The sequence below is a fragment of the Curcuma longa genome, chromosome 4, assembly GCF_044706935.1.
Source record: "Curcuma longa cultivar G26 ecotype Majalengka, Jawa Barat chromosome 4, ITB_CL_G26_1.1, whole genome shotgun sequence".
Taxonomy (NCBI): Eukaryota; Viridiplantae; Streptophyta; class Magnoliopsida; order Zingiberales; family Zingiberaceae; genus Curcuma; species Curcuma longa.
Window position 1 is genome coordinate 8639286 of NC_133864.1, and position 209421 is coordinate 8848706.

General features: G+C 36.6%; 26 protein-coding genes, 2 long non-coding RNA genes and 1 pseudogene across 34 annotated transcripts in view; 16 read left to right on the top strand and 13 right to left on the bottom strand.

The window, feature by feature from the left end:
- Positions 1–215: 215 nt before the first annotated feature.
- LOC141828322 (uncharacterized) lies at positions 216–3620 on the bottom strand. The gene is made up of 7 exons (XM_074715734.1): positions 3320–3620; positions 3117–3248; positions 2986–3045; positions 1041–1117; positions 884–940; positions 453–519; positions 216–360 (listed from the first exon to the last, which is right to left on the bottom strand). The coding sequence occupies exons 1-7, from the start codon at positions 3506–3508 to the stop codon at positions 241–243; spliced, it is 702 nt and encodes a 233-aa protein (XP_074571835.1). The 5' UTR covers positions 3509–3620; the 3' UTR covers positions 216–240.
- A 5613-nt stretch (positions 3621–9233) lies between these two features.
- LOC141828224 (BEL1-like homeodomain protein 8) lies at positions 9234–14718 on the bottom strand. Its single transcript, XM_074715607.1, has 4 exons — positions 13043–14718; positions 10125–10513; positions 9979–10039; positions 9234–9868 (listed from the first exon to the last, which is right to left on the bottom strand). Exons 1-4 carry the CDS (start codon positions 14045–14047, stop codon positions 9410–9412), a joined length of 1914 nt encoding a protein of 637 aa, XP_074571708.1. The 5' UTR covers positions 14048–14718; the 3' UTR covers positions 9234–9409.
- Positions 14719–24803: 10085 nt separating this feature from the next.
- LOC141828191 (uncharacterized) lies at positions 24804–27786 on the top strand. The gene is made up of 2 exons (XR_012601746.1): positions 24804–25482; positions 25984–27786. It is a non-coding gene; the product is annotated as an uncharacterized LOC141828191 (long non-coding RNA).
- A 3535-nt stretch (positions 27787–31321) lies between these two features.
- LOC141827595 (putative inorganic phosphate transporter 1-4) lies at positions 31322–33618 on the bottom strand. Its single transcript, XM_074714883.1, has 2 exons — positions 33536–33618; positions 31322–33344 (listed from the first exon to the last, which is right to left on the bottom strand). The coding sequence occupies exon 2, from the start codon at positions 33193–33195 to the stop codon at positions 31687–31689; it is 1509 nt and encodes a 502-aa protein (XP_074570984.1). The 5' UTR covers positions 33196–33344; positions 33536–33618; the 3' UTR covers positions 31322–31686.
- Positions 33619–34529: 911 nt separating this feature from the next.
- On the bottom strand, positions 34530–36144 carry LOC141827032 (growth-regulating factor 4-like; annotated as a pseudogene).
- Positions 36145–42786: 6642 nt separating this feature from the next.
- LOC141828276 (F-box/kelch-repeat protein SKIP25) lies at positions 42787–44159 on the top strand. The gene is given in 2 exon segments (XM_074715673.1): positions 42787–42914; positions 42916–44159. Coding segments are annotated over 2 exon segments (1209 nt in total). The 5' UTR covers positions 42787–42818; the 3' UTR covers positions 44029–44159.
- Positions 44160–48696: 4537 nt separating this feature from the next.
- LOC141827888 (putative chromo domain-containing protein LHP1) lies at positions 48697–58097 on the top strand. Its single transcript, XM_074715228.1, has 5 exons — positions 48697–48957; positions 49047–49133; positions 49271–49987; positions 57616–57676; positions 57761–58097. The coding sequence occupies exons 1-5, from the start codon at positions 48749–48751 to the stop codon at positions 57806–57808; spliced, it is 1122 nt and encodes a 373-aa protein (XP_074571329.1). The 5' UTR covers positions 48697–48748; the 3' UTR covers positions 57809–58097.
- Positions 58098–58683: 586 nt separating this feature from the next.
- Positions 58684–69362, bottom strand: LOC141828095 (uncharacterized). 4 transcript variants are annotated; one of them, XR_012601735.1, is made up of 9 exons: positions 68892–69362; positions 63986–64048; positions 63275–63314; positions 62824–62888; positions 60818–60934; positions 59429–59557; positions 59104–59157; positions 58851–59009; positions 58684–58785 (listed from the first exon to the last, which is right to left on the bottom strand). XR_012601735.1 is itself a non-coding variant. In XM_074715457.1 (9 exons), exons 1-9 carry the CDS (start codon positions 69300–69302, stop codon positions 59004–59006), a joined length of 810 nt encoding a protein of 269 aa, XP_074571558.1. In that variant the 5' UTR covers positions 69303–69362; the 3' UTR covers positions 58684–59003. The 4 variants fall into 4 exon arrangements, 3 of the variants coding, with proteins under 3 accessions (XP_074571558.1, XP_074571556.1, XP_074571557.1); XM_074715457.1 differs by having other exon boundaries at positions 58684–59009; positions 68892–69162; positions 69238–69362; XM_074715455.1 differs by having other exon boundaries at positions 58684–59009.
- Positions 69363–69570: 208 nt separating this feature from the next.
- On the top strand, positions 69571–72775 carry LOC141828259 (putative RNA methyltransferase At5g10620). 2 transcript variants are annotated; one of them, XM_074715657.1, is made up of 7 exons: positions 69571–69660; positions 69775–69806; positions 69945–70087; positions 70832–70898; positions 71113–71190; positions 71993–72138; positions 72484–72775. In XM_074715657.1, the coding sequence occupies exons 1-7, from the start codon at positions 69579–69581 to the stop codon at positions 72521–72523; spliced, it is 588 nt and encodes a 195-aa protein (XP_074571758.1). In that variant the 5' UTR covers positions 69571–69578; the 3' UTR covers positions 72524–72775. The 2 variants fall into 2 exon arrangements, with proteins under 2 accessions (XP_074571758.1, XP_074571759.1); XM_074715658.1 differs by lacking the exon at positions 72484–72775 and adding an exon at positions 72229–72451.
- A 448-nt stretch (positions 72776–73223) lies between these two features.
- Positions 73224–76070, top strand: LOC141828083 (uncharacterized). Its single transcript, XM_074715442.1, has 2 exons — positions 73224–73595; positions 75812–76070. The coding sequence occupies exon 1, from the start codon at positions 73286–73288 to the stop codon at positions 73556–73558; it is 273 nt and encodes a 90-aa protein (XP_074571543.1). The 5' UTR covers positions 73224–73285; the 3' UTR covers positions 73559–73595; positions 75812–76070.
- A 2574-nt stretch (positions 76071–78644) lies between these two features.
- LOC141825935 (uncharacterized) lies at positions 78645–78848 on the top strand. The gene has a single exon (XM_074713192.1). The coding sequence runs from the start codon at positions 78645–78647 to the stop codon at positions 78846–78848; it is 204 nt and encodes a 67-aa protein (XP_074569293.1).
- A 666-nt stretch (positions 78849–79514) lies between these two features.
- On the bottom strand, positions 79515–80787 carry LOC141828577 (uncharacterized). Its single transcript, XR_012601778.1, has 2 exons — positions 80700–80787; positions 79515–80020 (listed from the first exon to the last, which is right to left on the bottom strand). It is a non-coding gene; the product is annotated as an uncharacterized LOC141828577 (long non-coding RNA).
- Positions 80788–83189: 2402 nt separating this feature from the next.
- On the bottom strand, positions 83190–83537 carry LOC141827034 (zinc finger protein 2-like). The gene has a single exon (XM_074714316.1). It carries the CDS (start codon positions 83535–83537, stop codon positions 83190–83192), a length of 348 nt encoding a protein of 115 aa, XP_074570417.1.
- Positions 83538–90722: 7185 nt separating this feature from the next.
- LOC141828589 (uncharacterized protein At2g39795, mitochondrial-like) lies at positions 90723–91793 on the top strand. The gene is made up of 3 exons (XM_074716040.1): positions 90723–90887; positions 90990–91336; positions 91427–91793. The coding sequence occupies exons 1-3, from the start codon at positions 90723–90725 to the stop codon at positions 91584–91586; spliced, it is 672 nt and encodes a 223-aa protein (XP_074572141.1). The 3' UTR covers positions 91587–91793.
- A 6747-nt stretch (positions 91794–98540) lies between these two features.
- Positions 98541–101562, top strand: LOC141827401 (two-component response regulator ORR24-like). The gene is given in 10 exon segments (XM_074714629.1): positions 98541–98709; positions 99015–99167; positions 99313–99516; positions 99519–99707; positions 99804–99880; positions 100138–100589; positions 100591–100979; positions 100982–101188; positions 101191–101411; positions 101478–101562. Coding segments are annotated over 10 exon segments (2091 nt in total). The 5' UTR covers positions 98541–98582; the 3' UTR covers positions 101550–101562.
- Positions 101563–103572: 2010 nt separating this feature from the next.
- Positions 103573–105017, bottom strand: LOC141828110 (WRKY transcription factor WRKY28-like). The gene is made up of 3 exons (XM_074715479.1): positions 104540–105017; positions 104311–104427; positions 103573–104213 (listed from the first exon to the last, which is right to left on the bottom strand). Exons 1-3 carry the CDS (start codon positions 104948–104950, stop codon positions 103869–103871), a joined length of 873 nt encoding a protein of 290 aa, XP_074571580.1. The 5' UTR covers positions 104951–105017; the 3' UTR covers positions 103573–103868.
- Positions 105018–113042: 8025 nt separating this feature from the next.
- On the top strand, positions 113043–127678 carry LOC141828109 (putative WRKY transcription factor 4). Its single transcript, XM_074715477.1, has 5 exons — positions 113043–113474; positions 116611–116775; positions 116848–117269; positions 117340–117492; positions 126983–127678. Exons 1-5 carry the CDS (start codon positions 113139–113141, stop codon positions 127497–127499), a joined length of 1593 nt encoding a protein of 530 aa, XP_074571578.1. The 5' UTR covers positions 113043–113138; the 3' UTR covers positions 127500–127678.
- Positions 127679–135158: 7480 nt separating this feature from the next.
- LOC141827440 (homeobox protein knotted-1-like 11) lies at positions 135159–139744 on the top strand. Of its 3 annotated transcripts, none has more exons than XM_074714686.1 (6): positions 135159–135853; positions 136836–136956; positions 138717–138910; positions 138978–139109; positions 139173–139309; positions 139411–139744. In XM_074714686.1, the coding sequence occupies exons 1-6, from the start codon at positions 135266–135268 to the stop codon at positions 139433–139435; spliced, it is 1197 nt and encodes a 398-aa protein (XP_074570787.1). In that variant the 5' UTR covers positions 135159–135265; the 3' UTR covers positions 139436–139744. The 3 variants fall into 3 exon arrangements, with proteins under 3 accessions (XP_074570787.1, XP_074570788.1, XP_074570786.1); XM_074714687.1 differs by having other exon boundaries at positions 135160–135853; positions 139432–139744; XM_074714685.1 differs by having other exon boundaries at positions 135162–135853; positions 139424–139744.
- Positions 139745–144405: 4661 nt separating this feature from the next.
- On the bottom strand, positions 144406–149469 carry LOC141827035 (protein RGF1 INDUCIBLE TRANSCRIPTION FACTOR 1). The gene is made up of 4 exons (XM_074714317.1): positions 149413–149469; positions 145185–145463; positions 144941–145081; positions 144406–144738 (listed from the first exon to the last, which is right to left on the bottom strand). The coding sequence occupies exons 1-4, from the start codon at positions 149467–149469 to the stop codon at positions 144406–144408; spliced, it is 810 nt and encodes a 269-aa protein (XP_074570418.1).
- Positions 149470–151877: 2408 nt separating this feature from the next.
- Positions 151878–153083, bottom strand: LOC141826103 (cationic peroxidase 1-like). The gene is made up of 4 exons (XM_074713355.1): positions 152883–153083; positions 152602–152793; positions 152347–152512; positions 151878–152266 (listed from the first exon to the last, which is right to left on the bottom strand). The coding sequence occupies exons 1-4, from the start codon at positions 153081–153083 to the stop codon at positions 151878–151880; spliced, it is 948 nt and encodes a 315-aa protein (XP_074569456.1).
- A 14143-nt stretch (positions 153084–167226) lies between these two features.
- On the top strand, positions 167227–168227 carry LOC141828131 (PRA1 family protein B3-like). Its single transcript, XM_074715502.1, has one exon. The coding sequence runs from the start codon at positions 167339–167341 to the stop codon at positions 167990–167992; it is 654 nt and encodes a 217-aa protein (XP_074571603.1). The 5' UTR covers positions 167227–167338; the 3' UTR covers positions 167993–168227.
- Positions 168228–174119: 5892 nt separating this feature from the next.
- LOC141827931 (uncharacterized) lies at positions 174120–176293 on the bottom strand. The gene is made up of 2 exons (XM_074715276.1): positions 176026–176293; positions 174120–175183 (listed from the first exon to the last, which is right to left on the bottom strand). Exons 1-2 carry the CDS (start codon positions 176053–176055, stop codon positions 174314–174316), a joined length of 900 nt encoding a protein of 299 aa, XP_074571377.1. The 5' UTR covers positions 176056–176293; the 3' UTR covers positions 174120–174313.
- A 4878-nt stretch (positions 176294–181171) lies between these two features.
- On the top strand, positions 181172–187265 carry LOC141827932 (protein TONNEAU 1a-like). The gene is made up of 8 exons (XM_074715277.1): positions 181172–181351; positions 183255–183387; positions 185111–185199; positions 185292–185399; positions 186151–186296; positions 186386–186411; positions 186485–186638; positions 186865–187265. The coding sequence occupies exons 1-8, from the start codon at positions 181265–181267 to the stop codon at positions 186914–186916; spliced, it is 795 nt and encodes a 264-aa protein (XP_074571378.1). The 5' UTR covers positions 181172–181264; the 3' UTR covers positions 186917–187265.
- Positions 187266–188573: 1308 nt separating this feature from the next.
- On the top strand, positions 188574–191156 carry LOC141828581 (DNA polymerase zeta processivity subunit). Its single transcript, XM_074716035.1, has 5 exons — positions 188574–188663; positions 188731–188811; positions 188930–189042; positions 190506–190695; positions 190769–191156. The coding sequence occupies exons 1-5, from the start codon at positions 188636–188638 to the stop codon at positions 190978–190980; spliced, it is 624 nt and encodes a 207-aa protein (XP_074572136.1). The 5' UTR covers positions 188574–188635; the 3' UTR covers positions 190981–191156.
- Positions 191157–191493: 337 nt separating this feature from the next.
- LOC141828093 (small ribosomal subunit protein eS27y) lies at positions 191494–192441 on the bottom strand. The gene is made up of 4 exons (XM_074715454.1): positions 192339–192441; positions 192109–192210; positions 191990–192018; positions 191494–191871 (listed from the first exon to the last, which is right to left on the bottom strand). The coding sequence occupies exons 1-4, from the start codon at positions 192339–192341 to the stop codon at positions 191745–191747; spliced, it is 261 nt and encodes an 86-aa protein (XP_074571555.1). The 5' UTR covers positions 192342–192441; the 3' UTR covers positions 191494–191744.
- Positions 192442–192806: 365 nt separating this feature from the next.
- On the top strand, positions 192807–193444 carry LOC141828237 (putative U-box domain-containing protein 50). Its single transcript, XM_074715623.1, has 2 exons — positions 192807–193206; positions 193287–193444. The coding sequence occupies exons 1-2, from the start codon at positions 193047–193049 to the stop codon at positions 193442–193444; spliced, it is 318 nt and encodes a 105-aa protein (XP_074571724.1). The 5' UTR covers positions 192807–193046.
- Positions 193445–194524: 1080 nt separating this feature from the next.
- On the top strand, positions 194525–196242 carry LOC141828236 (putative U-box domain-containing protein 50). The gene is made up of 4 exons (XM_074715622.1): positions 194525–194635; positions 194729–195247; positions 195336–195992; positions 196064–196242. The coding sequence occupies exons 1-4, from the start codon at positions 194549–194551 to the stop codon at positions 196223–196225; spliced, it is 1425 nt and encodes a 474-aa protein (XP_074571723.1). The 5' UTR covers positions 194525–194548; the 3' UTR covers positions 196226–196242.
- A 480-nt stretch (positions 196243–196722) lies between these two features.
- On the bottom strand, positions 196723–204381 carry LOC141828594 (putative carboxylesterase 11). Its single transcript, XM_074716046.1, has 2 exons — positions 203468–204381; positions 196723–197343 (listed from the first exon to the last, which is right to left on the bottom strand). Exons 1-2 carry the CDS (start codon positions 204289–204291, stop codon positions 196806–196808), a joined length of 1362 nt encoding a protein of 453 aa, XP_074572147.1. The 5' UTR covers positions 204292–204381; the 3' UTR covers positions 196723–196805.
- A 4681-nt stretch (positions 204382–209062) lies between these two features.
- LOC141827783 (chloroplast envelope quinone oxidoreductase homolog) overlaps positions 209063–209421 on the top strand; it is a 12010-nt gene continuing 11651 nt past the window's right edge. The window contains exon 1 of the mRNA XM_074715107.1: positions 209063–209162. Coding sequence (XP_074571208.1) covers positions 209088–209162 — 75 coding nt within the window. The 5' untranslated portion in view covers positions 209063–209087. The remainder of the gene's footprint in view (positions 209163–209421) is intronic.

Consider the following 209421-nt stretch of genomic DNA (forward strand, 5'->3'; position numbering starts at 1 on the left):
CCTTTTACATATAGAGATTGCAAATATTAGCTGAAACTTCAAACACGATAAAAAAAATGTTGAAAATTAATTTCTAATTGCCTTTGTCAATCACAAAAGAACATCAACCTGATTGATTAAGTCTCAATCCATAAAATATAACTCACAATTTTACATCCAAAAGGAACACTTTTTATGCTAAAGAAAAAAAAAATTTCCACATTTGTATCAAAAGATCACAAACTGTTGATAGATTTTACTTTACTTCCAAATGCGCACAAAAGCAAGACCAACTGTTGATATTGAAACAAGAGTACCAATGCAGTATTTTATAACATCGTACTTTGCAGTCTCTAATAGTGTTCTCAATGCGTGAATTTCCTAATGAACAATAACAATAACAATAACAAAATCAAATTATTAATGTTAAATAAAGGAGAACTATCAAAATATACTGATATGAAGTACTTTACCCGGTCAAGTGTATTAGTGAGTTCATTATTTTCAGCAGCCTGCTTAGCTAGTTCATCACGTATGCGCCTAAATTACGAAAAGAAAAGTCTTAGGAAAGTTAATGCACATCTATTATAGTTCATTATAAACTTAATGCTGTTCTACTAATAAATGCATAACCTTCTAGGCATTCCAAGAAAGCAAAAATGATTCAGAAACATGATTAAAAAAACACGATTAAATACTGAAGTCGAAAGGTGATTTATAGAAAATCTATATCAGATTATAAATCAACACACTTGGTGCTTAATTTATTATTTCTAAAGCAAATCTACCAAGTTTAAACCAACATTAACAACTTACTAGTCAAAGTTGAATAGTGTCTTTAATAAATACAAAACAAAGCAAACTCAGAAAAATATTATGACAAAAAACATAGCCAATTTATTACCCTCTTTCAAGATTTAAATCCAAACGTTGTCCAGCAGTGACTTTATCCACTTCATATCTGCCCAAGATAATCAATAATTAAATTAAATCATGATAGAACTTGAAATTTTAGTGCAATTGCTTTATTGATGTATTAAAAGTTTAAATGTCACTCGCACTTAAGTTCACTACGCAATTTCTCAATATCCCCTTGAAGTTTTCCAGTCTCTTGTTGCAACGATGAAAAATGATGCTCCTGTAATCAAAAGATAAACTTATAAGTGTAATTAACAATGATAAGATAATATAGTTTGAATGAAAAAATGGAACTACATCATTGGTAGATTTAGCATTTTTTACTAATTTTATGAAATATTATTAAAAAAATCTAATTAATTGACACCTACTTGACAATAAGCATTTTAACCAAAAAAAATAGAACTATTAATATAATTAGTTATATAATAAATTAATATTATTTTTATATACATTGATTCACTACTTTGATATTTATAAAAGATTAATCAAATTCTAATAATAAAATTGTATAATTAATCACAGTGTATGATAGTGTCCATTGTAAAGACAATGTCATTGAGTTTAAATACAGAAGTATAATAAAAATACAGTTAAAAAGTTAAATCTAATTTTCAAACCAAACTAGGGCATAAGGATAAAAGCCTAAATACAATTCAACGTCACTTAAATCTGAAATATTATCATAATGATAATATTATACTACCTAAAAGCTCAGCTCAAGCAATACATATAGCAATATAGCATGATAAAACATGGTAGAGGGATAAATGATCCATTTACCCAATCAAATACTAGAGACATACTAATTGTCGAATTTAATTTGCATTATTAGTAAATCATTTGTTGTTTGATAACCTTTTATTCTATTTTCCAAAACAATAAAGCAAAATGAACTATATAAGTCACTATCATATTAAGGTTTGACCTAGTTGAAATTTCACTGTCAAAACTCAAGCTTGGCATGAGGTTCAAACTCTAAAGCACTTTTATGCATTTTTTTATTACATCTCCGTCCCAAAACTAAATTCTCATGTTCACATTGAAACTAGAGGTAACTGGCTATATACATTCAACTAGATTGGACGTATTCACTAAAAAAAATTTAATTGTTGTGTATAGAATCTCCCTTTTAGAATTTCATAAAGATGATAAAGAAATAAACAACAACTGTGAAGATAACATTAGAAAGTAACTATGACTCAAAATAGATACACTTTGTATATTTTCAACACAACATCTAACTATATTTCTCTAACACAATGTATTCTCTAATTTGTGAGGTGATAATAGGCCATTTGGCTTTATACAAGTAACCATAATAATAGGCTAAAAAGTAAAATCTTTTGTACCAACAAATAAGAAGCTAACTGATGACAAAATGAACTTTTGATCTAACCTACCAATGCTTAACCTATACATAAAAATAGAATCTAAAACTATGCCAACCTACAAATTTTCCAAAAACATTGAATTTAGCTTTAATCATTATGAAAATTTATAAATAAACATTCCTAGCCTTAAATCTTCACAATGAACTAGTTGTGCTTAATAAATCAACTCAAATTAATATAATAATAGTAAATAGTAAGGTTTCAATTATTTGTGGGGAAGTAAAGTATTATTCATGAAAACTTCAAATAAATGATAATGATTAACAGACCAATTAGTTAGGAAGTAAAATACTAGCATGAACTTATATAATATAAATCAACTAGTTGGAAAGTAAAATTATTAACATGAACTCGTTAAATATATGATTGCTTCGAAGAATATTGACAACAAAGAGTGTCAACAAAATAATGACAGTCCAATGTATTTTTAGTATTCATTAGAATCATATACATTGCAACTTTTTATGCACAAAACACTCTAATACAACAACAACCAAGTCTTATCCCACTAGGTGAGTTGGCAACAAAACACTCTAATGAACAAAAAAATTCAATAAGCTAAATATAAATATTAAGAGCCAAACAAATAAAAAAGGATAATCATTTATGGCATAGTAATCTTTAAAATAAATAAAAATATTTGTCAATTAACTAAATCAAGTATAAAAAAAATTATATCTACCCTTATTATTACCTGTGTGCTCTTCATTTCAGACTTGAATTTTGATAAATTAGAATCTTGAATCATCTCAATCTATATAAACATTAAATAAGTTATCAAATTGTAAATAAAGACATAGATAACCTAAAAGAGATGTCATAAACCTTATCCATCTCGGACTTTGACACAAATGAGTGCGCGACATTCTCCAAACAATCATTCAAAGTCTCTGTAATAGTCGATGTGATAGCCTCTGCTTGCTTAGTCGGCAATCCTTGGGCTTCCAATTTCCTAACCTGCAAAAATTCAAACATTTAGCAACCTGAAAAACGTCATATGCAAACATAATACCGTGTATAGAACCTACCAAAGCTAACGTGTCCACAAGGTAAACTCTATTTCCTTTAGTCTTCACAAGCAGCGAAGAGAAGTGTCGTAATAGTGGAGAAGAATCGGACAAACGGAAATCAATGGGCCGTATCAACGACAAACAATGAAATCCTAGATTAGCACCGCCTCTCCTATAAATGAGCGATGCGAGGGATACACGCGACATTAGGAGCGAAAATAAGAAGGCGATATATGCAAAAATGATATACTAGGGAAGCTAAAGAACAGGCAAAGCCTCTAATCCCTTTGCTGCTCTTCGTCAATGCTACTCTTAGGCGTCGCGGCATCGTGGTGCTCCAGGAGAAACGGAGGTGGGGCGGCTCTCGTGAAACTTGAGGAGAAAAAGGCGGCGGCGGCGAAGTTCCAAGAGAAAAGAGAGGCGGCCGCGGCTCTTGTGAAACTCCAGGAGAAAAAGGAGGCGGCAGCGGCTGTCGTGAGATCTCCAGGAAAAACAAAGAGCCCTTGGAGAAAAGGGAGGCGGCGCGGCTTTCGTGAAGCTCTCGGGGAAATAGAACCGTTGATTGATTAATTTTTTTTTAAAAAATAAATAATAATAATAATAAATTTATAACAAATACAAATAGATATTATCCTAACCAATAATAAACTCTAATTTATAATGGACTCTAGTCTACTATCTTATTTTTATTTAATTCATCGGACAAAACTTGTTGTCTGATGATTTTTAATATCTTCTCAAATATTTAATAAGGGATATTTGATATATAAAAATATTTAAAAAAATATTCTCCATCAAATACCTCTTATTGGAGATGCCGGAAAACCAGAAGACTAAAGGTGATCTCCCCTTTCGATAGTAGTGGAAACGGCTGAAGGCCCCGTTGAAAAGCTAAAAAGGTAAAACATTCACTTTGATGTCCATGTCTCCTGATATAATGAAAAAAATTTAGAGTACTCTTTCCCAAACTTTTTATGATAGTAATGATGAAATGTATGTTTATTCTTTGCATCAAAGAACCTTTTCAGTCAAACAAGGTACTAAATCTTTTTCAATATACTATGGGAAGCTAACAAAAAATTTTCAGGAACTAGATTATCCTTCACGACAACTACAAACATTGAAGGTAAGGTTAAAACATTTTTGCACCTATTTTAAATAATGCATGATAAAGCCTCAACTCATCCTCCCAAAAATGGGTCTCTACGATCTTAATACTACTCCAGTTATTGAGGAAGGGTCTTCACATCTTATTAATTAATACTTTACATTTTGATTCTATAATGGCTGTTCCCTCCTTAAATTATAGCATTTTGTCAATCTCTCAACTTACTACCAGTTTATATATCTTGTGTTGTTATTTTTTAGCCTAATTTTTTGTGAGTTTAAGGACATCCATATCTCATCGATCCTATTACATCTAGTTACTATCAACTTCAAAACACCCTTCCAGACACTTGCAAAAGTTATTACTCCAATAGTCCCACAGACTTAGACTTACTTCCTCAGGTATTAATCAGATGTATTATATATGTTCATCTTCACTAACAACAATGCAATAAACTCAAGCATGAAGATGTGTTTTGTTGGATATGCAATTCATAAGAAAGGATACAAATGTCATCCCCTGAGTACATGCATGCTTATCATTATAGATGTTGTCTCTCATGAAGATACTATATATTTCTCTAAGTTTGACTTTCAAAGGGAGTATCTTAATGAATCTTAGACTCTTGTATGCAGCCTTGAGGAAGATGTGGTGGAAGTACTTTAGTCAAAATGAAGTAATTTGGATCCTAGTCTTCGGTTAAGTCTTCTGTTAGATGCCTTTGATAACTGCATCCATACTGAGCAAGGATGCAAAAAAGGCACCATGATAACCATGATAATTCTCTATTTAAAGTTTGGAGTGTAAAATGTTTGTCATCTCAGTCCAATGTACATGACCTTGCTTCCCTGTCTTTGCATTTACAGCATGATCAAATTGTATCTGGAATGGATAATTGGAGCATAAAAACTAACAACCAAAACTGCAACTGTTTCTCATGATCCTAACTGTTCTCTATATTCCTACCATAGCTTTTCCATGCATGATAGATAAACCTACAATCTAGATTCTTACTTTCTATATATGCTACATATTTTAGATATGTAATTCTCAGGCTCAATGGTGCTGCATCATTGCAGTTGTTGATCTATGGCGATCTTTAGCACTTAACCACCTTTTGCACCGTTATTCTTGCCATTAATTTCTAACCTTAGGACTGTAGATTTCTTGTATAAAATTCATCGATGCAATTCCCAGAGCCATTTGGGTAACGTTGCTGCAAAACTTATTAACTTTACAGTATGATTTCATCAACTGAAAGCCTGAAGATCGAGCTATATGGAGAAACTCGAGAGTTTGAGCTGACTTAGAGAATTCGATCGGGTGTCGAGTCGAGTCACATAGGGAACTCGATTGGGAGACTGAGTTGTACGGAGAATTCTAGAAACTGAGTTATACGAGGAACTCAACTGGAATCCAAGTTGAATGGAGAGTACAGAAGTGTGAAATTAAGCAAGGTGCTCAGGAACTGGATCGAGAATAGAATCTGAGTTGAGTGAAGAATTGGACGTGTAATTGTCGGGTTCCTAACTGTTGATTTTTCCACCCACACATACCTTGCTACCTACCTGACGGCCTTCGCCGCCTACCCTTTCTCAGCTTTAATTCCCTTCCCATTGTTCACCTAACAAATCCCATGCGTCAGCCATTACCAACTGATCTAGTAAAACCAAAAACATGCATGTTCAGGTAAAGTATCTCTCTCTGAAGTGACCCGACATCCCGTGATCGAAGCATCCTTGTCTTCTCGTACTGTCAAGTATTCATCACCAGTACTTGATCTATCCCATCGATTCCGCCAACTACTACTGTTAGACAATCTTATCACTAGAGATAGTTATAAGAGAATTTACTTAATTGAAATTATAAATTAAATCACATTTATCTTAATTGAAATTATAAATTAATCCAGGGTATACTCTTGGACTACGCCAACGGTATACCCCGGATTATCTTTTAAATTTTTTTTCCCTTCCTAAATCTTAGTTTTTTTTTTTCTTCTCGTCGCCATCGAACGCCCTGGGCTATAGCCCAAGCAATTGCAAATGTAGCTCTGCCTTTACTTATCTGTTGTCTAAACCGATAACAGAGAGTCAGAAGTCGAAGCATACAGTCGATATAGTTTCCTTGAAACGAATTCTTCCAATCTCAGACGGTGCTTTGAGATTGTCGTGGATCGTTTATTTTTTAAGATACAATGATAAACTGCGATCACCAAGTACTGATGGTTACAACAAACTGAGAAGTACTCGATTATTACTTTGGGTATCTATCAAACAGTAGATGCATGACAAAGAGGACGAGAACCAGGGGAACACAGGTAGATAGATATCTTTTTACCATAGCTTTCGCTCCTTTTCCTGTTCAAGATTTAGCTTTCTTATATAGGAGTATTTTCTCTTTGATTGCGTTAACGGTCGAGTAATGACTATTTATTACTTTTAATATACAAATCAATATCGCTAGTACTCATTATGGATTCATGATTAATTATTCAGTTACACTTACAAGTAGACCTGCCCACGGGCCGGGTCCAGCCCGGACCCGGACCGGGTCAAACCCGGACCCGGCCCGTTGACCCGGTTAGCCGGGCCAAACCGTAACCGGTTAAGGTTCAAGGCCTCTTGAACCGGCGGTTCAGCCGGTTAACCGCCGGTTTGAACCGCCGGTTTGGGGTTTTTTGAATTTTTTTATTTTTTTTCAAAAATCAACACCTGCCGATTGCAAGAGCTGGGGATCGAACCTAGACACTCCAGGAGACAAGCTTACAAGCTCACCATTGTTCTATAACACCTTTTATTTATAAAATTAATATAATTATATATATACTTTATTTAATTCAAATCCATTTTAATACGCTATTAATGGGAACGAACGTAATTCTCACCAATCATGGAATATACACCACTAAACTACATCGACTTTTCTCTTTTTTTTTTAATACTTTTTTATATAAATTTTAAATTTTAAATTTTTTAATATAATAATCTCGAACCGTCGCGAACCGTTACGAACCGTGAACCGGCGGTTCCGAACCGTGAACCGTAACCGTCTTGGGCGGTTAAGGTTAAGGGTCGACCTGTCATGAACCGTCGAACCGGCGGTTCCGAACCGTCGAACCGGCGGTTCTGAACCGTGGTCGGGTCTACTTACAAGTAGCAAAAATAAAATTCAATTGGTAAATTATCACACGAATCAACTTAGCTAAGTGTAAGCATTGAATTTGCACTCTCATCAACACGTGAGAGAGAGAATTCTTCTGCCCCCGGGGCATAGCTGAGTTGGTTACGACGTAGCAAACTTGCAGAATAGGATAAGGGTTCGAATCCTGACAAAGCCAGACAATACCCTCCTGCGTCGTGACCAACTACAGTTTCTCAATTTACCTCCTCACAGATGGTCGTGGAACCGACCGTGTGGGGCCGCTAAGGTGACGGATCCACCTTTTGCAGAAGAGAGAGAGAGAATTCTTTCAATATATTTATTTATAATATACATGCTTATGCAACTAACATCTAATCATAAAACTCTCAACCTAGAATGAAAATATTATGGAGTCTCTTCCGTCCATTTCTAACAAATGCAACACTGCAGTTACATTTCCTCCGTCCCGCCACCGAGTTTTCTCTTTCAGACCATAACACGGGAAGAAGCCAAACGAAGAGCTAGCATTCAATTAATGTTCCAGCTCTAGTCCCCCACTTCTTGTTTCACTTCAAACTCGATTAGTTAGTTCCAAGGAAGAATGTCGTATGAGTCGAGTCTTGATTCCATGTTCCAGAGGTGTCCAGATGGGGAGGAGAAAGTGACATAGCAGGGAGTAGTGCCTATAAATAGCACAGTTGAAGCAGAGGAGTCCATGCTTCGATATATAGCTAGCTATTCATGGCTAACTTGAAGAGTGTGATGAGAAAGTTGCAGAGAAGGCTGCAGGGTGGTTTTAGGAGGGAGGAACAAGTGCCGGAGGACGTGAAAGCAGGCCACGTCGCGGTGCACGCCATGGGCGTCGAGGGCCGCGAGCTGCGGAGGTTCATCGTGGAGGTGACTGAGCTGGGGCGGCCGGAGTTCATGAGGCTGCTGGAGAGAGCGGAGGAGGAGTTCGGGTACGAGCAGGAGGGCGTGCTGGTCGTGCCTTGTTGCGCTGATGAACTCCAAAAGATACTTAATCACAATTAATTAGTGGTGTATTTATAGACTTAATCACCATTATATGTACAATTAAGAGCCCTTGGTCAGCTGTCTTGCTCTAATCTATCATTCCAAGTTTGGTGTCAGATGTCTCAAAGTCAAAGGGAATATTATATGCCTTAACTTCAATTAAATTTAAATTTGATAGTTAGACATGTCCTCATGAATGAATGTATATAATTGTTCTGACCTAATTCTCTAGGAAGACAAATTGAAGGTCATTTAGGTGTTGGGACTCCCGTAGTCGTCATTGTGATATCGCCATCATCGTCAAGGTTGCCCTCGAACGATAAAGACGATACGATAAGATGACCGACCGACCGACGCTCCTGGGAATGCAAAAGGACATCTAAAGCATGCTTAGAGGGAGCAACAAAAACATGCATAACTTAGCATGTGGCTTTGCCAATCTAAATTTATATCCTCATCTTCAAGTTAGGCTTGGCAGTACTTGACATGTCTCATTCAACTTCATGTGGTCCTTGTACTAGGGTGATTACGACCATCAATGGAACTTCTCTGCAGCTGAAGTTTAAAGATCATTCCAATTCATACAGAGTGGCACGTCCAGTGTGCAAGTGCAGGTTCAAACTCATGCATCTTTGGCGCTTGCTTGAGGCAGACCCTGTTAATAAACATGGAAGACGTACCATAGTGCAGTTAGATAAACAGCTAAACCCACAGATAGATACTCGTAGCGAACAACCAAACATCCCACAAGCAAACACCAATTGACACAACCCATTCAAAAGCTGAGTATGCGAAAAGTTGCCGCCGAAGCTGAAGCTTCAGCCGCAATCGGAAAACTAGCATCAGCCCACAAAGTCGTGGAACATTTGGGTTCCAAAGGGCCTCATTTGCTGAGGATTTTGCTGTCCGCCCTCATGCTTCAAGCCCAAGGTCAATGACACTGCTTCGATCCCGCCGATGTCCATCGCGTGCTGGTAAGTTGCAAAGCTCATCAGACTGTCATCCATGCTTGCCAGCATCTCACACTCCTCGACCCTTGATCTCTTGTCGCGTTGCCATGGTTCGAGATTCTGGCAGCTCTCGTTGTTGAAGACAGGATCCATGGAGGTGCAGCTCATTGACCCGATACATTGCTGTTGCGGCCTTGGATTGCTAGCGGAGCATGTTCCGTCATCTGTTGTAAGCCTTGTGTCCCTTGAATTGAGATCCATTCCACCCATTCCCTTGGTCTCGAGCATATGAATCTCTTCTATCATAGGCTTCCATAATCGCACCCGGGCATTGATAAACCAGTTAGAAACCTGCAATTTCAGTAACAACTCATCTACCATGAACAAAAGAACATACTGCAAGATGGAACTTACTAAACAATTGCATTTTAGAGACACAATTGGAGATAATGAAGACATACCTGATTCCGCGACAAGCCAGTTTGGGTTGCTAGCATGTGCTTATCTGTATCTGTTGGATACCTAAAAATGAAACACAAAATGAATGCTAAACCGAGTCCGAACTTCACGATAACCATCATAAAGAAACATGTCTAAGAACGCTCACGGGTGAAGGAAATGCTCAAATAACCAGGCCCTTAGAACAGAGACAGCACACTCTGGCAACCCCCTCTGAGGCCTCCAAACTGGCTGGTTGTTGTCCGTGAAACCTAGAGTACTGTTTTCACCCATCTTTTGTTTCCGAAGACTTTGATCCAGGTACTTCAGCTGTGGTGTCACTGTAGAACTAGGCGATGAGATGAATTCCTCACCGAGAGCTTTGCTTATGTGCCTTATCTGATCTGATATGGCATTCTTTAAGCTTCTGAAATGTTTTGAGATGGTTTTGAGGGATAGCGAAGCGTATGGTATCGCAGAACTGAGGCCAGCAACTGACTCAAAGGAGGAAACCACCATTTGCATTTGTTGGTGGTATTGCTTGTATTTTCTGCATACCTACACAATCCACATCACCCCGCAAATTAGGATCGCTACAGAAACTTCAGTTAAAATGCAGCATGAATAATAAATCAAAACAGCTGATCCGATTCAACGAAGTAATAAACCAATCAATTGGACTCTTTTAGAGTCTGCAATTCCTTGTGCAGAGTTTTGCACTCAAACTTTCATTCAATGGTGAAAATATGAGACCAGGTATAAGAAAATAAGGGGCAAAGTAATTCAACCTTCTCCACGAAAATAAGGAACAACTTTGCAAAAATAAAATCTTCATTGAATTCCAGCAAGAAGATTTACTGCAACAACCTTACAACAACAATGTCATTGCATAATTGAATTTGCAAAACTTTTTTACAACGGCAAGCATTCTTATAATATAGTTGTTTTAAGTAAGCTGCTAGTTCTTTTCTCCAAGATCATGCGTTTTAAAAAGCCATTTGATAAAGTTGGAACAAGAGACTAACAAGTCACATGAAATTCAAATTTAAAGATTTGGAGGTAGAAGTGCAATCAAAGCAAATTTTAAAGACAAGTGCTCAAGGGAAAAAAATCATAAATAATGGTGTAGAACAATAGCATCCACTTAATTAAGAATCACTAATTCAAAATAGAGCAGAAGACTAAGTTGAAACATAATCCTGAAAGAACTGGTTAGAAGATCAGGAGACTGATTCCCTCAACACAAAAGACAATCACCTACTCATACATAAATTACAACTAGAATTTCAATACCAAAGTCCAGTCGCCAACAGACACTCCCACAAAACAATTTGACAAAGATTATCTATTACATTCAACACAATATAGTAAATTTATCATGAAAACACAAAGAAATCTGGAAATAAATGGCAAAAAATACAAAATGTGACCATTTTTTATGCATATAAAGCAAAGTTTTGATTGATATTACTTGTGTTTTCAGTCATTCGCTGATACAAATAGGGAGACTCAAAAGCAAATGAACACAGTCTTCTTTGCTCTTTAAAATTCCATCTTAAAGTTCTCATCCTCATCACCGCTCAAAATTGTCAAGAGATAATTCATTTAACCTTTAATTACTAATACTCAAACAACCACTAAGACCAAGTGTCTCATACATTTCTTTCTCAAAGGTTATTGAGAGGTATTCTTGTTGATTTTGATAAATTTTATAAACCTGATTCAAATGTGATTTATATCTCAATTAAAATCTATAAATTGAAATTAAAAAATAATATTGTTTAATAACTTCATGAGATAAATATTAATTCAACAATCACAGTTATACATTTTGATTTTGTTAGTTAACACAATACATTTTCATTATTTATTGCCTCCATGATGTTTATTATTTATTAATTATCTACTACACATTCATAATCTGTTAATTAATAGTTTTAAATATGAATTTATCAAATAATAAGAATAATATTATATTATTAACTTGATAATAGTGATAATATGTCATTATTAATATACTGTATTACTATTTTTAGTTTTTTGTTCAAATATTTATTATTTAAAATAGATGTTACAAACTATATGATAATTGATAAATCAAATGCGCATGTTAATATGATATATTTTATCTCATATATGACATGACAAATTTTAAGTTTTTTTTCCCATCCAAACTGAATACTGATATCAAATTCCAACCAAAACATCCATGCATATGAAGACTAATTAACATCTTAATTTTTGAATATTTTGGTTAATGTCACAAATAGCATGTGAAGATCAAATATTAAAAATAAAATAAACTTAATTTTAATTAGAAAAAATAAATTGATTGAAAGAATAGGATTATGCCAAAATATTTCAACTAAATCCCTTTAATCAGAAATATAGTACAAAGTTCACAAACTCGACATATTCATAATCTCTAGGTACACGTTTTATTCTCATTTATTTTTGAGCCATGTAATTAGTTAGATAAATGCCATGCACTTAAATTGTTACACAAACATGGTGTAAAATTCAGATGATTAAGGAAGATAAAGCTACACTTAATACATAGTAGTTTATTTAAGAAAGATGCTTGAGGAAATTGAAGTGATGGTTTACATCGAGGAAAGGTCAAAGAGAAGATGTAGGGGAGCAATAATAACTAATGCACAGTAAGATAACCTAGCTAGGGTTCAATTTCTTTTATCATGCCATGCAATCTAAACCATCATTAGCAGAGATTTATTATACAAGAACGATCTCTACAAAGCACCGAAATCGACAGAAGAGAATACTGTTAAATCCTACTCTATCAACTATGTATTAAATAATACTGGAGATTTTCATGAACACAGCTACACACTATCTATTACATCAATTGTACACCTACAGTTAATATTATACCTAGCCAAGTAGACCTATCAAACTATTTCAATCGTATTGTCAAAATCAATCAATCATTCCAACTCCACAGTAATGTGAACTAATTAACAGAGACGATGGGGGAAGAACATCAGATAAGGATTTGGATAAGGAGAAATCAATGATTTTCTTCTTTTGTTTTTGGAAAGGCAAACTGAAAGAAGTTTGTGAACCAACCTCCTCTTGCATTTGGAGCAGCTTTGCCTTCTTCTGTTGGAAATCCGGCCGGTGAATTTTGGAAGAAGCAATGGAAGTAGTCCCGGCACTTGCTTGCTCAACTCGGGCCGCCTCCGGCGCCGAGCCATGCAATGCCGACGTCGATGCTGCGCTCGCGCAACCGATAGATTCGCTATCCTTCTCGCTAGCCGGATTGGCAGTGCCGTAGCACCGCTTTGAGAACTTGGAGCCGATCACTGAGCTGCAGCATTCGTCGAGCAGCAGCTGCGCCGGCCTCAGGAACCGGGAGTTCTTCAATATCGTAGCGTAGCCGGTGAATGGCCCCAGAGGGCCGGCGCCGCGGCCCACCACGTCTTGCAGCGACCCGCCGCTGCCGCTGAACGCCCTGTCGCAGATTGAGATCTTAGGGTACGCGGAGGAAGGCCCCGCAGTGACCGATGCTAGGGTTAATGACAAGCCTCGTGATGCGCCTCCGACCACGACGGCTGCTGCGTCGACGCCGCTCCACTCCACAGGCATCTGCCTTGCGTCCATCAGGGAGCTGGCAGCGCCGCCGTGTGCGTCCGTGGCGTAGCTTGGCGAGAAATGCACCTCGCCGGTGCCGCCGCATCCGTCGACCGTCGACCATGAGCAAGGCGGGGCCTGCGCGATCCCTGACTGCAAGTCTGCGGCAGCTGGGTCGTGGATCCCCGTAACAAACCCGCTGGGTTTGGGCTGATGGTAGTAGAGATGAGTGTACGGCGGCGGCGGCGTCCAGTCGCAAGCGGACTGAGGCTGGAGGGCGACGTCGCCCAAGATCACGGTAGACGAAGGGGTGCCCAGAGGAACTTGGCCGCCGGAAGCCGCGAATTCCTGGGCGGCGGCGGCCGAAGCCGCAGAGGAAAACATGATCGAGTCGAGACCAAGGCCGGCGTCGAGCGGGTGCTGGAAGAGATCGTACTGTAGGCGGAGCTTGTCGCGGCGGCTCTGTTGGGCGACGTGGACGTCCGGCCGAAATCCGCTCATGCCGATCCCGCCCAAGTTAGCGGTGATGGTGGTCGGGCAAGAGACATGTGTTGGTGATGGATTAACTTAGGAGAGAGAGAGAGAGAGAGGGTCCGGGAGAGGAGAAAGGGCGATGTGAGGCTTTTAGAGGCCAATAATTTGCGAGGCTATATATGCAATCCACTTGTATCTAGCTTCTGCCCCGAATCCGCCGCAAGTACAAAGCGAGATCACAAGAGGGCAAAAGACTGTAAAGCGAGTGAGAGAGAGAGGAAACCAACAAAGGGATGGCGATGGTGGCTTTGAGGATTCCAAATTTCCAATTCCATGCGAGCAGAGGCAGCAGCAGTTCACATGGACGCACTGCAGCAGCTGCAGGCAGGGAAGGATGTGGCAAAGCAACGAGGGGAGAGCTAGCTTTTTTATATCCGACTTGCTGCAACCCCCTTCACGACAACGACGCAGCGCCCCCCACTCAGCTTCCGCTCCCTCGATCCCTTCCCCAGGAGAGCACACTGTTTGTCTGCGACCGCAAAGCAGAGCTGATCTATCTTTCTTTCTTTCCTCTTCTGCGCATCGTTTCATTAGCAAAAGCGACTTCGTGGTTAGCGACGGCAGCCGCAGAATGCCACGAAAGAGATAAAAAACACGCAGTAGAGAACAAAACGGCAGGGAATAACGCTGCTTTCTTTTTCTCGGTGGGGAGACGGAGACGGAGAGAGGGAGAGGTAGGGAGCGACACGCCGACAGAGAGAGAGAGAGAAGAAAAGCGATGACGAGACCGCGGGCACCCAGATCGACCGCTTACGAGCCGCAACGTTGGCGACGGACGGCTGAGATCGCCTCCGGATCAAGACCCGATGCCTCCCGCATGACGCCGTGAACTGATGCCCCTGTGCCACCGGCTCCACCCGCACACGAAACCGCCATCCCGCTTTAATTTCTCCTCCGTCCCATCGGCACCCGGCGAATTGCGATGGCGTGGACGGACGCTAGCCGCGGGTCGGAGCCAGCGGGCGGCGATTAATACGGCGAAGGGGTGACGTAATGTGAGGTGGGGTCGTGGCTTACCGGGAAATGGGGGCGACTCCCCCAATCGCAGAGATCTTTTGCTTCCCTGTCGAGTCTTCGTCGCCTTTTCCGATTCCCGATGAGCCATCGCCCCCGGCCACCGTGCGCGCACGTACGGACTCACTCCCTCGTTCTCGTCCTCATCCTCCCTCGCCTACGACTACAACTACAAATGCACAATGAATCACGCAGCTTCTCCTGTTCACTATCGTTTGCTTGCCTAAACTCCAGTACTGGCGTGGAGTGGCCAGCCTGCTGCCGCCGGGATAAGAAATCTAGCCTCGCAGTGAGAAGAAATCTAGCCCCGCAGTCAACCCTGCCCCCTGCTCCACCCATTGCAGAGGGGCTACTCGCTGAGCTAGTGGACGCAACAGCAGCAGGACCAGAAGAACTTCAATGCTGTCTGCTACCTCGGCATCAACGAGGGCGAAGTTCAACTCACTGTTCTGAACCAGCTTGAGTTGACCGTACGTGAGGGCGACAGAGTGAGGAATATGAACGAGGTGACCTTCTTAATCTGACGGGGAGGGCCAATTAGATGAGTAGCTAGCTAGCGAGGGGATTAATTAAGAGATGGGAGGGCATTAAATTGAGTGTAATGATTAAGAAGGAAGCGTGGGAATGTGAGATCGGAGGGGAGGACACGAGGACAGTGAGCGGAATGGAAGGAAGGAATCGGCTTGACCGCCCAATGAATGCGCTGACGAAGGAGACTGGCGTTGCGTGCGGATTTAATGCGCATCGACGCGATTGGACGGCCCGGATATTTTGCGTGTCAGGGGCTTTCCGCCATCCCGCATTTTTCCAAGGGTCCAAGTGTAAAACTACAAATCAAATATCTGAATTCAGCAACGAACTAAATTAAATGTATCTTTCTAGGCTATTAGTTTTATTGATTGAGGGTTATTAGATTCATATAGTAATTTTAATCAAAATTATTAATAGTTAAATTTTACGGCCAATTTAAATTGTTACAAGCAATTAAAGTTGCTAATTTTTTTTTTAAAAATGAAGATATAAAACAATTAAATATGTTCAAAGAGTATACTACTAAATAGTCTTAAACATGTTCAAAAATGAAAAATAAAGATTTGAACAAGGTCAAGTAATGGTGTCAAAATGGATCGACTGAGTTAGGCATAACTTGGCCCGGCGGCTCGTTCATGTGTTAGGCACGACCTATGATGTCGCTATAGGGGGATTTGGCTTGACATGGTTTGCCTATGTTGAGTCTATTGTGCCTTAAATATTAGAAGATATTAAATCTAAAAAAAGAATAATATTTAAATTTAAAAAAAAGCAAAAAGGGAATATAGAAAATAAAAATAAAAATTATAAAGATAAAATCGATTAGTCTCGACTAAAGAACAAGCCTCAACTTTAATCCCACATTGGTTGATTGAAAATTTGCTCTCTATCTATATAGCCTAGACATATAAACTTGGATACCAAAGAATAATGCAAATATAGACTTGAGAAAATTGATCTCTAATTTCTTAAGAGTGAACCTAAACAGGGCTAGCGATTATTGGTTACTCATTTTAGATTGATTAGAGTTTGCCGACCACTTTAGGAAAATGATTATTTATTTTGACACATTTAGATAGATTGGCACGGTTAAGTTAGGTTAACCAACAAATATTTTGATTTATTTTAGAAATTGTATACAATAAAATTATTTCTTAAAATTGCATAGTTGTTAAAATTATATACTTAGCTCTCGAATTTGCATACTAATTGCTATTGTTGGCAAATACTTGCTATTGTTGGGATCAATGGCGTCCCTAAAAGGGAATGAATAACAATTTGCTTTCATTGATTATTATCATATACTCGTAAGTGCACGATTATTGTCAAGCAGTAAACATTATCGTCCTCAGGGACCATAGAGTTAACTCTTAGTTTATGTACAATAGAGATTATCTAGATGAATCAAAAAGAGAATTGTTGTAAAAATAAATGAACTAAAAAAACAGAATCAAGAGTTGTGAGAAAATCAATTTAAGAAATAATTTAAGAGATTATCTAAATGTGAATTTATCTCTTATCTCAACGTTGGATCACTTTTGAATGTGGTCTATCCTAAGATAACTAATGTTCTCTTTCGAAATACACCAATGTATCTATCTTGATGTGGTTTCACTGTCGCGGTAACCAAATCAAGATAGACATTTTATGCTCTATGATAACCAATGGTATCCTCGAGAGAATTTATACTATTCTCATAGACAAATCCTCAAGCTCAATTTTATAGATACGAGAATAGAGTTCAACTCTCAATCTGTCTCTTAAGTTAAGATTCACCTCCTGGTCTATCCCAAAGAAATTCGTCCCTTGAACTTTAATCATGCAATTATATGTGTATACATGAAATAAGATAAAACTGAATCAAGGATCAAATGTCATAGATAAAAGGAAGAAATTACATTCAATCGGCTGGTATGAGAAATCAATTAATTGATCTCAAGAAAAACTGAACATATTTAAATGGTGAGAGTTAGTCGTTGATGAACACTGTTCATACCATCTTGATCCAAGTTTTCTTGCAAAAGCGTTGAAGAATCCATCTGATATTCAACTACACAACTTAGAGCAATCCCCAACAGAAGAAGAAACAAATCTATCAAGATCATTGTAAAACTTCTTTTCTTCTTCTTTGTGTTTTCTGATTGTTCTTGTAAATTGTAATCTTAGTGTAACAGGGTTTCTCCGCCTTCGAGATTTATCCAAAAAGGAAAAGGTTTAGTGGAAGTGGTGAGCTGAGAGTGGATCCTTGGATTAGTCGCCTCAAGGAGGCAGATACCAAATAAAATCATTCGAGTTAGCATTATGTTCGTAGTGTGGCTGGTTCACAAGAAGTTTTCGCTGCCGTAGATCAAGTCTAAGTGAATTAAGCTATTCAACCCCCTCCTCCCTTCTAACTCACAAGGTCCTAACAAAATATTGTAGCAAACTCTGAAGTTAGTGTAGCAAATCTTGAAGTTACTACAACAAATCTTAAAATTACTATAGCAAACCCTAAAAATACCTTAAGTGCTAATTTTAAGGTTTATATATAGTTGATCGATAGATCAATATACCATATCAATCGACTAATTAATATTCCTATTTCAGTTTTACCAAGTTGAATTCTTGCCTTGTCTAATTTCTGATTGACCTCAACCACCAGGATTTCTAATTTCGATCAACTTTGACTCACTCAGACTTTCCATTGTTTAACATTCAGTCAATCTTAACTTTTCGAGACTTCTCGTCTCATGTCTTATATCCAATTAACTTTAATCTGTCGGGACTTTGCCGTTGCCAAACATCAGTCTTCCTTGATCTGTTTGAACTTTTTATCTCGTACATAACATCCAGTCCTTCATGACATATTAGAACTTCCCTCATTGTCAAGTGTTCGATTCTCCATTACCCACTTAGACTTCATCAACTGTCAAGTGTCTGATCAACCGTGACACCTACTAATTAAGACTTCTCACCTCATATCAACTCCTTGTTGGACTTCCGATCGTCAACTCACCCACTAACTAACATATTGATCAAATATCCAAACTTGAATGCGAGTCAACTCAAACTTAGTTAACCTTAACTAAAGATCGATTGTACGAATAGTTGGTTATCCCTCTTGTTGGAAGTCTTGATTCTTTATTGTTTCTATTGATTTTTAGATGAGTAGATCCTTTGTTCCTAGATGTTCTTGTATATTTGATCTTGTGATCCTATTTGTTCTATGCGATGGTTATTGCTGATGCTTGTTTAGGTAATCTATGGATTTTAGATCTATTTTTTAAAATCATGGAGGTTTCACTTTGATCGATACCATTTTGTGTTAATATATTGGATCATGACTGGATCCAATGATTTAGAGTAGGGTTTAATTATTGGGTTATTATTATTAGTGTCATATTGAGCTCCTTTCAAGGTTTCCTTTTGTTTGTTGGCTTATGTAGGAGGAGCATTAATGAAATCTCATTTAACTAATTTGTTCAACGGTTCTACTTGAGATGAGTAAATTTCTTTCCTGATTTCTACCAATGTTCCTTGTGATTGAGATTAAAATGTAAAAGATTATATATTTAGATTCATATATGCTGCTAAAGTTGTTTTGAAAAAAAGTACAATCCAATGAAATAGCTTCTAAATAAACTAAAATTACTATAGGCTCAATTAAAATGTGATTGATTTTTCATGATTCATTAACATGTTGGCTATACCTCGTGGGTCAAGGGAAAGGATTTTCTAAATTATAATATGTTGCTTTAGCTATTGATACTTATCTTTGAAACTCCTTCACTTTCCAAGTTCCACATTGTTCTATTAGTTACTTTTATGCTTATTATATGCTATAACTTAGATTCTAAGTTCACTTTTAAATATCATGTACTATTTTAGCTCGACAATTAATAAATATAATAGCTACATATGATAACCTTTTAAATTAATCATATTTATAAAATGTAAAATAACTTCAAATTAAATGAGCGAACCATAAAAGTGAAATAAATGCTAAAAAGTAAATAATCCAAACCTAGCCTTTTATCAAGGCTCCTACTACCCTATGAGGCTATGACACTACTTAATTATCACCTATAGCTATAAATACTACTTTAGTGTCTTACTTATTAGTGGATCTATTTGTTATAAAATAAGCATTCAAATGTGTTGAAGTGGAAATGAATGAAAGTTTAATAACTACTAAGTGATACAAAGATGAAAGCTAAATATATGCTTAGTGAAACTTTAAAATCTACGTATGGAACATAATACACTTAAGATTATAATTTATACACATCATTCCTATTTACATACTTTGTAATTTTATATTCACATCATGTTTTCTTTATCCTATATATTTGTAGGAGAGCCAAGATTGAAGATTCTAGTTAGTTTCATCCCAAGATACAGTCTTAGATACCCACCCACGTTGGAAATTAGTTTTGTAGATCAACATTTTTGTTCATTATGTATGCTTAATTACATTTATATCATTTTACATTCACATAATCAATCTATTCTTCTTATATACAAAATGATTTATTCTTTACAATTGCTCATTTTTATCGTGCTTGCCATAAATTGACTAATGTGAATGTAAAAATAAATAAATGGAAAGGGTTTTGTAATTGTTTTGGATAATGAAAAAAAATGATACCATTATATAAATTTAAACCCTTAATTATAAATTGACCAAAATATTTTTAAATCTAATTAACTCATGTTGCCATAACTCACTTTGCCATGCTAGTAGACTAATCAACTATTAGCCATAAGTAAAACCTTCATCTTTATTTTTTTCCCTAATTATCTTATATAAAGACCTTGAAATTGAATGTGATATTATGCTATTTTATCAAATAATTAAATTTTATTTTTAATGAAATGGGAAATAGTTAGGAGAAAATTCTAAAGTAGGAGATCTCGAATATTTTAAGAATCTTAATCTAAAAAAGTGAAATTAATAGATGTAGTTTTTCCTCTCCTCTTTTAATATCAAAGCATATAAAAGAGGTGCCAAACATATTTTGATAATTCTCATTTAAAGATGTGTGGTTAAATTAAGGTAGAATTTATCTATTCGACACACTAGTATGCTATTTAATTATTATCTTTCTTTATTTGTTCTTCCCAATTATCAAAGTAATCATTTGATAATGTAATAAATTTTGAGTATCTTTTATCAATAGTTATATCAAATGCTCTCTAGCTATATATGGGCATTCTCATATATGATTCAATATTACTATGATTCTCATACAGAAATTAATATTTTATTAAGAAATGATTCAAATAGTTGATATATATATATATATATATATATAAAATTAAATGATTGAATCATGATAACTAAGTTATATAGTTCTTTGTCCAATATTTTATATCTTAATATTCAAGTTGATGGAATGCGTCTACATTCAGCTCTATATATACTTGACGTCGATTCACCCACGTCTGTCTCCTGTTCTCCCACCACGACTCTACCACAAACAATCACATACAAAACCCTAAATCTCAGACGATAATATTTTCTTTGAAGCTGCACGTCCATCAAGGACGTCGACAAACGTGCTAGTTCACAGTAAGATTTATTAATTCACTGTCATGGTGCAACCTGATAGCCAGCATACATGCGCAATGCATGCACCTGAGTTAATCCCTAAGAAATCATGTCTATCTCTTTAGTAACAAAGATCTATAGCTATAGCTAGTAGATCAAGATATATAACTACATTTATATATAGATCATGCATATATGTTTACCGAGATCTTGTAGATTGGGTGTTACAGCAGTACGCATAGCTCTGTATTTTACAGATGATGGAGATGGATGGTTATGAGTGGGCAGCAGCTAACAGAGTCGTACAGTTACGTTCCTTTTCAGACAATCATGCTGCACACCCTCATATCACATTCCACCATGGCTCGGTCTGATGCATGTTTTGTGCTCCACCTAGAGATTCTGCTGTCAGAACTGGAACCATTAGCATGCATTGCCTGATCATCGATCGAAACAAACTCTTCAGGAGGTACTGGATCGACGAGTGACAACAAGGTGTGGTTCAATCTCAGCAGCAGGAGACCTTTTCAGTCATTATGTATGTATCTCGGAAGATTAATCTCGACATGTTTTTCATCTTTCCCTTTTCACAAGCTTTCTTGTTTTTTTTTCGATTGAGCTCTGATCGAACATGCTGATCTGTAGAGTAACTTAAAATACGCGATGCCATGCATCAAGCTAGCTAGTGGTGTCATATCAATCAGAGAAATGAGAATATATATAAATATTAATTCCTTGTTTAAAGAACATGCATGATAAAGTTCATGTTTTTCGATCTCCTGGTGAGAAACTATATGAATCAGTGTACTTGGCCTAGATTTGCAGTATGGTAGAGGAACCCCAAAAGTTTGAGCCTATGAATGGCCAGGTGCTCTCCTTGGGCTCCTGGTGAGTATCAGAGTATGTAGTAGTGCTCCACAGCATCTTTCAATAACGTACGCCTGCACTGCGTGCTTTGAGGACAAAGATATATTTATCCTTGGAAAAGCATTCAAATTGCATCCAATTTTGCATGCATACGTCTTTTTGGATGTGATGGTCGATGTGAAATGGAACAAATATTTGTTTGTTCCTCACTAGTCCATTCCCACAGAGTTCAGATGTAGTGTCGTCCTTGGCATTGCATGTGTCACAGTTCGAGTGTCATGCATCTTATTGCTCTTTCTTTCTTTAATTTCTGAAGTCTGATGGCTGCAGCATTTGTGTAAAAGATTGCAGTCTCTTTTTTTTTTTTCATGTGAAGGATTAGTTTGTATACTTTGAGCATCAATTAACGTTTATATTGCATCAATATATTCAACATAAATACATTTAGAATATTATTTATTATCCAGCATATATTGAAATTACAATTGCATATCTAATACTAGCTATACTTGTGTAGTTTAAAGATGATTCTACCATTTCTTATGAATATTTGCTAGCTTAAATCACATAATTGTATGCTTAACTCTTTGCAATCTCTTCCACATATAATATGTGATAACAATGTTGAAAGGTGATGGATTCTCAAATAGCTTTCAAAAAAGAGGAGGAAAAAATGACTAAGGTATATGAATTGTATTGCAAAATAACTTAATTTTCAATTTCACTATTTATATTACTTAATAAAAACCTCTACAAGTGTGTAAGTGTACATGAATTATAAGATTCATATATCACTTAATTTATATTCATGTATATCAAGTATTTATTATGGTTTATGTATTTAAATTTAGCTCTTTATAACTTTTAACAAATAATTCATAGTAATTACCTCTCAACAACCATAAATTACTAATGGAAAATTAATATATATAAACCTCACTTCTATCACCCTTTGCACAGACATGAATGCTCTCCTATTTTTTTATACAATATGATTACATATCACCTCCAAATATATCCCTAAAGATTGTTTTAAAGCTTCAGAATGCTGCTATAGTAATAAGAAAATTAACTCATAGGTCCCTTATTTTACATATAGCTGAACTTGGCAATAAACTATGTGACATCACTCAAAAATTGTCTGAAAACCCTAAAAGGGGGTTCATATAATTTTGGACCCAATCTAGGCCCAAAATGGGCCCAAATCTAACATTAGTTGATGCCCAAGGCCCAAATTGGGTTGATAACAAATATTGATCTATATCATTCATAATCACATAATTTTTCACAAAAAGAATGTTTAGCAAACAAATATCAAATGTGTTGGGTTGCAAAGGTGCAAACATAGTCTCACATCTAAAGTACATGGAAAAGATTATGGGGTTAAAAGCATGAAAAATATTTCCATTGGTATGAGGCCTTTTAGGGAGAGCCCAAGAACAAAGCCATGAGGGTTTAGGCCCAAAGTGGACAATATCATACCATTGTGGAGATATTTTGATTCCATCGGTACTAACAAGTGGTATCAGGGCGAGACCGCTCTTCACCGGACTAACCGCCGGATGAGCCATGATCCAGATCTAACCATGTAGTTTGAACCTTAAACAAAGGAAGTGGGTGCTCCCGTGTCTGAATCAAGAGGACCAGACACCAGGTGAGAAGTCCTAGTAGGTCGGGTGGACCGAGGGGCAAAAAGTCCTAGTTGCGACTAGGTGAGAAGTCCTAGTAGGTCGGGTGGATCGAGGGGCAAAAAGTCCTCGTTGCGACTTGGTGGGAAGTCCTTGTAGGTCGGGTGGACCGAGGGGCAAAAAGTCTTAGTTGCGACTAGGTGGGAAGTCCTAGTAGGTCGGGTGGACCGAGGGGCAAAAAGTCTTGGTGGATCGAGGATTTAGACATCAAAAACGACGTTGAGGGGGGCCTGTGGTCCTTTGTTTGAGGGGGGATTGTTGGATTGCAAAGGTGCAAACATAGGTCGGGTGGATCGAGGGGCAAAAAGTCTTGATGGGTCGAGGATTCAGACATCAAAAACAACGTTGAGGGGGGCCTGTGGTCCTTTGTTTGAGGGGGGATTGTTGGATTGCAAAGGTGCAAACATAGGTCGAGTGGACTGAGGGGCAAAAAGTCCTAGTTGCGGCTAGGTGGGAAGTCCTAGTAGGTCGGGTGGATCGAGGGGCAAAAAGTCCTAGTTGCGGCTAGGTGGGAAGTCCTAGTAGGTCGGGTGGACCGAGGGGCAAAAAGTCTTGGTGGGTCGAGGATTCAGACATCAAAAATGACGTTGAGGGGGGCCTGTGGTCCTTTGTTTGAGGGGGGATTGTTGGATTGCAAAGGTGCAAACATAGTCCCACATCTAAAGTACATGGAAAAGATCATGAAGTTAAAAGAATGGAAAGTATCTCCATTGGTATGAGGCCTTTTGGGGAGAGCACAAGAACAAAGCCATGAGGGTTTAGGCACAAAGTGGACAATATCATACCATTGTGGAGATATTTTGATTTCATCGGTATTAACAAAATGCATTAAAAACAATCAGGATAATGAAACATTATATTGCACAAAATGCATACAGATAGTCTAATGTTTAATAGAAATAAGGTATAAAATTGTAAAATACGGTAATAAATAAATAAATAAATAAATATATATATATATATATATATATATATATATATATATATATATGGTTATTGGATTAGGGTTTAAAACTCCATTAACCCGTTAGGAATCCAATAAAACCCCTCCGATTCTTCTTCCCTCTAGCCACGCCCGACTTTCCTTCTTCCGCCCGTTCTTCTTCCGTTACACGACGCGATTTCTTTCTCCAGCCACTTGCGACCGTTTTCCCTTCTCTTTCGCGTGAAACCGACACCCTCTCCTCTTCCCCTTCAATTCATCGCCTGTAACCAGGGAGGGAGACGCCGCGTGACACCGCGTGAAGCAGCGATTTTTCCCCTTTGCCCGATGCTGCTGTCACCGCGTTGAGACGCCGCCCGACGCCTTTCCCTTCTCTGTGAAGGACACCACCGTCGGCTGTCGCTTTCCTTCTTCGGCTGTCCGCCGATCTGTCTCACTTGAGGGAGGTCGCCGCCGCCGACGTTGCTTCCTCCATTCTAGATCTTGGGAAGCGTCGGCTCATCGGTCACGGATCGGGCGTTGCCGCATGGAGAAGGAGCCAACACTGTCTCCCTCTCCCTCTCCTTTGTGCCCTAGCCGTAACCCACTGCCGCCGCACCTCCTTCCTCCATCGGCTCTGCTCCGTCGAGGTTTTGTCGTCGTGTGGGGAAGAGGAACACCGGAGTCCTCTGATAGAGCGGTCGCCACTGTCCCCTTGCCGTGAGTAGGAGTCCACAGTCGTTGAGGAGGAAGACTTCTATTCTGGTTTCTCTTGTCTCCCTTGGAATGGTATCTTCAAGCCTCTAAGAATCACCAACTATCAGGTTGATAGATCAAAAAGATCATTAAGGTAAAGAATGACTTCATGCTTAATACTCATGTATGAACTTTTACGGTGTTGTTTATGCCTTAGCTCAATGGGCGTGGTGGAATATTGCCAATTGGAAGTTATTAATGTCATTTTTGTAGTTTGTACGGTTCAACCATTTGAGCATGATTTAATTTAACTAAATTGTGGTTTTCTTTTGGTTGAAAAGAGAAAGTTGGGTAGTCCTTCTAACAAGGAAAAAAATCTTGAAAATTAATCAGTGATGTAATTCATCATTTTGAAAGGAATAAATATAAGACATTGTTTTGAACATGAAGATAAGTAATCAAGAGAATTCCTAAATTAAAGGCAAATCTCATAATTATGGGCAATTACAATAGGTATTATAATTAGGAGTTTGTCATTTAATTAAGAGTTAATTAAATGAATAGGAACGTTTAGGATCGAACTTGATACGATTTAAATTTCTCATTAGCTAATCACATTGATATGTAAATAGCTAAGATTAAGTCCGTGATACAGGATATTGACTTGCTACCGGACTTCTAGACGAAGATTCTTTTCGGACACGGATCACTTCCGAAAGGCGGGTATCTTATCTTATCTTTTTAGATAAGTTATTTGACATGTATAGTTTAACTTTAGCTGGTAGTAATAATTCTTGTTATGCTTTTCTATATGCCCTGGTTTATCACTACTTGCTTATACATATTATATACCATTTTTACCTGATACCTGTTTAGTTCTTTTGCATCTGGATACTTGCCATGCGTAGCGTATATAGGTTCATCAAAGTAGTGATATACCGATCTTTATTGGGCATTATCTATCCACTAGATATACCTTGTATGCATTAGTGTCATGCATCATCCTTGCATGATTGCATGCTGGCGATCGTCGGCTCCTTTGTAGTTGAGCCCGTCGTCAGTTACATGATCTGCATACACTGCCACTCATGGGTTAGTGGTACATCAGGAGGGTGTGTGCAGTTGCTCTGTCATGCTCCGCTCGGCCGCTCAGGGATAGTGGTTCCGCAGCGTGGTAGCATACAGGGATCCCTCCTTCGCATCGTGACACGAGGAGATGAGAGCTTTGCTCCCCCATATGATTTGGGACAGGAGGATAGGTGTACTCCGACAGCATCCTGTCCACTCGGTCACTCAGGAGCAGTGATGGCAGAGTGCACAGTTGTCACAGCCCTACCCACTCGACCTCACCATCGTGGTGACGGTGGCTGACTGGCGTCAGGGGTGACCATGTCATTGCATCATGTGCATACTGCATGGATTGCATTTATGCTTGCTGCATTTTGTTTGTTGCATTTGTTTGACATGCACATACAGGAGACCTGATGCATTTTTGGTAGGAGATTCTGGTATGTACAGCTCTTCCATTCTTTCAGTTTTGCATTTCTTACTATTCCTTCAGGAGGCTGTACTTACATGATTATTACTGCTAGGGATAGTTTACTATACATGTCTACTAGATATCCGCTGGGTTCTTTGAACTCACCCCGTTGATTTCATTCTTTTCAGGTTGATGTCAGTCTGGAGCTGCGCTGCTAGTCCCCTATCGAGATGATGTCGTCTCTTTGGTTTTTGTTTTATTATGTTATCGATAGATATGTTTCAGAACTTGATCTGTCTTATGGATTTTTATTAGATGTTTCGGTTTGTGGTATGCATGCTATAGAATAATAATTGTGGTTATTATTTTAGTTTTAGTACTTGTTATGTTTATGGATTGTAGCTGTGTAGGCTTATTTGTGGCCTTGTAGGCCTTTTTGTTACCTATGTATACAGGGAATTGTCAGCGTTACAGGGGAGATGCTGTCGAAATTTTCGGTCAGCCGTCTCCCGGGGCGTGACATGAGACTATTCTAGTGCTTATTACCTGCAGAGTTATCTATGATATCTTGCTGAACTTTGGGGATGTATCCTTGTTATCTTTAGTTATCTCTTCATGTCATTCATATGTGCATTACATGAGACTATTCTAGTGCTTATTACCTGCAGAGTTATCTATGATATCTTGCTGAACTTTGGGGATGTATCCTTGTTATCTTTAGTTATCTTTTCATGCACTATTTGTTTCTATATTACCCACTGAGTTTTGTACTCACCTCTTTGGACCCTGGGATTTTTCTGTCTTCCCAGGTACCAGGTAGAAGCTTACAGATGATGCCAGGGATCTGCCAGCCGCGCCATCTCACATCAAAAGAATTAATAGATTTAATTTATTCATGTGTTACTTTCGATATGGTTGTAGACAGATTATATACATTGGTGTGGTTCTGGTCGGGGTTTTCCGTTGCATGGTTGTATCTCATGTGGATTCCCGTATGTATGGTTTTTCGGCTATCTTCCGGGTCGTGACAAAAATAGAACCTAACCACTCAAAATGGACAAATGCAAGAACATACCTTTTCAAGGGATGTGAATATCAAAAGTAATTCAATGTCAATGAAATAGTACATCAAAAATCATGTTTGCTTTTAATACATAAACTTCTCCAATGTCAATAGGGTGGTCCATTATAAATCATCTGGTCCATTATTGTACAGAATATCGTCAAAGTAGACAATAAGAAATTTTCTAATGAAATATTTAAAAAATGATTTAGGAGTTTTCTAAAATTGCTAAGAGCATCAGAAAGACCAAAGGTTATCAATATCCATCCATATGAGGATATTTCTATCAACATAATTGATGATTTATGTTGAAAATAATTTTCCATTCATCACCAAGTCTCATGAGAATATGTTAATAATCACTCTAAAGATCGAACATAGAGAAGATAGAAGCACCATAAAGTTGATCAAGTAAACCATCAAGCCAAGAAATGGGAAATCAATATATATTTTCTAGTGATCTTATTTAATTTTCTACTATCCACATACATTTAGGAAGTGAAATCTTTCTTTGGAACAAGAAGTTTAGGAATGCCATGTTCAAGGATTTGTGCTTTCTCAATTAAGCTATTAAAAAGTCCATCAACCATGTCATTACAATTCTTCACTTTCTTTGGGATTCATGCAATGTGTTGTTTTTATTTAGAAGGGTAGAAGTCACTCCTCAAGGGTATAATCTTCACTTACTAGGAGGTACCCTACTTGATGATAATATGATAATAGAAACCAAGAGTCATATAAATAGTTATTAATTCAAGATAACCGAAAAGTTCAACAAACTAGGTATATTTCATCATTGAATATAATACTAACAAAAGACATAAATAGAATAAAATAGTATGATAAAATAAAATTAAACTCGAAGTTAACAAATCAAGAATCTCTAAGCAACTCTAAATACTAGCTAAAACCAACTATAATTGGAAAAGGTCACCTTTGCCTACAAAATTGGAGGTCACGAAAAAATAAAACTTGAACAAATTTGCTAAGTGAGTAAATAAAAATAATTTGCATGAATTTAATCTTGATTAAGACAAAAAACTTAGGTAAATCATAATTTATATTACAATTTAAATTATCATTTGAATTCTTTAATGTGTGTGTGTATAATATCAACTATTATTTTCTTTCAATTATTTATCAACATGTAGAGTCACAACTATTATCATCATCTTTTATTATAAATTAAAATAATTATTAATTATCATATTTTTAGTCTTCACTAATAAATCTATTATCAACAATATAATAGATGTATGGGTTAATGCTCTCGTCAGCGATATACAACAATATAATCCTTCACACAAATTGATGTTGGCTAGGGACCTCTTATCTCATGCGAGCAATCAGACATTTTGGTATAACATTAAGCTTAGAGTTTTTGCTTTTAAGTTTTTTTTCTTCATTTAAAATAATTATTATTTCACTTTAATTATTTATCCCATACTTATTCTATTTTGGATTTATATCTTATCAGTTAGTCTAAATGACTAACCTAAATCAACTTTTTAATACGAGTTAGCTTAATTTAATTTACAATATATCAATATGTGATCTCCAAGTATGAGGTATATAACATAAACATACGTGCATCAACATTTAAGTCAACAAGTAGCATAAAAGGTAAAAGAGCTCTAACAACAAGTATTAATTGATCATTTCATTTTTTTTTTGCTTGCTCGCATCTACATGTGTCACTATACAACAAATTATCAAATAAACAAACACAAAACTCAAGAGCATTACAAAAACTTAGCCTTTTAGATGGCTTGGGACCCTTGTTTTCTACTCCATGGTTATAACTCATTGGTGAGCCACTATCAAAATCCATCTATATTTTCTCCTCGAATGTCTAATGAAAGTGGATAGACCTCTTACGATACTTTGCTTACAATGAAGAAGAAGTTGACAAAATAAGATAATAAATACAACAATAATATAATATTACAAGATTGAAACTCTTCTTCGGATTTGTTTCTTATTGTTACTTGCTTTCATTCATATTTGATTGCTCAAGAATACTTCCAAAATCTCCTCTTGTCTCCCTTCTTATAGGTTTCTTCTTGCTTTCACTGACTATTTGTTGTTTTTCGCTCAATTAGTTGATTGTTAACTCATATTAGTTGATAAATCTCATTTTCTTTTGCAAAGTTGCTTGAAATTGCATTTAGTCAACTGTCTAACTCCCCAACATATACTTGAGTTGATTGATTTTTCATTCGACTTGTAATATTTGAGGATTTGACAACCATTAGTTAATCCTTTCATTTCAACATCTCTCTTCCTAGATTCTTGTTGTTTCATTAGTTGACTACTTTATTCATTAGTTGATTACTGTTTAATTAATAACTCACTAATAAAATTATTCTATGTACAAATTCAAAATATCTCCACAATAGTATGATATTGTCCACTTTGGATTAGTTGACTTTGTTGTCTAAAAATACCAATGGAGATAATCCTTTTAAATCCATGATCTTTTTCATATGTTTTAGATGTGGGAAATTGCAACCCAACATTCTATTCACCAAATTAGATTATTAGCTTCGACCAACTCTAAGGTCAAGTCCTTGCTTAAGTCAAACATATCCAAAACTCATAGTAGGTTACTTGTAGACTCTTTTCTTACTAAGACTCCTCTGTTAGGAGGTCACACTTCTAAGACTTACTCATCTTGCAAAGAGGTCTTGCATTCAGGAGTTCATGTGCTAAGAAGCCTTGTCTCTAAAACTTCCTTGTTTGTCTAGTGTTAGTTAGCCTTAATCTACCAAGTGTTTTCCTTGCTAATTAAGAGGCCTAAAATTTAGAATATCACTGCTTCTAAAACTTCCTTGTTTGTCTAGTTAGCCTTAATCTATCAAGTGTTTTCCTTGCTAATTAAGAGGCCTCAAATTTAGAATATCACTGTCTTCTCAGTGTTAGTCATGCACCCTTCACTCATCAGGACTTCCATTTACATGCATGCGTAGCCTTAAGTCCACTTTGACTTATCAATACTTTCACTTACCTTAGGTCAATCTTAACTTGTTAGGATTTCTACTTGCCTAACCTTAGGTTTATATTGATTTGTCAGAGCTTTAAGTTGTTTAGCTTTAGAGCTAACTTACCAACCAAAACTTCCACTTATCTATCCTTAGTTCACCTTGACACAGTAGGGATTCCTTTAATTATAAGCATTCGATCGATTACTCTTAGTTTATTGGGACTTTATCTAATATCAACCTCTATTGGATTTTTTTTCTTTATTAATACTTATTGGACTTTCCATATTGCTAACACTAATTGGACTTTCTACATTGTCTATACCAGTTGGAGTTTTTACAGTGCCAATTCTAGTTGGATTTTATTAGGTGTCAAATATCTTAGTCAACTATGACTTATTTGACCTATCAATTTAACTTAATATATTATTTAATCACACTGCCCAAACAACAAAATATCATAGTCTAATAAGAGCAAACTAGAGCAGATTGCACAGTGCATAGTATAAATTACTCATACACTAATACTACAAAATAAAGCAACAACAACTTCATTGACAACTGAAATGAATGGCCCGCGAGAAAGCAATTACTTGTTTTGGAGGGCAGAGGGAGAGGAGCATGGACTGGTATCAGTAAATGCCAATTATAAGGATTCCACAGAAAACTGAAGAGGATTGCTACAAAAGCAGCAACTCCAAGGAGAAGGTGATTTTCAAGACAGAGAAAACTGAAAGGAGAGCACAAGAGGGAAAAGCAAGTACAGAACACTCACGATGGAGAAACCAAACTAGGATAGTCTATAAAAACAGCAGCCTGCACGTAACTAAAATTCTACACCGGCATGGTCCTGTTATTGCCGGCGATGTCGTCCTTGCCCTCGTTCTCGCCGGAAATTTCCTCCAGAGACTTCCCGTTTGACTCGGGCACGAAGAAGGTGCAGAGTAGCCCAAGAAGATTGCATCCGGCCAGCAAGAAGAGCGAGTTCCTGACGCCGATGCCGGCGGGGTAGCCGTGGTCGGCCTTGGCTGGGTTCGGGTTCTGCGCCAGGTAGAGGAACCCGAAGGACCCGATGATCGCTCCGAGCTTGCCGGTAGCTGCCGAGATCCCGTGGCACGTCGAGCGGAGGCGCGCCGGGAAGATCTCCGCCGGCACGATGAAGGTGGTGCTGTTGGGGCCGAAGTTGGCGAAGAAGAAGGTGAAGCCGTACATGATCACGAAGCCGATCTGGTTGCCAGGCGTCGTCCAGTGGTGGTAAGGGATGGCCAGCCCCAGCATGAAAACCGTCATCATCGCGAATCCCAGGATCTGGATGGTGAACCGCCCGATCACGTCGATGAGCCCCACCGTGAACCAGTAGCCCGGCACGGTGCCGCAGAGCGCGATGAGGGTCTGCGCCCGAGCGATGCGGTACACCTCCTCGAGCGCGTTCATGGTTGCAGCTTTGGGGATCCACCCGATGGCGCTAAAGATGTCCTTCTGGAACAGGTTCTGACTGTAGAAGGCGATGTCGAGCAGGAACCAAGTGGTGGTGGTGCCTATCAGGTGCTTTCCGTGGCGGCGCACGAATTCCGACGAGAAGAGCCCGTAGGTATTCGACGACGCAATCTGCTCCACCTTCCCCTGCTCCTCCTCGATCTCCGTCTGCAAAACCTTCGACATGTCCGCCGCCGCCTGCTTCGCGTTCTTCGCCACCAGCGCCGTGTACCGTGCCGTTTCCGGCATCTTCATCCGCGAGTAGTAGGTGAGCGCGGCCGGCAGCGCGCCGAACATAAGGACGATACGCCAGACGTAGTCGGCCTCGGGCACCGTCGAGCCAACCGGGTCGGCAGAGTACGGAGGCGCCTGGAACCTGTTCTTGAAAGCGGCGGAGACGACGATGGCGATCATGCCGCCGGCGAGGATGCCCAGGCCCTGCATGGCGAAGACGGCGGCGATGAAGGCGCCGCGGGTCTTCTTGTTCGCGTACTCCGACATGATGGTGGCGGAAAGAGGATAGTCGCCGCCGATACCGAAGCCGAGCCAGAAGCGGAAGAAGCAGAGGGTGGTCATGACGCCAGAGGCGGAGCGGCCGAACGAGAGCCCGGAGGCAATGGAGCAGAGGACCATGATCATAAGCGTCATGCCATAGACGCGCTTGCGACCCATCTTGTCGCCGAGCCAGCCAAAGAAGAGTTGCCCAGATAGGGTGCCGCAGAAAGCCACGCCATTGACGGCGGCAGACACAGACGGAGGAAGCGAGCCGGGTGTGGGCGAGCCGTCAATGTGGTAGTAGATGCGGCCGAGTAGCTTGGTGACGAGCGAGATGCAGAAGAGGTCGTAGGCGTCGGTGAAGAAGCCCATGCCGGCGATGATGATCGCCGTGAAGTGGTACCACTGCGTCTTCGCCACATCGAGCGCGTTCAGGACTTGGAGCTGCGGCTGCGGCTGCGCTGCTGCTGCGCCATGTCCCTTCCCTTCTTCTCTTGTCTTCTTTCAATTACTCGATCGCACTATAAAATCAACCATGAGCAGGCAAGTAAACTTGGAAAGAACAACATAAATAGAAATCGACGACGAGGGAAATAGTCAATAGAGGAGAAGAGCCAACGCAGAGGCATACAAAAAAGGAAATTTTGTGCGATCGTATTAATTATGATAATAAAGCACCAAAATTACACAAGAAAGATGTAGGATTTCGAACCAGTCGGTGAGAAAGGAGAGAAGCAAGCGCCGGCCGGAGAGAAGAAGGGCAGGAGGCGGTGAGGTGGCCGAACGGAGTGTCAGTTGGTGGGAGATTTATACACGAGGAAGGCGCGAAATAAAGAAGGGAAAGGGAGGGAATTGGAATCTCGGAGCGGAATATGCCTTGTGCTCCAACTACGCAAGAACAGTAGCCTTCTCTGTTCCTTCCTTTTCGTATGTTTCAAATTTGGGTAGACATAATTTCTGTTAATGCGGTGGTGTGCATATGTAGTATCTACGGATAGATATATCCCACACTAATTACAGTATTCATTTTCCTAATTAATGATTTTTTCTATATTTATTTGGTATATTCTTTTTATGGAATATGCTCCTCACATGTAGGAGGTTGTTCGGTATTATGCTCCTCACACTAATTAATGATTTTTTATTTAAAATATGTTGGTCAAAGCATTCATTCTTGTGAATATAATTATACAATTTTGTTTAATACCCTTTTAATGACAGTAGCAAAGAGTGTCAAAGTGGCAAATTAAAACCATTGGAGATGGTGGCAACAAAACTTAGTGCCCTCTCCTTTAGTTGCTGGCCATTCAATGTAGAACGATCAAACTTGGCCTCTCGGGAGATACAATGAGAGGAATGATGGCAAACACCACAAACTACTTTGCAAAAATAAAATAAATAAAAGTTTTGGCATGTCATATATGTTCTATGTATATACTCGAGCATGAGAAGGTTTGAACTAAAATGAAAAATTCTTTTATTATTTGATCGACTTGATAGATAGCTAGGTAATTGATTAGTATAGTATATATTATTTCAATCTACTGACTTAGAATAAGAACTCTGATATTCAAATTTTAGAATTATAATATAAAGTTAAAGGAAAAAAGAAATATACTTGGAATTTGCTTAGAATAAAAGCTCACTAAGTAAGTTCCAAATGGAGGTCCTGATCAGCAGGCAAGAACTAGTCCTTCAGTTGACACTTAGATAACAGCATACAAATTTCCAAGTCCTCCTGCTATTTGAATCATCTGCAGAAACGTGAATCAGAGATAACGTGCTACAACAAGAGCCACAACTTCATAACGATTGTTCAAGTTTAACGAGAATTATAAAACACACGAACGAGTAGGTGACAATGGAAGAGGTGGTAGTGAAATTATCCAAGGAAGCCAGGGAGAAGGATATTGAGAGCTGAGTCGTCGAGAATGATGTCCAGTAGAAGCTCTTGTTATCGATATCAGAACAAGAATCCCTTGGCTTGGGCCACTCGATCGTCCAAGAATGGTAGGAGAAATTGCTTTTCATGGTTGATAGACTCTGATGAACTGAACTCACACCCAGCAAAATTAGAGTGTTGCTGTGGCTGCTGCCTTGATGTTGAACTGCCTATTACCCCACCTGAGATCTTCAGCCGACTGAAGCCGAGGCTCGCTAGCTTTCAGTGGAAATGAAGAAACTCTGGATGGCACCTGTCAACTGCATCCACACCAAGGCTCCCTGTATTTCCAGCAGTTTCTATGGATAAACTTTGCTCATCCGACCCACGCTTAGCACCAGAGAAGTAGCTGCAAAATTCAGTTAAATGAAGCTTTCATTTGCACACAGGCAAAGCCAATCCAAGTTTGGCATTGAAAGAATCCAAATTCGAATTTGTTCTATTGTGAAACCTGCCTCAGATGTTGCGACATGATATATGATCTTTTTCTTATTCTCTGTTTCAACCAATTATTGTTTAGAGTTTCTAAGAACTATAACGAGGTGCCTCACCATTGATTGGCACTTCACCGGCAGTAGAGACCTTATTCTCAGTTATATATTAGCATATAGATCTTCATCAATTACATTGTGCAGTATGAAACTTGTTTAGAATGCAAGACGAAAGGGAGCAGCAGATGCAATGCAGAAGAGGAAAATGGCACCTGTTAACAAAAGGGGCAGTGCCCGTGGCCAACTGAGTGGAAGTGGAGCCGCCGAGGCACAGACTTCGTGCATTGCCCTGAACTGCAGTAGAAAGTTGGGGGTTCTTGCTCTGTGAGCTTCCCCCAGTACCGCTACCACCGACACCGCTTGCAGCAGGAGTAACTGGCATGAAGGATGACTGCAATCGGGAGGCAGATTGTGGTTGTGATTCCACAGGCTTTCTTGAACGGTTGCGACCACGATGCATGTGGCGCTCACAGTATTTGGAGTCGGGGTGTGCATTCTTGGAGCAACGCCACTTCTTCCCGTCAGTTCGCCGGCACCGCCCTGGTTCAGGGTCCGGCTTCTTCCCATTGTAGGGATAGTAAGACACTGGATTCAAAGAATAGCATGCCGTGTCAGTCATTCATATGGTTACTTGGATTTAAGAGCTTGCAATGGCGTGTATACTACAACATATCGTGGCAAAGGGGAGAACAGAAAGGGATTACGCGCCGGGTAGTGCCAGCGTCGTGCAGGTAAGGCTTCAAAGCTCCTCCGAATAGGAACCAAGAGCTCCGGCGGGACGGGCACACCCGCCGTCAGGTACTTGTAGATCAGCGCCTGGTGCTCCAGCTCCTGCAACTGCGCCGCCGAGAAACGAGGCCACCTCCCTGCCGCCGCCGTGCTGTTCATCGGCAGCTGGAAAACCCGAAACGACGAGATGCAGAGACAGCGGAAGCAGAATGCAGAAGCCGCAGCAGAAAAAGGAGCCGCCTTTCTTCGAGCTCAGTCATGGTGGCGGCAGGCGACAAACGCTGCCGAGTCCAGTACTGCTGGTGAAGCAGACCAACAAAGCTTCGCCATTTTTCTGTCGATGAAGAAGAAGAAGAATGCAGAAGAGGTGCAGATAGACAAAAAGGGTAGGTGGATGGATAGATACTTTATAAAGACGAGAGAGAGAGAGAGAGAGAGAGGAAGAGCGTTTTGTTACATATTTTACGAATGGTGGTAGTTGATGAGAAAGGAATATGAAGAGGAGAGGAGGTGAGTGCTCCTCCATCTGCAACTTCAGTTTCTTGCCGTGTCGAAAGGGCGACAGTATCCGGTTCTTGGCAGGAAAGAAAAAGCATTCACAACTAAATTTTACTCATTTCACTGTATCATCTAAGAACAAAGAACAATCGCAGAAAGACATTCCTCAACTGCACCTCAAGGGAAAGCCAAAGACCCTCAATGTGCGAAACATTGAAAGCTTGCTTGAAGAACAAGAGAGTCAGGCGGAGCGAGCAATCATTCTTTTCTCCTGGTGCTCATGCAGCTACACCACTCCCAAGGGATTTTAACACAGTAACCAAGTGGATGCCGACCTTCATGAAAGTCGGCATCTTCTTGTGTGGCGTGGTAATTTTAGTTTTCCTAGCAAGCTTCTGCAAGTACAATCGAGGATAAATTCCGATGGTTTCGACCAAGGCAATTCCAAACAACCCAAACCTCAAGATGCGGCAAAGCAAATGAGCATTCCACCTTTCTTCTGTCTTATCTCTGTCTTATTAATGTTGGTGCAATTGTGCAGGAACATCTTTATTTTTTTGGCTTTTTGTTTAGGTTTAGTAAGTTTTTGTTGCTTTGTTTAGGTAGACAGTACTAGCAGTCATCTAGTTACTGCAATTTGTGCAGGGTGTTTATGTTCTCTATCGTTTATTTAAGAAACCTGAAGAAACTAGTTCAAATTCCAACAAAGAGGATCGGAGAGAACTGGTGATTGCTCTCCAACCTCAAAGAAAGACTCTGCTGATAATTTTCTGCATGGAACAGTTAATGCTGAGGAAAATGGAACTCCACTCACTTAACACAAATATATACACAGATATTCTAATTCCCAACAAATTGTTCTTTAATCATCCTTCTTACTTTATGATTTCAATGGATATGAGTTTTTTTTAAATTTCTTTTAAAAATATATATAAATAAATAGAGAGACATCTAAGTTATCCCATAGTTCATTTATATAATTTTGTATGGATCAAGCTTAAATTGATTGGAATGCAAGGACTCACTATTCAAACAATACCTCAAATTTATTCATAACTATCTTGGTTGAACTTGTAGCAAAATAAAATGCAATTAGCAAGGGGATAATTCAGCAAAGTGACTTGTAATAAAACAAAATTCAATTATATATGAACCTTCCGTGTGCTTATTTGAAATGAAAATGGACAGTTTTGTTTAAAGCAATTGTCATTGTTCCTGTCGAGATCCGCTTCTGGACATGTCACCAACTGAACCTCCGGACCAGAATGAGAGCAGGATCGACTAAATGAGGGTCGCCTAGCTCCCGGTGCCTACAACCACAACAGTCGTGAGAAGCAAAGCCAGGGGTGTCTTGGCGTGACCACTCCGATGTTTAAGTCGGCGAGGAAGAAGAGTAAGCGGAAGAAGAAGAGGAAAAATGAGCTAGTGATCGTGTGCGCGTGTACCTAAGGGCAGAGGGGAGTGGTCATATATATACAGGAGAGGGGCGTAATGTCATGTCCTAATTAAGGAACGTGTCCCATCGTTAGTTATTACCTTGTTAGGAAGGTATGGAATGATCAGATTGCAAGTCCCATCGCTCATGACATACGTTCGTAGGGTCATTTCGCACGTGGGTGTCAAGGCGGCGATCATAATTACGGAGTATGGAACTGTCAGAAAAAAATAATGAGAGTGATGGAGTCGGGCACCGTGATGACCGTTCGGTGTAAACCTTACCCGAATCCGAGTGAGGATGGGGTAGCTGAGCCGATTGGGAGGCTGCGAGTTCGTAGGAGGAGCTGGTCTGTGAGACGACTCGAATAAGGATTCAGCTCAAAAATGCGCCTTGGACACCAAGGAGTTGGCTTCGTGAGGAATCGGCTTGTCAGGCGACTTGAATAAGGATTCGGCTAGCGGGAGGATTCAGTTTGGGGTTGTGCCTCGGACACCTAGGAGTCGACTCCGCGTTCCATATTCAAACTGCTTCCGGATGAAGAGAGACTCGGCTCCCGAGTAAAAAGGGATCCCAAATCGAGGACTGACTTGGGCCAAACTTAGTGTCGATATATGAACTAACACAGGAGTCAGGTCGGGTGTCAAGCCACTCAATCAGCTCCGTCGGTCCATACCCACAACCGCCCATAACAGCCATTAAAAAAGAAACATAAAAGTGTGATTGATATGGTTGGATGTAGCTAGTTGCATATTTGTATGAAATGAAATGAATTAAAAACCAAAAGTAGCTTAAAAAAAAAAAGCCTTTGAAGCAATCAAAAAGACAGAGCCATGAGAGGTGTACAATGCCACCCACTCATCCCACTTGCTAATAAATGCCAAAAGTAGCTTTTAATGTTAGGTTGATGGATTGATTGGTGAGCATTGCAAGCAAGTTGTCGGGCAATGAATTCGATAATTAATCGAACCGTGTAGTCAAATTTTCATAATACCTAAAATACTTATTCAATTTTTATATTTATTAAAATATGTAATTATTTTTCTTTATATTCCTTCTTTATTAACAGTCAACTGTTAAATTTTTTTACCTATTATGTGTTAAAGTTTTTAATGGAATCATGATAAAACATATCAAAGTGTGTCAATTTTAAAAATTCATAGCCCTCATTATAAAATCCATGTACGAGGATATGATCACACTTAAAATGATACAAAGAGTATTTGAAATATTTTTTATTAAATGTCTAAGTTTATTAGAGTCTCAAAAATATTTCAAATCAAATTCATTGTACTTTTTATATCATTTTAAATGTAATCATGCCCTCATATATGTAAGTAGAGAGTTGTTGTAGGAATATCAATGTCAGGAGAGGAGTGAATAGCATATTCATATTTTCGTTGTTCTTTCAATCAAATTGTTAGTAGCACAACGGAATAATAAATAAAACACGACAATAAGAAATATCAAGATTTAACATGGTTCGGCAACCCCGAGTCCCTATTCCACCTAGGTTTCAATTGTTAGCATTAGTATTTTTCTCCTTTTTGAAAACCTCCTGGAAATGAAGAAACCTCTTTCAAGATTTGTAAGATACAATCACAAGTATACAAGTATTGAAAAGATATGTAATGAATTATAAACATAAAACAAACTTGTGTAGATCTGGCTGAAAACCTTGAAACCCACGACATCCTTCCTAGAACTTCTCGGATCACACAGATGGAGTTTGGAGTACTTTTTGAGCACTTGAACGAAAAATGATGATATTGATAAATGATAAAAGAGGCTATCTTGAATCTCTTTTGATGTTGTTCGATCAGTACTTCTTCGGTCGACTGAATGCTCTTCGATCGATTGGACTTCCACTGATTCAGTTGGAAATTCAATCCTTTTTGGGATAAGTTTTGCCCTCCCGGTCGACCGGATTGCTGTTCGGGCGACCGAACTATGTGTCCGATAATCCAGACCAGTTCCTAATTGATCCTATCTGAGTCTTTGTCCGATTGTTGTTTCTTGCAAAACTACAAACAGACAACAAACAAAATATGCAAAACTTAATATTTAGTTTACCTAATTTACTATGTTTACTTATTTAGAGTTCACTCCTTCAAGACTTTTCTCTTTGTTGAGTGTTCAACTCACAGCTGACCCACTTTAGATTTAACCTAGTTCTCAACTAGGTCTTTCCATGTCTGGTCCCGCTAGAATTTTTCATTGTTTGATTCTCAATTAGGATTTCTACTACCTAGTTCCACTAGGACTTTTCATTGTCTGATTCTTAATAGGGCTTCCACTATTTGATTTCCAATTAAGACTTTTTACCACTTAAGATTTACTCTCTTAGAATCTTTCATCAATTACCAAGTATTTGATCCTATTTAGACTTCTCACTCACTTTCTAAACTTTAAATCAACTTTGACTTTGCTTGGACTCCTGATCAAATTTTTCTTAAATATATTGTTCAAATGAAACTATCAAAATGATTGTACTAACAATTATGAGATTTTGAAATTGATACATCTTCAACATATTTTATCACGAGGTTGATAAAAAATTTATTAGTCGATTGATTCGTCATGGGCAATTGACAATTAAAAAAAGGAGTATCATAAAAATAATTATATAATTTAAAAAATATGAAAATTATGCACATATTTTAAATATTACGAAAATATAACTTCGTTCAGTAAATTAATTACCACAATAAATTTGAGCACCACTCATCATCATCGTCCTCGCATACAACACGCTAGAACCGGTACCCATCCAAATCATTGCCATGCTAGGGACCAAATAAATAAATGTTTTTTCCTTTTCTTATTTATAATATATATAATATGCTATATAAATTAAAGTTATAGGCAATCTACATTCATAAACATTTAAGTTGCCACATAAATAACAACTTTATGAAATAGTGCATTCATATCATGCACTTGTTTTGTTTTCTCCTAAAATAAAATGGATAAAAGCAAATATATATATATATATAGTCTAAAAAGCAAAAACATGCATATTTCATATAATAATTGTATAAAGGTCCTCAAAGTAATTTTACAAAATAAATGAAATAAAAAGGTAGCAAATGATATGTCAACTACCTAAAATTTGTCATGATTTACCATTCCTTGAATTTTTTTATTATTATCATTTTTTTACAAATCAAATCTATCTTTTCTAAGTCTGCATCATTTGAATCCCAACTACGATGTGGTTGAGTGTGAGGTGACATGCACTTCCAAATTCATGAGATGGAATTGATCATCTTCATGATTAATTATATTTAGTTGGATTGTAAAAATTAGATACTTCAATTATCAAAAAAAATATAAAAAATTCTTTTAGGGAGAATGAAGAAAAATAAATATTACTATAATGACATATTTATTTTTATTTTATAAAAAATAAAGAACATATAAAATTGTCACACTGACCTTCCTCTCGCAATCCTTATAGGTCTCATTTTTTGCCACAATTTTTTAGATTTTCATTTCCCCGCTTGAATTTTACTAAATTACATCTTAAAAATTGAAAGAGATTATGAAATTCCGGTTGGATTTGTGGTTTAAAAAACACAACCTGATTTGAAAAAATAATCAAAATAGGTGCCTAATTTAATTTTTATTCTTAAAATACTTTTGTTTCAATATATTAATGTAGTAATTTTGACTAAAACGGTTATAACATAATATAATTAAAATTATTACACACGGAGTATTATTACTTTAAAAATATTTTTTTTTATTTGGTAAAATTATTTCAACTTAGCCAAATTTGCTTTATCTTTATTATAAGAGTTTTGAATAAGCTGTTATATGTTTTACCAATTTTAAATAAATATGTTATAATAACATTAATTTTTTTTATCTCCATTAGATAAAGTACTTTGGAGAATAAATAAAAATATTAAAACTTAAATTTAAATAGAGATGAATATTTTAGAGATCAACCTCTAAATGGGCATAAACTGTGTTCCAATTAGATTATTAAAAAAATTAAAATATTTTTTAAAATAAAAAATATAATTGGTGTTGTTTTGATAATAATAAAAATAAAAGGTGTTCTTTAATTTTTACCCTAAATTTAGTATGTAAACAGAAAAGATTCCATAAGATTGTATCATAAATAATTGGAAAGATAACAACAAATATTAGCTTTTCGTGGCCGACTTTCCATTTTTTAAAGCTTTTGGCTTTTGCTCTTGTGCTTCCCTTTTCACTTGGGCCACTCCACAAGCCACCCCACGTATTTTGTTAATTGACAAAAATAAATAAATAAATTAAAGGCATGGCCATCACTCACACTAGAGATGTGTCTTCCTAAAGTAACACAAACTAGCTTTTTAATATTATCTTTACAATAATTTACTGATTTTCATAGACAAATCTTAATCAACAATCACACCTCGAAAGATATAGAAGGCCATATTTTAATTATGAAAAGTCATATGCTTTTCATGCGAAAGTATTTAAACCGAATAAAACTTTTAAAAATATTCCAATTTAATGGCAATCTATATAAATAAATATATATGGAACAACGCATCTGGCACTGCTCCTACAAAATTTAATTAATTAATTAATTAATATTAGTTCCGCAGCTTTTGTAGGCCGGCAGGCAGCTGGCAGCCGGAAATTTGATTTATTTTAATTTTAATTTATTTTATTTTATGGTACATGGTTTTGAATTTGGGTGGTGGACAATATTTAAATATCTTTCAATATTATTTTATTTTATTTAATGAAATCTTTGTTTTTTTTTAATGTATAATTATTATTATTTTTTACTTCGTGGGCCAACGCTACGCTATAAAACCAAACAGAAGAAAAGAAGGAAAAGGGTCCCTTCCCCTTCCGCAGCTTCCTCTTCTCTTCTTCCCCATCCGCATCGCTTCCCATGGCCAATACTTCGCTCTCTAAATTGGCCAAGCGCCCAAAGATATCCTCCGCCGCCGACGCTGCTTCCGCCGTCTCAGCACCATCGGCGGAGGACAGAGGAGGAGGAGGAGGAGGAGGAGGAGGAGGAGGAGAAGCAGCCGCTGCTTCCCGGCCTTCCAGATCACCTCGCCCAGATCTGCCTCTCCCGCGTCCCCGCTCTGCTCCTCTTCTCCGTTTGCCGCTCCTGGCGCCGCCTAATCTACTCCTCTTCCTTCCCCCCATTCCTCTCCCTTTTCGCCCTACTCTCCGACGCCGAAGGCGGAGGCAACGCCGGCGCCGATCCGGTGGGATTTTTCGCATTCGACCCCATCTCCGGTCGGTGGGCCCCTCTGCCGCCTCCGCCTCCGCACTCACCTCTGCGACGGCTAGTCCTCCGCCACCCTTCCTTCCTGGCCCGCAGCCTCCCCGTCCAGTCCGTCGCCGTCGGGAGCCACCTCGTCGTCCTCGCGGCCACCACCCACCGCCTCCTCCCCGCCCTCCCTCGCCCCCTCGTCTTCCACTCTGCCTCCGGCCGCTGGCGCCTCGGCCCTCCTCTCCCTGCACCGCGCCGCTGGTGCGCCGCCGGGACCGCCGGCGGGGCCGTGTACCTCGCCTCCGGGATCGGCGGCGACTACAACGCCGACGTCGCCCGCTCAGCCGAGCGCTGGGACCCCGCGGCCGTCTCCGGCTCCGCGTGGGAGCGGGTGGCGCTGCTCCCGGATGGGCGGTTCTCTCGGGAAGCGGTAGAGGCGGTGGCGTCCCGCGGGAAGCTCTGCATGGTCAACGTCCACGGCCGGGCAGCGAAGCAGGGGGCGGTCTACGACCTCCGGGCGGACCGGTGGGACGAGATGCCCCCGGGGATGCTGGCCGGGTGGAACGGGCCCGCGGCCTCGCCGGCTGAGAAGGAGGACGGTCCGATCTACGTGGTAGACGAGCAGAGCGGAACCCTGAGGGCCTACGATTGGGGCACCGACCGCTGGACGACGGTGGCGGAGTCGGAGAGGCTGAAGGGAGCGACGCAGATGGCAGCGGGAGGGGAGCGGGTGTGCGTGGTATGCGGCGGGGGCCGGACGGTGGTAGTCGTGGACGTGAAGTCGCCTGAGCGGATGTGGGTGGTGGCGCCGCCGGAGGGTAAGCAGGCGCTGGCGGTGCACGTGCTGCCGAGGATGTGCTCCGGCGACTCGTCGTGATCCGCGCGATCGCCGATCCGCATAGATCTGTGTAATTCTTTTATAAAATAATCGATCAGTCAAAGGGGCACAGCGCCTGCAATGTTTCGGTGGCCGGCGGATGATCGACAAAGACAAGTAAGTAGTTTTTTTTTTTTGGGTGGAAACAAGTGCCTTTTCCATCAACTTAAAAAAATAAATTAATTAAAATAATAATAATAATAATAATAATATAGTTCAGAAACATTTCGAGGATATTATCGACCTTGTTGTTTTGTATAGAATATAATATCTACTATTTGTTTCTAATTTGCACTGTTTAGGTCCATTTGTCGGGCGTCCCCACTGTTACTTCCTTTTAATATGCACATCACTTTTCGAGTTAACGTAAGTTAATGCGTCATCCGCGTGCTGGTAGTCCCACGTGGCAGTGTTAGTTAAAACGGTCAAAAATACAAAAAAAAAAACCTTATTTTTTTATATTGTCGTAAGAGCATTCTATTTTAGATAAAAATAAAAAAGACATTCTAAATTACCTAGAACGTCAAAGAAATATAGAATACTCTTACAACGTAATAAATAAATTATTTTATTTTAATTAAAATTATTATATATAAAATATTTTTATCAATTTAATTAAAATTACTTTAAAATAATTATATAAGCTACTTAGGTAGCTGTTTCATAATTATAATTAAGTCCTAAATTCTAAATTTTAAAATTATTATATCAAAATATTTTATTAATTTGCTTAAAAAAATTTAAAATTTATCAAAATTATTTTACAATAATTATAGAAATTATTAAATAGTTGTCACACAGTTGTACAAGTTATTACACAGTTATAGATAAACCATAAATACTAAATCTTAAAATTTTGAATCTTAAATTTTAAATCTAGAGTACTATTATATCAAAATATTTTTTTTTATCAATTGGTTTAAATTATTTAAATTTCATTAAAATTATTTTAAATTAATTGATATTATTTTAAAATAATTATAAAAGTTATGAGTAGCTTCTATATAATTGTAAAATATATTAAATAACTGTTATAATAGTATTGTATTAGTTGATATATATTGTAACAGTTAGAATAAGAGTAAAGATATTCTCAAAAATAAGGTATCTTTTGAATTAATTTTTTTAAAAAAAGAACGCAATGATTTACATAATTTGAGATGCTAATTTGTTTTTTATTCTTTTATTTTTAAAAGTATATATTAAAAAATTATCCTATTATATTTTTTATTTAAAAATATTTTATTTTAGTGCCTACACGTGTTGGTAGCATTGAAGTAATTTTTATTTTGAGAAATTTTAATTAAATTGATAAAAAAAATTAATATAATAATGACAATTTTAATAATAATTTTATTCTATATTATAATAATTATCATCATATCTAGCATAATAGATAAAAAAAATATTTTTTGAATAAAAAATAAAATGAGTGTGCTTTTGTTATTTTTATTAAAATAGAGTATTTTTTACATAATAATAACAAGGGTCATTTTTAAATTTTTATCCTTAACTTAACATGGAATTTTAAAGAATTTTAATAGAGTTCGGCTTTTAAAAGGCCTGAGCTCATTTAAAGAATTCTTAATTGAATTGGGCACATAGGGCTAATTTTTTGATGAATTATTTTAACTAGAATTTTTCGGGTCGTTACATTGTATTCGTATTGTTCACAAACCATAAGCAACAAAGTTCGCACTCAACTAAGCCCATTTAGGGCTCAAGCCGGGTATGATCCAAACTATATTAGGTGTTTCAATCCATTTGACAAATAATGATTTCAAAGAGCATAAAAAGATGTTAAAATATTTGGGATTTCTATAATCAAATCCAGAAGGTGAGGTAGGACTACAAGGAGAATGAGAAATTGTAGCTCCCTCATGCCTTTCATGGAGGATGACAAGGTCCACAATTCGCGGAAAGACTTCAAGATTTGGAAAGTTCAAGATTTGGGAAGTTTTTGACTTGGGAAGTATATGGCTTGGTAACATCTCTGGAGAGACATAACAACTAAATTTACTCAGGTGAAGAAGTAACAGTATATCTACTCAGATAAAAATCCTCCTAAGCCTCCTCTTTTTCTAACTAATTGATTCTGCATGAGCATCTCCACTTGGGAACATTCCTAATACACCGTCCAAACTAGGAGAACATCCTCGTTCAGGGATATCTCCTCTGGACTCCGATCCTTCCATTTATTTTTATTAATCATTTATGCCAATAATCCTCTAACTAGCAGTTTGACAAGTGGTAGTATCTTAAGTATGGTTGTAGTAGGAGTTAACTAAAGGAGGATGATGCCACCCGACTTATTGAATAGCTCCCCATATGCAGGAGAATAGGGATGATGTTAATGATATCAACAAATTGGGTGCATGTTAAATCTAGTTTGATGAGGAGAAGTCAGTCATGGATCATCACCTATACATGCCAAGAGTGTCAAATGTTATCTCAGACAGGAGAGGATGGTGGCCCTACCTCTACCCATACAAATGGTTGACTTGGACCCACACATGAGCTAGATAGCCAAAGCATGGAAGAGTCCATGTGAAGATTGGCTTTGACTCTATATAAGAAGGAGGAAGTTCACCGAGAAGGGGACTTATGAACTGACAAACCGACCACACCTTGTGAGTAGTCTGGAGTAAAGACAGTGGTTAACCTGATCAACCTCTGTGCGTCTTCTTTCCTTTGCCCTAGCTAAAGTCCTTCTCCAGTAAAAGATATTCTTTTTTTCTTCAGCTCAAGTCTTTCTTCCAAAAAGGCACTCTCCCTTTCAGACTTGTGTTGACTTAACTATCAGAGGGGTAACACTGATAATGCCACCCCCCTCCACTGACAGGTGTTGATTCGCAAATTGGAGGCTTACTTAGGTGTGTAACGAAGGAAGCTCTATAGGTGTGAACTCAAAGTAGGTGGTGTGGTTGAGCAAGAGGTCCAAAGCCACGAATCATGGGGAAAATTAATATCCATAGGCTATGGTTGAAAATTGACTTTGAAAATTATTTCAAAATTATTATTGAAAATCTTGATGAAGTCTATTGGTCCATAGGTGATAATGTTGACACAAAGTTAGAGTGAACATTAAATTTTTTAATAATTTCTAACTTTATACTATTTTTTAAAAATAAGATGTATTTTTATAGAAAATTATTTTATCTAATCGTTATTTGATATAAGCAATGTATGTATAAAATTATTTTTTGACTATTTTTGTTATAGTAACAATCGACTGATAAACAGTAATAATTGATTGTTATTGTGACAAACAAAAAGTTAAAAAAAATCAATTGATCAATTCATCAGATGTTGTTTAGTTGACTAATTTCACTATTTGAGTGAACAAAAAGTTAAGAACTCAACTGGTTGTTCATCAGTCGATTGATGATACTGTAGCAACGAATAGAAGGTTTCTGAGTATGCTGTGACATTCGACTGTTAGACCATCAATTGACTGATGAACAGTAACAATCAACTATTCATGATCAAACTAGAGTTGATAAGAGTCGTTCTGTAAGTGTAACAGTCGAATTCAGTAGAGCAATCAATTGATGATAATAAACGATCAATTGATAGGTGAAAATCAGCTCCTACCTGAAGGCAATAAAAAGAAGGATTTTGAAGAGATTTTTGCAAGTTGATTCTTGATAATTTTGGAGATAAGTGCTGTTATATTTTCAGACCATAAGAGAAAATCCAAAGCAACCACAACGATCAAAAGCAAAGATTTAATTTGTTAATTTTTCATTTACATTTGATCATATTTGTATTTGTATCTTTATTTTGTATTGCATTGCTTGTATAACAACAAGTATTGTAAAAGATTTCTCTGCTATCCGATGAAGAGAGAGCTAGTAGTGATTTCACTAGGATGGTAGATCATGGAATATCGAATCACATTAAATTAGTTTATTTTTGTGCTTATCTTTTCTTTTATATTATATGTTTTTGTTTCCGCTACGTATTGACGTATTGTAGACGAGCATATAATCGACAATCAACAAAAATTTCAAATTACTATTCACCCCTCCCTCCTTCTCTAACAACGTCAACCAACGGTCCCAACATCTATAAATTTTTAAACATAATTAATATCAATATATCTAAAGATTGAACTCTTTGGTCTTACATGAAAACTCCTTCTAGTAACTTTAGGTGTGCAAATCTTTTAAGACTATTTATTATTCTAACAAGTAGTGAGTCCTAAGAAAGGTTTTTTTTTTTTTTTTTTTTTTTTTTTGCAGTGATAGTTGCTATCAAATTTAAATGGCTATGAATTTATATCCTTAGGACTTGTTCAGTGTTTGTCATAATAAGATACATTTGAATAATATTATTTGATATATAAAGCTATCACCCACTTGATGAAACACCTACTTGGTAATTGGTTCCCACTATGCATTTTTTTTAGATTAAATTAATCATGTAATATACACTCTCATTTATTAAAAATTTGATAAGAATTGAATATCTAAATTATTAAAAAAATACTTTTAAGTAGGAGTGTCTCTACGGAGGAAGTTGGTTGCTTATTTGTTAAATAAAAAATACATAATTAATTGAGAGATAATATTAGATAAATTAATAATTTGGTAATTAACTACTTTTATTTTTATCAGCAGATAAATAATCAACCAGTTACCAGACTACCAAGTGGACACCGACAGCGGACAGCGGACAGCAGACCGACGCCTCGGCGAACGGCACTGCCGACGCCCCTATGAAGGAGTTCAGCGCCGTCGCCGGAGAGGAGGAGGAGGAGGAGGAGGAAGAGGAGGAAGAGGAGGGAGAGGGGGAGGAGGGACTAGGGGAGGAAGAATTAGTTGGAGGAGGGGGTGAAGCTCCCAAACTGGAGGACGGCTTCTACGAGATCGAAGACATCAGGAAGAAGCGAGTTCGAAAGGGTCAAATCCAATACCTCATCAAGTGGTAATTCCGCTGCCATTTTGATCTCTATCTTTTCCTTGATCTAGGGATTCGTCTATTTATTTCATGGTTATTTGCTTGTTGAACGGAAGGCGAGGATGGCCGGAGACGGCCAACACCTGGGAGCCCTTAGAGAACGTCCAGTTCTGTGCCGATATCATCGAAGCTTTCGAAGAAAGGTCAGAGTTGCCACTCTGAAATCGCTTTCTTTAATTATTATTATTGTTGTTGTTTTTTAAAAAAAGAGAGAAGGTCTGCTTTCTCTTGTCCGAACATCTGTTTGCTCCATGAGTTGAGCTTTTCTTTCGGTGGACAGATCGAGGCCGCCTCGGTCACGAAAGCGCAAGCGGAGACATGGAGGACCGTATGGTATCGTTGCCCAGAAGAAGCGCTGCGTCCAAAATGACGAATTTAAAACGATTCCTAATCTTACATCTCTCAATCAAATAGATTCCATTTGCAATTCAGTGGTGAGTGCTGATGCTGCTAAAAGCAACCAACAAGTTGGGAGGACAGAAGTAGTGGATAAGGAAATTGGAGAGTCAAAGAAGAAGAGCAGAGATGAGGAGACCGAGGTGACGTTATCTCGAGTGGATAAGGCACAGAACCTAGAGGCTCTTAATTCAACAGAGCAGATTGGAACAAATGGGCATGCTTCTTTGAGCCCCCCTGGTGGTCGGGAGGAGGATGGTTCATTGGATGGGTTCTCGAAGGTGGAATGCACCCAGGCACTACAGGTCAATATACCTACTGGTGCAAAGAGGAGGAAATCTGGGTGCGTGAGAAGGTTCACACAGGGTTCTGTAACAGGTCAACAGGATGAGCTGCAGATAGTAACTGCAAGAAAGGAAACTGGACCTTGTGACAAAGGGGAAAAGTTTGAGAATGCACATGTTTCTGAATTTGATGATAAAAATAAGTTGGATGATGCTGGAAAGTCACCTTCAATCACAAAGCTTTTAAAGCCAGTTCGTTTCTATGCTTCTGTAGTAAACAATGTGCAACAAGTATCCATAACTTTCAAGGCTCTTAGGTGAGTTTGCAATTGGCTATTGCTTTACCTCTTTGAATCATTTATAAAGTCGTTCATCTAGATCCTTGATTTGGATTTTTTACTAAGGCAAGTTAAGTGGTTTGAACTGGATATGCTTCTGTTTGTTCAATTTATGGATGTTTGTATGGAACACCTTCCGATATAGCTTTGCAATCTCTGTGTTCAGAATATCTTGTCTTAATTTGCAATAAGAATATGACTGTTTAATTACCTACGATATTGTATGAAAGTTTGCAAGCATGCCCCTTTTTTTGCTCAAAGTTCACAGTAGATTTTTCCTTTTTATTTTTGGGTTGAATGATTGGCCTTGTAAGTCACATTCTTTATTGTGATCATTGATGTTTTATTATCTATTATTTGACCTGAATATTTCTACTGCATTATACCTAGTTCTGTTATTCTCTAGCTAGAAGTATTTAAGTTCAAAATTCTAATTGTCTGACACATTTTCCAATATACCCTGAGTGGTCGAGACATTCAGGATCATCTCTACTGTTTGAAGCCTTGTTTAAAGCTTTAGATAGCATAGGTGACACTTAGGTTATAGGGCCGATCAGAAAATGGTAAAATTTTTGGTATTGAGCAAATTTATGCTTGCATATCCAAATTAGCAATAGTAATTGTATTTTTTTTTCTGATTCATACTTCAAGTTTCTGTTAGCATCAATGCAGATTTAGGTTCTTGAATAGAATAATAGTCTGGAGCCATGTGTGATATATATGCATCTATATTGCTACATGTGTAACTTTGTGCCCCTGACAAGAGCATTTAAATGTGCTAAACACAAAATGCTTGATAAACACAAGTTGCCTTGTCATAGTTTTATATGATGCATAGGACTAGGGGGAAGTACTCAAAATCCTGTGAAAATAGGGAAAAGAAGAATTCTGAATGAAGATTTGTGATATGCACAAAGGATTGTGTTGTATAATGGATTTTGAGAGAAAATATAGATGAAAGCCAAATCAAGGAATTTGCCTTTGAAATTGTTTTATAGACTTTTCATCAAGACACAACCTTTATGCAACAGAGAATAAATTTCAGCCCAAATTACATGCAAACCAGATTGCCAAATCCATGGTGTGAAGTACCTAGTTGTGCCGCTGTGCTGATCGACATGGGTACAATTTGTACTGATCGGCGCAACACTTGATTTAGCACTGCGAAATAGAGAAGAGAGAAGAGCGAAGAGATTGAGAGAGAGAAGGGAGGAGAGGAAGATTGTCACAGGGAGGGGTGTGGCGGTGATGAGTGGGTTATGGGCAGGTGCCGCATAAGAGAGAAATTGAGAAAACTTGCATTGAGTGGAGAGAGAAAGGGAATGATTTTTAATCTTTTAAAAATGTTGTTAATCTAAATAAAAATGATTGAACTCAACTATCCTATATATAAAATTTGTTGGTTCAGTTTTAAATTGATCAAAATAATTTCAAATTGAGCCTAGTTTAAACTCACTTGATTTTAATCGCTATGTTTATTTGATGGACTCCACCTTACCCTAATTCGACTTCCACTTGAACTAAAACTCAAAATATTGGTTTGACTTAGCTTCATTTGTATCTAAAAGATTTTGAAAAAACAATTTAAAATGTGAAAAATTTAAGTAGGATAAATTTGGTATCTAACATTGCTAAAGTTTTTTTTTTTTTCATGTTTTGACTTTTATGATGTCAGAAGATTGTATGAGCAACGAACAGGAAATCTAGGTTGGATTGTCAAACTTTTTCTCCTCATTTATGTTCTCTCTCAACTTTGAATAGAGTACTAAGAAACAACTAGAATTTGACACAACGTTATGATTAAATGAAATTTATTTGATTAAGTTAAAAGATAAGTCATTTATAAATTTTCTTTTGCTATTTTTAATTCATTTTATTAGAATATCATTGAAGATACGTGATGATTGCAATTGCAATAGAAGGGATTAGATTATTTTTTAAAAAAAACTCAATCTATTTTAATTTGGAGGTATACAAAAATTTTAAATTCGAACTTTAATTTTGACTAAAAAATTTTAAAATGTAAGTTAAATTTTATATTTTTAGTTTTTAAAAATTTTATACTTATAAAATTAAATAATTTAATTACAAAATTTAAAATCTAATTTAAGCTAAAATATAATATTTTACATCCCAAAATTTGAAAATTTTATATTTTTTTGTTTTTTATTTACTCTAATAATTGTTAGTTACATGAATGAAACAAAATCAAATTAAATGATATAATTTTGAATTATTAACTGCATCCAAAGTTTTATTTAGGATTTATAAAACAAACTATAAGGAACAAAGAAATATTTATATAGCAAATTATTGGAAATGTGAATGGAAAAGGAGGTGGATGGAAGAAGGGTCTCCCTTGTGAATGAGAGTTTAGTCCCACATTGGGAGTTGTATGACTTTATGGTTGGTTTATAATGTATCACAAGTGTTGAGATTGTTAACATATGTATGGGGAGGCTCTCTTGTTTGCATGGGCCTGTAGAGAGTGCAAATCTAGGGTCGGATTGCACTGAACCAAAAGTGACTTGTGTGCGTTGAATGTTGGACCGATCGAGGTAAAATTTGCCTAAGTGAATCAACCAATATTTTATCATTCGAATCATTCTTTTACTTGTTGCTCAAGTGTAACGGATGCATTAAGCATTAATAGAGTAATGCAGAATCGCATTCAAGTACAAACTCAGTTCACCATAGTCGATTTGTGCTTGGTGGTAATCACAATCTGCCATTGTATCATAGGAAACAGACGTCCATCGTAACCTCAAAGTACCGCTGGAGGGGATGAATCTGTTTTAAAGACCTGTAGGTTCACTCAGCCTCAGCAGTCGGGTGAAAACCTCAAAGTACCGCTGGAGGGGATGAATCTGTTTTAAGGACCTGTAGGTTCACTCAGCCTCAACAGTCGGGTGACATCCCTACTCGGACTCGGCTTCCCACTTGGACTTAGGGACTTGGGAACACTTGTCGCTTAGCTTCTCACTTGTGCTCAGGAAGCAGTCAGCCAGCGATATTCTGAATTTGTTGTAATTTTCAATTCAGAATATCCCCTATATCTCCGGCTAAGATTGTCTAACACAAATTCCTTATCAAATGCTCATGAATAAATTTTAAAGACTTAATGCATAAAGATATATTCATTTTGAATAAAATGACATCCTTTAAATGAAAGTCTCTTAGCCCTTCAAATTTAAAATTGCTACAATGTTGCAAATTTGAAAGCTAAACATGCCCCAATTTATAGCAAATGAATCAAATTAAACAAATAACTTGATTCTTGATTTTTTTTCTATCAGTTCCAAGAATATAGAGTTACTGATATTGCTAAAAATATAGGGGGAAACTGAAGTGACTCATAAATCATAAGGCTTCTAGTGAGTATAAATTTTCAAAGTACAACCTGCTGGAGAAGCAATTTTGTACTTTAGTCCCTACTATTAAGTAAGTTGACATAGATCCACATAATTATCAATAGGTAGCTGGAAAGCCTCATACCCATGAGTAATTCCCCTCTTTGAAGTCAAACCCACAAGATTCTTTGGACAAACCTATCTCTATGCTGAAAAACTGTAACAGTTGAAATATTTTCTCTGAGAAGTGTTGCTATGAGGATTTTCTATGTTTCTTTGCATCCATTCTCATTGTAAAAAAGTTTGCTCCTACGCAGTTGAGCTTTTGGGAGATGGAGCTGAGCCTTCAATCGTCAAACAAAAAACTTTGTTCCTGATAAAGAAATCTGTTATAAACAGAAACTGTCATTATGGAGAAAGAAGTAACTTGCTACTGGGTACATGATCGAAAGAGCCTAAAAAAAGTACTAGAATGAACCTTGGTTTTTTTCAATCCGCCTTGAACAAATATGGTGTTTTTGCAAATTGTGAATACTATTGAAAGTATTTGAAACACGAATCATAAGTTTCGTGTTAAAGGGATAAATAAGTCAAAAAATAATTCTATCTTACTAAAATTTGTATGAATATCCTATAACATCATAGTATCATTAATAAACCTCATTGACACAAATATCAAGATGCAATAAAAAAACTAAAGACATATTGTTAGAAAATTTTCACTGAATTTTAAATGACTAAAATATCAAAAGGAAAATTGTAAAAGAAACTGTATCACGAGTATTCTATATCCTCTCTAATTGAGATGCTATTTGGTCAATGTTGATTATTGAATCTCAAGGAATACAAATGTTTTCATTGGCATCCTCTGGTCGACGATCAGTTACTAACAATGAGCAGGTGATCCTCTAGTCAAAGATGCTCAAGGAAAAGGCCACCCAAGCTTAGGAAAAGACTCTCGCTTGCTTGACCATATATCTATTGAATAGTCAAAGGATTCACATTGATATAAATCCAATGTCAAAATAAGTTCATATGCTATTGTCTTGGTAGCTTGATTCATTTGAGCACTTAGTTATCCAACTGTTAAAGAAACAACATCAACAAAAACTTAATGCCAATAAATTTTTATATTGTTCTATTTGACTCACCCCCTTAACCACTTAATTGTTGAACGATCAATGGATCACCATTGATATGATTTAATGCCAAAAATTTATAGGCCATTCCATGTTTGTCATTTAAGCATCTCGTACACCTAGTTGGTGATTAATGACCAAATCCCTAATGGATCCCTAAATGTGGATTCTAATAGTATTGTCTTGTGTCTGCACCTTTTTTTTATTTTGGCTGGTTGTTTGTGCAGTCTTCCAATTCTAGTAACTGACGCTTTTAGATTCTCCAATGTAATGCAAAGCACTTGCAACCTTCCACATGACCCATCGAAACACTGAATGCTATTTGATTTGCCAATCATAAGTCCACAGCCAAACCTTAAGCAGCAAATTTACTCTTAGGCTGAAGCACCTTCTCATGGAGTGAATTAGGAAATTTAATTTTATAGTGTTAAAAGAAATTATAATTGATGTTTTTACTTGTGAAATAGCATGCAGAATTTCTGAATAGCTGAGACATACAACTGATATTTTCACTTGTTTTTGGAGTTGTGGTAGTTCCTGTTATATGATATTTTAACATTTTGTCAAAGGGAGTGAGCTAATAATTATAATTAATGTCAGTAGCACGTGTCATGTTTCTGAATTATGTCTTTCCTGACAATATGGTAGAACGGTATAAGTGAAAAATTCTTACATGAACCAATCTTATCCTGTGTGGCTTTCTCACATGTATCACTTGTAGCATACCTGAAAGATTGATATGATAAAGAAATGTTGATCATGACAATATATGGAAGAACCATGTTGACCAGGAGGAGGAGCATTGACTCTTTTCTTACTTTTGGTTTACTAAGTAGGATATTCTACCAAGCTGATGAGACCATGAATATGCTAGGAAGGTAACTGTGATAAGAATGAAATGCTCTCATTTTGATTTAATATAGTGCTATTGGTTGCCAAGATTAATTGGAATGCTGAAATTATATTTTCTCATAGATGAAGCTAATTTTCAACCTATTTCAAGAATTTGTTTAGCATTTGATCAAGTATGAGATCAACTAAAAATAAAGGAAAATTTCTTTTGACCCCATCTTTTTCTTTTTTGTCTTTACTATACAGGGAAAACAAGAAATTTTTTGTGTAATAAATATTATCTAGAATTTCTCTTAAATTCAAATTCATAACTGAATTGACATCTTTGTTCCCTACTCACACGATATGTAGATATACCAATTTTGAATAGTAGTAAATACTAGGATTTATGCATATTTGTATTAGTCACAGCCTCTATTATTCCATATATTGTAAAGGTTCCCATGGAATTCATTACTCAGTTTTCACATGAAAAAGTTAAAAAGTTTGTGTGGATATGTAATTATTATTTATGTTAATTACTTGTACCTCACTCCTAAGCAACCTCTTTTGTTGGCGATATGGATAAGAATACAATATGGACAACCATAGATATAGATGTGTCACATGTCAAGGCTAGTAAAAGCATGAGGATAATGCTTGATTTATACATTAGATATCACTAATTATGTCACCTATTCACCACTCGTTCAGATTGTTTTGTGTGCCCTCAGTGTTCATCCAAGCCAAGATCAAACTTTCCAGGAGATTCAGTTGTATTACTTATAGTTACCATATTAATGGACAAAACAGAATTGGAATTCTCTTTCATTTTGAAGACATAACTTTATCCTAGCCTAGAGTTCAACAATGTTGTCATTCCAACCCTATTACGTTAGTCCCACAAGCCTCATATTATCCATTTACATTAGGTATCACCAATTATGCTTCAACATGTGCCTAGTTATTTATAACAACCTTAATAAAAATTAGCATAGGCAGATCCAATTAGAGGTTGCCAAATGTGTATCATTTAGGTAAAGGTAACAACTAGTGTAGTCCCCACAGTCTATAAATAGGACACTTGGGCTATATCAAAAGAGGGAAAGATTTTAGGGAGAAAGAATCCTTCCAACCAACTTTCTTTCTTATTCTTATATTCAGGTCAACTTTGGTCTGACGAGAGTCAATTGAGCTTGATTTGAAACTGAAAGGAAACTGTAAAGCGCTTCGGATAAGGAGGAAGAACTTTATTAAAACTGGCTACAATGCAGATCAGGTGGGAAGAAGGCTTCGAGGCTTTTGGACTGAAGAATCAGTGAACAAGATGAACTGGAATTATGGGGTAGAGCTAGACGTGGACCATGGTGGTGATGGGTGACAAATTGTCGCTTAGGAACTGCACAGAACTTCTTGACTTGCTGTAGTCATTTTAGCAAATTGTCAGAAGTGCTCTCCTCGTCCATGTAGTTGATGCCCTTTTAAACCCCATTGTGATATTCAGCTCATTGGTATTGCTACTCGTAGCTAGGACTTGGATATTTCAACCATGCACAGAGTTACCAACATCACAGTGAAATTGAGGATCAACTGGTTTTCTGTATGGAGGACAAATTTGTATGATGCAACCATGGAGACAACAGTTGTGTGATAGACTATTTTATACAAAGGTGGTTAGCATAAATTGTCCTTTTCTTCTGAACCTAGCATTGACAAGTCTCATGCGCTTGGAGCTATACTTTTATAAAAAGAATAGTCTATTTGTACTTGTAATGATGGAATGCTAATAATATTTGATAGTCCACCTTTCCTTTTTAATGCATTTATATGGTATGATGCTTGATAGAATAGGAACAAATTACTTAGTATAATTAGTTAATTTTTTATGGAGTTTATAAATATCTAGGTCGTTTCCTATTTCAAATAATGCTATAGAATTAGATTACAATTCCTAGTCTATCTAACAATGGAGATTGTAATTAACAATTTCTGATTGATTTTCTGTCTCTGCACCATGTGGGAGAGCATTTATTAGACATTCAAGATTTTCATTAGCGATGTCTGATGTTTATCGAAGCCGGTCCTAGTTCACCATTGTGTAGTTTGACTATTGGTATCCCGTATCCTTTATTTATATGCATGATACACAAACCAAGCTCTAGATCAGAAACATTGCAGAGGTTGCACTAGCCATATTGAGTTTACTTCGAGACTTTTATCTTTCTGTCCACTCATTGCAAAACTTGCACTAGCTTCAGGTAATTATGACATCCATTTTGCTGTACAGGTCTGATGGAAATGAAGTCCTTGTCGATGACAAAGAACTGAAAGCTAAAAACCCATTGTTGGTAAGCCGCACAGCCTATTATCACATTGCTGTAATTTCTATGGCATTAGTATAGATGTTGAGATTGAACTTTTTCATATCGCAGCTGATCAGTTTCTACGAGCAACACATTCGCTACAGCCCGAACCAATGATCTAATTCAACAAAGTATATTGACAATTTCCTTCGTAAAGCATGCTGGAGACTGTGGTCCTTACTCCTTATATGCTTACAAATGGTAGGCAGCCAGGCCGGAGCAGTTTTCCATGCAAAAACCAATTAAGATGGTTTGAGCTGTTTTATTCTTCTTGTGAAGTATGTGTTGTAGCATTTGCAATTATGAATCTGATGTTTGTATCATTACGTTACCATGCATTCCTGTGTATATAACTTTTATCAACAAATTCTTTTTGTCAAGTCAATATTTATTATTATTATTATTATTTTTCTGCCAACTGATGGTGTTTGGCAATAGCTGTTTGTAGTTGTATGTTTCTTTGACAAAACTTCCAAATTGGAAGATGGTCAAATATGGTTGACATTGGATGCTTGTATTGGAGGGTTGTGATTTATATTGGAATACAGTCAATTCTTTAAGGCAGAAGTTTGATCACGGAGATAGTCAATTATCTTTTTTTAAAAAAAACAAATATTCCGTTGCCTGGGACTCGAATTATGTATCTCAGTCGAATATCCTAACCAATTAGATTACAACAGAATCAGTTTGTTTGTCACTTATCTTTAATAAAATAGCCTCATGCCTTCAGACGGTCTGTCTATCATGAATGTTCAAGATGAGCAAATGACAACCCGCATAGTTATTAAGCAATCCACATAGTTTATTATGCAAGCATCCATGTTTCAATGACAATGTAGATGTAGTTGTAATTAAACACATTTTTTATAAAATTTTTTGACAAGTCCATCTTCATGCATGCAATGTACCTAGAACGATTGCAGGAACATGAGCAACTAGTAGAACATGCAAATACCGAGGTTGGTTGGGTGGATAGTGTTCGCTATAAAAGAAGTGTCAGTTTTTAATTTAAATTGTGGTTCACAACAGAAGGGAGATTACAATGTATCAACAAAACTTGGGCTCTTGTGGTTTCTTTGAACGCAGGGTGGTTCCTGTGTTTGATGAACAAGGTCAATTAGCATGCTAAAGAAAATGAAGAGAAATTACTTTGACGTACAAGAACCACCAGCAATGATACTATTCCTCTTTGTTTGCTGATGTTGGGAATTTGCACTCTGATTTTTCTCTACGATTAACATGCCATCCACAATCCATCAGAAACTGAACGGCATTTTGCGCCAGAGTCGAATGAAGATGGTACATTGCAGTGTTAAGACTGTAAAACAGTAGTCTTAAACAAACAGCTTGCATAATATCTCAATAGTTTCCAGAAGGAATTAAGAATAAGGCAAACAGTGAGATGGTTTTACCAAATTGGTTACTCCTTCAAACTTTTGAAGGAATACCTTCGATCTTATATCAGCCTGCAAACCGAAAACAAGATCTCTTAGATATTCAAGAAATGGTTGCTTCAGAAATGTTAGTCCACACTAACAATAACTTAGAGTAATGACACAGATGTTTAATCTAATTGACCAATAGAGTTACATGGTCGAGAAAATATTTTCTTTAACGCGTCTGGTTTGAAAATAAATATTGTGAACAACCCATTGGGAACTAAATATTTGTTCATTCCATCTGGGAAGAAACCATATGGGATGTGTTCATTATTAACAAAAAAATAATGGAGCTTACCTGTCGAATAGGCTCAGGGATGCGATATTTGCAAGAGGCTTTGACAATCATTGTGGCAGAGCCAAGCGATATCCGATGACCAATTGACACATATATAGGTTTTGATGAGGAATGACTGGAGTGCATTGCCTGGTAATAGAGAAGTAGTTTAGGAAATTCTCAATGATATTAGATGCCAAAATAACAACGTATATGACATGCCGTCTTCTTAGCGCAACCTAAAAAATATAAATTCCATGAAGCCAATTATGTCATAGAGCAGATGGGAATATCCTCCATGAGCCTGATTAGAAGTCCACTGACTGTCATATGATGCATAGCTGATAGTGAGTCTTAGAAAACAAAATCTTTGCCTGGAGCCTAAACAAGCATAATGAAGCTGGTGTTCCTATCTAGTAAAATCTCAACGGTCAAGAACCATCCATGACCATTCCATACAATACACAACAGAGCAGATGGGGATGAAGACATAAGCTGAACAGTCTACCTAGCAGTAGATTGAAGCAGCTGTGGATCCACACATTCTTTTTTTCCCCATAGCCATGGTTTTTGTTACGTTCCAAATTCCAGTGCTATAAGCTCAAATAACTGAGTGGCATGTCATTGAAGATGGTTGACGTGCTTGTTTATCCTTTCCACATTATGTATTCCTAATCTAACTCACTCCTAGTTTTTAATATGCATGGCTGTCGAGAAAATAAAGTAATTGTTGACTGCTAAACACGGATGGACTGCTATTGTTCCTTGGATTGTAAGGTCTGGCTGGAATAGGAAAAATGTTGTCAGATGCATTTATATCTACCAGAATGACAAAATTCTCAGTAAGGTACCAGCTAGAAGATCTGCAATACATTCAAGACTTATAGATTGTCTACATGGTTAAATCGAACGCAATGCAAAGTTATTTTTACTATTAATATTTTCATTATTACACTGGCTAAAGCTTTTTTTTTTTAATCTCCTTTTACCTTCTACATCTCCAATTCTAATTGATTTAACTCATTAAGATACAAAAACTATAAGTCATTTTTGAGCAAGTCCAATACCATTTCAATATATTTTTTCATTTATTATCTATGGGAACTACATCTAAATGTTCTTGGGCAAATATAATTTTATATTTTATTTTACTTTTTAATAATCTCACACATTCATCTATATTGCATTTATTTTTTAATATAATTATTTTGAAGGGACGAGTCTAATATCTTAATTCATATCTAAATGTTGCAATCTTGTAATTTTTTTCTTTTAGCCAAGGGACAAACAATAATCACATAAGAACCTCCTCTACATTTCAATCACTAATTCTTTATCATAAAACACAATGACATAAACAGGGATTTGCCGAATATTTAACTTTTTAGTATGGACTTCAATATCTCTTACCATTCCCCATGTTTTTCCAGACTTCCCAATCAAAGGTATCGGATCCTTGTCACACGTTCCACTATCTTTGAAGCATCGCCTCACTTCAGACTGAGTTAGCCCATCAACATGATGCAACTGAAGAATACAACAACAAATTACAAGTAAATTCTTAGGGAAATAAAATATTACCATGTCCTAGATGAATAATTCCAGCCCAAAGATAATCCTATCTGTGTACCAACAAGCGAAAGTCAACCAGATTTTTAATAACTTTTTCATCTTATCTTTAATCTAATAGGCCATATCTATCAGGTAATAGAGAAGTCAATTAAGGTTGACAATTGCTACCTTACCCAGTTGAAAGAACCACTATGACAAAGACCACGGATACTCTCCTAGGAAAGAAGGTAATGATATAATGAAAAGAATAATGATACTAACCAAGAATTTTCAAAAAAATAAAATTTCAGCACTGGAGAAGTTAATAGAGGTTAAGTGATAATGTTTCTCAGCACACTTAAGAGATCAGTTTATACATCTATTGTCAATTTGTTTTTTTTTCCTATCCATGATTAATTTATCCAATCAAGACATATTATGAAAAGTTCAGGAAAATTATTTTACCCTTTTTGTCCTAATACTTTATATCTCTGTGAAGATTCTGATATAATGTACATTAGAAGAGAAAGGTTTTAGAGGATTTAATGCAATTAGAACCCAAGGTAAAATAGCATAAATTTATGTTATACAACAAGCAAATTTCGCATGGTATGATAATAACCATGGTATGTTTCCATTGTAGTATTGTAAATCTACAAGGAAAGAGCTTGTGTACTTTGTATATTCCTTTTTAAAGTTTTCATATCAAATGATCCTTGTGCTTTATGACATTATCACCATAATTTCCTTAAGTACTGACCTACTTTGTCTACCAAAAATAGCTCTATCATGTAGGAAGGATCATATTTTTTTTGTGTTAACATTGTTCTACAAACTTAGGAAGTTGGAAGGGGATTCTTTCACCTAGTCAATAAATTGTCCTCTTTAGGCAGTTTTTACAAAAAGCAATCTAGGCAGTCTGCCTAGGCAACCCATGCAGTCCAAATGATGGGTCCAAGCATATGTTTATTTTAAAATTTTGATTTAGTATAGAAACGAATTCACTTGAATAAGCCCTAAAGCTTCAACCTTACCCCACCCTTATTTGCTTAAAAAAATCATCCAAGCCTTGATTTTTCACTCAACGCCACACCCTCAAGGACATCCTAGTGAAGCCGACGAACAATTCCAACCATCTTCTTCTTGCATTCTTCTCAAAGTGTGTTCTCCATCTTCTCCTCCTCTCTACTTTATTTCTTCTATCTATATGTTTCTTCGTTGCAACAGGAAGTATGATGTATTTTGTTGTTATAATTTATTTATCAATCAATTATCACTTATTTACTTGTAATTGCAAACTTTTTTTTGAAAGATTAATTCATTTTGTTAGATATATAGATTAGTTATGTCTAATGTTAATATCAATCTTATTTTAATATTATTTTAATGTCTAGGCCTCACCTATTGCCTAGGTGCTATTAGTGGGTCGACCTCTACTACTTGAGACCCTCTACCACTTGAAATTGTCTTTGAAAATCTTGGTGCTATAGGTATAATTCTTTTGGTACATGGTGGTAAGAGTTTGGCATTGCTTTCCATAAAACTTAAATATAGTTGTGCACTACATCCAACTTCAGAAATGTCAAAATGCCCCATAATGTTTTCAAAATTGAGTCCTTTTTATTGTTACTTTCTCTAATAGAATAATATAGAGGAATACTTTCAACTCTAATAAAAAAATGTCACATGCTTGCCACCATTAAATGAAAGAGTCAAAAGATGGGAACTAAAATGATAAGAATTTGAAATTTTAAGGAAGCATTTTGATGATTTTTAAACTTTGGGGAGGATTAAGAAAGAGATAAATCGAGGGAGGTGAAATGAAATATTCCCTAAGAAAAAGAGGAAAGCTTTTATTTACTTACATTTTTTCCAATCCCAATGGTGGGAAGATTAGCCAGGATACCAAGATGGCAAGCTAACCCAAGACCTAGGTTAGAGCATGAGTAGCAAAACGGATTAATGAAACTGAAGACAACTTTCACACCTAAAACAAAGGAAAAAAGAAGAATAATGCAAATGACACTGCATTTATTCAAGGACCAAATGAAAATTTTGAGTTTCGTTTGTTTGATACTCTACCTCAAAATCCATTACAATTTATGATTACGTGTGGCCAAAAGAAAAGAACTCAGCAAATTTAGATGCTTTGAAATGTGGTACACTGTATCTAACAATCAGAATGGAATGAGATACCATGAATGAATCTATTTAAAATGACTGGATGCTAATACTAGCTCTTAAAAAAATGATACTTAGGAAGTATCAAGATGACTAGGCAGTGCATATAAAACGAGGGAAAGAGATGGAACTTACCTCGAGGATGAAGTAAGCCATTGCCATCAACCATCAGTAACTGCCAACATAGAGATAAGCGAGAGTCTTAAGTGGCTCAAAGTTTCAATTTTCATTCAGACAAAAAATGATATGAATCAGCTCTACTGAGAAACCGTTCATCTCAAAATTTTGCTACTGTTATGCTCTTCTATTCATAACTTCAAAATGATTCTTGGATAAAGCAATTTTGGAGACACTTGTATGGTAGTTAATGAAAGAAAACCACCAGTGAATTGTAAAATAAGAATCTTGTCGTGAGCTCATCTGATATGCAATGAAAGAATCTGGTTGAAAATTAAATTTTTGTTAACAGAAATACAGAATGATCAAGCATTCTATTGTCTTGGAGTGTTTCATTTGCTACTAAATTGATATTTTATTTTAAGAAGAGAACCAAGAGATACAATGACACAGTTACCTTTCTAAACCATGAGCATCCAAAATTAGATGTGCAGTTGAAGACTTCTAGGAAAGGTTATTTTCCTAATATGTGCTAATATTCTAACTTTTTAGATGAGGTGTTTCAAGGAAATGCTTTTTTGTTTTTGTTGAATAGAATGACATTTTACTACATAGGCACAATTAAAATTACAAGAGTATAAAAATTTACACAAGATTATTTAACAAATAATATCCAAACAATTGAACCTTTTATGACTTGTTTAATGGCTAAAGTAATCATAAATTCACCTGGGGATAGAAAGGATGAGCGTTGAACTTCATCTTGTCGAGAAGACCCAAAAGTATTGGTGCCTACAATAGTACAAAAAAATGATTCACAACTCCAATATACACATCTTATGGAATGATCATTTTGAAAAATCAAAGAGTGAACGTCATAATTGCGAAGTTGTCAGACTAAGATGGTTTCCAATAGAATTGACTAATATTTGTTTTGAATTCAATTCATAAGCCTAAACCTGCCGATATTAGTCCCAAGCCTGGATGAAAAAGGGTGAGGGTTGCGTATTAGGTTGTTGGCCAACATTGATTTTCAAACAACTGTTTAATGAATGGATCTATCAAACTATTGTGCTAATGCTAGGTTGTTCTCCAGAAGGAATACGTTATAGGATCTGACAATAATGTTTCGGCAAGGACCGTTACATCTCCATGAGGACTTGGCTGTAGTGTTAAATATGTAAGAGCTCTCACACCATATACTTGCTAAGAACAAATATTATAGAAAAATTAATTATCTAAGATTTGGAATATGAAATCTAAGAACACTCACTGATAAAGCAATGGAGATAGAAAATACGATGATTGAGAGAAAAATTAATATTTTATGTGTACAAGAGATAAAATGAGTAAGAGAGAAGGCAAAAATGATAGATAATTTGGATTTTAAATTATGGTACACAGAAAGAAGTAAAACAAAAAAATGGAGTAGGTATTGTTGTAGATAGTTCGCTAAAGGATGAAGTAATAGGAGTAGTTAGAAAGGGGATAACATATAGCTCTCAAGATAGGGCAGTGAAAGAAACTATTAATATAATTAACATATATACATTTTAAGTAGGATTAGATGAAAACATCAAATCTAGATTTTGGGACAACCTAGATAAGGTATTACAAAATATTCCACCAACTAAAATGATTTTAATAGGAAAAGATCTAAATAGGCATGTGGGAGTGAAAAATGAGGAATACGATAGGGTGTATGGGGGTTATAGGTTTGGAACAAGAAATGAAGAAGGAAAAACTATATTAGATTTTATGATAACATACATATGACCTTAAATTAGTTAATATGTTTTTCAAGAAAAGAAAAGAACACTTTCATTTTCAAAAGCAGGAATAATAAGTCGTAAATTGACATAAGGAAGAATGATAGAAAGATTTGTAAGATTGTAAAGTCATCCATGAAGAAAACTTAACTACCCAACATAGGTTAGTAGTGTTGGATATACACCTCAAGCATAGTATCAATAGAAGAAAAACATATACGACTCCTAAACTTAAATAGTGGAAGTTAAAGGAGGGGAAGTAAAACATATTTAAGGAGAGGGTAGAAGAACAAGTATTAGGAGAAATATACGGCGACTTGAATACGACATGGGATAAGATGACATTAAATTTGAAAGTAGTAGCCAAGAGTGTACTCGATGAGTCAAAGGGATGTGCTCCATCAAATAAAGAATCTCGGTGGTGGAATGACAAAGTACTGGAGAAAGTGAAGGAAAAACACCTATAAGGAATTATACACTTATAAGAACGAGAAAAACTTTAAAAAGTATACAATAGCCAAAAAAGAGGTCAAAAATGAAACTTTTAAACGCTTATATTGAAAATTGGATACAAAAGAAGGGGAAAGAGATATTTACAAAATAGCTAAAGCGAGAGAGAGGAAGATAAGAGATCTTATCCAAATAAGATGTATTAAAGATGAATGCAATATGGTACTATTAAATGATGAAGAAATAAAAGAGCGATGGAAAAGGTATTTTCATCAATTTTTTAATGAAGGTTTAGGTGAACAACTTAAGTAATTTAGGTAGGTCAAATCAATATAGAAATTTAAATTTTTATTGTAGAATTCAAACTTCAGAAGTAGAATAAATTTTAAATAGGATGCAAAATGAAAAAAATAATTGGACCAGATATTTCGATAGAGGTATGAAAGTATTTAGGGAAACAAGGTATTAAATAATTTACAAAGTTATTCAACCTGATATTGAAAATGAAAAAATATTAAATTAGAAGGTAAGTACTCTAATTTCCTTATATAAGAACAAAAAGAGATGTACAAAATTGTATAGATTATAAGGGTATTGAACTAATGAAGATACCATAAAACTTTGAGAACGTGTGATAGAAAAAGACTAAGGAAAAGACTATGGTGATCGAAAATCAATTTAGATTTATGTATTGAAGGTTAACAATAGAAGTTTTATATCTTCTAGGCAACTAATTGAAAAGTATCGGGAACAAAAGCAAGATTTGCACGTGGTATTCATCGACCTAGAAAAAACTTATAATAGAGTCCAAGAGAAATTATATGAAGAATTCTATAAAAGAGAGGTGTTAGCATAACGTATATTGAATTAATTAAGGATATGAATAAGGATGTAATGATAAGAGTAAAAATTTCAGACAAATTAACTGAAGCGTTTTTCCATATAGATAGGGTTACATCAAGGATCAATTCTTAGTCTCTATCTTTTAACACTAATCATGGACGAACTTACTGAACACATTCAAGATGCGATACCATCGTGTATGTTATTTACAGATAATATTATTTTAATAAATAAGACACGTAAAGGAGTAAATGCTAAACTCAAATCTTGATGGAAAACACTAGAAGTAAAAACTTTTACGCTTAATAGAGTAAAGATAAAATATATGAAATTTAAGTGTAGCAATATTAGACATAATAAGACAATTATTAAGATAGGAGATAACTAGTTGTCTATAATTGAGAACTTTAAATATTTAGAAATATTTTTGTAAAAGGATAAAGAGATTGAGAAATGTCTTATATAGAATACAAGCATGATGATTGAAATAGAGAAGAGCATCAGGTGTTCTTTTTATCGTAAAATGTCTCTAAGACTTAAAAGAAAGAAGAAAGTTTTACAAAACGACAGTAAGATCTGTTATGTTATATGAAGTTGAATGTTGAGCTATGACTCGAGCATACGAGTAAAAGATGAGAGTTATAAAGATGAGGATGTTAAGGTGGATGTGCAGGCATACAAAGATGGACAGGATAAAAAATAAAAATATTAGAGAGAAAATAAATATTGCATCTATTCAGGAAAAACTTTGAGAGGCATGTTTAAGATGGTACGAATATTTATTTAGACGAATAATAAATGCTCTAATTAGACGATGTGAAACTATGAAAAGTATTCATATCAAACAAGAAAGAGGAAGACCAAAAAAGCTTAGTTAGCAATAATGAAATAAGATAGAATTTATTTAAATATAAATGATGATATAGTAGGGGATAGAGACCAATGGCGTAGAAGAATCCATATAGTAAACCCCACCTAGTGGGATAAGGTTTGGTTATTGTTGTTGTTATAGTATTCAATTCATAAGCCTTTTGTATTGTCGTTCTCATCTTTCTTAACAAATCTTGGGAAATTGGTATAGTTTGTCTCTAGTAATGTACGAGATTATGGGATAAATAACAAATGGACTATTTGTTGTACAAGGTTAAAGCAATGAACATGAGATAACCTTCCGAAATCCCGCATTTCAAAAAATCCTTTGGCCTAGAATCATTTCATCATTCTTTTATTAAGTAACCAAGGGCTCATAAATTCCAAGATGTGGGAATGTAAAGTTATAGTTATGAAAAAAGTATAGTGTGTTTCAGTAGTTGTAGTAACCCATGTCAAGGTCTATGGCTAAGAAATGTCTTACAAAATGTTCTACCTATGAGTTCTTCCATAACAAGCCATAGTATCCATAGAAGGGATAAACAAATAAGTCATCGATATCATGAGATGAAAGGTCTATAAAAAACTTCCTTTGATAGTAGTATCTGACGCAGAATATGCAACAAATTTTGTCAAATACATGTCTTAGGATTCCAACTTTTCCAACATATGGGCAGTGAGAAAGGTAGACGGAATCATCTAACTCCAAGGATGATATTGTGAGTTGAGAAGCAATAATAACACATTTCTTGACCACTATATGACACACTGATGATAAGAAATGTCATACAAAATGTCCTACTAGTGAGTTCTTCCATCATAATAAGACACAGGATTCACAGAAGGGACAAACAAATAAGTCATTGATATCCTGCGATCCGATGAAAGGTCTATAAAGAACTTCCTTTGATAGTTTTAGTATCTAATGCAAAATGTGCAACAAATTTTGTTTGCCTTAGGATGCCTACTTTTCCAAAATATGGGCAGTGAACAAAGGTAGAATCATCTGACTCCAAGGATGAAATCATGAGTCAAAAAGCAAAAATAAAACATTTCTTGACCACTATATGACACATTGATGATATGGAGATATGATCTCAATCGAGCTAATCAATTTTTCCAAATTTCCCATATATTCAAAAGACAAAATGGTGTTACATGTAAAAATGGATTTTCACTGAGGCAGATCTACATGGATCCATATTTGAGCAATATCTGACACATGGCCTAGAAAATGAAGAAAATAGATTGTTCCCACTTAAAAACTATGTTTGGGTTGGACCTAGTTGAACTTAGCTCAACCACTCAAGTGGACTCAAGCGAGTTCGCTTGAGTTGTTCAAATATGCAAATGTGCCAAACCAAACTTGGGCATTCAATTTTTCTGCCAAAAGGCTAGTCAAATCCAATTCGAGCTCAAAATTCTTTTCAAGCTTGTTTATCAAAAAGGAAAGAAAGAAATTCTCTTACTTAAATAGGATTTGTAAACTATTCCTAATGATATGTTTATAAAAGTAATTCTTAATTCATCATTAAGCCTTTGAACTTATAAAACATAATTAATTGAGTGTTTAAACAAGCCCACATAGGTACACTAAATGAGATTATGAATAGGAATATCAAAGCTACCATCTGCGAGCGATTAGGTATAGCCTCAATAATTTAAAATTTTGATAAGATTGTTAACAGCAGACAGGCCAATACCTCTCTGAATGCAAGAAATCCAGGAACATAAGGAACCTGCAAGCGGGCAACATCAAACTCTTCGTGCACAACGTTGAGAGTATCAGAATCGAGCACCACGAGAGCACCGCACGCCAACGAAGGATCCTTCTTTAAGAAGCTTATATCAACACCGCCGATGTACTTTAGCTTCTCCCTTGCTGACCCACCCTCTGAAGGCGATTCTTGAGAGGATATTCCCCACGAAAAATCATCCTCAAGGACCAGCCGTTCCTTGAGCGACTCCTGAGCTCTGAGTAGACTGAAATTGTCATTTTGCATGATAAGAATCACCCAAAAATGGAGGAAAATTGGAGTAGATGCATACTTGGCCCATTCCTGATGATACGATGCGAAATTTTCGTCCTCTCCTTGATCGGGATAATCGCCCATGAGCGATCGCCCTTGATGTAGGAGGAAGATCAGTGAGATTTCGACGAATCGAAGGGGATTCTTTGAATCGAATCGAATACAGGAATTAGGATGAACGAGGGTCTTTATTCTTGACGAACAGTCCCTTATTTTACATCATGTTCAAATCGGACTTCAACTTTGATTCTAATTGTGAAATTTCAAACAGCAAGGTCTGAAATGAAAACTGCAGGAACTGCCCTTAAAATTGGTCGTCCGAGCTTCCTCGAGAGCCCTCGCTCCTCGCGACTTGGCGAGATGGAAGTCTCTCTGTTGGGCCAAAGCCTTGCTCTTCTCTCGACTCAGTTGAAGAACAGCAACCCTGCCTCCATTCCCCCAGGTTCGATCGTTTCGCCTATTTCCTTTTTGCCACCGATTTCTCCTTCTCATTTCCTCCTAAAAATCCTTTTTTAAAAAATAGTTCTTTCTCTTCGTGTTTGATTCCCTCCGGCAGCTAGGAAATCTAAGTACTCCGGCCAAGCAATCGTAAGTCAGCTCCTCTTGTTTGCTCCGAAGGTTCTTTCTCTGGGATTTGGCATTTGGGCCATTCTAATACCGAACATTGGTCCTTTTTCTGAGTTTCTTATTCCTCTTTTCTCTTTTGGCATAAATTTTCGCTTGAAGAGAACAATTCCGTTACGAATATTGACAGTCGGCAAGAAGAGATCTCGAGGCGTACAACTATTGGTCGAGGAGTACATGGAGAAGCTCAAGTACTATTGCTGCGTCGAGGACATACACTTGAAGTCTAATCCAAAAGGTAGCAGGTACGCACTAGATCGCCAATGCTACTCTGAAGATGAGTATTTGTTCATCTATGCAACAAGATTGATTATATACATCAAAAATGGGCAATATGAAACAAAAATGTATATAAGTAAATTGAAGATCGTCGTCATTCACAAATTTTGTTGTTATCCAATTGCTGCGCAGTTCAATGTTCCTATCCGTCTACTAGTAAGAAATGCATAATGGGTTGAGACAACTGGATTAGGGAAAAGAGGGAGTCTAGCCTCAGCTTTGTTAGCTTCTTCATCTCCTGATCGAATTCAAACAAGCCATTTAGACTATTTGACATGATTCACATGGTGCACGTGTCTCTATCCAAATAGATAACAAGATATCTAGATAGGCACACTTCCATATCTGTCACTTAATAGGCTCAACCCAAGTAACCCAAATTTACCCATCTTTTTAGGGACATAAATCCAACAGACTAATGTGTTGGGGAGTAGGATCAATTCAAGGGATCTGTATTTGTTGTAGAAATAGAGAGAGATGTCAACATGTAATGAATCCTTTTCTTGAATAATTAGTAGCTACCAATTTCTGTGTCCTGTAAGCAAATCTTATGGTTTATGGCCGGTGATGTGTGATTTAATTCATTATTTATGGATAGGAATTTCCCGATGGACTTGTTCTTTTCTTACACAAAAAAATTAAAACTTATTCAGGTGCTGTTATTGAATTGTTACTCTTGCTATAAGTTCGATGTTTCTCATGTACCACAGCAATGTGAAAGCTCAGATTGATGCTGAAGACAATGTTATTATGCAGCAAATCAAACCTGAAGATTGGGTATGGTGTAAACTACCCTGTCATTTTCAAATGCAACCAGAAAGAATATTGTACTCCTTGCCTTCTATCCAAAGTAACAAATAATGTAATTAAAATCTAAGAGGACAATGTTAATATAGGAATCAACGTCAAATTTAATTATTTATCTATTTTTGTGTAATTTCTTGTAGTTGTGTTGAATGAGAACTTATTTCGTTTGATCCTAATGAAGTAGGTTATTGTGTTGGATGAGCATGGAAGAGATATTGGATCAGAGCAATTAGCTGATTTGGTGGGGGATGGAGGGCGAACAGTAAGTACCTTATCTTGTATTTCAGCAACATTTTGTTTTATTGTTACCTGATAAACTGAACTTGATAAAAAAGACTAAATTGAAAAGACAACTGTATTCATGCAGAAAGTTTAGTACTCTTTTGCAATTGTTCTACATTCTGTCATTCCAAAGGTGACATGTTGAGCTTGCTTCTATTTACACATTCATAAGTATGCACCTTTGTGCTTGCCTCTTACATGGTAGTGATAAATGTATTGCATATCTTAGCAGCTTTTCTAAATGTTAGTGCAAAACTATTTGGTTGAGAAAAATTACATTTCCAATCTTGAATCTTCATAGAAGGAGATCATGTATCTCTTGGAGGAATTTGTATCAGCATTAGCTTCTGCAAAATTTTCATGCCGTCAAGATAGAATAGGAGAAGTGTTAGCTCGGAAAATTATTGCAAATAACTGAATTCTCAAAGTTAATGTTGCAACACCCTTTTACAAAAATATTTATGAAGAGTTAAGGTGATTCTCATTTCATGCATAGTGGGCTACATCAGCCATCAGTCAGCAAAAACTTTGCCACTACCCTTCTGAATGATGTCCTCTCAATTGTGTTCCAAGCTACACTCTCCAAGCACACATGAACATGAAGAATAATCTAATATAAGCCAGAATGTAATTTGCCATCTTTTCATTTCACACAAGGCATATATATTCATGTGTCATTCGATAGAAGTAACTATTTTATTCTTTCTCAATTGCATTTTTGTACGCTCCACAAGTCTCGTAATGATTCCATGAAGTTCAATATTTTCTTCTTGTACTTGCAGGGTTCGACTAGACTTGCATTTTGCATCGGTGGTCCATATGGGCATGGGCCACAGTTGCGAAAACGGGCAGATGTGACAATTCGATTATCATCTATGGTCTTGAATCACCAGATTGCATTGATTGTGTTGTTAGAGCAACTCTATAGGTAAGTCTGCACCAACTTCCTTCCACTACTTCTTCTACTGCTTTGAATCTGGTAAATTTCTGCGCAATTCGATATTCTCTTTGATTGTAGCATACAGTGTTAAAGCTTACCTGACTGCACTAAGATCTCGCAAATGTACTATTCAGCGCCGGCTTGACACTGAATGCTATGATGCAGCCCAATTTGAACTCAACAACAGTTTTCTGTTTGGTTTTTGTGTTGTTGTGACCTATTCACGACGACACATTCTCTTTCGATATCTCACAATTCAGCAAAGTCAACGTGGTTATATAACTTTGCTTAGTTTCCATTGGTGTCTGATACCTTACTGCATTGACTTTGCAGATCATGGACGATCATCAAAGGCCAGAAGTACCACCATTAGTATGACCTCTCATGAACTTCCAGAGTTCACAATATTCCTTCGAAATTTCGCATGCAAACAAGTTTGGGAGCCGAGTATGATCGCAGATGGTCGTGGAGTCGATCGTGTGGAACTATTAGAGTAGCGGATTCTATCTTTTGCTGAAAGAAATTGAGTATGATCGCCCGCTCGCATAGTATATCTACAATTTTAAAGTTTGGATTGTAGATCCACATTTGAGCAACTTTGTAACCTTGTGTTATCTTCATACAGTTGGGCATATAAAATCGTTAAATTTTATCAAAATTGATTTCTTCAAAGTTTTGGCAGGAAATTTTGGTGCAATTGGCAGCACTTGAATAGTTGGTAAGGTGTGTGAATGCATATGCAAAAGAAAAGTGAATACATACATAAAAATTAAAAATAATTAGCAGTTAATCAAAATGAAAGTTAAAATTAAATGTTTTATGAACCACTAATTAATTAGCCATATGCATTGGAGTATAATGATATATAATTAAAATAAATAATATTTATTATTAGTTTTTATAAACCTATAAATAATAATTCATTAATATATAAATAGCACATGTATGAATGGATTAAAATTAACTCAACACTTAAATGGGCCGGGCTGTAGATTGGACTACCTGGGCCCAGATCATCTCAATCGTCGCTTATATTGCCCAAGTCTCGCCCCCAAATCACGTAATCGCCCCGCTCTCCAAGGCTGCGTGTAATCGCGATTTCTAGGGTTAGGGCTTCAGATTTGCAGGTGCTCCGATGGCTTTACGGGCGTTCTACAACGAGATCAAGGGCTTGAAGGTGAGGGATCTCCCTGCGTACGTGAAGCCGAAGCTGTCGTGGGAGTACATCAAGAACAGTACGGACAAGGCGGTGGATAGCTACATCGAGAAGTACATCGAAACCAGTTCGATCCAGCCCCTCTATCACGTCATCATCGGCGGCATGGTGATATCCTACCTTGTGGCCCTTCCCCACGAGCGCCGCCACCTCGAGCATCAGCAGCAGCACGCCTCTGGCGGCCACCACTAGTCGTGGCTGCTGTCTCCCTCCCTCTTCGATCCTCCAGGTCGAGTCAGACGCTACCCTTTTGGTTGTTTGATCATGCGTTACGATGTCTTATTATAAAAAAAAGGGATCTTTCCCATTGAATTTTTTGTGGTCTTCGCAGTTCCACAGTTGATTGTTAAATATTTTTAACCATATCGATCTAGGTTTGGTGATATTGGTTTCGTATGTTATGTTTGTTTAATGCGAATTAATCACATGTCCGCTAAAAAAATTTAGTCATCGTCAGGTGATGATTAATATTTTTAAGTCAATGAATTTTCAATAAGGATTTACAACTTATGGAACATCCATGATTCCTTATTAGAGAGGGGATAATAGTTGTTGCTTGTAATTATCATCGTCAGGTAAGTGAAGTTTTGCCTATTGCTTTTGTAAAAGACATTCAATTTGGTTCTGTTAATGAGGATTTTCTAGATAGATTCATTATAACGATCAACTTTTTAAATGTTGAACATCACGATGATGCTCTAGGTTATACGAATGTTGATAGCATGGGTTATGGTTGATTTTATTGCTGTTCTTATGTGACCAGTTCAAGTTTGAAAGTGAATCTATAATTATTGGTCAAATTAGCTTCACGTTTAAAAATGGGAGGCCACTGGTCACTTATATTAGATTCTGGTCTTCCATGGGATCTAGTAATTGTCTGGAAATTACCACTTTGCATTTTTCTATAATGCTATGTTGACAGTATTTTTTTAGTTCAAAGATGGAAATACAATGAATAATTTGGTTTTTGACTACTTAAATTGGTTAAAATTCAATAGTATTGCATTACTATGTATGGAATACTAGGATATTAAGTGATAATATATTATGCAATAATATCACATTTTAATTGGGCACATGTATGGAAAGCAACTTATTTTTCCTATGTTTACTAGTAAAGAAAAGAGATATCAAATAAACATACTTTAGGTGAAGTTGTGACCTATGGCTTCATCTTGTCTATGTCACATTGACCTACCTACCTTTCAAACTTTATCTAGGACACCCCAGATTATGAAATGCCAAGAAATAATATTTTCTTAACTTATGCCTGATAAATTTTTAAGAAAAAAATATATATTCTGTTGCATATTAACAATCATGATGGTGACACATTCTTTTCTGCTCTACTGCCACTTTGCAATTCTGCAGTGCATTCGTAACACTGAATTTTTTTCCTCAGTATCATGTTTGCCTGTGTAGTTTGTATGTGATCTTCACTGTGCTCACTCTTTCCATTACTGCTTGTGTGTATATATTGATATATTTGTTGCTTGATCCTTTTTTTTGTGTTTTCTTTGCTAAATTGTTTCTTTTGGTTGATTAGGACTTCTAAAGTACATTTGCTATGCACCTTTTAATCTTTATGAATATATCCTTATGCTCTGTGATTTGAAAAGAGTTAATCCATTATTTTGCATTGAATTTGAAGTAAATTATGAATTCTCTTTAGACAATGATGAAATTATTGAAGCTTTTAGTCGTTTTTTAATGTTCAAGAAATTCCTCTCCATGTTTACAAATGCAGAGCCATCAGAAATGTTAAGGAATTGATTAAGGCATTCGGCCTTTTCCTTGTATTTCGCTTGCTTGGGGCTAGTTTATCTCCTCCCCTTAATTGGCATAAATGCTTACTATTGCAACACACACATACAAAAAACACTTGGGTGTTCTTTTATCTCTTTGCCTGTCTATCCGCTCTCTACCCTCCTATTCATCCACCCAAGAAAATGAGCGATTAGTATTTGCATTGCAACTAATACCATGTAAATTTCTCACAAGATAACAATGATTAGGATCTATCATTGTGATGCCAATTTGCCAATTACTGTCTCAAAGTAATTTGCAAATAATAGCCTTACGGGTTACTTTCTTGGTTTGCTGGTAGACTGTTGTACTGTGGAAAAGAGCCCCCATCGGCATGTGCAGAAGCATATGAAGCTAAATCCATGTCTTTTTTTTTTTTTACTTTTATAATGTGACAACTTGCTTGCTTGCGGGTATTAACTTTGTTTTATCTTAAATATTTTTATGCACATAGCACAACTTGTTTGATTAATCATCATTATTGTTCATATATAATGTGCAATTGCAGATTAGTTAAAGTCAAATAGATTTTCTTTTCTCATTCTCTCAAAGTATCATCAGTGTAAAAAACTAACTCATATTTTCTGTTAGCTTCGATGTAGCCGTGAACCTCACTGGATTTGATTTTCCTCTTGTCAGGGTTTAACAACTTTTGTCATCGAAGTTGAGCAATGTTTCCCTGGAATTCCCTTTCCTGCCTGCAGTTGCATTATCGAAGTTGTCTTGTGATTTACTTGCAAGGATTGCAAAAATAAACTTTAAGATACTTCTAATTGTGGTTATTTTCACTGGAGTTATGTTGTTATAAATTAAATAGTATGCCACTGCATACATTGTTCCCCATTTTAGACTGTCGCCTATTTATTTGTAAATTGCATTTCTCTTTTTTCTTTTTATATGCTCACGCCACGTATCATCAAATGCTATTCCAAAGAATCCATGTTTAATAACCAACCTCGACAGCCAATCTAGTATCAACTGAATACTAATCAGCATTTCATTGCATCTATGCACAACACCATGGATATCTAATGCAAGCACCTTTGACATTGTCAGCAGAAGATCAACACTATTCTCCTCATCATGAACCTACTCTAGCTTTAACTTATATCAGATCAACAACTTAATTTAGTGGTCCTCCACGTCAATATGCTTTGTCTCTACAACAGTGCATGGAATTTCAATTCCGATATCATAGTACTTTAATATTCTCTGTCCCTACAATAGTACATGGAATTTCAATTGAGATGTCATAGTACTTCAATATCCTTTGTCGCTTCAACGCCTGGAATTTCAGTTGAGATATTATAGTACATTGTATTGTTAGGATTGATGTATATAGATAACTGAATAGTTAAAGGAGTGAATAGTTATTATTTTCTGTAACTGTATGTTACTCAACTTTAGCAAGGTGACACAGAATCAGTGTGTGGAAATAAAAATATTAATAAATTTGCATATTATAATTGCTAATAAGCTAATGTAATATGGTTCAAATCTTCGTTCTTATTTATGATTTATGATTTATTGCTGAGCCTTTTTTTAATGTATATAGCTTTCAAACACTTCTAGTTCTCCATGCTATTATATTGATTTTTTGTTGATCAATTGATTGATTGGATGTATCATCATTTGATTAGTTTCTCCATCACTTCAATATGAGCTGGCCAATGGTTATTTGAGTTTAGTTGAATCCACCATCAATAGTCCTTAGATTATCTGAAGGTCGCACACAATTTTATCATATTAATAGTTTTTTTGACTTTTTTTTTGGTTGTAGTAGGCATCAGTTGAATGAAATTTATTATCAGTTGACTAATTGCATATGTAACTATCTAGTCGACTCAATCACAAACATAAACATCTAATCAATCTTAGTCATTTCCTTAATCAATTCATCTCACTAGTTGATTAGAATCACGTCCACTTGATTATTGAAATCAGATTATGATTATCTTAATAATTGAATTTTATTTAAGTTAGGATTTATTTTTTTTCAAGGATACATTCTCTCAACTCTTATGACTCATACTACAGATTACTTTCCGCAACTTGACTACGCCATTAAGGTCGTCTCATTCTTCAAATGCACTAGGCTCCAAAGCTGGATAGTTGCAGCATATTCTACTTTAGCACACATGGTAATCCACTTTTAAAATTATAATTACCAAGATATAGTAAATAAATTTCCTAAAGTAGATATCTAAATCCTTACTTCTAAAATATCTAAAGATCCACTTAACTACAATCTAGAATCTAGTGATTATTCTTCGAATTTGAAAGAAAGAATCTTTCATCTCCAACTGCATGGGAAATATTTGATGTGGTACTAACCATTGCTTATATGAATGCTCTAATTGTGGGGTATGAAATCTTTCATGTCTATTTCTTCAATGTACTTCTTTTATGAAGCCCACAACTTTCTAGATTTTCTCTCTAGTAAATGCCAAGTCTATCAGCTGCCTACAAGATCCAAAATCCGTAACTCTTTACTTTCTCGATGGCAGCGTATGGATGGTTCAGTTTGCCAAAGTAGTCAATGTAACCTCTAAGCAGTGAAAAAACAGACAAATCTAGTTTTTAAAAATTACGTCTAACACATAGCATACCTTCCTATTCGGCAGCCTCACCTCTTAGCTTGACAACTCTGCTTCTTGCTTAGCAATTTGACAACCTTCTACCCAACCTCCAGGCTCGACAGTTCGACACCTTGTCTGGCCTCTAGGCGCAACAATTTGACGGTTCAACGAGTTTCTGCCTGGCCTCTTGTTTGGCACCTTGCTATCCAACCTCCCAACTTAACAGGTTTGCACTTCCCTTTCTGACCTCTCTGTTTGACAATTTGAACTCCTTGTTTGGTATCTCAAATCAGCAACTCGATTACCACTCAAGTCACTCAAGCCACTCGGGCCAATTTAGCAACTCAACCTTCTTAGACAGTTCAGTCTTCCCTAACAACTTGATCATCTCTAAAAGTTTAATCTTTCCTAACAGCTTGATCTACCTAACTCGGTCCAAGCTCATCTCGAGTAGATCAGATAAATCTGAATTTAAATTTAATAATTTTTTTATTTATCTCTGATAATAATCTCAAAGTAAGATAATGGAACGCTTATGTTTTTTTTTATGAAAACGGCACCGTTAAAGTTAAAAAGTGAGTCGAACTTGTTTGCCTACTGTGCGTTAATGCTGCATGCAGCCTTCCCACTTTGTCAGTGATTCAGACTGACGAAATGTACGGGAAAAAACAGAAGACAAACGCAGACAAGTGTCACCAGCTCTGCATGCCTCTCACTGTCACTACTTCACGCAATTCGCAAACTGACTCGTTTCCTCTTCCTCGCTCTCTCCCACTCTCTCTCTCCAAAAATCAACTCCTCCATTTATATTAAAATAGAAACATAAATAAATAAATAAATAAAAGAAAGAATCCCGCCGGGGGCAGCAGCGGAAGGAGTGAGAGTCGAGGGAAATGTGCTGGGCGCTGGGCTGTGGCGCGGAGGAGAAGGTGGTGGGCACGCACAAGGCGCCCGGGAGCTGCCCCTACTGCGGCGGCGCAGTGGAGGCCACCGACGTCGAGAAGGCTATCCGCTTCTGCTTCCTGCCGATGTGCCTGAAGACGATGCGCAGGTACTCGTGTTCCAGCTGCTCCCGCCGCCTCGTCACCCATCCCTAGCCACCAGTACCACCTCCTCGCCCTAGCCTCGTTCTTAATGTAATTAATTCTCTGTGCGTCGATTTCCTCTTCGATCTTTAATTCCTCTTCTATCAAAATCCAAACTCGACTGTCGTTTGCTGCTCTGCTCTGCTTTGCTTATTATGATTTAAGCCTCAAGGAGAGGTGTGCTTCGTTGATCTTCATTTATTTATTTATTTTTCCTTTTTATTTAGTTATATCGGATGACAAAATGAAAATGAAATGATCATCTCAAAGAACCTAAGAGAATGATATGATGTTGCAATATGGATAAATATATTATGATAATGATATTTTGAATTTTCAGTAATTCTTTTGTTGTGTTAGCTAGATTAAGTGTTTCTTTTTAAAAGATTTTAAACCTTTTAAAAATTATCAAAATACAAATCCTTATAAAATTAATATGAACCTTTAAAATTTTAAATTAAAATTTAATTAATGCTTAATCAATTTTGAGTTTGTGCTATGTAATTCTATAATTAAACTCTCTAATTTAATTGAATAATTTTATTTTAATTAAAATTTATTATTTAATCAGACTCATTATTTCTTAACTATCTAATCATTAATTAAAATAGTCAACAATTAGTTATCCTATCTATATGTATCTTATATCTTATATTGAGAGATCTTGATCTGAGAGTGTTAAGAGAAAATCAACTATTATACATTGTTTAACACAAATAAACATTAGCACTCATGGCAAGATGAGAACCACTTGTCACAACTGAAGCCTAGAACTCTTGCAGATTGTTCGACCATTTAACATTGGTCTAGTGTAAGTTGGTTGGTGGTAGGATATTGTGCCTTAGGTTTTTGTTGAGCATGCTTCTCACAAATTCTCATTAGTTGAGCAATGGCTAGAAGGTGAAAAGGTCTGGCAAATTCTCATCGGTTGAGCATGCCTCTCAGAGCCTAGCCAATTCTCCTAACCTGTCGATTTGAGGGTGCAAAACAGACAATCATAGAAGATTTCCTTGAATCATATTCATGTTAGTCTTTATCTTCAAACTTGACGACCAAGTTGATGAATCTTCTTCCTCAACATACCTAGGTAAGGCAGAGTTTGGATTGCAAATACCTGTTGGGGTCATCAACAAGAAAGGCATTCGTAGGATGGTGTATCCCGAGTATCACACCAGTCCTGTGCACTGATTTAGGCCCAGAGTTAATGATCATGGTTGAACATAAAATTCATAAGTAGTGGCAATGTGAAGAAAAAAAATTGAATTTGTTCACAGAATTGACGAGCTTGACAAGCTGATGCCAAACGATAATGAAATGAAAAGATTTTGCATAAAAAAGATGACGTAGAGGCACTGAAAACGTTTGAAATAATGAGAAACTTTCAGAGCCTCAACCGAGAAATGTGGCGGTTCAAAATTTGCAGGCGGCAATGGAGTAGGGCTCGCCCACAATCGTGTGACAACCTTTCAATGTAGGCACCGTGCAAAAGGTGGCTTGTTACTTTGTTAACGAAGCCCCCGTTGTCTGAAGTAATGCCGCTCTTCCACCCCAATCACAAGCCAAAATAAATGGCCGGATCAAGGTTGTTGAAAGAAATCAAGAAGATAAAAAAAAATTGAAAAAATTGAAATTTTTGGAGCGAGAATGTTGCCAGTTATTGTGGCGATGGACGATGCAACATACATCCAAAGCCATCTTCACCTGGCGAAATGATATCGGCTCCATGCGGCAGACAGGGTTATCGCCATGGATCAGGCGCCTGCTGCTTGACTCTTTGTAGGAGCCGAGAGGGAGATCTTGAAAGGGAAGCACAGATAAAGGATGGAATCACACAATGGTCACAAGATGAGAAATGATAGATACCATCTCCGACGGCCACCTGAACGGCGAATGCCTCTAGCCTTTAGGCCTTTAGCCGTCGTTGAGGCGGAGGAGAGGAGGCCGCCGCCGAGCGGCAGCGAGCTTGAGGTTAAAGATTTAGGTTTTGGGGAAGATTATTTATAGAGTGATTTGTGATGTACGAAATGTAAGCTGGGCCGAGGTTTTCCGGCCCGGTTGAAGCCCACATGCCACGCATTCAAAACCACTAGGTTAGGCTATGGAATATTGTTAAAATTTTATTAATTTAGAACAAAATTATAAATTTAGTTAGAAAATATTTTAATGCTTTAAATTGTAAACGTTAGCATTGTGGTCCAAAGATAATTGAAAAAATAGCATTTTGGTGTTTGATGGCTTAGCTAAAATTTAAGTTTTTTTTTTCTTTAACTCTATTTGTGTATAAATAGAGTTGTGGTTAATTGAATGTGTATAAATTTAACTCTATTTGGTGGGAGTGGAAACAAAATTAATAGCTAAATTCACTTGAGACTCAAATTTTGTTGCATGTGTATGAGAATGTAGTAAGAAATTATATGTTGGATCAGGCTAGGGAGGAGGACATGTATAATCTTTGTTCTTACTAAAATAATTTAAGATTGTTACAATTAGATGAAATTCTAATTACTATGAAGGTTGGAGAAGTTTTTCGAGTTCTCCATCAAGAGTTGGAGATTGAGATGGGTCATTGAATAAGTGCAACTACTACTTATGGTTATCTTGTTTATGTTAATTAGGACATTCACAAATATCACTAGGGATAAAACATTTTGGTCCATCATTAAAGTTGGAAATATATTCATTGATAACTTTGCGTGAAAATATTGTCCATCACTAGGGTGAAAATATATTCATTAGTGACAAATAAAAAAAGTGTTAGTTAGAGGCTTCCTATAAGCTTTTTGGAAAATTTGAGATGATAATTTTACACGAAAATATTCTCCATTCTTCATTGTAACAAAGGTGATTATGCTCACCCCAAATGCCCCTCATAGCCCATTCCCATATTATATAAAAGAAGGTAAATCACAGGGTCTACTTATAGTCAATCGCCAAGTGATTAGGAGATGTGAACAACTCAATTTCAGCAATCGAATTGAAGCCTTCTAGGCTAGGTTGAAATTGTATATAATAATGACTGACAATTTAATTACACTAGGGAGGATATCATAAGTGAGGCATCATAAATTAGATATCTAATTTGGATTGGTTATCCATTAGGATATCTTTGTAATCAAATGCTGATATTGATCGCACTATAAAGGAATAGTTTATATTCTTAAATGTACTATTCAACACCTCGCATGGGTACAAATATTCACCATGTTCACTATGTTCTAATATTATTATTGAATGCTAATTCCACACCTCACATGACTTGCATTTTCATTAAATGATTGAGGATATCATAATTAAGTTAGGCATTACTAAGGATATTATCAACTATTCTTTTTCATTTAGATTGATTATCCATTAGGGTATCCTTCTAATTAACATGCCAATATCATATAAAGGAATTAGGAATAGTTTAGATCCTCAAACTGGTTTTATATATTTGGACATACGTGGACAAGCATATCTAGAATCCAATAAAACATTAATATTATCATTCTCTTCTACAATTGGAGATAGAATCATTCTCATTTTCCACAATTTTTTTTTCAAGTTTTGACATTCTTTTATATAGCTTTTAGTTCCTTTTTTCAAATATCCAATCTTCGAGTCGACTAATCTTGAGGATGATCAACCCAACCTCATTTAATTAGTTCCCTTTTATTACACTATCATCAAGTGGAGTATCTCTTAATTGGGCTAGTGAGAGAAATATAATAAAACATCTAATATGTTTAGCATATGTATGTCCATATGAAATTGAAAACATGCATGCAATTTGTCTAGTTATATTATCGAGTCCAGTATATGGAATAGATAATAGTTCAGCTAATTACGGTAAGGAAATCCATGTAAATGATATTGATTTATATGTCGAGAGAACTTGCTAATGTATGAAAATCTTCTCTTTGGCAACTAGTTAGTTCTATAGTACTGTGTTCTTCCTCAAGCTATATCACAAAGGATCCTTACACATGCATCAAGGAAAGTATTTTTTTTCCCCCAATGGAAGATTGCAACCCTTGAGATAGGTCGATCACTAACAACCAATAATTCCAATCAAAAGATATGCATCCATTAAATAATAGAAAAGAGAAAAGAGATAGCTAGAGGACTAAATGAGGAGCTAGGCTCCTTGGAAACCCTAAGGGTACTAAGGGTTAAGAAAGAGGCTTTAATATTAAATAATTTAGGATAAGAAATATTTCATTCTTCCATGAGCTTAATTTATATTCCCCTAATAATTTTTAATAGTAATAATTATTTTAACCTTAGAAATTGTTCTTTAGAGATTGAGCAAACAGAGAGAGAGAAGGAGAAGAAAAGAACAATCCAAATAGATTAAATAGAGCAACTGTTGGATCATAGCTTGAGTGATAAGTCGATGTTGTCGCCGCAGCTGCGGTCGTCGTCGTCGTCTGCCTTATCCGGTGCCCATCGCCGAGCGTCGACGTTCGAGCAGTGGGAGCCAGCGGCGTCCTTGTGGCCGAGCTCGCGGCTGCGCTTGGTGAGGCTCCGCTCGAGCTTGTGCGCGTTCTGGTGGCCCCCCAGCGCCTGCGAGCTCAGGAACTTGCGGCAGCAGTAGGTGCAGGCGAAGACCCGCGCTGCAGGCTCCGTCGACGGCGAATTCGCCAGCGGCTCCAGGCCCAGCTCCAGGCTGAGGACTTCGCCATCGTCGTCGCCGTCCTTCCTCTTCCTCTCGAACTCCATGGCGGCCGCGAAGCCGAGAGAGAGAGGGTGATTTATGCATGGAGATGGAGGGCAAGGGTTTGGGAAAGCTAGCTGCATGCTGCTCGTCAACCGATTGTCCAATCACCGACGCTCGAGTATGCGAAATGCAAGAGCAATGATCGAGAGTCCCTTGTCTACTTGCATCGTTGAATTTAGAAAAGAATAATTAATAATTCAATGAGCAAATTTACTTTATTCAGATTAATTAATTATATATATATATATTTCAATATAATCTGACCTCACCCTCCAAGTAAACACAGCAACTGCTCCATAATTATTCAGCTTAATTCTCTCATGGAACTGATCTTTGGATATATGGATTAATGAAAACTATTTACCAAATTTCAAAACATCAAGCAACTAAACATTAAACATTAATCATCAAAGTTTGAGAGTACTACGATTAATTAAGATCTAGAACTTAGGTTAATTATTGCAAGCTTATCTCATAAACTTTGGTCCAACTAGATAATGTCATATATAGCTAGCTAGGGTTGCAACGAAGGAACCTACAAGGAAGTTGACAGCCCCTAGCTACTTGCATGCACCTGTTGGATAATCATGTTTCCTCTAGTGTGATTAGATTAATTGATCATGTGATTATTTATAATGTTCGACAACAATTTTAGGTGAATTGGTTAGGCCTGATGATGAGCCTATCGAATATTTGTTGTATAGGTTATTGCATAAGACTAAGTTGAAAAAATGGTCAAGCTAGGGTTTAGGAAAAAAAGAATGGTTTAAAATTTGTAAGGCGAAGTGATTTAGGATTTAGAGAAAAAGAAGTTTAGGATTTAAGAAAAAAGAATTTGTTCTGACAGCATGCATGTTAAAAATTATAATTATATTAACTGTTAAATCATTGATTTCAATCCATAGAATTTAACAACTCTTTTTATATGTTAATGACATAATTTATTCTTCCTAATAAACTCTATGTTATTATATTTTTTATCTTTTTAAAATATAATAAAATATTATTGAATGGAAGCCAAACTTAATGTCATAGCTTGGTGCATAAAGTTCTACAATCTTATCCTGCAAAGATTATTTTTGACACCTGAAGCAATGACCTCTAAATAACATAATAGCAACTTTATCTCTAAATAACATAATAGCAACTTTATCGCTATGTCAAAGCTCCTCTTTATGTTATTATCAAAAATATAATAAATTATATATATAATAATAATAAATCATTACATTACAATATGCTCTTCAACAAAACAACTACAAAAATACAATGAAAAGAGAATGGAAGAGTCTTACTATTTTTTTCGACAATCTTGACTAAATCTGATGACTAGGTAAAATAAGAATTATTCTTGTTGGAGAGGAAGAAGGGCTAAGATTGCTATTAGTCTATTGGAAAACAATAAAAGGAAGAAAAGAAGGATAATTGTTGCTCGAGCAAGAATAAAAGAGAATTGTTATTGGAGAAGAAAAAGAGAAAATTAGCTAAGCTATTATTGGGAAAATCAAAAGAAGAAGAATAAGAAGCAAACACGTGTTGAATTTAGCAAGGCTATGTACATGTAAAAGAATAAAAAAAAGAATGATTAAGTTTTCTCAAAAATTTTATAATTTATTTTTAATCGATTGAATCAGTTTAATTCAATTAGATTTGATTTAGTAACTTGACCAAATCAAAACTAAATTAAATCTAGTTTAATTAGACCAACATATTTTTTATCTTCATATCTACTCCATGGATTTTATTCAATCCCAATCTGATTTTAAATCAGTTGTTTGATGATTCGATTTATTTATTTTATAAAAAATATCCAATACTTAATAAAATCTATATAGAAATTAATAATAATTAAAAAAGATTATTATAGCACGGGTCTAATATGCATGTGGCTGCGTCTATGTTTGTAGTGAAAGAAGCAAATAATTAATATTCTATTCTCTCATTAATAAGTGCAATTTTTTTTTAGATGGATGATCATGTGGAAAAACTAAGAGTGACAATTGAACCAAAAGACTTGGTTAGGTATTGAAGAATAAAAATGTTTGTTTTCTCTCTTTGTAATATTGACATGTCAAAATTCAATTTGAAATAAATGCAATTATAGTATATTCCTTTCTTCTTCTCTTAATTTCAGTCTTAATATATAAGATAATCATATTTAACGGGAATTACTATATTGTAATTGTATAATATATTAATAAAATCATTCTTTTATTATTAATCTTATTATTTCATATTTAATTAATAAAAAATTCTAATAATATTATTGCTTCAATAATAGATGGCATATTATTGAATGTTTTTAGTCCTAGGATTTGGAGATAGGATATTAATTTTTTGATGCTATATTGTTTTTTTTTAATATGATAGTACTAGTGCAATGACCTCCGGTCAAGATTAATCAAGCTTGAGAAGATAAGGAGAAACGTAACCAAAAGCATTGTGAAAAAACCAACTATATACCTCCTTTTAAATAGTCTTCAATCGGGCTGATTATATTTTTGTACATTTTTATCGTCACCAGTTAATCGTGGATATTTTTGTAGTGCAATAGTTGACTATTGTATAGATTTGATTGTTGATTTGACTGTTGAATAGTCATTAACTTTTGATTAGTGGCTAATATCATCTTGATTTTTAATATCAATTGATTAATAAGAATCACCAATCGAACTGATCAATTGCGTTAGAAGCATTCTGTTCGCTTGAAATGGTTTAACAATCGATTGTTAGGATCACTGTGCAAAAATTCTAATTTGAGATTTAGCTTAGCAATCGATTGTTATGCTAAATCCTTTACCCCCTTAGAATTTAGTTCATCAATCAATTATTAAGTTTTAACAATCAATTATTGCGCATGCAGTCGATTGATAGGAAAAAACAGTCACATCTTGAAGCCTATAAGAGAAGACTTCAATGAGAATTTTACACATCGATTTTTAAGGATTTAGGAAGAGAGTGTTATTATATTTTGTTTAAGAGGCAATCCAAAGGATAATGGTGCTATTATTTCTTCACCTCCAGAAGATAGCTGGCAAGAATAAAGATAATCGTACTATTGTAAGAACGGTAGATCGTGAAATAAGAATCGGGAATTTCGAACCACTTAAAAATTAATTTGTGTTTGTGTTATTTTTGTTTCTTTATATTCGTTGTGTACTACTCTTTTGTAAACGAGAGTACGAACGATCAATCAATCAAATCAAAAAGAATCATTATTCATCCCCTTCTAGCGACTATCACTGATCCCAACAAATAATAATATACAATCTCATATAAAAAATTAAAGTATATTGATGTCAAGAAAATATGAAGGTGAAATATTATGGAACAAACCACTGTGTTAGTACTGCTCGAAAGACAATTAAATTTATAAGAAATCACTGTAACTTCAAGTTAATAAACATTATTCTTTTATTCACATTGTCATTATTTTGTGTGTGATTAGTATATAATAAAAAGCTTTAAAGTATAAATCAAATAAAATAGTGAGACGATCCTAAAGCATAAAATGATACTATTAAATGTCCTTGAGATAAAATATAAATTTTATTGTATAATAACAGCAAATGATCTCAGACTTATGATATAATATTATCTAAACAAGTACATATATAAAAGGTCATTTGGTATGCATGTTAATTACCTAGTTTTATTTGATCATATCTCTTACAGATTGAAACCAATTGGAAAGGTGATAATTCATATTGACAGAATATAAAGCTGCTGATCTAAGAATGAAATATCATCTCAATTGTGCTATAGCTATCACGATGGGAAATGAGAGAGCGTGGCTTCACATCGATCTTGACGATTCTTGCAGTATCCAAAACCCAGGCAAGTCCCGGAGATCGACACGCGTGTGGGAATAAATGGCGAAGGAGAAGAAAAGATATGCAGTAGCTGATCACTTTTGTCGCATGTCCAATTTGTCAACAGCGTGATGATCCATCGATCCTTCAGACAAACGACGCTGACTGGGATGCATAACGCAACAAGAACACATGCATGGCCTGCAAACTGCATGATTCACCTTATCAAGCAATTAATGGACACATCATTTGATATAAATATATATGATGAAGATCGAATTAACATCATTGATATATATTCCTAATTACTTCGTCTCTCTTAATTAACAGTACCGGTGGAAGGGAGAAAACTTTCAGTTTTTAAAATGCCAAAAATTGTATGGTATATCTGTATGTACTTAAAGGATGAAAAGACTGATCGCACAGATGCCCAATTATGAAAGGTTCTTACTTTTCATCCATGTGATGTATAACTTTAGACATGGAGTTTGGCCTGTTTAATTTGCATGCTCAAGTGCCAATCAGTGCCAGTGGTATGCTCTCAGCTCTCTCCTTGCTTGGAGCTCAAAACTGAACTGAGAGGACTCTTCCTTTGGAAAACTGCCAAACTGTGGCTGGTCGTCCACATATGAATACACCGATCGAGATGCTTTGATCATGTTCATGTAATCAGTAAAGTGTAAAACATAATTGCAAGTTGGCCACTGGCAGTCTGTTTGGCCACTCTGGATCATTAGGTTTTGTGGCTGCGTGCCCTAGCTATTTGCCATTTGGGTGATAGTTTGCTCACTCCTAGCTTCCATCATCTCATCTGCCTCCATGCCAAACTTAGCCCAGGCAGCTTCATATGCCTCTTCTCCATTTTAATTAATTATTTCATGCATGCAAACATGCACCTTGAGATAATTACTGAACCATGATTGCTTTCTCTTCTTTTCTTTTACTACGAGAAAGTGTACATCATTAAAGTGATCAAAACTCTCTAAAAATCATTCATTACTTGCCTCAGAGAGAAAAAGGCAATGAGAATCCAAGAAACTTCAGTTTCTTCAAGGAGGATTAATACTGATTAATTAGGTACAGCATTTGATCTTCCTTGGCTCCTCTTTTGTCAGATTGGGAAGAGAGATGACTTGTCCAGTTTGTCATTTTCCAAAATTTGTGGAACATGATCAGATTTCGTCTCTTTGATTCTATCAGAAGAGACAAGCCGACTTGAGCTGAAACAAGCAATTAGAATCCAAGGGAATAATTAAAAATTAAAAATTGCAGTGTTAATGGAAATTTGATATTTGGAAGAAAGAAAATGAAATGATCTCACCAACTAATGGAATGGGAATAGATATATATAGAACAATTCAAAGCATCATCAACTAGATGTTTCCTGTAGAGGATGCTATATATATATAATCTTTACCAATGAGAAAAACATAATTCTAAATTATAAGTATTTAAGTATTTAAATTTAAATAATGTATGGTGATTATTTAAATGTTATATATGTCATAATTATTGATTATGATGTCAATTGCTTATGGTTCTAAACTTTTAAATAATTAAAAATTATGATTACATGTATTAATTAATATGTATTCACATCAAATAAGTTGTCGACATTATAAGAGTTGAGAAAATTTTCCATAAGCTTTGTTTAATTACAATGAGACAACAAGCTTGGTTTAATTGTCTCTATCTATATTTGTTAAAATTAGTCTTTAGTGTCAATTCGGATTGAGTTGGATTCGAGTTGGACTCAAGTCAACTCAGATTGTGTGAGACTCGAGTTGGACTCAAGTCACACAAGCCAAATTCGAATTTGATTAAAAGGTTATCATGCATGAGATGCATGATCATTAAAAGGCTGCATGATCTTCCTTAAAAGAAGAGAAAGATTATCATGCATAAGATGCATGATCTTCATTAAAAGAGGAGAAAGATCTTCATGCATGAGATGCATGAGAATTAATAAAGTATTAATTTCGTGGATCACTAAAAGACAAGAAAACCCTTCATCCCTCATATCTCATGGTGGGATATAAAAAGGGGTGAGAGGCTTCTTGATGAAGGGGTTGTTGGATGCTCTTTCTCTTGCTCTTCTTCTCTTCTTCTTCTCTTGGCCGAACCTCCTCTTGTGGCTAGCACCACAGTTTGGTTCTTCTCCATCTCAGTGTTCGTGTGGATACCGTGGAGGCGCGAACACACTGATCGTGCTGCGTTATATGCGGTTTAATCGGTTTTTCGCGCATATAGATCCCTGCAATATTAAAATCAAGCTACTAGAATCCTACTTAAACTCGATTGGAGGTCACACTTTATGTTTCACATGCATCGCACTAGTAGCAAGAGCAACATGTATAGATTGCTCTGGATACCTGGTATAAAAAAAAATAAAAATAAATTGCGAGCACCATGATAGACCCTACACTTGCTATCATGTCATATGCACCTCAACGTTTTGTCTAGGGCAAGTTAGTTGGCCCATTAGACCTAGCTAACCAACTAAGACTTTAGGGATGGGGCAATGAGTGGTCATAATTAGTGTACCAAACAAGGCTTAATCATAGATTATGTTTGGCCATCACATTTAGCTAGTGTACCAAGCAAGGCTTAATCATAGATTATGTTTGGCCATCACATTTAGCTAAGGCAACTATACTAAAAATTACAAACATATAGACATAATCAAAGCCCATTGGATGGTGCCAATTGGGGCAACCTACTTCAACAAGTACATATGATCGATTGGCCTACATAGTAGGGTGATCGGCCGACTAGTTTAAATTGATGATCGATTGGGCTTAGGCAACTTTGCTAGGCTAACAAGACTACTATATATTGTAGATGTCACTTTGGAACTTCCTTCTCTTTTGATGAATGTAGTTTATCATTTTAAGAGTTGATGAATGAAATCACATTCTCCATGTAAACGGTTAATAAAAGTGTAGACACGGTGCAGCGGTAAGGTGTCAAGGTGGATTCCTAGAGATGATTATGATCGAATGCCTTTGGTCATATGATTTGTTTGCTTTAGTTAAGGTATATATCTTTACGTTATAGGTCATGAGATGACCCTAGACTAACAAATTTGACTTGATTAAATTCATTGAAATTGTTGGCTTTAACAACGATCCATCCAAGAGTCGAAGAATAGAATTCACATTAGATGTGTTTAGCAAGAGTTGTCGACCTAATAAATTTTGAAGTTGCACTGTATACAATTGGTTGTGAGCACTTATTGGGCCTCAGTTGACATTGAGGCCCAATAAGTGACAAGGGAGCATCTCAAAGCGAGAGATGGAGGCCCAATAAGAGTTACATAGAACTTTAGCCCATTAAAAGCCAGTTGCTCGCTCTGTGAGAGCAAAGCGGGACGGCATGGCTCGCTTCCTTAAACCCTTCTCCCGTCTCGGCGCCTCTTCCTCCCCTCGACGTTCCTTCCTCGCCGGCGCCGGCGACTTCCACTTAGCCTTTGACGACAACCTCCTTCGCATCCTTCGCAATGAAATCGCCTATCTCTCCAACTACCTTCCCCCGCGCCCGGTATCTCTCACTGGCCTCGCTCACCCCCGGTTTGCGTTGATGCCCCTTTGGATGCTTTGGTATGATCGGAATATTCCCCCTCCATTTTTTTTTGTTATGCAGCTTCCGCAGCGCTTCAAGTGGTTCTCCATCGAGGACCACCCCGGGGAGCAGTGGATCCGCCTCCGGAACGAGAGCGGCGGCGAGGATGTCAAGGTGGACGTCACCATGTTCGACGGCGCCGACCCCCTACCGCCCGCGTCAGCCCCGTTATTCGACAAGGTGGAGAGCATGGAACGCGGCCGCCGCCCCCGCATCAGCCTCATAGTTGAGGTCGCCCGCGCCGAGCCCGCCGACTCGGTTCTCGAGTTCATCTGCTCAGCTTGGCCCGACTCCCTTGAGGTCCAGATGATGTTCCCTCTGCGCCGAAAGGGCGCCGCTGTACGCCCTTACATGGGTCGTAATTTCAAGTAACATTTCATCTTTTTAACAAAGAAAAATACTCCTTTCTGTTTCGCTATTTATAGTTTGAGGTTATAGATAGTAAAGTGATTTGTTAGGGATTTAGAGAAGGATTTGCGGAGTCGGGTGACCTCATACTTGGAGAAACAGGGGGTGGATGATGAACTGGCCGAGTTTTTGCACGAGTTTATGGCCAACAAGGACAAAGTGGAGCTGCATCGATGGTTGAGGATGGTCGAGTCTTATGTCCAGAAGTAGAGAGGTTCATCCCCAATTTACTAGTTTGAATTGTTCTCTCCTCCATGAATCTAGACCCTGCTTATCTTATTTCTTGAATCTTTTTCACAAATTTTCTAGTGCATTCCCCTAAGAGGATGGTTATGGTGATTTTCTTTCATATAATTCTTGCAATCTTATACTGAAATTATTCATGATTCATAATTGGATAAAGTTTCTAATACTTGGAAAAACTTGTACAATTATTTAAATTGAGAAAAATATGGTCAAATACTTGTTGGCTGTTTGCAATCTTGGTACTGAGTGTGTATGTGTGTTTATTATTTTTTTGCCTTTGTTTGGTCTCGGAATTCATGAGAATGATGCCAATTGAAAGTATGCCTCAATATTAGAACATTATATGCAAGGTTTTTTTAGTTTTAGCCGTACTTCTGTTTTTCATTAAAGAAAATTCCTCAAGGAGTGAAAGCTATGTTGTTTCTAGTCCATATTTGCCTTGTGCCTTTCTGGGGTTCAATTCAATAATCTTGGCATGCCACTTGACCACAATGTGTCACATATTTTAGTTGGATCAAAGGTATTTCCAGGTTTTGAAAATGATCAAATCAGTTGTTTCTCACATTGAATTTTGTAAAAGGATATTCATAATGCATTCAATTGCCATTATCAAGATGCAAAAGAGATGATTGAGAGTTGGTGCCATCCAAATAAAGCATATACGAACCAATTTAACATGGTGAAGCATCGACCACAAGATCAGGGATTAATATTTTATTTAGAATTGTTCTGGAGTACTTTATTCTCACTTCTAAAAATTCTACATCAATTGCCAACTTAAGTTGTAGTATCCTTGACTTATCTAGACTAAGCTATCCATCTTATATGGCTTAGGTAACTCAAAGTCTAAATTTGACACAAATTATGCTGAAATTCAGTTGAGAGACTAAAGTTTATGTTGGCTGGCCAGTCAACTGGTCTTCCCATCACATGGTTGATAAGTGATGATAACCAGTTTTACATGTGATCCAAACAGTTTTTTTTTTTTTTTTTCAGTTTTGGTCTTAAGGACTAGTTTCAGGCTTCTAAACTATAAATCCCCAATCATCCTAGCAAACTCCAGAGAGATTTGAACCAGTTCTTCCAGCTCCAATATAGAATTCTAGATCAGAAAGAGCCTTAATGAACTTTCATCTTCCTATTGTTGTCTTTGTTTCCTGATGCTTGAAGAGCCTATATTTCCAGATGAAAAAACCTCTATAAGCATGCTAAAGATAAGAATACTACTGAGCATTATAAATTCTTTATTTACTTGGCTTGATTGCTGAGAGATGTCTCGAGAGCGAAAGGTAAAATAAAAGGAGGCTCTTATCTAGATCCCTAGTAGTTTGTGATCATATGAGAACTTTTAGAGCTTGAGTGATAAGCTCCATTGGTGTGAAGTCTTTGTTGAAGAAGACTTGTTTGTTTAATTTTTTGAGATTTACATTTGAGTAGGTAAGAGAGTGTTAGTTAACTTGCATGCAATGATGAATAAGATTTGTTCTCGTATGATGTCCTAGGGAATATATACCGAAAAGGAGAAGTGATTCTCTTTGAGGAAGATCTCTAAATATCATGTGTTTATATTTATTATCTCATATTGTGCATATTAGAATTTATGTGTTTATGATAGTTGTGATCTCATCTATACCCTTTTTACTTGCCATGATGCATATATCTACTTGGACAATGACAATCAATGAGTATTTATAATTGATACAGTCAAGCATAATCGAGTAGATGTGCCACATTCTTGATCCTTTAGTTGATGTTTCAAACATTTGGGTTGCTCTTGTATTGGTTAAACAAACTATTTTTTCAACTTGATTTAAATAACAGCTCTTTATGTTTTAGGTTAAAGAAGTTCAGTTTCTACCCATATTATGGGGCTATATTAGATATTATGCTTGCTCCAATTCAGTAACCATCTTCATGGCAAGGGCCAAGTCTTGCCATTTGTAACCATTAGCAATTGAGGCTTTCAAGCTTAGTGTTTTAGTCAATAAAACTCTTTTGTCTTTGTTGATAGTAGTGTTTAGTTTTTAATTTCATAGCAATTAAAGAAACAAATTACTTACATACCTTTGGCAATCTTTTGTTAAGCTTACCACCATGGCTTAAAATTGACACTATCAAAATGTATTATTCTAGTAAATTACTAAAATTTGATATAGATCAACCAGTGTAATCTCTCCTATGTGTCAATTCATGCTATTGGGTATCGTGTTGTGTTGACACTCAACAAACCTTGGCACTCTACAGTACATAGATGAATTTAAATAATGATTGTTATTTTTTATATCCTGTTTCTCCAAAATTCTTATCTAATTCTTATAGTTTTGTTTTTATAAGTAAATAAGTTAAATAGGAGAAGATCATATGAGTAAAATTTATATTAATTCATCTAGACATGCACTGAAGTAAAAAATGAATAAAATTATTTTTAATTTAATTACTAATTATATAAGCTTATTAGAATTTAAAAAAATCTAGGTCACAAATAATTAAGCGAGTACAACTCATATTTTACCACATGCTGCAAAGTGTTGAATGGTAAGAGGATATAATTCAATTAAATTTTATTCGATTGACTATCTAATTGTTTTAGTTAATTTTTATTAGTAAATAAACAAAATGAAAGGGTATTAAACGTTAAAACTATTTAAATTCATTTCAGTATTGCTTCGATGCATGCTAAAATGTGCTAAATGTTAGCATAATACAATGCCAAAATTATTACCAATCTAGTCGTGACCAAATTCTGACATGAATCATTTTAAACTTTGCCCCAAAATATATAATTGTATTCTCTTCTTTTCATATATATATATATTCTTTCTGTTTCATCCCTTGGCCTTCAATTTGTAACTAGCATCATGCATTATCATTTTGTCATGATATTAAAATTGTACCATTTCTAAGATTGAAACTCTTACATGATTTCACATTGCAAGCTCATTTTGTGTTTCACTTGTATCCTTTCGTACGAAGGGAAGCCTTGCAACGGTAAAGTTGCTGCCATGTGATCTTGTTCAAATCCTGGAAACAGCCTCTTGCCAAAGGCAAGGTAAGGCTGCGTACAATGGATCCTTTCCCCGGACCCCGCCTCGTGCACCGGGCTGCCCTTTTGTATCCTTACGTACCACATATGAAGTATAATCATAATGGTACTTCTGAGTTCTGAACAGTCTAATCCTAATTCAATCTTTCCCTTCAGAGAATGCTGGTAATTCATTTTGGACAAGGAAACAAAAGAGATATGGGGGAGAAGAGACTCTAGTAGGGTGCATTTCCTCGTCTCCTTGCGACCCTCTTAGCCTCTTAGAGGTAGTAGTCCTTTTGGGATAGGGAATGAATCCCCTAAGTCCCCCATAGGGGTTTAAGGTGTTTTTGGTACTTCACCTTCAAGGAACCCTTTGACTATCACATGAGAGGGTGTTTTAACCCTTGCCTGGGGTGTCTCTTACTTTCCCTTCCTTGAAGAAGACTCATTACCTCCCTGCTGCATGTGACCTTATCCCTCTCGAGGGGAGTTTGTTTTTAAATTAAACCAAACAATCAAATGGCACTTGAGCTTAAAGGGCTCATTTTGGAAACAAAACATGTTTAGGGTCAGTCAAATTAGGAAAGTGCAATGAAGGTAAAGCATGAAATGCAAGAAAATTCTCATCTCTGAGGTGTTAGGAGCCAAATCAGTAGGTATTGAAGGCCTCAAGTTGCTACAATGGCTCTCTGGCATGGCCTTGACACAGGTGCACTAGCTATTGGCATGACTGGCTAACACTAACTCATTGGCCTGATGCTCTCAATTAGTGTTATCTTCTCCTGCTTTCTGATTTAAGAGCTTTTGGGGGCAATTTTCCTGTCTACGAATTCATGACTGTCTTTTACATTCATCAATTTTTTGGGCAATTTCCATGTTGGTTTATTCACACTTCCTTTACCTATCACCTTTCAGCCTTGTGGAGTAGAAACTTTTGCTGCCATGCTGTTTTGATTTTTTTTTTTTTTCCTTCCAAGAGATGGTTTAGTTGCTCAAATTATTACAGATATAATAACTGAAGAATTACTCATATAATGCTTAGTTGACCTTCTATTGTTATAGCAGTAAGTCATGCAAAACCTATTAAGATCCCTAATGTTTTGGACCTCCAAATTGGCTGTGATTGCACAACTTAGCAGATACTCTTTCCTGTTAAGTTTATGAAAGTCTTGCTGCTCCCCATTCTAAGAGGATTATAATTTACAGATGAGCAACAACTGTGATGAGAATATTTTTTAGGTTGAGTAATCGAAGTATATTATCTTCTTTGAGATTACTTCCTCTAGTTGCTTATTATTTCCAAGTCTTCGTTTATGTGTACCAGCTATACTCATAGCTGCAAAGAACTTATGAATTGCTAATTCTGTATCAATGAGCATACCGATACAAAGGAAAATCTTTCAGTTTACAGATGCTATTTAATGCAGTGATCAGGTGGAAAGAAACATGAGTATGTGTTCTCAGATAAAAATGTGTTTGAATCCATTTTCTTCTTTTATTGCGACATCAGATAAAAGCATATAGTTATGTTGATTTACATCTACAATGATTTTGATATGGAATTGTATTTTCTATGATAATTTTTGTGTCCTCTAAGATTCATTGTCCCATATGAGTATTTTTAAGACGTCATTTTCAATGATATGATTAGTTATCAAGGGTTTTCCTAATCTATGTTGTAAATAACTATTATCATATCTTACTTTGATAGTATCTCTATTATTATTATGGTTATTATTATTTTAGTTTGGTTTGATGTTGGAACTATCTGTTAATGAGCACTGTTAGGTCTGATAATTTATAATATTGCTCTAACAAAACGTTGGGTGGTTAGATATGCTTCTATTACAACTTTTCAGGTTTAATAAGGACTGTTAGTTCATAATGGTTGTCATAATACATAATTAATATCTAATCCACATGATTAAACTTAGCCATGCACAACTGTGTGAAAGCAACCAAACTTTGTATATCGAATGCATCAAACAAATGATACGTTTGGCGTTCTAACTTCAGATATCAATCTCCCCATGAAAATGATAGAATGCAAATAATAATAATAATAATAATAATTCTCTAATTAAATTGCTCTTGAAAAAATAAGTGATTTAAAAAAATATTTTATAAAATATAATGCGATAAGAAAAACAAAGAAATGCTTACTGTTTTTTTTTCAATTGAAAAAATTAAATAAATAAAGTAGTGAAATTTGTCGCGACTTGGAATTAATTGGGCCCCCTCCTTTTCTGAGCTGCTAAATGTTGCAACACGGAAAAGCCAACCCGAACGCTTACCCACCTTGGTTAGTGCGTTATTGACCGCACGTTCGAGTGGGCCCGAGAACGGTAGCGTAGAAATGATTCAGAAATAATTTTTTTTGGGGGCGTTGCACGTGCCGACAAAGCTGCGTCAAGCTCGCTGTCATTTCGTAAGCGGGACCACTGGGATACCGGCGAGGCCAATGCGGGACCGCCACGTTTCGTCACGGGGTTGCATTCTGTCAACTGTCAGCGAGCGAGGTTCCGACCGTCGGATCTCACTGCCAATCGATCTTGTCCGTTCAAAGCGAACAAACGCTTTGGAATGTTAGATGTACGGGATGCTTCGGCAGAATGACCCCACGGTTCTAACTTATTAACGATTTTACCCTCACAATATAGTGGGAGTGCATGTACATATTAAATAATTTGATCACTTTGCATTAGTCCAATCTTGTAAATCCAATTGTTGTATTTGTACCCTCACAATTCTTTTTAATCGATAACAATATCTCCAAAGACACTTTGGCAATTATTAAAGAAATTAAAAAATATATCTTACATTTAAAGCATTTAGTTCTAAATGAGGAATCATTAGGCAAATTGTTGCATGATTTTTACTCTCTTTTTTTCATTTTGGTGGGGCTTTTATGCTTGGTTAGTATAATAGCAAGGAGTTTGATTGAAGACGTTCATTTTTATATTATATTGTGAGATATTTTTAGTTTTCTCTTATTTACATTTCATTGGTATCATTTAATCCAAATTGCATAATTGAGTTAGGGAAGAATTAAATAGATTAATGCTGTTGAATCCATCTCATTCTCTTATATATTTAAGGTAAATTTTTTCATGTCCTCAAAATTAGTTTATACGAGAAAGTCCCATGGTGATGTAGATTTAGACAAAAAAAAAACATGTTTTCTCAAGTCTAACAACATAAAAAAGCTAGATAATAATAGAGGAGAAAAAAATTTAAAATGAAATCTTAGCCCAAATGAAAAATTACAATGATAATGAGTACAATGGTAGGATGGAGCCAAAATTGAGATGAGGACAAGGACAAACCGTGATTTCCTCCCTCTCTCACAGCTCCCTAGATCCCAACTCTTCCAAGTTGTCACCAATGGCAATTTGATTGATTGTGCAGTGATGATTGATGATGGCAAAGTGGAAATATGACCAAAAGGAGCCTCAAAAGAAGGCAAGTGCTGAAAGTTCCCATATAATTGATGGATGCATGAACAAGAACCTCATCCTCACCCTCAGTTCCTCCTCATCCAGCCTTACCCTCAAATTCTTTCTTTCTCCTTCACCCAAATCTCTCTCCCTCTCCCTCTCATTGTTCTTTCCCCATTTGGCTTCTGTTGCTTTCTTCTTCCTCCTCCTCCACCCTTTCCTTCCTCTTTTCGCCAAAACCTGTTCCATCTAATCTAAAGTTTGCATCTTCGGGCCAAAGGTTGTAGCTTTTGCTCTCCGCACCATCAAAGGTTGCATCTTTGTGTCAAAGTTTGCAACTTTGTGTCTCCCTTCGTACGGCCTCAAGCGATCTCCTACCTTTGACCGACAGCGAACTCGATTATTTGGCTTCGGTTGAAGGACGAATCTTGGAGGTTGGCCCGAGGGTTTTAGTTGTCTGGGGTTGTTTTGCATCGGTGGGAGATTGCTTCTGGAACCATGATTGTGGAGGAGAGGAAAGGGACAAGGGATCAGTTTCCTGTGGGCATGCGCGTCCTTGCGGTGGATGATGACCCCATCTGCCTCAAGTTGTTGGAGGCCCTGCTGGTCCGCTGCCAGTACAAGGGTTTGTCCTCAATCTTTCTTATGTTTTCTTATCCATCGTTTCTACTTTTCTTCTTCATCTTACAACGCTTGAGTTTTGTTCATCTTGCCTCATCCGTTGAAGCAAAATACTGCTATAGGATGATTGCTTCATTGTGTTGCACATTTTGTTTCTGTCATTCAACTGCATTAATGCTTGCTTGTTAGGTCTCTTGTATTTCACTTTTTTGTTGTTGAGTGTTTGTTTTATTCTCTTTTTCTTTGCATTTCTCACCCAACACAAGATTTGAACTTATAGAATTATGGGTGTGTGAATTGGTTCTCTAGTTACTACCACTGATAAAGCGATCACGGCGCTGAACATGCTGAGAGAGAACAGAAACAAATTTGATCTGGTTATCAGTGATGTGCATATGCCGGATATGGACGGCTTCAAGCTACTAGAGCTCGTGGGCCTCGAGATGGACCTGCCAGTTATCAGTAAGTCTCAGTAACTTGTTCAAACAGTAGTGATTATTGTCATGGCTATTACATGGTTGTGGTTATTATCATGATTATTTTTGCTCTTCAAGAACTGGAATCCAGTCAATTTTGTTCCTGGGATATTAATTATGTTATGATGCAGTGTTGTCTGCAAACGGTGAAACCCAAACTGTGATGAAGGGAATCAGCCATGGCGCTTGTGACTATCTGCTAAAGCCAGTGCGGATCGAGGAGCTGAGGAACATATGGCAGCATGTCATTAGGAGGAGGAAGTTTGAAAAAAGTTGCGGTGATGATTCTGACAATAGGGATGATGGCCTGAAGGTTCTTGCAAACTCAGAAGATGGCCATGGGGGGTGGATGGCCTCAATGGAAAAATCACCAAGAAGCGGAAGGACCAGAGTGAGGCAGATGAAGATGATAGCGAAGACAACATTGAGAATGATGATCCATCTAGCCAGAAAAAGCCTAGAGTTGTGTGGACAATTGAGCTGCACAGGAAATTTGTTGCTGCTGTTAACCAACTGGGTATTGACAGTAAGTATCTTCATCTTTGCTTTTCTTCATAGAACGGTGAACAAAAGGGATTTTAGATGATTTGAAACCTTCCCTTTCTTGCTCTTTCTTATGCAGAGGCTGTACCAAAGAAAATCCTTGATCTTATGAATGTTGAGAATCTAACAAGGGAGAATGTTGCAAGCCATCTACAGGTATGTTTCTCAATACATTTAGTTCCATTATATGCTACATCATTTGCTTGTGCCAAAATCACTGGTACCTGACCATGGACCTATAGATGCTTTTTACAAGTTAATTATGTAATGGACAGAAATCCCCTTGGAGCTCTAGAGTTAATGCAATGATGAAAAGCATTTGAACTCATGGATTGTGTCAGTCTTCTGTGAGTTATTGTTTTTGCTTGTTTCTCTTTGATGGTTTCAATTACATTTGCATTTTTTGATTGCAGAAATATAGGCTCTATTTGAAGAGGCTCAGTGCAGTGGCAGGCCAACAAGCTAGCATGGTTGCAGCTGTAGGAGCTAGAAACTCATCATACCTAAATATGGCTTCTTTGAATAGTTTCAAAAATTACTATGCAATTGGGGGATCAAGCCAACTGCCGACCATAGGATCTCTTCAACCAACTGGAGTTCTTGGTAGAATGAACAGTTCATCAACTCTAGCAATGCAGGGGCTGCTGCCTTCCCCAACAGTTCAGCTTGGTGGAATGCACAAAAGCACAAACAATCCTTGTAATACTGAATTAGGAAATATTCAAGGGATCACAGCACCAGGCAACCATCAATTGAATTTGCTCCACGGAGTGCCTATGAATTTGGAGGTTGAACAATTTCCGCAACTTAAATTGCTGCAAGAACCAAGAAACCAATTGCCTGCTGGCTTTTCTGGTGTTGGATTTTGTTGGTCCTAAAAGCAATTCTTTTTCTTGTAGCACTTCCAACTCTCAATTGGTTCAGGCGAATAAGCAGCACAATCAATCAGGAGGAATACACAATTATCCATTGGCCAAAATGTCTTCCTCAAGTTCAGAGATTTTTGATTTTGACCTTCAAGATGTTTCTCAGTTTGCTTCTAATAATAGATCTGGTGATGGCTCATGGCAGAGTGCTGCTGCATCAACCAATGATCCTACTAATGCATTGCCAATTCTTGCCCCTTTCGGTAATAATGCCTTCTCTTCTGGGAACATTGGAGCAAATGTTTCTTCAGTAACTACTCATCCAGTGACCAAAACTTTTGATGAATGCTCAAACACAATGGCTGCTCCGCTGCATGATGCGATCACAAACATAATGTCAATAACCATGTTTCTTTGCTCAATGAGAGCACAATTGCTATGCCTCCAGTTCACAATGATTCAAGACCATCTAATTTCAGCTTGGACAACTCTACACCGAGATGGGATTATTCCATCAATCCTAATGCTATCTCAAGTTGTTACTCAAGTTCCTTTGTATCCAAACATGAGAACAGCAATGCAACTGCCCAGTTTCACTCATGGGCATTGCAATTGACGATAAAAAGTTGGGTGTCACTGCAGTAGGCCAAGGAAACTTTGGCACATCTCTTGTCAGACAAGATTGCATGATTGACAGGTCAACTGTTAATAGTCAGCTGAAATTTAAGGGTGGATATGAATTGGAGACCTCAAGATTGCACGGTGGCATAAACTCCAACGGTTCCTGTCTGGCTGATGTTGTGAATTCCATGGTTAAACCAGTAAGTACCTTTTCTGTGCTTCCATGGTTAATCAGTGATGGTATATGCTGACTGTGTCTCTTTCAGCAGGACGATGACATGCCATTTGGGGATATCGACATGGGGTGTGATCTCTACACAATCGGTGCTTGCATGTGATCTCATTGGATTTGAGTGAATTATATGTTTGTTAGCAGAGCTTGTTTATGTTTATTGTTCTAGTTGATCTTTGTTTTTCTGAAAAGAATCTGAAATTCTGAACGAGTAATGTGGCCATAAAGGTTCACTGTGTTCTTGCGATGATGCACTTGACACTGAAGAAGGATCAATCAATTGGTCGAACTTGACCACCTAGATTATGATTGCACCATCAACCTCTTTTTTTAATGTTTAACAACTTATTTAAGTGAGGATAATCTAATCTCATTTTTTTAAAGCTCAAATTGAGTAAGATCAAGGTTCTTAACTTAACACTCAAAACATACATGAAAAAACTAACATACCACTTGTATAGATATCAAAATACAATCTTGAAATTTCTTAATATTAAATGTTGAAATATAAGTAAAACATTAAACTTTAAATTATCTTAATATCAAAATACCCCTTTATCATGACTTTTATTGTCCTATTTATAAGGACATGCTCTCAAGTAAAACTTCTTAAAAGTGTGGATAGATTTTAAACAAAAAGTGTAAACAGTAACCTAAATGTATGTTAATCCCTTACTTTGTCATTATCATACTATTAATCATTTCTATATATGATATAGAGTAAAGAAGATTTGAGAAATAAATATATTTTATTTTGATATTATATTATTTGAAACAACTTTGTATGTTCCGGTTGAAACTAGCGGCTGGACAAGTCACCAGACCTTCTCCGTCGTCGGCGTGGAGCGGGAAGATGGGTTGAGTGCGGTAAGACCTCCAGGACCTGCGAACACAAGAAACGTAAGAAGGAAGGCCAGGGGGGTGCCCTGGCGCGACCACTCCGATGCTCAAGTTAGAAACATGGGAGGAAGAAGATGAACAGTAGTGAGCTTGAGCGTAAAGAAGAGTAGAAGTTGGAGAGGATACCTGTGCAGGAGGGAGTGGTCGTTTTATAGAGAGATAAGCGTGTACCTGTCACGTCATCATTAAAAGAGATCTCATCACAATTAATGAGGCGAAGCAATTAATGAGGCGAAGGAACAATTACCTATCTGTCCCATCGTTGCTAGTAACCATCTTGTCACGGCCCACGTGAGTGTCAGCGGGATGGCGATAATAAATGAGGGGTGTGGGCTTGTCAGAAGACATGATGGGATATACCAGGGCACTGTAGAGCGATCCGGCGATTCGGCCTCGCGAGATGTGCCGAAAGGGAGACCTAATGGTCAGTCGGGCGGGGAGACGGTCGAATGACTTTCCGATGACAGCTCGGTTCGGGACCAAGCCAAATAGGGTGTTCGGCATATCGTAGATTGGTCTGGTGGTTCGGCACTAAGCATGGCCGAGTGGACAGATCGGTCGATTGACGGGCCGATTGGACAGTTAGGTGAGTGAAGGATTGAGAAGAGGGGTGACTCGGGCCTCGGTGATAAGGTGGCGGTCTCGTTCGAAGCCAAATGGAGTGTCGGTCGATTATCCTCCCCGATTGGAGAGAGAGAACTGATTTGGATGATAGAGCCAAAGACTATATATGCTGACTCGGTGCTGGGGCGGGATTAGGATCGGACTCGAACCGAACCACGAGGGGGTATTCGGCTGATCCCCGTAACATTGTTCAAAATACAATTAAAATTGGAACGTTTATCAGCATAAGAATATTTCCCTTTTTTTTAGTATGGAGATTATGTTTTATTTCATTGATTTATATTTTGTAAGTTTAAATTTACAATTTAATTTAATTTAATTTTTTTTCTTACACTTATTTACCATTAATATAGTGTATTTTTTTTAATCTTTATATATTCTATTTTATACGCTATATTTCCCTCCAATATTTTTGCCACCATTCCAATTTCCAAAATACAATGAATCTGATTTTTCCCAAATCAGTAGGACAAAAAACCGCTGCTTGACCAGAAATCCAACCCCACGTGTTTGACGGCAGACTCGATTTGTTGACTTTTTGCAAACATGTCGTGAGCAGCCGCCAATCTAGTCACAGATTTACTCAGAGGCAGGAAGCTTCCTAGATCTTTGTACTTAACTTTTCCATATGGTCAAACTTTGTTCGCATTGAGTCTACTGAAATAGTATTAGAATCTATTACAATTTCCACATTTCCACTAATTGACTAATAGATAGATATCTCTGATTGCATCGAATTTTGCCAAGATCATAATTCTTATGAACTCGAATTGCATCGCTCCAAAATCTAAATCCTAGTTCTTGTCGGCGGCCATATCGCTCTCTCCGCGATCATCTTCCACGAGGAGCAGCCCGCAAAATCTGTCTTTTTCGATGAAAATCAATTGAAATAGAAGAAGAATCACATGGGAGGCGGCGGCTGGAACATCCTCCCGGAGATGGCTGCGGCGACGGCGGCCTTGAAGGTCGGGTCGTTCGTCAGCGACGCCGCCATTTTCTCCACCAGACTCCGCGGGAGCTCCTGCGGCAACGGCGGCGACTGCGATTTCTGCGGCGGCCTCGCCGACCCAAACTCCAGCATCATGTTGCTCGGCGCCGCCGGAGGAGCGAGAGAAGGAGGAGTCTGCTCGTGGGCCGAGCTGCTGGCGGCGCGGCCTCCGGACGCGGGGTGAGAAGCTTGGCGGTGGTTGTGCTCGCCCTCGTAGGTGGCCACCAGCAGGGACGTGTCCTCTGGGCTCCTCTGCACCTGAAACCCCCAAAAAATCATCACCGGAGTCGATCAAAAACAGATTTTGGTTCGATTAATTTTCAGGGGACTCTGCTGCTGAACTCACTCAGCTCACCTTCTTCTTGACAGGGCAAGATGGAGCGAAGGAGCATCTGAAGTAAGCTCTGGGGCAGGGGTTGTCTCTCGTCACTTTCTGCCCGTATTTCCTCCATTGATACCCGTCTCTCACCACCTGATCGTCGAGATTCAAGAACAGACGAGCGATCGAGTGAGTTAGTTAACGAGATTGTTGGGATCTATAATCAATTAATATTAATGGATTGGGATCGATTGATTGCAATTACCATGCTGGAATCCGACGGGTCAGTTCGGACGCAGCGCTTGGAGACCAGCGGCTTGCAGGATTCTTCCCTGACGCGCTTGCAGCCGGAGTCATCCTCCTCCACCAGCTCCTCCTCCTCGCTGGAGGTGCAGCACTCGGCGACGGCGTTTCGCCTCCGCTTGGCGTCGGAGGAGGAGGAGGCCTTGGTGGAGAGCTCAGCTAGCTGCCCCTGCAGCGCGCTGTAGTCGGCGGCCACCGAGGCGAGCATCTCCTTGAGGCGCCTGTTCTCGTCGGAGACGCGACCCAGCTCAGCCTCCAGCTCCTTCACCTGCTTCGCGGCGGGGCGGTCGGCGTCGTCGGAGCCGCACTTCTTGGCTGGAGGGTCGTGGAGGGAGCTGAGGTTGAGGTCGAGGTCGAGCCACTTGCAATCCATGGCGGACAGCCGTCGCAGGGGAGAAGAGAAGAGAAGAGAAGAGAAGAAGGCACGAAAGGGAGATTGGAATTGGTGGTGGAATATATAGAAAGAGATCAGTTAGATTCGATACGGCAGAGAGTTGCAAATAAGGAAAGATTCAAAACACATGGTAAGAGAGGAGGAGCTATATAATTAATTAATTAATTAATTAAATTGATATTCAAAGAAACAATCAACCAATTTGATGGGTTCGGACTACAGTCAAGTCCACTTATTGTTGCATAAAAAAATTATTCAAGTAATGAAGACAAATTGAAAACTTCCTAGCTATTTGATGTATGTTGGGAGTTGGCTAAGTTCTACTCTCTCTATATATAATATTAATAATAATAATAATTATTATTATTATTTTAAAGTACTAGAAGAGTCTGATTTTTCACTTAATTCAATTCAAGCCTAACAATTTTGAAGAAAAAAAATGGAGAATTGGAAGTGGTGAACAACCACCACTATTTGTATAATACCTAGACATTTCAAATGAGTAGGTTTGCAAATCAAACATTGGTGATCTAATTTTTGTATCGCCTTAGAGGGAATTAGGTGCATGAATAATGAATAACAAACTATGAAAAAAAAAAAACTAAACACAATTTGAATAAGTACCTACTTGCGTTTGATGGAGAGAAATTAATACTTGTTGCCAAGAGTCCAATTTGGTTGAGACTTTAACATTAGATAGATCATAATAATGTTGGCTAGGTCTAGTAGTTTTTCAAGAGTATGAAATCAGCAACAAAACAAGGGGCCAATTCAATTCCTCAATTTGGATTCATTTTAATGTATGTTAATGTGAAATTTAATTTGTTGAAGAAAGAAGACACATAAAGAACAATTAATACAAAGGCTTTCAGTTTCATGATTGGTTATCCTTATGACTTGACTAGTAAAATGTCATCTAAAAATTATAAAATTTTTAAACCATGCTTGAGCTTTAGTTTTAATTAATATATAAGAGCGAAGGTTTCTCATTTTGGAAGTTACAATTGTCTTTACATTTCTAATAACCATAACCATGCTTGAGCTTTAGTATTAAATACCCATTTTGTGGAATCATTAAAACTAAGTAGCAACCTCATTCATCTTTAGTAACTAAGTGAAAATTTATAGTATGTAAAGTTCTAGATAGATATAAGAATGAAAGCACTAAAGGAGATGAATGTGCATTTCTACTTCGTTCCAACTCAAAATCAAAAAATTTACAAAAATAAAGAATCAAGATTACATCAGATTATGTCATTGATGATATTGCGATTACTATTGGAGCTTGTATATCAATAAATTAATGGACTAGATTATTCTAAATATATAATTAACCTATAAAGTTGAGCATTGTTGAGCTCAACTAAGGTTTTTTTTTGTGTATTATATATGGAATCACATGTAATCCAAGTAGAAGATTAATGGATTTTATTTCTCCATTCGGTGGGCTTACATGTTAATTTATAGCTCACAGAGTATTGTTACGGGCAAACCCACTAAAGTGATCTTATTGTTGTATTAATTGTCGATTTGTGATATTGAATGTAGATCTCATATATGTATAACACATTAACTCATTAACCCATTATTAATGAAGGGTTGATAACAAGTTTGAGTCTAAGGTACATAAGGGGTATGGTCCCCATAGGGGTTAAAGTGATCGGAACTTTTTTTGTGATCAATCAGAAAGAAAGATTATGAAATTGTCACCAACGAATTTGTAATATAAGCATTTTTAGGGATCTTTATCTAGTGACATCGAGACCATGATAATGCCTTTGAATTCAGAATTCAGGTTCACCTTTAGGTTTGTCGTTATTTTACTTAATTTTGTGCTATAAACATCATGTTTATTTGATTGCTGAAAGTAGAATAATTCCTTGAATCCATCGGAAAAAATCTTGTTGCCATGACATCAATTTGGTTGCGACTTTGTGTGTTTGTCAAGTCTATCTTAATAATGTTGACTAGGTAGTAGTCCCTAAATTATATCCAAGGTATGAAATCTAACGTGTGATTCTTTATCACTATGAAAAAGATGATTTTTGCACGTTGATGCGAAATTTGTGAAAGAAAGGAAATTAAATGCATAAAGAACAAGCCAAAGATTTTCAATTACTTGACTGTATGTATATCGTTATTTATAGTAAAGTATTGTTGTTAAATTTGCAATATTTTAAGCTAAAGAATTTCAAATATTTCTAGTGTTGGCTCCCATTTACTTAGACTTTTGTGCAACAATTGTAGGAGAATAAATAAAAAAACTAAGAGACAGAAATACCTTTTTCTGACTTTTGCTACACAGAATCTAATTTTCAATCCCTTGGACAAATTAGAAAGCAATTTAAAGACCAAGAATTTCATACATGCAACAAACGAAAAAAAAAAACTAGTTGGAGGACGTGTAATTAAAAAGGCCTCACAATAAAATCAAGTCATGAAACACTTTAAGAAATGTTTTGTGGTTGAATGTTAGGTGAAGAGTGAGCTTCTATGTGCAGAATCTGAAATTATAATCTATCTGTATATATATATATAAAAGAATCACAGAATTTGATTTAGAAATTTAGGATATATTCATTTGAACTTGAAATATAACACAACTACATGATCCAGTCATACCTAATGTTTAGAAATTTTTTTTCTTTCCTTAAAATTCAATAAATTTAATTTAATCCAAGGGGATTTTGATGGTGTCGGCCAAGTCAAGGTCCGAGGCTTCGCCATTCGAGTCGTGAAAGGCAAGTCATGAGAGAGGGTGCATGCATGCATCGACGTATGCGGTTCACCGAATTGGCACACAATTTTTGACAAACTTTATGGAATCGTCGTCGTGGACGTGCCTTTTCCTTTTTATATACCGAACGCAAACACACACTCAGCCTCATGCGGTCGTCTTCGGCGGGGCCCCAAAATAAATGTACCGCATAAATAGTGTTGAGCGAGGTGGGTCCGTATAATAAGTTGCGTAAGGGATCGACAGAAGCATGGCTCATGGCCGGTCGTGTTGCTTGTGCGTCAATTGGAATTATTAAAAAAAAAAAAGCACGCATAGGATTGGACACGTCACTTTGACTAAAATAAGAATCTGCGTCCACGTGCGTGAACAGCGTTGCACTTTTCTATGTGTATCAGGCCTTAGAGCATCCGCAACGATTGTTTGGACACGTCACTTTGACGTTCAGAAATGATCGAATCTGCGTACCACGTGCATGAGTTGGCGACAGCGTTGCACTTTTCTACGTGTTGTGTATCAATCGACCACTGATTAAAGGCCATAGGAAGAACTCTGCGATCGATATGGCTAGGTCTGCAATCGGACAGCTCACTTGCTTGTTTATTTAATTTAATTTAACGCGAGCTGAACACCACGTGGAACACGAGACAGAAGAAGGTTCGGTGACGTCAAATTCACACGTGATCGACTACGGATTCCATTAACATAAAAGATAGATTTAATTCCCTCGTGCTTCTTCTTTTCCTCGTGCGCTTCATTCATCATAATGCCTATGGATTTACTTAATCGCATATATATTATTTTTCTTTTTTAATTAAAATTTATATACCTATTTATCACACTAATTGCCGCGGTGGGTCGGTGGTGGCAAAGTCAAGCTCGAAGAAAGATAAGATCATGGCCAAACTGAAAATTGGCCTTAAATAATTATTTATATATAAAATTATATAAATTAAGAGGAAAAAAAAATTGAGATTGTTGATTGCAGGCAGCAGCTATTTTAGACCTGCTCCGTTGGCGTTGCATGCTTCATTTCCTTTGTCTTCATTGATTAGAGTTGTCAATTCCAATATATCGAATTGTTAAAGCTTGTCCCATGGTAGCTGCGATTCGATCCCCAGCTACGACGTATTTGTAGGAATTTCCTTCCAAATGAGAGATCACAATCAAAGGATGCTGGGCTCTTGGCCGCTGCGTGCGCTTCCCGATTTACCCTGGTGGTCGGTGGGAAACTTCCGTGGGACCGAATTGGTCACTCAAAAAATTGAGTCCATGAGACTAACTGGGATTATCATTTTTTTATTTCGAGTAGGGCAACATGTGACTCCGCTCTTGTTTACTTGAAGTGTTCTATTATCAAAATTTATTACCTTCACATGCCTAAATGAAATTTTAGTAGAACAATTACATGAAATGCGTTGTAATTTTTAAAATAAAAATATTAAAATTAATAGGTTATAAATTTTTAAAAATAATAAAAAGAAAAGTGATATAAACTTTACTGTAAATTTTTAAAAAACTCTACATAATTATAAATTTTAAAATGTCAATATATATTATAGATTTAAAAAATTATCATAGAATATTTTTTTAAAAACAATAAGAAGAAGATGGAGACTGAAATAAATTTTGTCATAAGTTTTTATACATTATTACATGAATTATAAATAATTTATAAAAATATCATACTCATACCAATTTTTTTTAAAAGCTATAGATTAAAAAAATATATCAAAAATATAATTTGTCTTAGAAATTATAAATTAAAAAAAATATCACAAATTTTTTTTAAATAATAGAGATCAAAGTCACAAAATTTTGTAAGTATAAGAGAGAATTATATATTTTCTTCAAATAAGAAATAAAATGTAAATAAAAATGATAATTTTAGTCAAAATTGATCATATACTAATTTTGTATAAAATTATTATATTTTTGAGTTCTTTAGTCATTTTAAAAGAATGAATAGACTTTAATAGTTCCATACAGTACATCTATTTATTTAAATTTAAAATTCAAATTTAAATTTTAAATAAAAAATATATAAAATTATTATTTTATTATTTTAAAGTTGTTTAATCATTTTTGAGAGAGTCGATGTTTAATCAGTCGTTAAAAAGGGATGAATAATTCCTTTTGTGTCGACTTTAGATTGTGTAATTTTAAATTTAAAATTTTCAATATCACAAGTACAACATTAAAATTTACTTAGTTCATAATCTTAATTTTTATAAATTTATTATTATTTTTATTAGCTATACTCTTTATTATTTCTAAATTATATTTTTTTAATTCACATGCTATTACTAAATCTACAACTACACGTGTCTTCTTAGGCGTGTGCATTAGATCTATTTTAAATTTGTGGCTGACGAATAAGCGTAAAGCGGTTTAGTAGGGAATTAAGTAACACTCCTTTAATAATTCGAGAAAAAAGATGTCTTTTTTAATTTTTGCAGCTTACCTTTATTTTAAAAAGTTCTTACCTTTATTTTAAAAAGAAAAGAAAAAAAAAGGAAAATCATGTGAATGAATGTTTGAGACATGATCTGACATATGCCCACTTTGAATGGTCTCCAACTCAACCACGCATTTGGAAAATTTCAAGATGTACAAAAAGTAAATCCACTTCTTTTGAAAATCATTTTCAAAATTCTACTTGGACACTTTCTTCACTTTTTCAAGAAGAAAATGTCAATTTGGTCTTTCCTCAATTTTTTTTTTAAAAAAAATGAAAATTGGATTAGGTGGAGCTTTCCACCTAAACTATGAATATTTTCTTCACTCTTCAACAAAAAAATAAATAAAAATAAGAAAAAAGTTGAATGGTCAATCACGACTTGTGAAGAAGAAGAAGAAGGAGATAAAGATGATGAATTATGAAGGTGGGTCGGGTGTTAGTGGACTTTATTTTAATTCTAATTCAACTTCCTTAAGATGCAAGACAAGTCAAGATAAAGAGGATTTAGGTCTTCATGATCTAATTACCTTTCACGTGCTCTACTTGCTTTCTTTAAAGAACCAGAAACAAAGAGAAAGAAGAAAACAAATGAGAAGGACAGGAAGGGAAGAAAATCAGATGTTGGCCGTGACTCATAATTAACAAATGGGTTTCGTGGCCATTATGGCTAGACAGGGTCTTGAGACGGTGATCCATAGCCAGATCAAAGCTTGTGGCCAAGCTACAACCGCAACTTGTGGCTAGAACCCGCGGCCACGGCCATGGCCACGGATTTTCCACTTATGGTTGTTGGTTCCTAGAGTTCGCAGTGGATTTTCCACTTATCATTCCACGAGTGAATGATAAAATAGATAATAATAATAATAATAATAAATATTATTATTATTATTATTATTATGCAGATAAAATTAAAATCCTATGCAAATTAACAGCTAGGGCATTAATGTTGAAGGCCGAAGGTAATGGATGAGTAATGTTCAGTATGGCCAAGAAGGAAAAGATGGGCCAAGATGGGCCTTCCAGTTGAATCCAACTAATGAACTTTCTTTTTGCTGCACACTGTGACCCAACCTTCCTTGCATATCTCACTCAATTCAATGGCTCTTTGAAATCAATTTTTGAATGTTCATAAGTTGTATTTCAAATTTATTAAATAACTTAGAAGGTGAGATTGTGTACCTTCAAGACTAATTGGATAAAATGTGAACATCTAAATTATTAAAAAATAATATAATGCTACTACTATATATGCTTTATTAAATAATATGGATAAAAATCAAAAGGATATTTTTTTATTGGAATTATTAGAATGATGCTCCTCTTTCGTTTATTATCAGAACAATGTCATATTCCGTGTCAATATATTTGTTCTTAAAATTATTTTTATTTTTAACGCTGTTGTAGTATCTATGTATTCGTAGCTACTACATAATTATATATAATAGCTATAATCCAATAGCTATTATAATATAAATACTTCAATTCTAATCAATACTAATAATATTGTATTTTAAAAGTTACAATGCATAACTATTATAATATAGATACTTTATTTATGATCAATATTATATTGTAGCGATATTATAACTTTTATCATTATTAATAACACTGTGATGTGATAATTAATAAATATTACAATATGAATAATTTATCTCTAATCAATATTGATTGACACTGATTAATGTTGATCACATTATATTATAGTAGCTACAAATCATAGTTGATTAATATTTTATTTTTGATCAACACCAGTTACAATCTCGTAACTATGAAGTTATAATAATTATAAAATCATAACTACTAAAATTATATAACATTACAAGATCATAGTTGTTATAATTGTGTAGTAGTTATGATATTGTAGCTGTTACAATAATAAAAAAATAAAAATAATTTTGACAATAAACATGTACTGAGTCAAAAGCTCCTTTGTTGTTGACTGAATATTGATTGAATTATTGAGTCAAAAACCAAAAATTGTTCTGTTTGTTGTTTGTGTAATTCATATCGAGGTTGAGTGATTATTGAATTTGAATTGATAATTGAATTTGTTTAATGTTATAGTTTGTTGAATTTGAATGGAATTGTTGATGTTTAGTTCAGTTGTGATAGCCTATTCATCCGTGCCGATTGAATTGGGATTGTATGAACATGTTCTTGATTTGAGATGAGTTTAAAGTTAATTCCATGTCTGAGCTCTTAGAAATACAATATCTTGTTGTTGAAATCTATTTTGTTGAATATATATACATAAAATTGGATTCTGGAATTTAAGTCGTATGGTTTATAATTGTAGAAGAGTCTCAATTATATATTTTTGTCATTAAATCATTTCATTATATAATTTATGTGTTATTTTTTTATAATATAATATGATTTATAAATCGATTTAGAAGATCAAATTTTAATATTCATGTAGGATGAAAGCGCAAGAGATACCATATTTGATTCGAAGAAAATTAAACATCTAATTTATCTTAAAAAATTCTACTCCTGATTAATTTTAAATTAACATGCAGTTGAAATTCAGAAATATAATTTGAGATAATTCATGAATATGAACATCAATAGCCAAGACAATTTTATAAAAAATTCCATTACATGAATAATTAATGATATTTTTTTGAATTTATTTGATGAATAAAATATAGGATCAGATGATTTATCTTAAAATTATTCAATATAAATTGGATATCTGATATAAAAAAATAAATATAATTTTTAATAAAAACATATTTGTTATATATATATATAATAATTTCACTCCACCGTAACTTTCTGTTCGGGGGTGTCGATAGCGGCAGCATCACGCCGTTAAAAAGAATTCACAAGTCAAAAAGTGAATCCCTTTCTTTCTCCCTTGCTCTCAATCGCAACGCACCTCCCCCTTCTCCGCCTCCGCACTTCCCTCGCCTGCTCGCCGTGTTTTCGGCCACTGAAATTCAAGCTCAGATCTCGAAGAAGCTTCGATGGAGCTGGAGAAGCCGAGCTCAGAACTGGAGGAGAATGCCTGCGGAGAAGCGGCGTCGGAGCCTCCTCCCTCCACATCCTCCTCCGCGGTGGAGGAGGAGATTCCGACAGTGGATCGAGGAGACGGGGGAGTGGAGAAGGGTGGGCCGCCGCTACTCGATCCTTCCTCGGCGAGTACTGAGGGTCGGTTGTGCTCGCAGGACCTGGCGGGGGCCACGGCCTCACCGGCAGAAAATCCCCGCTCGGAGTCTATCGTGACCGTCCCTGTGGTCTCCGTTCCTTGTATCTTGGCCCCGGTCTCTTTGGCCGAGTCCCATGAGTCCCAGGGGTTCGTGGTTGGTGTTCCTGATCTTTTTTCCTTCTTTTTGTACAGTGTGTTTTGCTCAACTCGCTAGGGTATATAGTTACCTTGTTCTCTGAATGTTGATGAGGATTTCTTTGTTTCATTGATCGCATCTCTTTGTGACTGATACTTCTGTTAGTTGAACTGTGACATTGGCGCTTCTTGTTTTTTTAGCTATTAATTAGGTCAAAGATCTGACCTTTGTTAATGCAGACTGCCTGAGTTTTAACTTAATCATTGTTGGATTTAATTCGTAGTATTCATTCATCTTGGGGGAACTGATCAATCTGTAGTTTGGAATACCACAAAATTTAAATTAGAATCCTAGTAAAGGATGATTGATTGCTTAATCTATGTGAAGGGAAGGTATTCCCACTTAGTGCTATCTAGTAGCCCCTCACTATCTTTATATATTTTATTAATAAAGGTGAGATGTTACAAATACACCCCATAAAGTCTATATTTACATGTGTGGCTTACAATAAGACAATTTTAAATCTTACATTGTGCCGTGTGGCATGGTTGAAATGTATTGTTGTGATAAATTACCGAAATTCAATACTGCTTGGCACAGTTAATCTATCATGTGTTGCCGTCTCAATTATGTCAATAAGTATCATGTCATACTAATGCTTGACACTCATTGACATACTATAACATGTGTCAAGATGAATTGAAATAATGTTTGTTATATTTTTAGCTTTTGTCCATGCAAACAATGTCAAAAATATAAAATTGCATATAACAGATAGCATTCTGTATGACAGTTAGGTAAATAGTTGTGTTCTTTTCTTATTCTTCTTTTTCATCTCGTTTGCCTTCCCCATTCAATTCTCCATTGATACCATACATTGAAATGTTGATATGATACTTGAACATTATCATTCCGGTCGAAGGTTGAAACTTCATCATAACTTGAGATTTTGAACCTTGCACAATACTCCCCTCAAATTGGTTTAAATGTATTAGAGAGCCTAAACTTATTACAAATATATTTAACTTTAAGCCCCATTGGTTTGTTTAGCAAATTTACCAATTGATTGTTGTAACTAACAAAAGAAATAATAATCTCACTAGATTACTCTTTCTCTCTAATAAAATGACAATCAATCTCAATATAATGTCTTAGATTTGAGGCGATATGCATTGTACTTTGTTTGTCACATTAACTTCATAGGTTGTGCTATAGTTTGTCCGATTTTCATCATCAAATGCTTAACCTAAATAAGCTCACTTGTTGCTAGTACTATGGCTTTATATTTTTATTTTGCATTGGATGATTAGACCCAACGATGGACTATTAGATTCAGTGATCTCGACAACTCAAATAGTGAGGCGCTCTAGTTGATCTTGATCCATAAACTATATGCGAATGGTGACAAAATAGAAGACATAATTCTTTCTTTTGAATTTCTCAATCGTGATGGTCATAGACCCTAAAATAGCAAGAATAGTCTTCACAAAAGGCATCAAGGAGGTTGAGGAAGAGTTTGACATTTAAGAGTGCAACCGACACAACAAAATAGACTCATGATCATAGTTATTTTTGTAGGATTGTTGATGGTTTAGCTTGACCCAACTAGAGGTGGAGGGATGTATAGCCGAATCACCTAATTTGATTTTTCTTTTTTTACACAAACACAATGAAGTAGTTGAATACGTGTGTGCTTATGTGTTGTTTGTGTCAAGAGTATGTAACATAAATATATAAAAGCATTAGCAATCAAAGCTAATAAAGTTCGTTTAGATCCTCTTCCTAATCCACGACCTATGATTCATATGATGAGTCACTCCATAACCAACCCATTAACAAGAAGTAATGGGGTAAACCTCTTTACAATCCCACGTGAGCTTGGATGTTGTATAATTAATTCACTCTTTGCAACTAGAATGAAAAGCAAAGCTAAAAGAGAATGCCTAAGGTGCTTGAGTTGAGCCTTCAACCTTATCTATGCCTTCGGAAGCTTTTAGCATAGCTGACACAAGATTGGAGGAGCTTTTAGGATGTCTTCGTGCAATCCATACACAACTTTAAACTCTCCAAAAAGCTTTATAAGTGGGAAATATTTTGTCTGCCTCCAATCGACCAAAGATACTTCACCACTATGGTGGAGGAATGAGATAGCCACGGTGTAACATATAGAGAGGTTGTGTCGCGTCCGGAGAAGATGCATATGGTTTCGTTGAAGGCAGAAGGGTGAGACGATGTGAAGTTCGTGAGGGTGTGCCATGTTTGAAGAGGCCGCATCATGTTTGGAGAAGAAATGGATGGGCGAGTGACAATTTGGAGAAGTCACATCTAGCACAATAGTTTGGAGAAGGCGAGGCGTGCTTGACTCACCTCACGTGAAGAGAGAAGAGCCTATGCGGATGATTGGCATAGATGGGCTATGGCTTTGATACTATATGTTATTAATAAAGGTGAGATGTTACAAATGTACCCTATAGTTTACATATTCACATGGATGACCCACAACAATCTAATATGGCCCACATCTTCAGTTTGAACCCTATTAGTATTGTGTAAAAGTAGACAATTCGCAAAACCTTAACCTTAATGTTTTTGGAAATATAACATTTTGTTGACTATTTGATCAAAGTACTCGTCAGAGAGATCATTACAATTCATAAAAGGATTTTAGGGAGCTATCACTAGTACTCTGAGAGAAGAGAAATCTTGGTTCAACGGTAAAGTTGTTGCAATGTGACCTTGTGGTCAAGAGTTCAAATCGCAAAAACAGCCTCTTGCAATGCAAGATAAGACTGTATATAATAGATCCAATGTGGTACGATCCTTCCCCGAGACCTTGTATTTGGGAGCTTCGTGCACCGGATTGTCCTTTTTTGTCACTAGTACCCTCAAACTATCCCCTTATTCACGGATCACTAACATATGAATAATGGCAAATTTGTTTATCATGTTAAAACTTTCTGCAAGCTTCATTTAGGATATTCCTTGTGTTGGTCTTCTTTTAATTTCGAATTTTATTGAATTATTAATAGGTTTCAAATAATACTGTGATTTCAGATAATTTTGGGAAATAATATACTAGAAATGCCATTGTGTACTTTAATCTCTATATTGATACTGACATGTCTTTTCTTCTGTGTCCATTGTTCAACTACAGGGGCAGCTTGCAATGACCCATCAAACTGTTTTGGCTACTGTCACAGTGGAAAAACAGATGGAACCGCAAACACCATGGCCATCTGCATTGAACTCATCCACAGCTATGCTATCTACTTTTGTCAACCCCACGCCATTACAACAAGTGCCCCCACCAACTCCCAAGGTAAAAATTTGTTAAGCAACAACTCATTTTCTTCTCTGATTTGCACTAAAATGGATCTTCTATGTTGTGAAGAATTGTTATGGAGATGCTTATAACTGGAGAAAATATGGGCAGAAGCAAGTGAAGAGTAGTGAGAATGCAAGAAGCTATTATCGATGCACAGGTTCCAATTGCTCAGCTAAGAAGAAGGTTGTACATTGTCCAGATGGTGCTATTATTGAAGTGATATATAGAGGTAAACACAACCACGATCCACCTCAAAAGCATAGGTACATAAGAGATAGAGGACCTCAGTCTGGTGAAATCCCTCTTGAGAGTCAAAATTTAGAAAAACCAAACACTGAACCTGGCAAACCAGATCCTCAATCTATGACTGAACAGAATCTTAGCACTGAAACTCCTAAACAACAGCTGTACTGCTCTAGTGATTGTGAATTTGATGCTGGGACTAAGAGTGAAGAAGATATTTATGATGAACCAGATCCAAAGCGAAGGCAAGCAATTCATCAATATTTGTGTAGTTCTCTTGTGTTGGTTTTGATTTTTCTTTGGCTTGTTCTGCAGGCTTAGTGAAAATTCTAACTGTTCATCCACACCAATTCAAAAAACAATTCGTGAATATGTTGTACAAACAGAGATTGATGCAAGACATTTGAATGATGGATATAGGTGGCGCAAATATGGACAAAAGTTTGTGAAGGGAAATAGTAATCCAAGGTACAAGTATACAACACTTTACAAGGCCTGTTTTGATATGTTAAATTATAACAAAAAACAGTTACTTGATCCTTCAAAAATATTTCTTTTTTTGCCACCTAACATTTTTGTATCATTCATTGACAATGTCTTTTCTCCTTGACTTGTTTCAATGTATGCTTTTATTAGTCATTACACTTTTTTATAGCATGCCTAATTTAGTGTGTATCATATTATGAGAGCTATGAGACTGGTGTTTCAAAGGGAGATGCTGGTGAATTGGGTTTTATATTGTTAAGACTAAGAGACAACGATTGCCAGCCTATTCTTTGATCTTGATGCCAATCACAACTATTACATTCCAAATATTGTATTCATTTATAGTTGTGTAAATACTATTTTTATACAAGATGAAATGTATATAATGATATCAGCCCTCTAAGGTGGTGGATTCTAATTCTCTCATTCTTATTTGATACTATTCTAGGGGTTGACTTATCTTGCTAAATCTGCTACTTTGTTGATGATTCAACGGACTTTGATCCCTTCTCTATAAATATAGCCTCTCTCTGTGCACTCATACTACGCTTGGTCCATATGCCACTGGTCTGCTCCTCTGGCAATTGCTCCAGTTGCCGCACAGCTTCTCCCATGCCTGCTCTATGCCTCTCCTACACTATTTATGTATTCTAATTGATCTTACTGTAGTTTCTTGGAATCTCACAGTTGCCTCTTCCTCACTGATAGAATCTCATGGCTACCATGGAGGCGATTCTATTCTGTGCTCAGCTATCTCTTCTTTTTCACTTTTAAAGCCTACAATTTCAACAATAGGAAACCGCCAATAGCCTCATTAGCTTTGAAGCCACTTTGGCCAGATTGTTGTTGCCCCTGTCCACAGTCTACCCTGACAGCCTCCTCTCTAATCTTGAGGATTGTTGCCTCTGGCTGCCATCACCTTCTATGTTCCTTGCGATTGATAAGATCCCAAAATTTTTGCTTTCCTGATCCATGTCTTCTTCCTCAGAGAGATGCACTTAACTTTTAAATTTCTTCATCTGCTCTACTAAATGTCTTTTGCTGAACTTCTTCAGATGTCTAATCATTTTGTCTCCAGTGCGAATATATCATGATTCAGGTGGATGATGACAAAGTCAACATGTCTTCAATGAGTAAAATATACATTTGATTGGTCCAATTGCACTTCAATCCAAGCTACTATAATTATTTAATGGGGTCCTCCCCATGCGAGATTAGAGAGGCTAAGAAATGCAGACAAAAATGAAGGGAGAACTTATACAGAAATATAGGGCCACTTTATCAATAAACTCTATTACAACAATTTGGTTTTATCATGCATCCATCCCTCAAAATTTATTGCTTAATATTTATTTCTATCATTACCTGTTCCTTATACATTTCGCCATTACATAAAAATGCATAGACCATCCATAGGTCAAGGTGAGCTGTCTGATCTGGAGCTAGCTGTTAATCCAAATTTTTAATTTTGTTGGCCCTGTCAGATATTTTGTCATCCGAAGTTTCCGCAGATCATCCTTGGGGCCAAGTGTTCTCTCTTATCTGCTTTAGTCGGTAATTAGAAATTTTTGCAATGTCTAATGATCCATCTTGACAGATAGTTGAGGTATCTTCAACATATGTTTGTCAACCACAGCTATGACATTCCAAATATGGTATCAATTACAGCTGTGAAATACTAATCTATATAATAATACCATCAGTGAATAGAAGAATCATCCAATTTCCATCATCTAATTATTTTACATATGTAAATGATTTACTTGGTTCTGATGGTTTATCTGAACATGTTTTGGCCAATAAACAATAGGAATTTAATATAGATGATAGAAGAGTAATCTTTCCCAGTTAGTGGTGATGACTATTGTAGTACCTCAATGAAACCTCCATGCATGCTAATACACATCTTGGTTCGATATTGCATCACTTGGACTAGGACCCTTAGTTATAGATAATCTGATAAAAAATCTATGATTTAGTTTATCAGGTCTCTATTGAAAGAACCTAGGGTTCCACACTATTCCTGCATTGTGACTTAGAATATGACAACAGGTTGAATCTGCATTACTCTACTGCTAGTAAATTGAGTTCAGGCATGTTATATGTTTGATCGGTTCTATTCAATAGATTTTAAATCTAATTTTTAAGTTCGAGCTTGGTCAAGCATTTTGATGGACCTTCCATGTGGGCTAATATATATTGAGATGGGTAACCTTTACAATGTTTCTCTATCAGAGCACCTAGTGGTGTATTCATGCAATATCATAAGTTAGGTTCCGACAAGTGTCAAATGTCAAATGATGTAAATAGCATTTTAAATTGTTGAGGACAACAGTATGTTTGGCAACATTTATGCTTCCATTGATAACTTGTACTTGCCACATTAAGTTATGTGGATAAGTCGTCTTTATTCAGTACAATGTTGTCAATAGTTCGGTGAATTGACTTGTGAGTTGGCACCATATTTATGCAACTAAGCATTGGGAACAGAGGCACTTGAGATGATGCATAGATATACTCAGCTTGGGACAGTGCCTTTGTCCAAGCATCCTGTATGCTAGCTGCTAGGATATTCTCCGTGGACCTCAGAAATCTTGAGTGAGGATGACTGTGATGTCCTTATTAGATTCAATGGATACAAAATAGAGGTGTGGATGACAGTAAAACACCGTCCACTCTCAAGGAGGTCATTTGATCTTTATTAGGGCAAGGGCACATGTTGTTTCTCTAACTGATAATGGAGAAAAACATGATGCAAAAATATCTTTCTTTTTGGTGACAAGTAAGAAGTTCCTTTTCATGTGACAACAACTATCATAATGGAGTACCGGGATAAAATATTAAAGCAATTGGGAGGGATGAACTAATGTAGTGTATTGTTGGCCTATGTGTCGAGCTTAAATGGTTAAAAAAAATTAAAATCATAAAGACATAATGTTATTATTTTCTAAAACTACTAAAATATTCTTAAAAAATTATAAAAATCATTTTTTTCTTCTACAAATACCCTTTCACTCCATCCCTCATACATTCCCATTCTCATCTAAACTATGAATTATTGTACTTGCATTCTCATCCTCTTATGGTATCTCTAATTTTCTTTTAATCTCTTCTAAGTTTTTAATTATTTTTACTATATTTTATGCTTTTGTCACCAACATCATGCCCTAACTTTTATCAAGGTTGTCTACTCTTCTTTGTGAGGTATAATTATATTTTTTAAATTTTATTATTTTAATTTAATGGTCATTGTATTATTAATTTTATTAGTTTTCTATAGAATAGGTTAAGCAAGAGAGAGGAAAATAAAAGATCTTACCCAAATAAAATGCATTAAAGATGAATCAAATAAGGTTAGTGATGGATGAGGAAAAATGTATTTTCATTAACTTTTTAATAAGGTTTAGGTGGCCAATTTAGCTTAAAAATTGTTAATTAGGACGTAAAATGAAAAAAAATTGGATTGGATGATATTCCAATAGAGGTTTGGAAGTGCCTAGGGATATTGAAGGACTTATGATATTCAATCTTATATTGAAAATGAAGAAAATACATGATTATTAGAGGGTAAATACTTTAGTCCCTTCTATAAAAATAAAGTTGACATAAAATTGTGTAATTGTAAGGGCATTAAGTTAATGAGCCATATCATGAAACTTTTGAAGAAAATACAATAACAATAACAACCTAAGCTTTATCCCACTAGGTGAGGTCGGCCTTACAACACGTTCCTTCCGGAGAACAATCTAGCATTAGCTCAATAGTTTAATAGATTCATTCATTGAACATTTGTCTTAGTTTAACATTGGTTGGCAACCTAACACAACCCTCCTTTATCCGGACTTGGAACCGTCCATGACAGAGTTAATTCGTCATGGGCAGAGTTAAATTTTTGAAAAAAATAATAGAAAAAAATTAAGGACACCAAGGTGATCAAAAATCAATTTGGATTTATGTCTAAAGGTCGATGATAGAAGCTAACAGACAACCGATTGAAAAGTATCATGAAACAAAACTCATGAAATGAAACAAAACTTACGCATAGTATTCATTGACCTAGAAAAAGTTTATGATAAAATTTGAAGAGAAATTATGGAGAATTCTAGAAAAAAAGTGTTTGCATAGCGTTTATTGAAATAATCAAGGATATATATGAGGATGTAATGATAAGAGCGAAGACTCTAGGCAGATTAACCAAAATGTTTCTTATAAAGATGAAGTTACATCAAAGATAAGTTCTAAGTTTATATCTTTTTACGCTAGTCATGAATGAACTTACTAGATACATTCAAGATATGTTATCATGGTGCATGTTGCTTGTATATCACTTTGTTTTGGTCGATGGGATATGTGAAGTAGTAAATACTAAGCTCGAATTTTGGCGGGAAGCACTGGAAGCAAAAGGTTTTGAGTTTAGTAAAGACAAAATATATGAAATTTAAGTTTAGCAGTAGATGTAGTAAGACAATGGTTAAACTACAAGAAGATGAGTTAGCTTTAAGTATCTATGATGCTTTTTTGTAAAAGGATGGGGAGGATGATTGAGATGTTTTACATAGAATACAAGTAAGATAGTTGAAATGGAGGAGAACGTTAGATGTTTTTTATGATCGCAAGATAGTCTAAAGGTTAAAAGGAAGTTTTACAAAACGGCAGTTAGACTTGATATGTTATATGTATTGAATATTAGGCTATGAAGTGAGCACAGAAGCAAAAGATGAGAGTCATAGAGATGAGAATGTTAAGGTGAATGTATGGGTATACGAGGATGAATATGATAAGAAATGAGAACGTCAGTGAGAAACTCAGATTGTGGCTATCCAGGGAAAACTCAAAGAGACACGTTTAAGATGGTATGAACATATATTTAGGCGAATAATAAATGCCATAGTTAAGCGATGTGAGATTATGACTAATACACACGGAAAAGAGAGAATAAAAAAAACTTGATTAATAATGATAAAATAAGATAAAATTCATTTAAATGTAGATGACAATATAGTAGGGGATTGAGTCTAATGATATAGCATGATCCATGTAACCCCACTTAGTGAGATAAAGAGTTGGTTATTGTTGTTTTTGTTTATCGGAAAAATGGTCAGAGTTTAACTTTTTAGAATTAGTTCATCATGAAATGTTAACGAATCAACCTGTGTGCAAATAGTCCTTCAACACTATTTGGGGGTACTCTTGTGGGTCTAGATTGGGAGGGGGGTGGGTGGGTTATACCTAGCTTCCTTAGTTAACTCGATTGAAAAGAAGGTAGAGGGGGGGGGGGGGGGGGGGGGGCGGGGGGGGGGGGGATAGTCTTATTTACAACTTAACAAGAAGGAAATTAAAACATAAAATTCAAACAATTAAGTAAATACACAAAAGAAGAGGCAATGCTAACTTGATTTTTGTCCATGGTTCAGTAGCTTCTAAGTTCCTACTCCATGCTATGACCTTTCAGGTCACAATATGAAATCTACCAATTTTCTTCTTCTTGAAACTCTAACGAAGGTGGAAAAACCCCTACAATCCTTGAGTACAAAAGAAAAAAAATTACAAGTAAAGAGAGCTTTACTAGAGAGTTTGACAGAGTATAGTTGCTTTAGAAAAGTTCCTCTTCTTACCTCATAGAATTTTTGTTTATAGCTTTGGCGCAAGCTTTCAAGAAGTCTCTAGAATCATTTGTCGCCCTGCATAAGTCAACTGTTCCTAAATCATGAGTCGATCGTTCACTGTTGGCCATTGTTGGATAATTGCTCCAACTGTTATTTTAGTTGATTGTTCGTTCCATCAGTTGACTGCTCCTTCCATTAGTCGACTGCCTTTATCTTGAGCAAACCATTCCGTTATAACCATTCAACTACCATCACTCGATTGCTCCTATTATCAGTTGACTGCTATCTGTTGTTACAATAAATTAACAATTCCGTTGCAACAAATTAACTATTACTCCAGTCGACTCAAAATAATCACTAGACGAATGCTTTTCAAGAGACGATTAAACAGAATGTTTAAAAACAAATAGTATGTTTCTCAGTTGGATAGTGCAGTTGACTTATACATCATCAGTTCATTGTTGAGTCGACTGTCACATTCTAAATCATGTCATCTGCTCACTCAGTGAGCAGTAGATTAATAGTTTTATTCAATTGACTGGAATGGTGACGAAGCCAATTTGAAGGCTTTCATTCGTGCCTATTCTAGTTCTTCATCCCCATGATTACATGTTTACTCTGCTCATTGTTGCACAAATAAACTCTGCCAAGTCGATCATTGGAGAGAACCCTTCTCTAGGACCTTAAATGGAATCTTCTTCGACTTGCCAAGCCTTCCATCGGTCGAGTATTTGTCATGCCAAGCATCAGATCAACTTGATTTGTTAGAACTTGTTCTTGGCAGGTATCCGATCACCCTTGATTTACCGGAACTCCTCCTTACTAGACATTCGATCACCCTTTCGCTGTCAGGGCTTCTTCTTTTACCTTGTGACCATTTCCTGCATACACGTGCCATCATCAAAACCGATTGCACCAATAATAGACATAAGTTTTGTTCCAGAATTTTGAGAAATTATTGCTCAAAATAATGAAGAAAGAACTGAATGTAAGAACAACAACAATCTATCCTTATCCCACTAAGTGGGGTTGGCAAAGAATCGAATGTAAGAAATGTAAGAAAATTTTGTCACGCAAATCTTCTAGTGGGATATGCTACCTTACTAAGTCAAATCTCATAAAATAGAACAACATTATGTTTTACTATTGGCGGTCTTACTATTCTTTTTAACTTGAAAATGATAGAATGGGACTCACTAATGCTGAATATATAGTGAAGTTTGAATCATCATTCTTAATAATTGATTCTACAGTTATTGAATTTTTAGGATATATTTACAACTTCTTTATAAGGGAATCTTTAGAAATGCATGATTTGATAAACAACAACCAAACCTTATCCCACTAGGTGGGGTCGGCTAAATGCATGATTTAATGTATTTTTTTTTTAGATTTAAAACGAAATCTCGTTTTTCTGCAAAGAATTACATTAATATTAATAAATGATGTTTGCAATAGTAGCCGCTCCACAATGGATAGGTGAAAACTTTTATGTAATAAAGAATTGTTAGTTTTAGAAGTGTAGAATATCTTTCTAATACGTTATCATATCTGCTAATATTTATAGTGTAGCATAGGCTTCTGGTATCACCTATATATATTTCTTTCATTACATTTTATAAGGCAACAAAAAATGATGTGCTATAATCAGTTTAAAGATAAATTTAATTCTATATTAAATTGTAGGCTTTTCCATATTTGCTATGCTTGTAACATTTTAAATGTGTAATCAAGATAGTCTAAAAAAAATTAGTGAACGTGTACATTAAATTGATGTAATGCAAGTTACCATTTCCATAGGTTCTAATTGTCTTGCTACCGAATTATGTACTGCAAGAAGAATGTAGCTTGTTAATATATTACAGTGGTTTTCTTTTAGGTTAAGCTTCAGTTTGTCTGTATATATTGAAACTCGAGATGGGCAGTACACTTCTTGATTATTAATTCACTTTTTAGTGGATCTCTTTTAGGATATGCTTACCCAGAGGGATGAAAAAAATAGAGGGATGAATTTTCTTTAGTGGATGGATAAATAGCTGGATTAATAGTTTAATTTATATTTTCACTTTACTCCAATGGATAAGAAATGATAAATGGATGGTAAACTAAATGAATGAATGACTCGTACATTCGACATACTCATTTGATCCATCCTATTTGGTTGGCTTGCACAACCTGTTCAGACAACCAAGTCTAACGGATATCTAGGCCCTTGCGGCCCATTTGGTTTGTTTGAAAAGCCTAGCCTATGCAACCCAATCAACTTGTCTGAACCACCCCTCTCATCTTGTTTAAAACCATTCAATCCACTTGACTCATTCAAACTGTTTGGCCCATCTAAGCCAATTAATTTGTAAGAACTACCTGACCCGACCAAGTGTCTCGGTTTTCCACGGCACTTGTTCAGCTTGCTCATCTCGATAAGATTAACTTAGCCTGCTTGCCCTGCTCATCCACCTAGGCTGCTCTACTCACCTGACCATTTTGTCTTGCTTGGCTTATTTGTCAAGATCAGCCCATTTATCCCAATCAACTTCAACCCACCCAATTTGCTTGGCCTGGTTGACTTGCCTGACCCATTTGACCCACCTGACTCACCTAACCTGTCCAACCTGCCAGCCCATTTGATTTGATCAGCTTGTTTGATTTGACTGACTATTAGTCCACCAGGCCTAGTTTAACCTGATCAATTTGATTAGCTCACCTGATCTATCTCACTTGATTTGATTTTTTGTCTCTTCTAGCCTATCCAAATTGCCCGATCCATTGAGCTTGGTTGGCCTGCTCAGCTAGAGCAGCCCATTTTTCTAGTTTGGCTCCTTTAAACCACCTGATCTTTGCTCAATCGGCTTGATTAACTTATGTTGGTGCTCACAAGTTAATCGTATAGGTTTGATAATGAGGTCAATGATTGTGAGTTCAGTGCTCACTAGGTCTGCTAGCATTTTGTAGTCATAAGTGGAGATTATTTCACAAACAGTAATTGGGTAATTATTTTTTGCAAGGAGTCACAAATGGATATCCTTTGGTAAGGGTGAGCTTTAGTTTTCATCCAATTTGGGTGGAACCAAAATTGTGGAATAGAGAAATCTATCTTCTATCCAATATTTTATTTTATTTTCAGTAGTAAGGATAGAAAATTCTAAACATCTATTCTCTTTATAATCTATCCTTTCAGTTTTCTATCCAAGTAAACAATCCCTTAAGGTTGAGTTTTCTTGGGGTGGAAACATAGAAGGGAGAGGGGGAGGGCAGGGAAAATGACCAAAGAAAATGTAGGAATGACACAAGCTCCATGTACAATTTTGTAAGCCTTTCCCTCCCTCCTCTTCCCCTTCCCCTTCTATCCTTGTGCCTAGGAAACTGGGCCTAAGAGATCGATAAATGACTTTTCACAAAGTGCACAATGTGCTGATGCTCTATGAACTAGAATGTATCATAAACAAATGATCAAATCCTGAGAGCTTGCTGACTCTAAATGAATGAGATAATTTTAATGCCATGTGGTTCTCGAAAGATGGATTGCAAGAGATGCCTTCTCTGTTGGCCTAATGCTTCCCCTCCTAGAAGGTGCTGGCTGACACCACCTCTTACTACCATATGGGCATTGACCTACATTGACACCATCTTTTGCCAACTAGGCACAAGAGTCTAAGACTGACATTGAACTAGATTTTTACCCTTGAAGCGATATACTAGTATTTCATGCTAACCAAGACAAGTTCACATAGGTAGTGTATCATTTCATTATTATTGCATGCTACATGACGAACACATTCATAATAGTACTGACTCAATTGCTCCACTTTTGTCGTTTGCTGTTTTATGTTATTTTACAACCATCCATTTCCTTTCATATAATGCAGAAGCTACTATAGGTGCACTCATAGCGGTTGTCCTGTTCGTAAGCACGTCGAGAGAGCGTCACATGATGCAAAATCTCTTCTTATCACTTATGAGGGCGAGCACAATCACCCTCAGCCATCAAGATACACTAATAAGTCATCATCAACTGCTTTTAAAGTTGCCACAGCTGTTGCTGATGAACACCTTGGCACATCCCCCATTTCTGGAAAAAGTTCCTCAGACAAGTCACCTCAGAATACCAAAGCGGAGAAAGCAACTGGGGATTCAAAATTTGAACTGGGGGATGGTCAGGCATTAGAATCAGCTCAAACCCGTCTAAATACTGCAGTTGAAGAAGCAGCTGGTGATAGGAATCTTGAAAATGGAGGTGATCCAGCACCGGAATCTGCTCAAGCTCTCCTGAGCATGGAATTCAACTCATCCTCAGGAGATAGCAGCGGCATGAATAGCTCTGAAGGCATCAAAAGCTCCATGATTAACAAAACTTCAGCTTCAGTGTCTATTCACAGCACCTAAATCAACAGACTCGCTGCAATTTTGACGCATGCCCTTTATTTAATTTTTCTGAGAGAGATTTGTTGTAATTGCATCTGTATAGTCTTTCAATGATGTCCCTCATTTAACATTAATTGGCAGTGCCTCATCCTCCAATGATCTGGGTTAACTTTGATCTGTGAAAATTTCTCTAATTATTAATCCTGTTACTAACTTTAATCTTGTCCAAATTCTTTTGAATTTCATATAAAGCTCAAGGGGTGGTGGGAATTCTAAAATTTCCAAGGATCTTGAATTGATTCTAGTCCTTTGGATTAGTGGTCTACCTACCTTTATTAACATGGAGCATGTTGATAGTCTTAACTATGGACCTTGGATTGTCTAGCTTTTTGGTGAGTAGGTGGTTAGTAAATTTATGATTATTTGTCTTTGGTAGGAACTGCTGAAGAATCTTAATTTCTTTAATGTGATTAGATCCAATTAAATGATTTTAATATTCGATAATAAGTCCTAACTAATCTGTATTAATTGATAATCTGGTCTTAAATGTACAACTCTAGCTTTTCATTGTTGATCATTGGAAGAATATTAAGTTTGATTGTTGTACTTAAAGAACGAGCATAAAGAAGTTGGAGCCTCCATCTTGGTGATGGTGAACTTTGAAATTTAGTTAAAGATATGTATGAAATGTATTTTGAGCCCGACTAGATTGTTATAAGAATAATGATAAGCACTAAAGATGGCTAAATAGGTTGATCTAGTTGAACACTACTTGGGTTGAGTTGTCCTGTTTAGTTGGCGTAACGCTTGATACATAGCTCGATGTAAAGTATCATGATAATCAACTCGGGAGCATCTAATGTTAATTTTTATTTTTATTTTAAATTTTATTTATTTTAACTTAAATATTAATTTTATTATAGGCTAACGGATGAGTGTGCACATCGTATCATCTATATATATATATTTATTGCTCTAACTTGGTCGGATCATTTTTTTATTTAAAAGATTAAAAAAAAAATAAAAATTTAAAAAGTTTAAATATTTTATATTAAAAATTAAAAAATATTTAAATAAACAAAACATTAGAAAAAGGAAAATATTTAAAAAATAGAAAATTCAAAAATTATTTTTGAGAACTAAGGATTAAGGAAAGAACTAATAAAATAAATAATAAAATTATTGAGAAAATTAGAGTGTATGAGTTTAGAGTGAGGGATGAGGGAACGATTTGAGAGTATTAAAATGAAGGAACAAGAGTTGTTTGAACGAGAGAGATGATAGATTTAATTGGGAGTATTTATAAAAAAAAATTTAGGATATTTTTTAGATGTTTCTAAAGTTAATTCGGTAGTTTAAAGTAAAAATTAACCAAAAACACTCTTAAATTAGCTCTTTTTTTTTGTTTTTCAAGAATTTTGGTAGGGTTTATAACATTTTATTATCATGTAATGTTCCAAGTATAGGTACGAGAGAAAAATATCTTATAATATATCGTAGTTGAGATTCGAATCATGAATGCTCGAGTAGCCTATCTTGCCACTGTACTACCTCGGGGGCACAAAATGAAGTATATTTATTATGTTAACAAATGGTTATGATTAATTAATTACCAATTGAGGTCCTTCGTGGATTGTGGGACAAAATGGCCTGATGGACTCGGGCAAAATTTTGAATTTAGGTCCACATCCAATAGCTCCTTCTTGGATCCAAACTAAATCGCCCTGTAAAATAGGCCCTAGCTTGGGCCCCAATTTAGGAATCCGTGTGTTCGTATTCGGAATTTGGATTTGAAAAGTAAAGAGTCGGATTCTCCAAATCCAATAAAAATCTCAGCCGAGAAAGAAAGTTTCATCCTTCTTTCTCATCCTTCCTTTCCCCTGTTTCAGAGTCAACCTCTTCTAATCGTCGGCCAATTTGATTTACTGCTCTCGATTCCTCTCCGCCAGTAGCGACCAAATCATCATCCCCTTAAATTGTCTGAATTATCATCTCACAGTCGATTTCTTAACACTAAACAGTAGATAGAGAGCGATCGACCCTGCTGGCAGTCGAGTACAAAAAACTGTGCAGATTGATAGAGATGGTAGGCAGCCTGCAAATGTTAAGGTCGAGAGAGATGGCAGCATGTAAGAGTGCACATGCTGTACCTTTGGGCTAATTAATAACTTGCCGAGGAGGTAAAGATGCTCCTGTGCTATGAGAGTTCGGTAGCTGGATTTCTATTTACAAGGGCGCTGCAGAGTGCGAAACAGGGGACCGCTCTGCTCTGCTCTGCCCTGCCCTGCTCTGTTCTGCTCTGTTCTGTGTGTGCAGTCTGTGCGTTAAAGCAACAGTTGATGAATGATTAGGAAGTGGAGGAAGCATAGCACGATTGGGAAATGGAGGAGGGCCAGCTGGTGGAGTAGGGGACCATGGATCCATTACCCACCTGTCTCATTCACTCCTCCCATTTCTCTTCTTCTTCCTGCCTCCTTCCTCGTTGCTTCGTCACAGACGCCCTTCCTTTTGGCTCATCTATTAGTTAAATTCAGAGAACAGTTCATGCACACTCTGATTGTGAGTGTATTTGATTTGGGAGGATGGAGGGAAATATAAATGGTTTATTTTCTTTGTGATTTCATTTGGAAAGAATTAAAATGTTTGGTTTGTGATTTTCTTCATGCAATTCACAAATCACAATATGAATATGAATGGTTTGTGATAAGAAAACAAATAGTGCAAGAGAAGTTATTGAAGGGCCATAAGATAAGAGCCTTCCCTACCTTTTTCCAAGCCATTGGAAGTTGTCTCTCTTTCTCTCATATGTTGTTGTAGAAAATGTAGGGACCGCGAGGAACAGTAGCCTGATGCCTAAGGGAGTGAATAGGAATCGACTTGCAAATAAAACTTCTACTCTTACTCTTACTGATCCCTTAACAAGGCCAAACACACAAAATTATATACATCGAAAATAAAGCATAAACAAGTCGATGCTAACAAACTATATAATATGTTTTGAAATCCTCATTCCTATTATACAACCTATATGACTCGTTTATGAGTCACTACTTTTTTCTTTTTTTTTTTTAGATACCTTTCGTGATAGAGAAGCCTCTTATACAAATCTTCTTATGAAATTTATACGGAGAAAGGTTAGTAGAAGATTAGGCTATAAATACATGAGAGAATAGCTCAATAAGAATTTTGTCTGACTTTAACTTCTTCTCTTGGTCCCCTTTTAAGAATATCCTTCAACATCTTTAGCTTTCACTTTTTATTATGTCATTCTATTACTAATCAATTGATTGGATTTACCAACAACCAACTATTTTCTTTATCGCTACAGTATGCAATTTGCCAATGATTAATTATCTCAGTCGATTGGCTTATGACATTAGTTGATTATTCTCCTATAGATCCTAGTCATCCAACTGTTGTAGATTTAGTGCGTTAGATCAATGACTATTATTCAACTTTCTCGTTGTCATCAATTGACTGAATAAGTTTAGTTGATTGCCCATTTGACTTGCTCTAAATAAAAATATTTTGTTTGCTAATTATCAAGCCTAAGTCAACTATGTAGTTGAGTTAGGTCACTACTCAATTGGAATCTCAACTATGATTATCCTAATAATTGAGTATTTGCCAAACTTGAGAACTATCCTCTCTTGAGTCATAAGTCTCTCAACTCTTAACTTGCTTATGAGCTTACCTTCCACAATTTGACTTTACCACCAATGTTGTCTCCCACTAGATCTTAAGTTCTTTGGATGCACTGATCTCATGACTTGCTCCACGAGCCATCTTTCACTTCTTTCGCAGGTCAACTTTCTCTAATTTACCATTAGCACCTTGATGTTTTTTATTTTGCAATCCCTTGAATGTCCCATTCTATTATATTGGTGCAATCAACCTAAGTTTGGTTCTAATAAATCAACTGTTGTGTTTTGATGCTTAAAAAATCTGTTTAGTGCAAATCATTTGAGGCAAGATTAAGTTAGATTTAAGTAAGTTAATATTGATTGAATACGTGACATTGGATGAAGTTTAAAATGGGTCGAGATTGATTTGGCATTTGGTAAAGTGAGAAGTTCAATAAGGAATTGGCAAGAGAAAAGTTCAATAGGCATTGGCAAGTGAAAAGACCAACTAGAAGTTGGAAAATGAAAACCAATAGAAAGTTGACAAACAATGAAAGTCCAAGTAGATCAAGGAGAATTGGATGTTTGACAAGTGATGAGGTTTCAATAAGTGAGGTTGACTAGATGCTAAGAAAGGATAAAATTCTAAAGAAGTGATCTTTATGCAAGTGATTAAAGTTTTGACGTCAAAAGTCCTAAATGCCAATTGAATACTAGGTAATAGATGAAGTCCCAGAGTCATGGTACCTAGGTAGCAAAAGTATTGGTAAATTGAAGTTGACTTGTACTAAACAGACAAGAAATTTTTGGAGACATAGAGTTTGTTAATATGATGATGATTCAACCTTGTGGCTAGAATCAAAGTATGAGTCCACTAATATAAAATTTAGTGGACTAATAGTGGAGTTGATTAGGTAGTAGACATAGGCTAGTTTAACAACAAATAAAATATATTTGTTAAAGAGTTAGTTGACTAGAAAGTTGATCGATATATAACCAATCGATTGATAAGAGATATCAATCAACTGATGCTACATGTGGAAAGCAAGAAAGACTAGTTGATAAAAAAGCTACACAAACTAGCAACCACCTTATAAAAGGAGAGCTTCGGATTTTCATAACCTGGTTCTTGGGAGAGTGTTGCAACATTTTTGCTGGTTCTTGGGAGAGTGTTGCAACATTCTTAAACCTTCTTTGAGAAATTCATATGAGGTCTCACTTTTTGGATTTCTTCTACTTTTCAAGAGGTCTCACCCTTAAGTCTTCCTCTACTAAGAGACTTTGCCTCTGGGCTTCCTCACTAGCACATGCCATGCTCCCAACCAACTCTTGTTGGTATTCTCCAATTTCCAAGATCATGTTAGACTTTTTCTTTTGCCAACACTTATTGAATTTCTCCATTTCCTAACTTTTGTCAAATTTGTCCATAGCCAACACCTATTGTACTTCTCTATCTATCAACATTTATTGAAATTTTTTATCAGTCGCCACCTATTAAACTTTGACATCAATCAACACCTATTGAACTTTGACATCTATCAACACTTATTGAATTTCTCAACATCTGTCAAGAACCCCTTAGACTACTCCATTTATCAAACACCTCTTAGACATCAGTCAACACCTATTGAATTTTGACATCAATCAACACCTATTTAACTTTGACATCTGTCAACACTTGTTGAATTTCTCCATCTATCAAGAACCCCTTAGACTTCTCCATTTATCAAACACCTCTTAGACTTTTCTTCACTTGACACATGATCAACCTTGATCACTTAGATCATTCTTACACCAACTATCTACTTTCTCTCAACACTATGAGTTATCTACCTATTAAATTTCTACACTTGCATACTTAACACACATGTCAATATACACAACATAAATATAACTTAAATATTTTGCTAATTATATTAAAACAACTTGGTCATATTCTATCGCTTGGGCTATAATTGCACTAATATTTTTTTTTGATATTTGACAAATTATTTAAGTTAGGACAATAAAATTTTTTAAAAGAATTAATCTAAACTATTTGATTCTCCCTCTTTTTCATACATAAAAAATAATTGAGAGTAAATACAATCATAAACACAATAAAATTGTGCAAGAAATAAGACATGAAGCCCTCTTAAGGTATCTAACAAGTTTCCTCCCTTGAAACATGTCATATGAACACTGTAAAATAATAAAACAACATCAAACCAATCAGTTAGCATATACCTTCTTACTTAAACCTTATCTCCTCCTTAAGGGATGGTACATTTTCTCTCCCTGTATTTCAAAATAATTTTGCATGTTATAACTTATAAATGACTAGAAATATATTCCAACCAAGCTATAGTCCATCAAACTTTAATCATGCATAAAGTTGATTAAAAACCTATATAAAAATGACTTTCCAAAGTTGTTGTTAGTTTTAGCAACTAAAAAATTGATCACTTGGGATATGATTGCACCAGTAGTAACTTATAACTTGGATTGGTATATCCACTTAGATGCGTTCGAGGTAGTCTTTGAAGTTCATTCACACCTTCAAGATAGCCAAACTATAATAATTTTGGCCACCCAAATTTTTACATAAGATATTTTTGCTCAAATAATAAATTTAAGTAGATAAATGCATGCCAAATAGTCTTTAAAGTTCATTCATACCCTTAAAATTCCTAAACTCCTCCAAGATTGCTTATGTAGTTTCAATTAAAACTATACTAATCCAATTTTTTAAAATACACTCTGTTGAGTTCCCTAGACCCTTCAAACTTATCTTATCCTTTAACTTCCGATTTAATTAGAACAATTTAAGTCTATGTAATAGTTTGGTCCCAAAGTTTTACATGAACTTAAACTAGTCAAATTTTGTAAATAAAAAAGCTCTTGTGTGTTATGTGGTCCTTTGGAACTTGTACTATGCCTTTGTTTTTGAAATTTGAACAATTTAGATTTAGTTACCAATTTTGTCAACATTGCTAAATGGACCCATAGTGTTCATATATCAAATAAGAACCCCTTGTTGTATTCCCTACATCATTTCTAATCATTCTATACCTTTCATTTTAAATTTAGACTAATTTAGGTTCATATTAATAATTTTGGATAAAACTTTTACATAAACAAATTAAATTTTACAAACAAGCACTCCTTGATATTCTTAGACTTTTAGAGTTATTATATGTGTTTTCTAATTTAGGCCAATTTAGATGCATGCAATAATTTTGACCCAAACTGCTATATAGATCTAAATAAGTTAAAGTTTACAAACAAGTACATAAAATTTTCAAAATTGTCACATGGATTTATACTATTCTAATTTCACAAACAATCATTCTCTATGTTTTCTTGCCAAAAGTGAAAAGTTTGACATGATATAACTTCTACATGCATACAAAACTAATATATACAACATCTAAATATATACAAAAGATGAAAATTTTAATAGTATACAATGTGTACATGTATACAAAAGTGTTGTATATAATATCTTGTACAAAGTTGTCATTCCATGATAGAATGTTATAATTTTGTCCCATTTGTTGTGTGAGCATGTTCCATTTGCAAAAGATTTTAATTCTCCTTTCACAACATCAATTAGAACTCTACGTTGCATGATCCTCCTGCATAGTTCATAATTGTAATTTAACTTTGAAGACATAATTGAGTGCAAATACGTGGTAGATTACCACATAATTACACAACCTATATAAAATTTATAACTTCTCATTTGTCCTACAACAGAAATTTATTGGTCTACCATGCATTAGGATTAAATACTGCAATTAAGTGAAAGAGTATTGATTTTTAAGAGCAAACAGTGAAAAGTGATAATTGACTTAGAATATGATTTAGTAATAGAGAGCTAAAATTAGTTGGCGCCCATTTTATGTTAAATTAAATTTAAAAAATAGAAGAAAAAAAATTGTCGTGCAGTGCAGACGGTTAATTAAATGATTAAAGATCCGAGGAAAAAGGGTAAATAAAAAATATGAAAATAGAAAAATGTAAAAAAAAGAAAAATTTTAAAGGACAACCCAACTCAGGCCATCGCTCACCAACCAACCACTGCAAGTCGTTGTCTTCTCTCTCCTCTTCTACAGTGGTGCGCTTCTATTTTGCGACTTTCGACTTCCCCTGCCCTGCTCGCCAAGTCTCCCTTCTCCGGCCATGGCGTTCCGCGCTCGCATGCCCCGCGACTTGGCCTTCGCGGACCAGCATCTTCCCGATGGTCCCGCCATCATCGGATCCGTTGATTCCCTCGACAGCGCCGCGGAGCCGGCAGCGAAGCCCTTCGCCTTGGCTGCCGCCGCCGGCCAAGGGGCTGCTCCCTCCTGGCTCAGCGCCTCCTCCCTCTCGCACCACGGAAGCGTCCTCCATCTCCAGTCCCATTCGGACTCGTCTCCCTCGCCGGGGGCTGCCGTAGGACAGTGGTTCCCGCGCTTGCCGGTGCTGCGCCGGGATGCCGGCGACGACGAGGATCTCGCGGCCGATGACCCCGAGGCGGAGGAAGGGAGCGGCGGCGGGGAGGTGGGAGAGGGAACGTGGCGGAGCGCGAGATACAAGGCGGAGATAATGGCTCACCCCCTGTACGAGCAGCTGCTGTCGGCGCACGTCGCGTGCTTGAGAATCGCGACGCCGGTGGACCAGCTGCCGAGGATCGACGAGCAGCTGGCGCTGACGCAGCACGTCGTGGCCAAGTACTCAGCGCTTGGTGCTCAGATGCTCTCCGACGACAAAGAACTCGATCAATTCATGGTAAAAACAATACTCGTTTCCCCCCTTTTTTTTCTTGATTAGTGAGTGTGATGCTTTTTTACATGAGCAAAACTTCATTTGATCAGGTCATTTCTTGATTGTTCTGCTTGATATCTAAATTCAGTGTAGGTGAGAGGGGATGGAACAGTCTCATAAAAATTCCCCTCACGAATTTTACGGAAAGAATAAAATTCCACCAATCGGATAATAAAGTCCTTTGTTTGTTTCGGTGCATTATGATATTATCTAGTTCTTACTATTGTCTTCCCTTTTTTTCCTTTTTGTCATCTCTTGCATCTCATGTATCACATATCACATACAGAGATACTTCTAAGGAGCTGAAGGTAGAAGGTTTTTTTGCTGTTCATTGACTCCTTTTATTTCTCAGATCACGGTAAATTTCAGATATTGTTTTTTGAAGAATCACCAATTTGTGATGAGAGGATTTTTTTAATGCCAACTGCCAAGGACCTCTAGTTATTAATCAGTAATGAAGCATCTTCATGTTTGCGAACTTCGCCCAAAAATGTGAGGAAGATGGAGCTGGATTCTCATACGAACTGAAGGCTTGGGGGATTTCCAAGAAACAGAACTTTGAATCATTATTTATCCTAATTCTCGGATGGAGACCTAGATTATTCTTTATAGATTGAATTTTATTTATTATTAGTATAAATTTTCAGCAGCACAAATAAAGCTGAAAAAATAGACACTAATTGTTCTTTTGAACCATTAATTGTGTTAATAGAACCATTTTTTGTGTTAATTAGCACATATCGTATTGGCTACTCGCTACATTACTGTAGATTTGTTCCTGCAAATATCTAAGGTCATTGGTCCATACAAATCAGAAAATTTTCAGCTCTTTCAACTAGTGAAATATTTGAAGATACTTTACACTTAATTTACTACTTCAGTATGTTAATTGTGCTATTTTTCTGACCACTATAAGCTTATACCAGGCATTTTATCTTTTTCTCAGACACAATATGTCTTGCTACTCCGTTCTTTCAAAGAACAGCTACAGCAGCATGTCCGTGTTCATGCAATGGAGGCAGTGATGGCTTGCTGGGAGCTTGAACAATCACTACAGAGCCTTACAGGTCAACTTCATTACCTTTTTTTTAAGATTTCACACTAACTTATCTTAGCTGATTTAAGATGTTAAACTTTAGATTCTAAGAATATATGTTCATAGTCAAAAAGTATTGGAACAAGGATCTCTAATTGCCATTTCTGATGGCAGATGTCTTTTCATAGGTTCTCATAGACATTTATTTGTAGACTGCTCTGTTTTCAAGAACATTGCAAAACTTAATATCAATTTGTTCTGTAATACTTCCTAATGATCTCATAAGAAGAGTTCTATTTATATTTCATCATAGGTTTAGAGCAGTTGACCTACTTAATTCCTACTTCATACATCAGCTTAGTTTCCTTTTCCCTTGAGTAAATGGGAAGCAATGCTATAACCCATGCCGAGATGAAAGGTTGAAGATTGATTCAAATCTTAATGCATAACAAAGAAAGTGGCTAACCCCTATCATTTGTATAAGCATTCATTTAACCACTAATTAATTGTATAGTTAAATAAATTGAATTAATTAAATTAAAAAGTCATAAAATTTTACTTAATATAATTAAAAGTGATTTAAAGATATTTTGATATTATTTCTAATATAGTTATTAAAAAATCAGATAATTATTTTCAGATGCAACCATTGACCCGAATGCTTAAGCTCAAGCCACTCATCTAAACTATTTGAACCCTGTTTAATATTTCACCTCCCTTGGTACCTATTGACACAATCGATTCAGATGAGAAAACAATTTTCAAACCCAACTATTAACCAAAAATACTTATGCGCAAGTTAACTTTAGCTCACTTGTTTAAGCTCACAAACTCTCTTTATTTGTTAACTCACCGTATGAGACTAAATTAAGGTATCATAATAGCCTTGCATAGAGGTTTAGAAAAGAATAAGATTCATGTATAGATAATTGACACTAAAACAAATTATCATGTTAATGAAATACAAATAACATAGATTATATGGTCGGCATGCTACTTGACCTGTTGTCAACTGCCTAGCCCAACAATTCTAATGTGCCTATTAATTTTGCGCCTAGGCCTAATAAACTCATGTGTGATTTAAGGTCATAAATAAACCTTATTTTCCAATTTCGCACACCAGTAAATCCTACTTTATGGTTTGCATGGGATATTGATTGGAAATTGATATCATTTGGGTTCTCTATTCACTGGAGCTTTCAGGGGCTTAGAGAACACGTTGAGGTGCTTTGGAGGATGTAGGATATTAGATTTATTGTAGAGAAGAAGATTTGCTTCTTGAAGAATTTACTCTTAGTGTTGGGGACACTAGAGACGAGAGTTTTCATTGTTGCTCTATTTCTTTTAGTGGTGAATGAGGAGGGTAAGAGGGCTTTTATGCAAGGTGCGGGCGTATCTAACATTTATTATAGATTTCTTTTGTAATATTAAATTCTGATTCGTTTGGTGGAGTAGGTTTGTATTAAACAATTTTGACTCGTTTGGTCTACTAAAGTATTGAATTTTCATTTTGAGGCAACAAATTCCTTTAAGCATAAGTGGTAATCCCGTTTAGTGATATTAGACAGGTTTGATCCTAATTACAATTATCGAGCTACTAACACATATATTCCTATTTGCATACTCAATTAATCTCCAGATTTCTAACATTTTGCCAGGCTATTTGAATAATTTTGCATGTTGATAAAATAAACGTGTTCAATGGGCACCTTTTTCAATGCACAATTCCTCCACAAGAATGATTTAGCTAGCTAGGAAAGGCTGCGGACACACTTTGTGGTATTGCTGCAGGAATTTCTCCTGGGGAAGGCACAGGTGCGACCATGTCAGATGATGATGAAGAACAGGATGACAGTGAAGCAAACATGTTCGATGGCAGCCTGGATGGATCAGATAGCATGGGCTTCGGTCCGTTAGTACCAACGGAGAGCGAGAGGACCTTGATGGAACGAGTCCGACAAGAGCTGAAGCATGAATTGAAACAGGTAGATGAGTGCATTATTTTCATCCACTTAATTGTATCGATCATAACCATAACATATACTTCTGAAGGGATACAAGGAGAAAATCGTAGATATCAGAGAAGAGATTCTCCGAAAAAGAAGAGCTGGAAAACTCCCCTGTGATACCACATCGACATTGAAGGCCTGGTGGCAGTCCCACTCTAAGTGGCCATACCCTACTGTAAGTTCATAGATCGCTTGAGAGGTATTGGAATCTTGACTGGAATATGGATTGTGTTCGTAGGAGGAAGACAAGGCACGGCTGGTGCAAGAAACAGGATTGCAATTAAAGCAGATAAACAACTGGTTCATCAACCAAAGGAAAAGAAACTGGCACAGCAATCCTACTTCATCAACTACATCAAAGAGCAAGAGAAAAAGGTACAAAAAGCAAGACAAAACATGCAAGTTTCTTATCAATTAAACTTGAACTTAGTTTTCTGCTCTTATTTTGGGCACGAGCTCTCTTCTTAATTATACAGCTGCGAAATAAAGCAATGCAGGTGATAAGAAGCAACTTTGACAGCAAATTGTTAGGATCCTCCACAATGAAAAGAAGATTAGTTTTGCAAAGCTCAATAAAACGATGCAGAACGACCGGGTTGAGAATCAAAATATTTTATCTGAGCTACACTGCAGTAAACTGATAAGTAGTGCTGTAAGATTAGATTATAGACATGAGACCAACGACTGGACGATCTTTTCGTGGTCTTCTCCTCCTTTTCTAAGGAAGATGTGTATTTGACCAGGAAGAAACTAGTGTGATTAAATTGAGTAATACTTATCTTCTGCGTGCACGTTGCACCATGTGCTCTATTATCAAGTTTTTGGTCGAAAATGATTGACTGACTCACCTAAATTCTGCACAAGAAAATGGATATACAATTCAAGGATTATCAGCGTGCTTTTTTTTTTTGGGTCAGAAATACAATATCAGCAGGGAATCCAAAACGACGTTCGAGTTGTGGGATCAAATTCATTCTCTATTATTCTCTTCCTGACTTTATTAATTTTCTATGTCACAGATTAAGAGAGTCTTCTATTATCTATTCTTGAGTGTGTTGATCTTCAGAGTTGCAAGATCAAGGTAGCCTTCTATTTCTATTCCTAACTTTGCTAGTCTTACGAATTGAGGGATCAAACTTTGTCTTCTCTTATTATGTTCTCTCCAACATCACTGGTCTTCGAAGTTGCAATATCGAGTTTGTCTTCTCTATTAATCTTTCTTTGATTTTATTGATCTTCCAAGTTGAGAGATTTGAGTGGGTCTTCTTTATATCACTTTCCCTAACTCATGATCATGGGCTCAAGCATCCTCTTAGTGATTGTAAGTTACGTAACTACTAAGGGGTCGACTCGACAATGCTCTCTCCAACTCATGATCATAGGATCAAGTGCCCTCCTTGGTGGAAACAACCCTCTTACCGCTAAGGGATTTACTTGACAGTGCTCTCTTTGACGCATAGTTGCATCCTATTTGGAGCTTTTGAGCTCCTTGAACCGACTTCGTTAAACTTTACTCCTTAATTTGACTTAAAGGAGGCCTTGATATACCCTCGATCCCTCTCTAACTTAGCAAGCCCATCTCATTTGGTTTGGCTCCACATCAACAGACTCAGCACAAGTGGTGTTAGCCCTCACATTAGCTCAACTTGGACCTTAGAGCTACTAGCATGACTAGAATACTTAGCTTCGCTAGAGTGCTTGACGGCCTAAGCACCCTTCTTAGCCTCCAAAGTGTTTGGCAGTCTGAGCATCCTTCTTAACCTCTAGAGCACTTGACAACCTAAGCAATATGAACACCTTCCTCAGTTTCTAGAGTACTCGACAACCTGAACACTTCTTTCAGCTTCTAATGCTTAGCAGCCTGAGCACCTCTTTTAACTTTCAGAGTGCTCTACAACCTGAGTACCCTTCTCGATAAAGTGTCTAACATCCTGGACATATTTTTTTATCTTCCAAAGTGCTTGGTAGCCCAAACACCTCCCTTAGCTTTTAAAGTGTTCAACAACTTGAATACTGGACTCAACATCTCAAGCTCACAAAGTTCCACCTTGAGGTTGTGATTGAGTTTGATACACAACTTGCCCCTTCGAATGCCTCAGACCTCTCTAGCCCTATCAAGTTCATGGCTTTAGCCATCCCTGGCATGGTTCTAATAGGAATGGTCCTAAACCTTGTAGAGGAATGGTCCTAAACCTTGTAGAGTACAAGTAGGTGACCCATAATTAGATAGAGACCCTATCAGAAAGAGCTAACGCCCAACGTAGTGTACGACTAGAATAGGTAGACCATAATTGGGTAAACATCCAACATAGAGACGCAACAGAGGACATGGATTGTGTGGGCCTAGACCATCACTAGGCACACCCTTGTTAGTATCTGTACTTTAGGAAAAAATCACCCGTATGACTCAAAAAGATTGATCATGTATGCGCAGTCAATTTCTAATCGAAACTCTTTCAGAGACCATACTGATTCACTTTCGGGCCAATCATACGTACCTTTTTGGAGACTTCGAATATAATTTTTACTATTTATAATAATTTTTTGTTTTTAGAATTTTAGGGTATTTTTGACTTTTTCAAATTAGGAGTTTGTTTAGGATTTGTTTATACGCATGTTTAGCTATTTTTGGATAACTTTTGATTATTGAATAATTTTTTTTTTCAGCGAAATCCTAGAGATGACTGTTGGGTTGTAAGGGTGCACACATAGTCCCACATCTAAAGTACATGGAAAAGATCATGAGGTTAAAAGGATGAAAAGTATCTCCATTGGTATGAGACCTTTTGGGTAGAGCCCAAGAACAAAGTCATGAGGGTTTAGGCCCAAAGTGGATAATATCATACCATTGTGGAGATATTTTGATTTCATCGATTTTAACAAGTGGTATCAGAGCGAGACCGCTCTTCATCGAACTAACCGCCGGATGAGCCATGATCTAGATCTAACCATGTGGTTTGAACCTTAAACAAAGGAAGTGGGTGCTCCCGTATCTGAATCAAGAGGACCAGACACCAGGTGAGAAGTCCTAATAGGTCGGGTGGATCGAGGGGCAAAAAGTCCTAGTTGCGACTAGGTGGGAAGTCCTAGTAGGTCGGGTGGACCGAGGTGTTGCGGCTTGAAGTCCTAGTAGGTCGGGCACCGAGGGTGCAAACATAGTCCCACATCTAAAGTACATGGAAAAGATCATGGGGTTAAAAGGATAGAAAGTATCTCCATTGGTATGAGGCCTTTTGGGTAGAGCCCAAGAACAAAGCTATGAGGGTTTAGGCCCAAAGTGGACAATATCATACCATTGTGGAGATATTTTGATTCCATCGGTTTTAACAATGGCGCCGTCACAGCTTCTCTTTGTTTTCCCAACTTCTCGTGCTTGTTTTCTCTATAATTCTCCTCTAATCTTTTATTTCCAGAATAATCACTATTTTATCAATAAACCACCCGTACTTCATCCTTTTCTTGAAAAATATTTTAGTCTTATTATTTTTATTAAGCAAATAAGAGATTTGAGGAGCATGACTTGTATGATCTACAAGGAGTTTTTGAAAGCCTATGAAGTGAAGATTATTTATTGTTTCCCCCCTCACAACCTGATCAAGCTCTCAAATTTTATTAGAGATCATGGTGATTAAGCTCTCATGGAAGTTAAAGAAATAATCAACGCTACAATCAAAATGACAACACTGGAAATCAAAAATTCAAGTTTCAAAGATGAGATGATGGTTATTAAAGAGGCCAAGGACGTGGTTATGTACACCTGAATTTTAAGGGTCGGGGCTTCGAACTCTTGGTTTCTACTCCACGGTCTAGTTCTAATGATCCTCCACTTTCTTTCTCTTTGTCGGAGACTTTCCGAAGGCGGAGAAATCTTCTACAACCTATTCTTTATAAACAAATACAAATCAAAAATAAATATACAAATAGTATCAAAAGAAATCGAAATGAAATAACTTATACTAAACAATTTTGCTTTGATCACTATTTGTAGCTCTTGGATTGCCTCCTAAGGTATGGAAATGCAGTAACACTGAAATCCTCCATGAAACTCTTCTTTTATAGTTTTTCGGTATTAATTTTCAACTAACAGTCGACTGGTAGATCTCATCAGTCCATTGCTCTGCTAAATTCGAATGTTGCACTTGAAAAATGACTCTTTCCAATTTAACTTTAACCCCAATAGTCAACTAATACTGTTGCATTAGTCTATTCCCAACTCAATCTAGAAATTTTGTATTCACTGCAACAGTATCAATAGTCGATCATTACTATTTATCAATCAACTGATCTCAATGATAGTGATTAATAATTGATTAAATTATCATGCCAAATTAAATTGTCTAATATATGCATTTATCTAAAAAATATAGTAGTATGTTTAACGTAGAAAGAACCCAAATTGCTTTTAGACTTCCTTTGTCATTACTATATAAGCCAAGTTATAACTTGCAAAAAGATAATGAGAAAAAAAGAGTTATAATTTTTTCTTAATTATATTCCTCTTCCATCACAAATATTATATCTTCACTCCCTTCACTTTGCTCTTTAGATCAAGGAGTGCTTCAAATGATGGCACATTCAAGGTCATACACTCGAGCCTCTTCTCTTATCAAAATATCTTGGTTTCTTTTCTTTAAATTTTAACCTTCTTCCTTAGCTTCTTCAACTATATATCTAGAGCTTCGTTTGGGTTGCATTGGCTTGTATTGCCTCATTGACAATAGTCACCCTTTCTAGCATTTTGCCATAGTTTTTTAGGGTTCTTGTACAGCGAGAGTGAAAGAATCTCAAAGGTTCTTGTAAAGCAATTTGTCTGCTAGCTTTTGGGCATTCTCTTTTCTGGCTTTGGGCCAACTTTACTTCAACTTCTTGTCTTCCTTTCTTGATCTCATGCCTTCTTGATATAGGTTTGCATTGGTCAAGGTGGAGGCTTTAGCTTAGTTTGAAGTGGGGATACATGGCATAGAACCCCTAGCTAGTCTCTCTTTCTCTCTAGTAATTCTACTAATGCATATCAGAAGTCTTAATTAGTTCTAGCTACTACTATGGACTATCATGTCTTCACATTGTAACTCTCTAGTCTATATATGTGGGGTTTGTGTAATACGTTTAAGTTAATTAGTGGGAGTTTCTACTTTAGTAGATGCAAAGGATCTTCCTTATAAATTTAAGTTATAAGTCTTTAAAAGTTCTCTTCTTGTGTTTTCAGTCTCCATTTGTAGTCCTCTAAGTGAGTGTCTCTCTTGGACAGAAGATCTATCCCTTATCAACTTTTGATAGGAAACGTCTGAAAACACCCAAATTATGGACTGTATTAAGTAGGTGTTAAATTGCAGGTCTAATTGATTGCATAGGTCTGTAGATAGATAATGTACATCAAGGAGAACTTGAAATTTTCAGATCACTTGATACTACTTGAAGACTATAAGGGAAAAAAAAACCTAGAGTTGAACAGATCAAAATTCTGTAAGTTTTCAGCTTAAAGGAGATCTAAAAGGAGTGCTCTTCCTTCTACTGATGTTCTTGGCCATCGAGGCTTCATCGTAGATGTTGCTCGCTGCAGCTGCACAGTTAACAATGTAACGCTCGCTTCTCTTCACGCGAGCAATATTGTCTGCGCTGGGCAAGCTCAAGTTTTCAGAGTCTGAGGATCCGACGAGCTCGTCGCCCTCAACAATGGTGGAGTGGGTTGTTTCATTCACCTCTTCGTCGTCACGAGGAACGTGGAAGTCGGGACTCAGCTGCAAAGTCTTGCATTTTCTCAAGTATGGGGAGAGATCCTTCTGTTGCCCCAACAGATAGTCCACCTATTGAGAATTAAGCACATCTGATTCACTTGAGTTGCATGTACTTCTTGATTGGGTGTCAAAAGCAAATTAAAAGAAAAAACTTGCTTTTGTTTTTCTTCTTTGGATGCTTAATTGTGTTTTTTTCTCTGATTAATCTTGCATTTAGGTGGAATTCAGACAAAGTAAACGATGAGAAGAACTTTGGATCAGCTGCAATTACCTTACATTCCAAAGAACAGTGGACGTAGGGCTCCTGAAGGCACCTGTCGCAGGAAGTGCAAAGGTTCCCGGACCCCTTGAACTGCCTATTTTGGGGCCTCTTCTTCAGAAACACCACCTTGGAGCTATTAATCGTGTAAGACTGCACCAACACACAGACGACTAGCTTGACGATCATTCCCGAGCAATAACATACATAATTATATTGCAGTCACTGCGATCGATCTCCTCACTCATGCATGTACCTGAACGTTGGAGCAGTCGATGAGCTTGTCCAGGTCCTGCAGCCTGACCACGTCATGGTAGACGTAGCGCCGGACCTGGACCATCCGGTGAAACCGATGGGCCGGCACGCAGTGCGGGCAGATGCCGGTGCAGCAGTCCAGGCAGCAGATGTTCTTCTCGTTCTTCTTCGCGTGCGCATGGGCAGAACAAGGCACGAAGAACTTCTGCGAATCCAGGGCCACTAACCAATCTGGCTTCCTCACCACCTGCACAAGAATGGATCGTGAGATCGAAGGTAGCTAGCTAGCTAGCTAATCATGATCTGGCAACGAGAAGTGCATGGATGGTGACATGATCAGAGCTCAGATGAGAGTTAATTACCATGGTCAGTAGCAGTAGAAGTAAAACAGGATGTGTTTGATGTTGATCAGTGAGAGAGGTGTGGAAATTTGTGGAGGGTTGCAGGAGAAGACCAAGAGGCTGTATATATATATTTTGCTTCATTGAGTGGTATCACTGTTAAATGTTTGACTAAATAATCGCACCCTTCGATGCTTAAAATTCTCACAGTAATTAATGCAACCAATACGTGTACAACAATCAAACCTAATCCTCCAACAGGGAAAAATGGGTTTAATTTAAGAATTAATATGTAAACAGTAAGAAATGAGTGGAGAAGCATGGTGGTCATGTGTTCTTGTGTTTTGTTTTTTTCCCCAATGCATCAGCTACATGCAAGTTCAGTTGAGTCCATGCTCCTTCCTTGGCTTAAGAGCTAGCTGTTCCAACATTTATAAATTAACAATGTTTTAGCCATATGTTGAGGTGTTTGCATGTCTGATGTCTGTCCTCGGGCCACATGAGCCTACACAGTGTCTAATTGACAGTGAATTAAAGTGGACTTATTATATGTGTGGATTGTATTGGTAGAAGATAGTTAATTAATTGATGTTTCATGGATTTTAATTTCAATACATAGAAATGAATTTGTTTCATGCTTGGTCCTTCATATGCCCCTAAAGAAATGAATGTAATTGTAGTAGTAGAATTGTAGTCTAATGCAATGGGACAATGGTAACTAAAAACTTCTTCCAAAGTAATTTTGTAGCTAAGATATTGATTTATTAGAGATACAAAAAATTCATAATAATCATACTAAAATTGTAAGAAATGTATAATTGATTCATAATATGTTATAGTTTGGTAAAATATTAGGCTCCTTAAAACCTCCATAATCACATAAAGAAGTCATATACTTACTATCCTCCACCTATGGACTAAATCATATAATTACAATCAATTCTACCTGATATATAAATCTAAAAGTAGAATAATTAAAATATTACGCATGAGTTTGAAGCTCATCATGGATCCCATCAAATAATTTGATTTGCATGATAAGACTTGCACACTTGAGTTGAATGATCAAATACAAATGTTTAACCTAAATTGTATTGTTAAAACATCAAAAATATATTGTTAGATTAGATAAGGGGAACTATATATTATCCCAACAATCTCTTTTTATTTTATATATATTTGATAATCAATTTAAGTTAGGAACAATATATTGAAAACTTATGCATAATAGTCATTGGAAAACCAAAGCTCCACTCAAGCTTAGCTCTCTTTGGATTTGGGCATTTTGTGAAATCCTAAAGCCTTAAATTCAATCTATCTTTGAGGTGGTGACTTTATTTATTTATTTTTTTGTTAAGGAAGATTCTTACCTAAATCATAACAATATATCTCCTCCTTTTCAATACATCAAAAAGCTAAACAATAGATAAGTAGAACATACAACTACAATCACAATAATATGAAAATAAGCATGGTGATCAAACATATATAAACATGAAACATTTTGTCTCCACAAATATTAATTCATTTATTTTTCTTATAAATTTAAACATTTATACAAGTTTTCTTTTACCCAAAGTTGAACATAAAAAACACATAATTTGCAATTAAAGTGTGAAAAAAAATATAACAAGTCAAAAAAATATGTGAATATATATCAATGTAAAATAATTTTGACATAAAAAAAAATACTCTTTAAATAGGATAGATAATGGATATGGGTGACAAATATATGTTTTGGGTGCCAAAAAACCTGAAAGACTACTTTTATATATTACAAAATACATTAAAAAAATTAAAGAAAAGACCAAGAACTGTCAAATTTGGGAAGAAATATATTTATATTTTTTTGACAAAATACAAAACTATAAAAAAAATCCTAAGTTTGGATGGACCTTGATACAAAGGTAAGAAGTGCTAAAATTTTAATATATGAATCATCCTATAATCTGACAATCCATTCTTCCAAAAATAGTTCAAACTAATATAAATTAGTTTAATAAGCATCTTAAGGATCAAGAATAACTTCTAAATTAGGCAATATAATATGTATCTAAAATATATTTCTATAACATCAAGGTATTAGTCATGATAAAATACAAAGTAAATAAGCATGTAAAATATCTAAATCATGCAAATAAGGTGTATAATTAGAATGTGTCAATTATGTAGTAAGAATGTGTTGAATGTATTAGACATTGTGGAATGCTTCTAACATATATCTAAAAGATTTTCAAGCATATTTCCATGATATTGTACAATATAATTTGGTGTAAAATTAATATAAGCCATGAATATGTGTTAGGCATGTGCCAATAGATATTAAGTTTATGTCAATTATACAAGTTATTATGAAAGTTCTATACCTCAACATTCAAACCATTTAAGCATCATTTACATGTGAAAGATGCATAATTCATAATAATAGAACATGATAAGCAACCAAATAGCAAAAATATTCAACTCTCACAAAGTAAAAGTATGTTATGTACACTACTTGGTTACATGAGAAAAACCTATTTGATATACAATTTCACAAGGGAGAAGTCAATAGTCTCCCCGACTTATTGTTGCACCCTAATACAATGAAACAATAAATTTTAGCATCCAAAATAAATTTAGACCAATTAGGTTAATTAGATTCATGCTCCTTTGGAATTCACTTTTTAACTATATTTGTATTTTTAATTCCTCTAGTAGCATCTTTAGGGTTGAAGGGTTCATTAGCTCTATCGTTAAAGATGTGAAGGCTTTTTCTTTGAATTCAGACTTACAATCAATTTACTAGAGTTTTAATATCATGTTTAATTACTAATTATTAAAAAAGAATCAAACTTAGACTAAAGTTCCCCGCAGTCTTTTTCTTTCATTTGTTAGGTCCATAAATGCTCAACGATCGAGGAGACAATTTGCATTTGTTTTTTTTCTTCTTTTTATGTTGTTTTCCGATATTTATATCCTGGTAGCATCGATCCACTCTTCTTATATTTATAGCACATTATCCTTTTTTTTATTCTTTCTTTTTTAATTGAAGTTTTAAGGCTTAACTTTGTTCTTCTTCTGATATGTAATATAATATCATGATAATTGAAAGTGAATAATTCACCAATAGAGGCGATTGATGCTTCAACCCTATCCCAACAAGATAGAACAACCTCAAAACATCGATCGATCCTTTCCATACATGAAATATTAGTAGATCGACATTACTGTATCTAAAATACAAATCAAACACAAATAGTTAATTTACTATTAATTATTTCTTTGTATGTATAACCTTAATCATATATATCGCGTGCCTCTCATACAAACTTCAAAATCAAATTCATGCATTCAACTGCATATCTCTTTGAGTTTAGGTTTGGGACGTCCGATCCCCCAAAACATCTCCACCATAAACAACAGCGGAGGCACATGCAAGGGCCCTTTAGCTACAGGTCCAAGAAAGCAAGTTGCCCTACCGAGGCAAAGAAAAGAGTAGAAAAATGGCGGTCAGGCTTGACCAGCATCTGAAACCGTTCCCTGCTGCTTTTGCCTTTTCGATCCTCTCTTGTATATATATATATATATATATATAAAACCATGCACAGCATGCAGCAGCTTCCATGGTGGAGAATTTAAAAGGCAAAAGCTCACAGTCACAGAAGCTAATTAATTAAACTATATATAGATAGATATATTAATTAATCTCCCCCAGCACGACCATGCACGTGCATGCATGCGTCGCACCACTCGTGTGCATTGATTGACATCATTTGTTTAGATCATTGGCGTGGGATCGTTGCAGCTGGCGACGAGTCTTTCCACATGAAGAGCACCAGTTGGTCGTCGCTAGCTGCTGGCTCGCCCGCCCACATGGAAGAGTAGGCGGCTTCTTGGACCATTTGCCTGCCGGTTTTGGAGATCGAGGACGTCGTCTCTGACTTCCATCTTGTCTGGATCCATTGGATGCATGGATTGGTGCCAGCTGAAGCCTTTCTAATTAAATCTGAGTTAAACTTCAGTACTGGAGAAGAAGTGATCTATATCTTTTCTGTAAGTTAATTATATATTCAGCTAGCATGACTATTTGGTTTTATTCTTAATTATGCTAGCTATTTTATTCTCTAAAGAAAACACATTCTACTTAATTAGTTTGTTTTTCCAAAAAACTAGTTATTCAAATGAGTTTGATAGACTAATATGATAGGTCAGAGGTCAGATAGAGACGTACATATTGCGAGAATTAAGTAACTGTGAGCAGTAGGCATATGGATTACTAGATAAATATGCCAATATATTAAATTTGCATGACAAATTTAATTATTACCGTGATCCTCAAAATACAAGATGAATTTGTTATTGGAGGTATTAATTACCACATTAAATAACATGCTTTTTGCTCCATCTCTTTTTCTCATGCTCAATAGTAATGAAAAACTGTTTGAAAGTAATATTGACCTTATAATGCATTGTGCAAGATGTCATACTCGAATGGAGAAGACTACATAGAAAGACTAGCTACTTTTCTAGGCTTTGGGAAAAAGAGATAGCTAGTCTCTAGGTGCCATATGGAGGCATGAAGCAAGAGTCAATGGGCTGTTTCATGTTAACATTGACTTTCATCTAGGTTATGCACAGATGACAACCATGTTATGGAAAAGGGCTTCGTCTTAGAAAATATTGTGCGTGTATCATAATGAAAAGGGAGTTATATAGGGGCTTCAAAATCAATTCTTTGGTATTCCTAAACACACTTGCATATCAAACTTCTAGCAATTGAACTAACTCTATTGTCTCAAGTGCCACTATTCTTCCCTAACTTTTCACGGGCTCAAGAAATCTTTTGGCTATCGTATAAGAATATAATTTTCTTTGGAAAGTTTTATCAATATTTGATGGCTTTGTGTAGGGTTCAAGGGATTGAGCTCCACTAGGTTGGGATGGTGTACAAGCATCTCATTTTGTTTTAATTATTTTTCCTCTTGTATTTAGCCATTTTAATTTGTACATGTAAATATGGAACACAAATTTGAATAAAAAAGGATTCTTTCATAACATTATATATCTTTTGCTTCTTTATTGAGATTATCCTCATTCTATAAACATTAATTGAAGAAATAAAAGGAAAATTATTTCCCTTTCTTGCTTTTTTTTTTTTTGGCATTTGTCAAGTGTTAGATGTTAGCTAGCCTCAAACTGGAAAGTTAAGTTAAAGTTTGGCTTTAACCTTAGCCTTATTCAACTGTTTGAAGCCTAGTTTTAGTGCCTAGATCCTATAAAGTTCAAATGGCAACTAGGGCTTGTAACTTATTTCTCTTTTAGTTGACGTATAATATTATTGTTTTCGTGATTAAACTCTTGGTTCTTGTTAAAGGGTTTCTCTATCTTCAGAATAAATTAGAAGTTAATTTTACTTGTCTTATTTTCCATTGCATACTCTATATATTGGTTTACAAGTTTTTATCTATAACTTTTAAAAAATAATATATGTTATCACCCCTCACCCCTCTAGTGTAGAAACGGTCCTACAAACATGGTATAAAGTTGATCCTTTTATTCTTGCAAGTTAAGCAAAATAAGTATTATATATTGATGATAGTAAATTTGGAAGTAATTGAAAAATCATTCAAACATTCCAACATAGACATATTTGGGATTATCCCAAAGTACTTGATAACAATAATATTAAACATCAATTACAATTAAAAAATAGTACATTCATTATGCATGATACTATTATGGACTCGGCCAATCAACAACCTCATATAATTGAATTATATTTGATAGTCAAAGTTAGTTGTATTCAAACTTATTTATTTATTTATTATTGAGCTTATTTAAAATTATTTACTATAAATGAATCTTATTGAGGTCGAATTGAGCTCAACTTTTTTATCGACTTCAACTAATTAATAGTATCGTTATCCTTATAAATTAAATTGAACATTTATCTAATACATAAAATTTATATTATTAAAATATATTATAAATAATATATTATAAATTATTTTTTATATATTTAAATAAAAACTTTAAAAAAATTGTAACTAAATTTCATATAAGTTAATAAATAAATTTATTTATAAATCATTTATGAACAATTGAGTTAACTTAACTAAAGGTGCTAGTATTCAAATTTATTCATTTCATTATTGAATTAATGTAAATGAGTCTTATCAAATCTAATACTAAAATTATTTATAAATATTAAGGTAATATGATCGATTTGATCTTAGTTTAATTTTGCAAAACGTTCTCATAATATTATTTCTGATATATATTAAGGTACTGTGACAGTGTTCTTTGATACTTTTGCATGCATCTTTTGCACACATGTAGCAACTCTCTAACCGAACACTCGCCTTAATTAATTAGTTGATTTTCCTGCAGTTGAGCCTGATCTCGCCGTCGGTGCCGGTGAGCGGACTTATGCTTCCCATGCTGACCATGGCGGTGGCGAAGTCGCTGCGGAACCTCGCCATGTTGGTCGAGTAGGTGGCCACGAGGGAGTCGGTGGAGCCTCCGCCGTAAAGCTGCTGGTCCGAGTGCAGCAGCCCTTTCTTCCCCACCAGATTTCGGAAGTAGTAGCTGTCGAAGTAGTACGGGGTGGTGGAATCGAGCGGGATGATGTTGTCGTCACCGCCGCCGGAGCTCGGGCACTTGGACTGCGCCGACGACGCCAAGGTGGCGGCGATGTCGCTCTCGTTGTAGATCCTGTCCCGGAATGAGATGCATCTCGCCTGCCCTATCGTGTGCGCCCCTGTGGAGATCCACGCATGCATGCGTTTATATATAATATATAATAAGCATGAACACGTAAAAATAGATTAAATTGATTACCTGAGAGGGCTACCATGTCAGTGGAGCTGAGACCCTTGTTGGAGAAAGCTGAGATGAGATCACTGAGGTTTGATTTGGGGGACGGGAGATCGGTATTGGCAGCATCAAAGCTCGCAGTGGTTGCATCCCTTCTTCCTAGTTGAACAGCCCACGTAGGACCGCCAAGCTGCAATTAATATATATGATTCGACAAACTCGATCAAAACCACGCATGGCTCGTATATATATGGATGGTTGATCCTATTTATTTCTTACGGCGACGACTGCATCGCGAGCAGCCACAGCAAGAATATCAGCGCAGGAGACGACTTGCTTGCAGGTGGCCTCGAGCTGCGACTTGATGCTGTCGACGACGTCGAAGCCTCGCAGGGAGTTGTTGTTGGGGACTGCAGTCTTCTCTCCGGTGAAGCTGCTCGTGTCATCCAACAGCACGGATCCGTCACAACCCTGCGTTAATTTCAATAAATTAATGCGTCGGTAAACAGAGTGCAACTAGACGTACGGTGCTAATCAACGCCGTATCGAACTCGTCTGACATTGACGAAGCAGTCATGGAAATGGAGGCGGAGCAAGGAGGCTCCGACGCGGCGCTCCTTCACGACGGCAGCCATCACGGCCGATCGGATGGTGGGCAGGGCGGCCGGGCACGAGGTATCATAGAAAGTCGACGACAACTGGGCCGAGCCGATGGAAACCAAGAAGAAGAATGCCACGATACGAGGAGAAGAAGCCGCCATTAATGCTTGGAGCTCACAATTTGTGCATTGGTACACTCAAATAACCAAGTATTTATAGGCGAAGTGGATTGCTCGTTCAACTAGTGGTCATCTACTCAGAGCTCAATCAAATTCACCTACCAAAGATTTTATTCAGCAGACAAAACTGCATGCATGTATTCTAATTGAAAAATATATAAATGCATGCACTTAGTAGTGTAACTATTGGTTCTTCCGGTCATCATAACTTTTGTTTACACTTCAGCCGTGAGAGTTTTTTATTACATCTGATCAGTTGGTCAATAAACACATGCCATAGTGCACGCTTTGCTTGCAGTAGAACATATATAGTGCATGGTGACTTACATGTATGCATCTGCGTGTCCCCCAAACTTGGAACCTTCTCAAGTTCGTCAACTGTGTTAGCTGTCTTCAATTAAGCTCCCTAACGATGGACACTTGGGGTGTTCACAACTCTCAAAAGTTCTTGATTAGTTTTTATCTTATATATTGCGGTATGATACTGCATGATCGATGCTGAGTGAGTGAGACTAGGCACATTGAACTTTAGACTTTGTTTGCTGAAGGTCAAAGCATTGCTTAAAGGCATCGCCAGTTAAGAAATTTGACAGAAAATTAAAGGCAAAAATTATGGCATGACTGAATGAATGCAGTGGAGTAGTAAGTTGTTTAGTCAATTGATGGCTTTGGTAGTGACAAAGTCTACAGTTGCTTTCTCGGCGTGGTGCAAACTTTCTTCGTCTTTTGACAATTCAAGCAAGTAGTCTCAGTATTTCAGCAGGAGAAAAAGGAGCTAAAATGGTGACAGACCACGAGCTATCTTAGAGGTATTAATTTATAATAGTATTAATTGGCTAAAGCTGGAAGGATGTGTATTCCAATTTGATCGATGAATTTAAATTCGTTGAATAGTAATAATTAATTTTAAGTATTTGTCAATATTTGTATTAGCTAAGATTAAATTATATATGGCATAATTAGAGATCTGTTGGGTTGTTCCTCTCTCAAAAATGAACTCATTGGTTTTAAAGTAAACATATTGATTTCAATGTGAATCACCTTGTTCGAAGTTTAAATAAGCTTAAAAGAGTTATAATCCTACAAATTAATGAAAAGCATAATGTTAAATAAGATATTAAAAATCTAAATAGATGATATATGGAAGCTTGAAATGGCTAAAAAATTGAATTGAAGAGTTAAACAAGCAAGCTATTGTGCTTGTGTGAAGAAGAAATTAGATTATAGATATTTGAATCTTCACTTAGGGTAGGAAGGTCTTGTTTAAGCCTCCATCTCAAATTATAGCTCAATTTCAATTCCTAACTTAAAAATTAGCCAACTTTTGTATGGATTTTAAATCGAACAAGCAAAGCAATCAACTTGTTTTGAGTTGAAATCAAGTTATCTGTTTGAATATTTGGCTTGTTTTATGTTGAAATCAACTTATTTGTTTCCTACTCACCTCCATTTGATGGGTTTTGGTCATTTCAAACATCCATATGGTCATATGTATTTAGGTATTTTTTATATGTTATTTAGCATTTATGAATTTTAGGCTTTTTTTGTTAATTGACACACGTTTACAATCTAATAAAACATTAGGCAGCTTGTTGGGGGTCTTCATTATTTTTAATAAAAATATCGGTTCAAGACTATATTTTATATCATAACTCCATTACAATAGGTTGTTCTAATTTAAGTGTTGACAATTTTTGAGATTGATTTTAATTTTAAAATCTGATATTGAATTGAAACAAATTTATCGACTCCCCTTTTAATGAATTTTGGCATTACAAACGTCGTTTAAATGCGCAGTGGAAATCTTGATTCAAACGTGACTCACATATACAACTCTGAAATTTTATTTGGTATCTACTTGAAGCGACTAATCCAAGGTCCACTCCAAGCTATCTATCTCCACTATAAACTCCTCCTTTTCGAATACCTTCTGAAAGCAAAGAAGTCTCTCACAAGCTTGTTCTTACAGGAAATAAGAATATAAATAAAAATAAAAAAAATACATTTACAAATGAGATCTTGCTTTGGATATTTTCTTGTTGCTTGGAATAACCTCCTGTTAGTCTGGAAATATAACAACACTTTATCCTCAAATCTCACAAGAACTAGCACCTTCTCCTTCAAGTGAAACTCTACTTATATGATTGTTGTTAGGATTGATTTTCACCTATCAATCAATTATTATACTCTACCAGTCGACTGATTTAGTCAGTGACCAAATAAAGACTTTTGAACCTTCTGAAATCTATCTAATTTTATTAAATTTTCAAATACCAATCAAATCGATTTACCAATCAGTCGAATTAATTCATTTTTGTACGCTTCTGAAACAACACTAGTCGACTGATTACCCTGATCAGTCGACTAATTACTCTAATCAGTTGAATCGATTTGCACCTATTTGATTCTGATCTAAATCAGTCGATTGATATACATAATCAGTCGAATTAATTTGAGTAAAAAGATACATCTCTGAACAAGTGTTGTTTTGCATACAAGATTGTCACATTTTGATATTCGAGTCAAAATTTATGATCTTCTCAGAAGTTTGTTATGTCATTTTCAACTTTCTTTTCATGGCATTCAATCATCCTTGACCTGTCAAGACATCCCGTTGCCTAGCATATGGTCAACCTTGACCTATCAGAACTTTATCGTTATCTGACATCTAGTTAACCTTGACTTGTTGGGACTTCGCTGTTAGCATCCGATTAACCTTGACCTACTAAGACTTCAAATCACTAAGTGTCCGTTCAACATTGATCCACTTGGACTTTTTTCTTACCAACTTTTCTATTAGACTTTCAATCACCAAGTGTCCGATCAACTTTGACCCACTTGGACTTTCCATCTCATGTCAAGTGTTTGATCTTCTATGATCCACTTGGACTTCCCATTTTATGCCAAGTGTCTGATTCTCCATGATCCATTTGAAAATTTCACCGTTAAATATCCGATCAATCTGGACTTACTTGATACCTAACCAACAATATTGATCAAATATTAAAATTGAACTCAAGTCAAACCGAACTTGATCAACTTTGATATGAAGTTGATTGCACCAACAATAACAGTGTTATGTATATGAGTCATCAACATGATAACAATGTTAGAATAGTTGAGGGAATATGCTCTCCCCGTAGTGACTAACTGTAGCTTTTCGATTAATTACCTTCTCACATATGGTTGTGAGATCGGCTGTATGAGACTGCTGAGGTGATGGATTCTATCTTTTACTGTAGTAAAATAGTTGAGGGAAAGGATGTTGGATAAAAAAATTTCAATTGCTATTAGTTGTCAAGAGCTACAACTAAGTATATAATTATGATAGATTTTATCTTTTACCGTTGAAGTAGTGGATTCCACTTTTTACTGTAGTAGAATAGTTGAGAGAAAGGATGTTGGATAAAAAGATTTCAATTGCTAACAGTCGTCGAGAGCTGCAACTAAGTATATAATTATAGAAAGCATTAATTATTGGATTATCGAGTTATATGAACTTGAATTGTGATGCAGTGCAAGATATATATCTTTTTAGCATGTAGGGATCATCCTAAAGTCAAATAAAGCAAAAAATATCTAAATTAATAGATTTCAAGCAAATTTCTTCGTTCATACTTTTAAATTTACATTTTTTCAATTTTTAATAAAATTTTATAAGTTTTGCAATAAATCAACTTAAGAAAATCAAAATTCAATTCTGATTCAATTTCTTTATTCCCTAGGCATGATATTATATTTTTGTTCTTAATTATACACTTTTCATTGTGGGAATATTTTCCCAATTCAATTATTATATATAGCTCGTTCTATAAATGCGGGCATATATAGGGCAATCAAAAAATTAATAAAATTATTTTGAACATTCTACTTTTAAGATTTTTTTTAATATTCTATGTAAATCAATAGGTCAATCTTATTTTCTTATTCTTTTTGGAATTTTTTAACTATTCTGTATGAATCAATAAGTTAATCTTCATTATTATACTCTATACTATGTCAAATTGCCCGGGAATGATGCTTGGTTGATAACTTTTGGTAGCAATTCATCTTTAATTCTTAAACTCATGGGGAATGTTGTAAGGATTTTCTTATCATTTTCTTTAATGGTAGTAGTTATATTTGTTTTATATATAACAGAATTCATAATTGAGATCTAAGGAGTTTCACTTGATGGTTAATTTGGTGTTGCAATTGGATTTATTGTTAGAAGTGAATATCCAATGATTGATGGATTAGTAATTGGCTGGTCTTGCATTAGAATTGTATGGTGATCCGGAAGAAATTGGATCAAGTTTCTAGAGAAAAACGAAGATAGCCCGAGGTGATGGCGTCGCACGTAAGGGTGGAGCCCGCCTTTGAACTACCCGAGCTATAACCCGGGGTCCGACAACGCCAGAAAAAAAAACAAACTTGGATTTACAAGCGAAAATAAGAAAGATTTAAAAGAATGAAAAAGGTATCCTAGGTATTACTTCAACCCACAATCTGAAATCAACCAGGGTAACCATCCATGCTGGCTCTGTCATTGGTTGCGCGTCGACACTCGTGGTCCATAGCTGAGTAGATCACCCGAACTAGCTCCGCCATTGCGGCCATCGCTGCCCTTCGGCCCTCATCCACCCCTAGTTAGCTCAACACCACCACATAATCGTCCTCTCCTTCTCACCTCTCTTTCCTCTTTCGATTTCCACTGACAGTAGTATTCGTGCTGAATCCGATCGATATATGTCATGTTAGTCAGCAAGGGGAATGGGGATCTTCTACCTGTATGGACCAACAAGGCATACAGGACTTCAAACCATGATCACTAGTATACCACAATCCTAACGTGAAAAAACATTGTAGAAATTAAGATTAATTACACAGTAACATAGGTAGGTTAACATTGATGAAAATACATACATACAACATGCAAGCAATTCATAACTAATACAAGTGAAAACATGAAGAACATTTGAGATAAAACAGCAGAAAGAGAAATAAAGTGGGTTGGCAAGTGCACTACTTTAAAAATCACTTCCATTCCGTCTGTATATATAAACACATCAGTAGAGTTTCATTCAATGCATTCCGTCTGTATTAGCCTATGGCACATCATTTAGAGCAAAATGAGATGAATATAACAATAAATTTATTGTATTATATTGATCGCGTGATTATAAGATGTACATATTTCAAGAATTATTAGGATTCAAACAAGCAGTACCTTTTTTGCTAGTTCTATATATTGATTCATAGTTTTATATATCGATTCTAGTGGTGAATTTCTGCTTCACAATAAAAGTGATAATGCCGGAAAAGAAAGAGTTGGGGTGTTGTCCAAGATCATTAAGAGAGAAAATTAGGGGAGGGAGAGTCTTTCAGTTTGATGATATTCAGCTTCGAGTGAGGAGAAGTGAAAGGCGAGTGAGGAGAAGTGAAAGGCAATGGATCATCGATAACTAGAGAAGCATAGAAATGCTAAAAGGGGATCGAGGGAGAGATGCAATAATGATGGAGCAACCTCCCTCCTAACCAAGAACACAATGAAAAAAATACTAGAAGATTAATAAAGGGTCTAATACCATTTAAGAAATTATTGGATTGAAATAATTAATTACAACATGTATTTATACAATTATCAAAAATTTAAACAATTTAATTACTCCTTGGTACTCAAGTTTTACTATCATCATGTTTATTTAGAATGATAACTTTGCAAAAAGGAAAACAAAATTGATTTCCCTGAGATGCATCATGCGGTGACGAGCAGTAGAGAGAATCCATGAGGCTCAGGATAGATAGCGCCATGAACACAAACGTAAGGAAACTAACATGTATGGCGCTATCCCTCCTGAGCTTTACAGATTCTTCCACCCTTTTTTTTTTCCACTTCTCATTCTCTATTTTGCTCACTCAACCCACACACAAACGATGAAGAAGAAGGAGATCGGAGAGAGAGAGAGACGAGTGCACTAAGATTTGGCAAGAGGGTCGATTTATAAGAAAAAAGCCCGGAAAGAAGGCGAGAAGGCATGGAGAAGAACAAATACAAAAATAATAAGTACATTAATTATTTGCATGTAGGGGAGCGAGGCACAGAGGCAGTCTTTTCATTAATTTCCTTCTTTTTCGCCTGCACACTGTCAGAATAAAGCAAGTAAAATCAACCTCTCTCCGACCGTGAAATCAAGCCCCGCCCGGTCCCCGCCGGGGCTCTGCCAAAAAATATATAGCTAGAATCACCTTTTCCTTTTTGGTTTTGCTCAGCCACGGACGAGGCTGATCAGTTACTGCACATGCGCTCCTGCAACTCCATCAGGATCGCGATATATATCGTGATGATTGATGAAATGAGTAGGTGGAGAAATTTATGTTTGCACAGCCAATCATTTCCAGATGGATGCATGACTGATGCCTCATGGTAGCTATAGATACTGCATGAAGCTGTAAGCCTGCAGGGCGTGCAGACCTGTTGGATTTCCTTCTTGACTCTTGCTGTTGGAGCTGCGCCTGCAGAATGCTGGCCATGCTCGATCGGTCAAAGTCGCACTTCTGGTGGGTTCTGGTCCCTGCATCAGGTTCTGCAGAGATGACCAACCTCTCTCACTCCCATCTCATTCTCAATCATCCGAAGCCTGTTCTCTCGACGGCTGCCAATTCCCTGCGTCTCCATTGGCCTTTGGAAACTGGGACTGGCACCTAGCGTAGTTTCCCAGCTAGCTTCCTAGATTACTGATTATTTTATTCATCTTTGGACTGGACTGCGCCCAGCGCACTTCGCCAGAGTGGACGAGTACGTGTATGGAAAGGAAGTTGGCCCCTACTCTATCCGCTCCTCTGACAGGCCATGCGCCGTGATTTGGCCGCACCTCCTCGGACGCATTCATCACTGATACATGCCACCAAGTCCGTTCGACTGTGATCGATGCTCTGTCTCAAAGCGGCTTTTATGCATGAATATAAATAATACGTCGTTGTTGATATAATAGCTAGGGGAGAGGGATGGAGTCTGAGATACTCAAGAACTCGTGGTTTTGCAGGAATGGTTTTGCTTTTCGGATACTCCACGTAAATTGCGCGTCGCTGCTGCAAACCTCGAGGTTTCCATGCATGCATGGCTCCTGTTTGTACGATGCGTCTCGAAAGTAAACAATCACAATCCCGAAATGAACGGGGTAGTATGTAGCATTTAACTTTGAAAAATAACCTTCGATCTAGTTTAATCCTAGTTAGGGGGTGATAATTATGGTATGTTTACTTAGGCGGAAAGAAATAGTTTGGGGTAGAAGTACACACTTCCGAAGTGATTAAGTTATGTCGGATAAGATAGCAATTCTTTTATAGATTCATTTCTCAAGAGAAATTTAAGAGAAAGAAGTAGAGAATTCAATAAATGAAGAGAAGCCGCCTTGGATTTAAACTAAAAAAATTATTTACTAAATTAACAGAGAATATTTAACATCAATCCAAAAAATATTTATTTTTAAAAGATTAAAGTTAGGTCATTTGATGACCTGATCCATTTGAGACGATGCAGCGCCACAGTTTGGTTGTGTTCCTTGTTGGAACACATTGTTTCACTTCTCCAAGAAGTAGAATGCAATATGGTTGTGTCAGGGGATATGATCTGACTGTGTTAGCTGTTAAAAAGTTCGATTTCACCTCGTTATAGTTCAAAATGAAGCATGTCTGTGCCAGGAGATACGGACTGACCGTGTTTATTGATCGAAACCCCATTTACACCTCACTAGGATACATAATAAAGCATGTCCATGTCAAGGGACATGGGTTGACTGTGTTTGCTGTTAAAAATCTCAATTACACCTTTCCATGGCATGGAATGGAGCATGCCTGTGACAAGGAAATACGAGCTTGCCGTATTCTTTGTTGTCAATCCTAGTGGCTCCTCATCAAGGCGTACAGAATGAAGCTCAGTTGCTCCTTGTCAACGCGCAGGAGGGAGCATGACCGTGTCATAGGGCATCACTTTCCACGTATTTTAGTGGGATCATGAAGAAAGGATAGGAATATCATCTAATACCGTGGAAAACAACCCTAGTTTAGTTCAGTACCACGTACATATGTGCATGGCTTTGCTCTCCAGATCAGATAGGACTCAGCTGGAGTGCTTCGCGCGACTCAGCATCCCAAGTTCCTCGGCCAATTATATATCCCCTCTAAGCATTATCAGTTTTTTGAGCTCTCTAGTTCGATCGAGTATGATTTCTAGGTTCTCTATTCTCTTGGTAGCATAGTTATTTGAGAGTCATAATTGGATGTGACCCCCTCACGGTCTACAACCCACAATCTCCAAGGCCCAACAAACTTAGAGTTTAGAGTTTGGACGTGAATCCTCTATAAATAAATATTCAAGGCCTAAAAACCCTAGAGTTAAATAAAATGCAATAGGTTCCTTGTTACCACATGATCTACAAAGAAAACACAAGGTATGATGGTTTTTTAATATTATTTACGAAGCTGAGTTTGGTGTGTTCAGTTCCTGCTCCTGCTACTGAAATAACTGTGATGATCAGTTTCTGATCATGTACAAAGTTGAGTTTGATGCTGTTCAGTTTGTGATTGGGCCAGCCAAACTTTAATCAGTTTTTAGTTCAAACCAAGTTACATATATCTGATCAGTTTCTAATGATGCACGTACGTACCAAAGTGAGTTTGATTTTGTTCAGGTTTTGTATGTATAGTTTTCTGATGATCAGTAGTTATTCTGGCACATGCAGTAGTGTAGTTGCAGTCTTGCTTAGGGTTTTATTCAGTTTTATATCTGCTATCATGTTGCTATATATGTTTAGAATATGATCATGGTTTTTGTTCAATTCTGTTGATATGTAATCGACTATAAATATCATGATTTTCTTTTCATTCATATCTACAGTATACAAGAGTAGGAAATCTATTTCCTTTCCCTCCCATTGTCATTCTCCTTTTCCTTTTCTATTCATTTCTTTTTCTTGCTAAGCAGTCAATACAATAATAGTGTTAGGTTAGCAAGTTAAAATTAATAACCTCCTCATCAATGGAATACATAATAAAATATTATCGTACAAATAAATATTGACCATGGACGACTTACTCTACCACAATTCATGTGAATGATCAAGTACTCTAGTATAAAACTAACTCAAAGTTTACACTTTTAATATTTTATTTTCTCCATTTATCATAATTGTTCAATTTTAAATTCAATTCAAAGTCTAAACAATCAATCCAAATTAACTTTTTCATATGAATTATGGTAATTCATTAAAATATCATTATAGGATCTACAGATAAAAGTTATATAATATGAAATTACAAGTATCAATAATATAGAAGGTCAAGCAAATCTAAAGACAAGGTATAAGGAAAATTATTCAAAACATTCATTTTAATTTTTAAAATACCTCTTTCCATCTTAATTAATTTTCATATAAAATCCACATGTAAACATAAAATAATATTACTTATTTATCCTCTAGTGATTTAATTCTTTTAAGACTCATTTTATTATTTTAAATATCATTTTAATCTTTTTTTTGTAAATAATTATACAAGCCTATATAATTTAAATACTCAAAATGATATTGAATAAGAAGGATAACATAAAATCTAACCCAAAATATCATTTTTGATCTGGCTTCGCTACCTTATAATATTCCTCATACCTAAATGAGACCTTCACTACTATCTAATAACAACTTTATTTAACCATCCTAAATAAATCGATTAAAATAAAAAATATATATACCTCGTAATGTTCCTTTGACCGATGAAATAGCAAAAGAATTTCGTTGATATGAAACCCCTGGCCAATCAACCTTTTAATTAGTGGTTGTACAAGTTACTACTAGTTGGGTGTGTAAGGCTGACAACAATTAGGTTACTACTGTTGGGTGTGTAAGGCTGCCTCTCTCAAGAAGAGAGTTACTCTTGTTGGTGAGGAAGAAGGACAACAATTAGGGTTGTTGTTGGTCAGCTCCGGCAACAACCAGCAGCTATGGATCTTGCTGTTGGGCTCACCTAGGAAACAAAAAAAATAGGAGATCAGCAGTTGGTGTTAGTCTTGCTAGAGGGTGAGGTTGAAAATAAAAGAAGGCTGCTGGAATAGGGAAGGGGAAAGGGAGAATACCTTTCTCTCTTTGCCGTTAGCCTCGGTGAGCTCCAACGATTACCTCGGCTAACTCCGGCGACAACTGCAGAGACACTGGAAGAGTGCGTAAAGGCATGCACAAAGGGGCCCGCTGTGGTGGTTGTTAGCTGGAAAAGAGCAGCAACTAGGGCTACTACTATTGGAGAAGAAGACAGACGTCAGTAAGGTTGTTTAGCTTATGTCATGGTCTATTAAACCCAAATTCTCTATAGTCTTCAAAAGTCAAAATAAATTCTTTTAAAAACATCAATATCCATATTTTTAACTTGGGGAAGTTTAATTACAATTGTTAATTGTATATAACAACTTGTACTAAATGACTATGCCATGCAAGAATTCTCAAGTTCTCTCAAAGACTCAACTTCACTCTTTGTTTTAGGATCCTCACATGTCTGCCAAATCAATTAAATTAAGCATCTTTTAGTTTTTGAAGTTTGCTCATATAGGTGACTTTCTCAATATGTATGTGATAATACCATTTGTAGACTATTTTTTTATTATTTGAGATCAATTGGTAGTCATACTATTTTTAAATTATCAACTGCAAAAATCTAAGTAGTGTCAGAATTTTAATAGTCGATGCATAAACATAAGTCAACTCTAATTTATATTTTACTGAAATCTATAAGATCGTTGTAAATTTATCATTCAAATACCAACTCGACTAAGTCTGTAGAGACAAATATGATCTATATATAAGAGCACCTACTTACATTCGGGGCTGATTTAGTTTTTCTTCCATCTTTTCTAAAATTCAAACATTTTTTACCGCTGATTTTTCAGAATCAAAATGGCAATTAGTCCTATTCAACTTAAGATTTTTGGGTTAAAAATGAAGAAAGTACCTTAATTTTTTTATTGACAAAAAAATCTTCATTTTTAAAAATATTAAAACAACACTTTATCTTATTTTTTATTCTAAAAATATTAAAATTATTATAATCAAAAATAAAATTACTCTTATTTAATTAAAATTATAACACATATAATATTATTATATTAAAAATTTTCTAACGTAATTAAAATTATTTTAATTTGACCAATATGATTCTAACTTAGTCAAATTTTCTTTAATACTATTATAATAATTTTATTTAAAATTGCTATAATGTAACGGGCCAGACTTGAGGGGAGGCCCAACAGGCTCGAGATGGATATATATTTCTTGTGTAACGTGTTCATCTTAATGAGCGTTCAAATTTTTTTTTACATTTTTATAACTCAGTTTTTAAAATTCACTTCTGACCTAAAAAATATAAGATAGTAATAAAAATGAGAACTTTGACAAGCACTCTTATATAACAAATAGTAACTTTCATTCAAATTATTATAAATAATTTTAGTTAAATTATTTTATATTAAAATAATTTTAAATAAAATTAAAAGAATAAAAATATTTTAAAAATAAAAATAAGATAAAAGTACTATTTTAATATTTTTAAAAAATAAAATGGTCATTTAATAAAAATTATGATTAGTGCGGTCAAATAGGCCAACCTATAACAAGATGAGCTAGCTAATCCATCAAAAACTCATCATATGACAGGGTGGGATGGGTCAGCCTGCCATCTTAGTGGGTTAGAAAATCTCTAACCCAATCCAACTCAAGGCGAGTTACAGATTAGACGGATCAATCCATGGACCTATCAAAAAATTATATATATATATATATATATAGTTAAAATTTTTACATCTGAATTGCGGATTAGGCATGGGTTAAGTCAACGAGTCTATCAAAAAATAAAAAATATATATATAAAATAATAAAAATTTTAAGTTTAGTTGTGGATTAGGTGAGTTAAGCCTACGAACTCATTAAATTTTCACTTGTATTTTAAATTTTTGAAGAAAAAAATTCTCAGCCCGTGACTCAACCCAACTCCGCCGCGGGCCAACTCAAGCCCACTGCGAACCAATCCACATGGGTTGTTGGACCCACATTAAAATGGAATGATAAAATACCAATCCAACCCATTTAAATTGTTTGACGGAGCGAGTCAATCCTGTTAGGATTCATGCGAGCTAGAGGGGGGATGAATAACTTCGATCGCTTCTCATCTTTGATTTTATGCTCGTCGTTTGAATACACAACGGAAACCTTGATTCAAATGTGACTCCACATGCACAAGTCCAAAATTTTACTCGATATCCGCCTTTTTGAGGTGACTAATTCAACGGTCCACTCCGAGCTATCTACTTCTACTATGAACTTCTCTTTTTACATACCTTTCGGAGGTAGAGAAGCCTTTCACAAGCTTGTTCTTACAAGAACACAACAATACAATAAGAAATAAGAACACACATACAAATATAAATGAAAACAAAAACACATTTACAATGAGATCTTGCTTTGGATATTTTCTTGTTGCTTGAAATAACCTCTTATTGGTCTGGAAATGCAGTAGTACTTCGTCCTCAAACTCCCAAAAACTGACTTCTTCTCCTTTAAGCGAAACCCTATTTATACGATTGTTGTTAGGGTTGATTTTTACCTATCAATCGACTAATATTCTCTACCAGTTGACTGATTTAGTCAGCGATCAAATAATGATTTCTGAACCTTTTGAAATTCTGTCTGATTTTATTGAATTTTCAAATATTAGTCAAATTGATTCATTTCTGTATGCTTCTAAAATAGCAATCGTCCCCGGGACAATGGTGCAACGGTAGGACATCCGGGTTGTTCAGGGACCCGCGGTTCGATCCCCAGATACGGCGTATTTGTAGGAATTTTTCCAAATGGGGAACACAATCAAAGGATGCTGGGCATCTGGATTGACCGCCGTTTACGCTTCCCGATTTACCCTGGTGGTCTGGGAAACTTCCGTGGGACCGGGCCGGCCACCCCCAGAGATGTGGCTACTGGGATTATCATTTTTTTTAAAATAGCACCAGTCAACTAATTGTCCTGATTAGTCTAATCAATTTGCTTCTATTTGATTCTGATCTAAATCAGTAGATTGATATACATAATCTGTCGAATCGATTTAAGTAACAAGATACATCTCTGAACAAACTTCGTTTCGCACCAAAATCATTTTGGTTCTGATATGATCCGAGTAAAAAATTATGACATTCGAAAGTTTGCTCTGTCGTTTCTTGACTTTCTTTGTATGACATCCTGTCATCCTTGACCTGTCAAGACGTCCCGTTGTCTAGCATTTGATTAATCTTGACCTGCCAGGGCTTCATCGTTGCTTGACATCTAGTCAACCTTGATATGTCAGGATTTCCTTATCGTTGAGTATCTGATCAACCTTGACCTGTCGGGACTTTATCGTTGCTTGACATTCGATCAACCTTGACTTGTCAGGACTTCCTATTTGTCTGACATTCGGCTAATCTTGGCATGTCGAAACTTCCTCGCTGACTAATATCCAATCAACCTCAATCTATCAGAATTTCACTGTTACCTAACATTCAATCAATCTTAATCTGTCAGGATTTTAAATCACTAAATGTCCGATCAACCTTGATCCACTTGGACTTTCCTCTTGCCAACTTCCCTGTTGGACTTCCAATCATCAAGTATTCGGTCAACCTTGACTCACTTAGACTTTCCATCTCGTGCCAAGTGTTTAAGTCCTCCATTACCTACTTGGACTTTCCATTTTATGTAAAATGTCTGATCTTTCATGATCCGCTTGGACTTTTCATCGCAAATATCCGATTAACCTAGATCTACTTAACATCGAGCCAACATATTGATCAAACATCAGACTCCCAACTCGAGTCAAATTGAGTTTGATCAATACGATCAATCTTGATCTAAAGTCGATTGCACCAATAATTTTTCTAATATTTAATAATATATTTAAATTAGATTAATTCATTAATTTTTTTTCATCTATTTTCCTACCTGAACCGGACCTAACATCTCTGATCACGATAGAGGATGCCCTTCTATTTTGTTTTGTTGTTTTTTTTTAACACTAACGCGTCTTTGGCCGTGTACGCGGAGGAAACACATTGTAAACAAATCCACCTCTTCCTCTCCTCCTCCGATTTTATACCCAAATTAAAATAACGGCGGCACCTCCTTCCTTTCTACATCTCCCGATCTACCAACACCACCACCTTCTTTCTCTTCCTCCGATTCGATCCGATGATGTCCTCCGCCCCCTCCCAGACGCCTCTCCCGCTCTCCAACCCCGCCTCCGCCGGATCCGCTCCCACCGCCCCCGTCTCCACCCCCGCCTTCCGCCTGTTTCTCTCGCAACTCAACGACTCCGTCCGCCGCTCCCTCTCCGATCGCCGCCCATGGTCTGAGCTCGCCGATCGCTCCGCCTTCTCCCGCCCGGAATCCATCTCCGAAGCCACCTCCCGCCTCCGCAAGAACCTCGCCTACTTCCGCGTCAACTACGCCGCCGTGGTCGCCCTCGTCCTCGCCGTCTCCCTCGTCACCAACCCTTTCTCTCTCCTCATCCTTCTCGCGCTCCTCGCCGCCTGGTGCCTGCTTTACCTTTTTCGCCCCTCCGATCAGCCCCTAATCTTCTTTGGCCGTACTTTCTCCAACCGGGAGACCCTAGGTGGTCTTGTCCTGCTGTCCGTCCTCGTCGTCTTCCTCACCTCTGTCGGATCGATCATCGTCTCTGCCCTTGTGGTTGGCGCCGGCATAGTCGCAGCCCACGGGGCCTTTCGCGTCCCGGAGGATCTGTTCCTCGATGAGCAGGAGACTGGCAGCGCTTCCAGTCTCTTGTCCTTCCTCGGCGGAGCCACCTCCGCCGCCGTCTCTGCAGCCGCTCCTGGACGTGTCTGATGCGCAGATCTGATGTTTTCTGGTTTACGCCATGGCGATTAGATCGTGCTCATCCTCCTCATGTTTGCTATCTTTCAAAGCTCAAAAGATCATTATTTTAGGTAGATTCTGAATTGTGGATGGTAAATCTGTTCTTTTTAAGATTTTTTTTTAAAAAAAATATGTACGTGTTTTCCTCTAATCTGTAGATCTGAATTTTATTGTACTTTCTGCTATCAATCTATTTTTTTTATCATATGAATTGAACATTGCTTGTTTCAGTCATAGTGTTATAGAATCTGTATGATGATTCATGCATGTTAATTTCATTACAGACTTGGCTTTATATTTGCTGTAATACTTGATTTATTTCTATCTGTTAGAATTTATACAAGATGTTGGAGTTCCTGTTGGGGTACGCTCTTAATTTTCATTAAACTTTGCTTTAGAACTGTTGCAATAAATAATTTGATTCCATAAGTTAGATTTAGCAACAGATCTTGGGCTTAGCACAAGAACTTAGAAGTTTATGTTAGAAGTAACTGATTGTTGTTAATCTTCTGTTGCTTTTTGAAATTTTTGAGAGCTCATGCCTCTAAGAGATAAGAGACTTGCTGTGCCTTCCAGACTTCAATGAAGTTGCACTCTTTTAATTAGAGATGTATTATGGATTTAGTCATAGAAAAGAGATGACTGAGATTGATGGTTGACATTGGAGTAATTTGTTAGAGGTTGCAACTCATCTATAAGGCAAGTTTAGTATGTAACAATCCCAATCTAAGATGGTTACTTGAAGGCAAGTTTAGTATGTGATAGTTCCAACCTAAGATGGCTGCTTGACCCTTGGGAGGATATCATGATTTACTTGTATTGGATTAAATTAAAAAGCTACTTCCTGGCTACTGTGGTTCATCCTTAATTATCCGAACAATGCATTACGGAACAAACTGTGTGCCACTGATAATTGTCGATATTTTGGGTTCTTGATCAGGCACCATGTACATGAGTTAATATTATCAATACTGTAATTACTACTAAACTTCTCTAGTTTAGTCTTCACTGTTGATGTTTGTCGATCGAACCATTTCCATTTTATATAGATAATTAATAGGCTGCAGCAAGGACAGTAATTGGATTAAGCTGTTCACTGAAGTTGCTTTATAGATTTTATCAGTTCTTGATCATTGCTAGAGTATGAGCATACAAACTTTATTAGTTCTTTTTTCGTTCAAAGATAATTGTGAGAGCTCTAATCCACTTTGGAAGAGTTGGCAGAGAGTAACATAATGCTAAGTAAAATCTAAGCTGGTAGAGAGTAAAATTTGCAAAAGAATATTGGTTTGCAATTTCTCTGAGATTGTCAGTTTTTTTCCCCTTCTAATCAGGCATCAACCATTTACTGCAAATGGAAGTTCTGAAACCATATGATCAGACCAACTGTGTGCCACAACCATTTTCTAATCAGCTCCAATCACCTTGAATTGTTGAGATAATTCAAGACCTATTAAAAATGGAGGTGAAGGGCTGGGAGTCACATGATGTGAATCTTAAAGACTTGCCAACCCAACAAATCTAGGAATTAGATATCTAATCAAAACCCAACCTTAAGTTTCTGGAATTTTTCATCAAAAAATTGGAGACTCATAAAAAATAGTGAGGGATTTGTCAAATTAAATTTTATTTAATAGCAGGGTGTAATTACTAATTAATTGCTCTTGATGAACAAGTTGTTAACTATTGCGGTAGGAAATATCACTTCTATATCATTGAGGTTGCCAGAACTTGAGGATGGTCTTCACACATTAATGGATTGTCTATATGATAAAGAAACCTCTCCCACTAGAGCCACTAATGGAATACTTAGTAGTTAATGGGACCTCGATCGGGGTGTAACTCATATCTTTAGGCACAACTATACAATCATGACAAGGTTGGAAGAATTGTATGAGGGAAAAAAAAACCTATTTTGATTAGTATGAGATCAATCAGCCTTTCAAAAGTTGCACGACCATGGAAGTATGAGTTGAAATGAATGCGATAGATATAGATAATTTATTTTGAAAGACTAGCAGAGATGAACATGAAATGGATGTCGAAACTTTGTCAACTTGGTAATGAATCCATCACAAACAACTAACTATGGCGACTTCATCGCCAACTTTAACATGACTAAGAGAGGGGGAAAAACTCTTGGAGAGTTGTTGCTCATATTTGAAGGCTGAGACTTGAAGTAAAACAAAAAGCTCATGTGTGGTTTGCTTCCACTACCAGAAGCCAAGTCACTAGAGATGTGATCATACTAATTTTTGCCTCATCCCCTTATACAGTGGGTCACTGGACTAAGACAAAACTCCTCGTGATTTACCTCTTTTTAAATTGCTTGGTAAATTACTTGGTATAGTATTGGAAGGGCCTCTGGAGTGAGAGTATCACCTTTGCCACAACAATAAAGAGTACCTTTAAGAGATAGAGAATAAGAAAGCTAATGAAGCTTTTGTATTAATGGGCTTGAAATAAATCTCCCTACCTCTAAACCGTCATCAAGTAGCTTCTACTCATTAGTAATGAGATAATGTTGCTACTTAGTCATAGGAGCCTACTGATTGTCATTAGATTTCTAGTGAAAGTAATAAGAACATTAATTCCATTCTTTTATGGAAAGATCATGTGGCTTTCAATCTTTATTTAAGAATAATCATTTTCCTTTCTACAAAAGTATTGTTTGCTATAACGATGATAAAATAATAATGCTTTATATGCTCTAGATTTAGACATTGATTTTCAATGTAGAAATCAGATGACACAAGTAATCTGAATAAAATTTATCTATTGCATAATCAACTCGACCACATAAGCAAGAGTCACTTTTCAATTTCATAATATCTAGGAACATTTGATTATGTATAATTTGCTATCTACAAGTCTTATTTACTTGACAAGATCATTAAGTCTCCTTTTACGAGAAAGAAAGGGAGAATAGGCCACACATCTTTTGGGCTACAACATAATGATGATTGTGGGCCCATGTCCACTCAAGTATGTGGAGGTTTCTTATACTTTATAGTCTCTACAAATGATCAATCTCTTTATAGCTATTTGTACACTATGAAACTCAAATCAAAAGCCTTTGAAAAATTCAAAAAGTTTAGCTTTGAAGTAGAAAATTAAATAGGTAAAATATTAAGATCTTTCAATTGGATTGTGATGGTGAATATTTATTTATTGAGTTTATAAATCATTTGAAAGATAATGTAATCATCTCATAAGGATTTCGAGAACACCATAGATGAATTGTCTATTTGAAAGTAGAAATATTACACCTTGGTGGATATGATTTGATCTAGAATGAGTAAATAGGAGTCCTTCTAAGTCTATTGAATCTTTCATTCCTTAAGATTTAGAGCCGAGAAGATTATGTAAAGCATTAGTGACAAATGTGTATTAATGGGATACCTAGAAGAAATCAATAGGTATTACTTATACCACTTACAAAGTGTAGTGTGTTCACTTTTCATTATGCAATGTTCCAACATTGCTTAACCTCTACTTTATCAATGTGACTAGAAATCATATTATAGCATGAAGGTACTAGCACCTACATGAGAGGAGAGAAGATGAGACGACGATGATGGCAAGATGTGGATGGTGCACACCAAAGCGAGAGGGACATTTATAAGGATTAGTCATGATTAGATGTTATGTACCAATCTAAGACTAGACAAATAAAGAATTATTTTTTAAATTTATCTCAATAAATAATTTCTTATTTCAATTTAATTTTGTTATTTAGACTAATTGAATTTTAGCTAGTTCAATTAAATTTAAAGGTCTTAATTGAAATAAACTAATGGGTCAATTTATTTCAATCAAATTTGGAGGACCTAATTAAATTTGGTTAAATTTTAATTGGATTTCCATTATAAATTAAATCTTAATTATATTTAGAAAATTAATTTCATAGAGAATCCTTCATAAATAGAAGGATCGATATAAATCTTAGGCTATTAATTTGAAAAAGATTTTTTATTAGCAAAGGGACTAAGAGAGCATGATTATGATTTGATTCTACTCTCTCCTCCTCTTAAGTGGTTGAACCCTCTCCTCATTTGGTGTCTTGGTGCGACCACGTTCTCTCTCTCTCTCTCTCTCTCTCTCTAGCAATGGTCTTTAAAAGATCACTAAGAATGCTAATGCTACTTTTGCTATGCATGAGGGATGAGTCATGTTGAGCAATTTAAGATTGAACAACTAATATTTATGATCTACGTACAAAGGTATAATATCTCTAAACGGTATACATCATTTGTGATTGATCTAATTTGCAAGGTGGTGCGAAATCAAAGAATTAAAAATCTTAAAACTTCCAACATGCCTCAAATGTGACTAGTGATTCGAACATATGAAGCTTTTTTTACTTCAATTTGATTCTTCTAGTTATTCTTAAAGCGATGGATAAACATGAATTATCAATTGAAGTTTAAAAAAAAATTCTTTTAAGGAGTTTGGGTGGAAAGAATATTCGCCAATGAAATTTGTCTTTTGCCCTTAAAGAATTTTCATATGCTAGGTCACAATCCAACCTAGTACTCTTGATTTGACATCTCTTCCTATCACTTAAAATTTTAGTAGTTATTATATTTGTTAACTTGCACAAGAAGCAAAGAACATCAAGACTATCACAGCAAGTTCTTGAGTGTATTATTAAGTAAAATAAAAGGTGTAGAGATATTGCAACAAACATGGCATTGAAAATTAAAAATTATATTCTCTCAAAAATTTAATTATAATACACCATATTCTAAACTCTTTTATACATTGGCGATATGATTTATTTTTCTAATAAACTTTTTTAAATAAAACTAAATTAAACTATCAAAGAACTATATTGATCTTTTTAAAAATAATAAAGAACTCTATACTATTATATTTTCAAACACTTTCTAAAAATATAATCAAAAAAATTATTGCATATTTCAATACTCTTTCTCATGTTGGTGAATAGAAATTTATCATTCCTAGCTTGGATAAAGTACTTTAAGAACACCTAATTGGATACTTCTTTATTTGTTTGTTTGTTTGGTTTATCTATCTAGCCAATTTAGTCCATCTGTCTAGTCTAATCTAGTATGTGCCTATTTGGTTTGTTTATCTAGTCTAGTTTATTTGTTTGTATAATCTAATTTGTTTAGTTGGTCTAATGGGTCTGTCTAGTCTAGTCTAGTCTGTTTTTCTATCTACAAGATAGAGGGTCAATTCAAAAATACTCTACATCAAGCGTATCCTTCGCAAATATCCTCTAAGATGGATAGAGTGTTTCAAGGTTAATGATGAGTGATAGGATCCAATAGATGTGATTTCTCATATTCTTGAGTGCAATAGATATTATTTCTCAAATTCTCGATCATCTATCAATCAAACCCTTTCAATCGCTGAGCTCTTTAATCTCTTAAATGGTAGTGTTCAACACACTAATTAGAGCAACTCCTCAAATAGTGCACTCAAACTACTTCCTTCATGATAGTCAAAGTAGTCACCACAAGGAATATATTAAGTTCATGGTAGTGTTCTCTTAAAAATTCCTATTATTATATACCATGAGTACTTGGGTTGAATGAGCACATTTCTCTCGATTTACCTCCTCACAGATGGTCGTGGGGCCGACCGTGTGGGGCTGCTGGGATGGTGGATTCCACTTTTTGTATAAGAATGAGCACATTTCTTGTTAGATTCTTTACTTTTTTTTTTACCCTCTAAGTTTATTTTACATATTAAAAGTATTTAATTATTGGATCATGATAGTTTGAATGGATGACTTAGCTTAATTATTCTTTCTTTTGTCAATGAATTTCTTTACATCTTTTGAGCAAGGTGGATCCCTTCATAGTTAGTTATACATTTTCTTTCCTGTTGGCGAATTTCTTATGAGGAGAAAGTTTCCTCTTGTGCCATTCTAGTGATTTTGAATAATGATTTCATTTAAATTAATTTGCATCATAGTTAGTTAGACCTTAACAACATATATATTCTTTCCCATTATTAATTTGCATCCATAATAGCAACATGAAATTAATACAGTACTTGTAAATTGTAATCCAAACCTGTGTTAAAACATTGCGAAATCTCCACAACTTTCAGAGTTTGCATGCACTTATGATATTTAAATACTAACAAGTCTTGTCATTCAATTTTAAATTCGATTGGACTCTCCGGACTTGAACAAAATTAATCACTAATCCCACACCATTATGCTAAAATCAATACAAACTAATAGAACACAAGAAGGCCATGTAACCCAAAGAAGAAAAGAAAAGAAAAGATGGAACTTTTAAGTTTCAGTAGTTTTTAGAAGAAAGTGTAAGCATCTCCAAGTGTGGAGGTGGACATGTCCATCCTTGCAGCCTCCATGAAGGAGCTTCCATTCATGACGAGTCCATGCCATGAATTTAGTCCCATCGCTCCCTTTGTCTGCAGATCCCCACCACCACCTTCCTCCATGTCCTTGCTGCATGACCCTTCATGGCCACCCTGCACTCTTCTTGGTTGCAGATCTCCGTCGAACGACAAGAACCCCTCTTCTGAACCGTAGTACAGGTTGCTCAAATCCTCAGCGTTTGGAATACTATTCAGATTATGATCATTAACAGAGGAGGCAGCAGTAGCAGTGCTCCTCAATATGTCAAGAAAGCTAGGGTTTGCAGAAGGGATATTATTAACTGCATTATGCCCTAGAAGAAAGCCATTATCATGTGGTTGCCTGTGGAGGCCAGCAGCAAAGGCCAAGGTCAGGTCGTCGGAGAGGTGAGGGATTGAGGGGAGTGGAGGGAAGGAGTTGGCCAGCAGGTTGGCAGTGTTGTCGTCGAGATCAGATGACGACTTGTTGATTTTTGTCAAGGATGCCGCTGCCGCCGCCGCCGACGACGATGATTTTTTGTTCTTCCGGCAGCCACCTCCGACGGGGACATTCCTAAGGGACCCCCCTTGGGTCCAGTACCTTCTGCAACTCTTGCAGAAGTATCGCGGCTGCGAGAGACTGTAGTTGTTGTAGTAGCAGAACTTGGTGTTGGTGGAGGCGCACCGAGGGCACTTGAGAGCTTGCTCTGGCTGAGGCCTTGCCTTCTTTTCTTGCCCTTGTGCTTGGGCTTGTGCTTGTTGTTGTTGTTGGTTCTTGGGGTTTAACACCATTCCTTGCGAGTGATGATGTCCAGGCACTGGCTGCAATATGACTTTCCATGCATATTAATCAATCAGGAAGAACATAGAATTTTCTTTAATTTGTGGACTAGCAAGTTGATACTGTAATAGATAACTGATCAAATCCAGATCAGGAAAAGGATCTTTCATTTTCTCTATCTTTACCTTCAAGTGGTTTTCATAAATCTGAAAAGGAAGAGTAGTTACATAGAAGTTTAATATGTGTTTAATTTGGATCTTGTTAAATACTCCACAAATTTGGTTCTCACTTTCCATCAAAACCTGGAAATTCAGTTTCTGGAGCAGTAGATTAGGTGATCAAACGAACTGTAAGTGAGATCTATTACCACCAGTGTAATAAATCAAACAGGTGACGACGTGTTTGGCTCTGTGATCAGCCTGCCGACAATATACTGGTGTAAACGATACGGAAAGAGCCCTATTAGCTAGCTAGAGCTTTAATCAGAGCAAGAACAATGGATGCGATTTAGGGGGGATGTGTCAGCTTTTAGAAAAGCTGCCTCTTTAATTTTAAGGCATGGAGATCTTTCTAATTAATCAAGAGAGCAACTTGCACCCGTTGCTCAAGGGCAAAGTGAGATTCGCGTGCTCTAGATGAATTAATAACTTTTTTTTAAAAAAAAAACATGAGCTTCTGATAATTAAAAGACCTGTAATTCAGTCAGGAAAAACCCTAAATTCAGTGAGGAAGCAGGTCCATACAATAAAACCAAAAATCAATAACCCGAAGACAAGGAAGAAAAAAGAAGAAAAAAAACATCGATCTAGCTGGGCGATACTGTCTGCAGATCTCTCATCATATATAGCTAGTGAAGTATAGTAGCTAGTTTCAAGAAACATACCTGGAGTTTGTGAGCAGCAGGAAGTTCCATGCATGCAGAGGGTGATGGTGGTGGTGCTGAGAGAGGCGAGACGATCGACGAGGAAAGGAAAGGGGTGAGGCCAAGTGAGCCGGTGGGTCTAGTGGAGATGAGAAAGAGAGGGGGAGAGAGAGAGAGAGAGAGAGGAAGGAAGGGTGGGGGAATGATGGGGGTGTGTACGTGAGGAGGGGAAGGCTGCGATGCTGTCTGTTATGTGGCTTGCACGCTGGGAAAGATACTCCTGCAGCCTCATCCACGCTCCTCCTCCTCCTCAACCGATTAATTAAACTGGAGATGGAGGAGGAGGATCAGGAGGAGGAGGACGGGCCCACAGCGGCATGTAGCTCGACAGTGTGGTCGGGCCCACCGCCGACACACTGATGATGAAGCTCCACATGCCATTGCCATCGCCATTGCCACCACCATTTGTTTGTTAGGTCTCTCCACTGCGCACCACCATCACAACACATATAAAACTTTTGTGGTGCTTGAAGAATATCTCTTAATTTATAGGTCAAAGACCACCACTGTCAATTCTTTTTTTTTTAAAAAAAAATAAAAGATCAATAGTTCATTATTTTGTTTGTTAAGGAGGCACGCATGCATGCATTAATTCTTCTATTTATGAAAATCCTGACAGGCAACTGAGGTTTTGCTTGTAAATGAATAAATATTTAAGCTTTAATTAGTTTGTTTAATGCAATGGAAGATGTATATTTATGATACTACTTTTTACTGTTTGCAATGTAGAGTACATACTACAATTAGTGAACTCACTCCTTAACTTTTCTGATAGATAATTATATAAGCTCAACTCCTTTACAGTTTGCAGTGTAGAGTACAGTTCTAATAAATGATGCAAAAGTTGCCTTTTAGAGTCTAGAACTGCAATGGAAGAACTCAAGAAGCGTAGTGAAACTATGATCGCAATAGTCTACAATGGCCAAATCTATGAACTAGATAGAGATTGGTCTATACAATATAGAGTAAAACTTCATCTATATATAAACTTGATCAAAGATTATTTGTCAATATTTCTATAGTTTTTGTATCATATAATGGATACAATTAACATAATTTTCATCCTCTTTCAAAGTTTTTTCATATATATGGTATCAAAGCATCTTTCGACCCCTCTAATAGAAGCTTTTTTACATCTTCATTCGATTGCCCTCCTCCCAACAGTTTCTGAATTTCAGTAGCCTTCGATCATGTTCATCAGCACCAACATTAGGTTGATCTTGCCTATGTTCTTACTGGGCATGGTCGATTGATCTTATTCGACGAGATCCTACTGGAGTTATACTGGATGAAGGAACTTGTCTCACAAAATGACCTTTACATATTTCAATATTTTTTACGTGATGATTAAACAATAATAATTGATAATTATCTTATTTGATAATAAAAGATGATGGTAATTAAAAAATGATAATAGTAACTATAAATATTGATGAACAATCAAAATAAAAGTAGTAGATGATTATAAATATATTTATTTATCTAGATAGTACTTGACTCTTCTTCACCGTCAAGTATCCGAGCAATCTTAATCTATTTGACATCTAACAATATATTGAGTAAACATTGGAATCCAACTCGAGTCAAACTGAGTTTGATCAACCTTATCAATTTTGACCTGAGGTTGATTACATCAACATATCTAATCATGTGGAAACCAAACTAGGAATCAACAAGTTAAGATCTTTGAACAATTCTATATGCAAGCTAAACTCAATATAGTATCAAAAGGGTGCTTGTGTCTATAAAACTAGAGATCAAGGAAAATAAATAGTAAACATAAATTGCTACGTGGATAATAAGATATATATAAAGGAACTAAAGTAGGTCATAGTTTCATATAGACCAAAGTTGACTAGATACTTAACAGTGAAAAAGTTCAAGTGAGTCATGGTTGACTGGACACTTGATATGAAACGAAAAGTCTAAGTGAGTAATGGAGGACCGAACACTTAATATGAAACGGAAAGTCTAAGTGGGTTATGGAGGATCAAAGACTTGACATGAGATGAAAATTTTAAATTGGTCACAATTGACTGGACACTTAGCGATGAGAAAAGTCCTAACGGGTCATGATTGAACGAATGTTATGCATAAAACGAGAAGTCAAATATGTTAAGGAAGATTGGATGTTTGAAAATTGAAGAAATCTCAGTATGTCAAGGTAGATTGAATGCTAGACAATGGGAAATTACAGTGGGTAAAAGTTAATTGATCGGATGCAGAGCAAAGAAAGTCCTAGTAGATTGAAGTAAATTGGATACAAGATGAGATGAGATTTCAGACTTGGAGTATTGTTGATTGATTGGGTGAATCGATTGATCAATGAACTATATATAGACTCCAAAATTGAGGTTTGAGATATTTTAGGATTTGTTATAGTAATTAAGGTTTTTGCTATAGTAACTAGAATTGTATAGTAGCTAGGGTTCACCACAAATCTTAGACCTTGGAAAATAGGATTTGCTATAGTAACTTAAGATTGCTACAATAACTGAGTTTAGGATTTTCTGCTATAGTAATTTTGTTACTATAGCCAATCGATTGGTGCATTGTAGCAACCAACAAAATACTTTGGATTGATTGATTAGTTCAACTAGAAGTTACCAATCGATTAGTGTATAAAAAGTTATTCTACAGATTTAAACGGTTAGATTCGATGGTAATCGATTGATAATGGTTACCAATCAATTTTCAAATGAAAATCAGCTTAAAAGCAATCCTAGAAAGGGGACTTTCATGAAAATTTGAAGGGTCAGATCTTGAGGGGTTAGAGGTGAGGTGCTACTATATTTCTAACCATCAAAAGACTATCCAAAGCAATAAGCAAGCTTTCAAATAAAGATTTCATACGTAAAGTTTGTTTTATATTTATTTACTTTTGTATTTATCTTTCTTGTTGTATTCTTATAAGAACAAGGTTATAAGAGATTTCTTCACCTTTGAAAGGTATTTGAAAATGAAAAGATTCTAGTGGAGGGAGATCGCTAGCTAGGAGTAGGCCCTTGGATCAATCACCTCAAGCTAGCTAGGAGACGAATGTCAAATAAATCTCAGAATTGTACATGTGACGTCAAGTTTGATTCAAAAATTTTGTTACGCAATCAAATGATAAGCACAAGATTAAGATGAGAAGCGATCAAAGTTATTCACCCCCTCTAGCTCGTACAAGTCCTAACACTTATATCATCGATGATTTATATATATCCTTATTTGTATCATTAATGTCATTTATAATAATTGAGAAATATCTTATTTGATAACAAAAGATTATGATAATTAAGAAATGAAAATAATAACTTTAAATATCAATAAAGAACCAAAATAAAAATAGTAGATGATTATAAATATATTTATATATCTAGATAGGTATATCTAGATAGTTAGTTATAATATAAAACTAGGACTTATTTTAGTTCCTTATGTATATCCTAAATGAGATTAAATTTATATATATTTTTTATATACTTAGCAATTTATATTTACTATTGGTTTTCCTTGACTTTTAGTTTTATAGGCACAACCATCCTTTTGAGATTATAATTCATTTTAACTTGCATATAGAATTGCTCAAAGATCTCATCTTGTTGATTCCTAATTTGATTTCCATATAATGAACCTAAGGGAGGGGAGGCCCAAGGGGCCTCCATCTTAGGGCCCAATGATCTATGATCCCAAAAAATATTATAAATTAATTATAGATCAAAAGAATAATTTTAATTTTTTAATCGTAGGTAATCTAATTATCCAAGGACCCAAATTTTTTTTAATCCCCTTTTAAATCAAAATCTGTAAAACAAAATAGGTTTAAAAAATTTACAATGTAGACATATCATGATGTGGTGATGGCTATGGGGTGATGCTATTAGGTAGTGGATCAATGATACAATATGTTTTCTTTGATAAGTTACGTCGATCTCCTTCATTTGATCGAGAGTTGAGACTCAAAAGATTTTTTTTATTAATTATTATACTCCATTTGACTTAAAATCTATTTTCTTTCAATTTTGGTAACGTGTTTAATCTGAGTAAATGTTATGTGTCTAAGAATTTTTTAATCTGCTCTACTTAGTTAATGATGTGCCATGTGTATTTTATTTTTGATATCTTTTTGTTACTTAATTAATTAATTTAATGTGTCTATTATAAGTTTTTTCCCTCAATACGAATTTGTAAACTATGTGAAATCGAGACTACTCTATTGTTGCTTAATTGACTTAAAGAATATGAACTAATAAATTACTAATAAGTAGAGTAAGAACTTTGTGTCCAATTGTTCTTTATTAGTTCATTTGTCATAAGTAATTTAAGTACTTTTTGATTTTTTTTTCTTATCTTTCTCACTATGAAATTTAGGTTATAAAATAATATAGTGAAAAGCCTATTTGGATTGGTTGGTTAACTACAGACCCTTGGAGCATAGTTGAATATTGATTACTGTGGGACTTATTGAAATAGATAAGGATCAAATCTTGGCGAAATGGATAAATGTCCTTCCGTAGTGGTCAACTTGCAGCTTCTCAATTTACCTCCTCACAGATGATTATGAGACCGACCGTGTGAAGACCACTGAGATAACGAATTTCATCTTTTACTGAAGTTAACTACATGACTTAAAGCCAATACATTATTGGAAAATACAACATAGTTTAGATAGAATATCTAAAACATTTTGACCTTAAAAGGATATCCAACATATTTATAATTTAGATAGAATATATTATAATATATAAATGTATGTCTAGATAGAAGTGAATTATTAAAATCCAAAAAAAAGAAGTAAGGTAATTTCGATTATTCAATTTTGTAATAATATTATTCATCGTTTGTCCACTAAACAACTTAGTTTAGTAACATTGGTCGACCAAAAATTCGATGGATAACAATCAATAAATGACCAAAATTGTAATATGATTGGTTGAATTTTAGAAAAAAGATGGTTCTTTAAATTTTCCTCCAAAAATTTGGACCTCTTGATGCACTTTGAAAATGTTAAAATTTCAGGGGTATTTTAAAAGATAGGCAAACTTTTAAGGGCGAAATGGAATTTTCGAGCAACATTAAAGCCAAGCAAAGTTATTCAACCACTGCTTTGCTCATTCCTTCCGTCGCTTCTGCCGTCGGCTCTGCGGTTCCTGGAGGAGAAGAGAGGAAGGAGAAAGGAGAAGGGCGGAAAAGGTGGGCGAGGGCGAGGGATAAGATGGACGACTACGCAAGGGAGATGATGGAGCTCAAGACTCTGGTCACCCGCACCCTCGAGAAGAAAGGCGTCCTCGCCAGGATTAGGGTTTGATAGCTACTCCTCGCCCTTTGTTGTCGCCCCCCTAATAGTCTCTCGTCTTCTAATGCAAAATTGCTTTCGCTTGTGTTTAGTGATTTGAGAACTAAGTTTGTTTACCCTTTCTCCGTTAAGTTTGTGTTTTCCCCAAATGCATGACGGGATTTATCCCGTTGGAATGAATGAATGGGTGATTGGGTCTCCAATCCTTCCGAGGAAAATATTTCAGTGGAAAATTTTTACACATTGCGGCTTGGTGAGAAATCTCTAATATTATGTCATTTTTACTGGCAATTTCCTCTATATGCTTGATTAGTTTCTTCTACAGAATCATTACATCTCTATTTATTATTGAAACAAGTGTGTGGAGCCATTTTTTAGGAACTTGGAAGCTGATGGATGTGATCATGACCATCTTAAGTGGGATTTTTAAAATTTGTGTAACTTTTTACATCAACAGATGTGTTATTGAAGGAATTTAGTTATAGACTTCTTATTCCATGTCCCAGTTAGTGGTTTGTTTCCTGTCATGCAAAACTAATCCGTTGTATGAAGAATTAGGTAAGTTTATATCAAGGTTTAAAAGGTGTTTCTATGACCACTGCACAGTGCATATCTGGCATGTGGCAACATGTGTGTAGTCATTAGAAATATTAAAAACATTTATATTGATGAAACTGACTAATACATATCCTGCTAAATATGCAAATCAATCCATCCACTTCATAAGTTCACATAGGAAACATGTCGATCATACATTATAAAAACACAAAAATATAGCAATATGGAACATGTCATGATTATTCATATTATACAACAAAATCAAGTTTTTATCCCACTAAGTGGAGTCAATTATATGGATTCTTTTATGCCATTGGGCTCAATCCCCTACTATAGCCTCGTCTATATTTAAATGAATTTTATTTTGTTTTATGGTTTCTAACCTAATCTTTTTTTATCTTGGTTTTTCTCTATTAATGTATGTATGTGTCATGATCTCACATTGCCTGATTGGGACAATAATTAAATGCCTAAGTAACATGTCGATACCATCTTAAACGCGTCTCTTGGAGTTTTTCTTCAATAAGTGCAATCCCGCCTTTCTTTTTAATGTTTTCATTTCTTATCGCCATTCTCATATGTTCTCACATCTACCTTAACATTCTCATCAATGTGACTTTCATCTTCTGCTCATGTGCTTGCTTTATACTCCAACATTCAGTTCCATATAATATAGCGGGTATAACCATTGTTTTGTAAAATTTTCCTTGAGGTACCTTACCATCACAAAGAACAAATAATGTCCTTTTCCATTTCAACCATCATGCTCGTATCTTATGTAAAACATATCTATTAACATTTCTATTTTTTTGCAAAAAAGATCCTAGATACTTAAAGCTCTCAGTTATAGGTAAAAAAATTTAAAAGTGTTTAGCATTTGCAAAATAAATGTTTAAGTTAACACTTACAAGTTAAGTGATAACATAGTTAGTGCATCATAATGACAAGATTAGTCTTCTTTAGTGTAGAAAAATCATCATACAAGTCCTTGAGTTCCTGGATATCAAATAAACCAAACCAGGATTTTTTTTTCTTTTTACCACATAGATGGTCCATCTCCCCATATAGGCACCGGCCTAGCTCACCAAGGTACTTGAATTGCCCGAAGGGATTAGATATTGCATAAGTGCAGCAATCTGTTGTCTAAAATGCCAAAGTATTACCTAGGCTGCTTTTTAGAGCAATGATTTATATGAGGGAAGACTATTACTTGTTTTGCCTTTTTCAATTTTTTGATATTACTGAATAAGTGTTCTGTGTTTTGGTCTGGCAACTGGCATGATGGCCTTTGCTACTTGGACTTACCTACACTGGATATCCATTTTCTTAGTTTATCTTCTCTTTTTGATAGGCTGAGCTCAGAGCAAGTGTATTTGAGGCAATAGAAGAAGAAGATAGAGTAGCTGAAAACAATAGCAATCTCTCCCCTGCATTACTAGGAAGCTGCAATGATCGGGCAAAGCAACTGCATATTTCTCCATCAGGTTTATTTTATACTAAGCCAATCACTTTTTTGGCAAGTACTACTTATTTCATGTTATCCTATGGATTCTTTTGCAATTTATGATTTGTGGTCATGCAGAATGTCTTTCTTATGGGATTCAATGAACTTCATCTTGAATTATGTTGATTCAATTAACCATCACCATTAAGTACTTTGAACAAGATCCCGAGACCACTTTTCTTTCCTTGCTGGGTTTTTTATAAGCTTTATTTCATTCAGGGTTGGTTTTTGCATAATGGCAAATGAAATTAATTATATTCCATTTCAAATTTCAAAGGCCAGTCATCATTATCTTATCTTGTGAATGAGCTATGTTGGATTTACTTTTTCCAGTTTTGCTAAAAATCAAGTAGATTCACAATGACATGCACGGTGACAAGTCATATAAGTATATGTTTATTGGATTTGCCTTGGCTAGGATCTTAATGCTTTCAGATGTTAATGGTTTTAACTACCATTCTATGCTATTTAGCACACAAGAAACTTATCGGTCCATCTGCTGATTCTGCTGATTGAGTGAAACAAGTTTGAGTCCCTTCCACGATGGAAGTTTTGTGACTGCAATAGAGTTTATGAGCGCCTATGAGGGCTAGGGTTCCTTGAGCAACTCCATTGGAGTTATTGTGAGTGATCGTGATTTGTGACAGAGTTTCCACAAGAACCGACAAGGACTAGGGTTGTAAATGGGCCATAGGAAGATGAGCTTGGTTATTAAAAATCTTATCAAATTCAAGCCTTTTATTGAGCCCAACTATAGGCGTCCTCTAATTTAATTAAAATGGTAGATCTAATAAATAAAAGGTGTTGTTTTATCTTATTTATTATATCGTAGATAATTTAAAATTTTTAAACTTTGTAGAGTGCATAAGAAATAAGATTATAATCAAGTTTTAGACATGTAAATAAATAAGATTATTCATAAATTGTTCATGAGTTTTGTTTATGAACACTAATGAGCTAAACTTGTTTGAGCTTGCTTTTTTTATATATTTTATACTGCCAAGCAAACATAAATGAGCTCTCATCAAGATAAGTGTCGTACTTGATCAGAAATATCCTATTCAGGTAGAGTTTCGTTGTTCACGTTGTGGCAAAGGGCCTTCCTCTGTAGGCATGGTTCCTTGAACTTCTCACCTTTCTTCCTTCGGATCTTCTTCCGCTTATCTTCTTCCTCCTCCCTGCCTCCCTCCTTAGTGTGTTTGTCACTGTGTGTTAGCATGCTCAGCATTACTTCAACACCATACCCATCTGATAGAGGACCAAAACCTCAATCCAAACGATATTTCAATCCATGGTTCATACACAATCCTGATTATTCCTATTACCTTAACAATCTAAATTAACAGGAAAAGGACATAAACACTGTTTTGAAGTATTCATCACTCTAATTTTTTCCTTAAAATAGTATAGGACAATTTTGGTTCCTAGTTTTCTTTCCTGTTCTTCTATTGATTCCACTGTTTATGCGACTATGTTTTATTCAGTAGTCTTTTTTTTCCAGATGTTATGCAACATAAAAACATTCTTTTATTGGATACCACCACATTTATGTTGTAATTTTTTTCTTATAAAACGGCTTAATAATTCTGTTAGCTTTGTGACACAGAAATTTTGCACATAGTATTTATTTATTTATTTTTGATAAGTTGCACATAGTATTTATTACATGTATGTTTGCGTCTTTGATGTTCCGTTGCTTGCAGGCAGGTTATTAACAGCATTAATTGGTGAATATTTGGACTGGGCTCAGTTAGGCCATACCCTCAAAGTTTATCTGCCCGAGTGCAATTTGGTAATCATGCGAACTTTAATTAATTCTACTGCTATGTTAAGAATATTCATGTGTGTATGGGGTATAATTTTCATAGAATTTTTTATTTTCAGCCAAGGGATTTCTGGAAAGAAGAACTGAAAGATTTTAGTAGTTCAAACAAGAATGGTGAAAGTGGTCCACTGCTTTTAGATGTGCTTGAAGGTTATCTGAAGTACGAGGTTGGTCTCCTCATGTGATTGACTTTCTATGCTTTCCACACCCATTACAATATTAGACAAGTTGAGAAGAATATGCAAAGAATTACTTAAAGATGTATAAATTGAGGGATTGTATCCCATGGATTTGCTGGATTTTCTAAAATAATAATATCTTCATTATTCTTTTGTCTCTCTTTGTAATAAATTTTTGTCAGTACTGTTAAAGATAAATTGTATAAAAAAATCCCCAAAATTGTTTTTATGGCAATACTGCTATATCTTACAAAAATAAGATATCAGTTTATGTAATATTTGTTCATAGTTCTGTATGTGATGGTCCCCTTAGATTTCTTTTGGTTACAACTGGTTTTTAGGAACAGAAGGTTATCTATTAAGAGTTGTTGCCGTCTTCAACTATTGTTAGATATGGATTTTCTGAGCAATGATGGTTAGGATCCATAAAAAAAATCAAGTTCCAGTTGAATTGCAATTTCTATTTCTTTTCTTTTTCTTTTTTGCAGCTGAGACACACCCCTAGAATTTGATACAGTGATTTCAAATTCAATTTTCAATAATAAGTTTTAATAACCAAAAAAATTGCAATCCTGGTCTATATGTTAGACTATGGTTTACTTTCAAGTCATAGATCAGTTTTTGGTTCTAGAACCTTAATGTATTTGGGTTAATTGAATGGAGGATCACACAGATGAATTTGACCAAAATGGAGATTAATTTAGAGTCTATTGCTTATCTGCAACATTTTCCTCCACAGAATCTTATGCAAAATAGGTTGGCTGGCAGCAGCTTAATTAATTCAGACTCAGAGTCCGTATCAAGTGCAGAAATCAGGAATGTTCGTAGGCCATCAGCATTGTCATCATCATCTGCTGTTCCTGGAGGTTTACCTGCTTTGGACCGGTAAAACCATAGTCTTGTAGCCTTTTACTTTTTCCTTGCCTTCTAGTATGTGCTATCTTTCTGATGTTCTTTCTCACTGTGGATGTTAGGTCTATCCCTCGGGTTTACCCATCAGGTAACTGAGAAGCTCTGTCATGTTTATGTTGTCATTCTGCCTCTTACGTTTGTGTCTGATTTTATGGTTCCAGATAGAAGGTCAGGTTCCTCAGTTCCCTCAACCAGGAAAGACGATTATATGTGGAGATATGATGCTGAAGTCTCAGATGATGTAATTCATGCTGCAAATGCTTTAGAAAACATTCATCTTGACAGAAAAGCACGGAATATGACAACAACTTGGAGGTTTGTCTGAATATTTATATCTTATTTCTTTTATGAGCCTGAACCATGAGATAACATTCCCCTCACTGCCCCATATATCTGTTATAACTTATGACAACCTATTGCATTAGTTTCTAGCAACTTCAGCTTTTGTCAATATCATGAGTTTGAATTTAACATTTTCATAGAATTCTGGATTTATTTATTTTTCTTCCTTTTTGATACATTGCTTCAATTGTTAATGCAGGCAAGCAAATGACAGCATCATTGAAGATATTGGAATGATGGATCGTCAGTAGCATCATTGTCAGTGTATTTGTAATTTTCTATTTGTTCCATTTTTCTACCACGTCGAGATTAAGAACCCCTAAGGATTGTGATATACGGTGTTGCTTCCTTCCCCGCGGAACCTTGCAGTTTTTAAGTTTTTTTGGCTTTGGGCTTCAGATTATTCACCGAGTTGGAGTTACCCATTTGTGGGGTTGATATCCTGTTTGCTGACTGCAGATTGATCTCTTATGAAGACATTGTTTTCGTTTGATTCTTCCAGTTTGTAATCGGTTTAAGTTTGCCTTTTCAATGTAAAGCTGGGTGCAACTGGTACTTCTGTTTGTTGATAGCATGGTTCATATATTTTGCTCATTTAGTTATCGAGTCTCTTAAGATTTGCAGCCATAACAGTGCATACATAGATGCATTCAATAGTGATACCACCATTGCTATTACAGAATTATGAAAATCAAAATTAGAAGTATAATTTGAATAACCTTGTGTGTGCACATCATTCTGCTTAAGGTTCTTTATCAGGACATAAGAGGATTTGATGAGAAGCTCTCTGCATCTCTCCATTTCCCTCATAAGATTAACAAGCAACATACATAATTTACTCTCTTTCTTTCTTTCATCTCATCTCATCTAGCATCAAAAAGCCAAATGATAAAACTAACTTTCTTTACTCATCTTGAGTCATTCTCTTATCTTCACTTACAGTCGAAAAAGAGATTTAGCATCAGCTCTTCTTCAGGCTTCTCATCCTTACTGTATTAATCTTGTTAGCTAGCTGGTTTTCCAATGGCCAGTGTGGTTTTTTACTTACAAAATGAGAGCATGTAGAGATATATGTTCGATATATTTTGATGAATGGAGTTGAAGGAGATTGAAGCTGGATGCTTTGCCATAATGACTGTTTGAAGCCTAAAATTGATACCAAACTTGATACTGACTCTGAACTGATTATGTTTAATTTGAATTTATAGCAGCAGCAGTTTGGTTGAAGCTGTCAAATACCTGCAGAAAGAAATGATATTTCTGAATTCACTTTGAGATATGTGTTTTGAAGTGATTATCATCTGATCTCTCATGGTGTGAAGAGTAAGGTCAAATCCTTTTTTAAAATATTATTCTTCAAGTTGGTCCCTTATTTATAAACAGGACAGCACATATGAGTCCCCGAGCAATGGGCTATGGTGCAGTTGACTTTGATAGTTGAGCGTAGGAAATTTAAAATTTCTATGATGGTTGATAGACTGGATCTGTTATCCAAAATCTAAAATTAATTTGGACTATTGTCCGGTCACCTTGTTGGATCATAAGGCTTGGTCCTTGAGGCATAGCTGAGTTGATTACGACGCAGTAGAATTGCAGAAAAGGGCAAGGGTTCAAATCCTGGCGAAGTCAGACAATACCCTCCTGCGTCGTGATCAATTGTAATTTCTCGATTTACCTCCTCATAAATGATCGTAGGGTCGATCGTGTAAGATCGTAAAGGTTGACGGATTCAACCTTTTTGCAGAAGAAGAGGATCATAAGGCTTGGAAAGCAGAGAGCACATATGAAATTTTGAAAATTATCAGGGAGTTTAGCAAATATAACTGGGCCGTTTTTTATAAATTCCTAAAATAAGTGGATTTTCCTTCACAAATCCCTTGGTTCAAGTATGCTCTACCGCCCCCTTCGACCAGTTGTCACAGTCCTCCGCCCTCCGCTTCGCTCCGAGGTCCTTCCTTCCCCGCGACGCCATGGATCGTAAGAACGCCTCTCCACAAGGTTCAGCAGCCAACTCATTCAATCCATCATCTCCTAAATGTGCATAAAGTCTCCGATCTCTCTGCAGGCGAAACGGCTCGTGTCCTGACGGAGTTCTTGGAGGTCGCCGTTAACTGCATCGTCTTCCTCAAAGGCTTCTATCCCCCCGGTACTTCATCCACGCTTCTTTATTTCCCACCTCTCACATCTTTTTGATTGTTTTGTTCTCAGTGTGTGATCTTTGTGTTTGTTGTTTGGGCAAAACAAAAAAACAAAACAAAAAAAAGCGGCGTTTGAGAGAAGAAGATACATGAACGTGGTGGTGCAGAAAGCGAGGCATCCGCAGCTCGCCGACTACATCCACTCCGCCACCTCCGATCTCCTCCCATTTGTGCAAAAGGTTTTATCCTTCAAAAAACGGTATTCCATGTGTTTGTGTTATTGCTCGACTTAATTTTTCTCAGTAAGCAAAGCTTTATCCTTCAAAATACTCAGGCCTAATCTGTATCTTGATTAGGTAATGCACAAATCTGACTACTGCAAAAGTTTTGCAGTAAATTTTCAGTTCATTTAGTAATCCCCTGCAATTAGTTTTCTTTATAAAACATAGGTTATCAGTTATCCAAAGTGGGGTTTAGAATTCATCACGCACTAACCTGCAAGCTAATTACACAAGGTTATTGGACTTGGGAGTCTGGTGAAGTTAGATATACTTCATCATGAGGTTCTTCGAAGAGGATTCCATGGATAACAGTTGGAAGTGACCCTGGAATGATGTTTACATTGACAAATCAATACAGTTGATTTTGACCAAAAAAAAGGATCTAAAGATGAATTTTGGAAATGGATTTCCGTTCAGTTGGGAGACTGGATGCTTTTACATGGTTGCCTAGCTCTTCAAGCCTTTTGGCTCAAAGGTTGTCGATCACTACGTACTCGGTATGCTTTTCGACCAAAACAATGAGGTTGTTGGACCCTTGCTGCAAAGTCGAATGAATCCTCGAGCAGAGGCTGAGAATACATCTTACATCGTTTCGATTTTATGATTCTTGCTCAATGATACGAAGGCTTATGTACAAAGGTATGGTAAATCCAATCTCTAGTTTCCATCACACAAGATTCATCTATGTTACTTAGATTTAGCTATGAAAAATTCATACATGTGATTAATAAGAGTCTTGAGTACAAGTATCCAACATGAGTAAAGAAAGAGTACATGAAATGTCCAAGCAGGTGCGAGCTAGCTTTAAGAAATTGGGGACAATTGACCTAGCTTTATTAAAGTGGGGTTAATTGATGTTGTAATAAGTTTCTATCCTAGTAGAAATTTTATATAGATGTGATGTAGTGGTAAAACACTCAATGAAACACTACTAAGAATAAATATTTTTAGAGGTCGACTTCCAAGTGTATATAAGTTATGCTTTGGATTTATTTGATTGGTGAACCAAAGGAGAAAGTCATTTACCTCCAGGATTAGTCAGGTGAAACCTGGACATTTAGATTATACAAAATAAATAAAAAATACTAAGTGTCTTTTGGAATAGAACAGACGTGTTTGTGATGGGGAGATGGCTATAAAGATTGACACATTAATTCTTACTGATTTGTAGTTGAACTTGCTATCTAACCTCCTCATGAAGACAAAGAACAGAATTGGTTCGTCCTAAATATTATAAATTTGATTAATTAGTTAGGTCATGGTTCAATTTTAGTGCAATTACTTAGCTCTTCTTCGTATGCATTTTAATTGTGAAAATTGATAATAATCACTTCTAAAGATGATCATTCTTTGTGATATATATCATAATGTTAGTCTTTTTATAATTTGAAGTGCCAAAGACCTTGACATACCTGTCACAGGGGTTGGTGGAGCGAGTGAATGTTACCTTCTATGACAAAGAACACATCCCGCTGGAGAAGTTTGTGTTCAAGATAGATGTCAACCAATCTTACAACTCCAAGGTGGAAGAGAGTGATCTCGGATTTGCTCTGAGAGCTTTCCTCATCAAACTGACAGTCGCTAAGCCCGCAACCAAACCTCTTCCACCCAGTACTTGAGTTGGTCGACTTTAATTTTGCTGTCATCGTGAGGCCATGAACTGAGACACTACATTGTGATGTAGGTAGCAGCTGGGAGATCACTGCCTATTTTCGAGCCCTTCCTCAAGGCAGCAGCAAGGAAAAGGAGGCTCAGCTGTGGATCCCGACTGACACTAAGCAATGGCTGCAGCCCCCGGATATAACGCCCATTAAATCCATGAGCAGTGAACCTTTGAAGGTGCAGCTCTATTTAGAGCATCCTAATCCTTGTGAACCTAAGAAACTAGAAGAGTAGAATATGATGCAACTCTTCTTGTATAGGAATTGCTCCATCTTGGAGTTGACAATATGAGATGTGGTGCAGCCTCTTTAATTTTACCTGTAGTTTTCTTAACTAAAGAAACAACTGTATAGTAGCAATTTTCTCCTGACAAAAAAAGGTAAGCTCTCTGAGGGTCGGGTCGTACAGGATTTCAGGGGTATATGAAACTGAAAAATGCTGTGGGAGTGTTTTTTTTTTTTTTTTGAGATTGGGGTTCCTTTTTTTTCTCCGGAACATTTCAGAATTATCTTTCATAATTAAAAAACAACTCATGAATGAATTAAGATTTGAAGAGAAGGTTTTTAAAAAACAATTAAGAAGGAAAATAGGCAAGGTTGCCTTTCTGTTCTTTTCTGTATACAGTTTGTTATTAACTTACGAGTATGATCGTCCTGGTTGAATATTGAGATTACGCTTAGATCTTGATTGTTCCCTGATTTTTTTTTCTTCTTCTTGATTGGGATTCTTTAGAGAACTCATGGAAAATTGAGAATTCTTTTTATCAATAAAGAACATAGATTTTTCTTAAAAATAAAAATAAAACGATAAAGAACTGAAGTCTTTGAGTTTATCAAGACACATCTCACTTTATAAAGGGTAATGCCCAAGCCCCTCCTTTAAACTGCAGACAACCAATAGACCGACCCTCAACTCGAGCGAACAGCTCAACTACTACTTGTGAACTTCGTCGACCACCATCATGGAGAAAGTGCAGCAGATAAATTACCGGACTAAGCTCAATCACCTTTCCGCCTGAAGGAGCACCCCTCGGTGAGCCGGGCACGCCCGCCGGTCGGCTGGCAGAGCACGGTCTGGCAATTGCCGCACACCACGACTGTCTGAGAGTGGCTGAACACTGTGGTTCTGCACAATAACCGTCAGAATAAAATTTTGATAAGCCAGATCAAAAGCATTACTCGAGCCAGAACTGAGGTCAAAACACAGAAGCAAGCTGTGGGGAAGAAAGAAAACAGGAGCTTACATGTTGAAACACCCTTGGCATTTTACATCCTGCAGATTGCAAGATAGGCGCGGTTAGATTGTCCGGAAGGAAGAAGAACAAAGGCAAAGGATTTGAAATGGAGAGAGAGGAAATTGTACCATGAAGAAGGAGTTGGGAGACTGCACGAGGCGCTTGAGCTTGTGCCTCCTCTTCTCGAGCTCCGCCGGAGGGTTCAGAAGATCGATGTCGTTCGGAAGAACCTAGCACGGAATACAACGAGGAATCAGAAATTGCACGGCGCGAACGACTTTCAAATAGGGGAAAACGACACGATCAAAGAAAAGGGAAATTGAAATCCAGAAAAACGTCAATAAGAACAAGGATTTACCATATCGACGAGAGATGGATGGAGGAACTCTCAGAAACAAGAACAGCAGGCGAGGCGAAACGAAGAGCGGCAGCGCAAACAGGCAAAAGCTAGGGTTGAGGGGCCATGTTGCTTATTTATACAGATTCTGATTGAAAAAGTTAGATGGGCCACACTTTAGCCCATTGGATCGAGCCCAAATAATTCGGACCGATTAAGGTTTAGATCTTGAGCTTCCTGGGTTTAAGGGTGCAGTGCGTATAGAGATATTTCAGTGAATTGTGTTCAATAGAATACTTGTTATAAACCTCTTGGATTCGGACATCAGCTCTAATAGCCTAACTTTATGGAAGCATGGCATTAAAAAGATGGCGAGTTGGCGAAATCAAAGTCTATTAAGTACTGAACATTGGAGGTAATCCCTTAAATTTCGCTATGCTTTAAACATTTCCTCCTGCAAGCTTTAATCTAGAGAGTAGAGAAAATAAAGCTTCTTTACTAGTGTTGAAAGGGACACACTATGTCCATCATTGGTTTTGTAGCCCCCATTCTTGTAGATCCATAGATGCTCAAAAGATTCTTGACAATTTTGAAGCATGCTACCAAATTCCAAACACTAGCCATACAGTCTTCTCACAACCATAAAACCATGGCTTCAATAGATTGATAGCAGTCAGTCAATCACAACACTTGCTTGAAGGAAAAGGCTGTGTTGAGAGTCAAGTAACAATGGCTTCATTTCAAGAGAAGGTTCATATTGTTGTGGGGAAGGACGTTCAGCAGGGCTCTGGGTTGATAAGATGGGCGATAAGCAAGTGGTCCAACCAACCTGTCACATTTGTCATCCTCCAAATCCTTATTAAATCCAAGGATTTGATTAACACTCCAAGTGAGGAGGGACAAAATTCTATACCAAATACAATTTTTTAGTATACTCTAATGTATATGTTCTCCTGATCCTGTGTTTAGTTGGGGTTTTACCGATCAGCTCGGTAAATGAAGAGCTGCTGTGGGCTTTGAGAGCAAACGAGCAGGAGGCAGCAGAAAAGGACTTGAAAAAGTACATGGCTTTGTGCTCACAGGTTTGGCCACCTTCAGATGCATGTTATTCAGTAATTCCAATCTAATTTCCCATCTGCAACCTTGCAGGTGAAAGTAGATGTCATGAGGATCGAACGATTTGATGAACCAGTCAATGAGATAATCATAGGTTTAATTTCTGATCTGGGAATGAAGGAACTAGTGATGAATGTAACGGTGACTAAGTCATTAGCGTGGTAAGTATCATGCTAATGTTTGCATTGCTTCCTACACTAAAATGAGATTACTAGATTATATGATCTTAACAGGAAAAACAAGTATGACTTAAGTGTTGCCTATTCTGTTCATAAGCTTAAACCAGAGCAATGTGAGCTATTTGTAGTTTGTGGAGAGAAGTTAGTCTTCTTCAACCATGAAAAAGGATGTGCGGAAAATGAAGATGGATTAGTTCTCGGTGATCTCAGGAAGATGACAAAGGAAAAAAGAGGTTTAAAAGGTTTGCTAGGCAAAACATTTACAGAGGATGTAGATGGTAACAACCACAGTGGGTGTTCAACTCAAGTATCACCAAGTTCTAAGAGCTTGACAGACCTATACAACGAAGTTGAGAATTATGTCTCCTACTTGCAAACATTGTATAATAACGAAGGAGAGGATCAAGAAGAGGAAGAAAACAACACTGTTAGCTTGGCATGCCAATACAGAGAAGGAACAACAGAAAATGAGATAGTAAGTGTGCAAAGCCAAATCAGTAATTCTTCTTCCATGTGAATTGGTTGACATATAATTGGATAAAGGTAAAATGAGATCACACCACAGTTTTTCTTGCTATGACTAATCCAGTTAGATGTGCAAGCAAATAGGAGATGCTACATGGAGGATCATACAGTTAACTTTCATCTTGTAATATACTATTGCTCAATAGTGCTTGGTCAAAGTGAGTCACCTGTTTCACTAACATCTGATTACCAGTTCAAAGGTCTGGGGTGATTAACTAATGCGTGTGTAGTTTGAACAATTACTGCCGTAGCTAATCCACTTCTTATACAGACAAACTTTCTTTCAAACTTGCAAGGAATAATGAAACACTGTGAGGCTGGCTTAGTCACATTAAATATACTAATTTGCAGGAAAGCATCAACCCACTGAACAAACAAGTCATGGAAACAAAGATCAAGGAAACGGAGAAGATGCTGGAGAAGAAGCGTAGAGAAGCAAAGGCCCAAGCTGAGAGACGCAGTAAAGCCGAGTGGGCGATATCCATTTGCAATCAAAAGGTAATTAATTGAGCAATTAACATACGGTATCATATGGTTTTAATTAAGCTTTATTTTGGTAAAAGCAAAAATTAAAAGTTTTAATACTTACAGGTTGAGGATTTGGAGGCCCAGATAGGCAAAGAGAAAGCCCAGCAAAATCGCTTGAAGGAAGATCTGGAGGTCGTAAGACGACACATGTCGGAGGCCACCGGCGACATCGACCACATCGCGAGCGAGCTCAAAGCCGCGAAAGAGCTTGAGGCCGAGCTCAGGACCAGACTGGAAGAGTTCGATTTGGAGAACTCATGGTTCGAGACCCAACTGGCGAAGGCCATGAGGGAGAAGAGCGAGATGGAGCGCAGGGCGGAGGCGCTTCGCCGGAAGAGAGACGCCATCCGCCAGCAGATCGAGCAGTGCAAGCTGAGAGAGCTCTCCAAATTGTGGCACAAGCCCTACAGGGACTTCACCGCCGACGAGATCAGAGACGCCACCGGAGGGTTCTCCGGCGATTTCAAGATCGCCGCCGGGGAGAGAAGCACCGTTTATAGGGCTAAGATCTGCCACATCGACGTCGCCATCAAGTTCTCGGTGGAGTTCTCGACGGCGACTGCGGAGAAGTTTCGGCGGGAGGTAATCGGACTTTTGTTTTCATGGATTCGGCCCGATAAGATGCATAGTCTGTTTGATCGTTTACCTTTTGTATTCGTCGATGCTTTAGGTGGATCTGCTGAGCTCGATCCGACACCCAAATTTCCTCCACGTAATTGGCGCGTGCGAGGAGCAGCGATGCGTCGTCTTCGAGTTCGCCCCCGGCGGCAGCGTACGCGACGCCCTCTTATCCTCCGCCGCCGCGAGGCGGCAGATCCTCCGCTGGCACGAACGCATCCGCATCGCCTCTGAGGTCGCCTCCGCCCTCGGCTTCCTCCACGCCTCCGGATCTGCGCACGGCCGCCTCTGCGCCTCCCGCGTCCTCTTAGACCGTCACCTCTCCGTCAAGCTAATCGGCCTGCTCCCCTGCTCCTCCTCGCCCCCTCCTGCGGCGGCCGACGTAGCTGCGCTCGGCGAGCTCGTCCTCCAGCTCCTGACCGGTAGGGAGGCGATCTCCGAGGAGGAGGACGCGATGGGGCTGGCGGACCGGGCGGCAGGCGATTGGCCGGCGGATCTCGCGGCGGAGTTCGCGGACATCGGGGTACGCTGCGCCGCGGGAGCAGGCGAGGGACGCGAACGGACGGCTGAGATCGCGAGGGAGCTGGAGGATCTAAAGCAGCGGGCGGAGGATGAGAGGAGAAAGCGAGAGTGCGAAGGAGAGTGGAAGAGTGGAGAGGAAGCGACGCTTCTAGAACCTTCTTCCGCCTGCTTCTGTCCGATACTTCAGGTACAACTTTACATTTAAAAAAAGTCTTAAAAATAATAATGGATAAATAATAATTTTGATGAGAAATTCAGGAAATGATGGAGAACCCACACGTGGCAGCGGATGGATTCTCGTATGAGCACGATGCGATAAAGGGGTGGTTGGAGAGTGGGCACGAGACTTCGCCCATGACGAACTTGAAGCTGAAGCACACCGATCTGACGCCTAATCACGCTCTTCGCTCTCTCCTATAAGCAGTTGGAAATAAGGAATAATAATAAATAATAAATAATCAATAATAATAATAAGGTGACGAGTGGTTGCTTCTCCGAGGAAATTAGGAGAGGTCGAAATTGCAATAGGAACATTTGGATTGAAATATATGTGTTTTTTTTTCTTCCAAAAGATCATATCGATTAAATCAGTCAACTAAACCAATTCAAATGGGTTCACCTTCAATTCAACCATCTTTCTATTTAAATTCACACCTATTCTAACACATAATTAACTTTCAAAACTAAAAATAAAATCACTGGATTATCTTTTTCAACACTCAATGCAGTCGTAAAATCCCTTAATTGCTTACAATTCTCATAATCCTCAATTGCTTTAACCAATTCAACAACTTAATAAATGTGACTTTACCAGTACAAATAACAACTCCTTGCATACCGTAACGCATTATATTCTTCAACTGTACTGGTTCTTTACGTAATACACCATACAAGAATGAAGACAATATCAATGAATTGAACTCATCAAACTTGCTAATCTGATACAAACACCCAAGCAATGCCCTTTCGTTTTGCATCTAATGCGATAGCGACGCAATGCCTAATACGAGAATTCGTGCCCTCGGAGAGATATATACTTCTTCACCCATATTGCAACGTCTTCAGAACAGGCCTGTGCTTGAGGAGTCTTCAGGAGCATGTCAAGTGTGGCAAATTCATGGACTGCATCTTTGTATTCGAGCACAGGCGCATCGACATTTACTTTCCTGAGCTCCTCAGAGTATGCAATTGCTCTGTCTCTCATCCAGTCATGCTCAGCAACCACTGTGAGGGTCGGCGGCATCAATTTCAATGGAGGTCCCCGACCTGGCACAAGAGGGTTTGCAGCAGGGTGGTCGAGACTAAACTCATTCTCAGGTAAGAACAGCTTCCAAGCAAGCACACACAATGATTTGTCATAGAAGTAAGAATTTGCTAGCTTTATTTCTGAACGTGTTGGGGTGCTTCCAATGAAGAAGGGATACACCAGGACTTGGGCAACAACCTTAACTGGCTCGATGAGATTTCCAGCATCAACAGCTTTACGAGCCACGAAATCTGCAATGTTAGCTCCACAACTTGCACCGAGGAGAACACATCTGCTTTCAAGTCAATCAAAGAAGCATCTCGGTTAGGCGTAACATTTTCCACATAATAGCAATTACTAGAACAGAGGATTAACCATTTTACTATTAGTAGCATAATCGGAGAATTGAGGACACAGACTGCATTCTGCGGACAGACACCCAAGTCTACCTTGTGGTTGCTTAAAAAGCCACCAGTTTGGAAAGGTTGCTTTAAATGCACAAAAAGACAATAACGCTCACCCCGCTCCTTATCGTCAGCCCCACAGCGAGATGAGGAAAGTAAACCACAGTACCAAGCGACCTCCTAGATGGGAGGGCATAAATCCCAAGAAAATGAACTCCGTGGGAATCGACCTTTGCCCAATGCAGCAACTCTGCCACTCAAGTACCAACTCGGCTACGCCCATGGGGGGGCAGAACAGTTGCTTTAAAGAGATCAGGAAATGATGAGGATAAAACTTCACTTCTTAATCTCACATTTCCAAATAAGGATTCTTAAAGTATACTTAAATATGACCATCCAAGTGCCTTGACATTCTATACGGTATCAAAGCTAGACCTATGTTAAAGATTATCGAAGTGAGGAGAGGATAAATCTTCACCTTAGTCCTGTATCTCCCAACAATTTCTAAAATATGCTTAAAATGCCAAGAGGTCTTCCACCTTAAATGTCTTGACATTTTGGATTAGAATTGATTATAGGCCTTAACAGCTATAATATCCTTACAACTAACAGACAAATAAGGTAGGTATAAGGTCATGACATTTTTTCCATTTTTTGGTGACATGAAGTAATGAAATAATCAAAAATCAGTACAAGAAAAAACCATAAAGTTCAAATTATGTAGAACAGCAGCTTAAACTCAGTTGACTTTCCAATTTCCATTTGTTAAGCATGAGGAAAAGCAGAAGAGGGATATGAGGCACAAAGGAGGATTTACTTGCCATAGAAGGTGGATGAAATGGAGCACCTAATGTGCCATTGCAGATCTCCATGAGTATTGTGCTGTCTTTCACAAGCATAGTTAGATGACTAAGTGGGAATATAAAGGTACAACACCAGCATATATGCCCATTACCACTTCTCATCAGGAATGCCCAAATGAGCGAAAAAGGTTAGTGGTACATGTTGGCACTCCTATAATACCTGTAATAGATTATGTATTCAGGGAATTAGTTTCGTCGTATATTAATTTTGGATTCTTATCAGTGCACAATAGTAAAGTTGTTGCCGTGTGATTTGGAGGTCATGGGTTTGAGTCTTGGAAACAACCTCTTGCAAAGCAAGGTAAGACTGCGTACAATAGACTCTTTCCCGAGACTCAGTATTGGCGGGAGCTTCGTGCTACAGGGCTACCCTTTATCAATGTGATATCCAACAAGAACTACTAAGGCAAAGTGCTATTTAACCACTCATACATAGCAAGATGACACGTTTTTAGCATCCACCCACGTCATTTGGTGTTGGGATTATACCTAAACAAACATTGATGTATATGTGTTGATCTTCCTTAAATCATCCACAATGATCACAACTATTGATGTGGGATGATTGCTTCCCCACAGCCCACAAAGTGATTGCTCTCCCATAGCTGATAAAGTGATTGGGGGGTCCATCAGGCGGCTCACTAAGCTGAGTTTCACCACTTGGACACAACACAAATGATGTTTATTCAGCATCCTGCCACATCACTAATTCATGGCCCAAAGTGACTTTAACTTGGAGGCAAGTGATAGGGTATGTGGCAACATCTATCAGTGTGAACATAGATCTCGAGATCTATAAATATGACCTTGAGAGACAAAGAAAAGATTTTTTTGATTTTTCTATGAACAATGGTGTAGAGAGAGCAAGTTAGAGAAAGAGACAAGTCTCAATGCAACATTACCAATATCCATCCCACCTTGGGGGTTCACTTCAGGCAAGCCTTATCTCTGCCCAACACCCAGTCGAAATTGCTTACTTCAGCTTGGTCTCAGCCCTTGATAGAATTCCTCCAATTCATCCCTACAAAAGATCTACTTCGAAGATACAATCAAAAGGTCTAAAATGTATGTCAGCACCAACCATAACAGATTGGCAGACTAGGTAGAGGCAGCAGGGCATGAAATCCTAGAGGAAAAGTAAATATCCAATCTCGAGGTCATCCAGATCATGAAGAGGTAGATTTGACTTCCCTAATTTCCTAGAGAAGGTAGTTCAACTTTGAACTAACAACCTCAAAAGAGAGGGTGACCTTGGAGCAAAGAAACCTAGAAACTGATCAACTCTTAGCTACACTTTATGTCTATCAACTACGAGTCAGCAGAGAAGCGATAAGCTCCCAAGGGTTGAGATTCACAATAAACACCCTTTCGATGTGCTGTATAGGACCAAGCCAAGTTGAAGTGTTGAAGCTAAACCGGAGTGAACTCCAGTCATTTAGGATATTCAAGACCTCATTCCAAAGAACTTTTATTTACTTATGGATACATATGACGAGAGCACCAACCCCATTGAACATATGCTTACCAAGTAAGGATGACTGTGTATGAGACGACAAATGTAGTGACGTGCTACGTCATTCTTACTACATTGTGGGAAGTGGAGCATAAATGGTTTGTGCGCCTACCAATTAGCCAGACTTCTAGCTTCAAGGTGATACCCGAAGATTCAAAACTTCAGCAGTAGTTGAGAAATGACCTAAAGTGCTGACAACATAATAATGTCACTAAAACAAAGTTGTGACAAGTATCTTACAAGTTCCTTCTTTCCTAAGGGAGTGAGAATTTAAAATTGGGGCTAATGGTTGTGCTCCTACCTCCTCAGCAATGTTTATACCGCCTAAGAATATCAAAAAATCCATTCCTATAAAACAAAATATTAGCATGTTAACCACCTTAGGTATATATGGGGGTTATACCACAAAAGGGGGGAACACACCTATAGGTTTTGGATTGCCCAATTCTACCAATCTCCTTGGACATAACCTTAAGAAACTTGGACACAACGATAACACTCTAAAAATCTATTGCCACTTTTGTCTCTTTGGATGTTAAGGAAGGGCAGGAGCTCCTAATGAAAGACAAATAGGTTCAACAAGTCAGAATAGATGACCTAGAGTAGCACACAAAGAAAACCTACCTCTTACACCCCTTGTTAGAGGTAGAAATGAAGTAGAGCTTCAACCCAAATTGAAAGATATGTAGTAGATTCCCTTGTCAAAACACACCCAATAGGCTTCTTGAAAACTCACTTTAAAGATTCAATTCCCATCTTGTGTGTCCCACTAAGTATATGGTTAGGTGCTTCCATGAGTTTGAAGTAATTTGTTCGACCCGTAGATTCACAGTTAAACCAACAAAGGTGGGAAAGAAAAATGATTGCTAGGGAGTAGCCAGAAAGAAGATAAGTATTCCATTGAAAGATCAAAATGCTCGGTCAGATTTCTATGGAACTTAGCAAATGAAGTTATCTAGCACGCCATAGGACCATTTGAGGTTGGTAAGCTTATAGAGGCATAGTAGAGAGCACCACATGGCCTCCTCTCATCACACTTATACTCCTTAGCCAACGACTTCAGTGTTTAATGGGATTTAAACTTAGGTTGACTAAGCAAGACAAGTGCAGCGAGACATTGGGAAGAGAGTAAGGATAGGTTAAAATGGAAAGAAATTAAGGGTGACAATAGAATAACCAAGAGCTTGACGAGAATTCTCAAGGAACCGATGACAACTTCAAGAAAGCAAGTTGCACAGCCAAAGAACTTATCACTAATATTGCAAAGGAGAAACAAAGGCAAGCTAAGGAAGACCAAGCGAGAATGAAGAGTCAAGAAGATAGAATTTCCTACTCCATCATAGTGGAAGCCTTTTATATCCCAACAGTGTCGTAAAATGAAAGCCAAGAAGAGGGAAGAACAAGTGATGCACTGCCTAGGCATTTCAACAGGAGGTGAACCAGCGAAATCCATAAAAAGAAATTTGCATAAAACCCCCTATCATAATGGGCCTTGATATGTGGGGACTAACTGATGCAGGGTGACTCCACCGTCATAACACATAGAGTGATCAGGGGTCACTCATATGGCCTACTAAGATCCTGTTTAACCACTTGATCATAAAACAAACAATGTCTTTTTAACATTCCACCACATCACAAATCCAAGTAGGTAGTGACACTTGACAATATGAACATAAATCTAAGGCTAAACATAACTTTAGAAGATAGAGAAAGGACTTGTTATTTCTCTCTCTAGAGAGAGAAAGAAAGAGAAGTTCCATCATGGTATCACCAATCCACCTCAGTACACTCACCTCGGCGCACCTTGGTACCCCCACCTTAACTATTCACCTTGATGAATCCTCATCTCTACACAATACCTACGTGACACCACTTACTTTTACCTAAACCTTGTCCCTTAACCAAATTCCTCCAACTTGACCCTATAGAAGACCTACTCTAATGATATAATCAAAAAAACACAAACCTTTGTTGGTGTCAAGGTTCAAAATCTCGAGCTATGTTGAAGTTTCGATCTTTGACTAGAACGATAATGTTTTGATATCGTGCATATGTTCTAATGCATGGTGTTGATGGCAAATTGGAGGTTGAAGGAGGAAAGCAGGAGATGCAATAAAAAGAGACATTGTTCAAGTTTTGATAATTTATTGGTGTAATCGACCTAAAAGGGAATAGAAATCCAAGAGAGCATAAACAAAACTAATTCAAAAATCCTAATTTATGTTATATCCATGTATATAAATAGCAAGAACATGTTTGATTGATTCAACTTCTCTCTCAAATTATAGTTGTAATATAGGGAAACATAATCATTGATTTTTTTTAAAAAAGCTAAATAATCACCTAATTCATGGCAACATAGTACCTGCTTATCTCATTTCATTCTAAAAGTACTAACAAGAAATTCCCAGCAAAAAGTCAAAAAAAAATATTGACAGTACAAGTTCTTAAAACTAAGCTAAGGCTTGCCTATATATGATATTGCAATCCTCTAATTGATTAAGTCCACTAAAACTGATGGAACTTATTGAATATCCATTAAGCTTCTCAAAATATATAATAGACTGCATTGTTGTCTCTAAAGGTACTCCTTGAAACTAAACCTGAATGAATTACAGATTTAGTAGTGACTGATCAGTTGGCCGATCATAACAGCAAGTTAAGATTAACTTTGAAGGATATGAAGATCAAAACCATACATTAAGAAGTCTTGCTCTTTCCTTGGATTGTGAGTAATGAATACAAATGCATTTTAATCCCCCAACAGACTTAAGCCAGTTAAGTATTGCGTTTAGAGAAGTATAACCTGACTAGACAAGAGACCTTAGTCTCCATTTTGCTTATAAAAATACCAAAGAATAAGAATCATAAAATAAGTAACATTAAACTAAGACATTGCCCATCCCATATAGGAACCAAAACGTAGTGTATTCACTATTTCACTTATAAAATCCTTACCTACTAACTTTGGCTACTTCTCTCATGAACTTGAAGTTGTTAAAGAAAGCCAATAACAAGCTAAAGATTAAGACAGTCCACAAAACAACCTAAAATGAATCAACTAATACAACATCCAGACTTGAAACAACATATGACAATAACCCACACTAAGATCAGGAAAATTTTAGATTAATTGACCTTCTGTAACATAATATGACTTCCTTTATATGTACTTATAAGATAATCTTCCATCTCTTGACGTTGTCATGTATCAACCAATTTGTTAAATCTAATTGTAGAATCTAAAACTTCTCCCTTCATCAAGATACCACTACAAGTTAAGTTCTTAGAAAAGTATTACTCTATCTGTAGTCCCTATTCTATAATGTATTTGATGCAAAGACAGGATTTACTCAAAAGCAGCTTTACAAAAAATATTGATTTGGAAGCAGCAGTCTAGTGGAACATATAAAAAGACAAACACAATTAAATGCCTAGTTTTACAAATTTACTGTCATATAATATCCTTCTAGTACCATTCTTTATGTTGATAAACAAATTATTTCCCCATTTGATACAAGCAAAAAGGAAATGAGTAGAATCCTGCAAAAATTACCTTCCAATGACCCTACATTTAGGAGAACGCAAACAGCCATGATTAGTAGAAGCAAGAATTCTAAGAAGAAAAATCACCTGGAAGGATCGGCATGATATGCTAGCCAAGGCTCCACAGTCGATGCTCCAAATGTATCCACAATCTGTGCCTTTCTTAACTCTCCAGCTCCTCCTCCCTTCGCAGTCCCCATAGACATTCTGCACTCGGCCAGCTTCGCCTGCTTCCCCAACCAATGCAGCACCTTCAATCCATCCTCGAATGCTGCAGGATAGCGACTCTCTGGTGCCAGCCTATACCCGACCGCAATTACAATGGCATCGCACAGCTTCGCGATCCGCCTACAGAAGAAATCGTTTGCATTCGACGTATTGCTCCCGGCGATGAACCCGCCTCCGTGAAACTGGATAATGACTGGCAATCTCTTCGACCTACCCACCCGATGACGCGCGTCAACGACGGAGGGGAGGTATCCGCGATAGTTGGTACCGTCGGAAGCAGCGTCTCCTTTATCGTGCGCAGATCCGGAGCCACCAAAGCTGCGGCGGCGGCAGATGCGGTCGGGAGAGGGAGCAGCGACGGCAGCGCCTCCGTAGCTGTTGCGGCGATCGATATCCGCGGTCCGTCGTGCGGACGCAACGGTGCGGAGGAGCGCAGGGTCCGGGAGGAAGATGCGGACGGCCAAGGAGGTGAGGGGGTCGATGTGGATGTCCTTGGTGGCGACACCGTCGGCGCCGAACGAGGGATTCGCCGGCGCTGTAGACTCCTCCGGCCGGGACGTGACACCGAATCCGTTATCATCCGACGACGCGCCGCCTTCCTCCGCCTGCAATCGGCTCTGCAGCTTGTGCTTCAGCAGGAGCTTGAAGAAGACGCTGTAGAGCTTGACAGACACGCTCGGCATCTCACAATGTCCCCTCCCGACGGATCTCAGAGCTGAACTGTAGCCCTAAACCTCAGACAGAGCGCATTCGGCTCCAGCTGTGGCGATGGAGGTAGAGCAAAGGGCATCGCTTTGGAGTCTGGACGATAGAAGAGAAGAGCCGAGGCGAGAAGAGGACAAAGGAAAGGCAGAAAGCACGGCGAAACCGGTGTCTGAATTCGTGTCTCTTCTGTCGTCCCGAGGCGAGCTTGAAATTTGCTTGCGCTACAAAATTTAGAGGTGTAAAATGAAAAAATTAGCAAACTTCGAAACCACTGGAAAGGGACATTTTTGCTAAATTTTAAGATTTAGGTGGGAAATCGAAGAGGAAGTAATAATGTGTGAGATTACTGGAGTATTAATACAGAGAGATCACATGCGAAGCCATGACGAAGGCGGCAGTTGCATGTGAATGTCACGTGCCAATTCTGACAGGCGGACCTACACGATCAATGCGTATTCTGGTTCGTAGATTTGGATTTACGGCTCCAAATTTCACTTTGTAAAATTCTTCCTTAGTCGACAATTAATTACCTTTTTCATGACATATCACATCAATAAATATATATATTTATAACTTTCAGATATAACTGAATTGATTAGTACAAAATAAATTTATTAAATTAAATAAGGATTAAATTTTGATAATATTTTTTATCATAGTAATTACTTCTTCACAGATGATCGTAAAATTATTAAGTAATGAAAATGATCAAATGGATATTAAATTTCTTTTTCTAAATGATTTTATTAATAAGTTGGTGTTTCTAAACCAACCTCTTGCCTAAGAAGATTTAAATCTTCTATATTATTATTCTAAATCGAAGAAAACATTGTAGGGTTTGAAAAAGAAAACCTAGAAGTTAAATATGTCCTACATTATTTATTAAAATCCAAATGAGGATATTTTTGTATGTGAATTTGAGATGAAGCTTGTATATGAACTTCAACTTTTATTTGAAACTTCAAATCGATCAAATAAAGTATGCAAAGAAATTCAACAAGAAGAAGTTGAGGATACAAAGTGTAAAAAAGAAAATTTAACATCGTAAATACAAAAATTAGATAATGTAACTAAACTTGTAGGATTCAAGTTAAAATGTACTAAATTTAATTATTACATATCATCCTCCGATCCCTTTTTAAACCCCTTTTGCTACACAAACCAACAGCAGAAGAACAGCTAGCCCTATCACTCATGCCATGCAACTGAGGCACAGACACCCTGCCCAAAAATTCTTGAGCAAATTCCTCTGCAAAAACAACCCAGTAGAATAAGAAAAGAAAATATATATATATATATATATATATATATATATATATATATATATATATATACAATTTAAATAAAACATAAACAATATTTCCAATCTGTTCAGTTGCCTTCTTTGGTATTTGACAGAGGAGCTCTGGAGGTATCTTGTAAAGGTCATCATCTACAGCTCTTGGCTTCTTCTTCTTCTTCTTCTCCTCCTCTCCTCTCTTCCTCTCCTGCAACAAAGCAAATCATGCACCTTAGAACAAGAAAATGGTGGAAGATCGTAACTGATCACTGATTAAATTAATTACTGACCTGAGGCTGATGTTTGTAGGATCTGAGCACCTTGAAGAGCTCCTCGCCATCTTCCAGAAAGAAATGAGCTCGCACAAACCCATCAACATGTTTCTCCTCGTAGAAATTCCAGCTGCCAAAAGATGGAACCTTATTGTACCCCTTCATCACATCCTACAGAAACATACACACACAAAGATTTAGTTTACAAATCCTCAGACGACGATATATCATCGGTAACGGTTCTTGAAAATTTTCACTGGTTGTACCTCCATTTCGATTCTCTGACTGCCAAAGGAAGGAACAGTAGCTGGGAAGCAGGGAGACGAAGTACTGGTAGTTTGAGGCTGGCTGCAGGCTCGATGGGTGTGGTGGCCTTTTTAATGGGACCGAAGTCGGAGGTTTGGGTACTTTGAGATAGCTAGCTAGGTAGGGTACCCCCGGCCCCATGGCCATGGGAGGTAAGCTTTCTCAGAGCCATGCATGCTGATAAAGTTGAAGCTTTCATCATGCTGGCTGTGTCATGCAAGGGCTCTTTTTAGGCTTTTGTTGTGCACCAGGAGCATGTGTTGCTGCTACCTTGTCACCTCAAAAGGGAAGCAGCTATCAGGCCAGGGCAGTCATGGGTGTTATGTAAACATGTCTGTATGGAGAATATTGCAAAAGGTAATTCACAAGAAAAAGAATGAAAAAATAATTATGGATGATCAAGATGAATGATTCAGATGACCCGATCGATCCAGTCTAGTAGTAGATAGGGACGGAGTTAGAAATTTCATATTGAAAGAAGAAAGATATATGTTTTCATTGAGGTCGGAGATGATACCTTATACCTTATGATAAGGAGACTTTACCAACTATTTTGTAAGATGCATTATTTACCATCAACATAACAATATGCACCTAGACTCATAATTTCAAATCAGTCCTTGTGAATTAAGGAACATAATGAAGAAATGTATAATTATCATAATTAAGCTAGAATTCAATCCTTGAGAGATTCTCTATCAATCACTATGATCTTCCATAACATGTGCTTCACTGAATATTTGGTTGTTGGTTGTTTTTCTATTGTCTTATAGCATTCAAATTGCATGTTCCCCTTTTTCTTGTAGAATCTATTAACTTTATCACTATTATTAGATTTTGATATTTCCTTGAATTGTTCTCCTAAATGATCTCTTTGGGAATATGTTTCACCTTTCTCCTTAGAGAATAGATTTTAACTCTAAATGTTGAATATCAAAAAGGCAACTAAGACAATATCTATTTATGCCATTTTAATACAAATATAACATTAATTGATGATCTTTGGCTAAAAGTGATTGATAGTGGCTAGTCGATTGGATTTGACTCTTGTCAACTAGTGGCATTTCTAGTTAACTAATCGATTGTTAATCGTTAAGTGCTTTTAGGAAAAAGTGTTTAATGATCTTAGAGACTTTGGAGTCATACGAGATTGAGCCATTGCACTTATGATTTTCCTCTATGTTTATTTTTTTAAATTTTTAATCTTTTAGGACAATCAAATATTTTTGATAAAAATTACTTATAATTATAGATGAACTCAAAATCTAGACAAAATTTACTTTTAATTATAGATTGACTCAAAATCTAGAAAAATTAACATGTACAAACTCGGCAAAAATACATGAGTGTAACAATGTTCATTTGATATGAATTTGAGCCCACATGCTGACTCATATTGTTCCTACATAGGGAGTTGTCATAATAAAGTTTAGGAGTCAATTCTTAACGGGTGTGGAACAACGGGTAATGGGTTATTGTGCTAAAGTGAAATCTCTCATAATTTATCTAGTTGTCCTCACTCTCATGTACCGACCACCAGGGTGGGTTACTGTGCTAAAGTGAAATCCCTCATAATTTATCTCTCTCTTAGATCACTTAGCCCCGGGGACAGTCACTTAATTAGATTGTATTAAAGGGGTCTCAAGGTGAAATTATCACCTTTTATCATAATTTGATATAAATTTGAGATTTATATATTTAAAATATAGAAAAAATGATCTTAAATAAATTTGAGAAATTAGAAAAGTACAATAATATCAATTTAGAATGAAACTAAGATTTTTATGGTCATAAAATTATTAGTCAAACTGATTGTAATTAAATATTATTAATAAAAATAATTCATGACTCATAACTCTAGAGGATTCATAAAAACTCAAGCGTGCCCATTTGGCACGAATTCAAAGTCCTTAGGATGGATGGTTAAATCCTTTGAGAAAAAATATATTTTAAAGTGCCCATTTAATACGTTTTTAGTAAATTTTAAACTGAAACACACAAAGTAGGTTTGAAAGTTAGCTAGGTATAGGATTTAATAAATTATCACTTTATTTATTTATTTTAATTAAGTATTTAATTTATATTATTTAATTAATTTTGAAAACGATCGATTTCGTAAAAGAAATTTATTGATTAAAATAAATTATAAAATATAGATAAATTTTGATGCACGGTTCATTGTCATAAAATTTTTAAACTTTTATGATAGGTACTTAATGAAATTTAAACTCCCGTTAGCTCTTTGTGTAGCATCACAGGCCCGAATTAATAAATTCTAGTTTTTATAGAATGCCATTTAAATTTTGGAACATTCACGCTGGCGTCGCCTACGAGGACGAATTAACGCCGCTTGTTTTGGCGGGCCCTGTTGTGCAGCTTCGCTACCTCATCTCGAACAGCAAATAAATTTTGTTCCACTGAAAAGGGAGGGACATAGGACGTGGGGAGCCTACCACGTAGTTATAAAAGGTGTTTCCTGTTTGGATCATCAGACCCGAGTGCGCTTTCTCTATCCGTTGCAAAAAATTCACCCTGCCAGAATGGTAGCGTATCAATGATTGATAAGATTTTGAAAATACCCCTTATTTTTCTTTTATTCATGATGAACCCCTAATATTTTTTATTACCGAAAAAACGCCTCGTGTCCAACGGCCAGGGTTCAGCGGGATGGTCGGTTCCGGGAGGCGGCGGCGTCGGTAGGGGCAGAGAGGAGATCGGAGGGAAGGGTATTTGGGACTTTTTCTTGTCACGGGCACTTTTTTTGAATAGTAGAAAGTATGCGGCGGTTATCGGAAATAAGTAAAAGGACTCCCCGGGAATTTTGGCAAAAAAGTTCCAGTTGTTTCCATAAGTAACCATTTCCTTCGTAGTTCATTCCAATCTCGCCACTGCTCCTTCGCTCCTTTCTCAACCTCGAATGGCGGCGGAGAAACCAAGCACCATGAAGGCTGTACAGTACGACTCCTACGGAGGCGGTGCCGCCGGCCTCAAGGTAAGCATGTCCCATTCGATTCTTGTTTGGCTTTTGAAATCGTCCAGATTTTGGCGAAGCCAGTGACAGAACGGAAAATACTTCGTCTGCTGGATGGAGGAGTCCAAGGCCAAAAAGATATTCTGACTCTACTTGCTTTTTACTAATCGATTTCTGACTCTATTTACTTTGACTGATTGATTAGCGAATCAACAGTATAAAATTTTCAGGTATCGGCAATTCTTGTTTAATTTGATTGTTTCGTTGTCGGAAGATGATG

Excerpts from the sequence above, each read along its gene's own strand:
- LOC141828322 (XM_074715734.1), bottom strand. The coding sequence starts at position 3,508 with ATGTCGCGTGTATCCCTCGCATCGCTCATTTATAGGAGAGGCGGTGCT. Across the intron at positions 1,118-2,985 it reads CTGAAATGAAGAGCACACAG|GAGCATCATTTTTCATCGTT; the intron begins GTAATAATAAGG and ends TTTTGATTACAG. Across the intron at positions 520-883 it reads GATTTAAATCTTGAAAGAGG|GCGCATACGTGATGAACTAG; the intron begins GTAATAAATTGG and ends TTCGTAATTTAG.
- LOC141828224 (XM_074715607.1), bottom strand. The coding sequence starts at position 14,047 with ATGAGCGGATTTCGGCCGGACGTCCACGTCGCCCAACAGAGCCGCCGC. Across the intron at positions 10,040-10,124 it reads TTTGAGCATTTCCTTCACCC|GTATCCAACAGATACAGATA; the intron begins GTGAGCGTTCTT and ends TTTCATTTTTAG. Across the intron at positions 9,869-9,978 it reads CTGGCTTGTCGCGGAATCAG|GTTTCTAACTGGTTTATCAA; the intron begins GTATGTCTTCAT and ends CTGAAATTGCAG.
- LOC141827595 (XM_074714883.1), bottom strand. The coding sequence starts at position 33,195 with ATGGGCTTCTTCACCGACGCCTACGACCTCTTCTGCATCTCGCTCGTC.
- LOC141827888 (XM_074715228.1), top strand. The coding sequence starts at position 48,749 with ATGAAGGAGTTCAGCGCCGTCGCCGGAGAGGAGGAGGAGGAGGAGGAG. Across the intron at positions 48,958-49,046 it reads ATCCAATACCTCATCAAGTG|GCGAGGATGGCCGGAGACGG; the intron begins GTAATTCCGCTG and ends GTTGAACGGAAG. Across the intron at positions 57,677-57,760 it reads AAGCTAAAAACCCATTGTTG|CTGATCAGTTTCTACGAGCA; the intron begins GTAAGCCGCACA and ends TTCATATCGCAG.
- LOC141828095 (XM_074715455.1), bottom strand. The coding sequence starts at position 69,302 with ATGGGCGATTATCCCGATCAAGGAGAGGACGAAAATTTCGCATCGTAT. Across the intron at positions 60,935-62,823 it reads CCATTGGGATTGGAAAAAAT|TTGCATCATGTTGATGGGCT; the intron begins GTAAGTAAATAA and ends TGTATTCTTCAG. Across the intron at positions 59,158-59,428 it reads TCCCTGAGCCTATTCGACAG|GCTGATATAAGATCGAAGGT; the intron begins GTAAGCTCCATT and ends TTCGGTTTGCAG.
- LOC141828259 (XM_074715657.1), top strand. The coding sequence starts at position 69,579 with ATGGAAGTCTCTCTGTTGGGCCAAAGCCTTGCTCTTCTCTCGACTCAG. Across the intron at positions 70,088-70,831 it reads TCTAATCCAAAAGGTAGCAG|CAATGTGAAAGCTCAGATTG; the intron begins GTACGCACTAGA and ends CATGTACCACAG. Across the intron at positions 72,139-72,483 it reads TTGTTAGAGCAACTCTATAG|ATCATGGACGATCATCAAAG; the intron begins GTAAGTCTGCAC and ends TTGACTTTGCAG.
- LOC141828083 (XM_074715442.1), top strand. The coding sequence starts at position 73,286 with ATGGCTTTACGGGCGTTCTACAACGAGATCAAGGGCTTGAAGGTGAGG.
- LOC141825935 (XM_074713192.1), top strand. The coding sequence starts at position 78,645 with ATGTGCTGGGCGCTGGGCTGTGGCGCGGAGGAGAAGGTGGTGGGCACG.
- LOC141827034 (XM_074714316.1), bottom strand. The coding sequence starts at position 83,537 with ATGGAGTTCGAGAGGAAGAGGAAGGACGGCGACGACGATGGCGAAGTC.
- LOC141828589 (XM_074716040.1), top strand. The coding sequence starts at position 90,723 with ATGGCTCGCTTCCTTAAACCCTTCTCCCGTCTCGGCGCCTCTTCCTCC. Across the intron at positions 90,888-90,989 it reads ACTACCTTCCCCCGCGCCCG|CTTCCGCAGCGCTTCAAGTG; the intron begins GTATCTCTCACT and ends TTTGTTATGCAG. Across the intron at positions 91,337-91,426 it reads TACATGGGTCGTAATTTCAA|GGATTTAGAGAAGGATTTGC; the intron begins GTAACATTTCAT and ends GTGATTTGTTAG.
- LOC141828110 (XM_074715479.1), bottom strand. The coding sequence starts at position 104,950 with ATGGATTGCAAGTGGCTCGACCTCGACCTCAACCTCAGCTCCCTCCAC. Across the intron at positions 104,428-104,539 it reads ACCCGTCGGATTCCAGCATG|GTGGTGAGAGACGGGTATCA; the intron begins GTAATTGCAATC and ends CTCGACGATCAG. Across the intron at positions 104,214-104,310 it reads CTTGCCCTGTCAAGAAGAAG|GTGCAGAGGAGCCCAGAGGA; the intron begins GTGAGCTGAGTG and ends TGGGGGTTTCAG.
- LOC141828109 (XM_074715477.1), top strand. The coding sequence starts at position 113,139 with ATGGAGCTGGAGAAGCCGAGCTCAGAACTGGAGGAGAATGCCTGCGGA. Across the intron at positions 116,776-116,847 it reads TGCCCCCACCAACTCCCAAG|AATTGTTATGGAGATGCTTA; the intron begins GTAAAAATTTGT and ends TATGTTGTGAAG. Across the intron at positions 117,493-126,982 it reads AAGGGAAATAGTAATCCAAG|AAGCTACTATAGGTGCACTC; the intron begins GTACAAGTATAC and ends CATATAATGCAG.
- LOC141827440 (XM_074714685.1), top strand. The coding sequence starts at position 135,266 with ATGGCGTTCCGCGCTCGCATGCCCCGCGACTTGGCCTTCGCGGACCAG. Across the intron at positions 136,957-138,716 it reads ATCACTACAGAGCCTTACAG|GAATTTCTCCTGGGGAAGGC; the intron begins GTCAACTTCATT and ends GTATTGCTGCAG. Across the intron at positions 139,110-139,172 it reads CTAAGTGGCCATACCCTACT|GAGGAAGACAAGGCACGGCT; the intron begins GTAAGTTCATAG and ends TTGTGTTCGTAG.
- LOC141827035 (XM_074714317.1), bottom strand. The coding sequence starts at position 149,469 with ATGGATCCAGACAAGATGGAAGTCAGAGACGACGTCCTCGATCTCCAA. Across the intron at positions 145,082-145,184 it reads TCGACTGCTCCAACGTTCAG|TCTTACACGATTAATAGCTC; the intron begins GTACATGCATGA and ends GTGTTGGTGCAG. Across the intron at positions 144,739-144,940 it reads ACTGTTCTTTGGAATGTAAG|GTGGACTATCTGTTGGGGCA; the intron begins GTAATTGCAGCT and ends AATTCTCAATAG.
- LOC141826103 (XM_074713355.1), bottom strand. The coding sequence starts at position 153,083 with ATGGCGGCTTCTTCTCCTCGTATCGTGGCATTCTTCTTCTTGGTTTCC. Across the intron at positions 152,794-152,882 it reads TCCATGACTGCTTCGTCAAT|GGTTGTGACGGATCCGTGCT; the intron begins GTCAGACGAGTT and ends AAATTAACGCAG. Across the intron at positions 152,267-152,346 it reads TGACATGGTAGCCCTCTCAG|GGGCGCACACGATAGGGCAG; the intron begins GTAATCAATTTA and ends GGATCTCCACAG.
- LOC141828131 (XM_074715502.1), top strand. The coding sequence starts at position 167,339 with ATGATGTCCTCCGCCCCCTCCCAGACGCCTCTCCCGCTCTCCAACCCC.
- LOC141827931 (XM_074715276.1), bottom strand. The coding sequence starts at position 176,055 with ATGGAACTTCCTGCTGCTCACAAACTCCAG. Across the intron at positions 175,184-176,025 it reads CTGCTGCTCACAAACTCCAG|CCAGTGCCTGGACATCATCA; the intron begins GTATGTTTCTTG and ends GTCATATTGCAG.
- LOC141827932 (XM_074715277.1), top strand. The coding sequence starts at position 181,265 with ATGGACGACTACGCAAGGGAGATGATGGAGCTCAAGACTCTGGTCACC. Across the intron at positions 185,200-185,291 it reads ATCTGCCCGAGTGCAATTTG|CCAAGGGATTTCTGGAAAGA; the intron begins GTAATCATGCGA and ends TTTTATTTTCAG. Across the intron at positions 185,400-186,150 it reads AAGGTTATCTGAAGTACGAG|AATCTTATGCAAAATAGGTT; the intron begins GTTGGTCTCCTC and ends TTTCCTCCACAG.
- LOC141828581 (XM_074716035.1), top strand. The coding sequence starts at position 188,636 with ATGGATCGTAAGAACGCCTCTCCACAAG. Across the intron at positions 188,664-188,730 it reads TAAGAACGCCTCTCCACAAG|GCGAAACGGCTCGTGTCCTG; the intron begins GTTCAGCAGCCA and ends ATCTCTCTGCAG. Across the intron at positions 189,043-190,505 it reads TCCTCCCATTTGTGCAAAAG|GGGTTGGTGGAGCGAGTGAA; the intron begins GTTTTATCCTTC and ends TACCTGTCACAG.
- LOC141828093 (XM_074715454.1), bottom strand. Across the intron at positions 192,019-192,108 it reads CTCCCAACTCCTTCTTCATG|GATGTAAAATGCCAAGGGTG; the intron begins GTACAATTTCCT and ends TGCAATCTGCAG. Across the intron at positions 191,872-191,989 it reads TGCCAAGGGTGTTTCAACAT|AACCACAGTGTTCAGCCACT; the intron begins GTAAGCTCCTGT and ends GTTATTGTGCAG.
- LOC141828237 (XM_074715623.1), top strand. The coding sequence starts at position 193,047 with ATGGCTTCATTTCAAGAGAAGGTTCATATTGTTGTGGGGAAGGACGTT. Across the intron at positions 193,207-193,286 it reads GGATTTGATTAACACTCCAA|TTGGGGTTTTACCGATCAGC; the intron begins GTGAGGAGGGAC and ends TCCTGTGTTTAG.
- LOC141828236 (XM_074715622.1), top strand. The coding sequence starts at position 194,549 with ATGCTGGAGAAGAAGCGTAGAGAAGCAAAGGCCCAAGCTGAGAGACGC. Across the intron at positions 195,248-195,335 it reads CGGAGAAGTTTCGGCGGGAG|GTGGATCTGCTGAGCTCGAT; the intron begins GTAATCGGACTT and ends TCGATGCTTTAG. Across the intron at positions 195,993-196,063 it reads GCTTCTGTCCGATACTTCAG|GAAATGATGGAGAACCCACA; the intron begins GTACAACTTTAC and ends TGAGAAATTCAG.
- LOC141828594 (XM_074716046.1), bottom strand. The coding sequence starts at position 204,291 with ATGCCGAGCGTGTCTGTCAAGCTCTACAGCGTCTTCTTCAAGCTCCTG. Across the intron at positions 197,344-203,467 it reads TATCATGCCGATCCTTCCAG|ATGTGTTCTCCTCGGTGCAA; the intron begins GTGATTTTTCTT and ends ACTTGAAAGCAG.